Source organism: Homo sapiens, chromosome 8, assembly GCF_000001405.40.
Source record: "Homo sapiens chromosome 8, GRCh38.p14 Primary Assembly".
Lineage (NCBI taxonomy): Eukaryota > Metazoa > Chordata > Mammalia > Primates > Hominidae > Homo > Homo sapiens.
Window position 1 is genome coordinate 96111941 of NC_000008.11, and position 253713 is coordinate 96365653.

Below are 253713 nucleotides of genomic sequence, written 5' to 3' on the forward strand. Positions count from 1 at the left end.
TGGAATTCACCTGAAGAAGACATTAAAAAGAATATTTACAAACGGTGAGATATAATAATTAGCATACTTAGGGAACTGGTCAATATCACTATTAACCAAAATTTTTTAAACCACAAGATGTTGTTTTTTGCAAATGAAATGGCAGAGATATTTAAATATTATAATGCCCAGTTCTGGCATAGGTGCAAGTAAATAGATATTCTCATACAATTACTACTAATGAGTGTTGAAAATGGTATAAACTTCCTAGAAGGCAATTTGGTAACAACAAGAAGCCTTAACACATGCATAATTTTTTATTCAAACATCTTGACATTTAACGATTTAACTGAAGAAAATAATTGGAGCTAGATATGTGCACAAAGATGTATACAGGGATGATCCTCTTGGAATTATTACAATGGTGAAAAATAGGAAATAATCTAAATCTCCAATAACTGGGGAGATGATTTAAAAAATTGTGGTATATAACAAAACATTATAATACATTATATAGAGTCATTTAAAGTCATGTTTTAATGCTCCAGCCCATCCTCCCACTGTTGGTTTCTTTTTGTAGACATGGGGTCTTGCTATGTTGCCCAGGCTTGTCTCAAACTCCTGGCGTCAAGCAATTCTTCCGCCTCAGCCTCCACTTAATGGTTTTACTATCCCCATTACATCACAGCAACAGCAAGCTATTACTGAGTGAGTGTTTTGTGTCTAAGGCAGGTTTCAAACATTAATAATTGTGCAAATTAATGTTTTAGGAGAATATTTTATGATATTGGAAAACTTTCATATCATTCTTAAATCAAAAATGTGCATAATGATATATATTATATGATTCCAATTTTGTAAGAAGCAAAATATAGGTGCATGTGATTCTGTGTGTGAGTAGATATGCACACTCAGAGAAAGAAAGACTGGGAAAAGTACATTAGCATGTAAACAGTAGCTATCCTCAAGTAATGGGATTATTGGTGATTTTCACACTTTCCTGTACATTTTAAATTTTCTAAAATGAATATATGTTGCCCTTTTAACCATAGAAAAAATATATGTGATTTATAGACCAGTGAAATCCCTTCTTCAACTATAAAATGGTAAAGTCATTTGATGCTGAAATAATGTCTAAGTCTCACAATGAATTCCTATAGATGACTCATGATTACATTTCTACAAAACTTTTGGAAAGCAATTTGGTAATAATGTATCATTGGAAAGAAAATTGTTCTGGCCTTTTAACCAATAGCTCCGCTTCAGGAATTTTTTTAAACACTCATCCTAGATGCTCATGCTTTAAAATACATAGCAGTAATTATAATGGCAAAAAATAGAAATAATAAAAATGTTTAAAAATAAGGGATTGGTTAGGAAAATTATGGCATCAAATCAACGACATATTAAGCCAGTATTAAAAATGATTTTCATTAAGAAATCTTGAAGATAGCAAAAAAATCAGGATATAAAACATATCTGTAAGAGTTCAGTTCACAAACCCAAGAGTAAAAAAAAAAAATTCTATAACAAGTTAATTTCCCTTTTGAGCTATGTTCCTTGGAGTGCTAGAAACTTTACTACAGAATCCAGAGTTTTTCCTTTCTCCTAGCTGCTCCTCAGTATCAGCAGGGCACTTGGGCTCCTGTGGAAAAGTCTACCCTCCAATCTGCCATAGCCCTCATTTTCAGCCAAGATCAACCTTCCATCTTGGATCATCTTGTTGCTCCTAAACCACAGTATAAGACCCTCTGTGAGACTGGTTTAGGCTTCCTTTTCTGAACAAACCCAGGGCCATTTTTTCTGTATGATCTTACCACTTCCCCAGGTCCCACCTGAAAGATGAGAACAGACTCCTTTGCTCTCAAATCTGATATTCTGTCTCCAGTTGTTGCCATTTTCCTGGTGATTAACCTGAAGAATAGAGCCTAATGTCTTCCTCTGGAACCTTCCAAATTTCCCCTGGGTCATCTTTTTCTTCTTCCCAACGAGAGAGAGAGAGAGAGAGAGAGAGAGAGAGAGAGAGTGTGTGTGTGTGTGTGTGTGTGTGTGTGTGTGTGTGTGTGTTTATTGAGGAGTGGGTAAGAGCAAGGTCCTATACTTCTGAAATCCTGTCCTCACAATGCTGATCTATAATCTTCATATGCTTAAACACATTGGCTTTCAAACCCCAAAGCCAAGGAATGGGTTTTGTTTTCTCTGCTCTCTGCTCAGTCACATTTCTCCAGAAGCAGAGAGCCCAGAATAGTCCAGCCGTTTGGGAAGTACTAGTAACCTAAGATACTAGGCCTGTAAAATTACTGATAATTAAAAAGGAGTTAAGCATAGAGGGAAAAATCCACTACAAATAAACTTGCTAAAATGTTAGTAATGGCTATGGTTTCTGGATAATGATTTTATGGGTGACTTTACTTTTTTATTTCTTCCCTCTTCCAAGTTTTTCTGAAAGCCTGAAACTATGAGAGGTGAGATATGGAGCAGCTTCAGGAAAAAAAAGGGAAACAAAATAAAGGTACATGGAAAAAATACAATTGGGATGTTATTGAAAATATTCAAAATATCAATGTGTAAATATTTTTGAAGTAGACTATGTCAAGGTAAAACATGCCATGCATTAAGAATGCCACTGAAATGACAATGTAAGAAAAACTTGTGGCTCAAAATACACAATTTGCATCTCTTAGGGCTTCATTTTACAAATAACACTGAGTTGCACAACACTGTTTCTTATGTCTGGTGGGCTTTGATAATTTCTTCAACATGAGTATTCAAAACACTTCTAGGCATTATGATAGGTCTGGTGATTAAAAAAGAATTTTGAGAAAATGACAAGCTTTGAATAGGGCTGAACAGAGAATTTCTATGAAGAAGCAGATTTGAAAGTTAAGTTTATAATTGTGCTAGCACTGCTAGCCTATTAACTGTTCAAGCTCATGAAGTCACCAGGATGTACAGTTAACTTTTCTTTTCCTTGGCTTTGCTTATTGTATTGTCAGTTTTACAGCATTTGTAACATACTGTCTAATTACATGCTAGTCTAGATGAACTTCAAAGAAAGAATTTTTCTACTTTACTGAAGGTTTGGTCCCCACCTCCATTAAAATTAGGTATTCTGTTTCTGCTTGCTGAATAGGCACGTTCCTATGAGAAGTACTTACTTTCAGTTTGCCACTGACTAGCTATGTGACTTTAGTAAATCCCATCTTCCTTCTAGGACTCAGCTTTTCCTTACCTTGAGAAGGTAGCCTCTCCTGCTCCATCTTGGAGTTTCTCTGTAGCCACTATGGACTCTGAATGGTACCTGCCTCTGTGTGTCTCAGTCTCCTGTTCTGATGCCTCCTTTTCTCTGGGCCTATTAATATTAGGTCATCCTAGGTGCGTTTTAGAGCCCCCTCCCTTCTCTCTCTACTCACTTTGAAGGTGACCGTCTTCAGATCCATGGCTTTTAATCTATATCATTTGTGTACTAATAATTCCCCAAGTGACTTATGTATACTAATAATTCCCCAACCTCGCCCATGAATTCTAGACCCATATATCCACTGAAGTCCCTCTTGAATACGTGATTATCAACTGTGACTTAATATGCCTAAATCAAACACCTGCTCTTCTCCCCAAAACCTCTGGACTTGCTGCTCTGCACATTTCAGTTAACAGTAACTCCATTCTTTCCATTGCTCATGACAAAAGTCTTAGGGTCATTCTTGCTTTTTTCTTTCACACTTTACTTCCAATTCACCAAGAAATCCAATGGACTTTCTCTTCTAATTTTATCCAGAATCTGTTCAATTCTCAAGACTTCTACTCTTCTCACCTGAGTCCAAGTGATCATAATTTCTTTCATTTGGATTGAAGCAGCAGCCTCCGCTGGTCTTCCAACTTCCTTTCTTGCCCCCTACAGTCCTTTCTCAGCACAGCAAGTGGAGCGATCCCAAAGAAACATAAGTCAGTTAAAATATTGCTCTTTTCTACTCAAAGTCCTCCAGTGGTTTGGCCCTTACTCAGTATAAAAGCCAGATCCTTACAGTGGCATCCAAGGCCTAACACTATCTGCTGCTTCTCTAACCTGGCTCACCTGGCTGGATCCTCCCTGGCCTCCTGTCCCTCAAACACGCCAGGTCACTTTAAGACCTTTGCCCTAATTTTGCCCTCTTCCTAGAAAGCTCTTACTCCACATCTACATGGCTCAATCCTTCATCAATGTCAAGTCTTCGTTCAAATTTCACTGTCTCAAAGTGGCTTACCCTGCACAGCCACTCCCTGCCCCTCAGCTACACTTTGTCTCCAGGGCACTCATCACCTTCTAACAAACTATTCTTATTTACTTAATTTTTAAGTTTCAATTGGAATAAATTACATAAAACATGATAAAATTATCATCATAACAATTTCTAAGTGTATAGTTCACTACTGTTAAGTTTATTCACATTGTTGTACAACCAATCTCCAGAACCCTTTTTATATTTCAAACCTGACATTTTACTCGTGAAACAAACACTCCCCTTTCCCTCTGCCCCATCCGCTGACACACACCTTTTTTTTTTTTTTTTTGAGACGGAGTCTGGCTCTGTCCCCCAGGCTGGAGGGCAGTGGCGCGATCTCCGCTCACTGCAACCTCCGCCTCCTGGGTTGAAGTGCTTCTCCTGCCTTAGCCTCTGGAGTAGCTGGTACTACAGGCAGGGACAACCACCATTTTACATTCTGTGTCTAAGAATTTGACTACTCTAGATACCTCATAAAAGTCGAATTGTCGATGTTGAGCCAAGATGGCCGAATAGGAACAGCTCCGGTCTACAGCTCCCTGTGTGAGCGACGCAGAAGACGGTGATTTCTGCATTTCCATCTGAGGTACCGGGTTCATCTCACTAGGGAGTGCCAGACAGTGGGCGCAGGTCAGTGGGTGCACTCACCGTGCGCGAGCCGAAGCAGGGCGAGGCATTGCATCGCTCAGGAAGTGCAAGGGGTCAGGGAGTTCCCTTTACGAGTCAAAGAAAAGGGTGATGGACGGCACCTGGAAACTCAGGTCACTCCCACCCGAATACTGCGCTTTTCGGACGGGCTTAAAAAACGGCGCACCACGAGATTATATCCTGCACCTGGCTTGGAGGGTCCTTCACCCACAGAGTCTCGCTGATTGCTAGCACAGCAGTCTGAGATCAAACTGTAAGGCGGCAGCGAGGCTGGGGGAGGGGCGCCCACCATTGCCCAGGCTTGCTTAGGTAAACAAAGCAGCCTGGAAGCTCGAACTGGGTGGAGCCCACCACAGCTCAAGGAGGCCTGCCTGTCTCTGTAGACTCCACCTCTGGGGGCAGGGCACAGACAAACAAAAAGACAGCAGTAACCTCTGCAGACTTAAATGTCCCTGTCTGACAGCTTTGAAGAGAGCAGTGGTTCTCCCAGCACGCAGCTGGAGATCTGAGAACGGGCAGACTGCCTCCTCAAGTGGGTCCCTGACCCCTGACCCCCGAGCAGCCTAACTGGGAGGCACCCCCCAGCAGGGGCACACTGACACCTCACACGGCAGGGTATTCCAACAGACCTGCAGCTGAGGGTCCTGTCCGTTAGAAAGAAAACTAAGAAACAGAAAGGACATCCACACCAAAAACCCATCTGTACATCACCATCATCAAAGACCAAAAGTAGATAAAACCACAAAGATGGGGAAAAAACAGAACAGAAAAACTGGAAACTCTAAAAAGCAGAGTACCTCTCCTCCTCCAAAGGAACACAGTTCCTCACCAGCAATGGAACAAAGCTGGATGGAGAATGACTTTGATGAGCTGAGAGAAGAAGGCTTCAGACGATCAAATTATTCTGAGCTACGGGAGGACATTCAAACCAAAGACAAAGAAGTTGAAAACTTTGAAAAAAAATTAGAAGAATGTATAACTAGAATAACCAATACAGAGAAGTGCTTAAAGGAGCTGATGGAGCTGAAAACCAAGGCTCGAGAACTAGTGAAGAATGCAGAAGCCTCAGAAGCCGATGCGATCAACTGGAAGAAAGGGTATCAGCGATGGAAGATGAAATGAATGAAATGAAGTGACAAGGGAAGTTTAGAGAAAAAAGAATAAAAAGAAATGAGCAAAGCCTCCAAGAAATATGGGACTATGTGAAAAGACCAAATCTACGTCTCATTGGTGTACCTGAAAGTGATGGGGAGAATGGAACCAAGTTGGAAAACACTCTGCAGGATATTATCCAGGAGAACTTCCCCAATCTAGAAAGGCGGGCCAACGTTCAGATTCAGGAAATACAGAGAACGCCACGAAGATACTCCTCGAGAAGAGCAACTCCAAGACACATAATTGTCAGATTCACCAAAGTTGAAATGAAGGAAAAAATGTTAAGGGCAGCCAGAGAGAAAGGTCGGGTTACCCACAAAGGGAAGCCCATCAGACTAACAGCAGATCTCTCAGCAGAAACCCTACAAGCCAGAAGAGAGTGGAGGCCAATATTCAACATTTTTAAAGAAAAGAATTTTCAACCCAGAATTTCATATCCAGCCAAACTAAGCTTCATAAGCGAAGGAGAAATAAAATACTTTACAGACAAGCAAATGCTGAGAGATTTTGTCACCACCAGGCCTGCCCTAAAAGAGCTCCTGAAGGACGCGCTAAACATGGAAAGGAACAACCGGTACCAGCCACTGCAAAATCATGCCAAAATGTAAAGACCATCAAGACTAGGAAGAAACTGCATCAACTAACGAGCAAAATAACCAGCTAACATCATAATGACAGGATCAAATTCACACATAACAATATTAACTTTAAATGTAAATGGACTAAATGCTCCAATTAAAAGACACAGACTGGCAAATTGGATAAAGAGTCAAGACCCATCAGTGTGCTGTATTCAGGAAACCCATCTCACGTGCAGAGACACACATAGGCTCAAAATAAAAGGATGGAGGAAGATCTACCAAGCAAATGGAAAACAAAAAAGGCAGGGGTTGCAATCCTAGTCTCTGATAAAACAGACTTTAAACCAACAAAGATCAAAAGAGACAAAGAAGGCCATTACATAATGGTAAAGGGATCAATTCAACAAGAAGAGCTAACTATGCTAAATATATATGCACCCAATACAGGAGCACCCAGATTCATAAAGCAAGTCCTGAGTGACCTACAAAGAGACTTAGACTCCCACACATTAATAATGGGAGACTTTAACACCCCACTGTCAACATTAGACAGATCAACGAGACAGAAAGTCAACAAGGATACCCAGGAATTGAACTCAGTTCTGCACCAAGCGGACCTAATAGACATCTACAGAACTCTCCACCCCAAATCAACAGAATATACATTTTTTTCAGCACCACACCACACCTATTCCAAAATTGACCACATAGTTGGAAGTAAAGCTCTCCTCAGCAAATGTAAAAGAAGAGAAATTATAACAAACTATCTCTCAGACCACAGTGCAATCAAACTAGAACTCAGGATTAAGAATCTCACTCAAAACCGCTCAACTACATGGAAACTGAACAACCTGCTCCTGAATGACTACTGGGTACATAACGAAATGAAGGCAGAAATAAAGATGTTCTTTGAAACCAATGAGAAAAAAGACACAACATACCAGAATCTCTGGGACACATTCAAAGCAGTGTGTAGAGGGAAATATATAGCACTAAATGCCCAGAAGAGAAAGCAGGAAAGATCCAAAATTGACACCCTAACATCACAATTAAAAGAACTAGAAAAGCAAGAGCAAACACATTCAAAAGCTAGCAGAAGGCAAGAAATAACTAAAATCAGAGCAGAACTGAAGGAAATAGAGACACAAAAAACCCTTCAAAAAATTAATGAATCCAGGAGCTGGTTTTTTGAAAGGATCAACAAAATTGATAGACCACTAGCAAGACTAATAAAGAAAAAAAGAGAGAAGAATCAAATAGGCGCAATAAAAAATGATAAAGGGGATATCACCACCAATCCCACAGAAATACAAACTACCATCAGAGAATACTACAAACACTTCTAGGCAAATAAACTAGAAAATCTAGAAGAAATGGATAAATTCCTCGACACATACACTCTCCCAAGACTAAACCAGGAAGAAGTTGAATCTCTGAATAGACCAATAACAGGCTCTGAAATTGTGGCAATAATCAATAGCTTACCAACTAAAAAGAGTCCAGGACCACATGGATTCACAGCCGAATTGTACCAGAGGTACAAGGAGGAACTGGTACCATTCCTTCTGAAACTATTCCAATCAATAGAAAAAGAGGGAATCCTCCCTAACTCTTTTTATGAGGCCAGCATCATTCTGATACCAAAGCCAGGCAGAGACACAACAAAAAAAGAGAATTTTAGACCAGTATCCTTGATGAACATTGATGCAAAAATCCTCAATAAAATACTGGCAAAATGAATCCAGCAGCACATCAAAAAGCTTATTCACCATGATCAAGTGGGCTTCATCCCTGGGATGCAAGGCTGGTTCAATATACACAAATCAATAAATGTAATCCAGCATATAAACAGCCAAAGACAAAAACCACATGATTATCTCAATAGATGCAGAAAAAGCCTTTGACAAAATTCAACAACGCTTCATGCTAAAAACTCTCAATAAATTAGGTATTGAGGGGATGTATTTCAAAATAATAAGAGCTATCTATGACAAACCCACAGCCAATATCATATTGAATGGGCAAAAACTGGAAGCATTCCCTTTGAAAACTGGCATAAGACAGGGATGCCCTCTCTTACCACTCCTATTCAACATAGTGTTGGAAGTTCTGGCCAGGGCAATTAGGCAGGAGAAGGAAATAAAGGGTATGCAATTAGGAAAAGAGGAAGTCAAATTGTCCCTGTTTGCAGATGACATGATTGTATATCTAGAAAACCCCATTGTCTCAGCCCAAAATCTCCTTAAGCTGATAAGCAACTTCAGCAAAGTCTCAGGATACAAAATCAATGTACAAAAATCACAAGCATTCTTATACATCAACAACAGACAAACAGAGAGCCAAATCATGAGTGAACTCCCATTCACAATTGCTTCAAAGAGAATAAAATACCTAGGAATCCAATTTACAAGGGATGTGAAGGACCTCTTCAAGGAGAACTACAAACCACTGCTCAAGGAAATAAAAGAGGATACAAACAAATGGAAGAGCATTCCATGCTCATGGGTAGGAAGAATCAATATCGTGAAAATGGCCATACTGCCCAAGGTAATTTACAGATTCAATGCCATCCCCATCAAGCTACCAATGACTTTCTTCACAGAATTGGAAAAAACTACTTTAAAGTTCATATGGAACCAAAAAAGAGCCCGCATCGCCTAGTCAATCCTAAGCCAAAAGAACAAAGCTGGAGGCATCACACTACCTGACTTCAAACTATACTACAAGGCTACAGTAACCAAAACAGCATGGTACTGGTACCAAAACAGAGATATAGATCAATGGAACAGAACAGAGCCCTCAGAAATAATGCCACATATCTACAACTATCTGATCTTTGACAAACCTGAGAAAAACAAGCAATGGGAAAAGCATTCCCTATTTAATAAATGGTGCTGGGAAAACTGGCTAGCCATATGTAGAAAGCTGAAACTGGATCCCTTCCTTACACCTTATACAAAAATCAATTCAAGATGGATTAAAGACTTAAACATTAGACCTAAAACCATAAAAACTCTAGAAGAAAACCTAGGCATTACCATTCAGGACATAGGCATGGGCAAGGACTTCATGTCTAAAACACCAAAAGCAATGGCAACAAAAGCCGAAATTGACAAATGGGATCTAATTAAACTAAAGAGCTTCTGCACAGCAAAAGAAACTACCATCAGAGTGAACAGGCAACCTACAAAATGGGAGAAAATTTTCGGAACTTACTCATCTGACAAAGGGCTAATATCCAGAATCTACAATGAACTCAAACAAATTTACAAGAAAAAAACAAACAACCCCATCAAAAAGTGGGCAAAGGACATGAACAGACACTTCTCAAAAGAAGACATTTATGCAGCCAAAAAACACATGAAAAAATGCTCATCATCACTGGCCATCAGAGAAATGCAAATCAAAACCACTATGAGATACCATCTCACACCAGTTAGAATGGCAATCATTAAAAAGTCAGGAAACAACAGGTGCTGGAGAGGATGTGGAGAAATAGGAACACTTTTACACTGTTGGTGGGACTGTAAACTAGTTCAACCATTGTGGAAGTCAGTGTGGCGATTCCTCAGGGATCTAGAACTAGAAATACCATTTGACCCAGCCATCCCATTACTGAGTATGTACCCAAAGGACTATAAATCATGCTGCTATAAAGACACATGCACACGTATGTTTATTGTGGCACTATTCACAATAGCAAAGACTTGGAACCAACCCAAATGTCCAACAATGATAGACTGGATTAAGAAAATGTGGCACATATACACCATGGAATACTATGCAGCCATAAAAAATGATGAGTTCATGTCCTTTGTAGGGACATGGATGAAATTGGAAATCATCATTGTCAGTAAACTATCGCAAGAACAAAAAACCAAACACCACATATTCTCACTCATAGGTGGGAATTGAACAATGAGATCACATGGACACAGGAAGGGGAATATCACACTCTGGGGACTGTTGTGGGGTGGGGGGAGGGGGGAGGGATAGTATTGGGAGATATACCTAATGCTAGATGACGAGTTAGTGGGTGCGGCGCACCAGCATGGCACATGTATACATATGTAACTAACCTGCACAATGTGCACATGTACCCTAGAACTTAAAGTATAATAAAAAAAAAAAGAAAAGAAAAAGACATTATAATAAAAAAAAAATAAAGTCGAATTGTCTTTTTGTGGCTGTCTTCCTTCACTCAGCATAAATGTCCTCAAGGGTCATCGTGTTGTAGCATATATCAGAATTCCCTTTATCTTTAAGGCTGAAGAAAATTTCATTGTACGTATATATCACATTTTGCTTATCTACTCATTCTTCGATGGACACTTGAGTTGCTTCCACCTTTCAGGTGTTGTGAATAATGCTGCCATGAACATGGGTGTACAAATCTCTCTTTAAGATCCTGATTTCAGTTCTCTTGGGTATATACTCAGAAGCAGAATTGCTGGGTCATATGGTAATTTTATTTTTGTTTTTTGAGAAACTGCCATGATGTTTTCCATTGTGGCTGCACCATTTTACATTCCTGTCAATATTGCAGAAGGGTTCCAATTTCTCCACATCCTCACCAACACTTGTTATTTTCTGGAGTTTTGGTTTTTTAATATAGTAGACATCTTAATGGATGTGAGGTGATATCTCATTGTGGCTTTTATTTGCATTTCCCTAACAATTAGTGCTGTTGAGCATCTTTTCATGTATTTATTGGCCAATTGTATATCTTCTTTGGGGAAATGTCTATTCATGTCCTTTGCCTATTTTCAAATCAAGTTTTTATTGTTGACATTGTTGAGTTGTCGGAGTTCTCTATGTATTCTGGATATTAACCCCTATCAGATATACAATTTGCAAATATTTTCTCTGATTCCATAGATTGCCTTTCCATTGTGTTGATTGTGTCCTTTGATGAGAAGAAGTCATTTACTTGTTTATTATGCTTACTGTTTTGATTTCTGTCTCCCCTCTAAAATGCAGTCTCTGTGAGGGCCAGGCCATACGTATTTCGTCCATGGCTGCATCCCCAGTGCTATGAACAGTGCTTGGCACTTAGTAGGATCTCAATAAATATTTGCCAAATAGCTGAATATGTGAATGGACAGATTAAAGATATGGTCTGGGCTTCTTGCAGTTCCTAAAACCCATGTGTGGTGCAAAAGTGAAAAAAATCTGAAGCATAATTAACAGTTATTTTAAAAATGCTCTAAAACAATAGCTTACACATAGGTTTCTTGAATGAAGGGCTTTTTAAAAACTCTTCTCCCATATGTAGCTGGTTTCCCAGGCTAGTTGGAAAGCATGCCTGCCTCCTTCTTTGGAATCCATTAAAGTGACAAATGCCAACTCTGAACACAAACCGTGTTCATTCCATTTCACCCACCCTGTATTATTGGCTCTCCTTGCCCCTACCCGGCCTCTTAATACCTGGCTGCTCTCCCGGTCTTCTTCCCTGTCTGAGCTTCTCCCCATGGCCCTTTCTCACATTGCCCCATATCTGCTTTATGTCGAAGGTCCCAGCCCGGCTCTGTCAGGGATTACTTTGCTTCCATTGTTCTGCCGAGGACCACACACTGGGGCACGGCTCAGGTACCCTTTAGTCTAAGGAGGCCTGTGGGAACCTTGGAGAAAGGAATAAAGGGGGGCAGTGATTGAGCAGTACTTAGGAGGGGCCAGTTACATGTCAACCCCGATTAATGATAATGGTAATTTAGAATCTGCTTATGGTTTCTATTGTTAGGCTTTGCCAAGAAGTTTCCGACATGGTATTTCAAAGGGTTCCGGGGCTGGCTGATGCTGCAGACTTAACCTTCTACTGCAGGGAGATCAGCGAGCAGGGTGTGTGTGGCTTCAGAGGAGCGGCTTGCCTGAAACAGTGTGCCCTGTCATTAATGCGGGTCCTGTCTGGTCAGGTGCATCTCTTCCTTCATGTTCACCAGGATCCACCCACTCCAGTGCAGCAATAGAGACAAGAGGACTTTGATTATTCTCATGACAAAGACAAATTGTTGAGATTGTCCCTTCTCCTTTACTCCCTCTTCTAGGTTGCTCTGTTCACGCAAGCAAAAAAAAAAAAAAAAAAAAAAAAAAAAAAAAAAAAAAACTATACTTCCAACTGAGAACAATGAACTTTAGCAAGCTTTGTTGTCCAGGAGAGAGGCAACCTATAAATAAGGTTAAGTGTATATGAACTTGGCCACAGGCTGCTGAGATTCAAATCCTGACCCAGTTGCTTTCTAGCTTGGAGACTTGCAGCAAAACACTTAATCTCTCCGGGACTCATTTTCCACATCTGGAAAATGGGGATGATGATAAGACTTCCTTTGTCATTGATAATGAGAAATCAGTGAAGTACTGCAAGTAAAACCCTAAGAACAGCATCTGACACACAGTAAGTGCTTGTCAAATGTGCATTATTACTATCATTGCACAATTGGGGAAGGGTCAGAGGTCTCTTCCTTTAGAACGGGGTTTCCAACCTCAGCACAGTTGACACTTTGGGCCTGATAATTCTTGGTTATGGGGGGCTGTCTGTGGATTGAAAGATGTTTAGCAGCCTCCCTGACCTCTACCTGCTAGATGCCACCTTCACTGTCCCCCCAACCACAACAATCAAAAATGCCTCCTGCCAAATGTCCCTGAAAAGGGAGGTGGAAGAGGGAAGGGAGTTTTTGCCTGGTTTTGACCTACTTCTTTAGAATAAACAGCAAAAATTCTATATAAATGCATTTCTGTGGCTATATCCCACTGTGTGAAGGCAGTTTTCCTTAAACTGGGAATTTCAATATTCCTAGAGGGATTTGAAGAGTTACAAGATCACAGAAAGCGATTCCAACACGCTTTCTATCCTTGCAATCGTGGTTGGCCACTTTAGCACCTCCATCCACAATTAATCCCTGCCCTCCAGAGGGTGGCCCACCATTCATTAGCTGCTACCTGGCTCAACTCCCACCTAAAGGGCAGCAAGACCAGATGCTGCAGGCAGGACAGGGTGTGTGCCCTCCCCAAATCAATGCTTGGCATGTACTAGATGCTTTGTGAAAGTTGATTGAATGAAAGCAAGAATTGAGTCATGCTTTAGCATAGTTTTTTTTTTTTTTCATTTTCTGTTTGTTTTTGACTCACAGAACCTCATCTTTCCAAAGAGCAGTAAATCTCACACAAAACTGAAATCTGAGCGGCAGAACAGGAAAACTAAGGCAGAAAAAATGTCCCAGCTTAGGAAAAAAACAAGAGAAATTGCAAAGGAGTGATGGTGGGGCATCTTTTGATTCCTCCATCTTCTGGGGAAAAAAAAAACTGTATTCTGTTTTTAGCTGGTAATACATTTCTTTCCATATTTTAGGGATGCAATGAGCAAGGAAAGACGAGGAGGGGGGTCCTCCTTAGAGGCTTAGAGATCAAGCAGTTCTCTCTCCCCACTTCCTGTCTGCCCCCAAAAAGAAGGCAAAGTATGTGGGCCACCTTAACAGAGCGGGTGGCCTCTCTGTTATTTCCTCTCTTCATTTCCTCCAAAGGAAAATGAAGGCTCAGAGCAGAACTGAGAGGAGAACTGAGCAATACCATCAACATCTCGCCTGAACCTAAGGTGGAGGAGAAAGTGAAGTAGTCATACAAAAACCAGAGGAACAACTTGAGATGGTCAATGAAAGACAAATTAGGATTGACCCAGTTGCTTCTACTAGGAGTCAATCACTCTGGTCCTCTTTTTCTCTTGGCTATGATCTGGGCTCAAGTCAGTAGGCATTTGAGTTGTGAGGACGTGGTAGTATGCTCTTGGATAGAAAAAAGACCCAGAAATCCAGTTCCCCAGAAGAAAGAGACAAGTCCCCCTTTCCCTTCTCCAGAAAAACAAATAAACAAAGATAGAGACTTTAAAAAATGGTAATTTTAGGGGGGGAAAATGGGGTCATGTTGAAGGCTGTGTAAACTGAGAAGACTAACATATGGGGACAGAGGATTAGGTCCTCAGACCTCCTTCTTGGACTCTTTGCTGAAATTCCTTCTCTTCTTCCTTGTGGAATTCTGATGCCATTGATTTTTTTTTTTTTTACAAAGGTGTTCTTGTTGCTCTCATTCTCCAGGAACTGCATTTCACTCATTCTTTTCCCTGTGTTCTAATGTAGAAAGCATTCAGACAGGACATAGCATTAAACTGCTTAGACTAGGAGAGTCCCTTGAAGAGCTCTTGGATGGTGGTTTTTTGCTAATGTCCACCTTGGGCCCATTGGTTGGAATGTTGTAGATAACTGTCTTGATATTGTTGGGGATCCATTCCTTGTAGCAGCTGCTGCTCTTGCTTCTTAGTTGAGCATGTCCTTATACACTTCCTTCATATACTTCTGTCCTCAAAAAATGATGATGATGATAACAGCAGCATGACATAGATCACATGCTGCCATCTTGTTTTGGCGTTGAGAGTTTGCTGGGTGAGCTTTGCTGCAGTCAGAGCCGAGTACTAGTAGTTTCCCAAGCTAGTGAGTGAGGCAAAATCTGACATAAAGAAGTAACATAAGGAACGGGGGCCAGGCAGACCACCAGTTTGTGGAAATTTGTATTGAACTGGCCTGGAAAGTGGAGACAGGCAGATCAAGATGGCGTGGCTCAGGTCACTGTCAATGTCAGAGGGTCAGCTTGAAGTTTCAGAAACAAAGTAGAGCACCTCATTATTTATGGTGTCCACCAACCAGTGGGCAGAGAATATGGTATGGTATTTGGCCATGGTGCCTAAACTTTGGGTGAAGGGCTTGTGCTAGATGTTATGAGGTGATCAGGGTCCTGGATACAGACCTTGCAAATGAGAAGGGTGCCCATGCCGGAGCCCATGCCCCCATCTAGCCATTGAGTCCATAGGAAGCCTTGAGGCCTGTAATGGCTCTAGATACCTTAGATACGATATCACGATGGAGGCTGTCAGCTCTGCTTCCTTCCTTCTGTGGCCATAGCCTGCTCCAGACTGACTAAAGACAAAGTCGTCTGGCCTGAAGATCTGGTCAAAATGATGTGAGCAAACATATTTCATAGTCCTTGATATAGAATCATCCTAGATGGCAAAAGAAATCAATCAACTACCTGTAGCCTTATTGAAACACCTGAAGATCTGGTCTGGCTACAGATCACTGTTCTATTGTAAGTGCTGGCAGGCTTGATGCTGTGCTCGTCATTGAGCAACAACCAGAACTTAGTATATACTTGATTGCCACCCTACACAGCTTGGATATGCAGGATTTCCCTCAGATGGAGAATTTACTTTTATGTTTATCTTTCACAGTATGTGAAGAACAAGAGAATAGTACATGTTTTTTGCTTATTGCACACTTTAAGAATGGGACATGTCCCAGGAAGCTGCAGCCACTATATTTGAGTCCAGAGATTCTGAGATTGCTGCAGCTCTGGCTGTTCAATTATTTTCCTTCTAATTCCTTGTACCCATCTTAGTTCAGAAGCTTTTGAAGGCCAAAAGATGATGCCTTCTCCATTCTATTAACTGTCACTGTGCCTAAGAGTGTTCAAGACTGGCCAACGATTCAATAATCATTGGCTATTTAAAAGAAAAAGCTTTGCAGGCTGTCGACTTAACAGATACCTCTTGTGCTCATCATTTCTCAAACATGGTACGTGGGTGGATTTGGCCTGAAAGAAGGAGAAATTTCAGGGGTATAAGACAGCAATTTTTCAGGGCTCCATTATTTTCTGTTGCTCACTTTTCTTGTTGTCAGAACTGAAGAAGCACCAGCTACACATACATCAAGATAAGAGCTGCGCTTCCATTAATGAAAGGGGAGGGTGTGTTGGGAATAAAGGAGTTTTTTACATTGCAAATGGGAAAAGGGAATTTGTTTTAAGGCCTTATCTGGCTTTTGATCATCTGGACAGGCTTACAGAAGAGAAAAGTTGGTGTTTATTTTAAAGACAAAAATTGCTTTTCCTTGCATCAAATATGTTTTGCAGCTGCTTATACACATTGCTCTGAGAGGCAAACAAGGTAGACCTGTTCAGCCTAGGTATACAAGACAGTCAGCATATTAATAAAGAAAAGTGTACTTATTGTACTTAATGCAACCAGTTTGTAAAAGGCAAGAGGACTTTCAAAATCCATGTCTGACTGCCTAAATGAACAGCATCCTACAATAACCAGAGGGTGCCACAGTTAATAAGCAAGTGTCCATTCATATTAAGAGAAACAAAACAGGAAAACAGAAACACATTCATCTGGTTCCTCTTTTCCAATGTGGGACCAAGACTCTGAGAGAGAACAAAGCTCATCTAGACTGCCAATACCCAAACCAGGGGTTGTTTCAGGTATCCATTAGCTGCACAACTCTTACTAACTTATGCTAGCTATGCAGTCACCTCCCTGAGGCTCCCTCTGAGCTCAAACTCACACACTTATCCCCAGTCTACCGACCACCCAGCACTGTATTTACATCTGACTGCTGCTCTCTTTCAATAAAGCACCTCTAGGGAGAATATGGTGTCTTTTCTACCTCTAATTCTTAACATGTTGTTTGGCAGATGCTAATAAACTTTTGCTGAGCAAATAAATGAAACAGTGAATGAATGAATGAATGAATGGGCATCCACCGGTGTTACAGAGTGTGACTATCATCACTGCATGTTGTTCTCTTTGTGTACATGAGAAAAAATACCGCACCCCCAGGGTGGCTTTAATTCCTAGGTTAGTGTTCATCAATGAAATCTACTACAGTCCAAGGGTACCTCTTCATGGATGTTAAAAGCCTGGCTAGCCCCGGTCAGTTAATCCTTTCCTTTTATTTCCTATCAACCTTATCTCAATGGACTCTTTGCTTCTGCCTCCTTTCTGCTCTTATCCTCAAATACCTCCCTTCTTCACTCACTTTTTTGTGCTTCCATAACATTCCGCCTACATCCTTTCATCAGTTTTAACTCTTCTTATGGCAACTAGGAAAACCCAATCCAAATGGCTTAATCAAAAGAAAACTAATCTAGTGCTCATACAGTTGAAAATTGCAGGGCTAGGACTGGCTTCAGGCATAGGGCTCAGATGATTTCATGAAGACCCAGTTTCTCTCTCCATCTATTAATTGTGCATTCCACTATGTTGTCTGCATTCCCTGATAGACTCTCCCGCCTCGTGGTTGTAAAATGTCTGGAGCATCTCCAGTTTATAGTCTTCTACACTCAAGTCCTTGATGAAAGAGCCTTCTCCATCAATAGCTTCATTAAAAAAATCCCAGGGTTGAGCCTTCCTAGCTCTGACTTGAGCTTGGTGCATACTCATGTACAAATCATTATGCCCAGGGGGCGAAATACACTATTAGAATTGGATGAAGTTACCCCAATGCTGGGACTCAGTATCATCAGCTAAACTCCAAGCACGCAGGCTAAACACTGAATAAAGGTGGTTTCCCCAAAACAAAATCAGGGCATTCTTGATTCAAGAAGTGTGTATGAATGTTGAGTGGCAAAAACAACAAACAACCACTACAATCCTAAACTTGCTTTCTGCTTTTCTCTTCTCATCTTCTCTGTGTCATTCGGCACCCACATGAGCCAGATATTCTTTTTCTTCTCTTCCCTTCTCTACTGATATCTCTATTGATATCTTGGTATCTACCTCAGACACATATTAGTCCCATTTTTGTCCCTGGCTGTTCTCTGCCTCTTCAGTAATTTCCCTCTTTCGGCCATCCCCCAATTTCTACCTGGATTTTAACTTCCCATCATTATCTTCAAGACTTGGAGTACCTGCTGGTAAGAATCCTCGGACCAGAACTGTAACATCTGCTGGAACTGTTTGCTTTCTTCAGTGACCACAGACTCTCCCTCATTTTTCATCAGCATTTTCCTTCTGTTTCTATAACCCCATCAAAACCAAATATACCCAGGCTTCCCCATCCATCTTAGGAAACAAGACAAAACCACTTTCATTTAGCCTTGGCAGCATGCCCGCCTCCACCTTTCTCCTTCCTGTTCCCTGTCCCCTCCCCACCATCAAACTATCACTCCATCTCAACCCTCCCCTCCAGGCTTAAGCTCTCTGAACTTGTCTCTGCTTTCTTTCACCAAACTCATTTCTTACATCCCTGCAGTTCTGTTTCTGGGACTGTCTCCTTTCACCGCCTTCCCAAAGATTTCCTCATAGTCAAAATATTTGAGTCCTCTCTCTCTCTCTCTCTCTCTCACCTTCCACATCCAAATTGTCCTCAAGACCTTCCAAATAGACCCTGCAAGTGTCCCCTCACTCCATCTCTTCCTCTCTATTCCTCTGCTTCTGACAGATTGGGAATTCTCTTGCAGCTTCTCTCCTCCCCTGTTTCCCTTGCTCCATCCAGACTCTCCATCCTTCCACGTCCTTCAAGCCAATGCTCACAGCGAGTTTGTGAAACACTCTCCTACTTTAAGAACTGTTCCTGGCAAACCATGAGATAAAATTCTTATGCTCCAGCTTGAAATGCAAGGCTGCCCATCCTGCATCCTCGCCTGCATCCTCACCTGCCCTCACAATCCTAGAGATGTTCTGTACTGCAGCCGCACCTCCCTGCATGTGCTCACACAATCCTTCCACCTTCCCCCACTTGTACAACTAGGAAATCCCTATGCTTTCCTCAAGGTTCTCACCAGCCATCTCCAACTCTGACACTAATTTGGCCCCTCTCAAGCAGCCTCCCTCTCCCCACCTTGAAGCAGAATTCACCCCTTCGTGACTGTGCTCCTCAAACAACACTGAGAACAACTGCTTGTGATTGTCTTAAAGCACCAGACCCTGAGAGCTGCCTCCCTGCATCTCTGTCTCCAAGCCTCGCACAGTGCCTGGCACACACAGCAAGTGACATCTTCACCACCCCTCTCTCCACACCCGAAGCTTCATCTGCTCTACATCTCTTCCATTCCCCAAATTATTGCCTCTCCAGTGTCGCTTCTGTTCCTTTGATGTGACCCACTAACATCCACAGAGCCTTCACACTTCTTTCTAGATATCATTATCCTGGAAAATCAAATCTGCTCCTAAGCACCCACTTCCCGGCTTAGCTCCATGTCCTTTCTTCACATCAGTCCTGCTTCCTCTACCTGTGCACAATTTCATTCATCTAACAGGCACTGATTGGTTCTTCCACATTGTTTATGTAATAAATATCTATTGTCCCTGGGGATCTTGCCATCATATGGAACATTACATCTTTCCCTCATGGTCCCCCTCACTGACTGCTCACTGTCCTTGTTGACTGGACATAACCAGGTAGGTCACTTTTCACTATTCCTATCATCCTGCTTTTTCGTTTGTTTGTTTACAACCATCTCTTCAAGATCTCTCTCTCCCCCTGCGTGTGCATTGCTAAGTATGTGATTTATTCCTTGACCCTCAGCCATATGTAAACTAAGGCCAGGGTGACTGTGTAATTTAACAACCAAACAGGATACCTGGGCAGTGAACAAAGGAGCTATTAATAGTTTTGCCTGGGCAGTAAGTATAAACTGGGACCTTCCTTGACCAATCAGTACATCTGGCTTTCCTAACTGCGGCCTTATTACTTGAATTTTTACCCACCAGGTTCCAACACTTAAATGCTACCACCATGGCGTGATGTGGCCAGCATCATCTTCTTACCCTTCATTCCAGCCTCAGTACTCTTTAGTAATTTCCACTGCTTTTAGCATGAAATTCATACTCTTCCTCCTGGAGTTTGCCACAAGCCTGTCAGACCCAAAGTCTTTGTTTGATCTGCTGTCAAGCAAATACTGGCAACTTCTGTCCATTTCTTTCTCTCTCTCTGAAAGATTTCCATCCAGTCCTGACCTGCAGGAATTACCTCCTCTTCGTAGTTCAGATTTTCCCTTCTCTTTCCAATTAAAACCCACCTTGAAGCTCACCTTCACCAGGAATTCCACCATGATGGTAAAGAATCTGGAGAGGAAATATTCCTATCCAAAGCCAAATATCAACCTGCCCTATTTATTTCCATTCTGCTTTATCTATAAGAAAGAGACAGAGTAAATGAATAAGGGGGGAAATGTTGCTGTTCATCTACACCTTTTTTAAATATTTTAACCTTGCAGATACAACTCATGCCTTCTGCATGTTTCAAGCACCAGCCTCTGGATTAGCACATGTGTATTTTGAGAATAACAATATCAAGGATGTGGATGGGCTTTCAAGTAATTAATGCACGTTTGAGGATAGCTTCTGCAGATTTCAAAATAACGTTGCCCAAAATGGTACCTAAGGGCTCAGAGCTGCCAGAAAATATTGGTATTTTCTACTCCAACAGGATTTTTAAATTTAACAAGTGTTCTTAATCCTAAGAGTCCAAGCATCTTTGGAGCTAGGTGCCCATTCGGAACATGTGCCTATGCATCACTCACATTCCAACAGAAGCTGCTCCCTCTTCTGGTCAACACCGAGGGAGAGTGCAGAGGGAAGAGAGATTCCCCTTTGCTCTGAGCGTGCAGAGGTGCAGTGTGAGAAAGACAGATTGTCTTGCTTTGGAAGACAATCACAAAGATGAGATAGGCTCATCTTCAACTCAATTATCACATTTGGTTTAATCAGCTTTGTGAGACTTTCATTTTAACCAGAGTCAGAAAATGCCCACCGTCATTCTCAGCAACTCCAGAGAGTGAAAACAATCATTTCCTTTCTCCTAAAGCCTGCAGCCCTGCCAGACCACTGTATCAGTGCAGTTCTCGCACCCGCCCCGCCCCGCGCCCCGTCAGCTCCACATCGGGGAGCCTTGCCAAGCTGAAAAGGAAGGAGACGGCAGTTCGGGTCATTAGAAGGAGTTGCCAAAAAGTGCTCAGAAAATGAACAATTAATTTCGGCTGTCAAAACAGATACTAGAGGAGCCCAGCTAGAGTTCAAGCATTTTTTTCTCTACCAGCAAATCCAACGCTTTGTTGGTGATAAGAGATGGAGCAGATTCTGAGGATGTTTGTGAGACAGCATTACACACTGGTTGAGACCACTGTGGGCTTTGGGATCAAATTGCCTGCTGTGGGTCCCACCTTTGCCTTGTTCTGGCTATGGCCAAGGGTATTTTATTTAACCTCTCTGAGCCTCAGTTTTCTTATCTGTAAATTAGGGATAATACAAGTAGAGAGGAAGAAATGGGGGAGGATGTGCTGGATGCAGAAAATGCACCTAGTAGTGTAAGAAGTGAATACATGGTTGGCATTTTTTATTATTATGGGTGGTGGTGATATTTTTATGCAAAACCACTGCTTGTCTTGGAAGTTGATAAGTTAAATCTGCTTGTTTGAATCTTCTTCCTGGATGGCTAGTACCTTGCCCAAATTTCAGAAAATTTTCCGAAGATCAATTCCTTTAGGGGAATGCTTACTGGTAAGCCGCAATTTATTGACTCAGTAAAAATGTTCCCCATGAATGTAAAACCTCAAAGTAAAGAGAAATATATTTTGTTGTTGTTCTCCCCTGGTTAGGCTGCAGTGTAGATGACACATACATAAGTAAAATGGAATTTGTAAAGCAAGAAGCAGAGTATTTTGAAAAATTAAGTTTCTTATAAATCTTTAAGAAAATGCATCTGTGTCAACACAATAAAAATAATATCCCACCCTACTGGTTTTCATCTTCTAGCCCTGTGTAAGCACTAACTCATTAACCCCTTCCACCGCTATTCAGTGGTTAGGAACTGAAGAGCGCTGCTACTGCTCTTCGGGGGGTGGAAATGAACAGTCTACCCTCATCTCCAATGACATTAGTTTCCCCCCACCATGGGTCATAATTTTCCGGATAACTCAAGAAAGCAGTATCTTAAAAGCACATTGTACAATGACATTTAATAAAATTAAGAATAAATCATCTTCGTAATTGGGAAAAGTAGGAATTTTTTTCTTGTTTTTTTTTAAAAAAAAGCTTCACCCTACATTCCTGGCTCGTCTTTCTTTCTCTGTTCCCACTGACATGTCCCATACCACTCTTCTTAACAACTGCGGAGTCTGGTAATCCATACTAATGCCTATTGTCTTACAGACTATTAGTGTCTTCCCAATATCTATTATCCCTTCTCCTATGGTTACAGAAATTCAGTTTTATCGGTGGCAACAATGTGCTCAGGTAAAAGACTACATTTCCCATCATCTTTTGTAGTCAGGTTGGGGGAGGCACATGACTAAGTTTTAGCCAATGAGATGTAAGTGAACGTGTCAGGTGAGATTTCCAGAAAGACTTCTTAAAGGTGGCTGACTCTGCTGAGATGGGGGTGACCTCTTTTTGCCTTTCCCTCTTCTGTGTCTTGCTCACTGGAACATAGATGTGATGACCAGAGCTCCAGCAGCTATTTTGAACTATGTGGCAAACTTGAGAATAAAAGCCATACTTTTAAATGACTTTTTAAATTATCTGATGAGAAATCACCGTAGCAAAACTGAAATGCCAAACTCCAGGTTTTGTTTTTGTTTCTGTTTCTTACCAGAGAGAAACAAACTACAGCTGCTCCTCAACTTCTGATGGGGGTTATGTCCTGATAAATAATCCATCCTAAGTTAAAAAATAGCATAAATTGAAAGTGTATTTAGTACCCCAATACTAGTACCCCAAAATGTATTTAGTAGCCCGTAAGGTCGAAAAAATCCTAACTTGAAAACATCGTAAGTCAAGGACTGTCTATATTCTTGTTTAAGCCACTGTTGTTTGGGGTTTTAGGCAGATGAACCTAATATTAATTGACACGTCTACTTTTTCCTTCTTCTTTTTTTTTTTTTTTTTTTTTTGGCCCCAAAACAAATTCTCTGCACTGGTTCATTTGATTATCTGTTCTACCAAGCAGGGTTGACATAATACCCCCTCCATAATTTTTAATATAGTTTACTGAAATATAGATTCCAGGTGAGTTTGCTCATCAGGGTTAATAAGATATGTGCCAATATTCTGATTCTCCAAAGGCATACATAGTTCATTTCAGGTAGAGAAAAAACTAATTTTGTGATCACATGTTGCACACTAAGCCTGGCAGGCTATCTCACCAATGTGAGAAATTAACAGTGAGGGTGAATGGCTCACTAAGGACTCAGGGAAATTTCACTTTTGTACAGAGGAGATCTGCTTCCTCTTCTTTAGCATATTATTTGAATATCTAATCTATTTACCACATTGGGCAATGATTTTAGCAAGTCTTCTACAGAGATGTTTCTATTTAAGTCTATATCCTTAGTGCTAAGCACAATACCTGCCAAATGGTAGATGCACAAAAAAATATTCACAACTATTTAACAAATTATGTCCTTTACTACAGGCTCATTTCAACTACCGTTCCTATCACCAGTCAAAAATGAATGTAGCTTTCAAAACATCTATTAAAAAATAATAATAATGATGATGGTAATAATAATTACAGAGCACTTTTTTTCTTTTCTTTTCTTTTCTTTTTTTTGTTTTTGTTTTTTTGTTTTGTTTTGTTTGAGGAAGGGTCTCACTCTGTCACCCTGGAGTGGAGCAGTGCAATCTTGGCTCACTGCAAACTCTGACTCCCAGACTCAAGCAATCCTCTCACCAGAGCACTTTCTACATGGATTTTTTTCCTCAGTATCCATGGGGGATTGGTTCCAGGACCTCCCTCAGATGCCAAAATCCTCCATGCTCAAGCCCTTGATGTTAAATGGCATTGTATTTGCATATAACCTATGCACATCCTCCCATACACTTTAAATCATCTCTAGATTACAATGTAAATGCTATGTAAATAGTTGTTACACTGTACTGTTTAGGGAATAATGACAAGAAAAAAGTCTGTACATGCTGAGTACAGACATTTTTTTTCCTCAAATATTTTTCATCCAGGGTTAGTTGAATCCACAGGTGTGGAACACCCAGATACAGAGGGCCAGGACAAACTGTACCAGGTCATTTATTAAGCTTGAAAAAACACTGAGAGAGGTTTATGTATTGTGTGTATTTAGTTCTACATTATATCTATAGCTACATTCCATGCCCAAGTCACACAGAATCAAAAAAGAAGCCATTTAATTTGGTGCTGTGACACTGAAAGCCCCTCCTCTCCTCTCCACCCACCCCTGCCATATCCAGAACCTGAACTGACTTCTGAATGCCTTGTTGAGTGTGCTTTTTGGAAGAAATACTTTGACCTATGGTCTACCTTTCTGAAGCAAAATAACATATGAGGTTATAGGGCACTCAAAGTGTGGTCCATGAAAGAAACTCAACTGATAACATTCATACAAATTTACCATCTTCTCCATCTGTAGAAAAAGATCAGTGTGTTAAATAACAAATAATGCAGACTATTTTAGGTGTAGGGGAAAAGATACGCAGAAGACAGACCTGTCTACAGCTGCAGACCCACCAATAGACAGCCCAAATTCAGACATATGGGATAATCTGGAGGAATTCCAAGATACAGTGGCTGTTCAGAGAATGCCTCAAAGGGGTCTCTAATCACTACCCTGGCCCTTTGTTTAGCTGAAGGTGCTCTCACTGCCGACTAGAGAACAGCAGCTATCTATGTGCTGGCTAAGAAGCCACTTTCCAATTAACACAAGTAAACTTTTAGAAAACAGAAAATTCTTTTTTAATAAAACTATTATCTAGGAAATCGTTTTAGGAAAAATCATTTGTTCAGTGCAATGGGAGGGGTTAATGGTCACTAACAACTCATTCCCAACAAACTTCAGGAGTCAGGCTTTAGTAAAAGATAAGGCATGGAATGAATACATACAGTTTTGTTTAAGCCTAAACCAAACATGCTTATAAGAATAATGTTGTTGTTTGTTCTAGACAGCAATTTTAAAGTCAGAAAAATGAAAAGTGCTTTCTTATGTGAATAAAGCATGAGCTGAGCCCTCTAACCAAGGGCTTTGAACAACTCTAAATCTTCTACCATGATTTGAATGCTGTTGGTGTCCGATAAACATTAGCCACTAGTAAGGACAAAAATAATCATATAACTCAGAGGCTAATTATTTATGTAGTTTTCTCAGCTTGTCAGATATTTTAGGGATAAAACTGGAGATATGGGACGTTCCAAAATTGAGACCAAACCTCTGAGACTTTTAAGACTATCTTGACACAGACAGGTAAATATTCCCTATGTAGATTACTAGATTGGTTTTAAAGGAAAGGAGTGATGATATTTTGGAGTCCAAGTATCCCTTTCTTCCAACAAATTAGAGCCCATCATTTTCCTGGAACTTTCAAAAGAATGTTAACAAAGTAGGAATCAAATCACTTTTTTTTTTTTGAAGTTTAGGGCACAACTGGATGGCATAAGTCACTTGGTTTTCCCAAGTAAATCATGAAGTCTTCTGAATAGAAAAGAGATACAGAGACACATGAGATGTGCCCTTTTCCAACAAGGGGGTGACCAAACATGAAGCTGTGGATGGCTGAATCTCAGCATCATGGATATATTCCCTTTAGTCATTGACCTAGTTTAAGAGTAAATACTCCTGTTATGCTTGTTTTAAAATTCCCTTGACACGTCTTGTTGGTTTTTATCTGTTTTCAGGGGAAACGATATATGAACTAGTTTCACATTCCTGTTACTAAATAATTATCATGATTAAGATCACCCACTATTTTTCAGAAGTTAAAAAATAATCACTTGGAAATGTGAATTTTCAAAAAGAAAGTTGAATCAAGAAGTTCTAATTTTCACTCATGTGATCATTCTCAGACACATCTGGCATACCTATTCTCAGATGATACCAATATATAATAAGTATAGTAAGTATTTATTAAATTCTGCCTTAACAAACATGTTATATTCCTAATAAGTCTGAACTTCTTAGAAGGGTCAGCATTATACCTGTTTTGAACATCAGAATGGTATAAAGAACCCATGGCTATAAATATTACCCTTCTCCTCATCCCTCAATCCCTAATCCTGTTCTCCCTGCTTCCTCAGTAGTTATAGGGGACAAGGGCGGATTAAGCTTTGACAGAATTTGTAAGTTAGAAAGCAGAGGAGTAAGTCATAAAAGCAGAACTTAGGTCGAAGGAACAGCTTGCCTGTATGAGTCTCGAAAGTCTTAGAAGTTCATCTTCAATTTTGAATTTCCTTTCTCTCTAGTTCTATATGTAAAGTTTCCCAAAGCCTCAAACAGTGCCTGCCAGACCATGGTAACTCACTAAACAACAGCTGAATGAGGGCAGATGAGAATGCGCTCTAGATTCTGCCAGATAAGTTCTAGCTCCTCCCAAGCAAGTTATTGAACCTCTCTAACTCCCAATTTTTCCATCTGTAAAGCAGAGTAATAACAGAGTTGTTGCAAAAATTACCTAATAAAATAAGAGTAGTAATAATATTCCTGTGAACTCTTCAAGCATAGGGACCAGTTTTTCATTAACACACGTTAGTGTTGTGACCAGAGAACTAGACAAAGAATAAGGGATGTATGATTTCCGTTAGATGTCATTTTAACATCTGTAAGAGCTGTAGCTCTTCCAGACAGAAGAATATAGAAAAAGAAACACACAAAATTCAGATGATCAGAGTTTGATGATAAAGTCAAAAGAGGTTATGGACAAATATGTAAGGGCAGAATAATTCAATACAGTGTCAATAAAGTACTTTTAAAGCCAAAGATGAAAGCAAAGAAAGGTCCTAAGAGAGATAAATAATAATGAAATATAATTAACTAGTGAAGCAAGTTACCTACAATCTTAATGGGGAGTGTGGAGTTCAACTTACCCAAATCGGGAGGAAAAATTAATTAACTGGCTTATCTTGAACCCAGGAGAGGCCAACTCGTCAAAGATAGGAATTTGGGGTTCCTTTTTTTCTGTGACTCTTAAAGGGGACTTAACATGTTGGTTAGTGTCCAGGTAAGATCCATCTCATTTCTTGACCAACGCCTCTGGAAGATTTGCGCCAGTCTGCTGAAATAGTCACCCCGTCTTGCTTGTGACAGTATGATTTTTCTGTAATGGATTAGCGTTTTTAACCCAAAGATATTTTAGAATGAAGTACAGAGATTAGGTAAATCAAATTTAAACTATTAACAATTTTGTATTAAGTTCAAAAATAGTTTTTGTAATAATTGGGACAATCTATATATATTTGGTATTTAAAATATTTGTGGCTGGGCATGCCTGTAAGTCCAGCACTTTGGGAGGCTGAGGTGGGCAGATCACCTAAGGTCAGGAGTTCAAGACCAGCCTGGCCAACATGGCAAAATCTCCTCTCTACTAAAAATACAAAAATTAGCCCTACTAAAATACAAAAATTAGACGGGCGTGGTGGCGAGCACCTGTAATCCCAGCTACTGAGGAGGCTGAGGAGGGAGAACCGCTTGAACCCAGGAGGCAGAGGTTTCAGTGAGCTGAGATCGCACCACTGCACTCCAGCCTGGGCAACAGAGTGAGACTCCATCTCCAAAAATAATAAATAAATAAATAAAATGTTTGCGAGCTTTAAAAATGTACTTTATTAAGATACCTAACAGGTTAGCCTCTAACACCAATTTAAATGGGTAGTTGAGTAATTAATTGTAGGTTCCTGATGTTGAGTCAAAAGGTATAAACTACATTGGGATGCTTAATAGAACTTATGAATCACCATCTTTAGAAGTTTAGTGTATTAGCTTTACTTGGAATGGTTTAAGTATATTGGAAGGTTTTTCCCATTAAAGAAATTTGAAGTGCCTTAAAAAGAAAATGGGATATATTAAGCTCATAAAAGCAATGTACAATAGTTAAAGGAAGTTTATTAACTAGGTTGAAACTAGAATTGGTTAATTAAGGGAGGTTGGTCCATTCAATGTGAGTTGAAGACATCAATCAAAGGCTCCCTTGAAAGTGACTGTCAAAATTTCTAGATTTACAAGTAGACTAGGATTTGTAATGTATTCATTCAGAATATTTACTGGGTGTCTGCTAGGTGTTAGGCACTATTCTGGGTGCTAGGAATATAGCAATGAGCAAAACAAGGGCAAAAACATATCATAATGGGGCCTGGACACATTAAACTTAAAAGCTTTAGAGAAAATTTAAAAACTAAGTTATTAAATTCTTTGCTTTAATATGTTAGATATTAACAATAAAACAAACTGCCATAAATAGCCTCTTTATTGCACAGAATTTCTCCTAAGGGACACCAAAAACTCACATTGACAAGTGTCTCTATTCATTCTTTTATCACTAGTGCCTCATTCACGTTTAACTCTCAAAATTGTGTGTAGCTTGAGTGTTGAATCTTCTCCTCTATGTTCTGGAGTTTTTCACATCATTCCCAAAAAATCTGAGTTAACCAAGATTTTCTTCTTAAAATACAAATCTCTCTAAGGTTAAAGGCTAGGAGATATTTACATTTTCATGCAATTCAATCAGATTGTGTTTTTCCTAACACCTGAGTTAAGGAATAAACTAATAGAGGAAAGAAAGAAAAATAACTTTAGACATGAAAATATTTGTTCAGAAAAGGGAAATCTCTGGATTGGGAACATATTAAAGTACAAGTCTGGTAGTCCTCAGGGCATTCGTGAGCTTGGGCAAATTGGGTGCCAGGTATAAAAAGAGTGGTGCAAAAATGCAAAGAATTCTCAACGATTTCAAAAGCAGCTTCCACCCAGAAAAGACAGTCTCTTTTCCACTTTCCCAGGTGATTACATCCTCTCAAAACTCAGAAGTCAAAATTGCTTTGTTAAAAAGCTCCATTTGGGTAAATAAAGTTTCTGCAAAATGACCTGGAAACTCAAACAATCACCGTGTCCACGGGAAAGTGTTTCTTAGTTCTAAGGGTCCACTTGCAACCAGTTTTTTGAAACATGACCTATTTGTAAATTGACTATTGTGTTGATAACCAAAACTCATAAAAATCACACCCAGGGCAGTCCCAGCAAAGAGTAGAGAGCCAAAGCCCAGTAATGGCTTAAACTGTAAGTTTACTGGGCCAAGCCCAAAGCTAAGAATTCAAGGAGTTTTGCAACCCATACCCATTTTTCAGCTGCCCTTATGCCAGCAGTTACAATTCACACACTCCAAAACTTCAGGCAATGCTGCTGGCCTCTGTACCATTTCCTCCTCCGCCAGCTGACCAACCCTAAGGATTGTAGCTAACTGCACATTCCCCACGTCAATATTTAGGGACCAATCAGAGAGCAGGTAGATGATCTGGGGACAGAATTGTACAGTGGTTAACTCCTCAGGCTCTAGAGTCTGAATGAACTAATTTTAAATCCTAACTACAATTCCCTGGCTGGATGCCCACAGGCAGGTTACTTAAATTCTCTGCACCTTGGTTTCCTCATTTGTAAAATGGGGATTATAATAATATCTACCTCTGAGGGTTTTAAATGAGATTCTACATGTGTAGAATAACATCATGCCTGATAGAGTGAGTGCTCACATTCACACATGAGTTCCCCAATTCACAGCAAGCACAGAAAAACATTTGTATCTTCTGCTTCCAGTATGCCACAAAGGTAATGAGTAATTACACTGACATCTTGGTTGACTTAGGTAACCACTTTCTTACCTCAACATTACTGCTTTGTTTTTTTCAACATTAAAGCAACTAAGAAATAATCCAATTTCTATTTGGATTCCTGAAGTGCTGGGATGAGGGACAGGCTTATAAACACTGGTCTAATAGGTGACAAGGATTTGGCTTTATTCTAGTAATAAAAATGTCATGAAAAAGGAGTTATTGAAGAGTTATGAAGAAAAAGTGTAATGCTCTAAATGATAGATTTTTAAAATCATCAGTTTGTTTTCAGGCATTGAGTCCCAAACTGGAACAAACTACCTCTGACAATAATTCTGTGAGAAAAGGATTTTTCTAAATCGATCCATATAAACCAGGCTGAGTTATTAAGGAGAAAAATGCGTTTAATAATATAGCATTCGATTGCATATCATCCAGGAAAGGTGTACTGTAAAAAATGTTTTGATTATTCATTGACCTCTGGTAACTTTAGCGTTGTAAATACTTGTATTATATGAGGTAGACAGTTTAAAAAAAACTCTCCATTAGACAGACTTAAAATTTTGTAATAATATTTAAGAAAATGGTAACATTATGAAAAAATGAAATATCTGATTAATGCTTAACTTTGTACAACTCGAATATAAACTTTAAAAATATTAGAAATTATAACATTTGAGTGCATATAACGTTTTGTACATTAGGATGAATTGCATGCTGTCCATTTCCTCTTTGCACTTTCAGTCACCTTAAATAAACAAATATATACAGCCTTAACAGAACAACAGTGCATCCAAAGCAAATGTGCATTTTAAATTATTTCTCCTGGCCAAGTCTTTTTTTCACTTAGCATTTTTATATTAGCATTTCTTATCATCCCCACCCTTTCTTTGACAGTTTGTAGTTCTCTGAACCAAACAAGCAACAGGTTTAGATTGGAAGAGAGCAAAATCACTTAGGAAAAACTAAAACTTTTTAAAAGGCTGGTACAAATTCCATTGATTAAACAATTTTATAGTCAAAGATGAGGAGGAAGCTAACTCTTCAAAGGGCCTACTCATGGGCAATGTTTGAAAACAATACTGGTGCAGGCTGGGGGAAAGTTCATGTTTTTGACTATCTGGGAATGGGTATTTCAATTTCACTGTGCTCTCTCCAGCTTCCTCCCAGAAGACGAATTCCACCCCTGTCTCCTTCCTCACTGCCTGTTCCCCATCTCCCACCCCAAGCTCAATGTAACACTTGGCTCTTTTCACAGTTTCTCATTACTAAGTTTTAAAAACATTGCCTAACTGATAATTACAATCTGAACCAATTCTTTTGGGGGAGCCCTGGGCTATTGCTGGCTGGTAATCTTTCAGGAATGTCAAAGAGAGGGGAGGGAACTCAGATTTTAAAGAAACTTCAGAGACAGGGACTTGTGTCCCCTTTCATCCCTCCCTTCCCCACTCCTGGCTCCTGGCCTGTCCCTTGATCCCCATCCTCCCTGAGGCCCACCATCTTCCCTCCTGATGGGACTCCTTCTACTTCTTGGTTCCTTTTCCCTCCTTTGTAGCTCTTACGTTAATTGTTTTGTTCCCCACTCCTGCCCATTTTTTTGAACTGGAAAATCACCTTCCCCTTAGAAGTGCATGTCTGAATTTTGGCAAATTCTGTTGAAAGAAATCAATTAGAATCAGAAAGGGCATTTGGGTGGGCTACCTCCAGCCTGGGCTAATGCACCTCCGTGTCAGCCCCAGTCAGAGGCAGGCCTTGTGGTTTCTCATTATCCTTCAAGGGGTTCCATTTGGACTAATTCTTGTCATTCCATCCATACCAGCTCCCCTTGCCCCCACCAGAAAAAGCAACAATGAAGGCAGAGACCTGGGCCCTCAGGAGTGAGATGAAGGTTGCCAGTTCCTGGTACCGAAAGAGGCCAGGGCAGAGCTGGTAAACTCACAGAGTACACAAATGGGTGAGAGGGGCACCCGTGGGCCCACCTCTCTCAAAGCTCTTCTATAGGCAGGACCATTCCTGACTTAACTATTCTTTTTGCCAATTTCCCTATCTAACACTTTCTGTGTGGGAGGGCACAAGACATGGGCTATGACATGGCCAGAGACCCCACCTTCTTTACACATGTAAAAACCAACCAAATCAAGATGCGTCAACGGTGATTCTTCCTCCCACATTGTTTCCCTTTTTAAACTGTTATTTTTTCAATCCATGGAGCAGTTGAGAAACGGGTATGCATCTCTCCTCCCCTCCCCTTCTATCAAAGCCTGTAAGACACATAAGGAAATCCAAAGCCACAGTAATAGAGAGAGAGAGAGAGAGAGAGAGAGAGAGAGAGAGAGAGAGAGAGAAAACAGAACAAAAGAAATCCTCCTTGGCTTGTTTTTCCAGGGTGGCCAGGCAAGGTGTGAAAATCCATATTTCCCTCTGGGCTGGCAGGTAGAAGTTACTGGGAAGGCTGCGCTCCCTTCTCTCCCACCGGCTCTCACATCCAGGCTGTTCCCTCACCCTCAGCCTCCCCCAGCGCCAGCTTCCTCCTCCGCCTCTCTGCAGCCAGGCCTCCCCTGCAAGGCGGACCTTGGCCCACCTTGGTTCCGGGCCAAGGCGGCGGGAAAGGCACCGCTACCTGCAGCCGCACGACTCCACCACCATGTCCTCGTACTGCTTGTAGACCACATTATTGCCCGCGTCGATGTATAGAATGCTGATGGGAGTCAATTTGGTGGGCACGCAGCAGCTGGGCGGGGTGGAGCCGGGGTCCATGGAGTTCATCAGCGTCTGGATGATGGCGTGGTTGGTGGGCTCCAGGTGCGAGCGCAGCGGGAAGTCGCATACACCCTCGCAGTGATAGGCCTCGTACTCCAGGGGCGCGATAATCCAGTCGTCCCAGCCCAGCTCCTTGAAGTTCACGTGCAGGGGCTTCTTGCTGCAGCGTAGCCTGGACTTCTTGCCGTGCCGCTTGCCATGGCGACTGGCGAAGGCCGTGCGCCGCCGCCGGCGGCCGGGCGAGGGCAGCCAAGGCCTGGCATCCGGGGCGCCCGACGGCGGCGGCCACGACCCCTCGGCGCCCGCGCCCGGGCCCGCAGCCTCGGCCGAGCCCAGCTGCTCGCGCATCTCTGCGAACAGGTTCTTGCGCTGGGATCTGGTGAATACCACCAGCAGGGCCCGCTCCTGGGGAGGCCGCACCCTCCGGCCGAAGCCCAGACTCCGCAGGTCCGGGGGCGGCGGTTGCTGGGGTCCCCGCGCGCGCGCCTCGGCCTCCCCGGCGTCCAGCTCGCCCCATGCGGCCCGCAGCTCCAAGCACAGCTGCTTCCAGGGCTGGTGGCGCAGGCCCTGCCACACGTCGAAGACTTCCCAGCCGGCCGGCGGCGCCCCCTGCGGGTCCAGGGTCCGCGCGTCCAGCAGTAGGGGCGAAAGGCAAGGGAAGAGCTGCACGTGGAGCGGCCCGGCTGGTGGCCCCCAGGGCGCTGAGGGCGCCTGGCGAAAGAGCCGCAGCTCCGCGCCCACCAGCTCTTCTTTGTCTGAGAGCATGGACACATCAAACAAATACTTCTGTCTCCGGAGAGGAGTGTGCGAGAGATCGTCTGCGAGATAAAAAATAATTACAGTCAGTTTCACTTAAGGGGGAGATCAGCCCGGTGCTCTTCGGCCGCCCCGGGAGGAAAAGGGCGGGGAGTGGGGGCAGGTCGGCCGGGCAGTCCAGCTTGCCCGGCCCAGGGCCTGACCACCCCGGCTCCCCATCTGGCTGGTGCATGGCGCGGGGAAGGGGGCGCGCCAGGACGGGCCCCCTCCTTCGCGTCAGCTCCGGACTCTCAGGGCGGAAGTCGGTGGCTGCTGGCGAGGCGGCGGCGGCGGCCTACCGGGTTTTCCCCCCAAAAGGCTTCGTAACCACTAATGTGCCCTTTGTGGTCTCAAGCCTGGGCCGCGTTTCCCCTAGACCTCCTCTGGGCTGGGCTGGCTCGTTCTCGTTGACGTCTCAAATGTCACCTCCTCCAAGTAGCCACCCCTGAGCACCCTGATCTAAGGTAGCCTCTCCAGGTCTCTATCACAGGACTGGCTTGATTATCTTCCCAGTACTTAGGATTATCTACAATTACCTTGTTTACTTTTATCTCCTTAGTAGTCTGCCTTTCCCAGTAACACTCTGTCTGCCTCCACCAACCCACGGGAGCTAGGCCGATGTCATTGTCCACCTTGCTCCCCTCAGTGCCTAGGGCGGTTCCTGACCTGGAGCACACGCCGGTCAGGTAAGTGGGAAACTTCTACGACAGCGAATCTTAATCTGGCCCACTAAAATGTCCTGGAGAACTGAAAAACTGCCAGGACCAGGGCTTGATTCAGCCTATTGAATCACTGTCTAAGGACAGGACTGGCCATGGGGTTTTTGTTTATTGTTTGCTTTTTTTTTTTTTTAACTCCAAGATGACTTAAAGGTGCAGTTCTAGTTTAGACTCACTAGTCTGGGGTAACATTGCTGCCCATCAGGCGGTTTTGGTGGGTCCAACACAGTGCAGGCAGAATGAAGAGCTGGTGAGAGATTTATTTATTTATTCACCAATCATTAAACAACAAACAAAAGAGCAATGAAGTTTCAGAAGTATTGGGGGCAGGGGGTGACAAATGAACAAACACACACACCTTGCATCTGTCCATTGAGAACATCCTGCAGTCAATGAGAAAAATATATACCTGGAAGGCAGAAAACTGGAAGGCAGAAAACCTCAGCCAGGGACAATTAGATACACACACACACACACACACACACACAGAGAGAGAGAGAGAGAGATAGAGAGACTTTCCCATCTCTCCTCCCACTCCCAATCTAAAATTCTCTCACTTTGCAACTATTCCTGAAGATAAAAGTTTTGGTCATAAGTGAGAAAAAGAAATTTAGGACAGGTGAGGTAGGGGAGTGTAACAGGCTTTTAAAATCCAAGGCAAATTCTTCAGAACCAAGGCAAAACCGGACTTCTTTTTTGACACATTTGTGCATGAAGCCAACTCCACTTCAATGTGCAAGGCGGAAAGCTAACCAGATTTTCCTGGGCTGCCTTCCCATAAAATATTTACAACCCAGCAAATACAAAAATCCCCAAAGCCCCCAGCCTTCCCCAGAAGCTAGTAAAGTTTGGGTCGATTTCAATAGTAAAAGTGTCACTGGGCCCAGCATCCAACCCTCTCTACCAGTCCAGATGTAGCCCGGGGGCACTGGCTCTGGAGCCTCTGCCACACCCAGTTTGTACTCGGGGCTGACCGTAGCACTGGCTGGTTCACTCTTACGCACATGCCCCAACCTGAGATGGGGTGTGGGAAGGGTTAGAGAGGTGAAAAGGGAAAAGCTGCTGCAGGCAGTTGATTTATGGAAGCCAAGACCTTCAAACAGACCAGGGTCACATTAAAATCAGGCGGAATTCAGCACACTTTCTTCTCCTTCAAAGAAACCTGTGTCTGACAATGCTCAGCCTCCACCCAGATCTCTGGACGTACTGCCTTAGGCTTGGCTTCCTGCCTCTCTCCCCAAACTAGGGATGAGATGAGAGCAACAAATCTAAGGCACTTGCTGCACTAGCTAAATGTGGTTAGGAATAACATATTTCCAATCTATATCCACCTGCACAGAACAGTTCTGAAAGGTAATTACTTGTATTATTCCCATTTTACAGATGAGAAAACCAAGGATTGGAGAAATTAAGGTATTGCCAAAAGTCAGACAGCCAGAAAGTGGTGAGGCTAAGAGCCATACTTATGTCTATTTAATTCAGAGTTGGAGCATTTAGCCCCTAAACCCCACTGCCTCTCCACTGTAGTCCAGGTACTGGAGTCTAAAAGTAACCAGAAGTGGCCAGTGTATAAGAAAAGGGGAAAAGAGTCCAAATTATTTGCAGGGCTTGCTAGGAATAAAATCTAGGCTCCCTTAGGAAATCATTTCCATCTTTGCTTACACAACTCTTGAGATGGTTTGCCACTGGCTGGAGTGCATTAGGCAGGTGTAAAGAATTATGATTTACTTCTCTCTCATGCAATATGGGGGAAATCAGCCTGCTTTTGTTTTTACTCTTTTAAAAAAAATGTGTGGGCTAATAAATGATTAATTTGCACAGCTGAGTTAAAACTGAGGCAAGCATCTGTAGAGAAAGATCTCCTACTGATTCTGCAGCCTTAGGATTTCTGATGATCTTTCCAGCAAGACCAGCCCACCCCTACCCTTTCCACGTTTCAGTGCAAGAATGCAAATGGGACTTCAGCTTCTTCTCTCTTCTCTTTCCACACTAGCTCCATCACCTACTTCAAGGGGCCTCACCTGTGAGCATGTGGCCATCCCAGCTGACAGCTTAAAGCTGTGCACAGTTTCACAGGTGCACACATCAGTGGTTCGATCTACCTTTGGGGGAACTGAATGGATGAAGAGGCTGTCCAGACCCTGCAAGTGAGCTCAGGGATATTTGGGCAAGAATTATATGGCCCAGGTATCTGGAGCTTGGTCTGGAATAGTGACTCTCAAAGCCACTAAATCTGCAGTGGTCTTTAAATCTGCATCATCAGCATCACATAGGCGCTTGCTAGAAATGCAAATTCTCTCTCGCTCTAGAGGCTTGTGGTAGGGTCTAGAATTTGTATTTCTAGTAAGCTCCCAGATGATGCTGATTCTGCTGGTCCAAGAAATTACTCTAAGAACCACTGATCTAACTGGGGGTTGTCCTCTAGGTTCTTTGAATTCACCACTGAGTAGGGGGGAGCACCAAACAAGGTGCTGCAAAGCACAGGGCTCAGGGCAGCATCTAAGGCAGTACTCACCAGGACCAAGTCAATTCTACCTCTCCCAGCCCATTCGTGGCCCCCAAAGCCACCCCCATTTTTTTATCCTTTCAGCCACAAGTTCTCTTGGTTCTGGGTCTCCAGAACCTCTAACCCCTAAACAGAAGGTCCAAGAAGGTGGCTCCTCTGTGCAGCTCCCCTGCAGACCACATTCCCTACCTGTCTAAACCTGCATCACAGAAATAGCTCAGAGGAGGCATCCAACCTGGGGAGTGAATACAACACCATGCACTGTTACCCTGAAGACACTTTGCCTGCTGCCTGCTGACCTGGCATCACAGAGCCTGGCTCAGCTGCCATGAGCCATCTGTGGGCAAAAAGCCAGCCCTTCATACTCCGTTCCAAAAGCCTCCTCTCCCATTAAGTCTTGTATAAATGAAGACTGATGTCATCAAATGATCCTCTCTCCCACCCCTTTGACTAAAAAAACATGCACTTGTCACTTGAAAATCTGTGGCACTTTCCCACATCCTGGAAGTGAATCCTATGCTTTGGGCCCTTAAATTGAAATTGACCAGAAATACATGGTGGGAGTTTTTTATTTCCCTTTTACTTTGCATCAACCTGGTTTGTTACAGCTTATTCACACCTCTGTTAACGGTGTTTGCTGAACATTAGACATATAAACATTTCCAGTTACAATTGCTGGATTAGGGCTTATCTTCGTTTCCTGGCAGCTACGTAGAGAAAGGAGGGTGAAGAGAGAAAAATAAGAAGGAAGGAACAAACCGTGGCATGTTAGAAGATACTCCTTCATAATGGTCAACGAGTTGGTAAAAGGCTGAAAGCACCTCAAACATATATTTCTGGTGTAGAATTTAGGAAAAATTTAAAAGAGGGGAGATGTTGGTCAAAGGGTACAAATTTTCAGTTAGGGTGAATATAAGGTAAAAAATAAAATTTTAACTAAAAAAAGAAACCAAGAGAAGGAATGGTACCTATTTGCAAAGTAATTACCATTGCACCCATTTTAAATGAGAAAACTGGCCTAGAAAGGAAAAGGGCATCTGTCCACGGTCACAGTACGTGGCTGGAGAAAGTTGGAGTGGCAAACTCCAGAGCGGAAAGGAAAAGATGCCCGCAACGCCAAAGGCCAGACGCCCGGGGAACCTGAGCCCCAAGAGGGCGGCATGAGGGAGGGACACGTAGCTGCAGGACTCTGTGCGCTTGCCCACTCCAGCCTGCCCACTCCAGCCCCAGAGCCTTCTGCTGGGGGCTACTTCCTTGGGCTAGCCTGTAGAGGGTTTCCAAAAACCAGAAACTTCCTTTGGTTGGAGGTGGGAAGGGCCTGGCATTGCATTTTCCCAAGACATCTCTGAGATATATACTCAGCTTGAGGTCCCTTTTGAAAGTCCTAGTTGGATTTTGTCACTCGCCTGGCTGTGCACCCACGGCTCCAACTTCCCGGACTTGCAGGATTCTTGGTACGGCTGACTTTGGGCTCCACGAGATTCCTCCGCGCGCACCTGGCTCACATCTCTGAGTACGCAGTGACCCTGGATAGCTACTGGCCAGGCGTCCCGCCACGCCTCCCAGCCATGTTCTCCGGTGGCACAGGCCCCGCGACTAGGCCACTGTCCAGAAAGTCGAGAAGATAGTGGACTTTCCCATCCCCAATCCCCAGGCAGGGAGAATCACCCATCTTTGCAAGAGAAACTCTAGGCGCCTTTCCCTTACCCCCTCATTTTAGAGCCAGCAGCAGCATTGAGCGCTTGTAGGGCACCACCTTTGTGCTAGGCACGTGCTCAGAGCTTTGATGGCCTCTCTCACTGAATTTTCACAGCGAACGTCTAAGGTCAGGCCTACTGTGATACTCACTTATAGATGAAGAAACTAAAGCTCTAAGAGGTATCTTGCCCATTGTCTTGAAACTAGCAAGGGACAGATGTTGAAGGTCCTAATTCCAAGTGCCCTGACCCCAGTCCTGCAGCGCAAGAGACAGGTGTTGAAGGTCCTAATTCCAAGTACTCTGACCCCAGTCCTGCAGCCATGCTGCTCTACCAGGGTCCTGTTTTGGCAGGGGGCCAGGAAATAGGACATAGCTTCATCATTAGTGTAATCAAGGTGGGCTGGGTTCCCCCAGGATTTTTTTTCTTTTCTTTACTACAAAGAAGACCTCCAAGCTCAAAATTCATGACTGGGCTTGGAGTCATTTTCTCAACTAAGTCTCTCACCTTCCGCGCTGCACTGAGGGGGCAAAGTCCATCAGGTTGGAAATAGAGCCAGGTGTACTGGGTGATTAAAAATGAGCCACCAACCCCTCCTCCTGGAGTGTGAAGGGCTTTAAGGGGAATCTGTGTGCCAACTATGTACCCTCTTCCTGAAATACAGATCTCTTGGGCCTCCCCCTGAGGAGATACTCATCCTGAGTCAGGCCTCTGTTGAGATCTGAGCTTTGCAAGCTGCTGACGCATTGCTAACATTCTTACTGAGATGTAAGTTCGGGAAGCAGTCCATACAATTCACCCTTTCCAGGGTGCTTTTTCTTAACCCCAATACTCATGCCTGATCCCCCAGCATAATAATCGTTAAGAGCAAACACTGGTGTGGCACTAAATCTGTTCTGGGCATGATCTAAATTCTTAACTTGTAGTAACTCATTTAATTCTCAAAACCACTTCTGAGACAGCCATCATTCTAAACTAAAAGAGACAGCTTGAGTAACTGGCTCAAGATACTAAGTAGTAGAGTGGGCAATCTGGCTCCAGTATCTGTGCCACCACCCTAGACATCCCAGCCCTGATCTCTGTGCCTTGTAGAAACCCTGAGAAACTCTTCCATGCTGCCCATGCCTGGAGGGAGGGCATCAATCCCTGGCCGGCAAGAGTCACTCACTTCAGCAGAACTACAGCAGTCATTACTTCAGCAGAAGAAATGTCGATGATTGGACTTGTGAAAGAGAATTTAGGAGGAAAATTAACAGGGCCACAGAGGGGTGCAAATGAGATAAGGTGTGAGAGAAAGACTTCTGAATGCAAATGTCAGTCACTACTGACAATGTGGAATGAGCATAGGAATTTAAAGTCTAAGAGACATAAATTTGAGTCCTGATCTGTGACTTAGTGGCTGGGTGACCTTGGTTAGACTGGGTCGCATAATCTCTCCCAGCCTCATATGCCTCAGCTGTAAAATGAGAGAACCACCTGTACCTTGCAGGATCATTGTAAAGGTCAGAGTCAAAGTACCTCAGGGATGTGCATAGTACATAGAGACGTCCAGTGAATGCAGCCAATATTTCTGTGACTACTTACATCTTCTAGGGGAAGGTGCACCTGTCCTTCTCTTGACTTCCTTTGAAATCCAGTTCTCTGGACTTCAGTCCTTGTGGTCCACTTCTCTCCACAAGATTCCAGAAGTGAGTGGAGGAAAGGTGCTAGGAAGCATGAGAAAGATGAAGACGCTTCCAGTTCCTGCTTATCTGAAGTCAAGTGAAAGTCAAGGCTCATGGAGGCTGCAGCCTCACCTCATCATCCCGATTCTTCTCAGTCCTGTGAGGCCCTGTCACCACTGCTGTCCCTCCCACAGTGCCAGGTGAACAGATGACCTCCACCCCAGCCACATCAAGGATCCAGCCCTTCTTGCAGGTTTCCTCTTCTGCAGGGGTCAAGGCCAGTGACAGCCCTTGTGCTAACCCAAATGACTCCCTGGCTGGCAGTGCAGCCCTGAGAGGCCTAAGGATTCGTTTCTTTCCCCACTTTGGTGTCCTTTTGTGGGGGCACGATCTGACCACAGGGCCAGTCTGGGGTGGGGATAAGGAGGCAGATGTTACTGATCTTCACTGTGCAAAGGGCCAGACACATATTGATGGGGAGGGCTGCAATGGAGGGCCCCTTGGGCTGCAGCATGAGGCCAGGCCTGTGGTGCTTGTCACTTTCGAAGGTTTCGTTGGCGGGTCTGTCTTCAGTGTGTGTTCCTTCTCATCACACATTCACCAGTCCAGCTTTTCTCATGTCTCTTGGCTTCCCCAGTGCCCTCCCCAATAGCTTGCCCTGTATTTCTGCTTCCAAAGACCAGAGGGGTCCAAGGCAAGTCTTCCACGGAGTCTTGGAGAGGCTTTTCCACTCTTTCCCTCAGGCCTCCAGACCCAGGCCCTTCTCTTCCTGAGGGGCCTGGGCCTTGTAGACTCCACAAGTTAAGTGGGTCTAGTGGCCTGCCTGGATCCCTGGGAGAAATCCCTGTATGGGCACAGCAAGCTGCGGCTCAAGGTGAGGCAAATGAATGAGAGTGGAGAGAAAGAAAAGAAAGGAGATCCTCGAATCCCACCCAACTGAAAACAGCTTCGCACCCCTCACCTCGGGGCCTCAGCACCGCCTTTAGTGGCCTTAGCTCTAACCCCAGGGTGCCTGTTTCTGACAAGCAGTGCTGGCTGGGGAGAAGCCCTCTCCCGTGAGTGCTGCTCACCCTATCAGGAGCTCCAAGGCGCTTTAAGGAAACTCCTTTTGTCTCTAGAGGATGAAACAGATTCATTTACAAAGCAGTTTTCCTGAACTTAGTTAATGACCCTGATGGCTGCGTGCTCTCTTGAGGGGCCAGAGAGGCAAAGCTGAGATCAAGGGCACTTCACTGTGCTTCTCTTTTCAACGGGGTCCCATTCTGGGCTCCCGACCACAGCGGCTCAAATCTTAATTTGACATCACTGCAGATGAAACCCAAACCGAAGCTCTCGTACTGTTCCCGCGCTGAGCCCTCCCTCCCCATCTCACTGAGGCGCGCACGCGGCCTGCCCTTCCCCTGGGGCCGGGACCTGGGGGGTTGGCTAGGGGCGGCCTTCCCTGCACTGTCGACCGGTAAGTCACCCGGGAGCCCAGGGGAGCAACCAGGTCCTCCACGAAGGCTAGGGGAGCGGAAAGGGAGGAATCCTCAAACTGCCATCGGAGCTGGAATATGATCGGGCTGCATGGCTTCAGTTTTGAGATCAAAAGTAGAAGGAAGGGTGTTCATTTTATGTGACTTCCGCTCCCTGACCAGTTCTGAGCTTGCAGGTGGGGGCGAGGGTTCAAACTGGCTTGTAGTCGCGGGGAGGATATTGGACTCAGCACCCAGGGGTCCTGCGCAGGAGAAACCGCTGTGCTGTGCTCTTTAAGGTGCTGGGCCGTGTGCAGTCTGGGAGGAAGGGAGAGCCGCAATCTCTGTCTGCGGTGTTCATTTAGGTCTGACTTTCGAAACAATTTAGCAAAGTGAGATTCGTGGGCCCTAGTCTATTCCTAGTCAATTTCCCTCCACGCTGAGCTTCGGAGCGGCAGTGGGCTGGGAAGTGGAGTGGGAGGCTGGACCAATTTGCCTGGAAGCCAGGTTTGCAAAGCAGGCGCACCGATTCTCCTGGGCTCCTATGTTATTAAGGGATGCCCTCTGCACCCCACTAAAGCCAATCCCCTGCGCTGCCCCTGTGCCCGTCCTCTGTCCTTCTCCCCAAGCTAAACCAGCCTGGGCTAGAGGCCCGCCCCTGGCCTCTTTCACGCCCACTCTCGGGTCCCTAAACCATGCCCCGCCCCCAGGCGCCGGGGCCACTAGCGCCGCCGCGCGCGCTTCCCTAGGAACGTTGTCCAGCGCCGCCCGCCGCCCGCCCCTTCCAAGCTCTTGCAGCCCCTCACCCCAAGTGGACCCAACCCTCAGTCCCCAGCAATGCTAATGGACTGTCTTAGAAGGCAGAGAACTGCAACCCTGGAACCCATTAGTCCAAGGAGGACCTATTTAATTCCTGTAAACAGGAGATACTATTTAACCGACTTAGAGTTTAAAAATAAACAGCCAGGCCTTGGGGTGGGGGATGGAGGGATGTCAAGCAACGGAATGGCACGGTGAATCCACATTCCGGCATTCCACACCTCGAGGGCTCGGCTCGATTCAGTCCCCTGGTCCAAAGAGTGTCGTTTGACCCGGGTTATTCAATACCCGAGGGGTTATCGAACTAATGGCTTTCCTTTTACTTAAAAGCCCCCAGGGATTACTGTTGATTTGCTCTAAGACCTTTGGTGCACGCAGTAGTCCTAGCAGGAAACAAAAGTTCTCGTTCTGCCCTGTTTCTATCATACCATCTTCCTCCCCACAGTCTCCACCTCATTCCCTTCTTCCTTCTCCGCCACCGCCCCAGAAAGACGTCACCACTTTCGAGGAGGTGTGTAAGAACCTCAAGGACTCCAGCTAAGAAAAACATGTGGTGTTAGGGCCTCCGATGCAGTGCCCTGCGTTCCCCGCGGGTCCAGGTGACACGCATCCTCTCCGGTCGGAAAGAGGAGCTTTCAAGTCCTGATTCAATTGGGGGGTGGGGAGGGTGGAGAAGAGGGATTCGCCAGGCCTGTCGTGATCTGTGGTCTGAGTGACTTTTTTCTTTTAATGCGCAGAAACCACAAGGATGTTTGAGCACGTTTTTAGATCCCCTCCCCCATCGGCAACTCCACCGCGCGAACTCCCAGAGGCCCGAGAGCCTCCCGCGTTGAGGAAAACGCTATGTCCGTCTCAGATTAGCCTCCTTTGCCAAGGAAACTCGCCAAGAATCCCTGCGCAACCTGCGCTCTCGCTGTAGAGCATACTAGGTGGTCTTTCTTTCTTTCTTTTTAGAATCTTCTTGCTTTTCCCTGTAAGGCAGACCTTAAGGCCTTAAGGATTGGAACTACAATAACTGATGTTTAACAGCAAGTCAGTGCCTAAGAGTTTGGTCTGTGGCCTTAAACGTGCCTTACTTATTCGAACCAGAAGAGCAAAACAAACTTCCAATTTAAGGCTTCTTTCCCTTACCCCCAGGCTTTTTGCAGGACCTTCCAGTTCACCTGGCTGGAGGAGGACCGTGAGCCTGGACAGTGGCACAAACCCCGTGCCCGCGCTCATGCAGGCGCACCCTCATACGCACACACTTGAACGCTTAGCAAGTCTTTTCCAAGGCTGTTCCCTCTTTCCGGGGAAATAAAGCCTAGATTGGAACCTTCTGCCCAGCTTCCTCATTTGGCCGTCTGGTCTGCATTAGTGTTTTTATAAGGGACTCAAACAAATCGAATACAAGGTCACCAAATAATTAACAGTTGTGAATTCCCTCCGTCCCCATTAAAATACTTCCCTGCTTATATTTCATTTTCGGTTTGCCAACGACAACAGGGTACCGGCAAAAGCACTGCTGAGTTGATTACACCACTCTGCGGCTCAGGTCCACCCAGAAACCCGCTGTTTTGCATAACATGAGGTACCAGATGAACTTCAATCGCGAGGGGACTATGCAACTCTCTGAATGCCCTCCCCGCAGCCGGGCTATTCCCAGAATGGTCCTGCTCTGCCCTTTGGTAATCACGACCCAGAAGGTGAATGGAGAAGCCAACAAACAATCAGTGGCAAACTGTCCTGAGAGTTATTTCTAGGGCATCAAGTTCTTCAAGGATGTTCCCATCTCGTTTTGGTTTTTATCTGTTCCTTACTGCCTCCTTTTTGAGAATATTATTACAACAAGAAAAAAGTAAAGGGTATTCTTATTTCAAAGCCATCTGGAAACCTAACTCACAGCAATAGTCTTAGACTCATTTCGGTTCTCTCATTCTTGAGAGTTGTTTTTTCTCCTTGTTGGAATTATGTGGCACCTTTCCCTACATAAACTGAAAGTCTGAATCAGTCAGTCTCTTTCTCTCTCTCTCTTTCCCTCTCTCTCTCTCTCTCTCTCTCTCTCTTTCCCTCTCTCTCTCTCTCTCTGTCTCTCTCTTTTCCTCCCTCCCCTCTATCTCTCAGCCCTGCTAAATTCATAGAACTAATTGTCTGGCTTTCCCAGGCCCCAGGGCTGGGGGTCCAGGGCCCCAGTACTAGTAGCCTTTTAATGAGTTATTTCATGAGCAAATTGTAATTTCATCATATCCAACCTTGTCCATTCTCATCCCATGATGGCACCTAAACACACAGGCACACACCTTCTCACCTTTATGGATCCAACATCATTTTTAAAGCACAATATAAGAGCATTTTTAAAAATCAGGGATAATATGGTTTGTGCATCTGCTAAAATAAGAACAGGAGGAAGCAAAGCACACCAAAATTCAGACCCTCACATCTAGTTTCACTCACACTCCTAACTGGGTCTTAAGTGACTGCAGACAAATATTAGACTGGGGGAAAATCTTTCCATTTTTTGACTTCTGCTTCTTGTCATCATCCATTAGAAACCACCTCACCACTTAAACTATCTATACAGTGCTCTAGTTAAACATGCAGGGTCTCGAATCTTATATAGGCCCCACCTCTCGCTAGCTGTGTGACCTCGAGCAACTTGCTTAACTCCTCTGTCTTCTTTACTTCACCTGTAAAACGTGGTGATGATAGCGTTTTCCTAGGAAGTGGTTGTGATAACTAAGCGAGATAATTCATGTAACCAATTTTAGTGCAATGCTTGGTACACAGTAAATTTTCAATAAATCGTGGTTACTATTATTACTCCTAGGTGTCTGGAGAGCATACTGAAAGAAGGGACCTGTTTTAGGTTTGTTTGGTTTCTTTTTTTTTTCCCCAATAAGTTCTCCTCCTGGAGGATAGGGAGAAGTGGCCTGGGATGGAGTACAGAACTTGCTTTCTTTATAAACCTAAAGCGTCCTTCATTCACTTTGGGCAGAGTTTATGCCTGTTCTCCCACTCTCAACCATAGGCTTCAGGTGTAACTTTGGGGTTTCCGGGGTAAGGAAGGCTTTTTACAGATACTGTACAGGAGCAAGTCGCCCATGCCTCCTGGACTGACTTCGGGGCTCCTTTCCTTTTCTTCGCTCCTCCCCTTGGGGGACCCCCGGCTCCACCGAGCCAGGCCAGCCCCACTCGACGGCGATTTAAACATCCCTTAGGCAAGGCGCCAAGTTAGCGCTGCTGGCCCAGCTCTAGGCGGGCCGCTGCTCTTTCCTCCTCGCCAGGCCGTCCACGCGTTGGGGGAGGGGACCCTAGGGGGGTTGGCGCGGTTAAGAGCCCCACGTGAGAGGGGCGGAAGTCCTTGCCAGGAGCCGGGGATGCGCGGCTGGCGGGTCCCTTCCATCACGGGAGACGAGACACCGTTTGATGTGTTATGACATGAACCCTCAATTAGATCGCTGAGTTGAAACACTCCAATCAGGGGCCCGATGCTAAGCAAGCCCCGGAAGGTCCAGCCTGAGGTCACCGCCGGTGACACATCAAATCAAAATCAGTGAGAGGGAAAGTGAGGCTTTCCCTTTATCAAGCTGGGGCTGCAGCCAGCAACGCACCCCCTCCTCTGCGCACCCCTCCCGCCCGTGGCTCCGCACTCCTTCACCCCCGCGCGGCGTGCGACAAGCCGCACCGCCTTCCCAGTCAACGAACTGCCTTTCTTCGCATTTTCTGAGAACCCGGAGACGCGGAGGAGACAGCGCCTTTGAAGATGCTGTCCGGGTGGTCATGCAGCGTCTCCTCCCGCTGTGGACCGCTCGCATCCCCAGCCCTCCACCGCATTCCGGGGTTGTAGCGGTACTTGTGGATCTCGGTCCTGCTAGTCTGGAGGCCTTGGCTCGGGAACAGAGGCCTCCCCAGACTGGGTGCACATGCAATCCCTCCTCTATCTCCAGGATCGGGGGCATACAGCGCAGTGGCGGGGATGGGGGTGGGGAGGCTACAGGGCAAACCAGGGTAAAGTGATTTCGCGTCTACGCCGGATTGGGGCCCCCAAGACTTTTCCCCAACCCTTGTCTGAATGCCACAGGCTTCCGGAGACACCTCCGAACAGCCCGCAGGGTCTTTTGGTCCTGTGCCAAATTCACAGGGCGCAGCGAACCAGTTATGGTGCCCACTTGGGGGAGGGGCAGAGATTCTTGCCACTTCATTCCCGGGCAAAGAAAATCCGCGCCCAACCGCCGGCCAGCCTAGGCCTCTGGGACTTCTTCTCTTGAGGAAGGGCCTCTTGAGCAGTCTTCTCTGAGCTTCCTTAGCCTCCTTCCGCAATTGTAGTAGAGAAAGTGCACGATTAACAGAGGACTTTGAGGGACAGAAACAACTGTAGCAAGGCGTGCGTCGTGGGGAGGGTTGGCGAGCTGCACGGGCAGCACGGAGGCCAGGGACTCAGTTGCACTACTACGAAGAAGCCACATGTCTTTGCAAAGGTGACTTTAGTAGCCCTAAAATCATCATAAAATACCTGGCGTTAATTTGCCCTCTGGACCTTTCAGCAGCTCATGAACCTCGCTGACCTCGGGCTGCAGCGGCGAGACCCTCGAGCAAGGAACGCGACTATGAGTGAGAGGCGGGGACTGGAGCCGGGGAAGAGCTCGGGGCTGGGGGCGGGGGGGCCGTTAGCCTGCTCTAAAAAGCTTAAGAGATGTGCGAGCACCCAGGGTAGCAGTGGCTGAAGCAGCTTCCGAATCCCGAACCCCAGCGCTGCAAGGTTTCCGGGCAACCCCACTTAACTGGGAGCAGGTCAAAGTCATGGAGCTAAGTCTAGGGAGGATGGAGGAGTGGATATCTGCCTAAATCGCTTTTATCCCGTCATTTTCTTCCTTCCTTCTCTTTACTCTTCCTTTCCTTTTTCTCCCTTCCTTTCCTGTCTCCTTCCACATTATTGTCTCTCTCCTTTAGGAGCTTAGTTTCCGATGCCTGTGGATCCTTCCCTGATTTCTGGGACCAGAGGTGGTGCGAGGTTTTCTTGAGGGCACTGGCCACGCTGCAGATCAACGCCGGTGGCAAGAAGGGGCCGCAAGGGTTTCCGCAGACACCCACACATGCAGGCGTTCCCACAGAGGGTACCAGGGATTTCCCAGACCCCCACCAGCCCTCAGGAATAGCGTAGAGAGAGGAACGTCGCCTGGCTGAGAAAGGTGGATGGGCATACCCATGTACCTTTGTGTATTAAGTACCCACAACCTCCGAACTTAGCCGTCCCTGTCCCGGCCCGCCCAACTGCTGCCGCCGCATCTGCAGAAACCACTCGTGTTGAGGCCTCGGAGCAGCCGGGAGCACCACGCTGGAGCAAAAAAGCCGGAGGGCGCAGGGCTCCAGCCCGGCTGACCATCCCACCCAGCGCAGGGACCAACGGAAAACCCGCGCGGCGCCAGGACCAGGGGGCTGCCCGACGCCGCTCGCGGACTAGTTCCTCAGACTGTGGGACTCCCTAGTGCCGGCTTTGCCCAGGGCTTTCCAAGGCTGTCTCATGCCCTAGATCTGCCCCAGCAGCTCAGGCCTTGGACTGCGAACCCAGTATCCCGAGACACCGATTCCATCAGTCCCCATCCCGACCCCTCTCCAGCCGGGTTCATCCGCCTGCTGCCTCCCGTCCTCCACGTTTCCCCCACCAGCCACCAACAAGCGGCAACCACGCTGCCTTCTGCAAAAGAGGAAGAAGGAAAGAAGGGAGAGAGAAAGAAAGGGGGGGAAAGGAAGGGAGGTTTAGAGACTGGAATAGAATCCGCAGCCACATTCAGAAACTTACTCGAGCTTGAGAAAAACAATTTAAGAAAAGTAAAAAGGAAGTGTCCAGAGCAGGAAGGGAATTCACAAATGTAGCCTCCAGCGGGAACAGCTCCCTGGCTGCCGAGCTCCAGCGGGAGGGGAGTCGAGCGTTTTCTTTGCCACTTACCTAGTCCCCTGTCTACAAAGCTGGTGATCGTATTAGCCGACTTGGAAGACTGGAAAAAGCTGGCATTGATGCCCAGCTTCTCAGCGATGGAGTAAGTCCTGTAGATTGACAGCATGTACTCGTGGGGCACCACGCGCGGACCCCTGCCTGGCGGCTCCTGCGCCCGGGGCTGCTGAGCCCGGGGTTCGTCCTGAGGCCGCGGCTGTGGTTCCTGGCCCTCCCGGCCCGCGTCACTGTCGCGCGGCGCCCGCTGCATCTTGCCTTCCTTGCGGCTTCGCATGCCCTTGGTGGAACCCAGCTCGGCGGACGACGAGGAGGATGAGATGGAAGCCTGCTGGAAACCGGGCAAATCCCACAGAAAACTGATGAGGAAGACGGCCGAGAGCAGGACCCTGGGAGTATCCATGGCGGGCAAGTGGCTGCGTCTCCCCAGGAGGCGGTGGCGGCGGCGCAGGACGCGCGGGGCACGGAGCGGCTGGACAGCGGCCGGGGCCCGGCTCCTCGGGCGGACTCGGAGTGCGAGGAGCCGGGTCCCAGCCACACAAACCCCGGCCCCGCCACGCCCCCTCCCGCCCCTCGCCGGGAGGGGAGGAATGGGGAGGGAGGGCAGAGGAGGGGTGGGGAGGGTGGGAGGAGAGCCGGGTGGTGCGGGCCGGAGGTGTGGGGGAGAGGGGCCGCGGTGCGCCGGTGTGGCAGGAAGACGCAGCGCCCCCGCGGGACGCGCGCGGGGTTGCCGGGCGGTGCGCGCGGCGCGGGCCGCAAGCGCTGACCGGGGGAAGGCGGGCGCTGCCGGCCCGTGGCCGGGGAGCAAAGGCTGGCCCGCCGCGCCAGGGTCCCCCTCGAACTCCCGGAGGTGTGGTCCCTCCGCAGCGCGGCCCCGGCTCTCGGTCCTCGCCAGCCGCCTCCACTTTCCTGGGAGCGAGCGGCCCCGGAGGAGGGAAGCGGCGGCGGCGCCCCCAAGAGACAGCTTGGAGCAGGCGCCTCTGCTGCAGGCTGCGTGCTGCCTCGGGGCGGTGGTACCCTCCCTCCTCGGCCCCAACCGCCAGGCCTGCCGTTTGCGCCCCTCAGGGGCCAGCCCGGAGCCAGAGAAGCCTCGCCCTGGGCCAGGCGCAGGGCCCAGCTCGGAACAGCCCCATTTTCTCGGTTGGGTATCGCTCTCCACAAAGACAGGCGTCTATTCCCGACCCTCGAGGTCAGGCAAAGGCCACGAGTCTTTAGAGTTTGGATCGATGCTAAAAGCTGCTGCGCTCCCCTGCAGGCCCCAGCCTCTCCTCTCGCAGTCCCCAACCTCTTCTGACGCAGACTTTAGCTGCTCCACTTCTTCGTCTGCTCCCGGGATCCTCTCCCTCTCGCGGCCTGCCCCCCGCCTCCACTGCATCCCCATTTTCCCTCTCTTCTTTCCCTCCCGCCTGCAGGACTTCCTCCTTCCCCAAGTTCCTTCTGCATTCCAATCCCTCTTCCCCAGCCTGCTTTTCTTCTCACACTGCCCTCCCATCTCACACTGCCTTCCCACCCTCTCTCTTCCCGGCCTCCCCCCTCGCCTTCCAGTGGACCCCTCCCTTTGCAGCTCTACCCCAATCTGTTTCTCTTCAGCCCAGCCTCGCCCCATCACGAGTTTCCTTTATCTGTCCCCAGATTCCCCGTGCCTGTCTTCCCCGCCCACTGCCTCGCTCATTCCTGGGCCTGCACGCTGAAAGGCGATGCGGCGTAGCGCTGCTTCTGTCTGCCACAGTGCTCTGCCCTGGACTGCTATGGGCAGAAGAGTTTCCCTCAGTACTGATTGGGTGCTCAGGCACCAACCATAAAGTACCCTCCTTTAATCGTGCCAACAGCTTTGTGAGGTTGGCGTTGACTATTTTCACCTTCACGGATGGAAAAAAAAAAGACTCAATGGAAATAAGTGACTTTTCCAAGGCCACTCTGCCAAGAGGTTATGCAGCAAGGGACAGAACCCAGGCTCCCACCCCAAGCCCAAGATTCTTCCCACTACAGCATAGACAGTCATTCCTGGCCCAACTTCTCTATTTCAGTTCTGGCTTTTTTCTTCTCTTTATGGTTTCACTTGATCTCAGGTGGCTTCTTTCTCCGCCATGCTACTTTCTGTGTGTGTTCCCAGTCTCTCCAATCTCCTCCCTCTCACTTTCTAACCCCTTCTTCCTTTTGCTTTTTCATCACCTCTTCTGTCCTGCAGGGACCACTCACATGACAGCCTGCAGGGGGAGGGAGTTTTGCTGCGCTGCTCCCCTCATCCTTTAACTTCCTTAAGGTCTGGGATATGCCCTCCACCCTGGACACTGGCCTCCTCCAGGTAATGGCAAGCACCCACAGAGAACTTGTGTGTCAGTCATGGTTTGAAGCCCTTCGCCAATATTATTTTACTTAATCTTCACAGCAATCCTGAAATAAGTGCTGTATTATTCCTATTTTACAGATAGGGAAAGTGAGGCCCAGGGTCACACTACTCCAGAGTCTGGGCTCTTAATCACTGGGCTATTGAGCTTGGCTGCTCTCCCCTTGGTCTCCGTGGATGCCCCTTCTGGCCCTATCCCAATTCTACTTATGTCCCCTAGTTTGGGTTTCATGGTTGTCAAGTTCTGAGACCTTATACTTGAAGGTGCTTTTACTATAATATTTTCTTCCTTCCTCTCTCTGTGCTTTAAAATGGCTTGTTAATATTTACAATAAAATAAAATAAAAGGAGATAAACTGAAAGAAAAAATTATTTCTCAAATTTTTGCCACTACAACAAATCCAAATGTTTTTACCTTTTGGGTTCCCTTCCACTCCTTCTTTATTTGTTATGCACATATCCTTTTCATATTATTGTAATCCAGGGATAGATATTATGTTGGATTCCTCCCTTGTCACTTAACATTTTACAACCAAATCCACTGCCTTCGATGTCTCTCCCCTATGTCCCCCCTTCACTGCCCCTCTGCTGGCCTGCAAATGCAATCTCTGTAAAACCACAGACTCAAAACTCCCCATTTCTCATTTGCAGAAGGAACATTTCCCCCCTGCCTACCTGTCGCCTGTGGGATGTAAGTGGTCTTTTTTGGCCTGCCCTGTGTCTTGCTCTGTATGTCTGCCTCTCAAGTGTCATCCGGGAAAGTGCCCTCCTTGTGATCTATTTCCATCCCTTCCCCAGGAAACAACACTTGTGGTTTGTGTTATCAATATTTTAATTTCTATCAGTATGGTGCCTGGTTAACAATGATTCATAGTTTTACAGTTTCAGACCCTCCATCCAATAAGTACTGTATGTTTCCTGCCTGCAGAGGCAACTCTATGTGTTCTCTCTTCATTTTGCCCACAGCAATTATTATCTGCTGCAAGTTATCAGTAAACAGGAAACAAAGTAATGAGCCTATTGCTGTGGTTTAGGACCTCTCAGCCTGCTAGATGGAGCCACACGGAACAGTAAATGACACTGAAACAGGGACCACAAAGGCCATGGTCTGTTGTCCTTCAGGATTCCCCTGGGGCTGACATTACCCTCCGTCATCGCTATCAGCCTCGGGTCTTTGCAAGAAAAGTTCTAGCTGGTCTTTGCCTGAAAGGGCTGCAGCGATCATTTTACAGGTGAGGAAACAGAGGTGCAGACAAACTCAGTGGAGAGAGCCCGAGGTTTTAAACTAGTCCAAAATACAGCTAGGATTAGGAGCCAAGACATTCTGACTCCTAAGCGAATGCTTCTCCTGTATTAAAAAAAAAATTTCAAAGATCATGACAATGACCCACAGTAGTATATAGTGTCTGATCTCTTCCTCTCCAGTGGGTAAATTTCAGATAGTTTCAGATAGGAATCCACCCCAATGTGGAGACCACACCAAAGCCTTTGCACTCATGCTGTCTTTCTCTCTCTCTCTCTCTCTCTCTCTTGCTCTCTCTCTCTCTGTGTGTGTGTGTGTGTGTGTGTGTGTGTGTGTGTGTGTGAAAAATAAAGATACGAAGAGCAAACCACAAGTCCAAATCTGCTTTTAAGATCTCTTCAGGGAACATTTTGAGTCTTTGAACTAGTGCTATAGAATTTAAATTTTCGATCTAATCTTAGATGTTCTAGTAATCTTAAACAACTTTATCTGTGAAAAATGTTAGAAAAGTGAAAGTTTCTTGAGATGCATTGAGAAGGTCTGATGTGAGCACCGTGGCATTCTTGTAGTGGTTAGATTTTTCTACACCAAACAGATGGAAGACGTACAACTGTGCAGTATGGTATCTCCTGCCCCCCTGTGGACGCCGACGGAGTTACCTGTGGAGAACCAAAACAATACTGGACAGGAGCATGCTTACAGGCACTTTCAAAGTTGAGCAAGGGATAGTGGCATCTATTAACATAATTTTAAGAAATCAGAGAGTCATGTCTAAGGTATGTGTATCATTTGGCAACAAAACATCCATAAATGAGAGATCTGTCCACCCAGAGATACAGGACCAAAAGCAAATAGAATTATCCTGTTATTATCTCAAATCGGTGCTGGTATTGTTTTAAAATTATTATTTTACAATAATCTAGGGAGAGAAGATTCTCTTAAATAAGTAGAAGACTTTATATCTTTTGTTATTTCATTTTTCATTCAGGTGTCACTCCAAAGACAACTTTTATAACAATGACTGAGGATGTTGGACTTTGGTATGGACTCCACCTAGCTGTGAAGTAACCATACTTTAAGGGGCTCTGGAAATATACTCTAGAAAGATGTCTTAGCACCTGAAATTTTGCAAAAATAAAGTCACTTCTTTAAGGTACTTTCTTTATAAGACCCCTGTTGAAACACAAACATTATCTAGTAGGATCCCTATTCGTATTTTACTACCACTATTAGACTATTCCAAATAAACTAATAATCCTGTAAGACTGGCTAGCTGACACCTATTTGGTCTAAAAGTAATGAGACTTAAGATTGGTGGATTTTGATTATAAGAAGACAGAAAGGGCTGGGTTTTAAATTCTGTTCCTTTGCACTCCTAGAGCCTCTGGCAAGAATAAGGAAGAAACCAATCAGGTGCACCTCAGGTTACCCACACTTGCTTCAGCCTGAGCAGTCCTGCTTTTATCTGTTTTAGACAGTCTCATAAAATTTCATCTGCAAAAAGATCCCTCAAAAAAAGAAAAGAAAATGAAAGCTATTGGCTTAGAGTACTGGGTAGTGTTCCTCAGAGGGTGGTCAGGGTGAAAAATGCGTGAAGTCTTGAGCAGCAGGAGGAAAGCTAAAGACTCTGCTTCAGGAAAGTGGAAGAAGAGGCAAAAAAAAAAAAAACCAAAAAAAACCTGTGACAGATACACACAAAATACAGCTTCTCCTTTATCTCTTAGACTGGGAGGTACCAGCCCTATTAATACCCTCTGTTTTCCCTAATTTATATTGAGACTGATTATTCCATTTCTTTTGTTTATTTATTTGTTTCCTTGGCAGAATAATTTACAGAGAAGTTAAGTGAAACGAGTTGTGCCAGATGACAGAATACTCTGGGTCTCAGCGTCCCCCCACCATCAGCTGAACGGGGTCTCAGTGAAAGGCAAATCAGAGATTCAGTTGGTCCCATGCGTGCCACCAGAATGACAGCACTGAGATTGGTAGGAATTGGCATTTTAGTTCTGGATGTTGAAAGAAGCACCAACACTCACGGGGGGGAAATCAAAGCAACCCAGTCACTGCCCTTCTTTGGTTCCACTGCAGGGCACATAGATGTCCAACCATCTTGTAGTTTGCCAACACCAGTGGTTCTCAAAGTGTGGCCCCTCAAGCAGCGTGTATCAGCATCACCTGAAAACTTGTTAGAAATGCTAATTCTTAGGCCTCACCCAGATTCAGAATCAGAAACTCTGTTGCTAAGGCCCAGCAATCTGTGTTTTGACAAGCCCTGAAGGAACTCTGATGAACACCAAGATTTGAGCCCCTCTGGCCTACACCATGAAACAGGGGCAAGTTACCTGCCAAGAACTTCAAGAAACGCTTTGATTTTAAAGGGAAAGCTGTAAAGGAAATGCATAGTATGCAATTTTATTTTCAAATTAATGATTCTCATTCCTAATGAGCAAATAATTTTCATTCTCCATGTGAACCACGTGTATTTAATTGCCTACAGCCATACCAGGCCAAATGTAGCTAATCTGGCTTGATCTCTAAAAGTAAGTGAAATTGGGCCTGTTTATAATCTGAAAGAAAGACAGAAACGTCATCAGAATGAAGTTGACTGCAGACATCTTCTTATACACTCTGGATGTTAAATGAGGGGCTTAGAGCCATGGGTTCGGATCTCAGCTCCGTCACTTCCTAGCTACGTGAATTCAAAATCTTCTACTGTGAGTTTTGTCACCTCAAACAGAGGTGAAAATATGTCCCTCTAAGTTTTTTGTGCAGACTATACAATAACATATGTAAATTCTTACCACAGATGTAAGTAAATATGGTGATTATTAATTAGTCAATTATTTGGATTTTTTAAATGTTGAAGAATTCTTTAATTTTAGTAGTTCTCAATCTTGATACTTTCATTTTGGAGTTACACTTTAAAATTTTTAGTTTAACTCGCTTTTATATTCTCTTAAATTTTTTTTTTCGTTAAGTAACTTCTCTAAAATGGCTGTTTGTTTGACACAGCGAGTTTTTCCTCTATTTCACTGTGAATTTGGGGCAATACTTTTCTTCTGTAATGATTTGACATGTTTTATGTTTGTCCAAATATTCTAGATTAAAAACACATTGCAGTTTGCTAATAGGTATTGGGATACTTAAATTGAACAGACGAAGTGCCTTCTCAAATGAGCGTCTAGGATGCTTATGAGAGTAAAGATGATTAAATTCTAGGAAAGATTTGATCGTTGCCAAATCTAGCATAGAGAATAACAATCATATAGGAAATTGTCTTTCCTGTTTAGGATCAGATTTGGTTTGAAAAATTACTACCAACTTTGTAAACATTAAAATAGAAGCAATAAAGATGTGAAATTTCACACAGGGGATCTACAATGTTTGGATAATTATAAGCATATGGCTACTTTACATGAGATCTCTATTAAAAGTGTATTTACTAGGGCTCTGGGAAAACAGGGTTCTCAAATTCAGGGTTTATTTACATACACTGAGAATGTCACATTTACTATCAATTTATCATAATCTATTTTTACTTCAGAGCTCTAAATAGTATTAACAAAATGATAACAGTATCTGTTGTTTATTGCTGTCTTGTCTATTAGTTAATTTACCAGGTTTTACTCATGAGAGAAAAGGAAAAGAGCAATTAACTTTCAATCAAATGTGTCAAATCCTTTCTCGATAATTTTAAAATTTCCTATATTTTATGTTAATATTTAGGGCATATGCCTGTGTGGAGTAGTTTCAATATGTTCTACTCAAATAAAAATGATTGATGTAACAATTGTATGTGCTTTTTTAAAATAGTACTTCGATGTGTCTGTTTCTAGGAATTAAAAAAAACCCACACATTTGTTGCCTATTTATTTAGAATTAATTAAATAAATACTTTAAGTCTTAGAAATGGTTGAAACTTTATTTTGAAACGAGTAACTATGGGATTTAAGAGTTTGAAAAGTCAGGATAAACCCTACCTTTCTCAAAAAACCTTTCCATGACTTTTCTTCTCAAGTGCTAAGATTATGAAATATCAACAGCTGCAAGTTATAATAAGTTGATCTTAAATACAAAGTACAGAGATGGAAAGTAGGATAGTGGTTGCCAGGGGCTGCAGGAGGAGGAAATGGGGAATTCGTATTTAATGAGTACAAAGTTTCAATTTGGGAAGATGAAAAAGTTCTGAAGACGGACAGAACTGTTGGTTGCACAACAGGGTGAATGTACCTAAGGCACGGAACTGTACACTTTAAAAATGGTTAAGATAGTCAACTTTACATTGTATCTATTTGACTACAATAAAAAGTACACATATAATAAAAATTTTCCAAAAAAATCCACTTGCAAAATATATGCTTAAAGACAAAACTTTTTTAGACAGCTTTGTTGACAATTTTGGCTTTTTCATTTCACTGCATAGACTTTGTTAATAAGCATAACTGAGTGTGGTTTTTTGTTTATTTACAGAAATGTCAAGGGGAATGTTTTATTAGTCCTTTTGCCTCTACCTCTCCAGCTGTATCATGTGAGCCATCCTGAATTTCTCACTTTATTTTTTTCCTTAGATAAGACTGTTTCAGTAAAGATTAGAATTTGCTAAGCTATTTTATTAAAGGACTAATATGTGAGGGAGTTTTTTTAAATTTTTTATTTTTTTATTATCATACTTTAAGCTCTGGGATACATGTGCAGAACGTGCAGGGTTGTTACATAGGTATACACGTGCCATGGTGGTTTGCTGCACCTATCAACCCGTCATCTACATTAGGTATTTCTCCTAACGCTATCCCTCCCTGTGAAGGAGATTTTAAAGCACCATATGAAAAGTTGATTCTATAAGTTCCTGGTGTGCCTATTCCAATGTTTAACAGGCCTCCAAGGAAGAAAAATTCTGAAATAGTTAAAATTTATATTTTTCCTCCTTGCCTTCTCTTTCCAGAATCATCATGTTCCCAGTGTGTCTTTCTCTTGGCTAAACGTCAATTAATGCCTAATATCTACCTCTCCAAGAGTAAATTGATTCCAGGCTTAAGCTTTCAAGAAATACATGTATTTCAATAAAATATTCTTGAATACCAAAAAAGTATTCAGGTCAAAAATCATGATGTCTGAATGGTGGTGGTGGTGATCCAGGCACAATGACAGTCCCATATGTTTATGTGGCTGTATTCCTTTCTTGGAATCTTGCCACATTTACAGTGTACATGTTACAATCATAGCTCGCAAAGGCAGGACAGGACTATAAAAATCACATGGTCCAGCCCTTTCTTTTAGAGATGAAGAACTATGGCTGCAGAAACTGGTAAGAGACTTACTGAGGCTTGTGTAGTTCATCAAGTTGAGAGCCCCAGCTCCCAATCATGAATCCAGGACTCTTTTTAGAACACCAGCACTTTTTCCTGTACTGTTCTCCAAAGAGTATCCATTTGAATGTCCTTCCTTTCCAAAAAATTTGAGGACTGTGAGGATAATTTTCATGCTTTACATACTTTTAGCTATTCCCCTCTGGGCTGGGTAAGCATGATGTAGAGATATTCAGGTACTTGATATTTACAGGTGTCAAATACAGGTATTTACATACTTTAAATGCTGTTAGGTATATCCCACTGGGTGAGGCACACATGACATAGTTATCAATCTATATCATCTATTTAAGTATCTGTGTCGAAATGAATTGACCTTCGCTTTCTCTTGTCCTCCTCTATCTCCTGCACAGCAAGGACAACAGGAATTATAATCCATATAGAGCAATTTGCTTACTTGAAGACTATTATGAACTCATGACCAATTTTTCCTTTTTCTGTCTGCTTTAGGTGTTTCAACAAGACTTTATTTGTTCAACGTAATGCCCTCCCATAAAGGAACTTACACAACCTAATCTAGACAGATTTCAGATAAAGCCATGGGTTCTTTTAATCCACTTTCGGGAATGTTCTAGTTTTGGCCTCTACACATTCTCACTGTAGAAAAAAGTCACTGAGGTGGAGGTTAGTGCATTTCTAATTATTGAGAATGCTAACATTTTAATATTAAAGAACAATCAGAGTTGCAGAAACAGTGGTGAATCCACCCATTAGCAATTTAAAGAAAATAACAAGGGACGAGTTAGGAGTTTGCCTCCTGTTATTTTCACTTCCCTGGCTCCCTGAGTCTTTCCAATTCAGCAGGGCCTCTCTCATCATTTGCTCTCTTTCTTCTCTGCTCAGAGACTGGCTCTCTTCCTCTCCACTACTGGTTTTTCTCCATCTTCCTCCCTCTTTTCATTCCCGCCTCCTCTTCTTTCTCCCAGCCTTTTCTTTTTCTCTTCCTCATTCCAGCTCTCTTCCTATCCTTTCTCCTCTAACTAGCTAACATCTGGGACTGAAGCACATTTTAAAACTTTCCATTCACATTGACCCTAATTTAAGGACCAAATGAATTGAACTTTATATTTTCCTCTAAAAAAAAAATCCTACCAGTTAAAACTAATCTACTTTTCCTTTTATTTAAATGTGGCCCTTGATAGATTTATTTTCCCACAGTGGCCCTGAAAGGGGAAAAAAATTTTTTTAAACCCTATCTGTCCCATAAGGATTTTATTATTTGGTATTTGTTTAAATATGGCATCAAATAAATACAGATTCCTTCCTTGTATTGGTGTGTTTTTATGGTTGGGTGTAGTGTAGCCAACACTACAATTCCCTTGCTGCATTTTTTGAAGGTTCATATGGCTGCCATGGATTCAGTTTGACCCTCTCTTAGCAGTTAGCTCATATCTTAGCAATATTAGGCAGTATGTAACTTGCCAAGACTATCACTTTAGGAGTGTAATATAAATTAATAATATCTGAAATTATAATTTTAACACTATAAGCCTCTTCCATAAACATTTTGGCTTCTATTGGCACTCAAGGTCTTCTTTAGGTTTTGTTTGTTTGTTTGTTAGAGACAGGGTCTTGCTATGTTGCCCAGGCTGGTCTCAAACTCCTTGCCTTAAGTGATCTTCCTGCATCAACCTCTGGAGTAGCTGAGATTAGAGGCATGAGCCAATGCATCTACTGCGGCCAATACATTCTAGCCCTAACTTCATCTCCCCTTACTTCTAAGCAGAGATCTGGCAATTGAGCCGCATGATGTTGTGGATCCTTCTAAATCTGCATGTGTTTTCTTGCCACCTATGTTCTGCAAACACATGTGCCTCATGTGGAAGGCTGGCCTGCCTGCCTCCTCTCCACCATCTGCACCTAACTGTAACAGACACGTTTCATGGCACCACCACCACACCCCGCCCTAGCTCCTAATGTGTCCTGCAGAATGGGCGTATGTGGATCTGAAAGATAAAGAAGAAAAATTAAACCCTTGAGTGAGTTTATCAGCTCTTCTGCCTTCCATGTTCTCCAACCACCTCTGCACATACATACATCTCTTCCTAGAGTAAGAAGCATTGGTTGGGGTTTATCCTAGTAAAGTAACAGTTCTGTAGAGCCATGTAGCACAGAACTCTCCCAAAAGAACCATAGGCAGGAAAATTTAGTGAGACTACATTTTGAGAAACTCCTAACCACTGTGACAAGAAGAATCACAGAAAGTCAGATCTTAGAAAGTCCTAAGAGATCACCCAGTATAATTGGCTCAAAATAGGCAGTGTCGAATAATGGTTCAAGCTGCCCAAGCACAAATCCTGCCGCTACCATTGCAGCTATACAGTCTTGGCATCTTACAGAATGTTTTCTGTTCTTAACCCCTTCTATAATGTGGGGTCAACATGCCATCTAACTCACAAGTTTGCAGTGAGGATAAAATGAACTAATGCATGTAAAACCCTCTGAATACTGACTGTCACATAGAAACATCTTACTGTTAGTAATATTATGATTTTACAGATGAGAGGAATGATGCTCAGGGTCAGGTTCTGTGCAGAGTCTCACAGTTAGTGACAGAGCTGGGATGAAAAGCCATGTCTCCTGACTACCATTCAACCAGGTAATAAAAGGGTGGGTGTTCATGAACTTCATGAAGTTCACAGTGAGTTTTTGCAGGATGACTAAACAGATTTTAAAAAAGATTGGGGGTACTGATGAGAGAGCAGAGCTTACAACCGATGCCTTCTAATCACTATCCAGGCATGCTGGATTGAAAACAAATGGACAATTTCAATGTGGTGATGCAATGCCAAATGCTCTCGATTGCAGTGTTTCACAAACTGTGGGTTGTGACATAGTAGTGGGTTATGATATCAGAGTAATGAATAATGACCACAGATTTTTTTGAAGTGAAAGAATGGAATAGAATAAAACAGAACAGAAAGAATAGAATGGAATGGAATGGAATGGAATGGAATGGAATGGAATGGAATGGAATGGATCAGAATACCTTGAACATAGTACAAACATTCTATTGGAAAATTTCAGTGGTACGTCTCTCTCTCTGTGTGTGTGTGTGTGTGTGTGTGTGTGTATGTGTTGTGGGTTGTCCATAAAATTCTTACTAGAGATGTGGTTAATTTTTTTAAAAAAAATTTCTTTAGAATTGTTCTCTAACACTTTTTAGCATGGTTAGATATATAGCTAGAAAATTTGTGAGGAACAACCTTCTTAATTCCTTTGGAATAAATGGTTTCACTAATAATGGCCTTTTCTATTTATCCTCCCTGGGATACTCATCTGCTTTAGCCACGTTACATTGCAGGCAAAAGAGCCGGGACAAAGGAGTGAGGGAAAAGTGTAGCTGCAGGCAGAGGCTGCTCATTGCTACCATTTTCCAGGAAATGATTACTCTGGCTGGCTGGCCAGATCAGAGCCCTGACCATAGCCTCCAAATTTCCACCAGGACAGGTTGCATTGGCCACATGATTGATGGCTGAAAAATATTAACAGCATCAGCTTAAATGAAAGAGGGATTAAAAGCTACAGTCAGTGTCTCTGAGGACAGAGCTCACCCAAAGAAGCCCGTTAAACAAACTGATGTTTCCTTAAAAGTTGTCTGCAAAATGTGCAAACTGACAAAATGTTTACAGAATCCCTAGTACTCCGCCAGCTAGGTTTACCTTTGGCAAATCACTCTGATGACTCTATAATTACTACAGTCCTGTGGTTATCTTTCTTATAAAATGGCTGGAGATGAAAGAAAACCAATAACTGAGGCCAATTAATTCAAGCTGCCATTCCCTCCCACAAAGAACTGAAGAAGATCTTCATGGCAACTGTTCAATGTGATTTTTTTTTCATTTGAGACTCTCTTTTATAAAACTAAAATACACAGACAGCAAACTTAACCTGGTTATTTCTTGTCCTCTTCTCCTGCCCCCATCGAATCACTGTTCTTGAAACTTATTGGTTTAGAAAAACTCAATCCAGACCAGTTAGCCTCAGGGTACACTAACATGCTTTTGAACCAGGCAGTTGATAAGTTGATTTAAAAGCCTGTGGGAAAACGCTAGCAGAGTGCCTGAGAGAGTAGCATGACTCAAGGGCCAAGCATGTGTGGGTGCCGGTCAATCTTGCCACCTCAATATTTCTTTAATCTTTCACTTTAAAGTGTCTGGAGCTTCTATCCCACGTAAGTGGGAAAACTGGTATTCTTCCTGGCCTTGGTATTTCTGGGGATTCTTGGAGGATGATGTTTCTCCCAGTTTCCTCTTATTCCAAATTTATGCTGAATTTTCACTTTCTTCTGTCCTTCTATGACAATCTCTCCTTGCAATCTTGCCTTGAATGCAGTTGTCATTGCTTTCGCCTCTGGCTCCCCACAGTACACAAGAATGCCACCTGTGTCAGGCTGCTACTGAAGGCGGAAGCCCAGCAGATGCCAACATTAGATGTCTTTTTTTTTTTTTTTTTTTTTTTGAGATGGAGTCTCGCTCTGTCGCCAGGCTGGAGTACAATGGCGGGACCTCAACCTCCCAGGTTCAAGCAATTCTCCTGCCTCAGTCTCCCGAGTAGCTGGCATTACAGGTGCCTGCCACAACGGTCAGCTAAATTTCGTATTTTTAGTAGAGACGGGGCTTTACCATGTTGGCCAGGCTGGTCTTGAACTCCTGACCTCAGATGATCCGCCCGCCTCGGCCTCCCAAAGTGCTGGAATTACAGGCATGAGCCACCGCGCCTGGTCTAGAAGTCTTTGTTTTTAAGCCATTCTCATTTGGATCACCTCTGTGACCTTCTCACAAGCCATCTCCAATTCCCATCCCTCTCATCTCTGCCCAATTTCCCTACCCCCTTCTTTCTTCACAGACTGCCCAGGACATCTCAAAATCTTGTTTCTTTATTACATAAATCAAATCAGCTTCCCGTTTCTTCCTCTATTGGTACCCAAGAGATACAAAGCCCATTGCAATGAGCCAACCAACAATAGACTCAACCATGACGGCCAGTCTCCAGTCATTATATGTAGAAGCCTATAAATATACTGAAATCAAAAGCTCACTTTTTCTCTGAATCAGATTAAATTCTTGGGGAAGGCACCCTTACCCTGATATGAAATATGCTGCCCAATCTTTAAAAGCAGAAACAGACCTAGTCAGATTCTCTAAAGGTTTGTTTCTAACAGTGTTTTTCCTCTTCTCACTACTATGGATATTTAATAAACTTGCTTAACTGAGAAACTGATTTATTAAATATGTGACATTTAGAGTTTATAAAAACCAAGCATGTTGAAAGAATTTTCTGAGCAAGAAAATATGTGCTCATACTTCCAGGACTCTTCAATGTAGCATTTGCTATTGTTGTTGTTAATAATATTTGCTATCTAGCCCAATGTGCTAGCTAGCACACTGCCAGCCCAGCCACACCTCTTATATGAAGTTAAATGTAAGTCACATGGGTAACTTCATCATGGCTAAGGAAAAACCCCCTAAACCAACAGCTTTGGCTGAGTCTCTAAGCCTTTAGCTAAATTAGTTAAGGGTACAATTCAACATTTGGCTGACCTGATTCCATCAAGGCAAAAAATGAGAACTGGACAAGACAACGCGCTCCAATATACATATATACTTACTTAAGCAGAGTGCCTGGATAGATGCTCCGTTTTCTCTGCATCTATTCTTGACTTGTCCTGTAGATATTTTAGAGTAAGGATTAGAAGACTTTGTTCAAACTTTATTGTCTATTTTATTACTTGTGGTCCATAGGAGATAATCCAACAGGTAACAGCAGTTTTTCCACAATAGTTGTGTTAGGATAACATGGCATTGAAAGCCCCTAGAGGTGATACCCTAGTTTCCATATTGGCAATCTTATTCCTGAAAAATAATTGTTTCCCAACAGGTGCTGGAGAGGATGTGGAGAAATAGGAACACTTTTACACTGTTGGTGGGACTGTAAACTAGTTCAACCATTGTGGAAAACAGTGTGGCGATTCCTCAGGAATCTAGAACTAGAAATACCATTTGACCCAGCCATCCCATTACTGGGTATATATCCAAAGGATTATAAATCATGCTGCTATAAAGACACATGCACACGTATGTTTACTGTGGCTCTATTCACAATAGCAAAGACTTGGAACCAACCCAAATGTCCCACAATGATAGACTGGATTAAGAAAATGTGGCACATATACACCATGGAATACTATGCAGCCATAAAAAATGATGAGTTCATGTCCTTTGCAGGGACATGGATGAAGCTGGAAACCATCATTCTCAGCAAACTATCGCAAGGACAAAAAACCAAACACTGCATGTTCACACTCATAGGTGGGAATTGAACAATGAGAACACATGGACACAGGAAGGGGAACATCACACACCAGATCCTGTTGTGAGGTGGGGGGAGCGGGGAGGGATAGCATTTGGAGATATACCTAATGTTAAATGACGAGTTACTGGGTGCAGCACACCAACATGGCACGTGTATACATATGTAACTAACCTGCACACTGTGCACATGTACCCTAAAACTTAAAGTATAATAAAAAAAAAAGAAAAATAATTGTTTCCAAAGTTCATCCTCCAAATCTTAGGTGAAGTATAAATCTTTTTTTTTTTTTTTTGGAAAGGGTCTCACTTTGCCACCCAAGCTGGAGTGTAGTGCCACAATCATAGCTCACTGCAGCCTTGACTTCCTGGGCCCAGTCGATCCTCTCCCCTCAGCTTCCCGAGTAGCTGGGACCACAGGTGTGTGCCAACCACAGCTGGCTCATTTTTATATTTTTTGTAGAGACAGAGTCTCCCTGTGCTGTCCAGGCTGGTCTCAAACACCCGGGCTCAAGCCATCCTCCAGCCTCAGCCTCCGAAAGTGCTGGGATTACAGGATGAGCCACTGCACTGGCCTTGAAGACCTTTTTTATTGTGAGTTTTCAAAATTTTACTCATTCCAATGTTTCTGGTATGAACTGCTTCATCAGTCTGATATCCAAATAAGACCTCATCTCTTTTGAATATTCAGGTAATCATTTGAGCTCCCACTTGTCCATTTTAACAGAATAGCCATTTTCGCTGGTTCCCTACTTTTACCTCTTTGCTACTCACTTAAATGATTCAAGAGCCTCAGAGACTTATTGAGTCTAAAGGAGCCAGTCTTTCCTCCTCCTTCCTGTGTTTTACTCTCACCCAAGGATGCTCCACCCTTGGGGTCTCTGGTGTAAAGCTTTTATGTTTGTGCTCAGGGGTTCCCAACTCTGCCCTTTCTTACAGGATGTCAGGGTCAAGACTGCCTTCCAGGCTCAAATATACACTGGGCCAGAATAAATGATACTCCCCCTTTCCTGCATGCGAGCGCTTTTCAAGGGCCTTTGGGGTCCTTTCCACACATGGACTTTCGTTGAGGCCATCTCAGCCCATCAGAAAATTTCTCATCAGAAAGGAAGGGCGGTGAGTCTTGAGTTATTTCCTTCCTAGAAAACTCCTTTACTTCTATGCCTAGTTCCCATTCACCTATGAAACTGCCAGATTTGCATATTAAGGAGTACCAGAAAAAGTATCCTTCCTTGGCCTCATACAATCCTATTGCACCTGCCACCCAAGCCAAAGAGCATGTCTACTTACATTTACATATCTGAGAATACTCTCCAAGGACTCTCCCCTGAAAAGGAAGATATGTTCCCCAGTGATAGCCCTCAAGGAGCCATATGCAAGTTCTCTTTCTGAACCAAACATAGTCATAATAAAATTTTAAAATTAAATTCTCTCTTATCACACTGCCTTTTAGACTAAACACATATTTATAAATGGATTTCCCCATTAAAGTCTTTCTTGTTGTTCTCCTTCTTTCTATAGGACCAACTAAAACCAACCTTAGACCTTTGGAGAAGAAATTCTTAATAAGGTAAATTTTGGGTTCAACTGCAAATGTTAAGATGTGTGAGATATAATGCATGCATTCAGCACTTAATAATCATTGGTAAATTTTGACAATTTCCTCCCCAATCTATCTTCCATTTGCAGTCTGCTGTTATTTTGTTGACTCAGTGATTTTTACACCTTCTTTAGGTGACCAGACCTTCACCTTTGTGGAAAGTCCCTCTTACCCTAATCCCAGCACCTCCCACCCCAGCCCTGTATAGGGAGTGAGGACCAGGACCAGGACCCAGGCTGGCCTGGCCATAATATTCTACCTACCCTCCAGCCCCTGTGGTTGGTCTAGGTTTGGAGAAAGACAGGTGCTGAGCCAATCAGAAGCCTTTGCCCAGATTTTTCTAAATGGAGTTGGGGAAGATGGTCCTTTTTCTCTCTAGTGACACAGTTGACAAGAAGTCAGCAAAGAGCTGCCAGCAACCTTGGCTGAAGCCCCTCAGAGAAAGCTGGTGCTCCGTCAGAGAGAATGGGGGCCACCTCTTAGAAAGGCTAAGGTGAGAGGAGAGTCTTGATGGCATGGAGTCCCTAGTTCTGTTCATCGAAGATTCATCCCTCCCTTTTTGGCCTAAGCTAGTTTTAGTTGACTTTCTATCACTGGTGACCCAAAGAGTCTTGACTATTACAGAAGTTGCTTCCGGGACCGGGAGCGGTGGCTCAAGTCTGTAATCCCAGCACTTTGGGAGGCTGAGGAAGGCGAATCCCGAGGTCAGGAGATCGAGACCATCCTGGCTAACACTGTGAAACTCCGTCTCTACTAAAAATACAAAAAAAAAAAAAAAAAAAAAAAAAATTAGCCGGGCGTGGTGGTGGGCGCCTGTAGTCCCAGCTACTGGGGAGGCTGAGGCAGGAGAATGGCGTGAACCTGGGAGGCGGAGCTTGCAGTGAGCGGAGATGGCGCCACTGCAGTCCAGCCTGGGCGACAGAGCGAGACTCCGTCTCAAAAAAAAAAAAAAAAAAAAAAAAAAGTTGCTTCCAGCCTTTAACATCCCCAGATCTGCGCCCCTCCCCCGCGAAGCTGGGATGGTCACATATCTTTCCATTCTGTAAACCATACGAAATGTCATTCCAATAAATCTCAATTTCTGCTTAAATTTGTTTAAGCTGGATTTCTGAAACTTACTACTTAACTTTCGTGGATTCATTTCCTCTTTCCTCCATTTCTCCATCGGTCAGTAGACCTTAGGAAGAAAAAATATTTCTGATCCTCCTTTAGAGACATAAGACCTATTTGGTTCTGTGAATTTGGAAAAGGAGAGAAACCGAAATGCCTTTCTTTCAGGTCAACAGGAAAGAAGGGAATGTTAGCCCCATGTGGGCAGGAAGAATGTCTGTTCCATGCACTGCTGCACTCAGGGCCTCACAGCGCATTACACCTAGATGCTGAGTAATAAGTACCTGTTGAATGAATGACGAGGTACAGAATTATTGGAGGAGAAATGTGCCTTTAACGTTTCATATTGACTTGGTTCTCTTCCTATGTTCCACTTGCATGGTTGGCATTCCAGCCCTCATCCTATAGCACAGAAATTCCATGTGACATGTATTTGTCTCCCGCGAGACCAAGAGCAGCCCCAGGGCAAATGACCACATCAAATTCATCCCCCAATGGGGCACATTTGGGACACAGTGGCAAATAGCCAGTGTTTGATAAGTAATTGAATGTTGGATAAATGAATAGAGTCTGAATCATGGATTTTAAAGAATGTGTTACTTTCAAAACCATAACTGCTATCAGTGTTTCCAAGTGAATGCCCCGCTGAGACCTGTTTTTACAGCCCCATGAGACTCATTTTTGATCAGCTCAATCTATTTACACACAATAAAGAAGCCACGGACCTGGCAGGGCACGGTGGCTCACGTCTGTAATCCCAGCACTTTGGGAGGCGGGCGGATCACGAGGTCAGGAGATCGAGACCATCCTGGCTAATACGGTGAAACCCTGTCTCTACTAAAAATACAAAAAAATTCAGCCGGGCTTGGTGGTGGGCGCCTGTAGTCCCAGCTACTGGGGAGACTGAGGCAGGAGAATGGCATGAACCCGGGAGGCAGAGCTTGTAGTGAGCCGACATTGCGCCACTGCACTCCAGCCTGGGCGACAGAGCGAGACTCCTTCAAAAAAAAAAAAAAAAAAAAAAAAAAAAAAGCCACCAACCAAAAGCTTTAATCACATCCCCTGAGATCTTATTTGTGGTTTTCATTTGCTTAACTAGTGCTTTCTCCATAACCTGCCCTGGCTCTGGCCAGACTTAAAAAGACAATGCATTTCCAGTGGAAGGACCCCGATGGCTGCATGTCGTCCCTGTGGTGGGCCACTTTCAAACAGAAGCTCTGGGAACAATGCCGGACCGGGGATGGTCCCAGAGCTGCTGCGGTGCTGCAGAGAATGAGCATCTGCTGCTTGGCTCTGAGATGATTAAAATGGCAGAGACTGGGAGCCTTCTCACTGAAATTATTCAAAAGCCTGCCTCATTCTTAGTACAAGGTTCAGGGCTTCTGGTGCCCAGAATCACTATTATTTACCTCAATGTCTAGAATAATTTGTGCTTTGGAAACCATTTAAATTAGCCTCTTGGTTACTTATTTATCTTAAGATTGGGGGAAAAAGGGGGCCGGGCGCGGGGGCTCACGCCTGTAATCCCAGCACTTTGGGAGGCTGTGGCGGGCGGATCATTTGAGGTCAGGAGTTCGAGATCAGCCTGGCCAATATGGTGAAGCCCTGTCTCTACTAAAAATACAAAAGAAAAAAAAAAAAGCTGAGCATGGTGGCACACACCTGTAATCCCAGCTGCTCGGGAGGCTGAGGCAGGAGAATCACTTGAACCCGGGAGCCGGAGGTTGCAGTGAGCCGAGATCGCGCCACTGCACTCCAGCTTGGGCGACAGAGTGAGGATCCCGCTCAAAAATAAATAAATAAATAAATAAATAATTTTTTTAAAAAAAAAAAGGAAAAAAGGAATCAAAGAAGTTCTTCCCTATTTTACTATTAGTGACCCTAATTCACAACAAGGAGCCTAATACTCTATGTCTGAATCAAAAAGATTAAGATTGTATTTTATTTGACGGTGTCACATCTGTCAGGTTCTTGTACCGATCACAGCAGCAGAGTCCAGAAACCAAGCTAATGGCGCCCTCTGGTGTTCAGACCACAGCATGCACCGGTTTAATCTGTTTAAAAAGATACAGTATCTAAAATACTTCCTCCTTCACCTAAGAGTGGCTCGGTTTGCAACCAACACAGCACATGAGATGGCCCAGAGGGAGTGGGTGTCACCATGGGGATCGCCCATCTCAGAATGGATGCAGGCATCTGGATAGCGCGCATGTCCATAGTAACCACAGTGGAGCGCTCATCCGAGAATGGATCCTCTCTCCCATTTTTTTTTTCCTAAAAATTGTGACTCCCAGGCTCTGATAGCCCAAGGAATGAAGACGGGGCCACAGGAAGTAATTCACACTGAACTTCTCACCAACGTTGGAGATGGGAACTGGAGCAGGTTTTCATTTAGAAAAGTAAAGAAATGAAAGCGTCTTTCTCCTGGTAGCCTGGAGCAATTCATACCTGTTTTATGTATTTATTGATTTATTCCTGTCTCACTTCATTTCACAAAAACTTTGAGCTCTATAAAAAATCCATAGAATACAAATAAACTCTAATGAGCAGCTATATTTTGGAAGCTGTCTAATATATGAACCATTTTCCCATGTTTGAGGAATTACCTACTGTTTGAGTGGGTGAATGGCAGGGCTGTCTCTCATAAAGATGCCTCGAAGCTCAGATACTCACTTTGCACTGCTTCCCTGGCTGTGAGAGTCTGTGCACATGCCTGGTCTTGACTAGGTGGACACTACCTCTGAGGACTCTGCACCTACAGTGTCAGGGGCCTGTGTCCAGAGGCCAGGGTAGCAGTGCCCTTCCCAGATAGTCACGGCAGTATGATTAGGCTGTGGTTCTCACTGTCCAGCCTCCATCGGCACCTTCCTATTTCCTGAGCCAAATGTTTTCTATCTTCCCAGAGATGAATTATACTGAAGATTAATTAGAGCATGAAATAAAGGTTAGGAAAAAAATGTAAGTATGCATGCCCTTACCTTAAAGCTTACAAAGTGGGTACATTTGAGTTAAATATTTGACCCTGGGCTTCCTGGCAGCTGAAGTGAAAAGGGAAATATGGTTTCTTACCTTGTTCTTGAAGACAAAAATACTAGCTCCCTAAAGGAAGCAAACGTTTTACTAAGGGTTGAACTTTGAAAGGAATTTCTCACACTGGGGTTTCTCATAGTGGTTCCTGATGCTATAATAAACCATTTCCCTAATATCGATCAAACAGCAAATGATTCTTATAGTGATTTTTCACAGCATCCCTTAGTGAAAGCTAAAAGCAAAGCAAAAAACTTGTTACTCTTTGAAATGGGCAAGTTCTTATAGTTTTTCTGATGGTGCAGCATTTGGGATATTTAGAAAAAGAGGGACTTCATGCCTCTATAGATATTTTTTCTCAAAAAAGGGTTTTTATCAGAATTGAATAGCACATAGTTTGAAGTTGTCTATGATAAAAGTCTAGAGAATTCCGAATTGTTAGAAATAAAACAAGAGAATGGTAAAACTGATACCCTTTCCTGGTAAAATAATAATAATAGCAACTACATCATTGAGGTTTAGGTGCTGAATGTACAGGTTCTTTTACTACATTATCGATTCACCAAATGTGCCAAGCATGGTGTATGTCGATGAATATGTACTTACAGAACTGACACTCTAGTCAGGGAACACAGTAACATCCAAGTAAACAAGTAAAAACAATTTCAAGTAGTGATAAGTGTTATGTAAACAATAAAATGGAATTAGGTGATCAAGGTGTCAAGGGATGGCCATTTTTGATGAAGTGGTCAGAAAAGACTTTTTTGAGGAGAGAACATCTGCCCTGAAGCCTGAATGATGAAATAAAAATAGCCACACAGAAGTCCAGAGGGAGATCACTCTGGGCAGAGAAAATAGCAGGTGCAAAGGCCCTGGGGTGGGAACAAACTTTATGTGTCTGAGAAGCAGAAACAAAGCTATTAACTCATGAATCCTTATAAACAATCATGATGTGTTGTTGTGTTCTCATTTTACAAATGAGGAAATGACAGCTAGAGAAGTTAAGTACGTGGTGCCAGATCCTGTAATTCAAGAGGCAGAGCTGGGATCTGAGTCGGGCTTCCCTGATGCCCCTTGGAGAAAGCTAGCTCCTCCTGTGGGTGGCCATGCTGTTGTGCATGGAAGAGGGCCCAGGGCATGAAGCCCTTATACAACAGGGAGGTCTTGATTCTCCCAGCTTCCCATTTGCCTGGTTTCTTCTCTCCTCCTTTGGGAAATGTTCACCTTCTCTTCCCTCTTGAAACTGGGCCCCACAGGTCCCAAAGAAGACACCCTATGGCCACCCTCCCTCCAAACCCAGGGGCAGCTCCAGGAAACTGAGAAGTGATCCTACATGTATCTTGCAAAGCAACTGACAGAAATGTCAGGGAAGAAAGGTGTGGGGGCACAGAGATGGGAATCTGACTTGTCAGAAAGGCCATGGTGATATTGCTTTTAGAAAAATAATCTTTAGGGTGGGAGGAGGTCATTTAGTCCATCCTTCTGTCTCAGAGCAGAACTGGACTCAACTTGCTTTAGGCAGACAACAGCCTCATCCTATGGGTGGGGGTGGGGGTGGGGATAAATATTTCTTCATAGATGGACATTGGAAATTGCAGCTGTATAGGTGAGAATCTGTAAATGCAAAAAAAAAAAAATGATGAACATACCCGAAGTAAACTTCAAATAGAAATGCAACAAAATGAAGTTCATGTTCAAGTAGATTCACTAAAACGGAAAATATCATTCCCATCCACACCTTTACCTCACCCCTTGGTTTTTGCTTGGGTCTGGGCATCCATTAGAATAGTAATAGTAGCAACTAACTTAATTAAGGGTGTATAATATGCCAGACATTACCCTAAATACTTTAAAGGACACAATTAATTTTGAAGTAGGTACAATTATTATTCTATATATTTTAATTAATAACTTTATATTTGGAACTTACTGTGTACCAAGCACCATTCTAGTACTTTTCACATATTAACACATTTAATCCTCACAGCCATGTTATATGGTGCAGGTAAAACCCCATTTTATGCATGTGAAAACTGAAGCCAAAGGAGATAGAGGTTAAGTAACTTGCCTGGGTCACGGAGTTAGTAATTAAGATAAGCAGATTTAAATCCAGTCTATTTCCAGCACCTTCATCCTTAGTCTATATAGAACTGTAATGGAGAGTTTCCCATCCAAAAGCATGCATGGCTGGGGACAGGGTGGGGTCCTTTCTGATGATCCTTGTCTGCTGGCCTGCAGCAGCCTGCTGTAAACTCAAGCGCAGGCAGAAAGAGGTGGGAGCCTTGTCCCAGCTCTCTCCACCTCCTCCCCAGGCAGGACAGGAACAGTTCTTGCCCAAGGTCCCTCCAGCTACAGGGGAGTTCCCAGCCACGCCTTGGTCTCCCTGGGCCACTCATATTCACCTTGCACTTTGCGGATTAAAATGAGCTTGATTCACACTCATTATTTCATTTGCTCTTCCCACACCTCTGTTACCAGGCTCCCTTCCTCCATGAAGCTGCCAGAGACTTCCTTCTCTGAACCTCCAACCCGTCAGTGGCTGCCCCAGTACTCTGGGTAGAGACCACACTCCTCCGAGTGCCTGCAGGACCTATCTAGGTCTGGCCCTCACTGGCCCCCTGCAGCCTTGTCCCTCACTCTCTCCCTACACCTTAACCTGTCTTCCATTCCTATCATATCTTCTAGTCCCCAAACACATCATTCGCTTCGTATTCCTGCCTTTCCTCAAGTCATCATTTATGCCTAGAGTACTCTTACCTCAATCTCTTGTCTTTGCCAGGAAACCTCCTTATCATTTTCTCAATAAATTACAAAGGCAGGCATTTCCTATGTGCCAGGCACCATTCCAACCATTTCATTCCTATTATCTTACTTCCCACTATGGAATGTACGCTATCATCATCCCCATTTTTCAGCTGAGGAAATGGAGGCATGGAGAAGTTAAATAATGCCCCCAATATTGCACGGCTAGTAAGCGGCAGGGCCTGGATCCACGCTGACTCTGTGACTCCGGGGCTCCTCGCTCCTGCCGATGAGGCGGTAGTCATTGAGCAGCTGTCTTCTAGCACAATATTCACTTCTGAAACGATCTCCCCGACAGCCCCCTACAAAGTTAATGCATTTCTTCCACTCCTTTTCTGTGTACCCTTTGTAGGTCCCTCTATAAGAGCATTGTGATGAGGCACTCCCTTTCCTAATAAACACTGTTCTTCATGCATGCCCAAGCTTAGCTAGCACAGCCCTAGAACTCAGTGTGTGTCCAATAAATGTTGGCCGAGTTAATTTTTCAAGTGAAAATGCAAGGTCAGGTAGATCGCCTGGGTGCTGCTGGGTGCCCAAGTGTGAGCTTAGCCCCAGGTTCCTTAGTCTCCTTCGTGTGCTTTGTCCTTCTGTGCCTCTCCGCCTCACCCTTCCCAGACCTCTGTGCAGGCATGCACATTGGAGAAACAAAACCGAATTTAAACAGTTCTTGACTCAGAGGCATAGGAAGTGGCCATGATAACTTTAAAAATTCTCAAACAGCCCTTTTCAAAGGTGTCTTTCTTTATTCATCTGTCACCAGTCTAATGACAGACACCTGCACTTCTATTTTATTAAAAGTTTTTTCCCTAGAGTATTCTTCCCTATAAAAATGCAAGTACTCTAACGGGAAGTAACATGGTAAGCTTTTCTAAATTTGCCATAGCTTGGTGTAAATTAGTTTATTCACCCTTCTCAGCAGGAAGGTTCGCTGACTGCTGGGATTTAACAGACTGCAGGAAGAAACAAAGGGTCCGGAGCAAGGACACAGAACAGCAGCCCCAAGTCGAGAGCCCCGGACAGGGCAAGGGCAGAAGTGTCTCCTCAGAAGAAGGTGCACCTGGAAGACGAAAGGCAGGGTTTGGCTTGGGAAGCAGCAACTAAAGCAAGGTGGGGAGAAGTCTCCAGAGGAGCCAGGAGCAGTGGCTCATGCCTGTAATCTTAGCACTTTGAGAGGCTGAGTCAGGAAGATAGCTTGAGGCCAGGAATTCAAGACCAGCCTGGGCAACATAGCAAGACCCCTTTTCTACAAACATAAAACTAGCTAGGTATGGTGGTGTGCACCTGTGGTCCCAGCTACTTGGGAGGCTGAGGCAGGAGGATCTATTGAGCCCAGAAGCTGGAGGCTACAGTGAGCTATGACCGCACCACTGCACTCACTCCTGGGTGACAGAGCAAGACCTTGTCTCAAAAAAGAAGACTCCAGAGGGCATATTATACATGGACAAGACCCCACAGTGGCTTAAAAGAGATTAGTGGATTGATAAAATCACCAGCTCCAGACAGCTATCTGAAGTAGCTGGAATTTCACAAGGCAAATAATTTACCACAGAGACATAGACAATTATAGACAAATACAATTTTCCACTTCAGGGTTGGGCATGGTGGCTGTTTCCTGTAATCCCAGCACTTTGGGAGGCTAAGGCAAGAAGATCACTTGAGGCCAGGAGTTCAAGATCAGCCTGGGCAAGACAGTAAGACCCCTGTCTCTACAATAATAATAATAATAATTGTTCACTTAACTCTGGCTTCCATTTCCCCTACAAATGGAGACACATTGGTCCATTTTGCCAGCATCTTTCCAAGACCCCTTCTGTTTCTCCATCCCCTGTACCCCTCATCTTCTGCCTTCCTGGCATCACAACACGCTATTTGGACTCTACACCTTGGTTCCTTCTCCAGAACCCTGGCTCTTGGATTTGTTACTACAGTTTCAGTTCCCCACTCCTCAAGGACACTATTCTGAGCCTCTTTTCTCCAGCTTGACACATCGTAACTTTAAAATGTCACTCATCCTTGTGAGATTTTCTCAAACCAGGCTGGCTGTCCTCCCACTGTTCACCCCTGAGCATAAGGAGTACCATATATTAATAAATAATGGCTACTAATCCTTATGTGGACTTGACTACCCCTCTTAAACAGAAAGCCATTAGTTAGGTGTGCAATATGGTACCACCTGGTGGTTTAGAGCAACTCTAAGGTGCTTTCAAACCAGGGTCCCCTCACTACATAATATTCAGCAATTTTATATTGAATATGGTTGAATATGGGATCTGGAAATCGATTGTAATGATTCCATTTTCACATACACACACACGGATGCTTGCACACACACACACACACACACACACACACACACACACACAGGCATTTCAGGTTTCCCATGGCAATCTCCAAGATAACGTGTTCTTAAACATGTGCAGGCCTCCATATGGGAGCATTTTCTGCTTCTGAGTTAGCTTTTGAGAGAGGTGTAGAGAGAGGTGCCCATAGAAAGTCAAGGGTTGGCAGCTGCCGGTAGGGAGGTAGCCAGCTGCTTGTGCTCCCTCTCCTAGTGCCCTGTGAGGTGAATGAAGCTCATGCTGCTCCTCTCAGTCCTGTGAAAGCAGATAATTCTGGAACAAGTGAATAAAACTGTTCTGCTTGACTTCCTTCCGGGGGGCGCTGGAGCCTGACCTTAGCTTGGCCATTGTCACTGAGGATGTGAAAGCCACAGGAAGCACCTCTAAAGCAGCAGTTCTCAGCTTTGGCTATACATTAGAATTACCAGGGGCATATGTTAAAAGTTCCGTCTCCCAGACGGCACTCTAAACCATTTAAATCAAAATATTTGGGGGTGGAACCCAGGAATCGGTATTTTTGAAAACCATCCAGATGATGCCAATATGTGACCAAACATGAGACCCACTGCTCTAAGGAAAGCTGTGGTTCAAGTGATCACCATCACCACTAACATCATCATCATTTCCACCCTCATTTATCTAACTCCTTGACCCATGTGTTCCCAAAGTGACATATTTTGACATAGTAAAATAATCATTTGGCTGAGAATAGAGTGAGAGGGTATTTTTTTGTTTTGTTTTCTTGGGCTGTTTTGTTTTTTTTTTTTTTTTAGATTTCATCACTAACTAGCTTTGTCATCTTAACTAATACCACAATTACTAATATTACTGATGATTATTATGATAACAGCTGTATTTATTTCACCCTTACTATGTGCCAGACACTGTGCTAAGAGCTTTATATGCATTGTTTCACTTAATCCTCATCCAGTAAAGTAAGCATTAGTTTACAGAAGAAACTGAGATACAGAGAGGTAAAGTCAATTGTTCAAGATCACAGAATAAGTAACAGAGCTGAGATTTAAACTCAAGCTGTCAGACGTGGAAGCCCATGTTCTTAATCACTCTTCAATACCACCTCCTTCAATAACTTGCCCCCAGTGACAGAACTGGGGAAGCAGAGAATACGAGATTCCTATCCAAGTCTGCCCAACCTCAAAGCTCACTCTTTAACTAGTATGCTATACTGCCATGCCATCAACACAAAAGGTATGTCAGGTTAACATCTCTCCCACTGATCTATTCACTTTTCCAAAACATATATGGATGACAAGGAAAGAATCTTTATGGCTAGAGGGACCCCAAACAACCTAATCCAGTGAAAAGGGTATCTGCATTGGGACGAGCGAGTGCTCCATTTAAATGTTCAAGGGATCTCCATGTGTAGGAAGAAAAACACAATTCATAGGTAAGATTTAAGACCAGAAACTGCAGGTTTGCAGGCTGGTAAATTTTTCTTGCACTATGTTCCATATGGCAATAGCAAATGGGGTTTCTAATTTATTTCATTTCTTTAGAGACCATAAAAGGTATACATTTGCAAAAATCAGTATGTGTTTCCTTTTCTGCCATTTCACATGATAGATAAACACAACCCCCAGACCTACAATAGAAATTACATTGTCCTTTCAGATTGCTCCAGAAATATGTATATAGCAATGTCTAAACTCATCAGGGAGTTTAATTTCAAAGTGTTCTGATGTCCTAGGCCAGAATCTCATGGGAATTCACTTTCAGACATTCCTGGGAAGCTTCGAGGACATCCAAGGAAAGGTCTGAAATTGATTAGAGCAATATATTCCAGGAGAAATGTTTTGCACGACCGTTCTGGAGGAGACTGTCATCACACTCAGATGAGACATGCAAGCCCACAGTAACTCACACCTGACAATAGGACCTGGTAAGCAGGCTGGGCCAGAGGCCCTTGGTCATCCCAGTGCTATGTGGCCAAGTGGTGGGTGTCTCTCCCTTGCAACCAGGTGAAGAAAGCATCTTCAAAGACTATATGTCCATGGAAATTCCGCTATAGACTTGCTCTAAGTAGGTAAGAGAGAAAGGAGGAGTCTTCGGAGCAGGTCCTCTGAGGTTTATCCACTCAGGGCCTGGACCATATCAATCACTTATAATATGAAAAGTGTGATAGATGGAGCAAGAGAGGGAAAAAAGAGAGGAGGGGGGATGCATAAGAGAAAAAGAGCTAGAGAGAGTAAGAGATGCTTGTTTTCCTGAGATACTTCACTTCCACTACTTCAACTAGGTAGAAAAGTTGGTAAAGTAAGGAAAAATAAATGTTCAAGCTGTGTTCCATTAAAGCTAAGAATTGAACTAGGGCTCCATTATTTATTAATGCATAATTTACACATTCACTCAACACTGAGTCCCTAGTTTGGAAGTGTTGGAGGTACAGTTGTAAACAAAAGACCCCATCCTATGAAGTTTACAGTCTAATGAGGGGGATAGAAAATCAACAAAGTAACCAACCAAAAAGACATAAAATTCAATGTCAAGTGGTGGTAGGTATCATAAGTTAAAACAAACAAACAACGGAGTAAAAGGTTGAAAGTGCTAGAAGCCAGCAGGACATGCATTCTGAGGACATGAAATTTGGAAAGTCTTGAACCAAATGAGTGAGTGAGCCATACTCTGGAAGAAAGAGCAATTTAGGCAGAGGGAACCATGAGTCCCACCAAGGGTCTTGAGGTGGGAATGTGCTTGGCTTGTTGAGGAACAGCAAGAAATATGAAAGCAAATCTCTCCAATCAGGAACTGACAGAACCATGTCACCTGGATATAACATCTAGCCCCACTTACAACTTTTTCTATCATCAGTATCATATTGCTACTTTGTCCACGGATTACATAATGATGACTCAGTCTCACAAAACATGATTGACTTGCAACTAGGTAGCTGCTGTTGTCTGAGTGTTGTCCCCCAAAAGTTCATGGTTGGAAACTTAATTGTCATTGTAACTATATTAAGAGGTAGAGCTTTTAAGAGGTGGTTAGGCCATGAGGGCTCTGTCCTGGTGAAGGGATTAATGCCATTACTGCAGACGTGGGTTAGTTATCACAGGAGTAGGTTCTTGATAGAAAGGAGAGTTTGGCCCAGTTGCCTCCCTCTGCCTTGTGTGCTCATCTGCCTTTCTGCTTTCTTCCATAGGAAGAACCTCACCAAATGGCTGCGTAGATTCCAGTACCATGCCCTTGGACTTCCCAGCTTCCAGAGCCATGAGCCAAATACATTTTTATTGTTTATAAATTACCCAATCTGTGATATTCTGTTATAACTGCAGAAAACAGACTAAGACAGTGGTGATGATCAGCCTGTGGATGTGCACAACCAGAGTGTGCTATTTTAACCCCACAGATATACTTTTTATTTATTTGCCATATATATGTTTATCCAGTGTACAAAATTCATATGCTATATACAACATGTAATAATGTTGGGTCCACATTTTAAAAGTATAAGGATTACTTTATTTTTAATGCAAGGTTAAAGTGCTTACTGAGATGATAATTCAAGTTTATGCATTTCGATAATACAAAAGTATTCTTTTTTAATTCTCAAAGACAAAGCACTAAGGATCAAATACAAACAACATTTGCAAGACAGCCAACAGCAGCCATCAGGCATACACAGGCCACCTCTCACAAGAGAACTTAAAGATTACAAAATCAATTGAGGGAAAGATCTACAATCACAGCCCCCTAGTCACCATAGTTTTGTAGCACTGACCTTACATAGCACTATCCTGCATATATTTTGTGTATTTTCCATGAACTCAGTGGCAATGCTGCTGATGGGCTACTCAAGAAAACCCAACAACAGAAAGTAAATGCTAAGGAATACTAAGAAATAAGATTTCCAGCTTTGGGGGGGTCACAAATTATGGATTTTTTGTTCCCCAGGAGCCAATTTTCACCCACTGGCGGAAGCCATATTACCCTGCTAAGAATGCATGTCCTAAACTGTGAGCTCCTCAATCTTAAGGTCTATTATGACCTTCATCTTTGTATTCCATCCTTAGCATAGTGAATTGCACACACACACACACACACACACACACATACACACACATATATATACACTTTAAGTTCTGGGATACATGTGCAGAACGTACAGGTTTGTTACATAGGTATACACGTGCCATGGTGGTTTGATGCACACATCAACCCATCATCTACATTAGGTATTTCTCCTAATGCTATCCCTCCCCTAGTCCCCCAACCCCACAACAGGCCCCAGTGTGTGATGTACCCCTCCCTGTGTCCATGTGTTCTCGTTGTTCAACTCCCACTTATGAGTGAGAACAGGAGGTGTTTGGTTTTTTGTTCTTGTGTTAGTTTGCTGAGAATGATGGTTTCCAGCTTCATCCATGTCCCTGCAAAGGAACTGAACTCATCCTTTTTTATGGCTGCATAGTATTCCATGGTGTATATGTGCCATATTTTCTTTATTCATTCTATCATTGATGGGCATTTGGGTTGGTTCCAAGTCTTTGCTATTGTGAACAGTGCTGCTGTAAACATACGTGTGCAGGTGTCTTTATAGTAGAATGATTTATAATCCTTTGGGTATATACCCAGTAATGGGATTGCTGGGCCAAATGGTATTTCTGGTTCTAGATCCTTGAGGAATCGCCACACTGTCTTCCACAATAGTTGAAATAATTTATACTCCCACCAACAGTGTAAAAGCTTTCCTATTTCTCCACTTCCTCTCCAGCATCTGTTGTTTCCTGACTTTTTAATGATTGCCATTGTAACTGGTGTGAGATGCTATCTAATTGTGGTTTTGATTTGCATTTCTGTAATGATCAGTGATGATGAGCTTTTTTTTCGTATGTTTGTTGGCCGCATAAATGTCTTTTTTTGAGAAGCGTCTGTTCATATCCTTCGCCCACTTTTTGATGGGGTTTGTTGTTGTTGTTGTTGTTTTTCCTGTAAATTTCTTTAAGTTCTTTGTAGATTCTGGATATTAGCCTTTTGTCAGATGGATAGATTTCAAAATTTTTCTCCCATTCTGTAGGTTGCCTGTTCACTCTGATGATAGTTTCTTTTGCTGTGCAGAAGCTCTTTAGTTTAATTAGATCCCATTCGTCAATTTTGGCTTTTGTTGCCATTGCTTTTGGTGTTTTAGTCATGAAGTCTTTTCCCATGCCTATGTCCTGAATGGTATTGCCTAGGTTTTCTTCTAGGTTTTTTATGGTTTTAGGTCTTATGTTTAAGTCTTCAATCCATCTTGAATTAATTTTTGTATAAGGTGTAAGGAAGGGGTCCAGTTTCAGTTTTCTGCATATGGCTAGCTAACGCTATTTATTAAATAGGAAATCCTTTCCCCATTGCTTATTTTGTCAGGTTTGTCAAAGATCATATGGTTGCAGATGTGTAGTGTTATTTCTGAGGCCTCTGTTCTGTTCCATTGGTCTATATATCTGTTTTGCTATCAGTACCATGTTGTTTTGGTTACTGTTGCCTTGTAGTATAGTTTGAAGATAGATAGTGTGATGCCTCCAGCTTTGTTCTTTTTGCTTAGGATTGTCTTAGCTATACGGGCTCTATTTTTGTTCCATATGAAATTTAAGGTAGTTTTTTCTAATTCTGTGAAGGAAGTCAATGGTAGCTTGATGGGGATAACATTGAATCTATACATTCCTTTGGGCAGTATGGCCAGTTTCACGATACTGATTCTTCTTATCCATGAGCATGGAATGTTTTTCGATTTGTTTGTGTCCTCTCTTATTTCCTTGAGCAGTGGTGTGTAGTTCTCTCTGAATAGACCAATAACAAGTTCTGAAGTTGAAGCTGTAATTAACAGTCTACCAACCAAAAAAAGCCCAGGACCAGATGGATTCACAGCCGAATTCTACCAGAGTTACAAAGAGGAGCTGGTACCATTCCTCCTGAAACTATTCCAAACAATAGAAAAAGAAGGACTCCTCCCTAACTCATTTTATCAGGCCAACATCATCCTGATACCAAAACCTGGCAGAGACACACACAAAAAAAGAAAATTTCAGGTCAATGTCCCTGATGAACATCGATGCAAAAATCCTCAATAAAATACTGGCAAATCAAATCCAGTAGCACATCAAAAAGCTTATCCACCATGATCAAGTGGGCTTCATAACTGGGATGCAAGGCTGGTTCAACATATGCAAATCAATAAATATAATCCATCACATAAACAGAACAAATGACTAAAGCCACATGATTATCTCAATAGATGCAGAAAAGGCCTTCGACAAAATTCAACAGCCCTTCATGCTAAAAACTCTCAATAAACTAGGTATTGATGGAACATATCTCAAAATAATAAGAGCTATTTATGACAAACCCACAGCCAATATCATACTGAATGGGCAAAAACTGGAAGCATTCCCTTTGAAAACTGACACAAGACAAGGGATGCCCTCTCTCACCACTCCTATTCAACATAGTATTGGAAGTTCTGGCCAGGGCAGTCAGGCAAGAGAAAGAAATAAAGTGTATTCAAATAGGAAGAGAGGAAGTCAAACTGTCTCTGTTTGCAGATGACATGACTGTATATTTAGAAAATCCCATCATCTCAGCCCAAAATCTCCTTAAGCTGATAAGCAACTTCAGCAAAGTCTCAGGATACAAAATCAATGTGCAAAAATCACAAGCATTCTTATACACCAATAACAGACAGAGAACCAAATCATGAGTGAACTCCCATTCACAATTGCTACAAAGAGAATAAAATACCTAGCAATCCAACTTACAAGGGATGTGAAGGACCCCTTCAAGGTGAATTGTACAGTTTATTATCATTAAATGTTTGATAAGTGAGAAAATGAGAGAGGGAGGTAATGAATGAGTAAATTAATGAAACAATAAACATTAATCTGCGAGACAATTGTACACTGGAGTACTCGGCAAAGGAATTACGAATAAAAAGAAGAAGAGAGAGAGAGAGGCTTCTTGGTAAGAAAAACAAAGAAAATCAGGGTATGGAGTGGATTTCAGACAGAGTGAAAAAAGAACTCTGGCCTGAGGATAAGAAAGTTTTGTGTGGGGGAGAAAGCATAGCATGATAGGAAAAGTAAGACATCTCATATTGGAAATTCTTTGTTTCATTTCCAGCTCTATCACTGACTGGTTTATGATTTTCAGCAATTCACATAGCCTCCCATCTTCTAACCTGTAAAATAGGGATAATAATACCAATTTAATGTGGATAATATTAGAAACAAGTAAGATATGCCAAAAAACTCTGTAAAGTATAAATCATAGTAGTAATGTAATCGTTGGGCCTTAAGTGTGAAGAGATAAGGTGGGGCCACAACATGAAAAGTCTCAAATGCCACGTGGAGGTGTGGAACTGATGCAGTGAGCATCAGTACTGTTCAAGGTCATTGGAAAGTCACAGGAGAATAATGTTCATTGAGTGGCTACTATGCTCTCAGCAAATATCTCTCACACCTACCTCATTTAAACCTCATGACCAATCTATAAAGTAAATCTTAATATTCTCATTTCATGGATTGAGCACTGAGACACAGGAAGCTTGAAGCTGACAGCATTTGTTGATGGATCGGTTAAGGGATGCCAGGAAAAGGAAGACAGTGAGGATGAGTCTTAGTTTCTGGCTTCATCACCAGGTGAATAGTGGTGCTACTTACTGAAATCAGGAACAGTTGGCAGGAGAGGTGGATGGCAGGAATAAAGAGCTTTGTGGTGGGCATGCGACATTGGAGATGGCTTGGAGACATGCAAATGAAGAAGCAGAGTAGGAAGTTGGCATTTTGAAGGTGGAGCTCAAAAGAGAAATTAAGGTTGGAGCTACAATTTGGGAAATCATCAGTATATACATACTGTCATTTTAAAAATATATATATTACTGAGACCACCTGGGGACTTATGGATGGACAGGAAAAGAGAAACAAGGCTGGCAGAATGCCACACTTAGAGGTTAAGATGAAAGAAGTAATGGAAGAATGCAGTGTCCTGGGAGCCAAGAGAGTCCAGCGTTTCGAGCTGACTGAAAGGTAGAAGGTGACAATTGAGAATTAACATCTGTGGCAGCAGAGAGGTGATGAGCAACCTTGTCAAGAGGCGTTTCAGAAGAGTAATGGGTTACCCTAATTAGGGAGGATCCAGAAAAGAGTGGGAAATGAGCAAGTAGGAAAAGGAGTATACAAATTCATTTGAAACATTTTGCTATGGAGGGAAACGATGTATGAGCCTGTATTTGGAGAAGGAGTTTGGGTCAAGGGAGAAATCTTAAAATATGGAAGATTTTACAGAATGTTGACATGCAGAAGAGAATACTGGAGGTGAGAAAGGGAAAACAGCAGCAGTAAAGTTCTTGAGTAGATGAGAAGTGGTAGGATCTACTCCACAAGACAGGGAAGTTCACTTTGGATGAGAGACCAAAATAAAAAACCGATTTGTCTTTTATAACAGGAGGAAAGGCAGGGCAAGTGGGTAGATACAGAGACAGGTTGTTGTTCTGGTGGCAGAATGATGAAATAGTTCTTTTCGGACAGCTCTGCTTTCCTGGTGATAAGAGAACAGAGGTCCTCCTCGAGAGTGAGGAGGGGACAGCGTAGGATAGTTGTGTAGGGAGAGAAAAGAAAGTGTAACATAGTTGTTCTGTGGAAGGAAGAGTGAATTGAGCAGAGAAAGGTGGTAAGAGCACTGGGTGGTGCAGAGAGCCCACTTGAGATGCATGATCATAAATTTAAACAAGGAAAAATCAACGTGATGTGTGTTTTCCCCTAGCTGAGTTAGCTGCTTGAGGGCAGGCACAGAGTAATCAGAGAGCTTGGTTGAATTTGAATTGGGAGTTTTCCAGGTGAGTATGGTGGAGGAAAAGAGAGCTCTGGGAGTTGAGGGTATAAGTAATAGATTGGGGGTGTAGTAATAGGCTACCATGATGGACTACAGAATCCATGCTGGGTAGAGAGGGAAATGAGGTGGTTGGGGCAGAAGAGATGGTGGGAAACGACAGTGAAAAGGGTGTTAAAAGATGGAATTTTGGGGGTGGAAATACTAAACAAAGGAATGTGGGGTGCTGGAAATCGTGATTTAGGAGGTGGTGCAGTTATTGGTAATGTCAAGATTCAGGGTTAGACTCTTGGAGTAGAGAACTAACAGATAGCAGGAGAGGTCATTGGAAGTGGCAGGTCATGGGACTGAGGCAAGTGTTAAGGGGATTATCTCTCTATGTGGATGCGGAAGCCACCAAATGTGATGACAAGAGTAGACTCAGAAAGCCCAGCTTCAGAGATGTCCTGAACCATCTTTGGCTCCCTGAGGTCTGCTCATGCCAATGTTTTATGATTCTCATGATATTCAGTCTTCTTTATTACAGGAGTACCCATTTCTGGAGCTACAGTGACAGGATTTCAGTTCCTAGTAACCAAAAAGCCATTGTCCGAGCTCACCAGGAGTTCCTCCTGTTTTCCATTCACAAATCAGATTTCTACTTTATTTCCCCTTGAATTATGCTGAGAGAACCTGAGGGCTAGCATGAGAGGTGAGATTAGGTTGGGTCCTAGGGATGGACGAGAAGAGGAGAGGAGGCAGAATACTCTCTCCTTAGTTTATTTTTGACAGTAGACTGGTCAGGTAGCTCTAGAATTGTCCTGAACTCTGTCATTGCAAGACACACGACATCTTCTTCACTACAAACTCTCGCCAGGGTGAGTACAAACCATGGTCTACACGTGCAGGTGGGCCATATTGTGTTTTGCAAATTCTGCTTTTCAAACTTTGATATGTCCTACGTTTCTAAACACCATCTGTTTGCAGAGGAACTACAGAAGATTCCAGTTAGACCATGCGCTTAACAGGATGCTCTGTACTGTGGGACAAGATTTTTGATGAATTAAAATTCAATTGAATCACCTGAAAGATTTATTTTCAAAAAAAGGAAGGAGAAGAAAGAAAGAAAGGAAGAAGGAAAGAAAGAAAGAAAGAAATGAAAAAATACACACAACAACATTATTTGACAAATTCTGCTTCACTGAAACCCACACACGTCAGTGAAAGTGGTCTGAAATTTTTAACAACTGCTAAGTTTGGGCTGCTTTTAATAGAACGTAACCTGCAGTGAGGCACAGCTGTAGCTGTCCTTCCAAAATGAAAAGAAATCATTTTCAGAAATGAGCCCCTGAAATGGTCATTTAATCTGTGGTAGGTGTGCCCCACAGGCTAGAATGTCATCAGAATGCTGGTCTTTTCCCTGCTTCTCTGCAGGAAAACAATGTAACAGAAAAGGATTTATCAGGTGCATTATCACTAATGTTCTCTGAATGCTTAAGTGTTTCTGTGGATTGGCCCAGATAGCTTGAAAAAAGCTGCTGGCTAATAATGAGGACACATGGAACAGATGAACAAGTGTAGCACATCACAGTAAAGTAACAAAGTTCTAAAGGATGGAGATGCCCCCACCCCCATCTCACCCCATCGTGATCATCAAAAAGTACTTGGCTTGTGGAATTCTTGCGTCCCTGCCCAGTGATAGCACTGGCATTTAGAAGCAGTATCAGAACACTGAGTCTCCTGTGACTTTGTCTGCCTTTCCCTCACCAAGGAGACATAAGTGGATTATGGGCATGAGCCAGAAAAACCTGCCCACAGTTTTTCCATGTCCTGGGAGAAGCCATGCTGTAACCTATAACTTTAGGAGCCAAAGCAGCACCAGCCCTAGCCTATGTGGAAACTGGCATTTTTGTTTGTTTGTTTGTTTGGTAACTTATTTTCAGGATGTATGTTTAATGTCACACTATATAAAAATATATACATTCAGGCCGGGCACGGTGGCTCACGCCTGTAATCCCAGCACTTCGGGGGGCAGAGGCGGGTGGATCACTTGAGGTCAGGAGTCCGGTGACCAGCCTGGCCAACATGACGAAACCCCGTCTCTACTTAAAATACAAAAAAATTAGCTGGGCATAGTGGTGGGCATCTGTAATCCCAGCTGCTCAGGAGGCTGAGGCAGGAGAATCGCTTGAACCCGGGAGGCGGAGGTTGCAGTGAGTCAAGCTCACTCCACTGCACTCCGGCGTGGGAGACAGAACAAGACTCCATCTCAAAAAAAAAAGCCAAACAGATAGATAGATAGATAGATAGATAGATAGATAGATAGATAGATAGATAGAAAGAAAGAAAGAAAGAGAAAAGAAGATAAGATATAGATATATATATATACATTCAGTTTTATAGCGTAAGTTTTTTATTCTTCCAGTGCTTGGCAAATGTTTAAACTATTAGGTGGTGAGACTATCTATGGATGAGGGGAGAAAAGCAGAAAAACTAACCTTATGGTAGATGAGAAACAGAAATATGAAATAGAAGCTTATATCTGTAATTATTGGAAAAGAGCTAACACTTGGTGATAGGTGTCTTAAATTTAAACTGTGTTTTATTCATCTTTGAATTCTTAGTGTTTTGATGATGAGGAAGGTATATGTAATGCACAAAGTTAGCCAGACATGGTAGTGTGCATCTGTAGCCTCAGCTACCCGGGAGGCTGAGGTGGGAAGATCACTCAAGCCTTGGGGGTTGAGGCTGCAGTGAGCCGTGATTGTGCCACTGCACTCCAGCCTGGGTGACAGAATGAGCCCTCTCAAAAAAATAAAAAAGAAAAGAAAAAAATAAATAGTATATGCGTGTGCCTGTAATCACAGCTACTCAGAAAACTGAGACGAAATAATCACTTGAGGTCAGGAGTTTGAGACCAGCCTGGGCAAGATAGTGAGACCTCGTCTCTACAAAATTTTTTTTAAAAAAATTAGCCAGACATGGTGGCAGGCACCTGTAGCTTCTTAGGAGGCTGATGCATGAGAATCTCTGGAGCCCAGAAGTTTGACTCTGCGGTGAGCTATGATCACAGCACTGTGCTACAGCCTGGGCCGCAGAGTGAGGTACCTCCTCTAAACAAAGGAAATAAAGAAAGAAAGAAATAGCATATGACTCAAACACAAATTGCATCTTGGAAGAATGTTTGCTGAAAGGAAATGTGTGTGCCTACAATGTGCCAGGCCTGTGTATGATCTCATGTAATCCTTGAAACAGCTCTCTGAGGTAAACGTCATTACTCTCAGTTGACAGAAGGAAAGCAGACTCAGAGAGGGTCAGTAGCTTGCTCAAGGCCACACGCAGCTGTTAATTGTTAGAGCACAATCTGGAAGAGCAAGTCTTGACTTCGCAGCCCCAGATCTTTCTTCGGCGCCATGCTGCCTCCTGTCTGATTGCATATCAGTGGCTTCACCACTATGCAGCTTAACTCAAGCCTTGATTAGGGCACGTCACCAGTGTTTGCTTGTTTTTGTAACTGAACATGAATTCCATGAGCCATACCTTTAAAGGAAAACACAATACTCTGAGCCAGGCATGCTGGTATCTTCTTTATCTTTGTATCCTTAGCATCCGGTAAAGGTTTGGCGCATCGTAGGCCATAATGTACATAGTAAAAACTGAATAAATCATCAAGCAATTTGACTGTGAGTCTAATCTACACAGAAACCAAGTCCTTGTTATGAACTGTGTTAAGGAACTTTACATATATTATTCAATACCTCTGTGAGCCTCACCATAAAAACAATTTCTTAGTGATTCATTTTTCATTCCTCCAACAATGTATTGTTACGTACCCATGACTGCAAGGGAGGAGACTTTCTTTTGGGAACAGAACTCTGTGAAGATTTGGCACAGAAGAGTTCTAGAAAGAGAATCTCCAAGCATGACTGGGTCTGATGATGAAGACCTGTCTACCCCTCCTTCCCCATCTCCCCAGCTTCCTGCTTCCTACTGTGCCATCCCAAGGACCTGTAGTCTTCCACCCCTGGCCACAGCACCCATTTTCCTATTGCCCACCTCTTTGCCTTTGCTCATGTCTACTTTGCCCAGACTTCTTTCCCCTGCTCCCCTCTCTGCCTACCCACTTCCAGCTCTCATTCATACCTTATGACTCTGTTAAGATGCCAGGTTTTTTTTGGAGTCCTTCTGGGATTTCTTTCCAGGCTGGCAGATATGAAAGGTCTTCAAAAAGTTCATGGAAAATTCTTATTATGAAAAAATTATGCACAGATTTCAAAAAAATTTTGCACCAAAATAAACTCATAATAACTTGCTATAACATTTCTAGACAGGATATAGTTTGAACCACTCACAAGAATTAGACATCAGTTTGAAAAGAACCCCTGTCAGAGCAACACAAATTTGCTAACACTGAAGCAAGAACAAATATCAAATTTATGGTGAAGCCTGGAAGGAAGAAGAGTGCAATTACTGATCCTTTACAAAAAGTTTGTAGGGACAATGCCCCAAAGAAATAAGCAGTTAATAAATTGATTTCTCATTGTAAGAAGGCATGAGATGATGTTGAAGGTGAAGCCTGCAGTGGCAAACCATCCACATCAATTTTTAAGGAAAAAATTAACCTTGTTAATGCCCTAATTGAACAAGACCAACAACAGCAGAAACAATAGGCAACCTCATAGACATCTCACTTGGTTCAAATGTACACAATTCTGACTACAAAATTAAAGTTGAGCAAACTTTCCACTCAATGGGTGCCAAAACCATTGCACTCAGATCAACTGCAGACAAGAGCAGAGGTTTCAATGGAAATTTTAAACCAGTGAGATCAAGATCCTAAAGCATTTTTTTTCAAATAATTGTAACAGGAGATGAAACATGGCTTTACTGGTATGATCCTGAAGACAAAGCACAATCAAAGCAATGGCTACCAAGAGGTGGAAGTGGTCCAATCAAAGCAAAAGTGGACCAGTCAAGAGCAAAGGTCATGGCAACAGATTTCTGAGATGATCAAGACATTCTGCTTGTTGACTTTCTGGAGGGCCAAAGAACGATAACATCTCCTTATTATGAGAGAGTTTTGAGAATGTTAGCCAAGCTTTAGCAGAAAAAAAAAAATGCTTCACTAGAATGTCCTTCTCCACCAAGACAATGTTCCTTCTTGTTACTCTCATCAAGAGTTTCAGTGGGAAATCACTAGGCATCCACCTTACAGTCCTGATTTGGCCCCTTTCTCACTTCTTTTTTCTTGCTAATCTTAAAAAGTCTGTACCTATTTTTCTTCAATGAATAATGTGAAAAAGACTGCATATACCTTGTTAAATTCCCAATACCCTCAATTTTGGGGGTTGGGCTAAATGGCTGGTATCATCACTTCCAAAAGTATCTTAACTTGATGGAAATTATATTGAGAAAAAAGTTTATAGTTTAAAATTTTTATCTTTAAATTCCATTTCCCATGAACTTTTTGGAGTCCCCTTGTATTCCTCTCTTTAATGCTTCCATTATTTTCCTAATCACTATACTTCCACCTTCTACTAGGCTGTGATTTTCTCAAGGACAAAGGTTATGATGTATTTATCACCATATAAATGAGAGTTAGGAAAGGAAGGGAGGGAAGGAGAGAGACAGCTTTTCTATAGATGGTGAGTCTGGGACAATAAAGCATAAGGAAGAAGATAACAGCTCCCCAGATTTGAGGACAACTTATGGAAAGATTAAGTTGGTAGGAACATTTTAAACTATCAGAAGAAAGGATGTAGTTACAATAAAGATAACAGATGGACAAAGCATGAGGAAACAGAATAAACTTCCTTGGTATTTGCTGCCCATAACAAGGGAACAGGCAGCAGTAGAAGCAATCTGATTATCTAGGTACATAGACATTGCTAGGTTTTAAATTCTCATTCCTTAAATGATTCTTACAAGATTTGCTGGACTTTATAAACTTATATGGCTGGGCCAACTTTGCATAGTACATGTATTCTATAGAAATTAATATGTATGTTGAAATAATTAGACAAATACACAACTCACTGGAGGTTTTTTCCATAAAAGCTATTAAACTGAAAGGAAAGTCAAATTCATGTATAATGGGATTTGCTGAATGTTCATCTCTATGTGGCTCAAGGCTGTGTCAATGTGGGACTAGTAGAAAAGTAATTCTATGTCTATTAGGTGGTTTGCATAAAATCACCAAGTATCATTTTCATAGGGCCCCAATTCACTCTCACCAAGTAATTCTAGAGTTAGGAACCTTTCCAAAGAATTCCTGCAGAGCTATACTGGGATAAAATCTGGCCCTTTGTGAATATAAAATGGAATTTTATTTAAACAGTTGTAGCTCTTTGGGTCTTTTCTGGCTGACTCTAATATTGCTCCTTGTCTATATACTTTGGACACATTTTCACCTCCCCCTAGTAGAGTTTTACTGTTTAATCATCTTCCTCTTACCACCTCCCCCTTCTAGTGAGTTCTGTGTTAGAATGAACAACTATTCCTTAGTGGTCTGTTGATGAATTTCACAGGAAAGTTATCACTAATAATCTCCAACGCATGTCCCTAAATTTGGTACACTGACTGAGTCACTTAATCTTCCTATACCATCATTTTTCCAGCTGTGAAATTTGCTGATAAGTCTTCATGCCTCAAGGTTTTCTACTGCAAAGGTTTCTGCTGCATAGCTTTTCCACCATTTCTTTGTCCAGAGTAAGTAACGACTTTCAAAGTCCACGTGAAAAAGGCTGACTTCAATTATTGTTCCACCTGTGTCACTTCTCTGGCAAACATGGGCCAATAAAAATGCATGTGACCTGCAAAATCTTTAGTAGTATTTTTGCCAAATAATTCTAGTTTATGACTGTGAACTTGAATCAGCTATGCACTGGTCAAATCATCTAATCATCAGACCTAGCCATCAGGATCAGTTTGTGCTTATCCAATAATAGATTATAATTTATTTTTAAAAATATTTTATTTTAAGATTGACACATAATAATTGTACATGTTTATGGGCTACATAGTGATGTTTCAATACATATAATGTATAGTGATCAGATCAAAGTAATTAGCATATTCGTCACCTCAGACATTTATCATTTCTTTGTATTGGGGAATTTGATAGCCTCCTTCTAACTATTTGAAACTATGTAACTGATTATTGGTAACTGTAGTCATCTTACAGTGATATAGGACACTAGAACTTTTTTTCCTATCTAGTTGTAATATTATATATTATATCCTTTAACAAATCTCTCCCCTTCTTCCTCCTTCCCCTACCCTTTCCAGCCTCTACTTTTTACTTCTGTGAGACCAACTTTTTTTTAGCTTCCACATGAGTGAGAATATGCAGTGTTTAACTTTCTGTTCCTGGCTTATTTGACATAACATAAAGTCTTCCAGTTCCATCCATGTTGCTGCAAATGACAGGATTTCATTTTGTATTCCATCGTGTATATGTATATTTTCTTTATCCTTTCATCTGTTGATGGACACCTAGGTTGATTCCATATCTTGGCTATTGTGAATGGTGCTGCAAAAATCATGGGGATGCAAGTGTCTCTTCAATATACTGATTTCCTCTCCTTTGGAGAAATATCCAGTATTGGGATTACTGGATCATGTGGTACCTCTAGTTTTTTTTAAGAACCTCCATACTATTTTTCACAGTGCTGTACTAGTTTTCATTCCCACCAAAAGTGTGTAAGAGTTCCCTTTTCTCGGCATCCTTGCCGGCATGTGTTACTTTTTGTCTTTTTGATAACAGCCATCCTAAGGTGAGATGATACTTCATTGTGGTTTTGATTTGCATTTCCCTGATGATTAGTGATGCTGAGCATTTTAAAATATATTTGTTGGACATTTGTATGTCTTCTTTAGAGAAATGTCTGTTCAGATCATTTGCCCATTTTTAAATTGGATTGTTTTTTGCTGTTGAGATGTTTGAGTTCCTTGTATATTCTAGATATTAACTCCTTGTCTAATTTTTGATTAAAGAAAAAAAGATTTATTTATACAGCCAAAAATAATTATTGGGTATATATGATGTGCCGGGTATGGTGAAGCACGGTGAGTGTTGTTTCTGGCCTTAGAGGTGGGAATGAGTTAACCATGGGATGAGCTTTAGGCTATGAGTAAAGTAATTTCTATGGTTGACAATTGGGCTTATCAGTAATGTCTAAGTAAGGACTCTGTCCTTGTTCCACTCTCTGGTACCAGCTTAAGAAGGCCAGACCATCTTTCTTCCCTACCAACCCCTTGGCCAGAGTAAAGAGCCAAACTCACCTCCCTGGGAGTGAATGGTATCCATGCTAGCCCAAGCATCATCACATCAGCCACGTCACATCAGCTGCGGCAGCCTAGATTCCCAACCTTCCGGAAAACTTAACCTAAAAATTCCCCTCAAGCAATCTGAAAGTCTTTCCTTCCCTTTGCCACCAAATGTCTTGAAACAGGGACCTACTATGCTGCCTACATTTTTTTTAACACCACTTTCTCCCCTCTCAAGTTTATCTTCAATGTTATTCACTGTGGCATCTGATCCCATTGCTTGACTGCTCAAAGCACTTTGCTAGCTCCTATGGGTTCACCATATCAAGTTCAAGTAGTTCAAACTTTTCAATCTGAACTGAGACCATTTCTATCTTTTTAATGAGATGCATTATTAACTAAAAAAATCCTTTATTGAAAATTGAGTATGTGTTGGGCAAGATGCTTATGCTTTCTAAGCATTAACTCACTTTGTCCTCACAACAACATGGTGACACTGATACAATTATTAGCCCAGTTTACAGATGAGCAATAGAAAGCCCAGAAAGGTTTAGTAACTGACCCACCATCAGCTGCCTTAGGGTGGAACTGGAAATCAGGCCTGGATCTGCCTGATTCACTGAAAGCTTTCCATGCCTGCTGCCTCTCATGGCTTCTGGTAAGCCCATCTTACAGTTTCTCTCTCTCATTTCCCATATCAACAGGATAGCCAGTGCAAAAGGACATGCAGTCATCCTGAATATATATCTACATTTTCTGATAATCCTCGGGATGCACAGGGGCCTCCAGACCAAATGGAGGCCAAAATCATGAGGGAACACAACTGAAACACAGAAGAGCAAGCCGCCAACACCTACCCTCACCCACACTCTTGTGACAGGTGGGAGAGATGGCCTGTGTATATTGTGTCCCATTGGCCAAGATCTCCTTTGGATGGGTTAGAGAAAGCATATCTTTGAATTAATTTCAGCAAATGCCAAATACTCAGTAGGCAACCCCCTGCCCTATACACACCACAAGCCACTGACCTCTGCTTCAGTGGGGCTCCACTGCATTCCAGTTTATCAGGACAAGTATTTTGTTTCATAAGCTTAATAGATTGTAAGTACCTTATCTGATTGTCTCTGCACCCCAGCATTGAGCAGCGTCTGAGCATCTGCTCAATAGCTCAGCTCCATTTCCACCTTTCTGAGAAGCCTTCCCTTACACCAACCAGCATGCTATTTCTCATTTTCAAGCAGGAGTAAGAAAACCCTCCTCTGCATTTCCAAAGCACCACATTCATTTCACCAGAAAAACCTGTCACCACTAGTGAGCCCTGGTTATTTCTCCAACTTTACCTTCTTTACTGCCCCCTTGATTTTTCATTTTTTAAACTTTAAATTAATGATTTATAATTGTTTAAATGTATGGGGCACAAAATGATGTGATTTATGCATACAATGTGGTATAATTAAAGCTAGGTAACATATCCATCACTTCAAATACATTTTTTGTGGTGAGAACATTTGAAATTTACTCTCTTAGCAATTTTGAAGTGTACAATACTCTTGTTAACTATATTCACTACACTGTCAATAGAACTCCCTCCCTTCTCTCTATATGTATATATATATGTGTGCGTATAGTTATATACATAAATATTTATATATATATATACATCTATTCCTTCTGTTTGAGATTTTGTTTGCTTTGACCATCAACTACTCATTCTCACCACCCCCTAGCCTCTGTAATCACCATTCTACTCTCTGCTTCTGTGGGTTTGATTGTTTCAGATTCAACACATAAGTGGATCATGTGGTATTAATCTTTCTGTGCCTGTCTTATTTCACTTAGCATCATGGCCTCCAGTTCCATTTATGTTGTCACAAATGACAGGATTTCCTTCTTTTTTGAGGCTGAATAATCCTCCATTGTATAAATATATCGTGTTTTCTTCATCCACTCATTCATTGGTAGACACTTAGATTGATTCATGTCTTGGCTATTGTGAATAGTGCGGCAATGAACATGGGAATGCAAACACCTCTTTGATATACTGATTTGAAATCTTTTGAATAAATACCCAGAAGTGAGATTGATGGATCATATGGTAGTTCTATTTTTAATTTTTTGAGGAACCTTCATACATTTTTCCATAATGGCTGTACTAATTTACATTTCCACCAACAGTATAAAGGGTTCCTTTTCCTCCACATTCTCACCAACATTTGTTATCTTTCATCTTTCGATAATAGCCGTTGGGCAGGTGTGAGGTGAGATCTCACTATGGTTTCGATTTGCATTTCCCTCCTTGCTTTTCCTGCTCCAGCCACATTGGCTTTCCTTCCATTTCTCAGTCATGCAGGTTACCACATCAGGGCTTTGCACTCTCTGGGAACTCTGTTCCCCCGGAGCCACATGGCTCACTCCCTCATTTCCCTCTTAAGAACCACCTCCTCAGAGAGGCTGTCCCCAAACACCCTATCCAACTAGCGCCAACTCCCACCACCACTCTCTAGACCCCTACCCTCTTCAGAGCACTGGCCTACCTACTTAATTTTTCCTTTGTATTTGTCCATATAGCTACTTACAGCGAAAGGAAAGCTCCTTGAGGACAGGGACTTCATCAATTCTCTTTTAGAACAGTCATAAGAGAGTAATAGCAGTAATAAGTAGAGTGTTCTCTTAAAACATCATAAGCACTTAATGCATACCTAGTAAATGAATGAGTGAATTCCTCAAAAGACTCTGAGAGCCTCATCTGCCAGGGTTGTGTCGTACTCATCCTTCAACTGCTAGCATCTAATGTGAGTGCCTAGGACAAGACAGGAGCTTTTTGCCTAACTTATGCTACGAATTAGAGGTGTGTGCAGAGAAGCAACTGACCTTTACTGTCTATGTGATGGGTGCTCTGCTATGTGCCTTCAGGATAATGCTTTATTTTATCCTCATAACTTTATGAAGTAGATGCTATTGCCCCCACTTAAGAAGGAAGGAGACTCAGTGTCACAAATCTGGTGCAATTTGCCCACGGGCACACAGATAGTTAGGGACATGTGTGGGATCTGAAGCCAGTTCTTACATCAATGCCTATATTCTTTCTTCCAGCTTGTTGCCTCTCCAGAGAGCTTAGCTACATTTAAAAAAATGGATATTTGACCCACACAAAATCCTCTAAGGAATGAAGTAAATCGAATTGAAAATATAGAAAATTTTTTTCTAATTAAGCTATTTTACTTTCCCTGATTTTAAAATTTATTTTTCCCCTAAGTCAATGATATTTTCAGATTTCCTTTCAAGAGAAAGTAGGATGGAAGTGATTATGATGATAAACATGACAGTCATTTAAACCAATTGTGAATATAAAATGCTGTATCAAGCACAGCAGTGGTGAAGCTAATGTCATTGTTACTGCTTTCAAATGGGCCACATCTTTTTCAGAAAAATTAATTAACTTGCTCTCACAGCTCTTTTAACTTAACCTTGAGCAGTTGTAAATTTATCTTTTTTAAAAAATGGAAGGGTTTGCAAATATACTCCATTCCTGAGATCTCAAGGAAAGACTTCCGTTTCTTGGAAGAGTGCTGTTGAGGATGTGCCTTTCTGGGTGCAAGACCCAAGCACCAGACAGCGCTCATCTTCAAACTGTGTTTCATGGAGGCTTATTTGGAGAGTCATGGGTATTTTGCAAGAAGAGTGAAGCTTGGACTAGTTTATAAAAGTACTGATTTTTAAATATTTTACATTTTAGTAAGTCTGAAGTCAGTGCCCTTGCCAGATGACATCATCAGCCTGGTGGTTGTGGTCCATGTGCTCCCAGTCAACTAAGGACACATCAGGAGACAACCATTGTGAGAATGGAAATCCAGAGGCAGAGGTTTATGTTCCTTTGACTCAATAATCACCGTGCCTATTGCAGTGTGGTGGTCCTTGGTCCTGTCAATTAAAACCCAATAACATAAAATAAGACTAAAACTCGCCCTCACTTGTTTAAGACTAACTTCTCTTAGCTTTAAATACAACCTGTGTGTCATTGACTCCTCAATGTACATCTCCAGCTAGAACTTCTCACATGGACTCTGCAACCCACCCATCTGCAGCAGCTAGCATCTCCACCTAGAGGGCTTAGAGGCACCTCGAACGTACCATGTCCCTGAGCCCTTAGCTGGCCCTCACCTGTGTGCACCCGCATAGCCCCTGCTGCCATTGGCCCTGTCTCGGCATTGTCACCTCTACTCTTCTAGTGGCTCAAACCAAAAATCCTGGAATCATTCTTGATTCCTCCTTTCTCTCACGTTGCACAAGAGACTATCAGAGATCCTATTGGATTTACCTCAAAACACACCCAGAATTCAGTCCATTCTCACCACCTTCTCTGCTGCCACGCTGGTCCAAGCCACCATCATTGTTCCCTTGCACTCTTAAAATTGTCCCTAACTGGAGCCCCTGCCTCTGCCCTTGTGCCCCCAATATAGTCTGCAAAGTACTTTAAAAAAAAATGGAAGTTCAATCATGATTATACTGTTCCACTGCTCAAGACCCTCCTATGGTCCTCCATATTACTGAGAAGATAAATCAAGAGCTGGTATTACTTTCCTAGGGTTTCTGTACCAAATTACCACAAGCATAGAGGTTTAAAACAACAGAAATTTTACTCTCTCAAAGTTCTAGATGTGAGAAGTCTGGAAGCAAGGTGCGCACAGGCCCACACTCCTTCTGGAAGCTTTGGGGAGAATGTGTTCATTGCCTTTTCCAGCTCCTGGCACTGGCTGGCACTCCTTGGCTTGTGGACACATCTCTCTGTGTTCTGTCTTCTGATTGCCTGCTCTTCTTCATGTCTGACTTATAAGTATACATGTGATTGCCTTTAGGGCTACCTAGATAATCCAGAACAAGCTCTGCCGCCGAAGATGGTTAACTTGGTCATATTTTTGCCATGTAAGAGAGTAATCACAGGTTCCAGGGATTTGGACACAAACATATATTTTGGGGCAACCATCGTTCAACCCATTATAGGGACCTATGTGATCTATCCCCTTCACCTCTCTGGCCTCATCTCCTGCTCCTTTTATCCTTGTTCTCTCCTCTCCATACTCACTGGCCTTCTTGCTGTGCTTTGTGTAGACCAAGCTCATTCCTCCCACGGGGCCTTTGCATGTGCTGTTTCCTCTGCTGGAATGCTGGCTGTCGCCTCCTTCAGGTCTTTACTCAAGAGTTACCTCCTCAGGGAGGTTTTCCCTGGTCACTCTATCTCAAATTTACCTCCTAGCATTTCATTTACCCCTTCCTTGCTTTACTTCTTCTCCTCAACACTTATAGATTTTACCTAATTGTTTGTCTGCCTTCCCCACCAGAATGAAAGCTCCCTGAGGGCAGGGACTTCTGTCTGTCTAATTCACTGATATGTCCACAGCACCTAGACCAGTGCTTGGCACAGAGTCTTTCAGTAAATCTTTATTGAAAGAATAAAGATATTGAGCACTTAACCACTTGCTAGACACTATGCTAAGGGTCTCATATACATGAACTCATAATGATCTTCACAACAATACTAAATGGAGGGCAGGCCCATTTTCCAGAGGAGGAACATGTGGCTTCCAGATTTAGTCACCCAAGATCACATAGCCAGAAAGAAGCCCAGTCAGGATTCAAACCCACACTGTCTGACCCCAAAGCCTGTGTGGGCAATGACTACAAATACTATTGGTATTAGTTTGCCAGGGCTGCCATAACAAAGTACCACAGACTGGGGCCTTAAACACAGAAATGTCCTCATAGTGCTGGAGGCTGGAAATCCAAGATCAAGGTGGCGACAGTGTTGGTTCCTCCTAAGGCCTCTCTCCTGGGTTGTAGATGGCTGTCTTCTCCTGTGTTGTCACATCGTCTTCTGTATGTGTGTGTCTATGTCCTCGTCTCCTCTTCTTACAATGACACTAGTCATATTGGATTAGGGCCTACCCAGATGACATCATTCTACTTTAATTACTTCTTTAAAGACCCTGTCTCCAAATCCTGTCACATTCTGAGATGCTGGGGGCTTGGCTTCAACATATACATTTGGGGGAACCACAGTTCAGTCCATAACACTACTTCTCCATCAGAACAGCAGCCAAAAGAAAGGACTCCCCTATTCTTGAATCCTTCATCCATAGTTCATTTCTCTGCCATCTTTATCTGCAGCGGTTCTTTCTCCTCAGCTAACAATGCATATAACTCTATGCAATGAAAAAAATCCTCCATCATTCTATCCCCTTCAGGTTGGTATCCACGCTCTTCTTCACTTCACTAACAAACTTCAACAGTCTCTCTTAATTTTGTTTCAGTCTCTTAAAATCATCCTTCCTCCCAACATTCAATGGCATTGCTTTTACAACGGTCACAAAGCTCAGGCTTATGGCCTCTTATTTTTTTATTTCTTAGAGACAGGGTCTTGCTCTGTTGCCCAGGCTAGAGTGCAGTGGTGCAATGTAGCCCCGACCTCCCAGACTCAAGTGAACCTCCCACCTTGGCTATGGAGTAGTTAGAACCACAGGCACATGCCATCACACCTGGCTAATTAAAAAAAAAAATTGGTAGAGATGGGGTCCCACTATTGTTGCTCAGGCTGGTCTCAAACTCCTGGATTCAAGAGACCCTCTCACCTCAGCCTCCCTAAGTGCTGGGATTACAGGAATTAGCCACTATTCCTGGCCCTTATGGCTTCTTTACAACTTCTCTTATCTCTTCCTTTCAGCATTGCACACCCTTTACCACACTTCAGGCTTTCAGTCCACAGCTTATCTCTCATAACTATGACTGCTCTTTGGTTGTTAAATGTCGGGAAAGGAGATCAGGAGTGATTTCTAGTTGATGGAGTAAGAATGGAGATGTCTATTTAGGGTTTATTATTTGGGGGTTAGTATTTAATGTTGCCAGATAAGGCCGGGCGCGGTGGCTCACGCCTGTAATCCCAGAACTTTGGGAGGCCGAGGCAGGTGGATCATGAGGTCAGCAGATCCAGACCATCCTGGTTAACACGGTGAAACCCCGTCTTTACTAAAAATACAAAAAATGAGCCGGGCGTGGGGGCGGGCTCCTGTAGTCCCAGCTACTCTGGAGGCTGAGGCAGGAGAATGGCGTGAACCCGGGAGGCAGAGCTTGTAGTGAGCCGAGATCGCGTCACCGTACTCCAGCCTGGGAGACAGAGCGAGACTCCATCTCAAAAAAAAAAAAAGGTGCCAGATAAAATACAGGATGCCATGCAAATATTTGGGACGTAATTACTTGTTTACATGAAATTCAAAGATAATTGAGAGTCATATTTTCATTGGCTAAATCTGGCAACCCTTCTAGTATTCAATTTAGGTGAAAGGTCCCTCCTTGCCCTGCATCTTCAGTAAAGTCTGCTACTCACAGTCAGTGGTAATCTGGGGAGTAAAGGAACCAAGGTAATGTCCTGAAGGGGCAAGGGCTTGAGAAAGGGAGAATGCACACAAGAGATTGCAAATTCAGAGATAGCAGTTGACTAGAAGAGAGGTAAGAGGTGAACACATCATGAAATCCCAAGAGAGCTAGAAAAAGGTATAGTAGATATCCACCTTATAAGAAAAAGAAGCTCAAGCCAACTGATTTCAACATTAAAGGAAACAAGAACTAACACTGTCTGTAATTTGATTTAAAATACCTCAGCATAGAGTGAAATATATGTATATGTTATCCTAGGAGTAACCTATCAGAAGCACAGTTAGCATTTGGAAAACCCTAATTAGGCATATACACTCTGGAAGCAGCTACCACAAGGGCTTTGATGCTGCACTCAGGTCTGTAAACTAAAGGCCAGGCACAGTAGCTCACGCCTGTAATCCCAACACTCTGGGAGGCCAAGGCGCGCAGATCACCTGAGGTCAGGAGTTCAAGACCAGGCTGGCCAATATGGTGAACCCTGTCTCTACTAAAAATACAAAAATTAGCCAGGCATGGTGGCGCATGCCTGTGATCCCCGCTACTTGGGAGGCTGAAACAGGAGAATTGCTTGAACCCGGGAGGTGGAGATTGCAGTGAGCCAAGATCACACCATTGCACTCCAGCCTGGGCAACACAGCGAGACTCCCTCTCAAAATAAAAATAAATCAATAAAAATTTTTAATAAAGAATGTTACAAGAGCCTGGTGTGATGTACACACCTATAGCCTCAGCTATATGGGAGGCTAAGGCAGGAAGATCACTTGAGCCCAGGAGTTCAAGGCCAGCTTGAGCAACATAGGAGGCCTCATCTCAAACAACAACAAAACTGTTATACAAATGTCCTCACTGGGGAAAGGAGTAGTGCTAAATATATAGGAATTGGCTAGAAATGCTGCGCAGGCTCCTTACATGAACAGGTTATTAGATTTGGTGACGCTAAGAACCTAATTCCTTCAAAAGGTCCTGTTTTAATCACCTCCTATGCACCCTGTTGGTGAGAAAGAGATTCTGCTCTGAGGTCATGAGGACAGCTGAACACACAGCTGGACAGGTGAGATTGACAGCAGTTTATTAGTCACATATACTCACAGCCTGGGAGGAGACACTGCATGCCATGCAGGGCTGCACGGAGGTTATACTTGGGAATGCAGTGAACAACCAGGGGCTGTGGGAGGCAGGCTTGTAGTATCAAGAGGGTGAGACGCCCCCCTAGTTCCTGCAGGAGGATGCAATAGGCTTGTCTGAATAATTCCACAGGCTGGCAGGGAATAAAACTAGCTACTCAGAGATAAGCAGAAACTGTTTGTGGTTTCCATGATAAGGAGCTTTGTTTGGCTGGGGGACCTTATCCAAAATAACAGAGGGAGGGGAACTGGTAGTTAGGCCATTTGAGACCCTATGGATTTTATAAGATCCAAGGCAGCACACAATATTGGGTCTTGATTTTAGATCACACGGCCCCATAGGCTTAACGCTCCGTTTGGTCCTGTGTGTCTCTACTTCAAGCAGGATTTATCCCATTAGCCTAGAAGAGAAGCTGGCTGCATTGCTAGTTCATCTGCCTCAAGAAAATGTCATGCAAAATATTGCGGGCAATCTAGGACTTCACCAAACTTACAAGAAAAGACTGGATGAATGTCTTTTGTTGCTAATAAATATGTGTGGCATAATTCCTCTGAGGCTTGCTTTTTCTATTGTAACATACCTCCCAATGGACATAGTTTGTGGGAGGGATCATATGCTTCTCATTCATTTCTAATCCTCAGACTTTTACTCAAACCATTCTGGCAATTATGATGGGCCGACAGGGTCCCTGGTAGTATAGAAGACATGGGGGTTTCCTGGAGGCTGACACTAGTGAAACATAAGCAATACCCCAAATCTGTTTTGAGTACCCTTCTCTTCTCACTCAACACTCACTCTTCAGTGTATCTACTCCGAGAGCCAACGATCATTTCTCTGTGGGTTTTCCTAAATTAATGATCCAGGTCTACTTTGGAGCACCAAATTTACTTTCCTGCCTGTATGGTGGCCATTTCCACATGGAGCCATTAATTCATTAATTCAACCATTTATCAGACATTTATTGGGTAGTAAGTACTCCAGATACAAAAATACGAGAGTCTTGGTGTCTTCATGGAGTTTATGGTTGGATGACGGATGTCATGCAGGCACTTAAAATCAATACATCCAATATAGAACCACAATTTTCTATCCCCAAACCTATTTTCTTGTTTTTCAATTAAAGACATCACCATCCCACCACCTCCTAAAATTTACAACTCCAAAGCCATACTTGTTTCCTCTCTCTCTATCATCCCCACAATTCTTTTTTACCTTTCTGCCCTTGACATGGTTCAGTTACCATTAGCTAGGGAAGAGCATAACAATATAATTGCAATAAAGTTTTGTTGGGTTGAACTGAATTTTATTACAATCCCTAAACCTCTATCCTTACCACCCTAATATTTTATTGTTATCTTTTATAAGATCCCTTTTAACACAAAATATTGTCTACAAAGAACTGTACTTTGCACATCTCTTAATCAAGTTTCCTATTTTTTTGATAAAGTTTCTAAGACTTCAAAAAGTCTGAAAACCCCACTGTCCAGAAGACCAAAACAAACCAACTGACATGGTCTGGTTTTTAAAGGGCAGATCTGAGGTATGGAAAGAAACATCTTTGCTGCTGAGAAAGATGCTGATGGTGCTATTCAGAAAGGGACTCTAAGGATTCCAGTTTTAAACAAACTCTAATAACAAAACACCAGCCAAAGAGAAAGTTGATCCCCTGACGTAAATAGTGCCAGCAATACCACCTTCCTGCCTTCTGCTGACGCTCAATGACGCATCTTCCACCCCACTTGCAGGAGAGCCAATCAGTTCCCTTTGAATGAAATCTTTATTCAAATGTTTAAACACTCCAGGGGGAAGAGAGGGAGAGGACAAGAAAAGTATTTCAGAAACAAATGGGGACCCAAACGCCAAGTTTCTAAGTTTCTGTTCTTGTTACTGCTCAGGTTTTGGCCCTGTGAAGACGTTCTCAATTCCATGTTTTTCGTTAAGCTGGTTTGTTTGGCAAAATCCAATGATAAATACAAAACTCTGAGGTCAGTCTCACCTTACACAGAAAGTTAGAGCTGGGAAGCTCAGCTTTCTGTGGTCGAGAAACTTTGGAAGCCACCAATCTGCTGTTGACAACGGGAGGCAAAGATATGGGCCAGATAATTTTTTCTTTACAAATGTACGAATCTAGGACTTTCCCCCTTAAAAATCCAACACACAAGTAAACCTTTGTTGATGGTTCGTTCACTGCCAGTGGTTAGGTAGGCGTGGGGAAGGCAGGGTGGATGTTAGGAGAGAATGAACACATGCAGTCCATACATACCCCGAGGTCTGTTCTCTAGTTATTAATAAGCAACAAAACAGACCCTTGCCTCTTTCCCCTATTCCTCTCACTCTCAGCTACTTGTAGGTAGTCACGCTCCTGAAGGGTCAAGACTTTGAGGGGAAATGGGAAGGAGCAGGGCTTTTTCATTTGTCAGACCAGCTGGTTGGTCTAGAACAGTTGATACTGACTTCTTGGGACCCTGACCCACTTTCCTCGCGTTGCCCTCCAGGTCACATTTCCCTGCGGCGCCTCTTCTCCAAATCAGTAAAATAAGCCCCTTTTCTATTCCAGCCACTGTCAGTTCATGTAGAAATGAACAAGTCTAAATGTGAAAAGAAGCCTGTTCCAGTACTGGACATCTGAAGGTCAGGGTTTAGTTGTGTGTTACAACCTGTGAAATCATAATAAGCAACGCATATTATGATTATAAGCAAAGTAAGTGCCATGCACTGCTCTGCTCACTTACCTACCTAATCACAATAAACTTAGGAAATAGGCCAGGTGCTGTGGCTCACGCCTGTAATCCCAGCACTTTGGGAGACCAAGGCAGGAGGATCACTTGAGGTAGAGAGCTTGAGACCAGCCTGAAGAATACGGAGAAACCCTGTCTCTACTAAAAATACAAAAATTAGCCAGGCATGACGGTGGGTGCCTGTGGTCCCAGCTATTCGGGTGGCTGAGGGAGGAGAATTGCTTGAACCCAGGAGGTGGAGGTTACAGTGAGTCGAGATCACACCACTGCACTCCAGCTTGGGTAACAGAACAACACTCCATCTCAATAATCATCATCATCATCTTAGGAAATAAGTAATATTATCATAATCCCCATTTTTATAGATGAGGGGACAGAGACACAGAGAGGCTAAGCAACCAGTCTAAGGTCACACAGCTTATAAACAGCAGAGCTGGGATTTGAACCCAGACAGTCTGAATTCAGAGCCCCTTAACTACCCCCCAACCCCAGACCCAGTCTGTCCTCTAAGCAAAGGTGTGAGACTAATGGCTAAGTGGCCTGGGGAACATGCCCACCCCCATTCCCATGGTTGGAGAGCAGCAAGTGAAGGCTGCTTGGAAGAGCAGAGAGAACCACATAGGGAGAGAACAGCAGCTGCACTGGCTCCTTGGACTGGGTCCTGCCAAAAATACAGATCTCACCGCGCTGACCTAGGCACAGGGTCCATAGCTGCCAGCATGCCTGCCAACCAGCCGATCAGAGAGGCCTGATACATGCCTTAACATGGCATTGGCATGGATGGGTGCTCACCCTGATGAGAAAGAAGGAAAATGCATAGTGCCCTCAAATGTGGATGAGACTGAGGTGCAAATGCTGGACATAATATGTATATATCCAACCAGTGACCCACCAAAGGCATGTAGCTTGAATCTAGTTTGAGGACTAGAAAATTACCAGCCTCATAATCATAACACAGCCAAAAAAAGATCTATTAGATGCCATATTAGTTAGGTCAGGTTGCTATAACAAAATACCACAGGCTGGGCTGCTTAAACAACAAATGTTTATTTATCATTGTTCTGGAGGCTAAGTTCCAAATCAAGGTGCCAACAGATCTGGTGTCTAGTGAGCACGTTCTTCCTGGTTTGTAGACAGCCACCTTTTCATAATGTCACATGCCAAACAGGAGATACAGAGGACGCAAGCTCTCTTTTGTCTCTTCTTATAAGGCACTAATTCCATCATGAGGGCACATGACCTAATTCCCTCCCAAAGACCTAAACTTCAAATACCATTATATTGGGAATTAGGGGTTTCAACATATACATTTAGGAGTTGGTGGCAGGACAAAAACATTCAGTTCATAGCAGATATCATTCTTTGAGGCTTCACCAGCACCCAAAAATTTATGCGCGTGCACACACACACACACACACACACACACACACGAGATTGAGAGAGAGAGAGAGAGAGAGAGAGAGAGAGACTGCACAATCCTGGACCAAGTCCAGAGAGTGCTCATCCTCACTGCTAAGCACCTCTACTCAACCTTCACACAGACAGAATGTCTAATTAATTCTTCTCTCCCACACCTTGTTCTCAAAAGGCTAATTTATTGTCACTGTGTCACAAGGGTAGACAGTTTATCTACTTTATTCACCACTGTATCCCCAATGTTCCATTGCCTGAAATACAGAATTACTCAGCCAGGATTGTTTAATTCAATTACTCAGACAATCCCATTTCTTCATGTATCAGGGTCTGTCTATATCTTCCTCCTGAAATGTCCAGTGTGTCCAAACTTCACAAAGTGTCTCTGGATTATGATGAGACTGAGCTACCTCTGTCAACTCACAGCAGAGATGGCTCCAATTTGTAATTACTGCTGGCATTTTCACAGTTGAAAGACAGTAAAGATTCCAGAGTAAAAATAAGTTCAGGTTAGGATTCATGTAAAGATTTTCTAAGCGATCAGAAAGAAATGTAAAAATACTATATTTCTGTTTTTGCTTAACTCAGGCACAATGCCTAAACTTCAAAGACAAACTTGTTTGTCAAACGAAAGAATTTCTTCAGATATTTAAACAACTGCCTTCACCAACCCCTCTACTCTCAAATCCCTATCTTAAATCTCTGAACCAAAGTCCACCGAGCCTTTTCTCCTAGAACAATTGAGCTGTGAAATTGAGATTATAAATTCAATCAAGCCCCAAAGCCGAGTTCCAAGTTGAAGTGTTAAGGTCTAATGTTGATATTTTGCTTTTTAAGTCAACCAAGTTATAATTTGAAACAGTTGTTCATTGGCAAATCAGTTTTTCTTACTTTTTCATGATCTTCAGATAACAATCTCAACAATTAAAGGCTTAAAATATGGGTCAGTCAGCTAAGCAATGTATTTAGGACTCAATATTCAAGTTAGCTAGCTAACAAAATCTTATATCAAAATTTCAATGTCGGTTGAAAAAAAAGCAATTTAGGGAGAAAAAAGAAAGACAAACCAGTGACCAGCCCCAAAGTGACTATTTCTTTTTTTGGACCACCTATTCATGATCACCTTGTGCTGCAAATATTTGAGTAAGAGACATAAGGTGCCCTCTAACCCCAGAAGCGAGTTGCAGCAAATGGTTCAGCATGTTCTTCGCCTTCTCAACCAATTTTCCACTAGGAAGTTCTCCCACTAATGAAAGATATCTGATGTGTTGCTTTTATACCAAGTTTTGATCACCAAGTTACTGAGTCAATTTCCTAATTAAAGGCATTAAGATTTGACCCTTGCTCTGGAGGGCAATGTAGGACTTCTTGCCGTCAACAAACTGCTCCCAGGTCTTCCAAAATGGGACAATAAAAGCCACTTTTCAATAGTTAAGTATTTAAAATCATTTAAATGGTAGCAAAGCCCGCAATGCTGGCAAACTTATTTGTGAGGGTTCTGACACAGATTCAATCCAAAATGCATATTAAAGAATGAGAGAATTCCAAGATATAAGTTAGGATAGTGCTTTCCAGCAAGATGCATGCTATTAAGAAGTAAGAAGGAGGTGGAGAAATGAAAAGCAGAGAAACTGAAGAATCATCAAATATCTTAGTTATGAAAAACTGAAGAGAAATGGGGCATTCCAGTTGAGGAAGGTTTGGAGTCTGATTTTCAATATAGGAAACATGTACATGTTTGGAGTTATACTATGTTGGTAATCCTTGGCCGGGGCATTCAGATGATTCTCACGTTTTTTGTGTTTGCTTGTTTGCATACTGATATGGTTTGGCTGTGTTCCCACCCAAATCTCATCTTGAATTCCCACGTATTGTTGGGGGGACCCAGTGGGAGGTAATTGAATCATGGGGTCTTTCCTGTGCTGTTCTCGTGATAGTGAGTAAGTCTCATGAGATCTGATGGTTTAGAAAATACATGAGTCTCCCTGCACAAGCTCCCTTCTCTTGTCTGCCACCATGTGAGACAAGCCTTTCACTTTCCACCATGGTTGTGAGGTCTCCCCAGCCACACAGAAATTTAAATCCAATAAATCTCTTTCTTTTGTAAATTTTCCAGTCTCAAGTAAGTCTTTATCAGCAGCGTGAAAACAGACTAATATACATGCTGAATCAGAATTTCTAGGGTAGGGCCTGGGTGTGTGTCGTACATTAGAACCACTGCAGGTTAAGAATTAAGAACAACATTGTACCACGTATGTATTTTTTCTCCTTGATTTTCTTCTTATATCACAAATTAATTTTTCCAATACCATTAATTTTAAAAAAGAACACATTCTGATTATAAAAACAAATCACTGAAAATTTGGAAAATGTGAAAAAGCATACATAAAAAGCTTACCATCATTTCTAATTTCAGTAATCAGAAATACCCTTTTAGTCTATGGAGTTTCAATCTGGATAGATTTCAAAAGATCTGTGGCACAAACCTCTAAAAATTTATGGAAAACTACTGCTTAGTCTTTTTTTTTTCCAAACCCATACGTGGTTTTTTGTAATACTGGTATTGTATATTTTGTTTTGAAACTGCTTTTTTATTCAGTTAACAAGAATACATGCACATTTGTCCATATCCTTAAGTACCCTTTGAGAATATCACTTTTACAGGGTGAATAACATTCCACCAGCCATCTTCCCACGGTTGAACAGTAACTCTAACTATGCTTGAACAGTAACTTGAACTATAAATAATGCTGTCATAAACATCCTTGTACATAAATCTCTGCATTTTTATATACACCTTTTACATTCTGAGATGTGAAATTACTTACTGGGTTAAATGGTATGTCTTTTTAAAGACAGCATCTGCTGCCAAATTGCTTTTGAGAAAGATCATCTCAATCTGCACACTGACCCGGAATGTATTAAAGTGTAAAGGAATCTATTTTTTTTTTGTTTGTTTGTATGGTCTTTTTTTTTTTCAGGCAGATTCTGAACCTGCGAGTATGTTAACCTACATGGAAAAAGGGACTGTGCAGATGTGATGCAGTCAAGGACCTTGAGATGGGGAGATTATCCTAAATTATTCACGTGGGCCAATGTAATTCTGCTCTGTCGCCCAGGCTGGAGTGCAGTGGTGAGATCTCAGCTCACTGCAACCTCCGCCTACCGGGTTCAAGCGATTCTCCTGCCTCAGCCTCCCGAGTAGTTGGGATTACAGGCATGTGCCACCACGCCCTGCTAATTTTTCTATTTTTAGTAGAGATGGGGTTTCGCCATGTTGGCCAGGCTTTTATCAAACTCCTGACCTTAGGTGATCTGCCCGTCTCAGCCTCCCAAAGTGCTGGGGTTACAGTCATGAACCACTGCTCCCAGCCTGTTCGTATGTTCTTGAAATGCATTGTGTAGCTTTGATTTCTTTTCAGATCTCTTGTATTAGCAAAGTTTTTTGGAAAATGACAACCTGATAAAGGGCCCAAGCGTCCTTAAATGAGTTACCTGAAGAAAGACAAAAGAACTCACCTGAGTTACTCTAAAACCCTTCATCAGTCCCAGCCCAGGCATCTCCTGCTCCACGAGGACCCCCCAATTATCCATTCCTTCCTGTGGTGTCTAGGTGTTAGATGTGTCCACATCAGAACTCCGCATCTGAACATGCTGCCTCCTGGGTGGAGGGAAGGAACCCTTCATAGTGTGAGTCCTGGTGGAAGGTAAACCCCTCCATCCTGTTACCAGAGCATCAGAAACTATATGCCTTCTCCTGATAGCTGGCCCAGTATTCCTGAACCAGGCTTCACCAACTATATGTTCCAACTCAGGAACTTTGTCTTGCAGGAATCACACAGGCACAAGGATAGCTGAGAAATGACTCATGGCAGCAGCAGGGGCTTGCAGCTGCAGTGGCCAATGCAATGCTTCAGGTCCTGGGCAGGACCTCGGCTATGTACTTGAGGCTATCCATACCTCTCTTGCATTTTTCTTTCTTGCCCTCTGTCTGAATAACAACCTCCCCAAAGATATTCCTATCCTCCTCCCTGGAACCTGTATGTTAACCCACATGGCAAAAGGAACTGTGCAGATGTGATACAGTTAAGGACCTTGAGATGGGGAGATTATCCTAAATTCTCCAAGTGGGCCAGTGTAATTCCAAGAGCTTTTATAAGAGGGAGGCAGGAGGGTCACAGATAGGCAACGGCCATGTAGCAATGGAAGTAGAGATTGATGTGGACATCAGCCAAGGAATGCTGGAAGCCTCTAGAAACTCAGAGATTCCAGGAACTGATTCTTCCTCAGAGGAGCCAGCCCTCACAACTCTTTGATTTTATCCCCATAAGGCTCATTTTGGACTTCTGACCTCCAGAACTGTAAGATAATAAATTTATGTTGCTTTAAGCTACTAAGTCTCTTCATTTGTTACAGCAGCAATAGAAAACTAACACACCTTCTCACTGATTCCATGATATTCTCTCAATACAAATTTCTGCTGAATTAAACCACAGTCCATTTCAGTTGCTTATTACCAACTGAATGTTACCTACCTCTAGCCTACACCCCAGCGTTGGTTGGGTACCCATCTTCTATGCTCCCATGCCACCTCCTGCTTCCTGTGAAGGAGCCTCTCTCTCCCTGAGTTGTGATTGTCTGCTTACTGGGCTATCACCCCTCCAGACTGTACTCAGTAAGAACAAGGACTGAATGTGATTCATCTTTCCATGCCAACACCTAACACATTGTATGAATAAATATTAGTTGCATGAACAAATTAAAACTTATTTGTATATAAATGTGCAAAAAAGGTGGAAGTGGCTTAAGAAAAAAACTTTCTGAGTAGATAAACATTCATACTAGGCTCCTTTTCTTTAGACAATGGAAATTATTAAAAAATCATATACTTCTCTAAAAGGAAAATTCTGTTCAGATTTATGATAGAACTGTAAAAAGCTGAGTAAACTTACAATATGTTAGCTAAATCACTTGGACAGAACTGAAAGCAGAGTCAATGTAATCAACATATGATAGTATTAAAACCTAATGAGAAATTAAATGTCCGTTTGAGTAATGCTGGGTGTGTCTATGTTTCTCACACTTCAATGTTATTGTAGGACACTCCAGTGGCTGGTTGCAAAATCTTGATGGTCTGCTAAACCTGGCTTTATCCAGGCTGATGTAGAACACGCATTTGAGACATTTGAACTTAGGAGATCTCTCTCCCTTGCATGACAGGGATTTTCTCCCCTCCCTACCAACCATGTTTCCTGTCTAAATTTTTTAAGCCTTTGGATTCTATCCTACCAAAATTCAAAAGCACAAGTGCACAAGGATATTCACTGCAGCTTTGTTTGTAATAACATTCGATTGGAAGCAACCCAAATGTCAATCAACAGGCAAGTAGTTGAATAAATTGTGGTACATCCATAATCCGGAGTTGTATGCATTTCTTAAAAAGAATGAGGTAGTTTATACATACTACTTGCCTTATAATCATATTTCACTGTTAAAAACCCTCCAGGGCCTACAGTTGCATTTGAGTAAAATTTAAACTCCTTCTTCTGGTCTAAAATGCCCTCCATGGGGTGGCTGTGCCTACCTTTCTGACCCGAGGGTTGGCACTCTTCCTTCTCCATTTGGATTCAGCACAGTGGCCTTCTCTGTCAACTCCTTCTCAGCCACCCCCAGCTCATTCCTACCACAGGCCCTTTGCACTCACTGTCCTCTTTGCCAAGAATGTTCTTTTCTAGATCAATGTTTATCAGCTTCAATTACACATTAGGACCATCTGCATCCCAGGCTGCTTCCCAAACCAATTAATGTGGAAACTCTGGCGGTCAGACCCAGGCATCAGGTTATTTGGGGTTTGTTTGCTTGTTTGTTTTGAAGCTTCCCAGGTGATTCTCTGCACAGCCCACCTAAAGAACCAGGGCTTCCTGCGGTGGCTCCTCTCCAACGTTCAAATGTCATCTCCTCAGAGACAGCATGATCACTCTACTTTCACAACTAAAGATTTCATTTAAGAAATAGAGTTTAGAAAGAAAAGTATAAACAAAAGATGAGTACAAAATGGAATTGAGTTTGTAAAAATAAAGGTAAGTGTGGGACAGCATTGTTGAAAAGACAAAATAAAAAATAAAATAACCTGATTAAAGCATGGGCAAAGGACCTGAATAGACATCTTCCTAAAGAAGACATGAAAATGGCCAAAAGGTACGTGAAAAGGTGCTCATTATCACTAATCATCAGGGAAATGCAAATTAAAACCACAAAGAAATATCCTTTTACACCTATGAGGGTAACTACTATGAAAATGACAGGAGATAACAAGTGTTGGTGAGGGTGTAGAGAAAAGACAGTGCTTGTGCACTGTTGGTGGGAATGTAGATTCATGCAGCCATTATGGAAAACAGTATGGACATTCTTCAAAAAATTAAAAGTAGAACTACCATGCAATCCAGCAATCCCAGTTCTGGATATATACCTCCAAAAAATGAAACCACCATCTCAGAAGGCATCTGTGCCCACATGTTCGATGCAGCATTATTCACAATAGTAAAGACATGGAAACAACCAGTGTCTGCCAACAGATGAATGAAAAAATTGTCACACACACACACACACACACACACACACACACACACACACAATGGTATGTTATTAAGCCTTAAAAAATAATAAGATACTGCCATTTGTGACAACATGGATGACCTGGAAGACATTATGCTAACTGAAATAAGCCAGACACAGAAAGAGAAATACTGCATGATCTTATTTATTTGTGCAATCTAAAACATGTCAAATACATAGAAACAGAGAAGAATGGTGGTTTCCAGAGTGGGAAGGATCAGGAAATGGGGAGAGGTAGGTCAAAGGATACACAAACTTGCAATTATACAAGATGAACAGGTCTAGAGATTTCATGTACAGCATGGTGACTATAATTATATTGTACACTAAAAATTTGCTGAAAGTGTAGATTTTAGGTGCTCACCAGACACACATACACAAAGTACTATCGTGGTAATGGATATTTTAATTTGCTTGCCTGTAGTAATCATTTCACTATGTATATTTGTATCAAAACATCATGCTGTACACCTTAAATAAAAAAGAAAAGACAACATAGCAATTTCAAGGAAGACAGAATTTAACTTTCCATTTGCTCACTTGCAAAGTGTGATCTTGTACCCGTTACCTAACATGTCTGAGCCTCTATGAAAAGAGGATAATTGTGCTCACCTTGGAAAAATTTTCAAGGAATAAATGAAACCTGAAATGGCCCACAGTGAACACTAGGTAAATAGTATTTATTATTGTTAAATAGTAAATGATTGGTTGAAGTAGTAAGTGCTTTACAAAGTCAAAGAAAATAGAAATGTCAAGTGCCTGGGGTTGACAAAGAGCTTCTCTCAGTAGGCAGAATTTAATTTTTGTCTTAAAGTAAAGCTAGAATTTAGACAGAGTATGGTGAGGATTGCAAGTGCCATTGCAGGGGACTGAGAATAGAAGGAAAAAAGGTTAGAGGTAGAATTTTGCAGAATGTGTTTGGGGAAGAGGGAGTTAAAACAGGAGGAAAGAGAACACAATGTTTTCAGAATGGACAAACCTTCTGTTTTCTATCATATGGCATCTTTTTAGCACTGGCATTTACCTGCATTAAATTGTGTAGAAGAGTAAGTCTCTGATTGGAAGCAGATCTATCATGGGTAGAGGCAGACAGGTGGGGGTGGTAGAAGCCAGGCTTTGGAAGGCCACTCCCTTCAACTGGAACTAGTGTGGTCTCCTGGAGTCTGACTCTGGGGCATGAGTTAGCTTACCTCAAAGAAGCAAGCTTTGGTTTTCCAGGAACTGACCACAAACCAGTTCCAAGTAGCAGCACTTGGTGCTCTCATGGGGCAACCTAGCCATTCTCAAGGGCAGCCCAGTTCTGTGTGAGTCAGAGTCCTGGCAGGAAAGTGTGGCACACCCAATCAGGCAAACCAAAGAATGTCCAATGAAGGGACAATTAACAAACGGCAGGCAAGGTCAAGGAGAACCAACTTTGATAGAGATAGCAGAGTGGGGAGGGATGGAAGGGAGAGCTGTAGGAATCTTGAGAGGGGCTGCCTGACAGGAGCTGTAGCTTTCTTCAGAGGAACGTGGGCTGGGGAATAAATATCTCTGTCTCTCTCATCTGCCCTCTCTTGCAGGTGGCCACCCTCCCCACACTGGCTGGCCAAGCCCAAGCCAGAAGCCAGAAGGCAAAAGTGTCTATTTGTGCAGTCTTTACATCAATTTATCTCTCCTGGGGTACAGAGCTGAATCCAGAAGGGACAAGAGTAGATTTAGAATATGCAGCACAGCCAACGTCTCACAGAATGAGAAGCCACAGAAGGGGCTGATTACCAGGCTGCATCACCCTCAACAGACCCGTGTTTGTGGAGCCCCTCCGGACCTCTCTCTTTTACCCTTCCTCACATCCACCTCTTACACATCTAACTGATATCCAGTCAGGCCAACTGGACTTCTTAGTATCTCTCAAAAATATACTCTGCTCACACCATATCCCTAAACTCCAGAGGGATTGAAGATTTATGGTTTTGTTTCTTATACCTAAAAGTACTGGATGAAACCTTGCTGGATATTTATGAAAACTTGGAGTAAAGAGAGGACTTCTCAAAGCATGACCTCAGAGGCAAAACCACAGAGGAGAGGACTGAGAGTTTGTACTACATAAAAATCAGAAACTTCCATTTGACAAAACCCACCATGAACAAAGTTGAAAAGGCATCCAAAAAACCTCAAATAAAATTCAAACGATGAAATAAAAATATCATTTCAGCAAATGTAAGTAAAAGGGGTACTATCTAAACATATAAAGGTCTCATACAAATAGATAAGAACTGACCCAGGTTTGGGAAGGGGGAAGAGGGAGCTAAGAGGAAAACTAAACAAATAAGGAAAAGGCTGTGAAAATTAAAAATAGGCCCATAGGTGAAGGACATGAACAAGATTGATGAAAGAGAAATAACAACTTGATAATAGCATATGGAAAAACGTCTAGCTACTCAATCCAAGAAATGCAAGTTTAAACAAGAAACTCTCCAACCAAATTCACAAAGATTGCTTTTAATGAGAGCACTCAGTGCAGGCAGGAATGCAATAAAGGGACCCTCGTGATTGCTTAGATGAATATAAATTATTATAAACTTTTGAAAAGCAAATTGGAAGTCCAGTATTGAAAAACTTCAAATATTCATCCCCTTTGCCCCAACATTTTCACTTCCCAGAATCTATCCAAACACTCTGCTGCTCACAGGATGAAGTCCAGGCATCTCAATATGGCGTACACCTTTCAGGTTGCATCTCCCATGTCTCTCCAGCTGATATTTGCCACTCCATCAGTGCAAAACTGCCTGTCCTTCCCTAGACATACATCCTGCACTTCCATGCCTTTGAGCATTTCCTGCTCATTTTCTTCTGCTTGGAAAGCCCTTCACCATCTTCTTGGCTTAGCTAACTTTGCTTACTGTTCTGGAATCAGCCACATTATCAGAGGCCCTGATTCCCATCCAGGTTTAGTTAGTTTACCTTCTCCATGTTTCCATAGTACCCAGTACATATTTTTTGTGGACAATTCACACAGTATGTACATCTATGTTTACATATTCATGCATCTGATTACATACCTGTCTCTACCATCTTGGTTTTTCTCTGTATTCCCTACACTGGTGGTTTTTAGCTGGGAGCAATTCTGCTCCCCCAGGGGAACATTTCCAGACAATGTCTCAAAACATTTTTGGTTGTTACAGTTGGAGGCAGGAGGCGCTACTGGTACCTATCGTGTAGAAGCCAGGATGCTGCTAAATATCCTGTAACACACAGAGGAGGCCCCCACAACAAAGAATTATCTAGCCCCAGATTTCAACAGTGACGAGGCTGCTATATTCTTCCTAGCTTCTGCCTAGCCTGGAACATAAACACATACATCAATTTAAAAAATCCAGAAAATTATGTAATGAACAAGCATAAAATGGACTTTCGAAGCCTAATTTCTTCTTCCATACAATGGGCATTATAATAGCCATGCCAGAAGGTTGCAGGGAGGATTAAAAGAGACAACATACGAACAGTGCCTAGTACAAAGCTAGTATTCCATCAGTATTAGTTCATCCCAACAATAAAGAGCGTAAGTTAAATCACAGACCCAGAATGTTTTGGTACTGAAATGAAAAAGACTTTTTAGTCAAAGCCCTTCATTTTCTAGCTGAGGAAGCCAATCTTTAGACTAATGACTTGCCTAAATCATTGGCCTCAGATCAGTGTTTCCAGTTTAATGGCAAACCACATTTTAAATGCATGCATAAGAGAAAAATTGTAAGCTGACTCCTTTGTAAAACAAATAATTATCTTTTTTTGGTTTGGCTTGTGAATACAATTGTCACAGATATGTATACAATTTTCTTAAAATATTTAGAATACTAACAGAACAATTATTCAACTGGATAATGTTACCAGAAGTTTTCAGGGGTTTATTTTAAAATTACATTTTTACATTTATGCAAAAATAGGCACATGTATTCAAACAAAAAGTTCAATAAATAATACACTCTTTCTTTGTAGGAGATATAATCAGAATCCAGAATGACAATTTAAATAGTTTATCATAAGCCTCTGGAATATTAACAGGCTTTCTGACATCTATGCTAAAAATTAACCACCGTATAATGATTCAGTTCTTCTTTCTTGCTCAATTGCTAATACAATAAAATTTCTTAGCAAAATATAACTTAGAGGCACTATCCGACCTGAGATCTCAGATTCTAACATGTTATGGCTTTTAATATGAACGCCAGTATAACCAGAATGTAAACAAATTATGGCATATAAATTAAAACATTTAAAATATTTTAACATCTATAGACTTTATTAGGTGTTCCTTATACAGTCATCTGGTATGTTTAAAGAGTGAGCAATCATATAAAAGGAAATATGGTCATAACTGATTGAAGTAATAAAATCCTGAAACTAAATAACATCTCATAATTCATTGCACAACATATATTAGATTTCATTACATCAGTATATAGCTTAGTAGTAAATTCTCCTGATGGCCATAAACCTCTAAGGTGTTGTCATCCTGAAAAATGAAGGAGGGGAGGGAGTTGGTGGGGCGCAGAATGGAGAAATCTTCCATAGTGCTCGTGTGATGTACACTAAGTTGTAAAGTTATAGGGCATCGCCACCTAGTGGCAGAATTTCATGCCTTGTTCTAATAAAGGGATTTTCCTTGTTTTCCAAAGAGCAACCTGTCTTACTCACTTTCTAACCATCCCTCTCTGATACTGTCCCTCCTAAAATCCATGCTTCCTCCCATACACCATAAACCCATCTGCTCTTCATCCATCAAGCTGTCAAGGATTTGGTTATGACAATCTTCATGTTCACCTAACTTTTTAATTCCAAGTAGTTTGGTTATTTTCAAAGCTACACACAGGATGCCCATATTTTTAAAACTCCATCCTATTTGTGAAGGATTATTACTTTGGGCTTTGGCCCAGTTTTTATTCTTACTGCTGAATCTTTTCATAAGTCAAAATTAGTGCAGAGTTAATGCTTGAAAAGGGAGTCCTTAAAGTAAATAACTAAATGAAATCACTACCAAAATGTACACTTTGGATTTATTAAGATTCTAGAATTTAAAAACAGGAAAAGGTGCCATTAGTAAAAACTCCATCACTAACATTTTGGTACCACTCGTAGAGCGTCACATAAATATTCAGACCATGATAACTCAGTGCAGGAATGTTATCAAATATTTCCATGCAATCTGGAACTAGGACCACAGCTGGCAATTGGGGGTCTGAAGGCCCGACATCCCTTACGCTGCTTCCTACATCTTGACAACAGGAAGGCCAAGTGATACTAGGTAGTGCACTACAACAGTGAACATAAGCCAGCCATCTGTTTTTTTGCAAAGTATAGTAAAACAAACAAACAGAACATAGACCACTTCAGAGTAAACAAACATAACTTTCTTCAAGATGTAGGAAAACTGTATATTCAAAACCAATCTCAAACTTTAAACAACAAAAGATATCAAACATTTTAAACTGTACAAAGCAAATTAGCAGGATTTGAATATTGGCAGTTTTAAAATGTCACCCATCCAAAACACAAAACAGGGAGATAGCCAAGTCTTAGCTCCATCCTAATCAAAGCTGTCATGCAGATCCAGTTCCACTCTTCTCATCTCCAGCAGGTACTTCACTCAAGGAGGTGACACCCAAGGGGAGTAGATGAACCAGAAACAAGAGTGCCACATAGAAGGAAGAGAGGAGACCTTGGACCTTAGCTACTGGTTAGCTATTCGACATTGATGATATTCAGCGTTTTCCCAAGTTATTCTTTCTCGCTTCTCAGCACATAATTTACATTATGCATACTATATGCCAGAAACTGTTAGTGCTTGACATGCAGTCAGTTAATTTTCACAACTGGGTGAAGTAGGTTTCTATCATTAGCTCTATCTTAGGGACAAACAAACTGAAGCACGGAGAGGTTAAATTGTATTCCTAAAGCACTACACAGTGAGCAAATAGATTCAGACCTGTGCAGTCTAACCCAGAATTAGCTCTGAATCACTCTACCATTCGGTCTACAGGACAATGTAGACCAGACTACAGGACAATGTAGATTTGGTCTACAGGACAATGCAGAGTGCCTGTGTTTCAGGCACTCTCATGGTGATTTTCCACACAGGACGGCTTTTGATAATAGAAAGGCCCTCTCTTTCAAATGAAAGGACTTCACTGATGGATTAACAAATTCTCACCCATTCACCTGTGTGAGCCAAATACTAGATCTACTTTCTTAGTCTTCATAACAAGCAGGACGATAACCATAATTTATAATGAACACAAAACATTGATCTAGTGTTCAAAGAACTTTTGCACACTTGTTCTCATTTAGAAGAATGAAGTAATCTGGAAACATAGAATAGGCATACACTTTGGCTTTAGGAAGAACTCTTACAAAATCAGAGGTTGCCTTATGTAATACCACACTTTACCTTGAGCAGGTGGATAGCCTGGGGGTTCCTGTTATACCTCAGTCTTGGTCAGTTCTATTTGTTCCCCTGTCCTTCAGCAGTGCCCTTAGGCTTGCTTTAAACATTAACAGCATTCATAAGCATGGTTTCTAGGGTCAGAGCCCAGCCTCCCTCCACCCACCCGGCTCCCTACACACCTTGACAGTGCTCTTTGAGATGCCTCAGTTGTAGTCTCCTTGTAATTGTGCACAGTAGACGTCTGAACGAATAGACCAGAGTCCTGCAAACGTGATCTTGAAATCACTATTAAAAGAGCCTTTGCAGAGATCTACTCAGGAAAATTTTCTGAATAGACAAATGCTTTTAAAGGGGGTTCTAGACAGCCCATCTTCTTGGCCTCCTTCTGCAAAGTAGGACTACATTAAAACCTTGTCACAATGTGACCTGAGCAAAACCATTATCAAGTGATCTAGTTGTCTTCAACCATACAAAAGAAAATTGACATGATTTCAGGATAGGTTTAGAAAAATAACGACCAGCGAAAGGAAAAAAAAAAGCGGGGGAGGGGGTTCCTAGAGAATTTAAGAGGCTAATATTTTAGCAAAAATTTAAAGATGCTCTTTATGATACACACATTTCTCATTGCTTTACAAACTTTAAATGTAACACAAATTCGTTTTTCACACTGTTTTGTTATTTGAGGTAAGGCATTCCTGCCACACACAGCAATGACTTGTCCTGGAAAACCAGGGAGGCTGCAGGTCCTACTGTTCCTTCTCTACTAGCTGTGGCTCCACACTCTCACCTCTACCAAAGAAAGCATTTCAGAATTTAGGAGTGGAAATGATGACAACATTGAATAATCCTAATTTTTTTTTTGAGACAGTCAATGTCGCTCAGGCTGAAGTGCAGTGGTGTGATCTAGGCTCACTGCAACCTCCACCTCCTGGGGTCAAGCAATTCTCCTCCCTCAGCCTCCCGAGTAGCTGGGATTACAGGTGCCTACCATCACGCCTAGCTAATTTTTTGTATTTTTAGTAGAGACAGGGTTTCACCATGTTGGCCAGGCTGGTCTCAAATTCCTGACTTCAGGTGACCCGCCCGCCTCGGCCTCCCAAAGTGCTGGGATTACAGGCATGAGCCACCATGCCTTGCCAATGATTCTAATTTATATTTTTAAAAATTACCCTATAATCTTAAAACTTTTAACTGACTAGTATCCAACCCTTAAACTTCATAACAATCATTTCCAAAGTGGAAAAGTCACTGGGATATGGGGACAGTATGATTTGTCTTTATACTTTTATTTTTCTAACATCTTTTTGTTTTCTAGTATACATGTTAGCACAGGAGTATGTATATTACTTAAGTATGCCTATGTTGGGGTGCAGACATAATTTCTTTTTAAATGATAGGATGCAAAATCAAATCTGTTTGCATACCAGTGAAGAGGCTATTTCTCAATCTTGGCAAACTAGGGGGTGCATACCCCCTTCTTTTATTCAGTAGCTTCCATAAGGATGTAACTTACGGAAGTTATATCCTTCCATAAACTGATAGGCTATCCAACCAGTGAGGAAAACTGATAAAGTGGCTTCTGAGCTCCAAGTAGCAGTTAAACACAACTAAATATATCTTGAAAGTTTGGAAAAAAATTTAACAGTAAAGGGATTCAGTAGTTATTCAGTATAAGGTTTGGAATTCAAAAACTCCAGCCATTACAATAGACATTTATTTAAAGTAAAACATCTTCAGACCAAATAATTCTTAAAATTGTTTGTTTCAAGTTTAACCATCTTCATAACAGCTGCATCCACAGACTTCAACTACATGATTACTTCTTTGCCCATTCTTCTCTTTCTTTTCTTTCCCGAATAACCTCTTTCAGATACGGTTCAAGGTAGAAATTTTCCTAAAGAATGAATGAAATATTATATGTTACCATCACGTACTGATATATCCCAAACACTCAACAGGTCTTCAATAACAAGAAAAAAGCAATTACTTTTGAATTTCCAATTTTAGAAAACATATTCTCAACCTAAGAACTATCTGCTTTTTAAAATGTCAAATCTGTGGTGATGGTGTGATAAGTTGCTTTGATAGGTTATGAGGGGGAAGTCTTTTCGGGAAGAAAAAGAAATGAATGTCCACAGGCCTTTGCCTAGTTTCAATGCAGTTCAAGGGGTGAGAGTTTGCTTCACAGAAGCTCTTCTTGGGATCTGGAGGGACACTCAATGGGCTGATCTTTTCATCTAAGTAGGAAGCAGAGTGCAGAGCTGGAACAGCAAAGACCTGGGAGGCAACAGACCTGGATTTTAGTCCTGGCTCTCTATATTAGAGACTTGCTTAGTAATTTCAGAAGAATCATTTCACACGTAAGACTCAATGTGGTTTTCTTCTAAAACGGAAATAACATTTGCTTTATTAACCTCACATATTTATTTGACATGACTCAGAGAACTCTAACACTATGCAAATGAACATGTTTCTCTTGTTTCTAAAACTCCATCCTTAATGAGCAACACTGTCAGGTAGATAAAGCTGTGCTACCTCTTCATATTTGGTCCACTGCTCTTTAGGCAAGATCTGATGCTTCAAGTTCAGGTCCAGTGCCCTCTTAATGCGAAACATCCTGTCATTATAAAGGTTCTCAGGAAGTCTTCTTATGGCTTCTTTTACATCTTCATCCTCGTATATTGTATCATCTCGCATTAACCCTATGATAGATGACAAAGTTAGATTGCACATGCATCTCAAAAATCGCGGTTTTTTTAAATTAGTAAAATACCTTTATGACTTATAACTTACAACTTTTGGTGAACTATCGAATTCAAATCACTAGGTTCAATGGAAATTCAATGCATTTCATACATTATAGGTTGGTGCAAAAGTAATTGCAGTTTTGCCATTAAAAGTAATGAGTTATTACTTGATATAATGGGTTACTTCTTGAACTAGACTATGGAAACAATATATGAGCCTCTTAAAATCCAATGCCACAAAATTCATATTTTATCTAAACCATTTACAAAATATTTTAAATGTTTACTTTGTTTTTAAACACACATTAATAAACCACATCTCTTTTTTCTCATAGTTTAAATCTGAGATCAAGGTATTAAAGAATCTTAAAATGATAGTATACTAAGGAACAGTGACTTTTGCTTACACTTTCTTCAAGCTTCAATAGTAAAAGATGAAGTTCATGGTAAATTACAAAGTTCTAAAAAAGCTTAGGAATCATATGATTGCATGGACGTGATAAAATTTTAATATTCAAAAACTCTCTACTTTCAATGTTTATATAATTTAAATTAAAATTTTAAGTGGAAGGCCGGGCGCAGTAGTGCACACCTATAATCCCAGCACTTTGGGAGGCCGAGGCAGGTGGATCACCTGAGGTCAGGAGTTTGCGACCAGCCTAATATGGTGAAACCCCGTCTCTACTACATACAAAAAAAATTAGCCAGGCGTGGTGGCACACGCCTGTAATCCCAGCTACTCAGGAGGCTGAGGCAGGAGAATCACTTGAACTCGGGAGGCGGAGGTTGCAGTGAACCGTGATTGCGCCACTGCACTCCAGCCTGGTGACAGAGCAAGACTCTGTCTCAAATAAATAAATAAATAAATAAATAAAATTTTAAGTGGAAGAGTTGGGAAAGGGGGTGTAGAAGGAAAATGTCTTACTACTTAAATCATTACCAAGTCGAACATTTTAGAGGCTTTCATCCCTCTTCTCTCAAAAAAACTTTAAAAAGGAACTGGATTTAACATAATGTGATTTAATTTTAAAATCTTCTGATGTATACAAGAACTGAAATGGTTTTTGGAACCACAGTAACACTTGCAAAAGCAATACTCTCAGAAAAACAAAAAAAAAAACAAAGAAACAACAACAACAACAAAAAACATTAAACAGCACAGCTGCTTACCCAGTTTATTGAATCCTGCAGCATTGTAATACCATTTTCGAATACCATCCAGCCACTTGCCTGATGCTGAAACTGATAATTGTCACACTGTTAATTGCTACAATTTAATTATACTATATGAACACATTGATAGGCAAGCAACCAGTACTCAGTTATCTTGCTGATGAATGCAAACATAGAAATAAATTTCCTTTTAAAAGTATATAGTATATACAGCAAGAATTTAATCAAAAGAATTAGATTTAAAAGAAAAAAGTTTATACTCTATAAAATGTTGATAAAAAGTGCTTATTTTATTTATGAGCAAAAGTGGTTGCAGGAAAATGGTGGCAAGTCATGAAAGAAAAGGGTAAACTCAAACACTGAATGTACAAAAGATCCATAGGTACATCGTGTGCCCTTATGCCTGCCCTGTTACCTTCAGAAATGAAGGGGTGGGAGATAGGAAAAGGACTTGGAAATTTCCATCATTTGTAGTTTCATAAATAGATCACAGGAAATAATTGTAAACTTTTCATTTCAAGAGAGCTGGAGTTGTAGGGAAAAGACAGTGAGATTTCAGCATAGACTGGCAGGTCTAAATGACCCTCATCCTCTAAAATTTTTACTCGATATTACAGTTATTTCATTTGGCCACATTCTTTAAAAATGTATGTATTTTGGGGAGGATTTTGATACCATTAGTCATTTAAACATTAATATGGATTCGTAAAAGAAGTCCATTTACCTCCTCCTAAGCAACTAAGTTCCCCCCAAGGGAATGGATATTGAAAAAGGATGAGAAATAGGTAATTTTAAAACTGTTTGGGGAACAGGGCTGAGCCTGATGAAGTAACCCAGCAGGGTCCAAGTACAGCAGGACCGTATCTGACATTTTAGGAGAGACATTTTACAAAAGGAGAGGTAGAACAGGTTTGTATTCTCTTTTAAAATTTTGTCTAGGGTTAGCCCTTACCAAGGAAGGAAAGCAAACTCTCCTTTCACTCAACTCTCCTTGCTTGCAAACTCAGTGCACTACAGATTACGTGGCTTTAGCAAATCTCCTTGGAAATTAAGAGTCATGTATAAAACTGCTGCTAGAAAAACAAGTATCAGTCAACAATCTACAAACATACTTGTGGAAGACAGATTATATTCAACCACCTATCAGTGACTATAATAATATTCACTAAGCACTTATTGTGCACCAAACACTTTCCTATTTGCTTTACCAACATTAGCTGATTTATTTACATGTCTGTTACTACAGAAGGGGAAGCTGGCTTACAGAAGTGATCCCACCCAAGGTCAGAGTTAGCTAATGGGAGTTGAGATCTGGTCTATGTAGTTCCCAAACACGCACAGAAGCAGTGTCTTGAATTTAGTAAGACTCCTTCAATATCTGCCAAATTAATAAAATAATTATTTAAAAAGTCTCCCCCACCCCCAAAAAGCTCAATGTCAATTAGGTTAACGGATGTTTCTGGCAACCTGATGTTTCCTAACAGCTTCACAATTGCTGGGGGCGGGGAGAAAAGGATCAACATTTTTTAAGCTACTCCAACTTGGTTGCATTGCAGTGAGACGAGATTGTGCCATTGCACTCCAGCCTGGGCGACAAAGCAAGACTCCGTCTCAAAGACAAAACAAACAAACAAACAAAACGGCTACTCCAACTTGTACCGCCAGAGGGCAGAGATTAGCAAAAAAAAAAAAAAAGAAAGAAAAAAGAAAAAAAGAACCTACAATAAATTCAAATTTCTCCAAACCTACTGATCAAGCTGACGCTCTAGATAATCCAAGGTCAACCTGAAGCGTCGCTCGTATCCCTTGCTCAACTGTCTCTGATTCGCAGTTTGAGAAGCGCGAGGGGTGCAATGATATTTCCAATTCTACTTCCTTGGGTCACTTTGCCTCAGTTATCTTATCAGCGTAAAAGGGAAATTAATATCTCCCTCGTCGCAATGGCAAGAAAATTTATAGGGCCAATGCACACGATAGAGCACTTGGGTCATAGAAAGCACTGAGCTCATTCGGGTTGAAAGTCATCCACTAGTTATCCTCTTGTGCCCTTTAACTTTTCTAAGGCCAAGGGGAAGGACTTCCAAGCACGGGCAGCTGGAACTCCAGGGCTGTCAGAGCCACCGCGGGCACCTTCACAAACAGCGGGTTAACATCCCAACCCTATACAGGCAAGCCCGCCCTGGGGACAGCAAACGAGTGGGGAAGCACATCCTTTTCACTGGACTGAAGCAGCCAATTTCCCTTCCGCGACAAACTTGGCCACTTACAAAGAAGAGAGAAAACGGAGCAAGCTGCAGCAAAAATAAACGGTGAAGCGCGACGATGCCGGCCAAGAAGACCCCCAGTTACTTACCGGCCTGCTTACCAGCCATTTTGACCAGAAAGAGAAGCGTTGCCTTCTGGGTAAGTCATAGAGGACAAGCTGGGCCCAGTCCGCAGGCGCGTTACGTCACATCGCGAACAGAGAAAGGCCGCTTGCGCAGGCGCAGTTCTGACGACTGCCGTTCAGCACCTGCGTAAGCACCTCTCGGCCAGGGTGAGGCCAATGGAGTAGGCGGGGCATTTTGCGTGCTACATTCTAAGAAGTATTGGTTGTGATGTGATGGGAAGAACACAGGTCAGGAATTAGGAGACCAAGGCTTAAAGCTGGGTTCTGTTATTTGCTGTTAATAGCTATGGGAGCGTGGACAGTATTAATTCAGCTCTTTGTGCCAGGCAGGAAGCTAAATGTTTTAAGGGCATCGTCTTACTTTCTATTGAAGGACTGATGGATGTGCCATCCCAAAAATATATGGAATTGGTACATTGATTATTTCGAGTTGAAAATATTGGAGAAATTGTAGTTTCAGAAAAGGTTTGATGACCTATCTCTTCCTGCATGCAGCAAGCCATAAAGCTTCCTCCAGGATTCCTCTGGAGTACCCGTCCCTTACCAGAGGGAGAAAATAGCACCTATCACCAGAGACGAAACTGGGGGCTGCTTTGGACCTGAATATACTTTCCGAAGTAACCGTTATCTTCCACTAAGTTTACACCCCAACACACACACTTTTCTCCTAATGACTCCGCGAGAAATTTACTGCCCCTAGCCAGATCCCCTTTCTTCTGATTTGTAGTTCGTGTAAAAAGTATAAAGGCATCTTACATTGGCCACTTCACTCTTTTGTGCGGATCCCCATGTACATGTAAAACTAGTAAAATTAGTATGCTTTTCTCTTGTTAATCTGCCATGTGTCAATTTGGTTCCTAGATTCAACCAAAGAGCCCACATAAGAGCAAAGGGGAGGGAGGGTTGGAGGTGATCTCTCACTCCCCTAAACTATCTTTTAATTCTAAAAGTACTGTAATTATCTCATTGTAGAGAGGAGAAAGCTGAGGCTCAGAAAGGTTGAATAACTTGTCCAAGAGCACATGACTAGAAGAGTCCAGGTTCTTCTTCCAGAATCTGAAAATCCAGATGCAAATTTGGGGCTCCTTAATTCTAGGGTCATATGCTATACTGCTACACTACTAATCCAGGAAAGACACCAAGCCTTTCAGGCCTTGGGTTTCTCCAGCTGAAGATCTATATCTAGCTATTTTAGTGGAAGGTTAGGTCAGAAAAGGTTTTGGGTTTTTTTTGTTTGTTTTTTTTCACCCTTTTTTTTGTTGTTCAGCCTCTGTCACCCAGGCTGAATGGCACAATCTCGGCTCACTGCAACCTCTGCCTCCTGGGTTCAAATGACTCGTGCCTCAGCCTCCTGAGTAGCTGGGACTACAGGTGTACACACTACCATGCCCGCTAATTTTTGTATTTTTAGTAGAGACGGGGTTTCACCGTGTTGGCCAGGCTGGTATCAAACTCTTGACCTCAAGTGATCCACCCACGTCAGCCTCCCAAAATGCTGGGTTACCCGCGTGAGCCATCATGCCCAGCAGAAAAGGTTTTTAAAGATTAAATCTAAGATGTATTGCAGAATTTGCACACAATTTTAAGACAAAAGAGAAGTATATAGATTTTCTCACTTTTAAGGTCTCAACCCCAACATGCGAAGTCTTAGGCATAAACATCTAGAGACAGAAAACAATTAGGGGGAGCTAGCATGACTGATAGTTACTGGTGAACTTCTACCATTACTCAGTGATATCTTTTTTTTCCCCTCAGTTTTAAGCTCAGAGCTGGGACAATATAGAGTAGAACCTTGTCTCATCCTAAGTTCAAAAGGTTAGATTTAACGATCTTAGTCACATTCCAGTTCTAAAATTATATTGATTTTCCTTTTTCTTCTATCTCCATGCTGTCACAATTTCTTCATTAGTCAGTCCTGTATACAGCACTAAAGCTGATGAATGATCTATCTTACACTAGCCAAAGTGAAGTCTGAAAGATGTGAAGAAATGCAGTACATTTGTACATTGGCACATTGCCCTGCAGAGGGTAGGTACTCAATAAACTCTCCTCCCTTCCACCCTTTAAGTTTTAGCTTGCTGGTTACAGGTGAAGGTGGCAAGAAAAGACATATCAAAAGATCTGAAACCCAAAATTGTCACAAAATCCAGCTCCTAAGGAATTAAGCTAGAGAGACTGAATGTTTGCTGGTAGTGATTGTTGATTCAAAAACTATTTTTGGTTTTCTTTCCTCCCAGCACAGGATTAGGGATTGCCTCTCTGCCCTATTAAAGTTAGGCATGGCCATGTGATACTTTGGCCAAGAAAAATGTGATAACTTTTTAAGAGCAATTCTTCACATTCCTTTCCTTTTCCATAGACTGGCAACACTCCAGAAATGATGGAGACAGGATACATCAACCTGTATCACTGAAGATGATGTGGAGCAGAGCCTTTGTGGTCCTAAGAAACATGTATAAGATAAAAACTTTTGTGGTTTTTCAATCATTTGAGGTTTTAGGATTGTTCATTGTATCAACACAACTTGCCTATTCTGACTGCTAAGGTTGTTCACTGGGTTATTCATAAAGGCAAAATGAGGTTGTGAGCCACAGAAAGAGAGGACAGGATGGTTCCATGGTGTCCCCAGCTTATTTTTTATTGTTTCCTGTTTATTGATCTCATCCATTGGAGAACTCCATGAAAGCACATATCTATGCCACACTCACCACTGTATTATAGAACTCAAATGTCGGTTGCATGAATAAAATATGTAACAGGAAGGCCACTATACCTGGCCCTGACCAATTACAAATTTAGTTTTTCATGAGGTTTTTTAAAGGGCATCCAGCACACCACAGAACCCTGTGCACAACAAACTACCCCCAAAGTTAGCGGCTTAAAACACTTTCTCCCAATTCTGAATTCCGCTGGGTCGTTCTGCTTAGTGTAGTATCTACTAAGTCTGGGACATCCCAGATAATTTCTTCATGCATGTCTGGTGCTCAGTTGGCATGTCTGAAAAAGCTGGGTTTGGCCAGACATCTTTCTGTCCACCTAGTTTCTCCAGCAGAGTAACCAGACCTCTCTACACAGTAGCTTAGGGTGCCAAGAGCAAATGTTCCAAGAGGGCAAGCCCTGATGTGCAAATCCTTAAGCCTCTGCTTGACAAATGTCCTCTGGGCCAAATCACATCGGCCCAGAGTCAGTGTGGGAGAGGACTAACTACACAAGAGTGCAAATACCAGGTATGGTTCATGGGGGCCCCCAGTGTTAACAGTCTACCCAATCTGGTGATCATAAGGCAGACAACTGAAGTCATGATGCTTCGTTTTACAAATAAAAAAGCAAAGGCTCAGAAATGAAATCACTTGCCCAGGATAACACATGTTGTAAATGGAAAACAAATATTTGTTTACTGGTAATAAGTCAAAGGCTAGTTAAGCCTTTCACTATATCTCATTGCCCCTAATCTTTAAACTCCACTTTCCTTTTCCTTATTCTTAGCCAACTGTGAATATCTGTGTTCAAGAAGTTAACAATGTAGATAATCCAAAATGAAGTGTGTTTTGTAGCATTATCTGAGCAGTAGATATTAGATGACTAATGTAGTATGCTCTGGAAACTCGTAACAGTTCAAAGGAAATAAAGCCATTTTATAATGAAACCACTTTAAAAATCCTCCACTGTTTTCATCTTCACGAGAATGACAAAGCACCAACTTAAAGTAAACCAACTCTTTCCCCTTCTCTGAGCTTGCTGTATTTCCTAAGAAGGAAGGAAAAAGTCAAACAAGAATTAAGTCACTAGGAACTTGATGAAAGTTCTACCACAGTATATGTACCCAAATTTACAGTATCAAATGGTTTCCAATATCAGTTGAGACCCGAGGCATTTAAAAATATATTCATTTATTCATATATATATTCACTTTACAATACTGCATTTTAACATACATAAAAATCTAAAGCGTTTTTAAGAATTTTTCAAAGTCCTGTACTGATGCTTTGGCAATCTCTTCACAAAATATTTCATCAGGAATAGATACTAGTTTGTCCAAAGAGATGTAGTTAGGTTTTGCTGGATCATACTGTGCTCTTCCTAAATAGGTAAGAAACAAGTGTCTTTCTTTGACCTTAAACAGCCTTGTATTAAATACCTAGAAAAGAAAAAAAAGTTTTTAAAAAACACTGCACACGGGAGGATGAAATATTAAAAAGTTTACTTGGCAAAAATTTTAATAGGTTAACCAATACCAAGTACTGACCATGTGTTCAGTAAGTAGGATAAATGCCAGAGGATTTAAATCCTATATTTTCTGTGAAGAAACTAGAAAAAGGGATTCAAAATCAACATACAAAACAATAATAAAATAATTCAGGGCTATACTGTGTGCAAAGAAGATTGAGTGCTCCAGAGACAGAGGAGAATGTGTTAAAAAAGCAAATCTTCGGCCGGGCGTGGTGGCTCACGCCTTTAGTGAGGCTGAGGCAGGCGGATCATCTGAGGTCAGGAATTCAAGACAAGCCTGGCCAACATGGCAAAACCCTGTCTCTACTAAACATACAAAAATTAGCTGGGCGTGGTGGCGCATGCCTGTAATCCCAGCTACTCAGGAGGCTGAGGCAGGAGAATTGGTTGAACCCAGGAGACGGAGGTTGCAGTGAGCCGAGATCGCGCCACTGCACTCCAGCCTGGGCAACAGAGTAAGACTCCATCTCAAAAAAAAAAAAAAAGGCAAATCCTCAAGCCTCACCCCAAAACTACTTAATCAGCAACTTTGAGAGCAGAACCCAGAAATCTGTCTTAACAAGCCCTCTAGATGATTCTGATATCTACCAAGTTTGAGAACCAATGTTAGAGATTAAGATGTTATTATATAAAAATGTATAAGATTTCATAATCTGTAACACCTCTCTCTCTCCCTTTTTTAAAATTTGCACTCCTCCCCTTAACTAGAATCAAAATGAAATGAATCTGACCTCTGGGAGAGCAACTAGGGAAAGTATGTCTTACCTGCCTCAAAGTAAAACTCCTAAAAACTAGAGTAAGCGGCAGCAACTTTAGAAAGGAGTCAGAAGCAGGCAAGGCTCTACAGCCAGCTACAGAAAGAAGAGACAAATGGGAGATCCGGCCAGACTTGAGCTACAGCCCTGAAGCCTGAGAGACCTGTGAGGTTCCCCGATGAGGCTCAGAGGAAGCCCTTTCAATATTATGCCTGCCTCAAGCTCTCCTCTTGGCTGTTACAGATATAATGTGAACACGGGATGCGTTCACATAACCCCTAGGCCTCTTTCCCTATATTCAAGTGGAAACAGTAACAGATCAGTTGGAAAGGACACTATGAAAAGCAATTGTTGAAAACCAAAGTACTATGAGAAGAGTGACTAAAAAAAGCACAGGGTGTACCTCAACATGGGTTTGGCTTGCTTTTGGAACAGAACATCTCCCTTCTCAGTCTCTGCTATTCTGCCCTTGTTCTGATAACTAAATTCCCATGATCACAATATTATGGATAACGAAGATGTAAGAGGTTTTAGATAGATTTTTTTTTAGAAGTATGACTCCTATGCAGTGATTCTTGGCTTAAAAAACTATCACCCGGCCGGGCGCGGTGGCTCACACCTGTAATCCCAGCACTTTGGGAGGCCAAGGTGGGCGGATCACGAAGTCAAGAGTTTGAGACCATCCTGGCCAACATGGTGAAACCTCGTCTCTACTAAAAACACAAAAATTAGCTGGGCATGGTGGCAGGCGCTTGTAGTCCCAGCTACTCAGGAGGCTGAGTCAGAAGAATCACTTGAACCCGGGAGGCGGCGGTTGCACTGAGCCGAGATCACGCCACTGCACTCCAGCCTGGCGACAGAGCCAGACTCCATCGCAAAAAAAAACAAAAAAAACAAAAAACAAAAAAAAACTATCACCCAACAACAGACAAAACCACAAATGGTTCTGGTGCTCCTAAACGATTACTAATTTCCTAAATATAATAACACTTCAAAGCATTTATTTAGCTTATGAGCAGATATTATACGTTTACTTCTCCAGTGGACCAAAGTTACTCCATCATTAGAGAGTTGTGTACTCTTTCAAGTCCAAAAGCTACTGCTCAGATTGCGGTGTTTCTCCCTTCTTTTTTTATGGATGTGGTGGTGTGGGGGGAGAGTTGTTGGCCACCAGGGGCTACTTTGCCATTGGCACAAAAATTTCATCCTATTAATGACATATTAAATTCTTCGGAGTTAAAAAAAGTGCCCCTAGCCTGAGAATTATTGGTTCCCTCTAATCCTAAGGTGGACTTCAACTTTGCCTTCACAGAAAGTCACAGAGGAAGGGGAGAGTGAAGGTTTCGGGGGATCCTGAATATAACCTCTTTCCTTAGCCTAGTGATTTCTTCACATTCATTACCCTAAAACTGCTTTTGTTATCCTTTACCTTCCAAGATCTCTTCTTTGAAATGACTAAATTGATCATAGTTATTAAGTTATACTTCTTTCCCCATTTTTAATTAATCGTAAGTCAGATCTGCCAACCAGGAATATTATCTACATGAGAAAATTAGTTCCATGCCACTGAGATTTAAACACCAGCCAAAAATGTAAAGTCTATATCAGCCCATTCACAGCCTTACTGTCCGTTAATGTATTTTTTCATTAATAAGCTTTTTATTTTTCTGTTTTTATTCCCCAATAATTCCACCTAGACTCTAGGAATCTGAGAATCCCAATTTGGAAGCCACAATTCTACAACAGAGCTTCTCTGAGGCAAGGGTTTGGGGTGCCTAAAATCTGTGTTTTTAAGTGATTTTGATGCATCTGGTCAGCTTATAATTTCTTCTATTTGGAAAGCTCCTCTCCATCTTTTAAACACCACTCCCTCTTCTACAGACAATTCAAATGTACTTCTAGCAGATCCTAGTAAAGGGCTTGGGTTTTTAAACTGGACTGTTGGAGTTCTAATCGTGGTTCTGCCCCAACCTTGTTACTTGGGTAACCTTGGACAGGTTACTTAAATCTCTTTAAGCTTAAGTTCTTTATGTGTAAAATAGGGGTAATAATAGCATCTACCTCATATGGTTGTTGTGAGAATTAACTGTGTTAATACAAATAAAGCAATAAAGATAGAGCTGGCACACAGTAAGTACTCAATTGCTGTTATTACTTCTATAATTCTCCTACCGCTTCTAAATCACTGTAGGAGCTCTGGTTAGGACTCTACCATCATATAAAGCAATTCTATTTTTAAACCTGTCTTCCACACTCGATTATAAGTTCCACAAGAACAGAGATCATGTCTGCTTGACTTTTGTATCCTCAGTGCCCAATGTGTAGCACTGATGGATGCTCAGTGATATACTGGAAAAATGAATTACCCACCAACCCAGGGAAAAACAAATTGTCATTTCTTTTTCGTTGAAGATTATTTCACAATTACTCCATGAGCCAAATTCACAAAACTGTAGGCTTCTAACACTTCTATAATGGGTATATTTACGTTTGGTAAAATAGGAAAATCCTATATTAGAGGCCCGTTCCTAGTGAAGTATAATAGGCAAATAAATATAGCTGTATGTGAAGGAACTGGACCTAATGCAGTCTAGTTCTGAGAGTTGTATTAAGGTCATATTTCTTTTACCCATCTTTTTTCAAAAACAGGAACATGTGTTCTAGCAAATGGAGTAGAGGGATCACTTAAATAAAAATTCAGTTTGTCATTTATCCAATAAATACTGAGTGGCTATTTGCATAGGAAATAGGAAAAAAGGATTACTTTGATAAAATCCAATCATTCATTTGTTCAACAAATATTAATTGTGTGCCTACTTAGTGCCAGGTGTAGTTCTAGGCACTGAGGATTTGGCAGTGTATAAATCAGACAAAGTTTCTGCTTTTAAAGAGTCAATATTCAAGATTAATATTCTTGTGAACAGCAGATAATATCACTCACTAGGTAAAGAATATGGAAGCTTGATTAGCTTAGAAAATATAATTACGGCTTTGGCATGATGGCAAACTGGATCACTTTTATATTGGGATGGGGATCATTACAATATGGCTTATTGATTCATGAATTTAAATAAACTGTGACTAAAAAGTACACGTAGCAGTGAAAGGACCTTTAAGGGAAGTGATCTATTCCAAAGTAAAGTAGAGAAAAACATGAGAGAGAAGAGAGACTACATTAGATTTGTTGGCCTGATTCCAACAATCAGAACTAGGACTAGGTAGAAACTCCAGGGAAAGAGACTAATCACTGATTTCTCCTCAGGAGATGGACATTTGCGCCCTGCAAATTGTAAACTCTTCCCAGCGTACAGAACTATGCAGCTGGAGAGCAGCTCCAAATGAAGCGCAATGGCAGCGCTTACAGAGAGAGCTGTGAGTGGCATTACCTGTGGGAACTTGACAATGATGTGGTGGGGAATGCTCATCACATTGTGCACAAAATCAAACGTCTCGGTAAGTTTCATTTTATTTGCAGTTAACATCTTTGGGATTCTGGTGATCATATGTTGAATTTCGTTATGTTTAAAACCAAGTTCAAGACGATAAACCTAAAAGAAAGTAAATTTGCTATGAATCGTTATGTAGAAATAGTTATTTTGGTACCATGGCAAGGCTGCACTGATTTTTTTTTTTTTTGAGATGGAGCTCGCTATGTTGCCCAGGATGGAGTGCAGTGGCATGATCTCCTGCCTCAGTCTCCCAAGTAACTGGAACTACAGAGGAATGCCACCACACCTGGCTAATTCTTGTATTTTTAGTACAGCCAGGGTTTCACCATGTTGGCCAGGCTGATCTTGAACTCCTGACCTCAAGTGATCCACCCACCTTGGCCTCCCGAAGTGCTTACAGGTGTGAGCCACCGCGCCTGGCCATGATTTTTTTTTTTGAGACGGAGTCTCGCTTTGTCATCCAGGCTGGAGTGCGGTGGCACGATCTCAGCTTACTGCAACCTCCGTTTCTTGGATTCAAGTGATTCTCCTGCCTCAGCCTTCTAAGTAGCTGGGATTACAGGTGCCCACCACCATGCCTGGCTAATTTTTGTATTTTTAGTAGAGATGAGGTTTCACCATGTTGGCCAGGCTGGTCTCAAACTCCTGACCTCAAGTGATCTGCCCACCTCGGCCTCCCATGCCAGGGTTACAGGCATGAGCCACCACGCCTGACCATGATTCTTTTAAACTTAAAATAACATTTTAAAATTTGGAGACAGCTATGCCAGTGCCTTCAAGGAATTACAGCTTCCGGCTCCTGGGGTCACCAGAATTTCAAACCCCTCTGCTGAGAAAGAGCTACACCATGATGGTCATGAAGCTCACCAAAGGGGCAACCATAATTACAAGAGGGAATGAGTGACATGGGAGCGCTGCAGGTCAGAGGCATGGGCCCAACACCAAACAGATCCTTCAGCAGCAGGATCTTCAAAATGCTTTTTGAGCTTTTGCTCCCAAGTACACCCACATATGTGTTGTCTGAAAAACGACATGTCAACATTCCAAGCAGAGATGAGGAACTAAACAACCAAACACAGGCCGGGTCCTCTACTTGCTTTCATAGTGTCCTGTGTGCCCCCACCAAGTAACTGCCCCCATCACTCTGGATTTGATCCCCCACTAGATTGTAAGCTCCTTGGGAGGAGAAGCTGTCTCCTCAGCATGGCGCTTGGGCAGGAGCTCAATAAAAAGATTTCTTCAATGACTGAACTGTTCACCTCAGAAAACAGCCCTTATATAATATTTCAAATACTACTACAGCTTTATATACTAACTAGTCAGCTGCTCTTGGCTTTATCTTATTCTCTTGGAGGAAGGACAGTAAAGAGTGTCTGGTACATTCTGTGACAGAATGAGAGCTGGCAATTGGGACAGGTGCAAAGGAGAACAATGTGCTGGCTGCTACTCTTTTCACAGAAGTCTTTTGGATCCAGCCTCCAAAACTCCCTGAGACATACACAGACTGTCATGCTGGCCAACAGGAGTACTTTCGTAGACTGGTAACACTGCCCAGGTAACAAAGACGTCAGACGCCCACACTGGGCAACAGAAGCAGTTTCAGGGTACCACTTATATCCCTATCTAATGCTTTAGGATTGTGGGTATCAATGTCTGCAAGGTGATTTACTCAGGTTAATACCTGCTCAACGTGAAAATATTAACTGAAACAAACTGCTTGCTAGACATTTGTTAAAGATAATTTCCTATTTCTCTTTTTAGAAATAACTTATTTTAAAGTCTAGTTTTCTTTTACATGACAATAGCAAAATCTGTTCTCTTCAGAGGATTTTAACACTTAAAGAAACTGATTTCTCAAAAAGCCTAAAGTTGTCCTACCTTCATATTTTCTTTCACGGGTTCCAGACTTCCAGTTAGCAGCCTTGGGAGACGAACTACCAGATCTCTAGTCTGTGGTTGCAAACAAAACAATCTAGTATTACTATACGTGCATCTTTAACTAGTTTGGAAAATTAAGGCATTATTAAGATACAAAGTTAAAACTTAAAATATGACCCAATCAGAAAAATGATAGGAACCCCAGGAATAGATAAGATTAATACTGTTTGGAAAAAAAGAAAACAAAAACTGAAGGAACCAGTTTGATTAAGTATTATAAAATGATGGAGCTCTATGTTTAAACTAGCAGGATAATTCATTTTTGTACAAAAAATACCAGGAATTTATATGATTCACATGGGCCAGGCATCTGCTGGGAACATGAGATCTATCAGCTATTAAAATGTACCTGACATGGAAATAAACAAATTCTCTCCTTTTCTTTACCTTCTTCACACTAAGTTCAAGTTCTTTCTGAAAAAATCCCAATCTGTTATCCAGTCTTTCCACTGAAAAGTTCAGCAAAAATGGTGCTTTTCTGACCATCTGTGCAACATCTGCTTTACTGAAATTTTTTGAATGCAGATAAGCCACCCTAGAGAAACATAAATACATACGCATGTGATAAACACTTACATTCTTTTTTTTTGAGATGGAGTCTCATGCTACTTCCCAAAGTAACAGCTGTTTTTAAAAAGGCTCCCACACCCTAAATTACTAACTAAATAAAAGCATTCTGTAACAATGGCAAAAACACGTTTAAAACAAAACAAGCATTCACCCAACTCTAGATGGTTTCCACTTATACTTAAAAACAGAAAATAATTCTGAAATCCACTAATAGGTATTAGTTGCGGTTTTTGCCATTACTTTCAATAGCAAAAACATGATTACTTTTGCACCAACCTTTAGATTCTCTTTTCAATTAATCTGGTTTATTACTTGGTAAGAAAGAATGAAATAGCTTCTGCTTAAGATTTTTTTTTTTTTGATAAGAACAGAAAAACACAAATTAAGAAAATAACACAAATTAAGAAAATTAAGGAAATAATGGTTATAACTGAGAGAGGCATTTTTTAGGTTAGTATATTTACTGAGCCCCTCCCCTCCCCTCTTCTATTCTTTTCTTTTCAGGAAGAGTCCCGCTCTGTTGCCCAGGCTGGAGTGCAGTGGCATGATCTGGGCTCAATGCAACCTCCGCCTCCCAGGTTCAAGTGACTCTCCTGCCTCAGCCTCCCAAGTAGCTGGGATTACAGGCACACACCACTAGACCCAGCTAATTTTTGTATTTTTAGTAGAGACGGGGTTTCACCATGTTGACCAGGCTAGTCTCGAACTCCTGACTTCAAGTGATCCGCCCACCTCAGCCTCCCAAAGTGCTGGGATTACACTTGAGTGACCATGCCTGGCCTGAGCATGTATTTTTATAAATGATTTTTACTACAGTCTTTCAATATGTATTTTGTCAACTGAGAGATTTTCCTGCTAAGTTTCTGAAGATCAAACTATGTAAGTTAGTAAAATATAGAAAGTTTGACTATAAAATAACATTTTTAAAAAATCTAAAACATAGTAAAAGATGGTTTTACTAAATGTCTAAAATATATCAGGATATTATTTTGTTTAATTCTAACCAGAAAAACAAAAAAACTTGTGAGCCAAGTGAATTTTCCATGAGGAAACATGGATTCAGGGAAGTTAAATAACTTGTCTGAGATCATCACCTAATTACTGACAAAACTAAGATGTGAACTCAGGCATGCCTACATCTAAAGCCTATGGTATTTTTATACTATATACCAAAACTTATATTACTTTATAATCACATGACTATTACTCCTTTAAAAATAGTTAAAATATTTATACGTTTAAGTATATAAAAATTTTAAATGCATGGCAAAACAAAACAAAACAAAAACACCCCACTATAAATGAAGTCAAAAGACAAGTGACAATCTAGGAAAAATATCTGCAACATGTCTCAGAGACAGAACTAATTTTCTTCATATATAAAAGAACGTTTACCGAAAAAGAAAAAAGCCTGATTAAAAAATAGCAAAGGATATATTACAGAAAAGGAAATGTAAACAGAAATTCAACATATGAAAAGATGCTCCAAACAACATTCCATGTTTCAACATCTGATGCTCCAACCAACAAATAAAGTACTCTTTTTATCTATACAATCAACTGAAAGCAAAGTGTGATAGCACTGTATCTGTAAGGATAACAGGGAAGCTGGCACTTCTGTACACTGTTGGGGAGAGTATAAACTGGAAAACAACCCCTATGAAGGACAATTTGGCAATATCTATTGAAGTTACAGATGAACACACCCTTTGACCTAGCATTTCCACTTCTAGAAATACGTCCTACAGAGAGACACCAATATGTGTGATTTTTCAGAAGTATGTACAAGGTAAGTCACTACAGCCTTGTCCTAACAGTGGACTGGAAACATACTCCATGCTTATCAATAGGTACTAGCGAGATCCGCAGCATGGACTGTACTAGAGTTAAAAAGAATAGGCAGCACCAAGAAAAAATAATCTCCAAGATACAGTGAAGGTAAGATAGTGGGATACAGAATAGTGTGTATAAATGCTACCAATTGTTATGTATTTGTATTCATGTGTGTATACACAGATATATGCTTCCTAGAAGGTTGAACAAAAAATCCTGATAACAGTAGCTGTGTCGATAGGTGGGTCTTGAAAGGCCAAGGGACAAAGTAGGAGAAAAGGAGGTATTACTTGTTTTTTTGGCAGCAAGGTTCAGCATTTGATTAAAAAATTATCAAAACTATTGTCTACATTGTAATGATTTTTCCAATAAAAAATCAAGATATAAGGCCCACCCAACCAAAAAAAGAGTATTTAAATAATTAAAATGCGACTATTCATTTGAAAATTCTACAAGGATTTTTTAAATATAACTTTTTATTTAAAAAATAAGTACATGAAATCAGTGCTGTTATAGAAATAAGACTGCTGCATATATCAGAACCAGAAACAAAGTTCATTTAAATAAAGGTTCTCATACCTGTGCCTATTCAGTATTTTTTACTGTATACTCTTTTGAATACATGTGGCTGCATTACCTATTAAAAAATTCTAAGTAATTTTTAAAAATGTTCTACAGCTTAATTTGATAGCCAGCCAGGTTTAGGAATCAATGGACTATGCTACCGACGTGAGAATATTCCTCAATTGTTAGGAGCATATATGGCTTGAGCAAGTAACTTAAGCTATTAAGTTTCCTTCAAAGAATTAAATGTAGAGACAGTGTGTAGTAGTCAGAACCCTGGAGTTTGATTAACTGGGGTTGAAACCACTTACTCTGCTACTTATACTAACGGTGTGTAATCTTGGGCAAATTATTTAACCTCTCTGCGACTCCTATGTACAAAGGTGCTATTAACAATAATGGTGCAGCGTGTGAAATGATCCCTACCCTCCTGGTATTCATGCTTTCTTGGAATAAATCTTGAGCAAAAAGGGCAAGCTGGTTTTTGACTGCAGAGAGAATTAGTGTTCCTGACAGCCAAGAAGACTAGAGCTGGATATGTCAGATGAGTTTCTTAGAATCATTCTCTCTCCCTTCTGTATTGTGATAGACTATCACTCTCATGAAGGGAAAGACTGTTTTTGATGTCTAAAGTTTAGGCCAGTGTCTCACATATAGAAGGGCTCAAATGTTCAATTTAATAAATAAGGTTTTTGTTTAGTTTTTTTTCCTAATTCCGAGAAAAGACATTAGACTGATGGTTTAAGGAATCGCAAAGCTCTCTGAAATGTAGTAAGGATCAACATCAGTGTGGAGAACAGTCTGGAGGGTCATGACTAGAGGCAGACCAATTAGGAGACCATTGCAGTAATCTTGGTGTGATATTATGGGGAACTGAGGCAAAATAGTCAAAGCAAAGATTCAGAGAAATGTCATGACTGATTTGAGCTATAAGAAGAGAAGAACTGATGGGCTTTCATGATTTATTAGATGTAGATGATAAAAGAAGAGAAAGCAAGTTAATACCAGTATTTCTGAGTTGGGCAAAAGGGTATTCAGTGAATCTGGGAATACAGACTGGGTTGAATGACAGGTGGGGGCGACGATGAATTCAACATGTTAACTTAGGGACAGGGGTTTTGCCTTGTTCTCTGTGGTATTCCCAATGCCTAGCAGGATTCTTACCTCACAGATCAATATCTCACTGTATTTATTTTCACAAATTCAATAATTCTTTGAATGTTGAATGAAGTACAGAGATGTTTATAAAAGTGCTCCTTAAGAAGAAAACAAGGAACAACCAAAATAGCCAACTTACGGAAATGATTAAGCAAATTATACAGTAATTTGCCAAGACAATCTCAAATGTCTAACAACAAAAATTGGCCAGACAAAAACTACAAAAACCACAAAAGATCATATCTTTAAGTGCACTCTCAGATAAGTTAGCTATTTGTTGATGGGTTTTTTTTTTTTTTAAGAAAAAAACGTATTCCAGTTTCTAAAGAGAAAGAGTTAATTACTGACTCAGTAATAAGTTGAAAACATAAAAATAATAATGGAGCCAGGCAGGGTGGCTCATGCCTGTAAAATCCCAGCACTTTGGAGGCCAAGATGGGCAGATCACTTGAGGTCAGGAGTTCGAGAACAGCCTGGCCAATGTGGCGAAACCCCATCTCTCCTAAAAATACAAAAATTAGCCAGGCATGGTGGCCACCTGTAGTCACCCAGCTACTTGGGAGGCTGAGGCAGAAGAAGAAGAAGAAGAAGAAGAAGAAGAAGAAGAAGAAGAAGAAGAAGAAGAAGAAGAAGAAGAAGGAGGAGGAGGAGGGGGGGAGGGGGAGGGGGAGAAGAAGAATGGGTACTTGAATGAAAGAACTGTTGTAAATACTTAATTTAGATCAAAGAAGGTCTATAACAAAAAAAATTCATGTTATCTCAGTAGACCCTTGTGCAGCAGAGATTTAAAGAATACCTTCCACATATATTTCCTTCATAACCACTTCTTAGGTTATATGAGAATCCTTTTAAAAGTCCTACCTGGTCTTCAGATTTTCAAGGTCTTCAGAGAAAATTGCATGATTTTTTGTCAGGAATGCTCCCAGTTGGTTATCCTCTATACCCACATCTTTAAGAAACAGAAGCATTTGCTTAATGTCTTTTTCAAAATCCAGTCTCAGAAGGAGGTTTGCTGCTTCTGGATGTTTTTCTATCTTGGACAAATCCACGCCTATAATAAATTATAAATACTGTTTGAAGATGACTTCTTAGTTCACCCATTAAACTCATATACATAAGCACAAGAAATTACTGATGGAGATCAACACCTATCCAAAGGAGCACTGAGATAGATCAATAGAAACTTCTAAATATTTTTAAACTAAGTTGGTTGCAGAAACAACATAGTATTTATTTTAAAAATCAAGTACAGAGGAAAATAGAGCATTTAGTGCTACATTTCCCCCCAAAACAAATTCACTAAGTCATATTGGTGTAGGGTCATCATCTTTGTCTAAGGTTTCTTGAATATTGTTTCAGAATGTTTGTCAGTCCCAGATGAACCCCACAGTAACTGGTAATTCTGCAGGGTAACAAACAATATGAATAAAATGTTACCTTCTTTGAAGATTTTATTTTTCCTTAGTTATAAGCATTATTTAAAAAATATGTTTATGATTCCCATCATAGGGGGAATAAAAATGACCCTGTGCCTTACTCATCGTTGTAATCTCTAGGTCTTTAGCACGGAGACACGTCCCTTGAAGAAACTCAAGAAATGTCTGAGTGAGAACAAGTGAACACATAGCCCTTCAAGTATACAACAAAGCAGAAAGTATACAACCTTAAACCTCCACATTTAAAACTTCTTAATGGCATCACACAGTCAAAAAAAAATCGTCATATTCATTATAACTCCAAATATTATTAGAACCAAATATAATTATAAATCCAAATTTCTTGATATTAAACAGGTATTAAGATGCCCATGAACAGTAAAATAGATTAAATACACAGACACAATGATATGGTTAGGCTGTGTCCCCACCCAAATCTCATCTTGAATCCCCATGTGTCGTGGGAGGGACCAGGTGGGAGGTAACTGAATCATGGGGAGAAGTCTTTGCTGTGCTGTTGTGTGATACTGAATAAGTCTCACGAGATCTGATGGTTTTAAAAAGGGGGGTTTCCAGGCACAAGCTCCCTTCTCTTGGCTGCTGCCACGTGAGACGTGCCTTTCACCTTCTGCCATAATTGTGAGGCCTCCCCAGCCATATGGAACTGTAAGTCCATTAAACCTCTTCCTTTTGTAAATTGCCCAGTCTCGGGTATGTCTTTATCAGCAGTGTGAAAACAGAATAATACGCACACTCAATGAAGATGAGAAACAGATCCAGAATAAACTAAAAAATGTTATTATACAAACAATAATGCATTTCAAATCAAATAGATAGACTATTTGTTAAAATATATGGGACCATTAGCTATACTTTTGAAAAAAATTATCTTTATATCTTATACGGAAATTAATTCTAGATAAAGAATCTAAACATACATTAACTCTACTAGAAAAACAAAAAAAATTACGTTTAACTACAGAATAGTATAAAACCTAGTGTAGAAAAAGGTCTGGAAAGCTATTCCACAATTTGGTTAATAGTGGTTACCTTTGAGAAGTGGAACTGGGGACGAAGAGAGGGTAAGAGGTCCTTCTCTTATAATATCTGCACTTTTGACAACCGGATGTAATTCTTTTGTAATTTAAAAATAATATTAGTAGAAAAATAAATCCAATTATTAGATGGACAAATAAATAAGATGAAAACCAGTTCCAAAAATCTGTGATAAATGGGGGAGCGGATGCTCTAAAAATAACATAAAGGGTTCAGACTTCACATTTAACTAAATATTACAGCTGACATGAACTGAAGTGCTTTGCTCAGCATGAGCTGTCACACCCTGACTGTGCTCGAACAGAAATCCTGAAAAGCTGCTTTTTAACAGCAGTAGGAGAGCAGAATCTCATCAGGAATGCACACTGCTCTCAATGCAAATAACTTGGGCTCACTTCATTTCATTAACTTGAAAAAATATTCCCTGAATGCCCACTATGGACCAGGCACTTTTTTAGGTATTGGGGTTATAAAAAAAGAATAATACACGATTCTAACCTCTAGGTGACCAGTCTAGTTGGGCTTTACCTCATCAGTTCAGTAATTACGAATATTACCATTTTATTCAGTTATGGTTACACGTATTTAGTACATCAATCAGGGTCTAGCAGGCTATACAACGTGCCCTGGAAAGTACAAATGACAAGGACTTTAATGAAGGGACTCTATACAGCGGTGTGAGCAGCCTTAAGAGAACAAACAAGAGCCTTCCCAACAATAAAGAGACAAGGAGGCAAAATGTTACCACGGCGCAGAGGGACTAGAGGCTATTAAGGAAGGGCTGCTCAAGAGTGCTGTTGTCATGGAGTGAGGCAGGTACAGGACCCAAAGAAGGGAAGGAACGGGAAAAATATCCCCACCTGACCCTTCTACCTTCTGTCCTGTAGGTGCCTCCCACTGGCTGAAGCTGCCAAGAAGCCAGCTGGCATAGGAGCCCTGGTGCATAGGGGTTGGCCTCCTGGGATACAGATCGGGCAGAAAACAGGTCTCAGAAGCAAACAGAGAAAAAACTAGGACTTGGGTACTCAAAAATACTGTCTGACAGAGCAAATAAGGCTCCCCTAAGTTACTATTATTTAAGTTACTTCTAAGACATGCTGTTGAAGTATCAGCATACAGGTAAAGGAATGGCTGAAACATATTCCAAACCTGTAAGTATACTGTAAATTATTTAAAGATAAGGACTAGGCCAGGCACGGTGGCTCATGCCTGTTATCCCAGCACTTTGGAAAGCCGAGGTGGGAGGAAAGCTTGAGCCCAAGAGTTTGAGACCAGCCTGGGCAACACAGTGAGACCTCCCTCTATTTAAAAAAAAAAAAAAAAAAATTAGCCCAGATGGCATGTGCCTATAGTCCCAGCTACTTGCGGGGCTGAGGTGGGAGGATCACTTGAGCCCAGGAGGTCAAGGCTGCAATGAGACAAGACTGTGTCACTGCACTCCAGCCTGGGTGACAGAGCAAGACCCTGTGTCAAAAAAAAGATAAGACAGGGACTGTGTCTTAGGTTTTATCTTGTATCATCCATAGCACCTGCCATAAGACAGGGAAAGCTGTTTCGAAAGGAAAAGTGACTGTCTCCTCACAGCAGACATCATCTTTTTCCTGCCTCTGAATGTACACTTTTTAAATTATATGTTTATGGGATACAACATGCTGTTTTGACATTTGTATACATAGTGGAACGATTAAATCAAGCTAATTAACATATTCATTACCTTACATATTCATGACTTTTTTTTGTGGTGAGAACACTTAAAATCTACTCTCTTAACAATTTTCAAGTATACATTATTATTAACTACCATCATCATGCTGGACAATAGATCTCCAAAACTTATGCCACCTGTCTAATTGAAACTTTGTACCCTTTGCCCAACAACTCCCCATTCCTCCCCACCCCACTCCCCAGCTCCCTCTGCTCCTATGAGTTCAACTTTTTTAGCTTTCATATATAAGTGAGATCACGTAGCATTAGTCATTCTGTGCTTATTTCACTTAGCATAGCATCCTCCAGGTTCATCCGTGTTGTTGCAAATAACAGGATCTCCTTTTTCAAGGCTGACTAGTACTCCAGTGTATAAATATACCACATTTTCTTTAGCCATTCATCCACTGATGGACACTTAGGCTGATTCACAGAACACTTTATTTGCCTCTCATGTGGGACTTATCACTTTGCTCTTCATCCTTGCATTCCAGTTATTCTTATATATTTAGATGTTTCTGAGGACTTGAAGCTTCTTGAGAACAAAGGCCATTCTAAACATATGGGTAACATATGGGTAACTGGGCACAGACAGATGAGTATACAATTATAATAGAGTGTCATTAATGCTAGGATCCAAGTAAGCAGGGAGTGAAATGAGAGCCTGAAGAGGGTCACTCTGTCTGCAGGGTCAAGAAGACACTTTAGAAGTTACTTGGACTTCAGTGATGTTCTCCAGTTGTTGGAGTTGGCTAAACAAAGGAGGGAAGTGGCAAGCCATGAAGCTGAACAGGTAAGCAGAAGCCAAATCAGGAAAAGCTTTGATGCCATGGGAAGGTTTTGAAGGATTTTAAATAGGTCACTGACTTAGATCTGCATTTCAGAAAGAGCACTAACACTGGAAAGATATCAGAGCCAATACTGCTGAGGAGAAGACTATCAAGATAGGAGGCTCCTGCAGCCACTCAGTGACAAATGAGGACCTAAACAAGGTAGTGACTGTAGGATGAGAGAAGTGGATGGATTTGAAAGAAATAGAGAGGGTAGAATCCATAGGATAAGCTATTAAATTAGATGTAAAGAGGAAGGGGACAAAAGCAATAAGAATCAAGGATAGGCCGAGTGCGGTGGCTCATGCCTATAATCTCAGTACTTTGGGAGGCCGAGGTGGACAGATCCCTTGAGGCCAAGAGTTCAAGATCAGCCTGGCCAACAGGGTGAAACCTCGTCTCTACTAAAAATACAAAAAATAGCCAGGCATGGTGGCACGTGCTTGTAATCTCAGCTACCAGGGAGGCTGAGGCAGGAGAATCACTTGAACCTGGGAGGCAGGTTGCAGTGAGCTGAGATGGTACCACTGTACTCCAGCCTGGGAGACAGAGTGAGACCCAGTCTGAAGAAAAAAAAAAAAAAAAAAATCAAGGATGACCCCCAAAGTTTCTAACAGAGCACAGATTTTTCTCTTTTTCCTCTCCTGTTAAAAATCACCTCCCAAAAATATGGGGAATGACAAACAAAAAATGAGATCCTTCTTTGAGGAAACGAGATTATATCCCCACATATCTGAAAACATCTGAAAACAGATGAAAGCATGGCAACAGCCTTATCGGAGAGGAGAAAGACGACACTGAAATGCCTGCAAATGAGAATCTGGCAAGTGGTAAGTGATCAGTACCACAAAAAACTCAAAAGTCTCCAAAATTGGAGTCCCTAGAAATCTGAGAGATTAGAGGTGAGGTACAGACTAAAAACTGGGGTATTGGGTATGGAGAGACCCGACCTCCCCCAAATCCAGTTCCTCTCAATGCACTAGGAGAAAGGAGATTCATTATCTGGGAAAATCAAGTATGAGAAGTACCAAACCCAGAGAAATGAGGAAAGCAAAAGTTTGTAATAAAATGCCAGACTAAAAATAAGATGACTAAATGAAAGTTTGGACGGAGATCCCCTGGCTCCCTTAAGCTATCCAGATCCAAGTGCAACCTAATGGTCAACAAGTGAAGGCAGCTATAGAGTAGGCCTAGAAACCATTCAAATCAGGAGGACAGTGGCTTCAGGAAGGAGGTCGGGGTAGTGTGACAAGCAGGGAACAATCCACTCTGGAGAAATGAAATACATCATCTGATAGGGTTACCTGGGAAAAACTGTCCTGAGAGGCTACTGGAAGGTATGGAAAAGTTTAACCCCAGAAACAAACAAACAAACAAAACAATTCATCAAATGAAGAACAAGGCAACTATTACTGCCGGAAAAATGAAAAGTTGTACAGGAAGGTAAATAATGATAGCATACTTCTTGTTAGGGCAGATAGCAATATTTATAGTCATAATTTAACTACTGACTAATGATTTATCTAAAATTGTAATTTATATTAGGAGAATTGAAAAGAATACAGGAAAAGTACATGTGTACATACAAGAGATCAAATGATGTCTAAAACTGATGAACCAAACAACAGCACTACAAACAACTATTTTAAAATGAGGAGGTTGAACACAAACAGAAAGAATGATACAAGTTAAGTAGATGCATCTGGGGAATAGGATGCAAGATCACCAAGGATGAGGCAGGGAATACGGTTTCTCACTAGAAGCCTTTATGCTATTAGACTTTTGCTTATGTTTGTATACTACTTAGTATAGATTAAATTGTTAATTTAAAAAAGTAAAAAAAGTAATGAAGAGTACATGCAAAAAGTACTTGTAGTTTAGTCAAACTTACCTAGAAGAACCAACTTCTGCAGAGTCTCAGAATGATCCACATAGTCTCGAAGTGTGAATGAAGCTGGTGGCAATGGAGGGTCTGCAATAATCTGAATAGCCTCTTCCTCTGAAATTGGCTGCATTGGAGACAATGGAGGCAATTCATCCAGTTCTTTGAAAGAGAGAAACAAATTAGTGCTCTAATATGCACACTTAAAACTATTTCTGCAAAGACCAGCTCTTCCCTTGTTTGCTTCTTTCAGTGGTTAAATCTTGGGATCATTTTAGAATTAAACATCCAAGTCCCTAATTTTTCACCTTTTAAGAGGTAAGGTTACAACTATTTAGACAGACTAACTACTGTTCCTCTGAGATTAGAAATTTGTTGGTAAATTTCAAAGCACACAATGCCTTTCCTTCACTTAATCAGTAGGTGAGAATGCTAAAAATCACCTAACTTTCAAGTGAATTTTGAAACAGAGATTGAGTTTACCATAGCCTGTTAACTTGGCTAAAAGTACACATATGCCAACAGTCTGAATTGCATGGATTAAAGTAATCATATCCCGAAAGTCTTTGTTTTGACCCAATGCCCTCCCTTCCAAGTTACCCTCAAATACATCTTTAAAAGGGCTTCTATGATTGTTTCTACAACCTGCAGTCCTCTCTACAGGAGATGTGACTCTCTAGTACAGCCCTGATTCTGAAGTTGTTTTTGTTTTTTTAAAATCAAACGCAGCATGGAAGACACTTAGAACTACACATTACCTTAAGCTAAGGAATCAGGTCTGTGATCTTTTGTTCTGTTTTGTGCTTCTCATCATTAACTATCCTTTCTCATCATTTATAGCCAGCATCTCCTCCCTGCCCTCTCCCCAGCTCTCTTTCCTTCATATTCTACTTAACCTTATATCATTTCATTACCAGCGAAATATTCCTAGAATAGGACCCATAGGAAGGAGAGGATTGACTAAAAAGCGACCATGAGGGAACTCTGTGGAGTTAATATAATTGTTTTATTTGTTGATTGCAGTAGTTCTTACACACTAAATGCATATGTCAAAATTCATAGAACTATATATCCCACAAGATGAATTTTACTTGATATAATTATACCCTAATAAAACTAATTACCACTAGAAGAATTTTGTTTTAAGAATCTAAACAATAAAATATTTAAAAAGCAAATGTTTTATATGTGTAGCTATAAAATAATCTTACACGTTAGCCCACAAACTTTTTTTCTTACCAGTAAAATAAAGGCATGATAGAAGTTCATCAATAGAACTGGTATTATTCTTTTTCTTTCTTGGCACAAAATATTACCTGAAATGGGCTAGCAGAAGGTAAACAGGTAGCTTGTTCAAATGGCCAAAGTAGGGAAAGGGAGACTTTTCTGAAAGTTCAGAATTACCTTCTAGAAACAGCTCAGAATCAAAGCTGGATATATTTTGTGTCTTCTGTGACTGTTCATTCATGGAAGGAAGCAGACTGCTTTGGGCAGAATTATTCTCCTGACTACTTGAGCTAGTAGACTGGGAACTATTCCATAAGGAGGAAGTCCTGTAAGTCTTAAATCCCCACTGGAGAAAGCAATTGTCAGAGGATATCTGAGGCTGAGCAGAAAAGCCATGTAACAGTGTTCTTGCTGGTCTAGTAAAACGTTTTGTGAGTTGTGCAGCATTAATGAGGCTCCTCAACTTAACTGAGTTAAACCATCTGGGTATCTGTTGGGCTGACAAAGCCATTTTTCTTAGTCTACAAAGGAAAGATATAACCGTCAAAAGAAGAGAAATTTAATTTACTTAAATGTTTAAAACGGTATTCAAACAACAAAAAGATAAACTGGAAATTATTTTTTTCTAATTGAAAGGTGTTTAAATATATATTTAGTCTAAAATAGTGAGATGTTTCTTATGTACAGGAAAAGCCAACAACAAGGCAATCTCAGTTACAAACCAACAGACAGGAACTTCTGAGTGGAAAAATAAAGATATACTTTACAATTTAAAAACAAAATGCAATGACACTGGTGTAAGAAAAATGCTTAAAACAAAAATCTGCAAATGTTCAAGTGACAGCAGACCTCACTAATCTGTTAATTTAATCATTTAAAGAGAATAAGCTGATGCAAATAAGTGTTCTTGAAATTTGGTGTGAAGGGTGTTTCCGCAGCACATTGCTGATCAAAGTAACACTGAATTATTCAAATGCATTTTATGTATATAAATTTGTCCCAAAATGAAAAAACAGAAATCTACTGTGTCCTAAACAAATCATCAAAATATTATCATTGATATACAGAACAGTGAAAGCAGTTTCTTGCTTCATTCTCAGGGCTGAACACTGTTGATTACTTCACAGATAAAGCTGTTCTTCCAAAGGGAATTGAACAAAACCAGTTTTGTCAAGTTTTGTTTCACTGTAGGAAAGGAGAAAAAAGCCTTCAAAAAGAAAAGGTCAAAACTAGTAACAAAACCAAGTGACAGAAATAAATAAGCAACCAGCAATTAATACCTGTATATTTTGACTGAAAAAGTAGTTTTCAAAAATATTTTTATCAGGAAAGGCTAGTGCTATGTTAAACTCCAGGAATATGAAGGGATTTTATATTTAGCCAGCTAATTAGAAAGGTAAATTTGATGCATATAATCTTACGTTAAATAACATTATCCATATAAAACACAGGATGGAGTCAGGATATAAGAAATGCTCAATAAATGTTAGCCATTATTATTGGTTACACAACCAAATACAAAAATTCTGCTGAATTAATTGCTGCCTACAACTTTATACTTTGTTTTTCTGCATACTGGAATTCAGCTTGTTTTATGCTCTAAATTAGACCAAATACTTGAGGGTCTAATCTTTTCTTGGAGATCTGTAGTTTTGGGAAGTTTGCTGAAAGAGATTTTACAAAAGTGAAAGTTTCCTTTCATTCTGCAATTATTTATTATTATTATTATTATTATTTTTTTTGAGACGGAGTTTCGCCCTTGTTGCCCAGGCTGGAGTACAACGGCACCATCTTGGCTCACTGCAACCTCTGCCTCCCAGGTTCAAGTGATTCTCCTGCCTCAGCCTCCCGAGTAGCTGGGATTACCCACGCCCGCTACTATGCCCGGCTAATTTTTTGTGTTTTTAGTAGAGACGGGGTTTCACCATCTTGGCCAGGCTGGCCTCGAACTCCTTACCTCAGGTGATCCACCCAGCTTCCCAAAGTGCTGGGATTACAGGCGTGAGCCACTGCGCTCGGCCCATTCTGCGATGATTTTAGAAAAGAAGTAAGTATTCACAATACCCTGCTGGGATAGGTGGTTTCTGTTAGATTTTGGTGGGAAATGGGACTCCAAATGTGCCAAGTTTTCCCTCAAACCTACAACATTCATTCTCTGCACGGTAGTCATAAGGGCACTAAATTGAAAGTCAGAAGACCTCGGTTGTGCTACCTTGACAAGGCTGTTTCTGGCAGCAGTCTAACAAAAGCAGCAGTCTAGCCCATGATGTGGGGGGTGGGGGTGGGGTCAATAACTATTCTTCAAATAATGCTTTTTTAAAAGGCTAGGGGTACAATAAGATGATTCTTAAGGCCCCTATCAGCTCTAACATTTTTTGACGTCTAAGCACTTCATCCTACTTCAAACTCCTGAAATCCCAAATTCATCCTGAAGCCTTTCCACACTCAATACCACTTAAACATCAGGAAGACTCACTTTCAAATTTCACCCCGTCATTAAAAGATCTTTGTGCATACAACTAATGTTTATCCTTGCATTTTTATTTACAAGTGCACTATCTTCTCCACATCCTTTCATTGCTGCCTACACATCTTAACAATTGATTAACTGTTCATGCACGAGAGCAGAGCTGGGTCTCATCCCTGGATCCATCCTTCCGGGGACTATTCTCCACTTTCCCAGAGCCTTGTACTGCTCTAATGTTTGCGGAATGGAAATAAATCAATGGCAAGTACAGTTAACTCACTTGCTTACACAGTATGCAAAAGCGGGTAGGGGATGTGCAGATGTGTATAAAAGCCCTGTAAGGTGGTAACCTGAAGTCTTCTAACAAGGTCCTTTCATCAGGAAAATTACAGAAAACCCTTAAAGAAACTGAAGTCTCTTAACAATTCATATATACTGTTCTCAATGAGTGCCTAGTGCTTCGCTAGAAAAAGGCACTGAAATAGAGTTCAAGATTTCTACCTACGAAATGCTATAAATGAAATCAGGAGAGAAAGGGAGGTTATGGGGGCAGCTTCCTAATAAAGGGTCTCTCAATACTTCCCAGGCCATTTTAGCCCACTTCAGTTCCCCAAACTTGCGCAGGAAGGCAGAGCCCCCTCCTGAGGCTTCTCACACTGCGCTAATTAGCCAGCATGGTTGAGTTTTCACTACATCAGCCAGGGAAAAACACAAAACAAAACCAATCACCCTCTACTGGGCCGCGAAAACCTAAAGGCCCTTGAGGCCCTGGGGCGCGGTCTGGACGCGGGTGCGCCGGAACCTGAACCCTCGCCAGGAGCGCGATCCTCGTGCTGGGGCAGCTCCTGCTTTACCTGTGGCGAGGCCTGCTTCCCGTAGCGGGTGACCCCGGGACCGACCAACTCGCTGGGCCGCACGTCCCGTCCCGCCGCGCCGCACGCCGGCTCCTCAGCCCGCCCTACACAGCGCAGCCGCGCTCCCGGGCCCACGTGGGCCGCGCCCGGAGTGGGCGAGACCATGTGCCGGGTTACGCGGGGAGACAGCGGGCTACGTGCTCTGAAAAGAGCCAGCCAGGGGCCCCGGCTACCCTTCTCCGGCTCGCTATTCCTCTGAAGTCCTGTGGACTTGGAGTCTGAAAATTCCTCGAGTGGTAGAGATGCCTCAGCTAGGATGACAGCGTGGGGACGGCCGGCGGCGTCCCCTGCCCCAGGCCGCGGTGGCGGCGCCGCGACCCCGCCCTCTCGCGCCTGTCCTTCCCTCTGCTCCCAGCCTTTGCTGGGCGCCAGACCCGGCTTTGCCGTCCGGCTATTAGCCTACTGTGGCTAGTCACCCCCGGGGTCCCGGCCTTCTCGGGCTGGGGCCGCCGCCACCGCGGCAGGACGGGGAGGCGGGCCATGGCGTCCTGCGTGGGGAGCCGGACCCTAAGCAAGGATGATGTGAACTACAAAATGCATTTCCGGATGATCAACGAGCAGCAAGTGGAGGACATCACCATTGACTTCTTCTACCGGCCGCATACCATCACCCTGCTCAGCTTCACCATCGTCAGCCTCATGTACTTCGCCTTTACCAGGTGGGGCGGCCCAGCCGAGCGGGGGGCGCGTCCAAGGGCTAGGGAAGAGGCGGGAGGGAGGGTGGCGGGGAGGGGGGCCCGGCATGGCTCTGGGTGAGGAAGTGGGCTGGCTGCTCCACGCACACGCACTGGCAGCCCGCCGCCCACGCGGCCCCTCCGCCCGCCCGGTGTCTCACAGTACGCTAGCCTGCTCCCCTACCCCTCAGTGCCCCTTCTCCATACAGCGCCTCCGGTTACACGGGGAACGCACGCGAGTCACCTAGCACGATCGCCCCCTCACCCACCGCACTCAGCATCGCTCCACACAACATCACGACGCGGGCCCCTCCTCTGCACTGCTCCAGCCTTCGTCCCTACCCAGCACACCGCATGAATCATGTCGTATGCACCACTTTCAGCACACACCGCTACACATACAAAGCACCCCAATCCACAGCGCCTGCAGGCACCATACACAGGCCCAGGACACAACCTAGATCCCTTCCTGTGGAACTCCGGTATTCGGCACTATCCGTAACGCACAAAAAATGCACATGTGTGCTGCATACACGGTCTTTCCTGTGCAGCACTTCCCGTATGCATTGCACACAAGTCATCCAGCATAACACTTCCCCCAGCCTCAAACACTACCATCTGTACCACGGCACAAACTGCCACTCTAAACACACACCTCACAGCGGACCTTTCCTTTCCAGCACAGCCCAATACCCATCATCTGTGTACATGGCTGCACAGACACCAGCCCGCCACACATCACGCGGTGCATACCCTGCTCACTCATTACCTAACATACGTGCTGAAATGTGATCTTGTCCAGCAATTTTAATGGTGCCTGGGGTATAGTAACTGCTGTGTGTTAAATGAAACACATAAACCTCACACAGCATAACACAACTCTCTTATTCCCTGGAAAACATACACACACATTCTAATATATACCGGTTCATAGGAGCTGCCCAGCCCAAATCTTGAACACACCTCATGTTAACTCTGGCACTGCGCCTGTGGCTCCTCATTCCTAACCTAGAGAACTAATTCATCCTTGGTTCATAAGGAGGTACACACCGTGGTTCCTACTTAGAATGATTTATACTTTCTGAATGAACCTCTTTAAAGAAAGGGAAGTCACACCTCTCTCACCATTATGGCTTAAAAGGCCAACTTAGAGTAGAGTAGTTTTTGAGCCACACTTTTGGTTTCAAAACTGGCTGTGTGTCCTTAATTAAGTTGCATAACCTTGCTCTGAGCCTCAGGGGCCACACTCGTAAAATGGGGATGAAATATCTACTTATATAGGGTTATGAAAATTAAATGAATGTGTGTGAATGCATTTAGCAGAGTCCCTGGAGCACAATGTACAATTCATGTCAGTTACTTCTCTCCCAGTATTTTTATCCAACAATCAAGGTTCTCTGTCAGGGTCAGCAGAACATGTGTAGGGATATATATATTGGGTAGTCACAAGGATTGAGAGAACTTCTAGTATTTGGGAGGGGGAGCAGTTAACGGATACTAAATGTATTGTGACATATGTGACAGCGCTGTACAACATAAAGGGAATTGTCTTCTACACAGTCGTTTGCATACACACACACAAGTGCCGGTGGTGCCTCCCTTAGGAATAACTGCAGTTTTTCAAATCCTCATAAAACTAATATCCTCCCACATCACACTTGTTCCTTACCTCTGGGATTCATTTGACTCTTGGTTCTTGTTATGTAAGTGTTTATCCATTTGAAAGAATCTACCTAAAGGTATAAAGCTTAAGTAACAATTGCTTACTCTTTAATGATTGAGGGATCTTGCCACTATTACTATAAAATCTGCTAAAGCTGTGCAGCAGGTGAAGACCAGACCTTTCCACAGTACCTGACCAGACATATTTCTAGCTTTGGAGAGAAATGAATCATGTCCCTAACTATGGTTACTTTCAAATACTTCATTATGTTGCCTGATTTTATCACTTAATAGCTGTGTGGCCACATAATTTTGCTAGGCCTCAGTTTCCTTATCTGTATGTAAAATGAAAATATCAATACATTAATCTGTCGGGATTATTTGTCATGAGGATTAAATTCATCTTTTTAGATAATCTGTTTAGCTCAGTGCATGGCAAGTATTAAGTGCTTAATAAACATTAGTGGTTATTACGATGTGATTTCATTGAATGCTACTGTCTTCTAATTTATATTTATTATTGAACGAGGATGTAGTATGCTCTGTAATTGAGAAGGATAAAAGCACTGGAAAAATGGACATTAGATAACATACATACCTGTTTGATGTTAACTTCAGTTTAACTTCATCTTAGGTGTGGGCTTGAAATAATGAAATTAGTGAGGGAGTTTCTCTGGAAATTAGAAAAATAATTATGGTATTTTGTTTTAAATAATGAGAAGCAAGAATGAGCCATTTGTTTCAGCCTTTCATTTTTAATATTATTCTAGGTCCTTTCAAAATAGGTTTCTCTTCCTCTTTTCTGATATAAAAAGTCACAATCTTCTGAAATTTCCTTTTACATCATATTCTGTCAAGGCAGTCAATAAATTGCAGCAGTGAAAGTATAAGAAATGAATACGAATTTTAACAGCTTGTCCAAAATAATAGAAGAACCATAATCTGAACTTCAGACTGTAGTCTCATCCAAAAATGTTAACAATTTTATTTCTTCCACTAATTTCATAAAGAGACAGAAATCACATAATGAAGAACTAATTAATAACAAGTTTCACTTTATATAAAATCATAAGCACCATTAATAGAATTCGTACTTACTAAATCTTACTCATTTTTTGTAATGATTTGTGACTTAAGTGGGGCATTACAATGATAGCTCTATATTCCTCCATAAAGACGGAAAGTAACGACTTCTTAAATGAAAATGTATCCTATGTTCTTTTGTAATGATTAACTCCAGTGCCTTATTATTTATTTTATAAGATTTTAGTTGGACAATTGTTCAGTGCAATTCTTTCAGTAAAACTTAAAAGATATGTCTTAAAGTTTGTTTTGCAAAGACTAGTTGTCTAAGAGAACGAGGAGATAGGATTCTTTTGGGATGTCATATAACCAGTATGTGAGAAACAGTACTTGGGTACTGTCACATGCTTCAGAGATCCAGCAAGAATTTAAAATTACAGAGGATTAGATACCTTGCACTGAAGTCTGAGACAAGTTTGGATTTGTCAAGTAGTTCTTTTGTTAGATGGCCCTTAGGTCAATTCCCTGTTAAACCATAGTATTTAAATATCTCCTGTCTTTATCACCATCATTAAAAATAAAGTTAGATACTACCTAATCATTTTCCTATTTGAAAAAGCTCATTTCCAGCCTGGACAACATGGTGTAACCCTATCTCTACAAACAAACAAAACAAAACAAAACAAAACAAAACAAAACAAAAATTAGCTGGGCGTGGTGGCATGCACCTGGAGGCTGAAGTAAGACGATCACCTGAGCCTAGGAGGCAGAGGTTGCAGTGAGCTGAATCACGCCACCATACTCCAGCCTCCACCCTACTCACTCGACAGAATGAGACCCTGTCTCAAAAGAAAACCAAAAACTTATTTTCCCACATTTTAGAATAAGTAGGCTGGGTGCAATGGCTTACGCCGGTAATCCTAGCACTTTGGGAAGCCAAGGTGGGAGGATTGCTTGAGGCCAAGAGTCCAAGACCAACCTGGCTAACATAGCAAGACCCCATCTCTATTAAAAAATAAATAGTATTTTTATAAATAAATGCTTACGCATATGTCTTAGAAGTTTGTTAGCAAAGTAGGGCAAGGAAAACTTTTGTCTCAAGCTCAGAGTATAATAATTACCTATAAGATACCCTCATATTTACTCTGCATTCAGGGGTTGGTAAACTTGGAAATATTGAATGCCTTTAGTTTAAAAAACTCAAGCTTTAGATTTAGAAAACACCAGAATCTATTAATTCACATTCAAAGAAGCCCACCTCTCCTTAAGAGGCACCTGCCATTAAACAGTAGAATCAGCCTTTGTTAGCACTTGTCCAACAAAAATTGTTACTTACCTAGAAGACGTTGCCTTTCTGCGGATTTGTGTACTTAAGTGATCATCAATTTGTCTATGCTTCATTTCTCCTCGATTTAGAACTAAGGAGACAGGCAAGGACAGGGAAATGGACAGACTGATTGATTGACTGATTGATTTGTTAATAATGGTTTTTACTTAATTTCCCTTATTGGCTTTGGAACTCCAGTTCACCGTCATATCATTGGGGCATACTTGTGGCCACCTGTATTATATTGCTTATGGATACTTGCTAGCATTCCCTGTTCTTTCCCTCTTGACCACATAAATTCCCATTAGAAAATGTCCCCTGATACTGCTGATTCAGTTGTCTTTATCCTGTTTCCTTTATATACATCATGTTCCTTCTCTCCCAGCAACAAAAGCCCTGCATGCCCTTGTTGGCTGACACTAGCAATGTTAAATGCTCATCTATAGTGATTATGGGCTAGGATTAAACCAGCCCTGGAGGTGAACATTGTGTTAGGTTGCACCTGAGGTCCAGTTATCAATGATTGTTAACATTTCTTTTCCCTGGTTACCATTTGAATCAAATTTTTTATTGAACTTAATGTTTTACATTTTTTCTTATACTGATTTCCAGAGTTTTATGTCCATAATACGATTTCTAATTTGTTAAAGGGGGAAATGTGCCATATATTTCTCTGGGGTCTACTGCAGTGAATGGGCACTTGGGTGACTTAAATATTTATTTGGCTTAGATGATGCCTCAGCCCACAGAGATTATATACCTAGGAACTGCTGCCTTTCAGACTCCTCTTTAGTAAGCAACCTTAATTCAAGTTCATCTGTTCTGAATAAACTGTGTTTAGCATTTTAGATGTAGTTCTATTACCAGATGTAACACAATTTATCTTGTGACATAATTCCTATTGCCCCAGATTTCTGTAGAGAAGTTACAGTTTTTCAGTCTTAACTAATCCCAGAACGAGGACTAGTCCGGTCAGCCTGCACTGCTTCCTCAGCCCTGGCATCCCATTTAATTCAATTAATTCAATTCAACAGTTCATAGTCCTCATTGCCTCTAGCCCAGGTTTCTCCCAACCTGGAGTTCACCATCTCATTTATCTTCAGCAGGTCTGATTGGGCCTTTATAGCTTTCGGGACTGTTCTCTTTCCGTTCCCAAGCCTTTGCTCAGCAAACTCCCAACCCTTTGGGATAGCTGACTCTCAGGCCCTGGCTTCCCCTCCCTCCAGTGCTGCCCCTGTGATCTTTTTAGACAAAATCATGGTCCCATCTTTCCCTGTTTAAAATTCTCGTTTATCTAATAAATACTTTAAAACATATCACCTTTCTCCTGCTTTACTTGATAACTTAGCTGTAATTCTTCACAAGGATTGTGACTTTCCATAAAACGAAATTAGTATGGTATGAAAGATAACACCAAAGCTGGTTGACATCGGTATTTCAGTAGATGCCTGTCACCTATAGGAAAGTACTAGCTGGACTCCAGCGTCCTTTGTAATGGAGTAAGTCTACTTTCCCACCTCTATCCCTCCCTCCATACACAGCACACCCAACACCCAACACCCAGCAGGCCCCGGCAGCTCACGTGTCCCATACCTAGGCAGGGCTGCCATCTCTCAGACTGGAAGGCACCTCCCGCCACCTCCTGCCCACACATGACACCACCCTTGGCATCCTTCACAATCCATTTGGATGGTTCCCTTCCAAGATACCTTTCTCAATTGTTCCAAGAAGCACAGAGGAAGAAATGTTTATATCCTTCCAAATACTTGTTATTATTGTATCTAACATGTCATAATATTAGTTTCTGTATCAGCTTCTTGAGGCCAGTTATCTGAGTCATCCCAGGATAGACATCCAGTAAATGCTGAATGAATGGAATGCATGAAATCATTTATTCAATAAGAACTTAAAATTTATCACCATTCTTTTCCTTTAGTTGATGTCTCACCCATAATTCTTAACAAGGATCATAACTTTCTATAAAATAGATGAATGTGGTATTAAAGATAATACCTAAGCTACTTAACATTGGTCTACCATGTAACCTGGGATTAAACTTTTTATTGGGAGAGATGATCCTTAAACAGTGACTCATCTAAACATGAACCTATAGGTCTTTATTTAAGGACTCATATTAAAAGTAATGAGGGAGAAGATGGGAGGGGGAGAGGGACAATTAACCTAGAAGCCTTAGGAATCATAATAAAGGTTAGATATTCCTGGCTGCCTGACCCCAGGGAGAAAGACTTGTCTAAAAGATTGTAGGCAAGTGAATGGACTTTGCTTTGGTTTCCTGAAGTTACCACCCCTCTGGTCAAATTCCTGTACTCAAATATTAAATTGAGACAGAATCGGAGTCAGAGTCCAGAAATTCTTTGGAGTGCAAACTTTTTTTTTTTTTTTTTTTAAACTCAGGGCTTTCCTGATACTTCCTGCTGTTAAGACTTTGTCTCTTTGGGTAGTTCCCTATCCTAGCTGAAACAATGCTCTGCAGAAGAAGCCAAGGTGTTTGAAAACTTGATTGGGATTTTAGATATTTGCTGATGGTCTCAATAGCCCTCTGTAGCCAACACTCTGCAAGGGGAGAGGGAAGTCGCTGCCAGTGGACCCTGTGGGTCAGGCTGAGACTCCCCCCTCACGTTACCTGAGTCACTGGCCTACTCTGTCATATCATCTTGCTCATTCTTGCCACCTACTATGGCAGGTGGATGCCTGCTGTGTGTCAGGGCATTGTGCCAGGCACTAGAGCTACCTTGGGGAAATGAGGTGGGACTTGTGCCCTGGGGAGCTTTCTTATTTTAATCTGTACATTTGGTATTTTCACAATATGTGGTCAGTGCTATGCTGGAGCACCTCCTAAGTTTAGCAGAGAGCGAGGAAGACTTTGCCTCCCTAAGCTTGTCTGTTTGTGTCCTTATTGGAGAATGCATAATAGCAATCTTGACCTACAGCCAGCATTCCAGAAGCCCTCATACCTACTTCCACTCTGCCTCTATTTGTGTGTGACTGTGGGCAAGATAAACCAAGAGCTTAATTTTCCTCATCCTTCAAACAAAGATAATATTGGCTCTGCCTTCCCCCACAGAACTGTGGAACTGTTAAATAAAACACCAGCTGTGAAAGTTCTTTGGAGTGTTCAGGGCACTGCAGACTGGGGCATTTTGTTGTTAGTAGCTGCAGTAGACCCAGGAAAGAAGTCAAGGCGGTGTCACAGCATCACAATGGAAAGCTTTAAGTCTTCATATTTGTTGTTGCTGTGAACAAGCAACATGTCTTAGTTGAGCAAGTACCCTTAGGCCAGGAAGAGTCAAGATGAGGATTGGGCAGCCCAGACCACAAGTCATGATCTTTCCTGAGAAGCAGGAACCACACTGCAGCCTCACAAAGCCGTAGGAGACAATTACAATCCCACCAAGGGGCCAATCACAGGTGAATACCCAGGCTTTTTTGAGGTTTGTCAGAGACAGTTCCTACATATGAAAAACATTTCCTTCAGGGCAAGGCTATACTAAGATAATGTCTCATTGTCCTTTTTTATCTTGATCCACTCAAGAATAAGGGCCATGTCTCTTTATCTCAGACCTCAAAGAGTCCCTACCCAATGATAGGCATTAACTAGAAGAAGGAATGAGTGGACGTAAATGAAGGGCATTCAAACGTTGTGAACTCATGATAGTAACGGACACTTTCTCTGTGCCAGGCACTGTTTTAAGTGCTTTACATGTTTTAAGTTATTTAATCCTCACACAACCCTATGAGGTAGAACTATTACCATCCTCTGTTTACTGAGGAGGAAACTGGGGCACTGAGAGGTTAAGTAATCTGCCCAAGGTCACACAGGCTGGTGGTCTGGCCCCAGCCTGTACCAGTCACTGCACTGTATGGTCTCCTGTAGGGGAAATAGCTTGTACTTTGGGGCCAGACCCTATCAGTAAAATGCAGATTATGATCATTTCCTGCTATAGAGTGTTACAAAGATTCAGAGAGCTAACATGCAAAGCCACTAGAATATAGTGGCTGTCCATGGATACTAGATCTTGTCCCTCATTTGGGGTCCACTCATGTGGACTCTGCAGCCAAGTTCTATTTCATGATTAACTATGGAAACTTCAGCATGTGGTTAAATCTCTGGATTATTCGGGGTTCAGAGAGGAGGGACTCACACCAGACCTTATAGAATGGCCCTGTGTGCTCAGGTTGCCCTGTGGCCAGAGGGGAGTTTGGCATCCTCACCTGTCAGGCATTCTGTTCTTTTTGTGCACCACCACCACAGACTGGTAAGGGGCTGTTCTAAATGAGGTGGGGACACCCTCTCTGCTCTCGAAACTCACAGTAGAGTGTGACATTGGGGCCTTTAGTCTGATAGGACTCACATGGCTTCGTAAACTCACTCTCCTATCCCCTAATCTTTGATTGCAGAAGTTTGATCTTCCCATACTGCATATTTTCAGTTTATCCAAAGACCTCACTGTCTTTCATTAATACATTTTTTCCTAATTAGACAAATATAAAACTGCCAACTTTTCAGAACCACCTGCTATTTTATTCCGTTTAATCAACATTTTCCCACCTCTGAAACTAGGCCATCCATTTGATCCTCTTTTTCTAATAAAATTGCTCAAAATTTACAAAACTGCCATTTCATTGGTTTTACAACCTAATATATTACCCATTTAGTTATAAATTTAGTGCTGATGTACCTTTTCAAGCATTTTGATTGGTAGATAATTTTAAATAGAGACTAATTTACTGATTTGCCATGGCCATTTATTTGTGGTTAATAACCCATTAATTAAAATTTTAGTTAATGTTTTTAAAGAGAATGATGTATTCACGTCGCTTGAAGTCCAAGATACATCAAAGGGTATGTGGTGAATACCTCTCTCCATACTTCTCCCCAGCCCCTCATTTTTCCTCTTTGGAGAAAACCAGTGTCACCATTTTTTTGGGTGGATTTCCAGTGACATCCTGTGCAAGCATAAGCATAAATTATAAGCTACATACCCATACACATTCCCCACCTTGTTTTGCACAAATAGTTGCTTATTATACCTACTATTCTGCAATTTGCTTTATTTACTTAATGATATCTTTTAAATTATTATGAATCAGTTGATTCTTAAAAAGCTTCCTTGTTTTTTTAAATGGCTGCCCAGCTTCCCATCACAAGACTGGACCATAATTTCTTTACTCGGTCTCTTTTTGGTGGACATTTAGATTGCTTCCAACTTTTTAAGAATACATGTAATGCCATGTGAACAATCTGGGATATATGTCATTTTTGCATGAATGAGAGTTTATCTAAAGGATAAATACCCGAAAGTAAAATTGCTGAGTCACAGAGCATATGCATTTGTAGACTTAAAATAATGCCAAATTGCCCTCCATAAAGGTGATTTATTTATACTGCTACCAGCAATGTATGAGCATGCCTATTTTCCTGTTTCTTCATATCCTCCCCAGCTCAGTCATTAAAGTTTTACCTTTATCAATAAGGTAGATTTTAAAAACAGTTTCTATTTTAACTTACCATGAGTGAGGCTGACCATCTTTTCACTTCTGAGAGCCTTAGATTTTTTACTCTGTGAACAAACCCTTCATATCCTTTGCCCGTTTTTCAATAAGGTAGACTTTTAAAACGGTCACTATTTTTAACTTACCATGAGTGAGGTTGACCATCTTTTCACTTCTGAGAGCCTTAGATTTTTTACTCTCTGAACAAACTCTTCATATGCTTTGCCCATTTTTCTATTTAGATTTTTTTACTTTGTGAACAAACTTCATATCTTTTGCCCGTTTTTCTATTTGTTTTTCTGTGTTAATTTGTTCTTCCTGTTAGTTGATTTTGGGGAAAATGCTTTGCATATTAAGGAAATTAGTCTTCTGTCTTGATATGAGTTATAAATTTTTTTCCCCCAAGTTTACCTCTTTTCCTTCGATTTTGTTACTGATTTCTTTGCCATGTGAATTTACCACTTCATGATTGTTGATTGTTTTGTTTTGTTTTGAGGTTCATTTATTTTTTTAATTCTCCAATTTCTTCCAGTATTTTTTAAAATTTTTTGAATCTTTAATTTTAATTTTTTGAATCTTCCAGAATATATTTATTATAAAGTATGAGTTACAGAATGAACCTTCTTTTCCCATGCAACAGTTGTTAATTTCAGCTTTGCTTTTATTTTGTAACCTACATATTGTGTGTCCTGTCAATGTCTTTTATACCAACCCTGTGCCTCTAACATAAGTCAGGCTGATTTAGGATGACAGATCATTTTTTCATGAGATAGCTTGGCTTGGGGGAACAATCATTGTCTTCAGTGTCTAGCAGACCTGGTTTTGAATGCCAGCTTAGCAATGTCTTACCTACACAACCTCAGACAAGTTACTTAATCTTTCTGAACTTTTGCAACCTCATTTTGTAAAATGTGGTTGATAATACTTCCATTTCGCAAACTTGTGATCATTAGGGATAATGTTTATAAACTGCCTGGTCAGTGCCTGGCACACAGTAGATAGATAAATGGGAGCTATTAATGTTGTCATCATCATTCCCGATGTCAATTATGTGATGTCAGTCTGAATGAGGACATTGTGTGCCCTCAGTGTGCAGCCATTCTTAAGTAAAAACTGGTGTTCCTGGAAATTGGATGTTGAGCCTCCCTACCTAAGCCAGAAGGCATCACAGGTACCCTAGTAAAGATCAGGCTGGCATTTTGAGGGCCACATTTATAACCTCTGGGCAGATATTCAGTTGTTAGGTGTCTATTAAAAGTGCACTTCACTGGAAGGTAAAGTGTGTCTGATTATATAGTCTGGTTTTATAATCAGGTCTGTGAAATTAACAGTCAGCATTAGTTTGTTAGTGCCGTTTGGACACATAATGATCTAAGAATTATTGTATGATCTGTATAAATCTCTTATTTCAGAACCTATGTTCAATCCTGTCATACATCTGGCAGTCCCCCAGTTTTTAGAACATGGAAATCTTCCTTCCTCTAGGTTTTCTATTTGGATCTGAAAGTAAATGCTCAATGTTGTTTTTCTATTTTCAGGGATGACTCTGTTCCAGAAGACAACATCTGGAGAGGCATCCTCTCTGTTATTTTCTTCTTTCTTATCATCAGTGTGTTAGCTTTCCCCAATGGTAAGTAATGTCATGCATTACCACATTTCTCCTATATTGTGCCTTTCTGGTTTTTTTGAGATGTGAGTCATCTAGAAGATGAAGTAAAGAAATAATCTGAGTTTTGTGTAGTGGTTAGGGGCACAGGCTCTGGAGGCAGACTGCCCATTCTGCCACTTCCTAGCCCCAGAGAAGCCTCCTAAGAGTGCTGAGAATACTTCAGTTTCCTTCTATAAAATGGAGAGAGCAGACAGGTACGGTTGTGAGGGTTAACTAAATGGGTGCACGTTAAACACTATGAACATGACTGACAAATTATAAGCTCTCAATAAATGTGGTTGTTTTTGTTGCTGTTTTTGTTATTATCAGTTGAGTCATAAAATACTCCATTACTGCTGAGTTCTTCCTTTTTGCTAAGGACAGGGTCAATGCTGTAATGAGTATTACTTAAATAAGTTGTCCCAAGTGATCTTTTATCACCATAAACTTTGCTGATTATGCATTTAGGATATGAATTTTCATCAGCAGGAAAAAAAGACAATGATTTCTGTGAATTTTACCCCCATCATGATTATGGAGTGAGTGAGGCAAAGCTTTTGTTTAAAAAGTAAGTTTGGTGTTCTGCCATGCTCATAATTCATCCCTTTCCTCCAAATTCTTCCTTAAAAGTTGTTTTCTTTTCTCTTATTCCCTTTCAGTACCTTTCCACTAGAATATTCTCTACTTGTTCGCCGTAGCCGTAGCCACTTCTAAACGCTCACTCTTGTCTTCTATTTTTTTTTTTTTTAACACCTATGACATTTGGAAATTGTTCCAGTCTTTCTTAGGGGTTATTCTCCATGGGCCGGACGTACTCGGGTTTTAAATATCATGCTTTAAGATGCATTTCTTTTGTAACCGCTCATGCTATTCAGTAGGCTATCATGTGTAATATAAGAAGCTCATTATGAATGTTATCAGATGCTACCTGGAAATGTTCCATGTCAAGGCCTTCAGGCTTCCTAAGATGGTGGCAGTGGAATTTTGTCCTATTTTTTGAGATACGAGTCATCTAGAAGATAGAGTAGAAAAAACAGCCGGGTGCGGCGGCTCATGCCTGTAATCCCAGCACTTTGGGAAGCCGAGGTGGGCGGATCAGCTGAGGTCAGGAGTTCGAGACCAGCGTGACCAACATGGAGAAACCCCGTCTCTACTAAAAATACAAAATTAGCCAGGCGTGGTGGTGCGTGCCTGTAATCCCAGCTACTCGCGAAGCTGAGGCAGGAGAATCGTTTGAACCCGGGAGGCGGAGGTTGCGGTGAGCCAAGATCACGCCATTGTACTCCAGCCTGGGAACAAGAGTGAAACTCCATCTCAAAATAATAATAATAATAATAATCCAAGTTTTCCATCGTAGTTAGGAGCGTCACTCTGGAGGCAGACTCATACGTAGCACTGCGTTTACAAGAACGTAGTGGTTTTAGTATGTAGCAGACTAGCATAATAATCATGCTGATAAAACCATGACTCTGAATCTCTCAGAGAATGAATTGTTCTACATAGCCAAGTTATTTGGGAGCTGAGTTTAGCTCTCCAACCACTCAAGCTTTTAGGTGAAAAAGAATTTTTTAATGAAAATCTGCATACCTTATGCAGATATGTCAAATGTAGTTTGGCTTTTCCATAGGGATTGATGGTTCTGGTAGTGCACAATTATCACGGTATGAAGACAAGTTGTGCATAATATGGGTAAGTCATGGAATAAAGGGGTGTTGACCCTGCTATTGAATTTTTAATTAAAAAAAAAAATTTTAGAGATGGAGTCTTGCTGTGTTACCCAGGCTGGAGTGCAATAGCTATTCACAAGTGTGGTTATAGGGCACTACATCCTCAAACTCCTGGGCTCAGGCAATCCTTCCGCCTCAGCCTCCTGAGCAGCTGGGACTGCAGGGATACATCACCACACCCAGCTAATTTTTTATATTTTTTGTAGATAGAGATGGGGTCTCACTATGTTGCCCAGACTGGTCTTAAACTCTTGGCATCAGGCAATCCTCCATCCTCAGCTGCCTGAGCAGCTGGGATTCCTGCTATCAAATTTACTGAAAAAAATCCCTGACGTCAAACAGCTTTTTGGCTATTTGCCAACTTTCCCTTCCCTCTCATTGAATTTTACGTTAGAGGAGTGCTTGGGTCTTATGTAGACCCTCCTCTCCTTCAAGAGTGCCGTATTGTATATGATATGGCATAAGTGGCCAGCCAAGGGTGGGTTCCCTGAGCTCTTTCTGTACAAAGGTGGCCTAAGAATACATCTCAAAGCAAGGAAATGGCAAACTCTATCTCAGGTTACATACCAACGCAAGGCTGACCACCACCAAAGCAGACATTTGGAGCCTCTAAAACATGACTAGGTGACTATTCAGATGGTAGTGACAGTTTATTCCCCATTCCCCTCAGCCATTCTACCTTCTGTATCCCGTGATCTGCTGCCTTCTTCTTTGTCATCACTCAATGCCATGACCATTATTGGTCTGTGCCCTCTATTCCTACTTTTCTCTTATTTCTCTTATGTCCTCTGTCCTTTTTGTTCCCTTATCAGTCAATCAGAGCATGATACGTGCATATGTCCTCAGGAAACTGATCAGTGCACAGGTATCAGGTCTGTTCTTTAAGTCTTCAGCTTTCCTTGACCTGTGTTATTTGTTGCTTAGTTCTCAAGGGTTACTTTTTCGTGGCTTTGAAAGTTTCTTTTTGGCTCCTTATGAAAAATTTGCTGTTTCTGAGCCCAGAGCTGTTTTAGAAGTGTGAGGATTCTAAAAGATTAGTCTCTCAATAGTTGTGATTTGTACAGGCGTCCCTTCTCTAAGTCTTTAGCGGGAGCTGAGTATTGGGGCTTCATTAGCTGATGTTTTTCTTGAGGTACCAAAGGCACTGAAGGTTAGGGGATTAAATCTATTTGATGTAACACTTTGTGTGATTTCTTCTGGCTTTGCCTCTGTTCCCCAATGAAGTCCTCTAATCTTCAAAGTTGACTTCAGCTGCTCAATCTCTCATTGTGGGACTGTGCTTTTGTTTTGATTCTGGAAAGATAAAACTGAAGCTCGGTTTCCTTATCCTGGCTGCATGGACTTTGTGATACGCACAAAGGGAGGAGGAGCCACAGAGCTCATCTAGTTCAGCCAGCTCAGTTTACCAGTGAGAAGGCTGAAACGTGCCACCATGTCCCCCAGCCTTTGATGTCAGCCTGTTCGCAGGGCCACAGCTGTGCATTTCCCTTCCGCGGTGCTGCTCTGGTCATATCTCATATTAGGTCCATTGCAAGGTGCTTTATCTCTGGCTTTCTCCATAATATGTTTTCTGTCTCCTGCTGTTTCTCTTTTTTTCTGTCAGTCTCTGGCTTGTCTTTTCCCCCATGGTGGGATCTTAGTTGGCCTGGACCTAGCGTGCTTTGCATCCCACAAAGGAGGTGGGTGGTGACTGAGTTGATGCTCCTCTGTTGCTCATGTGTTGTCTGTGACTGGCAGGAACTGACACATTGATCTGAGCCTTCCTACTGTCTCCTGTTTCCACTCTATTTCTGCCCTACCATCCTTTCTTCTCCTCCCGGGCACATACACGCGCGCACGCGCGCGCACACACACACACACACACACACACACACACACCACCATTCACCAAAAGGCAGACCATGCCAAAAATAAGGTTTCAGATAGGTATAGAAGGTATAAACAAGGAGGATGGCAGTTCAGTGTCCTGTGCAGGAGGGATTGGGACATTAGTCAGCAAAGGGAGGACTTGGATTCTCTTCAAGCCATGTATATATAGCAAACATACTGTGTTTACGTCGTTTGTTTTCTAAAGATCTGTTTATTCATACCTTACCTAAGAGTAGTAAAACTAACTTTTCCACATGAAAGAATGTTATTGAATATTTTCAAATTAGGGATGGCTTTGGAAGGTGCTAGTGGAGATGGTGGGGAGTTGGGAGGGCCCTGGGCAGGGTGCCCCTGAGGTGCGTGGCCTCCCCTATTAGAGCCCTCTCTCAGGCCACAGGCCTCCCCAGGAGCCCATGCTGAACGGCTGTCTCTGTGAGTGGAGTGTACATGCCCCTTCACACTCAGTCTTGTCCTCTTATTTTCCATTCTCCCCACCCTTGGCACATATTCTCAAGTCAAGTAGTGAAAATGAATAGGAAAAATGGAGCCCAAACTTGCCCTCTCCTTCACAGACAGTTTTGGGGAAGTGCCTGCAGTGGATAGCATGTCCGGAAAAATTTTCTGGCAACTTGAAATGCATTTATCCTTGACCTGTTAAATGCTGCCCTGCACGGCTGTGTATAGGCCAAAAGTGGATTGTGTCCATTTGTCTCATCACGTATGTGTGAGTTCATGTATGTTATCTATGTAGTAGACTTGGTCAACTTCTACAGGAAGGGAGCCTTGTGATTCTTTTTGTAGAGTCTAAATAACAAAAAAGACCTTTGACTTTCTCCATAGGATTTTATAATAGTCAGGATGCTTTTGACTGCAAGTGATAGAAAACGCATTTCAAAATGGCTTAAACACTAAGGAAATTCGTTATTTTCTTACGTAACAAGACGTTCTGAGATAGGGTGGTTGGCAGACTGGCTTATTCAGCGGCTCAGTGACCTGTGAAGACCCAGCTTCTTTACCCCTTTCTGTTCTGCCGTCTTCTAGGCTGCAGTCTGCCCTGCTGGCCTTGAGACAGCTCCTGCAGTGCCAGCCATGTAGTGGCAGGCAATGGCCAGCAGATGAAGAGATCATCTCTTCTCTTGTGTCTTTACTTGAGTAGAGACCCCTTTTCTAGCAATCCTCCAGCACACTTACATGTCTTTGACTAGGATTGGGCCACATGTCTCTTCTCAACCAGTTCCAAGGACAGAAATTTATAGTGTTTAGAGGAGTAGGTGTTCAACAGATATTTGTTGGCTAGAAGAATGACAGGGGACTAGGATTACCTCTGCTGGTTTAGAATCCACCCCTGAGCTATATGGCAGAGGAGTGGACACTCAAACAAAATTTTGTGTGACAATCAACAGGGTGAGTGGTAGGATTAGGTCCCAGAGTTCTTTCATTCAGTCCCATAAGCAGATGTGGAGGGAGAGGGCTGGCAGTGAGAGCAGGGGAAGGAGAGGGTCTGATGTCTGCATTTACACTTCTCTCCTGCCCTCTTCGCCTCTTCAGTTCTCCTCTTCATTCTCTTTTGGCTTCCTTACAAAAATGTTTTAATGGCTACCTTCATCCCATTATAGCAACTGACACTCAAGTGTATGTGTAATTTTAACTATACCACCCTATCACTGGAGTGAAATTTAGAAACCTATTTGAGTCTCCAGTTGGCTGGAGATTTCTTTCAACGGTCGACCTTCTGGTGTACATTTCCTGCTTCTGAGAACTCCCTTTAACTGTTGTTCATCCCCTTTCCACCTTACCACGCCCCCAAAACCAGCCCAGCCTTATCTGTACTTCAAGTGCCTGGCCCATTATTAACTTCTCATGAATATATGCTGAATTAAATAATAAATCCACCTGGAAAAAAGTTCACAGAACAAGACCTCTTTTTTCCCTTTTGTTGTCTGCAAGAGAAACACCATTCAGCCCCCCTTTTTTTTTTTTTTTTTTTGAGACAGAGTCTCACTCTGCCCAGGCTGGAGTGCAGTAGCACAATCTTGGCTCACTGCACCCTCCACCTCCCGGGCTCAAGCGATTCTTGTGCCTCAGCCTGCTGAGTAGCTGGGATTACAGGTGCATGCCACCACGCCCAGCTAATTTTTTTTTTTTTTTGTATTTTTAGTAGAGACAGGATTTCACTATGCTGGCCAGGCTGGTCTGGAACTCCTGACCTCAGGTGATCTGCCTGCCTCGGCCTCCCAAAGTGTTGGGATTACAGGCATGAGCCAGCACACCTGGCTGCACTCAGCACTTTTTTACGGTCTTTGAGGAGAGTGAAAAACTAGTATTTCTTATTTTTCCTGAGTTTATCATTGTTTCTTCTTCTGTGTCATTTGACTTCTCTTTGCTAAGATAATGATAATCATGTCTCCTTGATGTTTAGAAGTGGTCCAAAAGGTCACCATCTTCTAAATTTAAAAAAAAAAAAAAAGTTCCTTTCTCCTTCCATCCTGTGTCCCCTCCTTCACTACTTTTTGTAAAAAAAAAAAATTTTCCAGCCCAGCGTAGTGGCTCACGCCTGTAATCCCAGCACTTTGGGAGGCCAAGGTGGGTGGATCACTTGAGGTCAGGAGTTCAAGACCAGCTTGGCTAACATGGTGAAACCTTGTCTCTACTGAAAATACAAAAATTAGCCAGGTGGGGTGGCACATGCCTGTAATCCCAGCTACTCAGGAGGCTGAGGCAGGAGAATTGCATGAACCCGGGAGGCGGAGGTTGTAGTGAGCCGAGATTGCGCCACTGCACTACAGCTTAGGCAACAGAGCAATACTCCATCTCAAATAAATAAATAAATAAATAAATAAATAAATAAATTTTCTTTTCCTTAGGTTTGAAAGTTGCCTAGAGATCATTTTTTTCACCTTCTCAAATTTTCCTAGAAGAACTCTAACTAATAATAATCAAAAAGAGAAGCTGACTAAGAGGGTCTGCCAGGGAGCCTCTGGCCTGAGGATACAAATGTTAGCTGTTGGACAGGCAATGTCTGATTTTTATTAAAATACTTTTATTTCCCTAAGGTGAAGTCCTGTGAACTTAATTTTTTCTAGGTATAACAGTTTCTGGTGAGTCAGGCAATGATCTTATTTTCTAATTTCTGACGTAGATTTTAAAATGCTAGCTCTTCTCATGAAGACATTGGTTTCTAGTTCTTTTGAAATTAATCTTGCTCTTAATATAAGATTGAAAATGATGTATTCTAGGCCAGGCACGGTGGCTGACACCTGTAATCTCAGCACTTTGGGAGGCGGAGGTGGGCGGATCACTCGAGGTCAGGAGTTTGAGACCAGCCTCGCCAACATGGTGAAACCCTGTCTCTACTAAAAATACAAGAATTAGCTGGGCGTGGTGGCACATGCCTGTAATCCCAGCTACTAGGGTGGCTGAGGCAGGAGAATCACTTGAATCTGGGATACAAAGCCTGCAGTGAGCTGAGATTGAAGCCTGCAGTGAGCTGAGATTGAAGCCTGCAGTGAGCTGAGATCGCGCCAGTGCACTCCAGCCTAGGTGACAGGGTGAGACTCGTCTCAAAAAAACAAAAAAGAAAAATAAAATGATGTATTCTAGGTGGAAGGAACGGTAAATAAAACACATAGTTTTTAAATGTCCCTCATAAGAAAACCAAAACCCAGCGTTCGTTGCTGCACCACTGCCCTAAGAAGTCTTCCCCAATTCTCCAACATAAGCAAGAGAGTAAGTAACCAAACCACAGATCCAAATTCTCCCAGGCAGCTTTTATCAAATCCGATATAAAGCACAGGTAAGGAGTAGGAACTCCTGTGGAAAGCAACCATGAGGCTGAGCCCTTCTAATAACCTCAGAACCATAACAATGGTCAGAGAAGAAAAGGAAGCCTGCCTTTACAAGACCACTGAGAAAGTAGTCAATAGTCTGTTGGGAAATAAGATCTGTGGGGAAGGCATTGAGATGACATGAATGTTCACAGGATGCTACAGATGGGGCTCATGCCGGGCAGGTGATGCTGTGGAATGCGGGGCTCCTCCTCAGTTGCATCCCCACCCCTGGCACATACACCCTTAGGCTCTGCAAAGGTGACTTGACTGGAGTAGCCAGGTGCAAGTAACCTAGTGAGCGTAAGTATCAGGACTTATAATCTAGAACATGCCAGCCTCATCCTCGATTTTTTTTAAAAAAGTAAAATGATACTTTTAGCAATACTGCTGTCTGACAGTAAAGATTGCACTGTTAGTATATAATGCTACTAAAATGTACTTTTTAAAATACCACTTTAAAAAATTCAGAGTTTCTTCTCAGGAGGCAATGGGCAGTTATGACAAGGCTCACACTCGCAGGGCGGCAGATTTGATGGTTGAAATCAAACCTAGACTGGGTTTTGAAGTTAGTTACTGAAAGGGTCACCTTACATTCCAGGGCCTTATCTCACCTTTTGTAGGCAAAAGTTACCAGTGGTTCCCACCTCCCTGGATTAGGGTGGTCCCTGGCTTTTATCTCTAGAGCTATCAGTTCCCTGCCCTTTCCCTGGTCTTGCTTTTCCTGAGCCTACTTATCAGTTCCACATTATGGTAAAGCCTGCGCCATGCCTTTCCCCCTGTTGCATCGGCTCTAAACACTCCTAGCTTGTTTCTTTCCCCTCACTCTCCTGGTTCTGAAACCAGTCCGCGCTCAACCCTCAGATACCGTCTCTAACCCTTTCCTCTTCCTGAGCTGACCCAGTTCTGTGAAAGTTCATAGGAAAGTCCCCAGGTGCTCCTCATGACTCAGCCTGGTGACACAGGAGGCTCTGATGGAACTAAGGAGGACTCCATGAGCTGCATGACCCCGGGCAGGTTCCTCTGCCTCAGTACCCTTATCTGTAAAGTGGGAGTAATGATGACACCTTTGTCACTGAGTCCTTATGACACTGTGTGGGGGTGTCTCATTCCACAGCCTGGTGCATAGTAAGTGCTCAGGAAGGTACTGCTGACTCCTGTCGTTATGATTGCTCTTGAGAATAACATTATAGAATTTTTAAGTGCTGATTTTGTCACAAGCCAAATAATAGGTCATACAGTTTTAGAGGTGAACCTTATAAGAGGAAACTATACAGAAAACTGACGTCCCATTTTATATCTAAAAGGTTAATTTAGTGTTATAGATAAAGTAATATTTACAAGCCAGGCAGCCACCAAAATACAGAAGTCACTTATGGTGACAAGTCAAGAGCTATCGCCTACCATGAGTAAAGAGGAGCATTTGGAAGTGAAAATAACTTAAAAGATGATAATTTTAGCCATGAGTTTCCCAATGACTTGACAAAAGGTGATGGTGTCACATTACCTGGCGGGGGATCCTGGTTTATAACCTTCACTGTGACTTTCTGAGAAAGAAGCAGCTGATTTTGAAAAGGAATATAGGTAGTCCTCACTGTCTGAGCCCTCACTATTAGAACTCAGAAATCAAACAGATTTAGATGAATTTTCAATAAACCCCTAACCATCTGAGTTCTCACTACCTGCCATCCAAAACGCAGGAACCAAACGCAAATGCATTTGGATAAAGCAGAGTCTCTCATGAACCAAACTCACCATCCGAACTGCCACCTAGGCACTGATAGATTTGAATGGTGGGGGGTACTTGTAACTGATTTTCATAATAAGAACTTGACTTATCAAAAGAAAGTAGTTAAAATATATTTCAATGTGGTCTTTTTAAGAATATATAGATGATTTTAGAATGAATTCAGGAATAAAAATTGCAGCAGAATGTTTGCCTCAGATAGGATTCAAGATTGCAAGCAACAGAAGCTGACTGTGCTTATTAAAGAGCCTGTTAAAGACTAGGAGTGGCTCACAGTGTCATAGGCTTGCTTGGAAACCAACCATAGTCTGAGCTTCCAGAAACAGGCACCACCCACAGAGCTGTTCTAAGGAGGAAACCAACCATATTCTGAGCTTCCAGAAACAGGCACCACCCACAGAGCTGTTCTAAGGAGGAAACCCCAGCAAGCATGGGCTATGGTCTGCCCCAGTGTCACTTCTGCAATGGATTCTAAGGGAGTGCCACTTTGGATGGCCACCACCTGCCTACTGCCCCTACTGGCCAGGGCTAGAGAAACAGAGAGAGAGGAGAGCTGTACCTACTCCCTTTACTGTCACTAGCTCCTGAGGCCAAGCCTGGCATGATTGTCACTGCAAAATGAGCCCTACCTGTAAAGAAGGCTGGGAAACAAGCTCTGGTGTCTCTCCTGGGGACATGGGATTCATAAAGTTGGAAATTCCGCAAGTGTAGGAAGGCTGTTCAAAAGGCGTGGGTAGACCTGCATAGAACAGGTACTCACCAGAATGGTGCTTTTCCATAGCTGTGAGGTGTAAGGTCAAGGCTCAGCTTGCTTTCTTCTCCCTCTTCTGCTTTTTTAATGAAAAAAGAGAAAGTATTGGCCTATCACTTGTCTTAAGGGAAAGTTTTGTCCTATGAGACTTTTGTTTCAGTTGTGTGGAATCTGCATGTGTCTGAACTGGATTGCCATGTCAGAGGTGTTTTGTCAGCACAGGTCATAATGAAAAGCCACATGATGTTTCTGTTTCCTCTGTTATTTTTCAGTCTCTCTCTCTCTCTCTCACACACACACACACACACCCACACATGTGCACACACGTACACACACGCATGCACCCACATGCAAACGCACACACATGATGATGACTGTGCTGTCCAGAGCCTCTTTCCCTGGAGCTCCTGGGCAGCTGGGACATTTTACTTGTTAAGGTACAATATGCATCACACACACTTAAGCCTAGCCTGATGACCCACTCACTATTACAACATTGTTTCCATGGGAAATTATGTTCTGACTTCTCAAGACAAAGCTTTATAAAAAATCTCTGTTGTGGAGAGTGGTGCCTGTGATGATTGTGGTGACAGTCGTTATAATGTGGAGAAAACATTTCAACCAAACTTTGACCTCAAAGTGTTTATGTAGAAAAAAAAAAAAAACTTTTAACAGTAGAGAGCTTTTTCTTCTTGTTATCTGTATGGAGATCAGCAGCACCTTAAGTTTTAGCCTTCTCTGAAACCAGTTCCTTCTAACTTTATAATGTTATTTATCTGCAGGTCCGTTCACTCGACCTCATCCAGCCTTATGGCGAATGGTTTTTGGTGAGTTTATATTAGCAATGTAAAAGGATGTTCTATTTTTTTAATCTTTTTTCTGCTTATCACTTTAAGACTTTTACTTGCTACTCTCAATAGTTAAAACTTTATTCTAGCTTTTTGCTTTTTGATGTTCCTAATATACATGTTTTCTTAAAATTATTTGACACAAAATAAAGTGTTGAGGATGACTTAAATTCTCTTACACATGAACTGTTTCAACTCCACATGCCTCCTTATGTTGTTGTCTCTTAATGTACACAGGATTTGACTTAAGCAAATATCTCTTGTTTTCCTTTATGTGTTTTCATAGTGCTTTTTACTAGTGCAAGCCCAAGAACTTATGATGAGCACATTTGTCTTGTGAGCATCTGGAAGGGAATGAAAACAAAGCAATTCAATTTCTTCAGTTTTATGAATGAGAAAGAACTTGGAAAGAGAAAGACTTCTGACAAAGAACCCTAATTTGAACTAAGGGTTAGAAATAAGCATATAAATATTGGATGTCTTATTTTTACTTAATTTTGTAGTCTAAATAGTGAAATCACCTAAAGGATTTAAAATGAATCTTCAAAACTTTGGATATTGGCTTCATCTGACCTAAATAAGTCACCAAATTATTTTAGGTTTGGAAAATGTAATCTTATGTAAAAATGTACAAGAACTCTAAGAAATTGCTATTTTGCTATAGGCTGCCTATTTTTCTTTCAGCCTTCAGAGCTTCTAGGTAACTCTTAGTCTCTTTGAATTGATTGGTGAACTTTTCACTCAGCAGCCATTCACTGAGTGAGCTGTGTGACAGATGCTGCTCTGTGCCCTGAGGCCACCAGGGAAGGCCAGACAGACAGGAGCCTGCCCTCAAGGAGCTGCCCTTCCACTTGGAGACAAAGGACAGCTAGTAAACAAACTATTACACAAATCAGTAATCAAAAAAATATCAGCTATCTGGAGTTAGTAGGAAGCTAGTTAAGACCAAGGGAGGTGACAGGAGCTGGTGTCTGGTTTAGCTTGAGGAGTGATGGGAGGCCTGAGGGAGTGATGCCAAGTCTGAAACTGTCATACAAAGAAGGATCCAAGCCTGCAAAGATTCTGGGGGAGGGGAGCATCCCAGGCAAGAGGAAAAGCTGCCAAAATGGCCCACAGCTAGAAACCACTTCCAGGCCAGTGTGGCCCCAGTATAGTGCACCCTGGGAGAAGAGTAGGAGAGAAGTCAGAGAGTCATCGGGCACAGATGTAATCATGGGGACTGTGGGCCAGGGTAAAGAGCAGGGCATGAAGGGCAGGGGGAAATCATGGGAGGGTTTTTCCTAGAGTGACCTGATTCCATTTACATTTTCAAAAAGATAGTCCTGGCTATAACGTGCATACCTCCCATTGATTCAATAGTGCTGTTTGAAGTTATAAGTTATTTTCAGCTATTTGGACACATCTGAATTCTTCCTATTTCAAATGATCTATGGTAGGTAGTAAGCAGTTTTATTTCCTTCTTGAGAGCCTTTGGGAGCATGGAGCCCTTTGATAATCCGATGAGACCTATAGATAGACCCATTCCCTATGTGTGCATCCATGGACATTGACCATGCACAGCTCTGCATATAGTGTCCAGGGCTTCACAGACCTCGAAGCCCAACCAAGAACTCCAGATTGAGAATCCCTGCACCACAGATTCTTTCTGTCCTAATGTAATTATTCAAGAGGATCATAATTATTAAAAAGTGTAGTGGGGGGCGTTTGTGGTGAAAATTGGTAAAAAATGGGTGGTGCATAAGTGCAAACTGAAGGCAATTCTCATATCAACTTGCCTAAAAAATGTGCATTCCCTGGGCCCTAGGATGCACAATTATGGGCTGGCCACATACCACCCGGGCCTCCCTTGAACTCCCTGAGGCCAGGAGAGGGGTGCCTGTTAGAAGGTCTGGCACTATAGCGCTTGCAGTGGATTTCATTCCAGCCACGGACGTGCTCTCCTCTGGAGTGGCTCACTGGAGATTAGTGCTGAGCCAAGTTTGGATGGATGCTGTGATCCAAGGTCATTTGTATCACGGTCTCTAAATGTCCCGCATAAACATTCTAATTCCAATGAGTTCAAGGGAAAGAGAAACCACAAAACCCCTCGTGATCGTTTCTGAAATCTCTCTAAAACGTATTGGACAGGGTTTTGCCTTCTAAAAGTGCATTGTTAACATTTCTTTTTAAAATGACACATAGTGATTATTAGGATAGCAATTATGAGATGATAGAACAATAAAATAATGCCTACACGGGGTAATGTGGAGTGTAAGTCTCAAAAAAGTGGCCCTGGGCCACCTCTTGAACCTTACACTGGTAGTACTGTCCACACCCAGCCTTGCCCTCCTCCAGTCCACTTAGTTGGCTTTTTAAAATGTTACCTAGATCATCTTATTTCCCCACTTAACTTACAATCATATCTGAAATGTTGGCCGTGGCCTTTAAGCCCTGATGGTCACTTCAGGGCCGCCTTGCTCCATTCCCCTCTCTGCCAGTGCTCTAGCCACATACGGGGTCCTAGATATTTCTCTTTTCGGAAACCGACCTGCATGCTGTTCTCTACCTGAATGTTGCGTGCAATCCTCACACCCACCCCGCACACCCTTTGCCTCATGATCCTTCAAGTCTCAGTCTAAGTTAGCATCAGTTTCTCAGAGATGGTTTTCTTGACCACTCTCAATCTGAATTAGGACTGTGTATCAGACTGCCTCATCAAGGGAAATCCCAGATTATAAGAGGAGTCTTGACAGGCTGTGCTGCAATCTTAGTGTCTGGTTTTGGCAATGCCATTCGAGTCTAATGTGTATTGTGTGTGTCTGACTATTGGATCTCTTCTAAACTTCAGCATGTTTTTGTTTCTCTCAGGACTCAGTGTGCTCTACTTCCTGTTCCTGGTATTCCTACTCTTCCTGAATTTCGAGCAGGTTAAATCTCTAATGTATTGGCTAGATCCAAATCTTCGATACGCCACAAGGGAAGCAGATGTCATGGTATGTACTTGTCAGTGGCCTCTTGGAGAAACTCGTAGACTCTTTCTTGGGTGTAAGAGGTAATAGACTTGACATTTTAAATTGTTCCTTCTCTGTATTTCCTGTGTAGTTACCTAAAAACCAGGTCTCTGGGAGGGTTGTTGAGTTGCATGGTTGTCCACAGGTGATAGAGTTCAGGGAAAGAAAATCCTCTCATTACGCAAAGGGGTCTGTGAGGAAGAATGCACACTTTATCGTCAGACAGCCTTGGGTGTGAATTCTGCCTCTGTTACTTGGTAGTTGTGGGACTTTGGGCAAAGTACTTGTCAGATTATTCCATTTTTTTGTAAGTTGACATAGTAATACTTACTTGGGGGTTATTGTGAAGTGAACAAAGTAGCATTATCTGTGGGGCCTACTGCGAGGTCTGCCATGGTGCCCCCAACACCCCATGTTGTTGGGCCATGCCCTGGGTCACGGTGGCTGCCCCTGCACCTGTCAATGTCACTCTCAGCACCTGCACTCTCTGGCCTTGATGCCTTGATCCTGCTCCACTGCTTGCCACAGAGAGGCCAGTAGTCATGAATTAGTTTATTTCATTTGTTACTATTATTTTTATCGAACCATACAAAAAAATTTTATTCTTGGCTAAAACGACTCTATTTTGGCTTTTACTGAAGAGACTAATTATGTGGGAAAAACCAACTATTTTTCTCTTCACTGACGGTGAACACTTCTGTGACCAGATGTGTAGGTTTTTCCCACACCAGCCAATTCTCTAACTTTCCTGACACCTGGAGTTAGCGTCAGATCCCACTAGTTAAGGGCCCAGTTCCATAAGACTGCCCACATTTCAGATGCCACTCGCAAGTCCAGGCTGTCACCTGTGCTTCTGACCAATCAGCTACAAATCAGGGGTTCCCACAATATCCTCCTTGTGCACAATCATTTGCTATGATGGCTCACAGAACTCAGGGAAATATTTAAGTTTGCCGGCTTATTGTAAAGGACATGATAAAGGATACAGGTGAATGGCCAGATGGAGAGGTACCTAGGGTGAGGTCCAGCAGAGTCCTCAGGGCAGAAGCTTCTGTCTCTGTGGTGTTGGGGTACACCACCCTCCCAGCATGTGGATGTGTTCACTAACCTGGAAACTCTGAACCCCAGAGTTCAGAGATTTTTATGGAGACTATCGCATAGGCATGATCTTTTTTTTTGAGACAGAGTCTCACTCTGTTGCCTAGGCTGGAGTGCAGTGGCACAATCTCGGCTCACTGCAGCCTCTGTCTCCCAGGTTCAAGCGATTATCCTGCTTCAGCCTCCCGAATAGCTAGGATTACAGGCGCCTGCCACTACACCCGGCTAACTTTTGTATTTTTAGTAGAGACGGTGGTCTCACCACGTTGGCCAGGCTGGTCGCAAACTCCTGATCTCAAATGATCTGCCTGCTTCGGCCTCCTAGAGTGCTGGGATTACAGGCATGAGCCACCACGCTTGGCCTTTTTTTTTTTTTTTTTTTTTTGAGATGGTGCCTCACTCTGTCGCCCAGGCTGGAGCACAGTGGTGTGATCTCAGCTCACTGCAACCTTGGCCTCCCAGGATCAAGTGATTCTCCTGCCTCAGCCTCCTGAGGAACTGGGATTACAGGCATGCACCATCACACTCGGCTAATTTTGTATTTTTAGTAGAGACAGGGTTTTAACGTGTTGGCCAGGCTGGTCTCAAACTCCTGACCTTGACTGATCCACACATCTCAGCCTTCCAAAGTGCTGGAATTACAGGTGTGAGCCACCACTACTGGCCCATGATCAATTTTTTTTTCTTTCCAAGACGGAGTCTCGCTCTGTCACCCAGGCTGGAATGTAGTGGCACAATCTCGGCTCACTGTAACCTCCACCTCCCTGGTTCAAGCAATTCTCCTGCCTCAGCCTCCCAAATAGCTGGGACTACAGGCGCCTGCCACTACGCCTGGCTAATTTTTCTATTTTTAGTAGAGACAGGGTTTCACCATGTTGGCCAGGCTAGTCTCAAACTCCTGACCTCAGGTGATTTGCCCTCCCATAGTGCTGGGATTACAGGTGTGAGCCACTGCACCCAGACCCCCATGATTTTTAACTCAATCTCCAGTCTTGCTCTCCTTTCCGGAGGATGGAAGGTGGGACTGAAAGTTCTAGGCTTCTAATCATGGTTTGGTCTTTCTGATGATCAGCCCCAACCCAGGAACTTACCAAGTCACCTCATTAGAACAAAAGATGCTCCTATCACCCAGGAAACTCCAAGGAATTAGGAGCTCTGTGTCAGTAACTGGGGTCAAAGAACAGATATTAGAACAAAAGATGCACCTGGCACCCCTATTGGTCAGGAAATTGCAAGGGTTTCCGGAGCTCTGGGCTAGGAACTGGGGACAAGGACCAAATTATGTATTTATTATGAATCACAATATCACACTATTTTATACTATAATGTGTTCTTTTCCAATGTTTTTTAATCCCAACATTTGGTACAGGTTAATTTTTTTCTGAAAAGGAGAACGGGAATTTGGGCCATAGATGGGTTTGCTTTGACAAACAAGAAGTAACACAAAGGGACTTCATAAAAGGTCCAAGAAATAATCATTCCCCCATGGTGACATTGGTCAAATCCTTCTTAGAGTGGTATTTAAAGATTGTTATCTATAAATTTTTTAAGGGATATGCTTAAAGCAAAAATAAGAATGCCAGAAATTATTTATCAGTCTTGGGGGAGAAAGTCTGTTTTGGAATTTTTTTACTCTAAGGGAGAGAATGACGGAGGTTGACTTCTTAGCCTATGATGATGATGATAATGCAGATGACGGTTATGAGAATAAGGGCAGTTATTTATTATGAATTGTCTATGTCAGACACTGTGCAGGGCTCTTTATATTCTACATAAGCCTCGTGCATGCATGCTAGATGTTCATATCACCATTTTACAGGGGAGGAGATGGAAGCTTAAAATGCAGTATCTCACTGAAAACACAAGCCGATGGATCTCTCTGGCGTCAAAACCTGTGCTTTTCATTTGGAGTGTGCTTTCAGTATATAGTTATAAAAATAAGTGCTTTGATGCTCACAGGAGCCTTAGGAAATAGAAATTGGGAGAAAGATACCCCAAGTGTAATATTTTCCCAAACATCTTTCTTGCATTTTTGAACAAAAGTGGTCACATTGCAAAGTAAACTGACTTGCAGGTGGATGTGCTTGTGTGCCTCTGCTGATCCAGTTCTCACAGCCAGTAGGAGGAGATTGAATCGAATGATAATGCTCTTGACACCTGGCTTTCTTAAGAATTTGACATCACAGGGACATCCAGATGTCAAAGTTACAGCCCCAAGTAGCTGAACCTGGCTTTTAAACTCTAGTTTTCAAGTATTGGCTAAATCTTTCTTGCCAAAGTAAAGCACGAGGCTGTGTTCAGCCTGTAGAGTTCTAACTGGTGCTAAAACAGCCTCATCTTCTCCATCTCTAATCCCATCCCTTTATACTTCTTTAAATTGTCTTTTGCAATTCTAAGGACCTATTCATTAGTGGTTCCTTTATGCAAGACAGGTCTATAATTCCTGGCTTCCCAGAGTCCCTACTCTCTCCACTCCTTCATGTTGCTACCCATTCCTAATCTTGATAGACCATGATCCATGCCTGGTATCATACATTGAAACTCAGACTTCATTTTCCCTTAGAATTAATATTATAAATTAATATTATAAAATATTATATAATATAAATATTCATAAAATATATATTATAAATATTATAAACATTTATAAAATATTATAAATCCCTTAGAATTAATATTATAATATTATAAATATTATAAATTGGATCACTGAAATCCCGTTAGAGGCAGTTTTTTGTGTAATTGAAAAGTTGCTGCATTTCAAAATATTGATTCTATTCAAAAATATGTCTTTAAGCTTCAATACTGGGTTGTCTTGAAGCAGCAGTCTTTGGCTAATTAATGCTGACCCAGCTTTTCTTCTGCATAAGACACCATCCCATGCTGGTGGGAGTGGGGGAGAGGGTGGGCATGTTCCCTGTCCTCTTAGAGCTTAGAGTCTACTAGAAGGCAAATTAAACAAATAATTGTTGGCTATTGAACCCTAAGACAATTTCAACAGCTTTTTAGAATTTTATTATGAAAAATTTTAAACCTATGCAAGAGTAGAGAGAATCTATAACTTCATGTACCCATCACCCAGTGTCAGTATTATTGACACAGGCCCAAACTTGTTCCACCTTTTCATCCCACATCCTGGAATATTTTGAAACAGTTCTCAGGAATTAAACCTAAAATAGATGGGCTTTTCTTTTTTTTTTTTTTTTTGGCATAACCACTGAACAGTGAACAGTACGCAGTGAGTGTTGACATTTCTGCAGTCGCTTCGTAAATGTTCTGTATAGTTGATTTATTCAAAATAGGATCCAGACAAGGTTTACACATTGCATATGATATGTCTTTTAAATCTCTTTTCATCTGTAATTCCCCTCATCATGTCCTGAAAATTTATTTGTCAAAGAAACCACATTGCTTATTCTATAGGGTTTTTCACATCTGGATTTTGCAGCTGCATTTGCAGTATCATCATTTAACATGTTCTTTTTGTCCCCCTATATCTTCTATAAAGTAGAACTCAGGTGTAGGGGCTGGATGAGATTCTAGATTCCAGATCAGTTTTTATAGTGGGACTGCTTCATAGCTGGTGCTGCGTATCACACTAGGAGGCACACAGTGTCTGGTGGTCTCGCTTTTTATAATGTTAAGATTGGTCATGGCTTTGTGAGGTCAACATCAGTTTTAAGATGCACCATCAATTATAGGTATGACTTTTTGGAGGAGAAAAAAAGAAACCTGGGGCTGAGCATGGTGGCTCATGCCTGTAATCACAGCATTTTGGGAGGCCATGGTGGGCAGATCATAAGGTCAGGAGTTTGAGACCAGCCTGGTGTTTGAGACCATGTTTGAGACCAACATGGTGAAACCCTGTCTCTACTAAAAATATGAAAATTAGCTGGGCGTGGTGGCACGCACCTGTAATCCCAGCTACTCGGGAGGCTGAGACAGGAGAATCATTTGAACCCGGGAGGCGGAGGTTGCAGTGAGCCGAGATGGTGCCACTGCGCTCCAGCCTAGGCAACGCTGTCTCAAAAAAAAAAAAAAAAAAAAAGAAAAGAAACCTTATATTTAAAGTGCTATACATTGTAATATATTGAAATAGTCACCCTAATTCTCAAAACAATACAGTGTGAAAAAGACGTGTCATAGATTCAAGGAAGCACGATAGTTAAAAATGGTACAGTCTGTGTAGAGGTCCTGATTGGGGGTGTGGGGAGCTGGGACCAGTCTGAGCTGGGACCAGATCATGAGGCAGAGGGCCCTGCCTGAGGCTAGGAGGCTGCCAGGGCTGAGCCAGCTGGGATGAGGAGTTTAGGTGTTATTCTAAGTGTATGAAAAGGCCATGGAAGGTTTATAAGCAGAGGAGCTACATGACCTGTGTTGATGTTTTAGGAGGTCAATCAATAAATACCTCCATTTCTAGTTGAGTTTGGAAACAGAAACAAGAGTTCAAAATCTCAGCTGATTTCTTCCTGTGAAAGCTCAGTGGAGCAGATTGCTTTAGACCTGGGCTGAATTAAGCAAGCCTGTCTTCCCCTAGCCCATTAGACAACCACAAGCTGCTTCTGCAAAGCAGGGCCTGACCCACAAAAATTGCTGCATGGCTGGGGGAGCTGATGAGAACCTGTGCTGTCTGTAAGCAAATAATTTCCAAAGAGGACCCAAAAGAGGTTGGATCTCTTTCTTCTTCCAAAGTCAGCAACTGCCCCAGAGAGGAGTGAAGAGATAGTTGGGCTGGAGACCTGGCGTGTGTAGTAGTGGAGATCCTTCTACATTGGGACGGGCATGCTACCCAACCCCTTTCTTCCCACCTCCTGCCCCAGACACCCTTACACACATGCATGCACGTTCCGTGATCTGATTATGATTTTCAAGATCTCTCTGTAGTCGTAAGCTAGATGTGAATACCTAGGTGCTTATTATAGCATCATCTATACTTTGTTATATGCCTGACACATTCCACAGTTTTCAAAAGCTATTATTATGGAAGTCTAAGCAAGAAATAATAGTGGCAGCGAGATGCATAAAAGAACAACCTGGGGAGGTAAAGTGAATAGGACTTGGTATTTGGTTAGGTGTCCAGCAAGCAAGGCAGAGGGTAAGGCCGCCAAGATCAGCCTAGGACCAGTTGGGAAGTCAGCAGAATCTGTCTTTACCCATCTTTTGCTCACAGGCATGCACCTGTCCACTTGACCCCCTTTCCAGGCTTCAGCTCTACACTGTCTTCAGTTAAAGCCTGTTCCTCCTGGTTCCCAGGGTTCTGCCTGCATGCAGCTCTCTGGCTGCTTTAAACTGCAATGCCCTGTGGCCCTTCCAGGACAAGGACCTCAGGTCTTATGAGGGGATAATTGGCAAATCTGTTCATTACTAACTATACTGCAAATAGACGGATTGGTCTTTATGATTTTTAAAATGCCTTTCCGCATGTCAAAGCATAGAGCTACTTAATAGAGTGTAAAGTCCTCCAGAGTTATCTGCAAGCTGTGATTACTTTAAGAGCAGCCTTCTAAAAACAGATCTTACCCCTTCCTTATCTAACCCTACACAGTGTATTCCAGAGTAAAGAAGAGGGTGGGGTGGTTGAGACATTTGAGGTTGACTGGACGTGGCCCTGCTCCTTAACCTAATATACAACCTGCTTCAGCTAAGGGCATTTCCCTCTGTCAGCCTGTGATTCTCTGTGACAAGAACGTGCTGTTCCAGAGTCCGGGAAGAAACTTTTCATCTTATTGCAGGGCAGTTTGTTTCTTTTAAAGCCTTATCTTGACTTACCCTATTGAATTTTATCCTCTTTTCTCCAGATTTCCCATTTACACAGCATAATCTCACATCATACTGCTTCTCAAAAAATAGAATTCTTAAAAATGTTTGTTCAGCTTTGCAAGTTGAAATGCATTTTATCTGAGAAGGAAATCTGATGTGTGGTGGGTTTCAGAAGAGACAGGGAAGCTCTTTTGCTCTCAGAAAGTATCATTTCTGGAATTTAAAACTATTATAGTTTATAGGAATTTTTTTCAGCTGGCTGATAATAGGGGGTGAATATTTGCCAACTCTTACTACTGCCTGTCAAATTAATTTTGGGAAGAAAGGATGTGAAATGTAGAGATTCCCAGTAAATGTTATATTATCATATTGTCATGCAGTCATATGATAAGATATTAAATTACTTAGAAATACGTATAATCAAAAACAAAGATATTAGAAATGGAACCAACATTCTGAAAAGCTTTGTAATTTTTAATATTTAAATTATGTAGTATCCGATATATTTTTGGGGAGGGGAGTTCTCTTTTAATTACTGAAGTTGGGTGCTTTTCTTCTTTTTTCTAGCATAACTATTTAAGGCTTTACATTTTCCTCTAAAGTTCAATTTTTACGTGGTGTATTTTCGTTATCATTATGACACGTTAAAAAAAATTCCTATTATGATTTCTTCTTTAATCCATGATACTTAGAAATGTGTGTTTAAATTTCCAAATCTATTGGGAATCTTTTATTTGTGCTTTAGTTACTGGCTTTAATATTGTTGCCCTGTGGTCTGATGACATGATCTATGTGATACCACTTCTTTAGGATATGTTGAGCCTTTGTAAAATTATTTTGCTTCTCATTTTAATGCAGCTTTTGCAATTCAGAGCAAAGCAGTTTTGATTTATAAACTCAAATACTTGTCTATTTTCCCTCAAGGCCCTTAAGTTATTAAAACTTTCTCATTTGTTACTGAGCAGGACTTATTTGTTGTCAAGTTCATATCTATTCTTTTTATTTACCGGCAGAATCCTGGAAGCAAGTTGATTTCTAGAGTTTCACTAATTATTCTCTTTTTTATTTTAAATAGGAGTATGCTGTGAACTGCCATGTGATCACCTGGGAGAGGATTATCAGCCACTTTGATATTTTTGCATTTGGACATTTCTGGGGCTGGGCCATGAAGGCCTTGCTGATCCGTAGTTACGGTCTCTGCTGGACAATCAGTATTACCTGGGAGCTGACTGAGGTAAGAAGGAGGGCATTGGGGGTTCCCCAGACTGTGCCATGTGTGTAGTTTATATATAGGAAAAAGTATGTCAGTTAACAGTCAGTTAATCCGTTCTCCAGCCCCTGTGGTACAAAACAGTATTTAAACCATCCCATAAGAATATTTAATACTTCTGTTTAAAAAACAAGCAAATATTAAAAATACCTCCTTGTTAACTTAATAAAGTGCACCTCTGTCCTGCAAGTCTTAAAGAGAAACAAATGAAATAAAGCTAAAGAATGAAGTTAAAATTCCAAGTAAGACAAATAAATGGGAATGAGGAGACCTGCTTAGAATTCAATAGATCAGTTGACCTACTAACTAGCTTCCAGTTTGAGATAATAGAATTGTGTGTTCAAGTACTATAAGAGCATCCAGGGTATTTGGTAGCTGCAAAATGGATTCCAAATGTTAGCTCTAATATGTCAGTAATCAAAAGTTTGTTGCATTTACTTAATAAAAGAGTTATAGTCTTGAAAAACCATTAGCAAAATGAAATTTTGGGAACTAACTCATTATTGTTCTATTATTATGAATCATTCCCAGTGAACAGAATTCGTCCACATGCGCAGTATACTTCTCCATGCTCATCATTGTCCTGACCCTAACTTAGAGACGTGTGCCAACTAGATGTGGCTTCTGTTAATGTGCCTCTCACTGTTCTGGAGGCCAGAAGTCCAAGATCAAAGCGTCGGCAGGACTGGTTCCCCCTGGGGCCTTTTGGAGCATTTTTTTCAGGCTCCTTCTCTATCTTTGTGGTTTGCTGGCAGTCGTGGTCCCTGGGCTTGTTGATGCATGACCCCTTCCTGGTCATGTGGCATTCTCCCTGTGCGTGTCTGAGCCTTCATGGTGTTCTTTTTTTTTTTTTTTTTTTTTTTTTTGCGACAGAGTCTTGCTCTCGCCCAGGCTGGAGTGCAGTGGCACGATCTCAGCTCACTGCAAGCTCCGCCTCCTGGGTTCACGCCATTCTCCTGCCTCAGCCTCCCGAGTAGCTGGAACTACAGGCGTGTGCCACCACGCCCAGCTAATTTTTGGTATTTTTAGTAGAGACGGGGTCTCACCATGTTAGCCAGGATGGTCTCAATCTCCTGTCCTTGTGATCTGCCCACCTCAGCCTCCCAAAGTGCTGGGATTACAGGCGTGAGCCACTGTGCCCAGCCCCATGTGTTCTTTTTCATAAGGACACAAGAGCATTCCCTTTTATAAGGACACAAGTCATATTGGATTAGCAGCTCACTGTACTGCCTATGATCTCATCTTAACAAAGTACCTCTCCAATGACTATCTCCAAATAAGCTCAAATTCTGAGATATTGGAGGTTAGGGCTTCAACATAGGAGTTTTGAGAGGACACAATTCAACCGATCCATAATAGTGCCCAACACTTTACATATGCCTTCTAAGTCCTCACAACAAACCGGGAAAGGCGGTGCATATAGGTTCTCACTGTACAGGTGGGGGATCTGGAGTGCACAGCCTTGCTTCCTTAGGTGAGTTAGGATTGGATTCCAGATGTGAAGCCCACGTTCCTGCCCTTATACCACATTCCACCTCTGAATTCCAAGTGTCTTTGGAACCCAGCCGCTGCATAGGCTTGTGTCAGGCACCTGGCCCTTGTCGGCCTCGCTTGCTTCCCCCTTGCACTGCAGACTGGGCATCTGCTGTACCTTCTTTCCCTGCTTCCCAGTGCCTGTGGTCACCAGGCCCTATAGAGTTCTGTAGAGTCTTCTAAGCACCCAGTCGTCCATTGACGTCTCTTCAGACCTCTGCTCCCACCTGTCTCTAATCCATGGTCATCTCTGTCAGAATTGCTTGTCTCTTCACTATTTATTGCCAAATGATCCTCTTTAGACCCCACCAGACCAAGGCTCTTTCCTACTCAGAGCTCTTTAGTGTTTGTCCATTACTCTGTTTTTTTTTGAGACGGAGTCTTGCTTTGTTGCCCAGGCTGGAATGCAGTGGTGCGATCTTGGCTCACTGCAACCTCCACCTCCTGGGCTCAAGCGATTCTCTTGCCTCAGCCTCCCAAGTAGCTGAGATTACAGGCGTGTGCCACCACACCCAGCTAACTTTTTATTTTTAGTAGAGATGGGGTTTCGCCATGTTGGCCAGGCTGGTCTCTAACTCCTGACCTCAGGTGATCCACCTGCCTCAGCCTCCCAAAGTGCTGATATTACAGGTGTGAACCACCGTACCAGGCCTCCATTACTCTTAAAATAGAATCCAAACTTCCAACCCTGCCTACGAGGCTCCAGGTTCACCGGCCCCTGCCTGCAGCCTCAGCCTCATCATGCCTCATTTTTGCCCTCAGTGCTGCAGCCGCCTCTGCTGTCTTCCCCACCACAGAGTCCTACCTGCTGCTCCTCCCTCTCTTCTTGCCCTTCACCTGCTAACAAGCTGTCTCCAGAGCTCAGCTCTGGAAGGCTTTCCCTGCCCCTCCAGTAACTGTGCTCCACCTTCATACAGCTGGAAATAGAACACCTCGCCACTCTCCTTTGAAATGCTCCTCACGTGTTAGACACTCGATAAGTGTCTCTTCTGCTAATCCTTGTGCCTCAAGAGGGCAGGGCCCATGCCTATGTATTCCCAGACCCAAGGACTTTGCCTTATACATGGCAGATGCTCCACAAATCTGTAGTGAATGAAAGAATGCAGCCCCCTCCTCCTTGGGCTTGGGTCTATCGGGGGCCCATCTCACCCCCAGAACCTGGTACCTTCCAGGAAAGTTCCTTAGGCTGGAGGATGTCCTCCACATCCCACTTTCTCTTGCATAGTTTTCTTTCAGCAAATATGTGTCATTGACTTCTGCTGAAGTTTCTCCCTTCCCTCTCTAAGGGCAAGAGTTAAGGCTCCATCTCGTGGCTTGGAACCTGGGAATACACTTCAAGGGTAGTACCAGGCCCCTGGGGTTAAGAATGCAGCCACAAGCCATCACATGCAGCAGCTACTCTGTAGCTTCTTGACAGCAGGTTCATTAAGAACAAAAAATTCCTCATATTTATAATTTGTTTATAGCTTACAAAATGCTTTCATGAATACTGTTTTATCTTTGCAGTATTTATTATATTACTTCAAAGGTTTGTAATTACAGGCTTGTCTCTTTCCAGAGAACTCCCAGGCATTGTCTTAGTAATTTCATCTTTTTACATTGGGCCTTCACACTCAGTGGGCATGCTGTTCTGAACACAGTGGATATGCCCTTTGTTTTGGACAAAACAAATTGATTTCTAGAGAACTTCTGTTCCACCCTTGATCTTACTGTTTCCCCTTCCTGGAATGCCCGCATCTTCATCTCCATCTCATGAAATCAGTCATTCTTGTCCTTAACGTTCCCCCTCCAATATGTCTTTCTTGTAGAAGCCCTCTCCAGGAAAGTTCCAGAGGCCAAAAGAACCTTCAGCCTCAGTCAGAATGAATGTTTTTTTCCACCATACTCCATTTATGTCACCATTGTAACACTTTCCTCAGTCTACCATATTTTATGGTTCTGGTTATCTGGATAAACATCTGATCCCAGCACTTTGGGAGGCTGAGGCAGGTGGATCATGAGGTCAGGAGTTCGAGACCAGCCTGGCCAACATGGTAAAACTCTGGCTCAACTGAAAATACAAAAATTAGCCGGGCATGGTGGTGTGTGCTTATAATCCCAGCTACTTGGGAGGCTGAGGCAGGAGAATTGCTTGAACCCGGGAGGCAGAGGTTGCAGTGAGCCGAGATCGCACCACTGCACTCCAGCCTGGGCAACAGAGCAAGACTCTGTCTCAGAAAAAAAAAAAAAAAATACAACATCTGACACCTGTCCTTGAAATCAAGACCCTTGACTTCCTTTTCTCTCACCACCTTGCACATCATGGGCACTTAATAAAAGATTGTCATTATTGTGAATCAGTTGGTGTGAGATTTCCTATTAAGCTGTCATGCTTCCTACATCGTGTCATCAAGAGCTAACTGTTCTTTTACAACTTACTCACTGTTTTACCTAAATATCTAGGGGATATTTTTGAAATGCACAACTTGAATTCTCAAGCTGCTAATTTTGAGAATTATGACAATGCTTTGTTGTCAGGGTTGGAAACTTTTCTCCTTTTCCCCTCCCAGATCCTTGTCATGTTGTCATTAGCCAAGGTAATTAATTGGTAGTATTTTTCAAGAGAGACCATTCTTTCTTTAAAAGCCCTGTGTCAAAAAGAGAAGAGCTGTTTGGATATGTGCTGTTTGTTTGCAAACCATCTGCAATATAAAAAACAAGAAACAGATTGCAGAACCTGTTACTGTTGGTTATTTTCTGTACATTAGGAAAAAATGAAATGTCAACAACTTCTTCTAAAATAATGTATTGTTAAAAAGGAAATCTATCTATCTGCATGGTACCCCAGTTTTGTTTATTTTTCCAACCATGGGCTCTTGTGTTTCTCAGCTCTTCTTCATGCATCTCCTCCCCAATTTTGCCGAGTGCTGGTGGGATCAAGTCATTCTGGACATCCTGTTGTGCAATGGCGGTGGCATTTGGCTGGGCATGGTCGTTTGCCGGTTTTTAGAGATGAGGACTTACCACTGGGCAAGCTTCAAGTGAGTTGCCTTCTTTTTGGATATTAGTCACAGTTTTTCATGATATATATTTAATTGTTTTGGTAGGAATCCATTTTAGTATGATCTTTGATGATAAGGAATAAATTCCATGTTAATAACTGAAACTCATAAATGATTATAAACCTGATTTCAAGCATTTGTCCAGAAAATGCTCAATCATTTATGATTTTCTCTCTCTCACCCTATGTATTCAGGGGGTCCTAACACCATCCTCCTAATTCAAAAGATTTCTGAAATCCACCCCCACTCTTTTTTATCCCGACTGCCTCAGCCTTCATTCAGACTCCCATCCCTGGATCAATTCATCTCTGTTTCCAGGTTAAGTCCTCCAGTCCTTCCCACACCATTGCTTGAGTGATCTTTTTAAGAACATCAGATTCATCATGTCATTGCCCTGTGATGGCTTCTCATGGTCTTTGGTCATGGTCAATACATCCATTACCCCAGTAGGGAGATCCTTTCTCTACACCCTCCCAGGCAACCGAGAGTCTGTTTGTGCACACGCTCCCCTCTCTTCACCTGAGATTTGGCCTGTGTACCCATAGGCCAGCCTGATCATCCTTTTCTTTGCTGACTTAGCTCACTTGCCACCCAGGAAGTTCTCTGAATAGTTTTAAGTTGCATACCCCACTATGCTTCCAGTAGAGGACAGTCATACCGCCGGCATTGCTTTATCCTGCTTTGTTAAACTTGCTTCTCATTTTGCAGCACGAATCATGCCATTGATAAGGAAGAATAATGGTACTGATAATGAAAGTTGTGGTTGCTTCAATTGTGTTTAAAACTTTGTTTACTCTATATAACAAAATAGCATTTTCCCACATCATTAAATATTCTTCTAAAACATGATTTTAAAGGGCTTCTTTGTACTTCAACATATGGATAAACCATGTAGTATTTAACCAGTTCCATTTTATGGTCCTTTAGTTGTTTCAAAGTTTTTGCTTTCATAAAGAAGACTGGAGTGATCATTCTTGGACATATATCTTAGTGTGCATCGCCTTTTTTTTGGTAAATAAATTCTTAGAAATAGAGTGTACCAATTTGTAATCTCACCTATAATATATATGTATATCCATTTCACTATTTCCTTGAACTTCATTTTTAAACCTTTGTCAAATTTATCACACATAAAATTGTGTGATACTGGATTTCTATCAATTTCTATTGGATTTACCCTCTTTTATTTGTGCTTTCTACAGATTAAGCTAATTAACACTTTGCCATAAATGTGACTTTATTTTCCATTTTGTCACCCCCTTTTTTTTTGTTTGTTTTATTGAGATGGAGTCTTGCTCTGTCACCCAGGCTGCAGTGCAGTGGTACAATCTCGGCTCGCTGCAGCCTCCGCCTCTCAAGTAGCTGGGACTTCAGGCGCGTGCCACCACGCCTGGCTAGTTTTTGTTTTTAGTAGAGATGGGGTTTCACCATGTTGGCCAGGCTGGTCTCGAACTCCTGACCTCAGGTGATCACCCGCCTCAGCATCTCAAAGTGTTGGGATTACAGGCGTGAGCCACTGTGCCCAGCCTGTCATCCCCTTTTAAACTAGTTTGTGGTGGATTTTTTATTTAAACATCAAAAATACTGTTAATCTTTTTGTTTAGGTAAATATTAACCAGTATTTTCTTCTAGTTCTTTTGTTTTTTTGTTTGTTTGTTTTTGTTTTTTTTGAGATGGAGTTTCACTCTTGTTGCCCAGGCTGGAATGCAATGGCACAATCTCGGCTCACTGCAACCTCCGCCTCCCAGGTTCAAGCGATTTTCCTGCCTCAGCCTCCCGAGTAGCTGGGATTAGCCACCACGCCCGGCTAACTTTTTTTTTTGTATTTTAGGAGAAACGGGGTTTCTCTGTGTTGGTCAGGCTGGTCTCGAACTTCTGACCTCAGGTGATCCGCCCGCCTCAGCCTCCCAAAGTTCTGGGATTACAGGCGTGAGCACCGTGCCCAGCCTTTCTTCTAGTTCTTTAGTGGTTTTACTTGTTTTAAGTATTTAATCTGTCTCAAATTTATTTTGGTATATGATGTGAGGAGGAGATTTCACAATGTTTTTGCCATTGGTTAACCAGTTTTCCCCATCCCTTTTATTACTAAACCTTTCTTTGGTCACTGACTTGCAAGGACACTTTTTAATATATTTAATTTTAATTCTAATTTTTATGTATTTGTTTTTTTGAGACAGAGTCTTGCTCTGTCACCCAGGCTGGAGTGCAGTGGTGCAATCTCAACTCACTGCAGTCTCCACTTCCCGGGTTTAAGCAGTTCTCCTGCATCAGCCTCCCCAGTGCCTGTAATCCCCAGGTGGGATTACAGGCATGCACCACCACACCCAGCTAATTTTTGTATTGTTAGTAGAGACAGGGTTTCTCCATGTTGGCCAGGCTAGTCTCGAACTCCCAACCTCAGGTGATCTGCCTTACTCGGCCTCCCAAAGTGCTGGGATTACAGGTATGAGCCACCATGCCCAGCCACTTTTTAATATATTTAAGGCAGCATTTAACCTAATAAAAATAGTAGCCATGCTTCAAGTATTGCTCCAAGCAAGCTTCACAAGCAATATCTCATTTGAGCCTTGAATCAGTCCTGAGGGTAGACACTGTTATTCTCTTCAGTTTAGGAATGATGTGATACTGAGGCTTAGGTTTAGTAATTTGCCTAAGGACACACAGCTAGCAAGCAGCTGAGTCTGAATTTGCACCAGGATGTCTGCTTTCCTTGTTGTTGTTGTTGTTGTTTTTGAGGCATAGTCTCACTCTGTCGCCTAGGCTGGAGTGCAGTGGCACAATCTTGGCTCACTGCAACCTCTGTCTCCCAGGTTCAAGTGATTCTCCTGCCTCAGCCTCCCAAATAGCTGGGACTGCAGGCACCCGCCACCACACCTGGCTAATTTTTGTATTTTTAGTAGAGACAGGGTTTCACCATGTTGGCCAGGCTGATCTCAAACTCCTGACCTCAAGTGATCTGCCGGCCTCAGCCTCCCAAAGTGCTGGGATTAGAGGCATGAGCCACCATGCCTGGCCTCAGGATGTCTGCTTTCTTGAACACTGCTACAGTATACTTCCTTGTTTTCTTATGTTTATTCTTGAAATTTGACTTCAGAATCATTTTGTCAAGTTCCCACGACATAAACCCAACTAATAAACAACAACAAAAAATCCTATTGGTGGTTTTTTTAAAGTAATATTAAATGTATAAATGAATACAGATTAAGTTGAATTAACCTCTTTGCTGTATTAAATATTCTGATTCTTGATCACGCTGCATCTCTCTTTATTCCCATTTTCTTCTCAGTCTTTCTATGCACTTTGCTATTTTTACAGTACAAGTCTTTTGTAGTTCTTGTTTATTTTTGGATAGTCTCTATTTTTTGCTGCCAGTGTGCCGCAGATCTTCTTGCTGTGATGTTTTCTCAATACGAGTTTGTTGGTGGATAGGTGGGTGGATGAAGGAACAGCCCTGGTTTCCTATCACTCTCCCTGCTCCCACCCACTAGAACGGAAGGCCTGACTGGTTGGTGCTTGTGCCTCCAACCACTTAGCACAATGTTGGAGACGTAAAAGTTCATGATATAAATATTTGTGGAATTAAAGACTCTTTACCAGTTATTAAATAGTATTTATTATACCTTGGGTTTTGGCTCTCCTGGACTAGTACAGGGAGGGCTGGAATCTGCACCCACTCCTCATGCTGAGTGTGCCAGCCACTTGCTGTCTCTGGGCCTTAATGTCTGCATTTGTAAACTGTAGGACTGTTTAGTTCTTTCATGGGTGTGTGAAACTTTTAATTGAGTGATTTCGAGGATGCAAATGAAGAAAGGTTAAATATCACTGTTCATCAACCCAAAATGTTTACTGCTCTGGGGAAGAAATAGGGTAAAGAAGTGTTGTGGGTGATGCAAGAATATGGAGTGTGTGCAGTTTTACGTGGGAGACAAGCAGTGGGAGAACAGTCTCCTTGCTGCCCTGTGCCTGTCATCAATGAGATTCCTCATTGAGTGTGCTTCTGTCACCTGCTTTACCTGTATAGAGAGACCTTTGAGACACAATTCAAATAAAAAGCAGTCTCTTTGTCCTGAGCATTTATTATAAAAATCATCAGTGCACAGGATTTTTTTCTTGTGCTTTGTTTTCCCCCTGCCTTATCTCTGGATTTTCACTGGAGCCATTCTCTTCTTACAGGGACATTCATACCACCACCGGGAAGATCAAGAGAGCTGTTCTGCAGTTCACTCCTGCTAGCTGGACCTATGTTCGATGGTTTGACCCCAAATCTTCTTTTCAGAGAGTAGCTGGAGTGTACCTTTTCATGATCATCTGGCAGGTATTTTTTCAGATGCCCAGAAGTTGGGAGGAAAACAAAAACTAAAATAAAAACTTTTTAGGAATTTAGAGTTAACATTAGTTTACATTGCTTTTCAGCTCCATACTTTACAAGATATAATATTCTGCAGCTGGCATGTAGAATAATTAAGCAAAGTGATGTTGTTATGCCTAAGGTCTTGCCTCATTTTGAAGACAGTTTTAAAATATGGATCTTTGAATTACAAATTAGAAACAGATTAGATTCCGTGAAATAATTTGTGTCTAGCATCCATCATCCAATGAGTTAGGCATTGGATTGCTTTTTAGAATGATCATTTTCAAGACCAAAGGAACAAATGAGAAGGCTTTTCTTACATTCCTAATTCAGTGTTTATTGGTTAAAATTGTTCCTCAGCTGTTACCACTTTGGTTAATCTGTAGGGTGCTAAATGAGTGCTGGGGAATTGGAGCCTTTTGCTGAGTCCTCCAGAGTGTTGTCCTCCGTGGAGAGAAGCTGTATTTCCAAGTGGCCCACTTCACGACGGAAGTGATTCTGACAGCCCAGGGTCTTGGCAAAAGATTATCAAGCATCTGTGTTTCTGAGAGACAGCAATTTTTTCTGATGCTCCTGGCCCCAGGTTGTTTCACAACTTTTGGAAAGTAGCCAAGGGAAACCAGCTTTTGCCTGAAGAGGATCTTTCAGAGTCATCAGAAATTATGTTTTGGACACATAAACACAAAATACTCCCAACATAAGGAAAAAATTAGCAGATGTCACTTTTAGGACAGATGATCTTCCTTGTTCACACAGAGACAATGCCCATCGCAATAAATGAAGTTTATGCATACAGAAGTGTACGTGAATAGTTAAGTAAGTAATCACTGTGGTTTGGAGAGGTCAGTATCTTTAAAAACAGGACTGTAGATGGATTGGGATTAAGCTTTGCCTTATCAGGCCCAATGTCACGGAAAGCAGAAGCTTTCTTTTATTACAAGGAGGAATGATTGGATGTGTCAAGGAGAGTAGTATAGTGCCGTTAGGATGGAACCACCTGGTGGTATGCGATGGAGCACACTGTTCCCATGAGTGTGAGCACTGCGCTGGGATCAGCTTTCCATATGTGATATTAATTAGACTATTTTTTATTTTGTGTCCTTGAAGTCAGTGCTATGGGAAAACAACATGCATTTTGTGGAATTGTAATGAACCTGCCAGTCTATGTACTGTGTTCTCCTAGCACAGTGACCGTTCCATAATCTCCACCCCTTGTTTGCTACCTGGAGCTGGGCTCTAGGCAGAGAGCAGCCACGTCCCAGCCACAAGATATTTTGTGCTACTCATCATGATGAACTGCATGAGGATGCTAACCTCAGGGAAAAGTACTACTGCTCCCAGCTGAAACTTGGACCAACCCTTCATACCTACTTTTAAGGACTGCCTTTGGTAGAGGATCTGCTCTGTCCCAGGCGTGTGCTGCACGAGTCCATCGTCATCTCTCAGATGTGTCTCCAGCTTCTTTTTTTGCTTTTTTTTTGAGATGGAGTTTTACTCTTGTCACCCAAGTTGGAGTGCAATGGCGTGATCTCGGCCCACTGCAACCTGCAACCTCTGCCTTCCAGGTTCAAGCAATTCTCCTGTCTCAGCCTCCTGAGTAGCTGGGATTACAGGCGCCCACCACCATGCCTGTTTGTATTTTTAGTAGAGATGAGATTTCACCATGTTGGCCAGGCTGGTCTCAAACAACTTACCTCAGGCGATCTGCCCGCCTCGGGCTTCCAAAGTGCTGGGGTTACAGGCATGAGCCACCGTGCATGGCCTCAAGCCTCTTTTGATTGTTAAAGAGCTTACTTATCTACATTTGGAATTCTGTTAGACCTGGCCTGATTTCTGTAAGGCAGCATAGGTGTTCTGTGGCACAGGTTTGCTTTCATGACTTCTGTATGCTCAAAGCATTTCTCTCCCGACTATCCCAGTGGATCACATGTGTGAGCTGAGTAACAATCATACAAACCAGGAAACATGACAAATAGCTGATAATCCTGTTCCCCTATGTGCCCATCCACCACCCCTGCCACCTCTCCCTGGGCCTCCAGTTGCTCCCTGCCCATAATGTACTGGCTGTTAACTAGTTTGAATAGCAATCCTTGGAAGACCACATCTATTCTCTGAAAATGCTTTGAACATACCAATTATTTCTAATTGTAGAATGTCTATTTAAGGAATAGAGGATTTTGAATTAGCATGAGGTACCAGGTTGACTAATTTCTCCGTCTTTTTCAGCTGACTGAGTTGAATACCTTCTTCTTGAAGCATATCTTTGTGTTCCAAGCCAGTCATCCATTAAGTTGGGGTAGAATTCTCTTTATTGGTGGCATCACAGCTCCCACAGTGAGGTAATTCTGCACAAGCCTGACTGTCATATGAGAACATTAACTTGCTTTAGATTGTCCTGTTTAGCATAAGGAAAGTCATATAAACTAGCAGATTTTCCATGAAAATACCATCGTAAAGAATTGTACATCCAGAATATGACGAAAATGTTTTGTTCTCAGATGTCAGTAACATTAACCAGACATTTAAAAAGAGAAGCACTTGATGAACACCACACCAATAGTACTATCCATTATTATCAGATTCCTTTACAGTCTTGGACTGCCGATCTTTTTTTCTCCTATAACATCATATTAGAAAAAAATAACAGCATAGTGATGCTGAGTTTTTTAAAAATGAGATTACTGGAAAAATGCAAATGTTTTTATGGTAGAACTGAAGTCATAAATGACATTATTTTTTGAATGAGACTTTTAGCTTTTTCAGACCCAATTAATTTAATTTCCTTTTAAAAAGGCCCTTCCTGTAGTCCTCCAGGACAACTGAGATAAGCTTGGGTGTTCCCGCCATTATTCCCCTGGATTAATGTGGGGCCCTAGAGGTGAGGCTTATTCAGACACCATCCCTCAAGTAGACTGGGCCCAGTGCAGTTCAAAGCAAGCATTTTCATTTGTTTCATTTTTCCTATTTAGAAATGGCATTTGAGTTTTATAACTAATACGGAATACTGGCATTAATGAGTAGCAACACCAAAGATCTGCCAAAGGTACAAATATAATTTAAGCAGTTAAAAGAGTTAGCTTTTCAGAAGCTGTAAGATTGTTTATTTCATTATTTTTAATGTGCTTGCAAACCCCATAAGCAGCGGGCCTCACTTGCCAAGGACAGTAGATCTATACCTTGGTCAAACAGACCTTCCAGCCAGCACCTCTTCTTGTCATCATTCAATATTACCAAAAAAAAAAAAAAAAAAAAAAAAAAAAAACCTCCAGATCCTGGATTCAACAAATCAAGTAAGACATGTCCAAGTCCTGAGGAGTTAAGCCTAACATTCCCATCTGTTCTTTTTGTTATGACCAAAATGGAAAAGAAGAGTAAGCCAGCAGCCCTTTGAAACTTCGTAGATTAGTGGTCTATTGCAGTCATTATCTCATAAATCCTGTTTTTTCTTAATGGTTTAGAGTCCCCATTTAAAATGTAATTTAATTTGAGACTTTACAATTTTTTTCAGGAAAGATTTACCGCAGCTCTTTCATAAAATTAAGAGCAATCAATAAAGTCAGTAAGAATGGAAAGAATTTTCTTCTTAGAACAAAATAGCAAATCGTATATGATTTATCATGAAATTTCAGTACTAAACATTCCAAAATAAAAACTAGACACTAAAAATCCAACGTTTTGAACTTTTGAGAGATCCTCAAAATTTTACAATGCCCTATGGATTTCTCCACAACTCTCTTTGTTTAAAAAATCAGACACTTCCTGTGCCCTTACACTGTTTGAGGCAGTTCCCATGTAAGGAGTTTCTTTGACAAGTTACTCGGAAAGATGGATGTGCTGCTAATGGATTTTAACACAGCCACCCCATTTAGCAAATGTTAGGTCCCGAGAGGAGAGAGAGTTTAGAGGCTTCAGTGTAAATCCTAACATCTCCAGCTTCTTCCTTTTTTATTAGACTTTCACACGAATCTGCTTTGAGAAGATATTTGAGTGAACATGCTTTTAATCTGATACTATAAAGTACAATATAAGGAAATGGGTCCAGTTAGAGTGTAAAGTAGCTAAAATGATCAAGACGTGTTAGGTCATGACAATATGAAGTTAGAGGAAAAGCTACATTCTTTATAATTAGAATTCTTCACTCTGGTCTTTGGGGTGAGACGACAGTAGTTTATGGATGAGCTTCAGGTATTCGTGAATCCTCTGAACTTTAATGCAAAGTGTTATGCCTTTCTTTCATCAAATCCTCAAAGAGTCAGTGACCCCAAAAAGATGATGAGTTCCTGGTTCAGGTGCTACTGCTGAAGGGGTAGATTGAGTTTCAGGGGTACTTACAAGACTCCAAGCCATGCTGTCCCACACAGAGGCCACTCACCACGTGTGGCTATTGAGCACTAGGGATGTGGTCACTCCACAATGAAATGTGCCGTGCATGGAAACTGCACACCAGACTTTGAAGAGTTGGGGCCAAAACAGAATATAAAATACCTCATTATAATGTTTTAATATATTTGTTTAAATATTAGTTTAACATATTAATAAAATGGATTTTGTATGTTCCTTTTTACTTTTTTAACATGTCTACTGGAGAATTTAAAATTGCATTTATGGCTTGCATTATATTTCTACCGGATGGTGCTGTTCTGAGCCTTTCAACACCATGTCATTGCCTGTTTTTTTTCTGAACTTGTCAGTAACATTCCAAGTCATTGGCATTCAATGGCAGTGAGATATAGCTGGGGTCCCATTCCAGTTTCTGAAAGCCAAAAATCTGTATATTTTTTGCCTGGTTACAATCAGCAACCTTTGTCCTGGAGAGAACCAGAGGAGACAACCAATGGACAGTACTGCTCACTCTCTGGAGTCACCTCCATGGAGCTAGACATGGAAACACCCACCTGGGGTTCCTTTGCAGCGCTGTGGAAGTCTTACCACTGAATCCAGACTGACTTTGTCAATAATCTGGCTCTTTTTAGTGGTTTTTTTTTTTTTTTTTTTTTTTTTTTTTTAGGCTAGTCAAGTGAAGCAGTGGGAGTGGAAAAGGAACAAAGAAATCTGTAAATGGTTGCGATCAGTTAGTTGTAAACACCCCGGCACTCAGACCAGACAAGAATCTGGCTCTTTAAATGATGCTCCCCTGCCTCCAGCCTAACCCAAACGCTGAATCTCTTACAGGAATGTTTTAACAGGCACTGGCTTTCTCTTCTCTTGAACAGAACTAGACCAGGCAGCCTGACATGGGACAAGGAGGGACGTTTTTTACTTTGTCAAAGTGATTTAATTATGTGCTGACTTGCTGGTCTTCCAGCAGCTCTCAATGAATTCCAACTTTGTTCTTTCAGACAGTACTACGCTTACCTCACCGACACACAGTGCAAGCGCGTAGGAACACAATGCTGGGTGTTTGGGTGAGTAATCTGTTATTGTGGAGATTTAAAAACCACTTAAGCCCTAATTTTATTTGGGTATTTCTTGACCCTGTGTTAAGAGCCTTTCAGTATAATTTTTCTATGAAGACAGGTGGACTAGATTTTATATATCTATATCTATATCTATATATACATAGATATATCTTTTCATCTTTAATATTCCCTTTTCTGATTTAAGTTAAGAATAGTTACTTGGCAAATTATAAAACAAGAGTATAGAAATGGCTCTCTTATTTTGGCCGGGTGCAGTGGCTCATGCCTGTAATCCTATCACTTTGGGAGCCCGAGGTGGGCGGATCACTTGAGCCCAGGAATTCGAGACTAACCTGGTCAACATGGCGAAACCCTGTCTCTACTAAAAGTACAAAAATTAGCTGGTTGAGGCTGAGGCAGGAGAATCGCTTGAACCCGGGAGGCTGAGGTTTCAGTGAGCCAAAGTCACGCCACTGCACTGCACTCCAGCCTGGGCGATAGAGTGAGACTCCATGTTAAAAAACAAACAGACAAAAAGAAATGGATCTCTCTCTTTTTTTTTTTTTTTGAGATGGAGTCTCACTCTGTCCCAGGCTGGAGGGCAGTGGCATGATCTCGGCTCACTGCAACCTCTGCCTTCTGGGCTCAAGTGATTCTCCTGCCTCAGCCTCCCAAGTAGCTGGGATTACAGGTGCGCACCACCACACCCTACTAAGTTTTGTATTTTCAGTAGAGACGGGGTTTCACCGTGTTGGTCAGGCTGGTTTCTAACTCTGACCTCATGATCTGACCCCCTTGGCCTCCCAAAGTGCTGGGATTACAGGCATGAGCCACCGCACCCGGCCTTGGCTCTCTTTTTTTTTTTTTAAATAAATTAGGAAATCAGATGGTATTTCCCACAAACAACTCTGAGACTTTGTTTTATGAAATACATTAGAGAGAAAATGGATTGGTTGCATTCCTTCTGGATGTATCTTGAGTTTGGAATGCCATCCTGTCATGGGCTGACCCACACCCCATATTATTGTCACATCAAAAGGGCCCCTTGGAACAGCTGCTTGCTATATACTGAAGTATAATTTTATTGTTCCAAAGAGTACTAACATACAGCAGCATGGTCACAATGGTCTTGTTATGGATTCAAATGTTATATCTTTTTTTTTTTCTTTTTGAGACGGAGTGTTCTGTCGCCAGGCTGGAGTACAGTGGCGTGATCTCGGCTCACTGCAACCTCCGCCTCCCAGGTTCAAGCGATTCTCCTGCCTCAGTCCCCCAAGTAGCTGGGACTACAGGCGCGTGCCACCACACCCAGCTAATTTTTGTATTTTTAGTAGAGATGGGGTTTCACCATGTTGGCCAGGATGGTCTCGATTTCTTGAACCTCGTGATCCACCCACCTTCTGCCTCCCAAAGTGCTGGGATTACAGGCTTGAGCCACTGCGCCCGGCCTTAAATGTTATATTTTAATTTATTATTTAACTGATGAGAAAGAGACCTTAGGTTATCTAGTTTAACCTCTTGCTGTTAAATGTGAGACCCTCTTGAATATCTCAAGTAAGTTGTTTTTCTACTTAACATCAGCAACAATTTACCATCCCATTTAGTGACTGAAATTCCAGAGACATCCAGCAAATCTGTACATGAAGTTCAATCCCCAAGGTGGCTTAGCTTCAAGACCTAATCGAGGTTCTAAATGGAGTATGAGAGTATAAAGAAAAATTGAGGAAAACCCATTATAGAGAAGAAATTACTTTTCACAGATTTTTAAACAGGACATTCTTCCAATTAAAAAGTAATACATGCACAATGATAAAAATTCAGAAAAGGATCTAGAAGGAACTAAAGATCACCCAAAGAAGTCAACCATTTAGAGATAATCATTGTTAATATTTTAATGTCATTCCTTTCCATTTTTCTGTGTATGTGTGTGTGTGTTTCCAGCTGTCATCTAGATTCTGAAGGGTGACATAGTTTTAAAGGCTAAAAATGTTGATACTCAGGTTAGATTTAGGCAGGTTCCTCCCGACCCTTAGAAGACTAAGGGCCATTGTCATTTGTTTCTCTTAGGTTCTATGGTGTAAGCTGATTTTCTTACCCAAAGTGGTTTGTTGTAAAAGGTGATAAGATGGATTTGGTTTCCTTTGTTCATGATATAGCAGGAGGGAGAATTCACACATCTCCCAGATTTCTGACAGCGCAGAGGTGGCGCTCCCGCTTCATGTGTGAGGGCCCTGTGTACTGGAAGAAGGGATGTGGGCCCCTCCTTCTAAAGGATTGTCCAAGGAGGAAATGGTCTTTCCTTTTCCTGCATTTGAGCTCTTCTGTCCCACTCACACATTCTTTCCACGTGCATTTTGCTTTCATATTTAAAAGTCCTTAGCAAGGTCCTATTATTCTGCTGTGGAGTGGATTTTTTTTCCACAGAATTGTATCGATTTACGTGTTGAGGGAAATAAGTGGGTCAGAGAGAGAGGTCGCATCATGACAAAGTTTCTTTCTAATTGGACAGCCATGAAACACCATCCCCACGGTGGGAGAAACGGCAAAGGTAAACTCCACTATGGCGGCTCACGCCTGTAATCTCAGCAATCCAGGAGGCTGAGGTGGGAGGATCGCTTGACGCCCGGAGTTTGAGACTAGCCTGGGTAACATAGCGAGACGTTGTCTCCACAAAAAGTTTTTTAAGTTAACCAGGCATGATGGCACATGCCTGTAGTCTGCTACTGTGGAGGCTGAGGCAGGAGGATCACTTGAACCCAGGATGTCAAGGAGGTCAAGCCTGCATTGAGCTATGATTGTGCCTCTGCACTCCCACCCGGATGACAGAGCAAGACCCTGTCTCTCTCTTTTTTTTTTTTTTTAAAAAAAAAAGGAAAAAAGTAAACAATGCCAAAGAGTGGTAAACACTGCCCCAGAAAGTTGTGCCTTATTTGAAAGTGATTAAAATATACTGAAATGCAAAGGAGAGATCACTGGGCTTAGTGTGCTTTACTGAGAATTGAGAACTCCCGGAACAGTGTGATACCGAGATTGAAGACTCTTGTGAGAACCAGTGAGCTATGCTGAAAAATAATAAAGCCCTCCTCATAAATCACACCCAGTGGATCCTCCTGTGTGCGTGAACAGCCGTGAGAGCTGCCCCCTGCACAGTCCACTGCCAGCCAGGGAAGGTGAAACAGGAGCCACAGCCTCCTGCTCTCCTGACCCCGGAGGCCACCCACTTCCTTCCTCTGCCCCAGCTCTACCTCCCTGCCATTTTGTCATTATTTCCTCTCCTATCAAAACAGAAAACACTGAAGTGTGTGGTTTCCTTTAATCACTAATAGCTGCTTTATAGCTTTCTTTTCACTAATTTTGGAATGATCTCAGACTTTGGTAAGGTGGAGAAATGAGAGGGAGCAGTGCCTTAAATAGTGACTTTCTGAATGTTGCCTTTTGGGAGGTAGAAAGGGGAAGGCAAAGGTCAAATAGGATCACCCGCCTGGGGTTCTTTCCCAGCACTCCACCCTTTTTCTCCTGAAGAGGGTACTTTCTCTTCTATAAAGATGGTATCCTCAAAATGTTTTTATGAATTACTTGCTATTGTAGCTAAATACATGTCATCCCTAACGGTTGTGCCATAGACTGAGCTTTTAAACCTTTTATACGAAAGGTGTTGCACTCAGCAGAGAGAGGGCGCCATCCAGCAAGGGAATGGGATCCCTAACAGAGAGAAAGCAGCCGTGTGGAAAGGTCGGCTGTTTCTCTATTTAGATGTCACATGATGTTCCTTCAGCTCGGTGGGAGTTTTGGGGCCAGACTGATGTGAACAAATTCTCCAGGTGTGGGGTTTATGTCATCTTTGTCTTTTCCCCATTCCACCCTGATTAGAATTGAGCTTCTCTGCCTCAAAAAGAGAGTATTGGCCCAGTTTAAATAGAAGCAGTGTTTTATCGCCTGGTCCTGGGAGGAAGGTGGCCAAGCGTCGGCTGAACAGCAGTGCACAGTTGCTTTTCCTCTTCCTGGGAGTGCATGGGGTGGGCCCTCATGGGAGAGTGAGCCTACCCTGCCTGAGGGCCCAGGGCTGCATCCTGCCTCCCAGAGGCAGCCAGAGCTGCTCCTCACCCGACCAGTTTCCTCGCTGCCTGTGATCCCACCTCTGCTAATGTGTCCATCACAATAAGTTCCCACCTCTGCTGCTCTCCAAGGTCAGCTCCAAACCAGCCAGTCCTTTCCTCATCCTCTTCTTGGATCTTCTGCACATTATCTGCCTTCTTGAAACTGTCCTCTTTCCTCTGCAATATCTGTCCTGTATTTCCTCTCACTTTTCTGTTTTCAGTTCCCTTTGCTGGCTTCCCATTCTACCCCTCTCTCCTCCTTACAATTTCTCATAATTGTGGTTTTGTTCTTTTGTTCTTCCAGGCCCATAGTTCAGGCTTTCTTTCTTTTTAAATTTTATTTCTTTTGAGACAGGGTCTTGCTGTGTTGCCCAGGCTGGAGTTGAGTGGCAGTGATCACAGCTCACTGCAGCCTTGACCTCCCAGACTCAAGCAATCCTCCCACATCAGCCTCCTAAGTAGCTGGGACTATAGGCACACACCACAATGTCCAGCTAATTATATTTTAGTTTTTGTAGAGACAGGGTTTCACCATGTTGCCCAGGCTGGTCTTGAACTCCTGGACTCAAGCAGTCCTCCCACCTTGACCTCTCAAAGTGATGGGATTACAGGCATTGGCCACGGCACGCAGCCTAGACTGTCTGTCTTAAGGGTAGATGCAACTATGAGCATGAGCTTCCTTCTAGGGAGAGGGTGCAAACACAGGGGAACAGATGTTGGGAGGGGGGTCCCTTCCCAGCACAGGGGAGTCACCGCCGTCCTGCTGGTATAGCTTTATAGCCAGTTCCCCTTCTCCTCGTGACTGTGTCTGTTCATCCTCCCTTTATCTTGCCACACCCCACCCCCTGCACTCAAGTGCACCTCCACTGACATCTCAGAAGCTCTGACAGTAGTTACATTTGAGATGGAGTCTCACTCTGTCGCCCAGGCTGGAGTGCAGTGGTGCCATCTCGGCTCACTGCAAGCTCCGCCTCCCGGGTTCATGCCGTTCTCCTGCCTCAGCGTCCTGAGTAGCTGGGACTACAGGTGCCCGTCACCTCGCCTGGCTAATTTTTTGTATTTTTAGTAGAGACGGGGTTTCACCATGTTAGCCAGGATGGTCTCGATCTCCTGACCTCGTGATCCGCCCACCTCAGCCTCCCAAAGTGCTGGGATTACAGGCGTGAGCCACCACGCCTGGCCTACAAAGCTTTTTTTTAGCAGCCGATCCCCTTTCTTCAAATGGCATCTTGCCCCAAATCCTACTAAGTATCTAAACGAGTAAGCAGAACAGTTCTGAGTTTGCCATCCAAGACCCGCTTCTCCCCTTCCCTCCTTGTGCCGGGGATTCTTTGGAAGTTAGAAAGTTGACAGGAGCACAATAGGAATTGTATCTATTGTTTATGCCACACTTAGCTCTTGCTTCCTCCAAAAAGGTGTCTTTGCCCACCCTAATCAGAACTAGAAGCTCACTCCTGAACTTGGAGGACCCTTCCTGGCATCCTGTGTGATTGTGTGGTCATTGAGTTAACATGGATACACATCTCATTTCCACTATTGGAGGCTGGGCCCTGGCTGCCAGGAGAGGGGGTCTCCCACACTCTCAGCCATCCAGGGATTGCTTGTGCAGCCATGGAGCAGTGCGTGTGGGATGCAGCAGCCAGGTACCCGGCCTCCATGTCCATGGCATTCCTGTGGCATCCTCAGAATCCACGTGCAGGCTTGTTGGCAAGCCAAAATCTCTTCTTCTGCTTCTCAAGTTTGGCTCATACACCCAGCTCACACACACGAGCCTAGAGCTTTCATGCCCCAGATTCCTACAACAACCCTGCCACCATGCCTGTTCCACTCAACTCACCGAAGAGCTCCTGACTCTGGGCTCTACATTAACATCATCTTTTTTCCCACATTGTGGAACTGGCTCCACAAGTCGGGGGTGCTGGGAGTATGTGCACCAGTAACCAGCCCTAGGTCAGGAATCTCTAGTGCCTGCTCCCAGCAGAAGCACCTCAGGCTGCCCAAATGTTTATTTGCCTTTTAACCCTGCTAAACCAAGATACAGGATGGTGGATGGCATCAAAGGGAGTGGAGGCCCTGACTGAATTCCATTAAGCCACAATTTGTCCACCTAGCTTAGCCTGGGAAAGATCAGAGAGATTTAAATTGAACTGAGTAAAGGGACCTATTGCTGAGCTGTGCGGAGGAAACCCCAGCACCCCTGGGGGTGAGGAAGTAGGAGGAGGTATGTGTTCTCACACTGGCAGGCTTAATACAGGCTCCCGCTGTGCTGAAGCCTCCAGCCTCAGCCCTAAACTAGCCACTCTTTGAGTCTTGGTAGAAAAGTAATGTCAGCCTTCTGGAAGGGTGCTGTTGATTGGAACTCCCTCCAGTGGGCCAGAGGTAATGGTGGGGGCGATGGCTGGTGGTTAAAGGAGCCCATGTGATCGTTGGGTTCCTACCACTTCTCACCATCTCCACAGCCCTGACCCGGGTCCCCATGTCTGGATGAGTACAGTAGCCTCCCTGCTTCTGCTCTTGTCTTCTCACAGAGTTCTGTTCAGCCAGCAGAAGGTTCTCGAATGTTCATCACCATGCTGTTCACAATAGCAAAGACATGGAATCCACCTAGTGCCCATCAGTGGTGGACTGGATAAAGCAAATGTGGTACATAGACACCATGGAATAATACACAGCCATAAAAAAGAATGGGATCATGTCCTTTGTAGCAACATGGGTGCAGCTGGAGGCCATAATCCTAAGCAGGAAAAGAAAACCAAAAACCGCATATGCTCACTTAAAAGTGGGAGCTAAACATTGAGTACACATGGACATAAACATCAGAGTAATAGACACTGCTGACTACTAGGGAGGGAGGAAGCGGGGCATGGGTGGGAAAACTACTTGCTGGGTGCTACGCTCACTACCTGGGTCCAATATACCCATGTAGCATTCCTACACATGTACCCCCTGTATGTAAAATAAAAGCTGAAAAAAATTTTAAAAAAACATTAAGCAAACTGGCCAGGCGAAGTGGCTCACTCCTGTAATCCCAAGCACTTTGGGAGGCCAAGGTGGGCGGATCACGAGGTCAGGAGGTCAAGACCATCCTGGCCAACATGGTGAAACTCCATCTCTACTAAAAATACAAAAAATTAGCCAGGTGTGGTGGCACACGCCTGTAGTCCCAGCTACTCAGTAGGCTGAGGCAGGAGAATCACTTGAACCCAGGAGGTAGAGGTTGCAGTGAGCTGAGATTGCACCACTGCACTCTAGCCTGGGTGACAGAGTGAGACTCCGTCTAAATATATATATATATATGTATGTGTATATATATATGTGTCTATATATATGTGTGTATATATATATGTGTGTGTGTGTGTATATATATATGGAGAGAGAGAGAGACAGAGAGAGAGAAGACTGTATTAAACCCTCTGCTCTAGACCCTCTAGGATCCCCTCAGACTAAAAGCCAAGCCTACGGGTGGCCTTCCAGGTCCATGTTACCCTGACCTCAACTCAGCCCTTTCCCCTGATTCCTGGCCCTTCCTTGTGCCTTTCCCATGCCCAGGCCTCAGTCTGGGACTCTCCACACTTATGTAATCCCATAGCCGGCCCCCTCACCTCCTCCTAGCCACCTTCTCATGAGATGTGCCCACACACACGGACAATGGCTTAGCTAAGACTCCTCAGCACATTGGCACAAATCATATCCTTAAGTTGCTAACTCAAAAGCACGGTCTTCAGAAAAACTTCAGGTTGACCAGGTGCAGTGGCTCATACCTGTAATCCTAGCACTTTGGGAAGCTGAGGTGGGTGGATCACTTGAGCTCAGGAGTTCGAGACCAATCAGGGTAACACGGTAAAACCCCGTCTCTACAAAAAATACAAAAATTAGCTGGGCGTAGTGCCGTGAGCCTGTAGTCCCGGCTACTCGGGAGGCTGAGGTAGAAGAATTGCTTGAGCCTGGGAAGTGGAGGTTGCCATGAGCCAAGATTGTGCCACTGCATTCCAGCCTGGGCAATGGAGTCAGGGCCGGTCTCAAAAAATTAAAACAAAAAAACAGAAAAAACTTTAGGTCATTATGAAGCCAGTGATTGGGTTCTGGCCAGTATTTTCTTAAAATGAAACAGAATAGAAAAATATCAGAATAAAGATGCAAATTGTCTTATGAAGCTTTTGTTTCAGTGTGTGTGTGTGTGTGTGTGTGTGTGTGTGTGTGTGTGTGTACACGCATGCGTATACTGGATCACAGTGAAAATTGTGTTTCTTGCTATGGTTCTTAATGGGTCTTAGATCACAAAAGTTTGAGAAACACAGCTTTAGTCGGCCAATCAGCATGCTTTTAAAAGGGCCCTCAGGCTGGCTCATGCCTGTAATCCCAGCACTTTGGGAGGCTGAGGTGGGTGGATCATTTGAGATGAGGAGTTGGTGACCAGCCTGGCCAACATGGTGAAACCCCGCCTCTACTAAAAATACAAAAATTAGCTGGGTGTGGTGGCAGGCGCCTGTAGTCCCAGCTACTCGGGAGGTTGAGGCAGTAGAATTGCTTGAACCGGGAGGCGGAGGTTGCAGTGAGCCGCGATTGCACCACTGCACTCCAGCCTGGGTGACAGAGCTAGACTCTATTTAAAAAAAAAAAGATAGAGGGCCTCAAGTCTAGTTGAATATTCAGAAATCTTTCATAATAAACTCAGGGTGTTCTGTCCGGCTTATGGGTAGATAATCACACTTATGTCCTGGGCTCAACACTCCCATCATAGGAGTTATTCACGAAGTCCGAGCCAAAGATGAAATCATCCTTTTTATGTCTCCTCACTGCACAGGCTGGAATACCAAACATGTAACTGCCACCTAGCGTCTTAATCACAGTCTAGACTTTAGAAGTACAGTGAGAAAACCTTCTGGGTTCCTCCACTGAAATGATACTTTCTCACATGTGACATGCTTTGTGGAGCAGTGCTTTAAAGATTCAAGCCAACCACTCTTAAACCTTGTTTTGGTTCGGGCTAGGGGAAAAGACAGCCCCAGACTCTCTAAAGACAAATTGAGGAGAATTTCTGTTGATTTTTCTGCTTTGCTGAAGTGGTTCTAACTCCAGGCATTTAGACCTTCAGTTGTTTAGAGCCATCTACACTTTTGATGATGGCAGTGACCACTATGTCTGCCAGTAAGCAGGGGTACCAAGGGCCTTCTTGGCCCCTTCTTGCCTTTTTTTTTTTTTTTTTTTTTTTTTTGAGGCAGAGCCTCACTCTGTCGCCCAGGCTGGAGTGCAGTGGTGCCATCTTGGCTTACCACAACCTCCTCCACTTCTCAGGCTCAAGTGATTCTCCTGCCTCAGCCTCCCGAGTAGCTGGGACTACAGGTGTGTGCCACCACGCCTGGCTAATTTTTGTATTATTGGCAGAGATGGGGTTTTACCATCTTGGTCAGGCTGGTCTTGAACTCCTGAGTTCAAGTGATCCGCTCGCCTCAGCCTCCCAAAGTGCCGAGATCACAGACATGAGCCACCATGCCCTGCCCCTTCTTGCCTTTTTAGAAAACATCTGTGTGAGTACACCATTCATGGAGTGTACAGATCTCATCTTGAGCAAGGAATGCATAAAATGGACTTGTCTAAAATCAGTATTCATATGCTGCCTGGGATCTCATGGCCAACTATGTCAACCTCACCTCATCCATTCTTACCTCCAAGTCCTGAACCTTTAGAAAGGCCTGATTTTTATAGTCATAAATGAAGATACAGAACACAAGAGTGACTTTTTTTAATGTTTTAAAGGGGAAATAAGTGTGTGGCGTTTCTTAAAAAAAAACAAAAAATTTGTATTTAGCACAATCTTTTACAGATCAAGAGAAGGTAAAGGGTTTATATTTTCACCAAAAACGGGGGCTATTTCATCTGGAAATTCTTAGAAGGCTGGGAAGGAATGTGATTAATGCCTTCAAATTATTGAAAGACTCTCTTGGAAGGGTCAAACTCACCCTGTGTGGCAGCCACCTAGCCTCTTAATCACAGTCTAGACTTCAGAACTACAGTGAAAAAGCCTTCTAGGTTCCTCCACTGAAATGATGCTTTCTCACCTGCGACATGCTAGGGTAATGTTAGGACCCAGGGTAGGAGGTATAGGAGGCAGATACCAGCCTGTGACAAGGAAAAACTTCCTAACTGCTGAAGAGTTTGACCAGAAAAATAAGCCACCTTGCAAAGGTAGTAGTTTCCCTGTGCCTGAGAGGGTTCCAGCAGAGGCGGCGTGATCACCCACCCTTATGGCAGTGGAGGTGCTGAGTTAGGTGATGCCAGTGCCCCTAGCTATTAAAATTTATGAGTCACAATTTCGGTCTGGGAAGAAGGAAGAGGTGAAAAATACTTTATTATTTCCGAAGTAAATGCAGTTGGCTTGAACAGTGTTATTTTGTGGGGTACCTGCTACCAGTGTTTGAGGCAGAAATCGCATGATGAGTTGAACTTTTTCATTCAATCATGCATATTTTGGATAAAGTGTATGCTCTGGTAAGATGGATTAATACTTAACCTCTGTTCTCTGTCTAATTAGGGTCATTGGTTTCCTGGAGGCCATTGTTTGCATAAAATTTGGACAAGATCTCTTCTCTAAGACCCAAATACTCTATGTTGTGCTTTGGCTTCTTTGCGTGGTAAGTCACTGCATTTTACCCAAAGGCATTAGCTAAACTCTCATAGTATCACTTTAAACGGAGGGGGGCAAAGAAACCCTCTTGTGTATCAAAGTTCCTTAGAAATTCATAAAAAGATGTTCTACTTGTAATTGTCTGAGACTGGCCACCAGCCTAATTTCAAGAGTAAGACACAGCTACACAGTATCTGAAATAGGTCACCTCAGCAGATTCCAGTCAAACGCCTTCGACAGGTACACCCCACGTGCATTTCCTTGACTCACGAGAATTTGTCTGCATGTGCTATGCATTTAGGGACCACCATGAAAGGACAAGAAAGATCACAGTGCACTTTGCTTTCTCATCATCATGCCGCATACATCTTAACCTACATATCATTGCACATGGATTTATATATAAAAGGACATATGGTCATTCATAGGCAATAAAATATGTTTTGGAAGATAATTCGATCCTGCAATTTCTGCCCTCCAGGTCCACGTTATAACCCAAGCCTGGATATCACCTTCCGCTCTGAAGGGAAGAGCCTGTAGGGACACCAGCCTAAGCCTTGGTTCTTTTGCCCTGGGGCTCTTCCCTCACCTTTCAAATGAAGTAAGATAGTACCCACTTACACATTTTGTAACTGCCATTCTTCATTTAAATATTTGAAGTTATTATTTTGAAGAAAAGTTCTTATTTTATATTTAAGCTTAAGATTTTTCACTTAGTCTAGAAAATGTATTGGGCTTTTTAAATAATCATAGAAAATTTCAGACATGTGCAAATAGAGAGGATAGATGGCCCCTCATGAACCCATCATCGGTTATCAACTCAGGGCCAATTGTGTTTCCTCTTATGTTGTACTCACTGCCCCAACCCTAACTTATTTTGAAACAGATCCACCTTTAATATTTCAGGATGGATCACTAAAAGAAGCTCAGGATACTTTTTCGGTTTAATGCAACCACCCTACCATTATCATATCTAAAAAAGAATTAACAGTAATTCCTTAATATCATCAAATACCTAATCAGTGTTCAAATTACTAACCTTTTCTTAAAGGTTGTATTTGTTTAACAATATATTTGAATCCACATTCACCCATCGTGATTGGTTGGCATGCCTTTTAAGTCTCTGAATCCATAGGTTTTCCTCTATCGCTAACCCTCTTTCCCTCGTAATTTATCGGTTGAAGAAAGCAGCCCTTTTGTCCTATAGATTTTCCCACAGTCTGGATTTTACTGATTTTATCGTATCTTGTAATTTAACATATTTCTTTGTCCTCTGTATTTTCTGTAAGTCGGTAATTGGATCTAGAGGCTTAATCACATTTGGGTCTAGTTTTTTTCTTTTCTTTTCTCTTTTTTGGCAAGACTAACCTTTGTATTTTTAACGTGTCTTTTATCGCCTTTAACGGGATCTATTTTTAGGGTTACTTGTTAGAAATCCTAACTGTACCAAGGCACAGTGAGCCTGTTCTGTCCTGTTTCATCTTGAACAATAAAAGGGAATAATGATCTCCTTTGTATTTAAACTACAGAATTAATGCCCAAGTATATTTTTTCATGTCAGTGAGACCAGATGTAAGGAATCGGTTAGGGAAATGTGTCAGACATGCCCAGAGATTTTCACTATGCTCTTCTCAGATATGTCTCTGGCCTGTGCACCTCAAGTCTGAATTGTAATAGGACCTGACTGCAGGGGGCAGAGGTGGGTGCCCTCTTCACCGGGTACCAGAGAACCACCCGCCCACAGGGAGGGTGAGACAGGCAGGACTCCCAGGACAAGACAGACAGCCCTCCTCACCACAGCAAATCACAGGCCTCCCAGCTGCCTCCCCACCACTGCCCCCTGGGCAGCAGTGACCAGAAAGGTCTTCTCAGGCCACCTACCCAGGCAGCCCTCTCTGGTCCCTGTCTTAGTCCATTTTCTGTTGCTATAACAGAATACCATGGGCTTGGTAATTTACAGAGAAATTAAATCACAGTACTTTATTTGGCTCACGGTTCTGACAGCTGGGAAGTCCAAGAGCGTGGTACCAGTATCTGGCAAGGGTCACCCCATGATGGAAGGGCAGAAGGGGGAAGTGAGCATGTAAGACAGCAGGAGGTGGGCCGGACTTACCCTTCTTATCAGGAACCCACTCCCACGATCACTAAATCACTAACACGCTCCTGTGATAACAATCCCACTCCTGCAATAATAGCATCAGTCCATTTATGGGGTGCACTCCTCATGACCTAATCATGTCTTAAAGGCCCCACCTCCCAATATCATTACATTGACAGCTAAGTATCAACATGAGTTTTGGCAGGGACATTCAAGCCATAGCATTCCACCCCTGACCCCCGCTTCTCACATACGAAATACATTCATTTCATGCCAGTAGTCCCAAAAGTCTTCACTTGGCCCAGCATCAACTCCAAAGTTCAGAGTCTCATCTAAATCAGATATGAGTGACAGTCAAGGCACAATTCGTCCTGAGGTGAATTAACCCCACTTGGACACCACCGCAGTTTCTGGCCTATACCTTCCAGAGTGGTAGCTCAAGCCACACCAAGGTCCACTTGAGCCACAGCCAAGAAGAACTATGCCAGCTGTGAGCCTGTGAAATCACACAGGTCGTCTACTTCCACAATACAATAATGGGACAGGCATAGGATAGACATTGCAAATCTGAAAGGGAGAAATGGGCAAGAAAAAAGGGATAAGCAGTCCCAAGTAAGTACAGAACCCAACAGGGAAACATTACATCTTAAAGCTGGAGAATAATCTCCTTTGACTTTATGTTCTGTGTCCTGGCCTGGGGCAGGAGTTGGGCCCCCAGGCCTGGCAGCTCCACCCCTGTGGCTGTGCCGGGTTCAGCCAGTGCTTCAGTTCTTCCAGGCGGGAGTTGCACACTGGCAACCCTACAGTTCTGTGGTGTTGGGGATGACCCTGCTGCCACTGCTCCTCTCTGGTGGCTCCAACCCCACATTTCTCCTTGGCATTGCCCTAGTATTGGCTCTCTGCAGTGGCACTGCCCCTGTGGCAGGTTTTTGCCTAGACTTCTAGGCAGTTCGCCGCATCCTTTGAAATCTAGGTGGAGGAAGCCATGGCCTCCACAGCTCTTGCGTTTTGCATACCTGCAGAATTAACACCACATGGACACCACCATGGGTTATAGCTTATCCCTCCCAGAGTGGTAGCCCAAGCCACACCAAGGCCCACTTGAGCCACAGCTAAGGCAGCCAAGGAGCACTCTGCTAGAATGTGGGAGTAGAGTCCCTAGGTAGCCCTGGTCAGTGAGCCCGTGGAGGGCTCCCCAGGCCTGTAACCGAAAACCATTCTGCCCTCTTAGAGCTCTGGGTCTGTGATGGGAGGGGCAGCCTTGAAGATCTCTGAAACGCTTTTGCTTTCAGGGATCTTCCTCACATTTTCTTGATGAATAGCACCTGGTTTCTTTCTTTCCATGGTAATCTCTTTAACAGCCACGTGGCCCCACCCTTAGTGTTTGGAATATGCTTTTTCACTGTTTACATGGCCAGGCTTTGAATTTTCCAGATTATTCCATTCTGCTTCCCTTTTAATTTTAAATTGTCTTTAAGTCATTTCCTTCCTCTGGAATCTCATTGTATGCAGTCAGAAGTAGCCACACAGTAGCCCGAATGCTTTGCTGCTTGGCTGTCTTCCACCAGATATCCTAGTTCATTGCCCTCAGGCTGCACACTCTAGAAAGCCTTCAGGCATGGACACAATTCAGCCAAGGTCTTTGCTACTGTGTGACAAGGATGCCCTTTACTCCACTTTCCAATCCTTGCTCCTCATTTCCATTTGAGACCTCATCAGAGTGGCCTTGACTGTTCATATTGCTACCAGCATTCTGGTCGGGAACGCTTAAGTAATCTCTAAGAAGACTGAGGCTTTCCCTCTTTTCTTCTGAGCCCTCACCAGGATCACCCGTAATGCTCCCTTTACAGCAATACAGGCTTTTTCTAGCCTGCTCCTCCAAATTCTTTCAGCCTCTACCCATTAGCCAGTTCAAAAGCTGCTTCCATATTTTCAAGTATTTGTTATAGTAACCACCCCACTTTTTGGTACCGATTTTCTGTCTTAGTCCATTTTCTGTTGCTATAACAGAATACTGCAGACTGGGTAATTTCAAAAGAAAATAAGTTTATTCTGCTCACAGTTTTGGAGGTTGGGAAGTCCAAAAGTATGGCAATGGCATCCAGTGAGGTCATCCCATGGTGGAAGGGCAGAAGGCAGAAACAAGTGCACCAGACAGAGAGGGAAGTGCCAAACTCATCCTTTTTATCAGGAACCCACTCCCAAGATAACAGCCTGAATCCATTCATGAGGGCTTTGCCCTCATGACCTATCACCTCTTAAAGGCCCCACCTCCTAATACTGTTAAGTTGGCAGTTAAGTTTCGAGGAGAGTTTTGGCAAGGACATTCAAACCATAGCAGTCACTCAGACTGTAGGGACCCCTCTAATTTCTCTTTAAGTTTTAGAGAGACTTTCTGTTACTTATTTGACACTTAGAATATATCTCCTTTTGTGGGTTAGCCTTTGTATCTATGTGATTGTAACTTATTGAGGACATGCACCATTTCTTATGCTCCCATTGACCTCTGCTTCACTTGGTACAGACCTCTTAGTCCGGGCTTCATTCACAGACAGTTGCTGAGTGCTCTTCCGTGCTGTGCCTGGGGCTCTAGCCACACAGATAGATGACGGTGATAAGATTTACTGGTGCCTACTATGTGCCAGAGACCATTCTAAGCACTGTCATGAATTCCACATTTGATCTTCACACTTTGAGGGAAGGTATTTTATTATCCCTCTTTTACAGATGAGGAAACAAAGGCACAAAGAAGTTCACTAACTTGCCCAAGGTCACATAGGTAGTTAAGTGGCAGAACCAGGACTCAAACCCAGACATTCTCTCTAGGGAACTGCTCTTCATCACTGCCCTCCAAGGATCTCTGAGTTCAGATGGCAATTAGACATGCAAACTAATTATGTTAATATGTGATAAATACTGTAAAAGATTGTGTGCATAAGGCTAAAGGATACTTAGAGCAACAGACATGCTGGGGGTTGGTGAAGGCTCCTTAGTGATATGTGAGCAGGATTTTTAAGGGTTGCAGTGAACCGCTGGCTTTCCCCCAGCCCCCCAGGCCCCAGCTAAAAACCTGGAGGCTGCTTCCTGTCCTCCATCACTCTTCGAATCAGCCAGTCACTAAGATCTGTTAATTTGACAATGCAGCTCAACTCCATCTCCTCTCCATTCCCACTGCCTCTGCGGCTGTCAGGACACCCATTTTCTTGCCATTCTGCCCTCCAAATCCATTCTCCATGCTGCTGTCAAAATGATCTTCCAAAATTCAGAACTCAATCTCTTTCCCCTGCTAAGAATCATTCTCTCTGGCTGGGGGCTTGAGAGGGCACAATAACACAATCTTTTTCCCCACCTGAGTTAAAAAATAAGTAAGAGATAAGCAAGATAGAGGAAAGTTATGGGGATCAGAGTAGCATCTTCATTAGTGAGAATTCACCTTTTTCAGGAAATGCCGGCTTCCTTAGTCACCATTCAAGGTGTGACTTCTCCCCAGGGAAGGAGTGAGGGGTGGAGGGAAGCAGTGAAGCTTCCTCCACACAAGAAGAAACTTCAAGAAGGAAGAAGGCTCCCCACCACGAAACCTCCCAGATGAATTATGAAATCTGCTTGTGTGTTCAGGACCTTCATAGTGGGAGCATTCCATCACATCTGCCCACGTGTACTCTATTCTCAGGCTGCACTTGTCTGCTGGTAGTTACCTAAACAAGTCATCCTTCCAGACTTCTTTTGCCCTTCCCACGCTGTTTTCTCTGCCTGATCTGAAAGACTTTCCCTGCCTTATCTACATGATGAAACTGATACCCCAAAACCAACTTAAACATATGACCCCCATGAAATATGCTCTGACCTCCAAGGCAAGTAGATAGCTCCCTCCTTGGGACCAGTAGTGCTTTGTACGTAACTCTCAGTTCTAACCCCAGTGCAGTGGAATTTGTTTTTTTTCTATCTGTCTCCTCCACACTGCACTCCTTGCTCAGAGAGAATAAGTTGAAGTCATCTTTTGGCCCCACTGTCTCAAGCACCGTGCCTGGTGCATAGGAAGCACTCGGCAGCTTCGTGGAGAATAAAGGAGTGAGTTCAAGAGACAAAAACTTGCGACATGCAGGTGGCTGGGGGGCAAACATACAAAGACAGGAAGCTGTGAGAGTGCCCAGTGGCTCAGGAAGGTGGTGACCTGTTTGAGGAGTGACAGTGAAGAGTTGGATGAAGAGTAGGACAGGGTCCCCTGCTTAGGAAGGGCTTTGTGCGGCTGTAGTTGCAGCCCCAGCAATTTTCAAGCGGGGAAACAATGTGGTCTGATCTGTGTCTCATGGGGAAACACCATGGAGGCTGGGAGAGTCTAGAGGGAAGATGGGTTGGGGGGAAGAAGTACAGTCAGAGGTGCTGCCAGGCCTAGTTGACAAGTAACTGAAGCTGAACCAAGGCAGAGGCATTGAAGATGCAGAGGAAGGGCTGGATCTGAGAGTTGTTTAAGGAATGTGCTCAACAGGATGCCATTCCTCTTGTGGTAGCTGGGAGGGGACTTGAGTGCCACTCCAAAGGTTCTAACTGGTGCCACTGGGTGGCCACCAGTGCTAGCGACAGATTGGAGGATATAGGAGAAGCCCATTGAAAGGAGGAGGTGAATTTGGTTCAGGGGATTTGGGTTTGAGGAACCTTTAGAATTTACAGGTGGAAGTGTCCTGTTTTATGGGAAATTCTAATCTGTCAATAACACTGGAAGGATTTGGTCGTTGGTGGAAATAAAATACTTGGGAGGAGCCCATGTGGAGGGTGCAGTTGGAGTCCTGGGATTAGGTTAAGAGCTCAGGGAACATGCCTCTGGGAGAGGAGCTGACTGAGGCTGGGATACCTTAATAAGAGGTCAGGCCGGGGACGATGAGCAGGATTTTGAAGACAGGCAGAATCTCTGATTAGACTTACAGGATGAGACATGAGAGAGGGACGTCGCCCGAAAAGAGGCCCTGAGACAGGATGATTAGGGGTCTCCACTGCCTCCCTTTAAAGAAGAACAGAAACAAGGTCCTGGCACTTTTTAAAATATTCCTGACCTTTATTATAAAGAGCAAGATTGATCGCAGACTCAGGAGTAGAGGCGAACATTATTCAATAAGAGAGCTTCAAGTTACACCATGCCTTCTGCCCCACTCAGAAAAGCAAAGCCCCTAATTACTCCCCTGGCCTGGTAAGAGAGCGCACACGGAGCTTGAGATTAATGCAGAAGCAAAGATCCCGGGTGCTGGTTAATAAGCTTTTCCAGGAGCGTGGTTGTCTGCTCGGCCGTCATTAATTTGAATGCTCATTACCATAATGTAGAAGCCAAGCTGGGGTCCTGCGCCCTCCTTGCCGCCAGCCCCGTGGTCCTGGACAGCCTGGCTCTCATCCCACGTAGTTTCTTCTCGCCCCCCCGCCCTTTCTTTAAACGAAGTGTGCAATTGCTATTTTAAATCTGAGCCTTGACATTTTCAGTGGGTACGTGCCTAGATTTCCACAGGTGTGATTGCAAACCTGTAAATTACCGGCTTCCGTTTGCTGGGACAAGTGTAAAATGGGCCTCTTTGTACGCAGGTGAAGTAGATTTGGCAATCACAACAGACCCTTTGTGTGACGATTGTGATGATAAGCACCTGTCGTTCTCCACTTGCCTGCTGTTTGCCGCTGGAGGGAGCGGCAGCTGCCACTGCCTGTCATATTGGGCCTGGGGCTGGGGAAGGGAAGAGCCCCGCGTGCCTGCCCTCTGGTGGTCAGAGTTTGCAATGACAGTCTAGTTGAGGGACCCGCCTCCCCACAGCCCTCTCGTTTGGGGAGGTGGAACCTAACCCCCCCAGTCCGCTGTGTGAAACCCAGAATGTTCTGTTTTGCTCTTTGTAAGGGGCCTAACGCATACACAGGCTTACACTCTGCAAATCATTTCTAGTCCTTCCCACTCTTTCCATGCCATGAAAATGGCACACTTAACGTTGGTATATCTAAGAAATCTGGGCAAGCATTAGAGTATGTTAAAGGTTGGAAGTCATTTTCACTTTGTAGTTTTAATGTATTCATTCGTGGCCTAATTTTTTGATGGATATGAGCTTTTTAATAAATCCCTAACCTGTAGGTATATGCCAGTTTGCACGTGGGTTTAGTAGGAAATGAACCAGTGGCGCTGCTTGTGCTTCTCACTCTCTCTCCACGCTGCCACTGTTCCTGCTTCCACGTAACTGGCACGGAAGAGGACAGCTAGCCAGAGTGTTGCTCTCCTTTCTTTTTTGGAACTAAGAAGGCACTGTGTATCCAGCAGCTGCCAGGAAATGTCGCTGATAAAGGAACTGGGCCAAAGCTCGACTGCAAGCTGCCATGATGAGAATTCACAGCCCCTGCCTTCCCGCCCTACCACCAGACTGTGGCTGTGCAGAGGAGAAGCTGCTGCTGTTCACTGTTCCCATGATGCTTTTCGTTCTCAGGGATGGATACATGGATGGAGAAATAAAGCTATATAGACATAAAGCCAATATTTGTATCAGTAGCCATCCCTTAAACCCAGATCCGGGGGTTTCAAGAGATCTGAGTTCCGGCTCCAATGTTCACCTCTCTGAGCTTTCATTCTTCTTCTGGAAAATGAGGGGCAATGAAATTAATGGTCTCTGAGGTGACCTTTTGGATCTAAAGTTATGATTCTTAGAACTAAAATTATTTCCTTGAGAAGGTCCCTCCATGCTCTCACAGCTGTCCCCACAGTTGGTGCAAGATGAGAGGGGTCCAGGAAAATGACAGGTGCCCAGGTGTCCACAGGAAATGCAGGGGGAGAGATGGAGGCTCAACAGCCAGGATGGCTTGATGTGAATGGGTTTCTAGAGTGAGGAATTTGGAAGGAGCTGGCAGTTGCCTTGTTTTGTTCTGGTTGCTTTGCTTGCAGTGGGGAAGGTGTGGCCGGGGAGATTCATGGCCCTGCTCTACCGCTCACCCTCCCTCCCTCCTGCCTTTGGTATGCAGTCCAGGCAGCTGGAGACTTTTCCTAAGCTTTGATTTTTTGACATGTTTTGAAACTTTGGATTCTTGTCTGTGCTTTTCTTTCCTTAAATTAGGGTATAATTTAGGGTGTGGGGGCAGGCCCAGTGAGTGGGGCAAGTGTGGAGTAGAGGTTGTCCCTGCCTCTGGGCACCCACAGGCCACACCCTCCTCATTCCACTCAGGGCCTTAAGAGCATCTTTATTTTCTCTTTGTTTTCCTATCCATATAACCAAGAAAAACAAAGCAATAAAAACTGGGGTCCACTCAAAAGCCTGGAAAAGCAAGGGCAGCCCTGTCCAGCTAAGCTCCCCACCCTCTACCCTGGGAGTGTTTGTCCGTGGGCCCTCAGGTGCCGCTGTGACCTCTTCCCCCTAGAAGCTGACACACTGAGTCCTCTTAGCGCTCTCCTGTGATGGGGAAGCCGGGAGAGAATGGACCCTGAAAATCAGAACTAGAACATAGAATCCTCTCTATCTTCTTCAACAGAACCCGCAAAGCTATCAAGAAAATGCATCCCACCATATTGCACATCTGAAAATTGTCTTTCTTGCTTTCTGATAGTAGAGTCACAGGTAGTAACTGTGGTCTCATCATAACCTTTGTTGTCAGAAGCTTTGGGTGTGCACCCTCCCCTTGAGGTCTGATCTCTGCCACGTCCAGCCGTTTTGTAACCGGCGTCCAGACGGCAGAAATGCATTGAACGGTCCTGCATTGATTCCCACTGAAACCCTGAAGTTCTGGGAAATTGAACTTTTTTGTGCAGCATCATTTGTTTTTCTCTTCCAGGCTTTCACCACTTTCCTCTGTCTGTACGGCATGATTTGGTATGCAGAACACTATGGTCACCGAGAAAAGGTATGGAAGGAGAGGCAGGCATGGCCATTGTTTAAAATAATCACCCCGGGCTCGGCAAATTCGCTCAGAGCACGTGCCTGTAAGGATATGGCGAGGTAAACACTGAGGTTGGGGCCTCCAGTCCTGCCACTGCAGAAACCGCATGTCACAACTCATTCCCTAGCCATTGCTGGCCCTGCTTGTGACGGCTCTGTTCAGTAGACCAATATTTTTGTCTAACTTTTGTTAGATAAAAAAAGTTATGTTTGTTTGGAGAAAAAAAGAAAAGTGATGGGAAAGCTGTGGACTGGCTTTTGGAAGCTGGGTTTTCTCCCCAGCTCTTGAACTGTGTGGAGGCCTCTTCCTGTGTTCCGGCCTGTGGCTCTTCTGGGCAAACGCTTGCCCTGACCTTCATTTAGTAGATATGAGGATACCATAGAAAATAGACATGAATGGCTTTAAGACACGATGGCCGTCTGGTAGACGGTAATATTTTTTTCGGTAAAAATAACACTTTCATCCTTTATTTACACCTTCAGTCTAAAGAACTTAAGGCATGTTGTGGAAGATTGATTCTGCATCACCTGTGAGAGGAAAGAACCTTGTTTTTATAGCAGAGAAATATAAGCACAGGGAGGTTCTGTCACTTGCCAGTGATGATCCCAGCCTGGGAGAGGCAGGGATGCAGCATGCTCGCCTTTTTGCCCTGCCACTTCTCCCAGGGAGTTCCTAAAATTCCTGCACTAAGCCTGTCTCTCTCCCTAGACCTACTCGGAGTGTGAAGATGGCACCTACAGTCCAGAGATCTCCTGGCATCACAGGAAAGGGACAAAAGGTATCTTGTTCTTGTTCGTTGTTTAAAATTTTACTGGGTCCTTGAGATGTGGAATTATTACCTATTCTTTGAGTGGAGATGATATAAGCCTTGAAGGGTCTCAGGCCTACCCATTGAATGTCTCCTGTCACTTATTAAGAAACATGCAATGGCTGGGCACGGTGGCTCACGCCTGTAATCCTAACACTTTGGGAGGCTGAGGTGGGCAGATCACTTGAGATCAGGAGTTCGAGACCAGCCTGGCCAACATGGTGACACCCCCGTCTCTACAAAAAATACAGAAATTAGCCAGGTGTGGTGGCGGGCGCCTGTAGTCCCAGCTACTCAGGACGCTGAGCCAGGAGAATCGCATGAACCTGGAAGGCGGAGGTTGCCATGAGCCAAGATCGTACCACTGCACTCCAGCCTGGGCAGCAGAGTAAGACTCTGTCTCAAAACCACGGCACTCCAGTCTCGGCAGCAGAGTAAGACTCTGTCTCAAAAAAAAAAAAAGAAAAGAAAAGAAAAAGAAACATGCAAAATGCTCACAGGATCTGAGTGAAAGACTTGGTTTGTAAGAAGAGGCTCCATGTAGCTCTGCCCTTCGTGAGGGCCCCACACCATTTCAAGCACCCTGATGGGAACGTTCTTCCTCTTGGCTTCCATCATGAGTGAACAGGAAGAACTGTATATCCGGCCAGGCACAGTGGCTCACGCCTGTAACCCCAGCGCTTTGGGATGCCATGGCAGGATCATTTGAGGCCAGGTATTTGAGACCAGCATGGGCAACAGAGCAAGACCCTGTCTCTACAAAAATCTTAAAAAATTAGCCAGATGTGGTGGCACATGCCTGTAGTTACAGCTAGTCAGGAGTCAGAGATAGGAGGGTCACTTGAGCCCAGGATCACTCCCATGTGGAAGACAGAACAAGTCCCTGCCTCTTAAAAAAAAAAAAAAAAAAAAAAAAAAAAAAGGTACTGTGTATCAGGAGGAAAAGCCTTTCAAAAGAGGGGGATCATTTTAATGGCATTTATTCAAGAGGCAGGGCAGTGTAAGAGATTTTGGTCGTGTAGTTAGGGAACCTCCACTGGCCTCTAAGGATCACTTTGGGAATATTTGGGGCCACCTGGTTATTTCAAAGAATTAGACTTGTAGAATAATGACATTGAGGTGATTTCATTGGACAGTAATTCCTCGTCAATCCTTATAAGCTACTTGGGAAGCTTGGCTGAAGAAAGAAAATTAGAAATACTAAAGACTGAATTTTAGCTCACAAAATTGCTCAGAGAAACGGTGGGCCAATGGAGAAGAAAGCGCCCTGTTGCAGTCATTCTCCTAAGTTCTTTTGGCATCAGGCTCATTAAAGATCTCCCAGGGGAGACACTAACATACACTCTGCTGAGCTGCTGGCCGCCCTTTTGGGGAAAGTTTCTCCTGAACCACGGAATTGATCAGTGAGCGGCCCGTTGTGAAATCTGATAGAGATGGACAGAGGGGCTCCCCAGCTATCTTATTTAGAACCATGCCCTTACAAACAACCTTGGCACTTACAGGTTCTCCACTGAAGAGAATTAAGCAGTAGTAGAGATGTATTTACTTGATGGAATAATAAAAAAAGAAAAATAACAAAAACAGAAGTCTTCTGAGTGGGGAAAGAATCTCTTAGTCTAAGTCAAATGCTCCTTACAGTGGAGACTGTAACTCTGGTAACTTTTTTTTTGTTGGCAGCCTCAGGTGGAGATTTCCTATGGGGCTGGATCAGAGCCCTGGGGCAGAGAACCCTTTGGCTTGGCCGCTAGGCCAGGCAGGGGCTGAACAAAGGCTCAGCTGGAGGGCAGAGGCTGCCCAGTGCCCTCCATCGTGGGCAGCAGGGGCCTGAATTGTAAAGATGTTCTCCAGATCAAATGTAGAGGGTGTGAAATAGCTCTGATTTTATAGTGTCAAGAGTCTTTCCTGATGTCGGGTTTAGAAGGTGGTGTGGAGCAGGTGAAGGGATGGAAACCCTTGGTTGCAGGGCAGGATGGGCACCGCGTGGTGTGTGTTTTAATTGCCCCTCGTTTGGGCTTCCGTTTCACTTGTGCTCTCACTTCTGGTCCTCACCATCATGACCATGTCCATCATACACAGGACAGATGTACACACGCTTCAGGAACCACCCAGACTTTGGGGCGCTATTGCGTTGAACCCCGCGCCACCGCGTGTGCTCCTTCAGTACTAGTTCTGTGTTTGAGAGCCTCGCCTTCATTTATGAATGAGGCCACTAGGGGGAGTGCACGTATCAGGGAAGAACCTGTTCCCCGGCAAGCCTAGGGCGGTCTGGAAAGGGACAGTCACCAATCTCCAGAGCCCAGGGTGACGGTGTGCTCTGATTCCTTTGGCCAGGTTCTGAAGACAGCCCACCCAAGCATGCAGGCAACAACGAAAGCCATTCTTCCAGGAGAAGGAATCGGCATTCCAAGTCAAAAGTCACCAATGGCGTTGGAAAGAAATGAAAAACCCTGGTTAATCAAAGATGTTCCAGAGTGCCTAGAACTGAGAGGGAAATGGAACTCATTTGGAACTCCCCGTGAGGAGGTCGAGGCGCACAGGGCAAGCAGGAAGAGGCGAGGGCACTTGGGGGTCATTATTTGAGATCGTAAGTCTTGTTTCCCACAGACCTGGCCGCGTCAGGCAGATCATCGCCTGGGGGGCCTTTGCCAACGTGGGGTCTCTTCTAACTTCAGCACTTGACATGCGGTCACCGGTGGCAGCGCGGTGTGTTGAAGGGAAACGGTAGCTATTCATTCACAGTTGCCAAGAGCAGCTCCGCGCCTGCTGGATCGTGGATGCAGCGTAAACATCTTCCTTCAGACGAGGCATTAACCCCATGGTTAATGGACTGGTCACCAGTTTTTATTTTATTTTTATGAATCTACCTTTCCATTGATTGATTTAAGTTCAGGCCACTTTTCTGTCTTTTATTTGGTTACTGTTGTTATTTGTTTTTAAGTTAGGATGCTTTTTAACAGCCTTTAGAAGCCGCTGCTGAAATTGATACTGGGGGAAGGGTTCCCCTTCCTTCTAGAGCAGAAAAGGGAGAGAGGTGTTGTATTCCTGTTTGGTAACCTCAGTCTCCTGTAAGACCTCCTACCACATGGCGAGTATACACCAATCAGGAGAGGGTAGCTGCCTGCATAGGAGCCTCGCTTCCGATTATTCCCTTCCCAATATTATTCATCCAGACTTAGCCACAGTGCACAAAAGCAAACCTGCTAGAGAGGCAGTGAACACCACAGCTTCTCCCCAGCTAGGTGCCTTTTACATCGGGTTTGTTCTCCTTCCATGGTGTGTTGCTGACATTGTCACTGAGTCCCATGTGAGGTGCTGGTGAGTATTACCTTTCATCTGTGCCATGCTCTAGAACCTTGACCTTGATAGTTCACCACCTCTGATGGATCCCTGTTTTAAATAAAAACGATTCACTTTAAAGCCTATCAAAGGTCTGTCTGTAAAATGCTCATTTTCTTGCATCTTACTGGTATCTTCTATTGATTGTAAGCAGTCTGTGTTTTTCAAGTGACTTTAGGATAATATATATGTGTTTTACATAGTGAGAAGAAAAAAGAAAAGATGTGTATTTTAAAGGGCTTACAGACATATATGTCCTACTTCTTAGACTACCCAAGTGACCAACAGGAATGAACAACATAGTCATTGTTTTTTCCTGTGGTAATGGTTTCCAAGTTGGACTTTTTTTTCCTCTAACAAGAGGCCAGTACCCAGTTGATTAGCTTACAGATATCAACTCACTGAAAGTAATCTTTTGTTCCCTCATTTCACACAGCACAAAGGTTCGTTCTGATGTTTCTTCTTCTTTAAGGAAATCTTTAGCCATAGAAGTGTCACTTTTTTTTTTTCTGCAAAAGAATTCCAAGATGAACGGGTTGAATGAATCATGCCAGCCAGGGTCACATCCTGTCCTCAGGGGGCCCAGTGCTCAATAGTAGATTCTGCGGGAGTGGAGAAGCGTCAGTGGCAGCTCCGCTCACTTGGTGAGTGAGGGATTTGGCTGTGATGAGCCTCAGCTCCGAGCTCTCAAATGTCCTCCAGCCAGCATCTGCCTGCTTCCCACAAAAGGATAGAAGAGAGGCAAAGTGCGTGTTTCATAAAACCTGCCTGCACTTTTATAACCCATCAAAGAGGCCATTTTTAAACACAGGTACAATTTAAACATGATCTTTCTTTGCAAATAAATATGTTTTGTTTCATCCTGTGTTCTGCTTTTCTAAGCATGACATACTTGTGCCCATTGGAGAAGACACCTGTCTCTTCTTTCTCACACCGGTGGTGCCTCACTGAGTGTTTCCGGGTTCATTTTCCGGGAGCACTGGGCCTGACACTTTCACACTCTTCTGACTTTCGCCTTGTTGCAACTGATGGAGCATGTGTGCTTCCTCTGAGGCCAGCCTACAGGAGGCAGCTGTTTCGCAGGTGGTGAATTCGACTTTACTGTGGCATTGTGAAGAGCAGGGTGCACAGGAGATGATTTTTTCTCCATGGCTTTGTAAGAAACAGCCAGGAAAGTTCTCAGATACTTTCCATGCCCTTTCTTTGAGTTGAAACTTTCTATTTCCCTTCAGTCAGAGCTCTTTACTATAGTAGTTACAAAACCAGTGCTTTCCATGGCTGGCCAGAACCACAGCTGCTATTCCTTTTAGAAGCCATACTGCTGGGTTTGGCCTACTTTTTTCACCGTTTCTATGGAAATAAACCTCACATTGATGGAAATAGAATGCGTGTTTCAGAATCATCATTCAATATCTGAAATGATTTGATTGTAAATTATCTCATGGTCCCTGTTTGCAAACCACCCTCTTAAGAGAGAACATTGTTTTGGACCTAAAGCTTGAAGAACGGTTTATGTATTTTTCTCCTTAAGTAGCATTGCATTGAGTGTTAGGTTCTTTTCCCTTTTTTTCATTCTTGGTCTTCCCAAAGCTTCTTCCCACATTTCGTTTGTGTCTGTTTCCACCATTCATAGAAACCTTGGAACCACTCTCACAGCAATGCTAGGATGTTTCATGGACCTGTTAAGCATTTTGATGATACAAGACATCCTATCAATGCCAGTCTTATTTTCGCTAGGACTCTGCTTCCACAGTAAGCTCCTAAGGTGCTCACCCAACCCAGGAGAAAACAAAATTCATTACCAAATACAACAGGTTCAGCCTTCTTGGTCTTCCCTCAGAAGCCACCGTGTAGCACCCTGGAATGATGCCTCTTTATGCCAAGGCCCACCCTTTGGAATTGGGAGGGTTTTGGGTAGAATCCTGCACTTACAGAGGCCCTTGGGGTCATTGAGAAGTGGAGGAGGTTGGACACAGAAGGGGAGGCTAAACACAAGGTGGGGAAGAAAAAATGTAACCATTGGCAGCCAGACTGAAGCTAGCCCTTTAAAATACGGGGTTGGGGGGTTAACATCCGCTCTTTGGAATGTGCTCAGTGACTGCTGCAGAGTTCCTGGGCCACCCTAATGTTTACCAGGTGGGCGTTGTTTATATGGTTCTTATTGTTATGACAACTAGAAATCCCACAGTAGACTAGACAGTGCTCCCTACCATTTCCCATTTATAGGATTGAAATCAAGATGTAAGGAGAGCTGGCCGGGCGCAGGGCTCACGCCTGTAATCCCAGCACTTTGGGAGGCTGAGGTGGGTGGATCGCCTGAGGTCAGGAGTTTGAGACCAGCCTGACCAATATGGTGAAACCCTGTCTCTGCTGAAAATACTTAAATTAGCCGGGCATGGTGGCAGGCACCTGTAGTCCCAGCTACTCGGGAGACAGAGACAGAAGAAATGCTTGAACCCAGGAGGTGGAGGTTCCAGTGAGCCGAGATCACGCCACCGCACTCTCTAACCTGGGCGACAGAGCGAGACTATCTCAAAAAAAAAAAAAAAAAAAAAAAAAAACTGTAAGGCGAGCTAAGACGTCTGTCTATCAGTGTTCCATTACATAATACACCTCTTTCCTTCACATGTGTGTGCACATTCTCAGGATTATATTAGAGATTTGATTCTTTGCAAGGGTCAGTATCAGTAATGGCTGAGACTGGTGGGCTGCAGTCATGTTGCTATGCCGTAAGAGGTTTTTACAACATTTCCCCTTATCACACTTTATTCTAACCTGATGATGGGCCTATCTCAGGTGAAGATTGCAATAGTTTCCTTAATTGAACTTTGGTATTTGATGCATTAAATAAATATGGCTTTTTAATTTTGCTATCTTCTGTGAATTTAAAGGAATTATTTCATTGATGTCTACCAAAGAAGATAAAAAAACAGTTGGATGTGAAATTTTTTTAGGTTGTGGGAATGCTACGTTGTAAAAATCTTCCTTTTCTTCCATGTTCACTAAAAAATGCCTTTAGTCCATTTCAGAAAGTTCATCTGTGACTTGGTCTACTCTGATATTCCCTTTCTTGCAGCTTGTTAGGTGGAATTTTGAAGTTGCTTGTCCTGCAAAGAGATATTTGTTGTCACAGTCTAACAGTGTTCAAGGGTTTGCAACATGTCCAAGTACCTCCAAGGCCTCACAGGGCTAAGCTGAATTTATCCCTCATGATACTCTGATACTCATAATACTCTGGTTGAAGCCTGGTCTCTACCTCCATATTCAGTACACCCAGCTGGGGAGGCGGGTGACAGCAAGCTTCCTGCCTGCATTTCTAGCAAAAGGGACTCCTAAGCCCCAGCATTGTTGTCCTCTTGGAGCAGAGAGAAGGGTGTTGGCAGATCCCTTCCCCTCTCGTAACCCCAGTGAGGACAGTAACATCATTCAGAACATAGAATTTACCCAAGGGTTTTGCTTTCACAGCTGATGCAACCAACCACCCAGCCTCTTTAAGTGATCTGGGCTCACGCTCGTACTTGTGCCTGGGAGTTAATTGCTGGTTTTTCTTTGTTACTGGAATGCTCAAGACATCACCCTGGCCAGGGTCTGCAAACTGTGGGCACCGACAGTGCCCTGCGGTGGCAGGAAGATTTGCTCAGAGCTGTGACCTCCTGCCCCTCGGAGCAGTCATCCCAGGGCGTCAGAGCCTGGTGTTCCATTGTAGGGTGTGGCCCCTTTCTGGATGCTGAGTAAAGGAGACTCTTGTGGTTTTACAAACCACAGGAAATGAAGTTTGTCTGCCTTTAAAAGAAAATTGGTTTTCTAACATTTGAGACTAAAAAAACCAAAATATTTCATTATCGTGTCTGAAGTATACACACAATAGCTTTCATTACAGAGTCAAATTGCAGGCAAGGTTTATGTAACAATCCATACTGGAAATCCGGGCTGTAAGCCTGACTGTTCCCACCCGCCCGACAAAGGGCTGTTTGGGCTCAATCTCATCTCTCCAACTGCATACGTCATGGACTGATTAGGTATTTTATGAGTGCAGCGTGGGAAAGGCTTAAGAAAGATCTTCAGCTTTCAAAATGTTAGGGATCCTCCACCTCTCTTAGAGTGGATGAAATCCAGACCAGGAGCAGGGGAATAAGAGTTCACTAGGGCCACTGCTAACATGACTTCCAGACAGTGGCATTCAGAGGATTGGAGCCTTCAAAACACCCCCGTGTGGGGCTCTCCGCACCCCTTCCCTCTCGTCCCTGAATCCTCCCAGCAGCCACAGTAACACAAGCTTGCACATAGAGCACACGGCCAGGAGGTGCCCGGGGGCCACCGGAGCAACACAGCCTGAGACTCTGTGCCAGGCTCCTCCCCTGGATTCTTGTGCACATGTCTTACTCCTATCAGCAGACCACAGCCCCATAGATCCTCACTGGCCTCAGAGCTGGCAAATGGATGGCAAGGAGCTGGTTCCCTGGTGACCGCCACACCTTTGCTCCTCCTCCTCCTCCTTGGAAGGAGACTCAGATCTCAGGTGCTTGCTTGATTAGAGATGGCCACACCTCCAAGCCACTCTTCAGGTGGCTCCAGGGGTGGTTGGCTGGTTGCGTGCTCTGTGGACAGAATAACTGGTGTTGGCCTTCGTTGTCTTTTGTGTCCTGTGAGTAGGCAGACTCCGGCCTTGACATCCCTGTGTTTCTGTGGCCTGAAATCAGTCGAGATGCCAGCTCTTGAACAGGGTCCCCATACTCCACGTGGATTCTTTTCCCAATGTTTTGACGCATTCTGCAAACTGTTGGAAGGCAATTTCTCTCCCCTGTAGCAGCTCCCTCTGCCCTCAGGAATGTGATTTACAATCTGATGAGGCCATAAACCTCTACTTTTCACGTCTGAAAAACAGCAAAGTATGGGAAAGAATGTAAATTATAAATACTGAATTCCTATGGTCAGCAATAATGGAATGGCCTGGGTGGGTTATTTTTTTTAATATGGTATGCATATGGCTTTAATTTCGAAGGGGTTGGGTCCTCCCCCACCACTGTATTTCTTGGGAGAACAGATAACAGCAAAATGTCCTGCTGTGATACGGTGTTTTTCCAAAATGAAAAAATAGCATCTTTCTGATGACTCACTGGCCAAATACTTTGAAAGGCCACTGTCCATGGAGGGGGATGGGATGGTAGGTGACAGTGACATTTCCATACTCACCACCCTGGTGATCTGGTGTCTGTCCACCCCAAAATAACCCCCAATGTTCTCACTTAGCAACCTCCCGCCACCCCACTTTAACTTTCTAGGAGGAGGTTTTCCTATGAGATTTTTGAAATTCTCTTCCCATCTCTCTTATCAGTTGAGGTTCTGCTCCCTAACTGGGAACAGACTTCTGATTGCCACCATGAGCAGGAAAGACAGCCACAAAGCCGAGAGGCTGTGCAGGTTTGAGTTTTCATTCCAGCGGTGGGTCAGCGCCTGGCTTAGATTTCACACGCTGGGCAGCAGCAGCCCTGCGCTTTGCTGAGGTGGGAAAGAGCCACCAATCACGGGGTGAATTCCTGCTGCTGTTCTCAGACCACAGAAGCCAATGTGTGGTATTGCTGTGCTGGTGTTCAGCACTTTTCCCCTTAAACCCTCGCTCGTCCCAGTTCAAAACGATGGGTGAAAGCTGAAAAAACACCCAGGGCCCAAAGTTCCCAAACTCCTGTTTTAACAGCCCACGCCTGCCGGAGCATCTATGACAAAGTGAACGGAGCTGTGTTTTTCTTGGTGTGGTCCGTTAAGTATGCTGACGGTGGAGGAGTGTGCATGAGAATAGGATGCCTGAAATCGCAAACATATCCACCCACAGAAACACATAATCTCACAAACACCTATTCACTCAACACTCACCCTTTGTGTCTTCCTGCCGCTTTCTCTGGACTACATTTGAGTCACAAAATCCCAGGCTCAGCTTGAGTGCAATCACAAATGTATCCACCTACAGAAACGCATAATCTCACAGATACCTATTCACTCACATACTCACCCTTTGTGTCTTCCCGTCGCTTTCTCTGGACTGCATTTGAGTCACAAAATGCCAGGCTCAGCTTGAGTGCAAGGCTAGCCAGACCACACACAGGGCATGAAGGAGAGGCCGTTATGGTTCTCGGTAACATCCACGTATGTTTCTATGCTTTGGCCACCCAGATCACCTCAGCTGCAGGTCCATTCATCAATATTACGTATCTGCCAAAGAGTTTTTGTTTATGTACATCTAAGAAATTTCAACAGAAAGGAGATAAGCCCAACACCATTATCCATTTAAAAAAAAAAAAGTACACATCTTGTTCTCACTTATAAGTACCCTTGTCCAGGCGTGGTGGCTCACGCCTGTAAACCCTGCACTTTGGGAAGCCGAGGCAGGTGGATCACTTGAGGTCAGGAGTTCAAGACCATCCTGGCCAACATGGTGAAACCCCATCTCTACTAAAAATACAAAACATTAGCCAGGCATGGTGGCAGGTGCCTGTAACCCCAGCTACTCGGGAGGCTGAGGCAGGAGAATTGCTTGAACCTGGGAGGCGGAGGTTGCAGTGAGCCAAGATCGCACCACTGCACTCCAGCCTGGGTGACAGAGTGACTCAGTCTCAAATAAATAAATAAATAAATACCCACTAAGCAATGGGTATACATGGACGTACAGAGTGAAATAATAGATGCTGGAGACGACAGAAGGTTGTCGGAGAGGGTTGAAAAATTGCCTGTTGTGCACGGTGTCACTTCGGGTGATGGGTGCACTAAAAGCCCAGGCTTCACCACTCCTTCATACATGCATGTATGAAGTCTGTACTTGTACCTCCTAAATACACAAATTTTTTAAAAATTAATAATAAAAAGCTGGCTTAAAAGCAACAGTGGCAGCCAGGCATGGTGGCTCATGCCTGTAATCCCAGCACTTTGGGAGGTCAAGGCAGGTGGATCACCTGAGGTCAGGATTTCGAGACCAGCCTGACCAATGTGGTAAAACCCCGTGTCCACTAAAAGTACAAAAAAAAAAAAATAGCTGGGTGTGGTGGCATGTGCCCGTAATCCCAGCTACTCGAGTGACTGAGACAGGAGAATTGCTTGAACCCAGGAGCAGAGATCACGCCACCGCACTTTAACCCGGGTGACACAGCGAGACTCCATCTCAAAAATAATAAATAAATAAATAAATAAATAAATAAATAAATAAATAAAAGCAACAGCGGCTTCCCTTTGGTCCAGATGGTGCCCTCTTGTGTAAATAGTGTTGTTAAATGAATGCCCATCAGCTGGAGGACACTCGATGACACACTGGAATGTGGAAAGAGCAGGGCAGATGAAAGAATCACCAAACACCTTCTGAATGAGCACTCACATCAGTCAACAGGAAGCCTCCACTGTACTGTGATCAGTTTTCGCTTTCAAGTGATTGACTATTATGTTAATAGATTATGAAATGGAAGTGATCAAAAAAAATGGAGGCATCAGCCTTGTATTTGAAGTAAGTTTTGTAAGTAAATCTTATAAAGGAAAATGACAGAATCAGAGTTCTGGAGTAACGGATGCTCCAAAATGTGATTGTTGGCCTGTAAATTATCTTGTATTGTCACGGGTTTTTCAGGCGACATTGCTGCGAGCAGCAGAATTGCCTTTTAGGTTTGGAACAATGGTGTAAACACAACTTCTGGCGCTCTGTTTCAGAGCTGGCCAGCTTCATGAAATCTCGCCCAAAATGGGTATGACAGAGTTGGCCCAAGGACAGAAACAAGGGTCTACATCTTGTGTGAGATCCACTGCGCCAACCTTTCTCATTTATACTGTTTTAGCCCTTGATTTTTAAATATTGCAAACGGTTGTATCATGTTGAAAAAAATTCTTTATTGTCCAGCTGCTCCGACTGGGAGAGGGAAAAGGAATATTGAGATTTTCCAAATAAATTGTTTAATATTTAACATGTTGACATCGCCTTTGTGCTGTTGAGTTGCTAATGTGACTGGCACGTGATGTTTTTACTCTCCTTGGCAAAATAATTTCTATCAAAGCTAATGCTTCCTTAGGCTGTGTGCCATGCACCTTACTTTGTGCTTTTCGTGGATTTTCTGATTTATTCCTCGCAAGATCTTCACTGATGTTGCCCCATTTTACAGGTGGAGAAACGAGAGGTTTGAAGAAGTTAAGTGACTCAGGTAATCTTCTAGAATGCAGATCTTGATCCTCTACCTGAGATGTGATAGTGTAAGAACTCTAGCTCACACACCAAATTTTTCTGGTTCAGACCCTGCCCCTACCACTAACAAACTGTTTAACTTTGGGCAACTTATTTCATCGCTGTGCCTCAGTTTCATCCTCTGAGAACCAGGAATGATAATACCTACCTCATAGGGTTGTTAAGAAGAAATCCCAAACGCATCTTTTACAAGCACATATAACAGTGTCCAGCCTGTCATGAGTGTTCAATAAATATGTGCTGTTATCACTGTTACACTGACTGCCTCTTTGGAGGCAGGGAAACATTAAGAAGCAATTGTGATAAACTAAGCAGGAGCTGGTGAGGACCTGAACTAGGGCAGCCTTTGGATGGAGAGGAAGAAACAAACCAGAGAGACCTTACAGAGAGAAGCAGTGGGGCTTGATGCCCAATGAGAGGGATTCAGGATAAAGCCCATACTCTGGCATCTCAAGGGAGCACCAGGATCCCACCCAGCTGTGTGTCCAGCATCAGCTCCTGCTGATCCCTACATCTCCACGCTTCTCCCTTATACTTAGCACTGTGGAACCACTGGGCCTCCGCACAGCCCACCAAGTGCACCACACTCCCAGGCTCCTGCCTGGAATGCCTGCCCCGGGCATTCTGCCTGGCAAGTTCCACTTGTCCCTCAAGTCTCAGTGCAAATACTCTACACTCTGTTTCTGTGAAACTCCCCTCATCCCCTATGCACTTGGAAGTGCTCTCCTGTCCTGTTATTCACCTCTTTCATACCGGTGCTGTTGCGGATCTCAACTACACTCCAGGCTCCTTGGGTGTTCATCCCCAGCACCTACACAGCAGGTGTTCAGTAAATGCTCTCAGAGTGAGATTGCAGGACAGAGGGCACAGACTAACCCTCCCTGGATGTGACACTTCCGGTGTGGGTTGTTCGGGTTCCCTCTGATTATGTAGAAATGTTGTAAGTGTCCTCTGGCCCATGCGCCCCTCAGCCTGCATGTGGTGGTTGGGTCCTGCCACCTCCACTTCTTTAGCTGGCACATTCAGCTGTGTCCGAGGGCCCACACCTGGTATTGCTTACTTTTTTCTTGTAAGACCTCCACCAACTGTAGAAATTGATAGCCCCTGCTTTGGCATGCTAATCAGAAAATACCTTCTTTCCAAGTTTCTTAAAACTTCCTTCTTTGGGGTAATGACTGAGGATCAATTTCTGATCATTAGTACTTGAGCTGGGACAGGTGCCAAGGCATCCACTCTCCTCCACCAGTACCTGCTTTGATCTTGCCAGATCCCAAAGAAGGCTGTGATTTTCTCCCTTGGATACCAGTTCATGGGTATAACTCAAACTTCAGGTTTTGTGGGGCTCTCCATTTGGGGTTCACAATTCTAGAGGTTCTTTAATAAAAATAATATCCAAAAGCTCTTATTCTTGAAATTTCACAAAAATGAATGCCATGTGGCTCCATTGCTAGACTAATTCCCAGGGTCTTGGAAGATGCACATGCAAAGGAAGGGAGGGGACTCAAGAGCATAGCTTCATTAACTTCACAGTGAATCCACCTCTAATATAACCAGGATAACTCGCTTTGCCTGCTTGGAGTTTAAGTAAGCCACATCTCATATTTTTCCAATTAACTGCTCAAATCCCGAGATGCCATTACCAGCCGGAAGTGCAGCATATCCCTGCTGAAGCCTTCCACCACACCCAAATTCTCTCTTTTTTTTTTTCAAGACAGAGTCTCACTCTGTCGCCCAGGCTAGAGTGCAATGGTGCGATCTCGGCTCACTGCAACCTCCGCCTTCCAGGTTCAAGCGATTCTCCTGCCTCAGCCTCCTGAGTAGCTGGGATTACAGGCATGCACCACCACGCCTGGCTAATTTTTGTATTTTTAGTAGAGATGGGGTGTCACCATGTTGATCAGGTTGGTCTCGAACTGCTGACCTCGTGATCCACCCGCCTCAGCCTCCCAAAGTGCTGGGATTACAGGCGCAAGCCACCACGCCCGGCCCAAATTCTCTTAACACTAGGGATTTATTCCACCCACTGGGGTTGGAGAACTGGGCGGTCCCACCAACCTGGGGGCACTATGAGGTAAGCACTCTGCTCCACAGGCTCAACCCAGGGCAGTGAACGGTTGTCCTCTCTGGCATGATACTGTTTTCCATTTCCACCCCACTGTGATAGTGTTTTAGCTTGGGTGGCTGGGTGGCACTATGCCTGGAAGTCACTCCCAAAGCACAAGACAGTGCCAGGGAGGTTGGAAGTTCAAGCCTCAAACACAGTCTACTCCAGACCCAGCCCTTGCCCCACGAGGAGCCCAATTTTCCAGCCAGGCACCCCCTTGACTCATGAGGAATCTTCCTTTGTGGCCTTGGCATCCACCCAGAATCAACCTAATCCATCCAGGAGATCCCCATAAGGGCTACCTCAAAAGGAAAGAGGTGGAACCGTTGGCCTCTGGAGATTTGTCACTTCCCCGGAACACTTGCTGATGGAGAGTATTGCAAGTGGGTGCTTCGCTGGGCCACAAAAGCAAAACAAAAAGTTCTGCTGCAGCAGGTCCCCGAGTTCCACTTTTATGGCTCCTTGCCCGTAAGGAGCTGGCTGGATCCACTTCAGTGCATCTGACAGTTCCATACCAGAGCTGCTTCCTTCCTGATGGAATCCACCGCCCCTCTGGTTTTCAGATGGGACTGCAATGTTTGTCGGGGGTTTTCCGGAGCTTTGCTGAGCCCCAGGGTCTAGGCTGCCAGGGGCTGCATCTGCTCTGCATCTAGGGAAGATGTTCTTCCTTCTGTGTCTTCTGAGGCTTAGTTACTGCTCTGATCAAAAAAGAGTCTAAAGAAAAGGCACTTCCATTGGCGGTTCTCCCCAAACTGAACTAATTATCTTTCATCCTCCTAACTCTATCCTGTCATGGTGAGTTTAGGTTGGGGAGCTATTAAATGATCATCCCTCCTGCATCCGCTTACTGCAAGCTTTCCAGACAGGCAATGATGGACCACTGAGAACATTTTATCCCTGAACAAAACACATTAGTGTTTTTTGAAAATGTGTTCTCTCAAGAAAGCCAGCCCCATGTGCAACAACCTCCATTTCCAAGCAAGTAACTGTGTTAATCTGACTTCTCCCTAGTGTTAACTGAGCCAAACGTGAATCACTCACTTGGCCACAGGGAGAGGTGGACTCGTCGTTCTGTAAGATTACAATCCCATAATCTGCCTCCTGATCTCTTCTGCTGATGGAAGCCAGAGTCTGGGCTCCATTAAAAGATGACTGGGGAAATAAAACAGAATAGCACATTTTCACCTTCTTTCCGATCCAAGGAGAGTTGCTCCCAGATGCTGTATCTGCAGTCCAGCTTCTGACTTGCAAACAGTTCAAGAAGGAGGCTGTGGCCTGGATGGCAGAACACCCTGTATGAGATAGCTGTCACATGCAAACACGTGCACATGCAGACAGGGGAGACAAGGAGCAACGAAGAAGTTTGAAGGAGGGGGCTCAGGGTCAAGCCTTGGTTGAATCCCTTACATTGCAAAGGTTAAGACACTGAGGCCCAGAGTAGTGCAATGACTTGGCCAGGGCCACAGAGCTGGTGATAGCAGAGCCAGGGTTCAGGCCACCTTCAGATTCCTCCTCCTAGCTTCTTGCCCTTATACACCATGTCCACCCAAGAGCCACTAAATATGAACCACACATTGCTTGTGCAGCCTTGGGGCTTCATACACTTAGGGAATGTGCCCTTTCTACCAAACTTCTTTTTCTCTTCCCTGACACCACATTTCTCATCTTCAGAAGCCTGCTCCACTCTCTGAAGCCTTCTGTCACTGACTAACAGTTCAGAACTTTAAAGGGCATGTATACACAAAAACAGAATGCACCCAGCCAAGGATGCTTATCAAGAGTGGCAAAAAAAACCCGCAAAAGGAGAGTATCAGGAGTGGCCAACCCTGGGGTGATTTGAGGTGTTTAGAAAAAGCAAACGACTATTATTTAAAAGGAAATGGGCACAGCTTACAAACTCCACATATAGAACAAGAGTAGGAGACAAAAGAATGGGTGTTCACTCCTTGGGAATAGAGTTCAATCTGACTGTTTCTCTCTCACTGCTGCAGTTCCTTCTGTGATTTCTCTTTTCTCTTTATCAGGGCTCATAAGCCATGCTCTGGCCCTCCCTCATGTCCCTGGTCCCTTTCTCCCCTCATCTCTGTCCCCGGCCATTCTGGACTGTTTCCATTGCTCGAATATTCATCAGGGTCTTTTTCGTCACACCCTTCCCCCTACCCCGCCACTAGGAAGCTCATCTTCACCCTTTCATTCTCAATCAGAACAGTTCTGTAGCAAGACATGCAGGCTAGCTCGTTACCCCCATGGCATCTACCTCCTTTTGTGAGTAAAGTGAAAATCTGAGGGAGCACGAGTCAGGAATCTGCCTTGACCATGAACCTGAGTTGTTTAGATTTCGTTTATATGTTCTCCATCAAGAGAATCCCATTCAAACTAGAAAAGGCGGTGCACACATGGATAGAAGAGAACTGAAGCCCACAGTGGCAGCTGACTGTGTCAGGTGCAGTAAATATCATGCTTCTGTTGCAGTAAATATCATGGTGCTGAAGTTCATAGTTGTGGTGGGTTAAACCCCGAGAAACAAGAATGTATTGTATCAGGAGAGAGAAGAGAAAAAATAGATTTTGAAAACTGCAGGTCAACAAGCGTGGTCTTAATCCACAGTAAAATTCTAGAGCAGATTATTAAAGGGTGGTCTGTGACCATCTTTATAGAAGCAAGCATTGATCACTGGGCATTAGCAGAGGTTCACTAAGAACAAGCCATGCAGAGCTAATGTTGTATTGCTTTTACACGTAGTTATCAGATTGGTAGATCAAGGGAATACTACAAATGAGCAAAGAGCAGAGTACAAATCCCACCTAAGCAAAAATAAAATAAAATAAAGGACCTACCTCAACTTTGAGAAACACAGTGTGCTACTGTAGTTTCTCTTGAAGATTCACAGGACACATTAGCACATTAAAGGTTCTGAGAAGTCCTGCACCAAAAAACCTATTTAATACCATCCCACTGATCAAGCATTCTACAGAACACACTCGGAAAAAAAAGAGGATGTTTTGGATGAATTCCAGCAGGTGTTTTGCAAAGCTTTTTATTACATAAACTGTGAGGAGGTAGAGAAATGAAATGTGGAGTTAAAAATAACTCACTGGAATCACAGCTGGGTAGACAACTGTACTGAAAGAGCATTAATTAATCGATGAATTGCCACCCTGTTGGAGGTGTCCAGTGGATGTCTCAAGGCTCTGCTCTTGGTCCTGGCATGTTCAACATTCTTATCAGTGACTTGTATCACAACATTGAAGACTTACTTTTAAAATGTTCAGATAGCCTAAAGCCAGAGAAGCAGCGAATATGCTGTTTAACAAATTGAAATACTCTCTCAAAACCAATAAATGAATCCAACAGGATCCCATTGAGACTTATTAGAAGCAATGGTGTAAGTAAGGGATGGATGAAATGTGACTTGAAACCAGCTCATATGAAAAAGACCCAGGTTGCAGCTACATCAAGATCAGCCCAAGCCAAATGTGTGACAGGTCTACTATGCTTCTTAAGTCAGCGAAGCCATCCTGGGCATGCAAATGGCGTGCAGGGCAAGCAAGCTAGGCAGGATGGTCTGGCCACACTGGGTATTGAATTCTGGTCTTATGGTGCATTTCAAGAGGGACATTGACAAACTGGAGCCTGTTCAGAGAATAACCAACATCAGGAGAGGTCTAGAGAACTTGTATGCTGAGAAGGAAAGTCTGTAGAAACCAGGGATATTTAGATGGTCTATAAGAGAAGATGAGGAGCATGGTGATGACAACTGGCTTTGAGAGGCAGTGTAGTGTAGTAGAAAAGAGGTGAGTTTGTGTTCAAATCTCTGCTCCAGTACTTCCAACTGTGTAACTTAGACAAGTTTCTTAATATCTCTAATGACTCTTAATGTCTCTAATGACTCTTCAGAGTCCTTAGATGAGAAACCATCATCCCTATTGAGTGGCACTATTGGAATGTGTTTGGAGCAGAGTAAGTGGTCAACACATGCTTGTCTTCCCTTTATCCATGTGAAGAATGGCAGTCACGGCAATGAGAAGGGTGACTATTTGCTATAGATTTGTGGGGAAAATTGGGACCAATAGGAGAATTCCCCAAAGGGAGACAGATTTGGTGATGAAAGGCAGGAACTTTATAATAACCAAAAACCTGGAAATCAAAAGAACTGGCTCACTGCCTTTAAGTTGACACTGGAACTTCCACAGATACTTGTAGAAGAGATCTCTGTTTGGGGTGAGAGGTGGGATTAGATGACCCCCCAGATCCCTTTCAACTCTAAAATCCTGTGATTCAAAGATACAGCCAGACTATTTATTGTTCTCTTCTGTATGTAGTTAACTCATATATTCACCCTCCCCATTCATGTATAGTACAGTGATACTTATATGTACTTACTTAAAGTTATTCCTTGGCCATTCCCCATGTATGGGTTTTTCTCTCTCCTCTATTAGTGTTCACATTACAGCCTCGTTCAGGAGCTTGTCCAAAGTGGGCACTTAATAAATGTTAATAGACTAATAAGAGAGGTCTGCGTAGAGTGATGACTGTGAGTCATTACTCATAATGACTCATACAGGCATATATTTGAACTCATACTGTATGACTCCTTTGGACTCATACAGGCATGTATTCAAATCTTGGCTCTACTTCTTGGGCAAGTTTCTGTCTGGGCCTCTATGTCCTCATCTATGAAATGGAGATAGTAATATTAGCTTTATCAGATGAAATGAAATAAGTTTGTTTTAAGTCCTTGGAAAAACAGTAAGTATACAGTAGATGGCAGATAGAATTATTTTTGTTGTTGCTACCAGAGTGAATGTAAATCTATTTAATACTTATACAGGGGTTTTCTGACTACACAGTAAGAGGCATAGGAACAAATGGGTTCTTCCTGCACCTACTTGTTTCAAAACATTTTCTCCTAAACAGTGTTCTTGTTTATACCCCAAAGCCTTCTTAAGTCTATTCTCCCATTCCTAGCAGCGTATATGATTGGCACAAAGAGGAACCAATTGGAAATGAGCAAAAATGGAGAGACTGAAGTGGGCATGACTTTAGCCTAGCCAGAAAATCTATGCCAAGGCCCAAGCTGGTCTGAGGCATCCTCATGGGGAGTACCTGGTGTGCAGTCTGCCCCTGCTGGCTACCGAGGGGGCCTCCAGCTGTGGCCACTGGAGAATTGGCCCTGCCATCACCCTCTTGTTGTGCTCTGCAGAACAGGGGAAGTGTCCAAATGAGCATTCCCTCGGGGGCCCTGTGAGCCCCTCCAGATAGGTCCTGACCTTGGTTAGGCCTAGCCCAGCATGGACCATGGCCTGAACTGCAAGATAGCCGACAAGAAAGTAAGGGAGAATAAAGCACAGATGCTTTGTAAAGTTTGTAATTATGGTAAAAAACACATAACATAAATTTTACTGTCTTAATCATTTTTATGTATACAGTTCAGTAGTGTTAAATATATTCATATTGTTGTACAACAGAGCTTCAGAACTCATTCATCATGTAAAACTTGTGAAACTAGGCTGGGTGTGGTGGCTAACACCTGTAATCCCAGCACTTTGGGAGGCTGAGGTGGGCGGATCACCTGAGGTCAGGAGTTCGAGACCAGCCTGACCAACATGGTGAAACCCCGTCTCTACTAAAAATATTTTTAAAAACTAGCCAGGGGTGGTGGTGGGCGCCTGTAATCCCAGCTACTCAGGAGGCTGAGGCAGGAGAATTGCTTGAACTCAGGATACGGAGGTTGCAGTGAGCTGACACGGTACCATTGCACTTCAGCCTTGGCGACAGAGTGAGACTCCATCTCAAAAAAAAAAAAAAAACTTGTGAAACTAAACTCTTACCCATTAAACAACTCCCCACTTGCCACCCCTCCTCGTTCCCAGCAACTGTCATTCTATTTTCTGTTTCTATGAATTTAACCACTTTAGATACCTCGTATGAGTAGAATCACACTTATCTTTTTTGTGTGACTAACTTATTTTTCTCATCGTAACATCCTCAAGGCTCATTATTATTAACCTCAGCGGCATTATTCACAACAGCCAAAAGGTGGAAGCAACCCAAGTGTCCATCAGTTAATGAATAGGTAAACAAATATAAACAAATTGTAGTACATCCATACAATGAAATATTGTTTGTCCATAAAAAGGAATAAGGTACTGACATGCCACAATGTGGATGAACCTTAAAAACACTATGCCACTTGAAAGAAGTCAGTCACAAAAGGCCACATGTTATATGATTACATTCATATGAAACTCCAGAAGAGGAAAACCTGTAGAGACAGTAAGTGGATTAGTGGTGGGCAGTACTAATGGGAGACTGAGGCAGGAAGATTGCTTGAGCTCAGAAGTTCACTACCAGCCTGGGCAACATAGCAAGACCCCGTCTCTACAAAAAAAAAAAAAAAAAACAACCAAAAAAATTAGCCCAGCATAGTGGCATGCACCTGAAGTCTCAGCCACTGAGGAGACTGAGGCAGGAGGATGGCTTGAGCCTAGGAGATTGAGGTTGCAGTGAGTCATGATTGTCCTCCTGCACTCCTGCCTGGGTGACAGAGCAAGACCCTATCTCAAAAAAAAAAAAAAAAAAAAAGTAGATTAGTGGTTGCCTAGGACTACAGGGAGGGGGCAGTGGAGGTGGAGTGATAGCTAAAAAGTACAAGAGTTCCTTTCTGAACTGATAAAAATGTTCTAAAATTGACTGTGGTAATGGTTACACATATCTGTGAATATAGTAAAAACCACTGAATTGTATACCTTATTTTTTAAACCACTGTATTGAAGTATGACTGATATACGAAAAGTTGTATGTATTTAATGGGGATAAGAATACACTCAAGAAACCATCACCACAATCAAAGCCATAAACTTATCCATCACCTCCAAAAGTTGCCTTCTGCCTCCTTTATGTATTTATTTATTTTAATTAAATTTTTTTCTTTTGTGGCAAGAGTACTTAACATAAGATCTACCTTCTGAGGAAATTTTTAATTATACAATACAGTATTGTAACTGTTGGCTCTATGTTGTACAGTAGATCTCCAGATTTATGCATCTTGCATATCAGAAACTTTGTACCCTTTGAACAATACCCCCCCAATCTTCCCCACCCAGCCCCTGATAACCACTATACTACTCTGATTCTATGAGTTTGACTATTATAGAGTTGTCATAAAAGTGGGGTTGTGCACCCTTTGTCTTTCTGTATCTGGCTCATTTCATTTAGCATAACTTCCTCCAGGTCTATGTTGTTGCAAATGAGAGAACTTCCCTCTTTTTTAAAGTCTGACTAATATCCTACTGTATGTATGTACCACATTTTTAATCCATTCATCCATTAATGGACACTTAGGTTGATTCCATATCTTGGCTATTGTGAGTAATGTTGCAGTGATTATGAGAGTACAGATATCTCTTCAGAATCCTGACTTCAACTCCTTTGGATGTATACTCAGAAGTGAGATTGCTGGATCATACAGTCATTCTATTGTTAACTTTTCAAGGAAATTCCATACTGTTTTCCATAGTGTTTGCACCAATTTACATTTCCACCAACAGTGTACAAAGCTTCCCTTTTCTTCACACCCTCACCTTTACACTCACAGACTGATATCTTTCGGAGTTTTTTGATAATAGCCATTCTAACAGATGTGAGGTGCTAGCTCATGACTTTGATTTGCATTTCCCTGATGATTAGTGATGTTGAACACCTTTTCATATACTTGTTGTTCATTTGTATGTCTTCTCTCGTGAAATATCTATTCAAGTCCTTTACCCATTTTTACATAGGGTTATTTGTTTTTGTTTTTGTTTTTGTTTTGCTATTGAGTTGTGTGAGTTCTTTATATATTTTGTATATTAACTTCTTATCAGATAAATGATTTGCCAATACTTCCTTCCATTCTGTAGTTTGCTTTTTCACTCTGTTGGTTGCTTCCTCTGTTATATAGAAGCTTTTTAGTGTGATATAATCCCATGTTTCTCTTTTTGTTTTTGTTACCTGTGTTTTTGTGTCATATCCAAGAAATCATCGCCAAGTCCAATGGCTGGAAGTTCTTTCCCTGTTTTCCTCTAAGAGTTTTATGGTTTCCGGTTTTACATTTAAGTCTTTAATCCACTGTGAGTTGATTTTTGCATGTGGTGTGGAATTGTGCACTTTACACGGGTAAATTGCACAGTACATGAATTATGTCTTGATAAAGCTGGTTTTTAAAGAAGACCCACACGTGGGAGCAGCACTGAGGGGACCTGGTGCTGATTTGGAGGAGGATTCGGCCTCTCATTTCTGTTTTCTCTGTGCTTCTGCTTCATCCTTCTTCCTGTCTGAGCCGGGCTTTCTCTACTGGCTCTCTCTCTGCCCAAGGAGAAAAGTGGCTTACTCTACATTCCAGCCAGCTGCAGTGGCCATTAAGTAGAATCTCTCACCTGATTTCCAATTTCCTGGACAGAGACGTGTTTACCCAGCGTGGTCAGTGCCAGGAAGCAGGGCTGCCTGGTTCTTGCAGCCAGCACCCCCCTTAGTAAAACTGTGCAGGGTTTTTACTGTGCAGAGGAGCAGTTCTGATCCTCAGAGGTAACAAAAGTCAATTTTCAATGTTTTCTAGACAGAACCACCATGCAGTGAGCACCTTCCATGTGCCCTGTACTGTGTCAACTCCTTTCACCTTTCTAACCCCATTTAATCTCTGCTCGACACTGTATGAAAGCATGTGCTGACTCAAAGAAAACATTCTCAATTGGGTTCAACTTGTGGCACATGCATAATGTCATATCAAGGCCACAGCTGGTAAAATCATCTACCCAAGGGTAGCAAGGGGCCTCCTGCAATGGGATTACCAGCCACAGAATCTGGTTACCAGAGGGTGGTGTATTTAGCTCACCAAAACACAGGGCTGGGGCTTACTCATGGTTAGTGAGCCACCGCAGCCAAAAGAGAGGTGTTTCTAAAATGTGCTTTAAAACCCAATCTACTGGGAAGAGAGTCTGTTGCAAAAACCTATGTGGTTTTCGAACATTAGTAATCTGTGTGTGCCTTATTTAGAAGTCCTCTTTGGCCTTTGGTTATCCAACATCACTCTTGAGAAAGAATGGGTGCTAGTTCCTGAGGCTGAAGATGGGGAGTGAGACACAAGGAAAATCCACATTTTTAACTTAATCAGTGTCTGTGGAGTAGGCAGAATCCAAATCCAAACCACGTTTTCCAAAAAGATTTTCCTTTTTAATTCTTAAATCCATGTGTATTATATGAGAAATCTAATCCGTATGTTTCTTACTCATTTACACTTAGCTCATCAAAGCGTTTTCTCTGAAGAACTATTTGATGTCCAAGGAGACTGTAGAGACTTTTTTCCTTTTAACAAGACTTTGTTCTTAGAAATAAAGAAGCTGCTGAAGTTGTATATGCAAAGGATAAATGAACTTGAACCCCAGAAAGGTTAAACTTTGTTTCAAGTAGGTTCTGTATTCTGAAGAAACAACTTTGGGAATGAGCTCTTTTTCAAGTTTTGTTTTTTGGTAGGGGAGGGGAAGGGGCCTCCACTTGGATGCTTGAATTTTTTATGCCAAAAGAATTCCCCCTTCAATGGATGGTAGGCACTATTAGGGAATCAAGTCCATCTCCTCAAGGCACTCTGAGACGGTCTTCAACTTTTAGTCAGCAGAGACCACACTTAATATTGATCTCTATCTGGTAATTCACGGCAAAATCTGCACAGAGGGAGATGCATCCTTCTGAGAGTCCAGCATGTGTGTTGGGAAGAACAGAGCCCACTGATGAGAGAAGTGCCATGAAACCATCGGCTGGGCCACCTCACCTGTCCTCTAAGCAAGACCACACCCAAGCCAGCTCAGATAAAGTGAGCTAATAATTAACTTCTTTCATCCCCCACACTCTGAGATTTCTTCCTGAATTTGTGAACATTTGTCTCTATCCTTCACTCATGTCACATTTCATTGCCTGTCTCCTAGTATAGCAGTGACCTGGGGCTATAGGGGATGGGAAGAGGTGCAAGATGCTGTTCTTGTCCCTGAGAGGTTCATCATTTATTTCACTGAGATACAAAAACCCAACTGAGAAGATCATCAGATGTGCTCTTGGTGAGTGTTCGGGACTTCCAAGAAGGGAAGGATGGCCAGGGAGTGACAAAATGGGAAAAGCTTCCCAGACCAGGTGGGCCCTGGAGTTGTGAATGACAGCCTGAGCATTGATGCAGCCATATCCAGGAGAAGACACTAGGCACCCAGGGCTGGCATGCATCGGACACTCCTTCAAATTGATGTGTTAAAAATCTTTGCTTGAATTTCACCTGCTAGAGAGACTGAGGCTGAGTGCAGAGGGCATGCAGGACTGAGGGGCCAGGGCGGACAGTCTCTATGGCCTCTGCAGTTCCCAAACACATCCACCCCACCCGCAAAACCAGAGCTGTACAGTCAGTTACCTGCTGGCTCAGTGCCCATCAGTTATTACTTCTCATGGCCCTCGGGAACTTTACAGTCCACCGAAAGTGCTGTTTTTGTTTTCTAGTAAATACATATTTTTTTGTCTTAGTCCATATCTAGTGAAATGAGGTCTTAGCTCCCCTTATGGTCTGTTATGGGATAACTGTCTGACTGAGATGACAGGAAATTTGTGCAAATATTTGGCTCAATGTGTAGAGAGAAGGAACAATGCTGAAGAAGAGAAAACATGGTCTAGGGACCCAGCAGTGGCTGTTTCTCCTACAAGCCAGCCTAGTCCTTGGTGTCTTACAAGCACATTCTTAATTATCTATAACAGCACCACAGAGCACATATGGTGAAGCCTATTTTATAGAGGAAGAAGGAGGTACATAGAGGCTAACTCATTTACCCAGAGGCAGCTAATAAGGAGTGAAGTTTGGATAGGAACTCATGTTTCAGGGCGGGCGCACTGGCTCACGCCTGTAACCACAGAGCTTTGGGAGGTGGAGGCAGGAGGATCACTTGAAGCCCAAGGAGTCTGAGACCAGCCTGGGTAATATAGCAAGACCTCATCGCTACAGAAAAAAAAATTAGCCGGGCATGGTGGCTCATGCCTAATAGTCCCAGCTACCTGGGGAGGCTGCGGTGGGAAGATGGCTTGAGCCCAGGAGTTCAAGGCTACAGTGAGCTGTGATCATACCACTCCACTCCAGCCTGGGTGACAGGGCGAGACCCTGTCTCTAAAAAAAGGAAAAGAAAAAAAGAAACCCATATTTCAGTCCGTGACAGACCGCATATACAATGGTGGTCCCATAAGATTATAATGGAGCTGCCCTATACAGATGTACCATTAAAACATTTTTATCCCATATTTTTACTGCACCTTTTCTATGTGTAGGTGTGCTTAGATACACAAACACTTACCATTGTGTTGTAGTTGTCTATAGCATTCAGTATGATAACATGCTGTACAGGCTTTTAGCGTAGGAGCCATAGGCTATTCCACATGGCCTGGGTGTGTAGTAGGCTATACCACCCAAGTTTGTATACATTCACTCTATGATGTTTCGCACAATGGCAAAATCGCCTAAAGACACATTTCTCAGAACATATCCCATCATTCAGCAGCTCATGACTGTGCAGGGCTAGGTCAATACAGGATAGCTCTTGCTGATCCTAGCCTGAGTTTGTCCACTAGGCTATGCTGCCTCTCACTCAGATGAAAGGGAAGAGCTCTTGGTGGAGACTTCTGGAGGACTGTAAAGGAACATTGGGCCTGACTGCAAAGAACTGAATGCTGACCTCATGCTTCCCAGTTTTCATGGGCTGTGATGAACAGGATGGAGTGGCGGTGGCAGACTAGAGTGAGGAAGAGCAATGAGGGGCCACTGAGAAACCTGCAGATCCAAGGGAGAGGCAGGGAAGCTGGAAGCAGGGGAAATGGGAGGCCATGAGCAAAGAGAGAAGAGGCTTTGGTGATTCTGCCTTATGTAAGGGTCGGGGTGGGGTTGGAGAAAACACTGGTGACAGTGAAACTAAGATGTCAAGGAAAGGCATGGGTTTACAGGGAAAAGGGCTGAGTCTGTTGTATTTGAAGTTCTGGAGAAACTTCAGCATCTAGCCTTCTGGTCTGTGCTGGAGAGTGGTTACTGCTGGACCAGAGGACTCCCCTCACGTTGAGTTACTGAAAGCCATGGTGGGAACCGCGGATGGATGAGACCACCGGGCAGAAAAGCCGAGCAGCTCCTGAACAGTGAACCTTTGGGATCACCACACTGTGTTTCTCACAATTCAGTATCGCTGCTTCTCAGTGGAGGCTCTGCTGCCTCCATGGGAGAGCACTGGAAAATAGAGGGGATGCTTTTGATTGTCCCAGTGGTTGAAGGATGGTATAGGCCTTCGATAGATATACAGTGACACAGGGAAACAAGATGTTCTGCAATGCACAGGGCAGCTCTGCAAAGTGAAAAATTTCTCTGGGGTCCTCTTGATTTGTAAATATCTCATTGGGCTTTCATTTAGGTGAAAAATCTATTTTGAAGTCTCTTAGCCCAGAACCTAATTACAGTTTCCATATATACCTATATATTTTACTTCATTTAAATTTACATGCATTTTTGTAAGAATGTAACCATATAAATAGAGAGAAAATTGTACTTTGTTTTGTTGGAATTTTACTGAGCTGTTTCATTTCAGGACATCATGTTTCTGCTGGCAACATCACTCCTAAAATTTGAGTTACTACTCTGCATTGATACCTATCCCATTAGTGGTGATTTTACATATTCATTGAAGCATCTGATTATTTTGTATTAAGTGGTCATGTCTAACAGTAAATTAAAATATATTTTTTCTCTATAGATTCCTTTCATTTATTCTATATACTTACAGTTAGGTTATTATATTGTTCTTTTTTAAAAATTATGTGTGCATATGAGTTATTTTATCTATACAGTTTATTTCAGGAGAGTGAAGAGAGTGTTACAAATTCATTGTGGTAAGGAGGGGTTGGAACTGATGAGGTTGAGAACCGCTAGTTCTAAACTAGCACTATCCAGTAGAAATATAATAGGAACCACAAATACATTTTACATTTTCTAATAGTCACCCTAAAAAAAAAAGGATGGAATATTACTCAGCCTTAAAAAGAAAGTAAATCCTATCACATGATATGACATGGCTGAAGCTTGCGGACATTATGGTAAGTGAAAGAAGTCAGTCACAAAAAGACAAATACTGTATGATTCCACTTATATGAGGTATCTAAAATATCTAAATTCCTAGAAACAAGAAGTGGAATGTTGGTTGCCAGAGCTGAAGAGAGAGGCATATGGGGAGTTTTTTAATGGGTATAGAGTTTCAGAGTTGCAGGATGAAGAAGTTCTGGAGATCTGTTTCACCACAATGTGAACATATTTAACACTACTGAACTGTACACTTAAAAGTGGTTAAGAGGGTAAATTTTATGTTAGTGTTTTTTACTATAATAAGAAAAGAAGAGCGGGCAATACTAATTTTCATAACATGTATTTATTTAACTCAATATATTCAAAATACTATCATTTCAATATGTAATCAATATAAAAATTATCAATGAGATATTTTATATTCTCTTTCTTGCACAAAGTCTGAATTCTATGTCCATTTTACACCTACAGCACATATCAACCAAGACTGGCTGCATTTCCAGTGCTCAAATGCCATACATGGCTAGTAGTTAACGGCAAATGCTAACTACACTTGTTGAGCAGACCTTCAGCACCAGGCACTGCTGTGGGTCCTTTACATAGAATTACTCTTCCCATCCTTGGCCCTATGAGATAGGCACCAGGAAATTGAAGCACAGAGACCTTGAATAGCACACTTAATGTCAAGAGAAATTGTGGCCAAGTGGAGAGCTGAGCCTAGGCATTCTGGCTCCAGAGCCCGTGCCTTAATCACTGTGCATAGGCACCCTTGTGGGGTTTTTCTCCTGGACTCCTGTTCTGGCCAAGTGGGAGTCCACCCAGCCTCTTTTCCCAGTGGGATACTAGGATTGTGCTTCCCTGGGCTTGCTCTTCCATGGGCTCACATATTCCATGGAAGCACACTCCTAGCATCTCCCTGGGAAACTGAACCCTGGCTGCACAGGCTTTAGGGAGTCAAAATCTGGCTGGCCCCCAGGGAGCCAGTTAGGCTTGTCTCTCCCTGCTTTCCTGCTAAGCATAGCAGACGCTGGCCAGCCCGTCTGCACGGAAGAAAGAAGCCTGGGTTTGCTTCACAACCGCCTTCAATGTTCTCTATTCTCTGCATTCCCATTAGGAGAGGTAGTGGGCCTGGTGAATCAAGACAAAACACACAGATGTGGCAGAAAGACGGTCCCAACATGCACATCTAATAACGACTTGCCACCAGGACCTTGCTGGTGAATCACTTGCATTTCCAATAACTTTTTCTCCTGAGTTTCCCTTAATAAAGACAGATTTCTTCATTTCCTGGGGCTCCCTCAAGATTATACTGACAACTTCTCCATTAATTATCAAATTATGCCCCATCACAAAATGATTACATCTGCTTCCTACCTAAACACTTCCCCTCATTTGTGAAAAGTCTCATTTAAACTAATATGCTTTTAACTTGCTCAATTTCAACACCTCCATAGAGGCTACTAATGAGCTGATTCCTTGCCCAGCTGGTCCCTTGGCCCTTCCTTGTGTTCTCCGTTCCAAGACCAATTTAGATCTTGCAGTATGGGAAAGGGGAGGACTCACTCTTTGAGTTGGATGCTTGGTGGGAGCCTTCTTGAATGACGTGTATACTTAAACACAGGACCTTGAGTCTGAGCCCCCCACAAAAGTGAGACTCCACTTGCTGCTTCCAGAAATGTGAAAATTGCTTTAGAGTGGGGCCACAGGAGCAAAAGAGCCTCCCAGTTTCAATGGGGTAGCTTAATGACTCAGGTAATTAGACCCAGATTCCCTTTACAGGGGCCTCTTAATTATTATTTAATAAAGAGATGATTCCAGGCTATGACCCGCAAGGCTGGCGGCATTATAACTATGAAGCTGAAGAAATACTTCCTCCCAGATGTTGTTCTCCTCTGGCAGGGAGACAAAGGTACTCTGAAAGGACCCCTCAGCCTTTCCTTATGGAGAATGTCATGTGCCAAGCAACTCCTCTTCCTGGCACTGTCTTCTCCAAGGTGTCAGATGGGTCACTTCACTGGAGTGCTGGGAATCAGGTCAGTCTGTTCCTCTGATTAACCCTGATCTCATTCTGCTGGCAGCAGGCAGTAGCCTGAGGCCCTGCTGCCTTCTGAAGGCTGTCCACTCATGCCAAGGCTGCTGGGAGCAGGAAGAGCTGACAAGCGCACACCGAGAGCCAGGCTGTGTTCTAAGTGCTCTCAATGCCCTGCCTCCTTAAATTTTCACACAGTATCATTATACTTCCCTCCCCATTTTACAGATCAGGAAACTGAGGCTCATTGGGGCTATGCACACTGTCCAAGGTCACACAACTAATAATTGGGAGAGCTGGGATTTGAACCCACACACTTCTAACTCCAGAGCCTAAGGGCTTAACTCCTGTGTCATATTGCTAGGGATTAGTTGACCAGGGAGAAAATTATTCAGCTATGTTTTCATGGCCAGAACTTAGGTGGGTTATCTAAGTACCTCCATTGTCATCAATATTAATGATGTATCATGCTCTGGCCCTTGTCCAGAGACATCTAGAGTCATTCATGGTGACCCCATCCCAGGCATATTCCTTAGACTAGAGGTCCATTATACCAACCAGACCAATAGGAGGCCCTCCCTGGGATTTTTCATATTGGAACTTAAAAAGATGGGTGCAACTGAGCATTTGTGAGGCCCAAGTTGCCACAGGTTATGATCCAGGTGCATGGAGAAGACAACATTGACAACACACAGAGGAAGCATTCCAGTGATATTTGAGTCCTTGATTCCAGTCCCTGAGGCACAACACTTGTGTTTCCTGTAATCCAGTTAAGTGAACCAACCAACTTCCCCTTTTCACTCAAGCTAGTCCTAGTTAGGTTTCTAACTCCATTGCAATCAAAACAGTTCTAACAATCTATGCTCTAGAATTTGATGTACTGGGGACAATGGTGGAGTCTCTACAGGGTTTTAATCTGTACTTCAGAAAGGCAGCTGAGACATGGGATAGAGGTATGAAGACCAGCAAGGAGGCTTTTGTAGTGTGGCCTGTGGCAATGGCCCACAGGAAAGACGATAGGGCCGGAACCAAGGCAGTTGGTTGTGGGCCAGTTATAATGGAGTCAAGAGATATTTTGTTGATAGAAGTTTTTAGACTTGGTGATTGATTAAAATTGGGGAGATGACATTGGAGGTTCTCAGGGTGATTCCCATGTGGAGGGTGATGCCATTAGCTGAACGGAAAACACAGGAGGCAGAGCAGATCTCGGGAGGTGCTGGAGGAGCAATAGGTAATAAGCTTGGCCGTGGGTAGCTGGCTGGTGTCCAGCTGAGAGTGGCTCCTTGAAGCCAGCATGCTGTGTTCTGGCTTCATGACGAAGGTGTGCTGTGGCAGTCACCTGCTAGTCACAGCCTCAGTCCTGACCCACTCATCCTAACCAGGGTCTCACACCCCTTTCCATCCTTCTCTAGCTCTCCCAGTCACCAAGCAGTCCTCTTATTTTTGTCCTTGCATTACCCAGCAGATTTGTCAGGACTGGTATTGTCTTCCTGGTAGAACTTGGGCACCTTTCCATGGGATTCTGCTCCTTCCTGCTGCCCAGTTGAATTGACCCACCTTGGATAACTTCCTCCCTGGAGTGGCGGGAAAGGATGGCTAGCACTGCTAAAAAAAAAAAAAAAAAAAAAAAAACCAAGGAGACCTGCTGTGGAAAACAGACTGCAGCCAATTTGGCTGCTCATTTGGCTTAGGTTCTTTTTGAAAGATATCTATGGCCTACCTTAGTTAAAGCAAGAGGAGGATTAGAGATCCCCTCTACTATGGCTGCCCATCCAAGGGGTATGTGTATGTTGCACTGAAAGCAAGACCCAGACCAAATTCTGCTATATATATAAACATGTACTAATAAGCAAGCACTATAATAACACATAAGTATTTTTCTAAGCTTGATGAGATCTTTGCTCTCTGTATGACACACATCTTGCATGATGAGAAAATATTCTAGTGGCAGAATTCATGTGGGCTACTAGTCAGATTCAAGCCAGACAGCGTAGAATCATCTGTTAAGTGTCTGTGGCATAAGACCAGATGGAGTCTTAGGCTTGGTGGGACATTATGAAGGGTGTAAGCTGTTGAGCTTGAAAACTTCTTACACTCAGTGCACACAAGCATGGAGGGCCCTTACCACATTCTTAGCCATCCATATATCTTGTGAACAACTCATTTCATTAATGAAAAACTATTTCTAAACCCATTATACAAATGAATAAACGCTCTGGTGCTGAAGGAAAATAAAGATTGCTGAAGCTCTTGCAGAAGCTACCTCTAGAGTGTGGACTTCCAATTAGAGCCTTTCAAAGCTAATGAAACACTCCGGAGTATGTATCCCTGATCAGAGTACTTCACATGTTAGCGAATCACTCCTAAGGTGTTGATTAAAATGAACACACATCTCTCAGTTGATGCTGAAGTATTTAAAAATAAATTACGTGCTGTATCATTCAAACCACGCACTTTCCTCGGAACTTTTGCATAAGCTGTTCTCTGCATACACTATCTTCATCCTCTTCTCATCCTCTTTGCCTGAAAAACTCCTATTCAGTCTTCAGGACTAAGTATAGGCTGTCATCTCCTCCAGGAAGCCTTCCCTGATCCTCACTCCAACAAGGCTAAGTTGAGTGTCTCTCCCATGTGCTCTTGTAACATCTTGTGCTACTTCTTAGTTTTGAGAGTGAGCAGTCTCTTCCTTTGACTTGACTGTAATTCCTAGTCCTTGTATCCCTAGTACCAAGCCAAAGAGGTACTCAATTTGTTTGTAAAATTGAATTAAATTCAAAAGAAACTGATGTTTTTTTCCTTTCTCCCTGCTTCCCACCAATGTATCAGAAGCGGGATCGCCCAACTGTGTGCTTGCCCAAAGATTATAATCGATGAGAGGGAATGGATGAGAATAATTTGGAAAGGGTCAAATATAGAAATATTTTTACTTGTTTGCACTTTATTTATTTATTTATTTTATTTTATTTTTTTGAGACAGGGTGCCCCTCTGTCACCCAGGCTGGAGTGCAGTGGCACAGTCTCAGCTCAATGCAACCCTCGCCTCCTGGGCTCAGGCAATCCTCCTGCCTCAGCCTCCCAAGTAGCTGGGACTACAGGCACACACCACCATGCCTGGCTAATTTTTGTAATTTTTTTTTTTTGTAGAGACAGGGTCTTGCCACGTCACCCAGGCTGGACTCATACTCCCAGGCTCAAATGATCCACCTGCCTTGGCCTCCCAAAGCTCTGGGGTTACAAGTGTGTGTCACCATGCCTGGCCTGTTTTCACTTTAAATGCTCCAAGTGTTCACTGAGTTTGCTCTTAGGGTAAGCTCTGGAGCTGGAGTTGTGACAAGGATCTTCTGCATCAGCTGATCTCTGATATTTATCCTGAAAAGAAAGCAGCCAGAAGCCTTATTCATCCGATGTTTCTCTAAGAGTCATGCATCGACCTTCTCTATGAGCTGAGTGAAGGTCGGTAAGGTGCTGTCAGCCAGACAGAAAGCCCATCGGGAGGCTGCTGACCTCATTTTGCCCACCACAGTCCAAATATCCAGACTCAAACTTGACATTTGCCAAGGTACAGCTAAACAAACGGTGGTAAAATGATGCTCACCTATTCGGCTCCACATCAAAGTGGCTAAACAGGGTTTTCAATGTTAGAATAGACTCTGCAGAAATATTGAGAGACAGGTCAGTTATTCAGAGATGCTGTTCCTTTGCAACTCTGAACTTGTAGATTTAAATATGACCAGGTCTGTATCTCATTGAGCATTTTATTTCACTTAACTAGGGAAGAAGGAAGAGAAGACAATGTGGAATTTATGCATTTAAAATATATAAAGTTTATGCTTTTGCATTGTGTTGAAAATACTGTGAGCAAAAAATATTGCTGTTTTCAGAGGTTTCAGGAAAGGAACTGGAAGAGCCTCATTCCTGTCTCTCTACTGCTCTTTTAGCCACAGCCCCAACGTCCTCTCCTATTGTCATCCCAACACTCTTAGTCCTACATGCTACCATAACACAGAGACACACGGCTCAGCATTCTGGGGCGTGAGCACAAGGCAGGAATGTTCTAAAACACAGGGTCAAAAAAACCACAATTCCAGGAAAAGGATTGGGCAGTGGCCACCAAGAACCCCTGAGCCTGCCTTCAGTTAGAGCTGGACAGGTATGGATGGCCTGGGACTTGCTATTCTTCCTTCTCAGTGAACAAGGGAGCTTCTGAAAAGCTCTCAGATAAAGGTTATTTAAATGAAGGTCACTCTTGAATAAAATCTGGTGGGTTTGTACACTTGGCTCTGGTACTTAGTAAAAATGGTCAAAAATAATAATAAACGGCCAGGTGTGGTGGTTCATGTCTGTAATCCCAGCACTTCGGGAGGCAAAGGCAGAAGGATCCCTTGAGGCCAAGAAGTTCCAGACCAGCCTGGGCAACATAGAAAGGACTTGTCTCCACAAAAAAATAAAAGAATTAACTGGACATGATGGCCTGTAGTTCCAGCTACTCAGGAGGCTGAGGTGGGAGGATCACTTGAGACCAGGAGTTCGAGGCTTCAGTGAGCTGTGATCGTGCCACTGCATGGCTCATTACTCCAGCCTGGATGACAGAGCGAGACCCCATCTCAAAAAAAAAAAAAGAATAGAAAAAGATCCTCAAGCCCTCATCTGAAATATCTGGAGGGCCAGATGTGTTCTAGAACTCAGAATTTTTCAGAGTTTAGAAAGGTAACAAAGTTGCTGACAGCTCAGTGGAGTCTGGGCCAGCCCCCCAGCAAATCATCACTTGAGCATTTCTGCAGCAATGTATGACAATTCATCCCAAGAAAGGCAACAAGACGATGATGAGCTTGCATTAATTCAGGCCAAGTCAGGTTTTGCCACCAAATGAATTATGAAAAAACTTTTGGTTTCCAGAGCTGTCTGAATTTCAGAACTTCTGGATGGGGGATCATGGACCTGTAATCACATTTTCCTGAGGGGCTATTGCCCAGCTTATCTTTTTTAAGAAGAAAGACTTTGACTTCCACTACCCCACTTAGGAAGCCACAAACCAGCACACAGGTTTGGGCTCAGAAGCCTGACATCCTGCAGGTGAAACAGTAGGAATCCCTCTCACGAGCATTTCCTTTTCAGAGATTTTCTGACTCTGTGTGTATGTTTTCAGTTTTTCTTTCTGCGTTCTGCTTAAGGCAGCATTGTCACCCCTGTGGATCCCCACGACTGTGAAACAAGACAGAATAATGGTTAAGGGCTAACACTTCGTGCTCAGAAGGAACTTGGTTGAAATCTTACCTCTGGCACTCTTTAGTTGTTTGTTAGATTCTGGGAAGTTGCTTAACCTCTCTGAACCTCAGCTTACTCAGCTATAAATCCTCTTGCAGGGCTGTCATAAGAATTAAATGAGACTACAAAATTGCTAACATTTATGGAATGCTTGTTCTGTACCAAGCACTGTATTAAGAGTTATACATGAAGGGTTATTTTATCAAACAAATACCATCCCTATTTTATAGATGAGGAAGCTGAGGCTCAGAAAGTTTACCCAACTGAAGCCATGTTGCTATTAAATGCAGAAGCTGGTATTCAACACGAGGTAGTCTAACTCCTGGTACCCTTAACTACTCTGCTGTAATGACTCATCAGATGGTAGATAAGATGTTTTGCACACTCTTTGGAACACAGTGAGCTTTCAATGTAAGGTAACTATGATGTCATGGTGATAATGATGGCAGTGATGGTGATGATAAA

General features: G+C 42.8%; 4 protein-coding genes, 3 long non-coding RNA genes and 1 pseudogene across 17 annotated transcripts, besides 18 other annotated features; 3 read left to right on the forward strand and 5 right to left on the reverse strand.

Annotated features, from left to right (window-relative positions):
- TUBBP7 (tubulin beta class I pseudogene 7) lies at positions 14674-15862 on the reverse strand (annotated as a pseudogene).
- GDF6 (growth differentiation factor 6) lies at positions 30393-48866 on the reverse strand. Its single transcript, NM_001001557.4, has 2 exons — positions 48347-48866; positions 30393-33584 (listed from the first exon to the last, which is right to left on the reverse strand). Exons 1-2 carry the CDS (start codon positions 48750-48752, stop codon positions 32623-32625), a joined length of 1368 nt encoding a protein of 455 aa, NP_001001557.1. The 5' UTR covers positions 48753-48866; the 3' UTR covers positions 30393-32622.
- Positions 33686-33745: a silencer, noted in NCBI's record as "silent region_19385". NCBI's record gives its function as "represses an Ori minimal core promoter by ATAC-STARR-seq in GM12878 lymphoblastoid cells {active_cell/tissue: GM12878}" and the evidence as "EXISTENCE:reporter gene assay evidence [ECO:0000049][PMID:35858748]".
- On the forward strand, positions 52928-55729 carry LOC124901984 (uncharacterized). The gene is made up of 2 exons (XR_007061017.1): positions 52928-53092; positions 53764-55729. It is a non-coding gene; the product is annotated as an uncharacterized LOC124901984 (long non-coding RNA).
- Positions 100006-100248: a silencer, noted in NCBI's record as "fragment chr8:97224174-97224416 (GRCh37/hg19 assembly coordinates)". NCBI's record gives its function as "represses an EF-1alpha promoter that drives an FKBP-Casp9 reporter gene in an ReSE screen in K562 erythroleukemia cells {active_cell/tissue: K562}" and the evidence as "EXISTENCE:reporter gene assay evidence [ECO:0000049][PMID:32094911]".
- Positions 111007-123605, reverse strand: UQCRB (ubiquinol-cytochrome c reductase binding protein). 4 transcript variants are annotated; one of them, NR_045639.2, is made up of 5 exons: positions 123572-123605; positions 121216-121287; positions 119834-120000; positions 119286-119575; positions 111007-119192 (listed from the first exon to the last, which is right to left on the reverse strand). NR_045639.2 is itself a non-coding variant. In NM_001254752.2 (5 exons), the coding sequence occupies exons 1-5, from the start codon at positions 123588-123590 to the stop codon at positions 119165-119167; spliced, it is 423 nt and encodes a 140-aa protein (NP_001241681.1). In that variant the 5' UTR covers positions 123591-123605; the 3' UTR covers positions 111007-119164. The 4 variants fall into 4 exon arrangements, 3 of the variants coding, with proteins under 3 accessions (NP_001241681.1, NP_001186904.1, NP_006285.1); NM_001254752.2 differs by having other exon boundaries at positions 119439-119575; NM_001199975.3 differs by lacking the exon at positions 119286-119575 and adding an exon at positions 122483-122596.
- Positions 123332-123611: an enhancer, noted in NCBI's record as "active region_27659". NCBI's record gives its function as "activates an Ori minimal core promoter by ATAC-STARR-seq in GM12878 lymphoblastoid cells {active_cell/tissue: GM12878}" and the evidence as "EXISTENCE:reporter gene assay evidence [ECO:0000049][PMID:35858748]".
- On the forward strand, positions 123353-127256 carry UQCRB-AS1 (UQCRB antisense RNA 1). Of its 4 annotated transcripts, none has more exons than NR_183274.1 (3): positions 123353-123621; positions 125517-125635; positions 125967-127256. It is a non-coding gene; the product is annotated as a UQCRB antisense RNA 1 (long non-coding RNA). The 4 variants fall into 4 exon arrangements; NR_183272.1 differs by lacking the exon at positions 123353-123621 and adding an exon at positions 123700-123835; NR_183273.1 differs by lacking the exon at positions 123353-123621 and adding an exon at positions 123700-123754.
- On the reverse strand, positions 127458-149673 carry MTERF3 (mitochondrial transcription termination factor 3). 4 transcript variants are annotated; one of them, NM_001286643.1, is made up of 9 exons: positions 149561-149673; positions 146417-146760; positions 145022-145174; positions 138966-139155; positions 134367-134514; positions 133920-133991; positions 131979-132140; positions 127854-127915; positions 127458-127745 (listed from the first exon to the last, which is right to left on the reverse strand). In NM_001286643.1, the coding sequence occupies exons 2-8, from the start codon at positions 146748-146750 to the stop codon at positions 127889-127891; spliced, it is 1086 nt and encodes a 361-aa protein (NP_001273572.1). In that variant the 5' UTR covers positions 146751-146760; positions 149561-149673; the 3' UTR covers positions 127458-127745; positions 127854-127888. The 4 variants fall into 4 exon arrangements, with proteins under 4 accessions (NP_001273572.1, NP_001349893.1, XP_011515356.1 ...); NM_001362964.1 differs by lacking the exon at positions 127854-127915 and having other exon boundaries at positions 145022-145139; XM_011517054.3 differs by lacking the exon at positions 127854-127915 and having other exon boundaries at positions 145022-145139; positions 146252-146760.
- Positions 148423-149116: an enhancer, noted in NCBI's record as "H3K27ac hESC enhancer chr8:97272591-97273284 (GRCh37/hg19 assembly coordinates)". NCBI's record gives its function as "activates a minimal SCP1, AML or CMV promoter by ChIP-STARR-seq in primed H9 embryonic stem cells {active_cell/tissue: H9 hESC(primed)}" and the evidence as "EXISTENCE:reporter gene assay evidence [ECO:0000049][PMID:30033119]".
- Positions 149268-149327: an enhancer, noted in NCBI's record as "active region_27660". NCBI's record gives its function as "activates an Ori minimal core promoter by ATAC-STARR-seq in GM12878 lymphoblastoid cells {active_cell/tissue: GM12878}" and the evidence as "EXISTENCE:reporter gene assay evidence [ECO:0000049][PMID:35858748]".
- Positions 149491-149815: a silencer, noted in NCBI's record as "fragment chr8:97273659-97273983 (GRCh37/hg19 assembly coordinates)". NCBI's record gives its function as "represses an EF-1alpha promoter that drives an FKBP-Casp9 reporter gene in an ReSE screen in K562 erythroleukemia cells {active_cell/tissue: K562}" and the evidence as "EXISTENCE:reporter gene assay evidence [ECO:0000049][PMID:32094911]".
- Positions 149568-149717: a silencer, noted in NCBI's record as "silent region_19386". NCBI's record gives its function as "represses an Ori minimal core promoter by ATAC-STARR-seq in GM12878 lymphoblastoid cells {active_cell/tissue: GM12878}" and the evidence as "EXISTENCE:reporter gene assay evidence [ECO:0000049][PMID:35858748]".
- Positions 149810-150502: an enhancer, noted in NCBI's record as "H3K27ac hESC enhancer chr8:97273978-97274670 (GRCh37/hg19 assembly coordinates)". NCBI's record gives its function as "activates a minimal SCP1, AML or CMV promoter by ChIP-STARR-seq in naive H9 embryonic stem cells {active_cell/tissue: H9 hESC(naive)}" and the evidence as "EXISTENCE:reporter gene assay evidence [ECO:0000049][PMID:30033119]".
- Positions 149898-150267: a silencer, noted in NCBI's record as "silent region_19387". NCBI's record gives its function as "represses an Ori minimal core promoter by ATAC-STARR-seq in GM12878 lymphoblastoid cells {active_cell/tissue: GM12878}" and the evidence as "EXISTENCE:reporter gene assay evidence [ECO:0000049][PMID:35858748]".
- On the forward strand, positions 149962-225055 carry PTDSS1 (phosphatidylserine synthase 1). 2 transcript variants are annotated; one of them, NM_014754.3, is made up of 13 exons: positions 149962-150279; positions 161359-161450; positions 172169-172213; positions 175082-175206; positions 183158-183316; positions 187754-187905; positions 192100-192241; positions 194504-194616; positions 197617-197682; positions 208306-208405; positions 218273-218341; positions 219086-219155; positions 221517-225055. In NM_014754.3, exons 1-13 carry the CDS (start codon positions 150101-150103, stop codon positions 221624-221626), a joined length of 1422 nt encoding a protein of 473 aa, NP_055569.1. In that variant the 5' UTR covers positions 149962-150100; the 3' UTR covers positions 221627-225055. The 2 variants fall into 2 exon arrangements, with proteins under 2 accessions (NP_055569.1, NP_001277154.1); NM_001290225.2 differs by lacking the exons at positions 172169-172213; positions 175082-175206.
- Positions 150318-150497: a silencer, noted in NCBI's record as "silent region_19388". NCBI's record gives its function as "represses an Ori minimal core promoter by ATAC-STARR-seq in GM12878 lymphoblastoid cells {active_cell/tissue: GM12878}" and the evidence as "EXISTENCE:reporter gene assay evidence [ECO:0000049][PMID:35858748]".
- Positions 150648-150887: an enhancer, noted in NCBI's record as "active region_27661". NCBI's record gives its function as "activates an Ori minimal core promoter by ATAC-STARR-seq in GM12878 lymphoblastoid cells {active_cell/tissue: GM12878}" and the evidence as "EXISTENCE:reporter gene assay evidence [ECO:0000049][PMID:35858748]".
- On the reverse strand, positions 152866-171485 carry LOC105375652 (uncharacterized). Its single transcript, XR_928431.3, has 3 exons — positions 171396-171485; positions 154316-154397; positions 152866-152952 (listed from the first exon to the last, which is right to left on the reverse strand). It is a non-coding gene; the product is annotated as an uncharacterized LOC105375652 (long non-coding RNA).
- Positions 156461-156755: a silencer, noted in NCBI's record as "tiled region #10382; K562 Repressive non-DNase unmatched - State 23:Low". NCBI's record gives its function as "represses a minimal TATA promoter and a strong SV40 promoter by Sharpr-MPRA in K562 cells {active_cell/tissue: K562}" and the evidence as "EXISTENCE:reporter gene assay evidence [ECO:0000049][PMID:27701403]".
- Positions 169709-169928: an enhancer, noted in NCBI's record as "active region_27662". NCBI's record gives its function as "activates an Ori minimal core promoter by ATAC-STARR-seq in GM12878 lymphoblastoid cells {active_cell/tissue: GM12878}" and the evidence as "EXISTENCE:reporter gene assay evidence [ECO:0000049][PMID:35858748]".
- Positions 170379-170428: an enhancer, noted in NCBI's record as "active region_27663". NCBI's record gives its function as "activates an Ori minimal core promoter by ATAC-STARR-seq in GM12878 lymphoblastoid cells {active_cell/tissue: GM12878}" and the evidence as "EXISTENCE:reporter gene assay evidence [ECO:0000049][PMID:35858748]".
- Positions 200912-200971: an enhancer, noted in NCBI's record as "active region_27664". NCBI's record gives its function as "activates an Ori minimal core promoter by ATAC-STARR-seq in GM12878 lymphoblastoid cells {active_cell/tissue: GM12878}" and the evidence as "EXISTENCE:reporter gene assay evidence [ECO:0000049][PMID:35858748]".
- Positions 215341-215876: an enhancer, noted in NCBI's record as "OCT4-NANOG-H3K4me1 hESC enhancer chr8:97339509-97340044 (GRCh37/hg19 assembly coordinates)". NCBI's record gives its function as "activates a minimal SCP1, AML or CMV promoter by ChIP-STARR-seq in primed H9 embryonic stem cells {active_cell/tissue: H9 hESC(primed)}" and the evidence as "EXISTENCE:reporter gene assay evidence [ECO:0000049][PMID:30033119]".
- Positions 215877-216412: an enhancer, noted in NCBI's record as "OCT4-NANOG-H3K4me1 hESC enhancer chr8:97340045-97340580 (GRCh37/hg19 assembly coordinates)". NCBI's record gives its function as "activates a minimal SCP1, AML or CMV promoter by ChIP-STARR-seq in naive H9 embryonic stem cells {active_cell/tissue: H9 hESC(naive)}" and the evidence as "EXISTENCE:reporter gene assay evidence [ECO:0000049][PMID:30033119]".
- Positions 227588-228088: an enhancer, noted in NCBI's record as "H3K27ac hESC enhancer chr8:97351756-97352256 (GRCh37/hg19 assembly coordinates)". NCBI's record gives its function as "activates a minimal SCP1, AML or CMV promoter by ChIP-STARR-seq in naive H9 embryonic stem cells {active_cell/tissue: H9 hESC(naive)}" and the evidence as "EXISTENCE:reporter gene assay evidence [ECO:0000049][PMID:30033119]".

Coding starts and splice junctions, on each gene's coding strand:
- GDF6 (NM_001001557.4), bottom strand. CDS start 48,752: ATGGATACTCCCAGGGTCCTGCTCTCGGCCGTCTTCCTCATCAGTTTT. Junction 33,585..48,346: donor CTTTGTAGACAGGGGACTAG/GTAAGTGGCAAA, acceptor TTTATCTCGCAG/ACGATCTCTCGCACACTCCT.
- PTDSS1 (NM_014754.3), top strand. CDS start 150,101: ATGGCGTCCTGCGTGGGGAGCCGGACCCTAAGCAAGGATGATGTGAAC. Junction 172,214..175,081: donor CTTATGGCGAATGGTTTTTG/GTGAGTTTATAT, acceptor TGTTTCTCTCAG/GACTCAGTGTGCTCTACTTC. Junction 183,317..187,753: donor TTACCTGGGAGCTGACTGAG/GTAAGAAGGAGG, acceptor TGTGTTTCTCAG/CTCTTCTTCATGCATCTCCT.
- MTERF3 (NM_015942.5), bottom strand. CDS start 146,750: ATGGCTTTGTCAGCCCAACAGATACCCAGATGGTTTAACTCAGTTAAG. Junction 145,175..146,416: donor TTCTGAGCTGTTTCTAGAAG/GTAATTCTGAAC, acceptor TCTCTTTCAAAG/AACTGGATGAATTGCCTCCA. Junction 133,992..134,366: donor TTGAACTTAGTGTGAAGAAG/GTAAAGAAAAGG, acceptor TTGCAACCACAG/ACTAGAGATCTGGTAGTTCG.
- UQCRB (NM_001254752.2), bottom strand. Junction 119,576..119,833: donor AGTGGACCAAATATGAAGAG/GTAGCACAGCTT, acceptor GTTGCCTCCCAG/GTCTTTGCTGTTCCAGCTCT. Junction 119,193..119,438: donor TGCATTGAAACTAGGCAAAG/GCCTGTGGACAT, acceptor TTCATTCTTTAG/GAAAATTTCTACCTTGAACC.